This window comes from Leptinotarsa decemlineata, unplaced genomic scaffold, assembly GCF_025532065.1.
Source record: "Leptinotarsa decemlineata unplaced genomic scaffold, Ldec_3_MD MMD2_P_RNA_scaffold_4, whole genome shotgun sequence".
Classification (NCBI taxonomy): Eukaryota; Metazoa; Arthropoda; class Insecta; order Coleoptera; family Chrysomelidae; genus Leptinotarsa; species Leptinotarsa decemlineata.
Genome location: NW_027412531.1, coordinates 4,409,520 through 4,697,877, shown reverse-complemented (window position 1 = coordinate 4,697,877; position 288,358 = coordinate 4,409,520). Strand labels below are relative to the sequence as shown.

Sequence of the window (288,358 nt, the reverse complement as noted above, 5' to 3'; positions counted from 1 at the left end):
AATCTTACTGATGTAGTTTTTAATGTCTAAATTGACCGGACTATTTATCCTAACACCAGTTTAATCTTCCAGTTGAAAATGATCACTTGGTGATCGAAACACGTATCGAGGTGTTGGAATAATTGTTTCGTGTTGGTTCCAAACAGCGCATCACAAAATATTATTATTATTCTAAAATGCTCATAATATGTAGAAATAATCACTAAAGTATTTTACAATGACGATAAAGTAACGAGTGTAACAGCGATATTTTTGGATACAAATTATGCTGAGAATGATCAGGAATCGTTAAATTTATTGTGTTTACTTTGAAACTGATGCCGGCACACATTCACAGGGTAATAAATGTTGAATGTAAAACAATCTCGCAACATGTTAATTTAAAATTAATATTGTCTTTGATGTGGTTTTTTACCCACATCAGACGTGACATCGAAAAAATATTTCCGTATTTCAGTATTTCATGCAGCAAATGATCGCGAAAGTTATAAGAATATTATAATAATTATTTTGGAAAAGAAAGTTTTTGGCTTTCTACTATTCCATCTTGATACAAAAAATTGTGGTAATCTTATAAAGAAAGAAAGAAATCAATCAATTTTCAAAGAAGTAACTCTATACATAGATGTGTAGATCATGCAAGGAAGTAACTTTCAGATACAATACTGAAAGGAAAAGGCCTCCTGAAACAGCTACTCTCATATAAACATTGAATTACACGAAAGAAAAATTCTTTCGAAATAAATACTTTTATATGAACACTGAATTATATAAAAACACTTTTCTCTATTCAGTTTGTATTCCAAACATTCGTTATGGAATTAAATCAGATATTGTTCACAGGATTTCTACACAATATACTAAATGAATGGTAAAAATTTCACTATCATGGAACACTGTCATCATCACTGGTATACATCGATGTTTCGCCGTAAGACACTTGCCCAAAGGCTCTTCAGTATCAATCTGGGTAATATTATAAAAAAAACTACACACTTTATTCCTAATTTTTTTCTTATAATGTTATCCAGATTGATACTGAAGAGACCTAAGGCAATTATCTCACGGTTCAACATCGATGTCTACCATGTAAGTGAAATTTTCACCTTTCATACTCTTCGAGTACCAAACATTTATTTTCTTTGGATATTCACCTGAATATCCACAAAATGAATTAACTTATGTGGCTGAAATACATGAGCATAACACTAGAAACAGAAGCAATATAAAAGTTTAAAAATATAAAAAAATAGTACACATAATTCTTTATTTTATAAAGGAGTAGATTGTTTTAATGACCTTCCACAAGAAATTAAAGATAGTGGTTCGATAAGTATATTCAAAAGACGATTGAAATATTTCTTAATGAAAATATAGTATATTCCAATGCATGACTTCCTTATGTAACTTTTTATTTACATATATATGTATTTTTTCAATCAGAGTGTTTGTATTTTTTCATATCAATTTCATTTTATTTATGTTGTGACAATGTATTTACTATTGTAAATGAATTGGATTCCCAACAAAATAAAGATTTTAATTTTATATATATATATATATATATATAAAATCTAGATTTCATATCATCTCTAGAAACATGTGGATTCTTTTTCCGATGGCATTTCAGGTTAGCTTCACAAATTTCTGCTACCGCAGTTGTCGGAAGATTCGTCAAACCACCAACACTCACATATAAACTTGGCAAGTTGACTTGGGTGTCACACCAATAGGCGGTTCCATTTATGTTTCGCTTGCTTTTACGCAACAATTTTTAGCAAGTACTTTCTTGGTTTTTCTCATGTTGTCTTCAATCGAGGACCACCTGCCCGGTACTGACGATGCCCAATAGGCTGAAACAGTTGTCTACCGGTGGCTCTAATTGAAATCAATATGGGAGTGACCAAAAAGTACTTATCTATTTATATATATATATATATATATATATATATATATATATATATATATATATATATATATATATAATGTATTTCATTCTAAACCTGTCATTTTTTTTGCTAATGCTTTCGGTATTGTAGAAGTAGCTACATATTGACTGACTGAGACTCTTATATTAACGTACAGGCGAAGCTACTGAACCTAAAATCTTGAAATATACAGGTACGTTTTTTTTATAACGTAAATTAGCATCAAGAAAGGAAATCAGGAATTTTCACCCTCAAGGGGGAAAAATAGGCATTTGAAGATTATAGTAAAGTAAACAAGTCATCAATCACACATATCCTTTGTTTCTGATTCTGCATGTTTTGCTAGTCTAGCAGATTTGTCCCTCTTTCTCGCCAATTTGTTGCCCCTCTCCTTTGTCGTCTGGCGCCCTATGGCCCACCTCCTCTGTTTGGACTTCCCTGTTTTGGATATTTGCCTGTCTAGGATCGGTCTATGTGTCAGTCTGTGTATCGGCTTACAGATACATTTCTTCTACCGCTTCCATCCTGTTTTCCTCCAGCCATGTCTGGACAATTTTACGCTGGTAGAGTTCCGACGTTTTCTTCATTTTATGAAATATGTCTTTCATCTTCCTCTAATTTTTTGAGAAATCTGGAATTATCTTCTCCAGTTCCTGCATCTGGAATTTATTGCATCGGATTGCTTTCATGAGGGTAAAGGCCTCTGTGCTCTCCTTCTTTTTATATGCCCCTTCGACTTTGTCGAATGACGTGTCTGCCGCTCTCCTCTTCCTCAGTGCTTCCGAAACGGAGTTGCTTCTGCCAACCTTTTGTTGTTTGATTAGGTTTAACTGTGCCGCATTCTTATTTGTTCTACCAGTATTGCCGAGCTGTTAGTCTCCCGTCTCTTCTAATTGTAATTGTTTGGGATTCATTTCGTTCCCACGAGTCGGGACGTCTTTAAGTCCGACGGAGCAGTGCGCTCTTGCCTCGCTAAAACTGTCTACACCAGGAGATCGCCATCTTCCCGGTGGCTCCGTTCGAGACCATTCAACGCCACTCTTCAGCACGGTTCGCATGACACCTTGGGTTGCGGATTTTCTGAAAGAGTTTACTCCCTTGATGTGATATCTCTCTCAGTCTGGCTTTTCCTCTTCGACCCGTCCGGCAAGGGAGACCCTACTAGTAGCGAAGCTACAGCCGGCATGGCTCTAAAGGTCATGAAAGCACCCAAGCCCCATCACCACGGCAAGGTGGACATACCGCCGATGGGGAACCCAACCTAACCTAATGTAACCTAACCTAACCTAACCTAATCTAACCTAACCTAACCTAACTTCAATATAATGCTATACGACGTTAAAGTAGCTAGATCTTGAGATTTTTTTGATAAACAATTTTTTTAAGTTACTTCTAATACCTCCAACAACATGTGTACAAAATTGCATGATGATAGGTTGAGCGGTTTCCGCGTGAAACCGTAACAAACAAAGTTACATTCGCATTTATAATATTAGTAGGGATATTTCCTTTATTTACAGTATTTTAATAGTTATATATGTCACAAAAAGGATTTGAAGCTTTATACCTTCTATTTATTATATGCGAGCGCTTTCAACAGCTGGTCGTGCTATCAACATCAAGGCTCTACTCAAACTGAACGTTTCATCCTCTCCAAGAAACACGGCAAGGTGGATATACCGCCGATGGGGAACCTAACCTAACCTAATCTAATCTAACCTAACCTAACCTAACATAACTTCATTATAATGCTATATGACGTTAAAGTAGCTAGATCTTGAGATTTTTTTGATAAACAATTTTTTTAAGTCACTTCTAATACCTCCAACAACATGTGTACAAAATTGCATGATGATAGGTTGAGCGGTTTCCGCGTGAAACCGTAACAAACAAACTTACATTCGCATTCATAATATTAGTAGGGATATTTTCTTTATTCACAGTATTTTAATAGTTACATATGTCACAAAAAGAATTTGAAGCTTTATACCTTCTATTTATTATATGGGAGCGCTTTCGACAGCTGGTCGTGCTATCAACATCAAGGCTCTACTCAAACTCAACGTTTCATCCTCTCCAAGAAACAGTAATCCTAGAGAAAAGCCAACACAAAGGATATTACCTGATGTAACCCAAATACAGGCAAATTTACCTACCTACCTACCTACCTACCTACCTGCAGTACCTGCACTAAGGCGTTTTGACCAAATAAAAGAACAAACAAGAGGATGAAACGTTCAGTTTGAGTAGAGCCAAGAAGATGATGCACAACTAGCTGTCGAAAGGGCTCGCATATAATAATTAGAAGTTATAAAGCTTCAAATCCCATTTGTGACATATATTAATATCAAAATATACATTGAAATATATATTAAAATCCTTAGAATCAATTTCGATGGAGACGTGCTTGGATTACAATAGACTGATTTCTGATGAATTCATAATATTAGGAAAAACATATTTTTCCGTGATTCATTCCGTACCGACGAATTTAAAATTGTAATTACGGAAGTCGGAAGTTCGTGTTTTTCCTCGGGCTGTTCGGACTGGAATACTGAATTCTGATTACCAGTGTTGCCAAAGATAGCATATTTTTAGTACTGTCCAAAAATTTCAATTCAATTATAACTGGAGTAATCCTTTACTTTTAACGACTTTTAATTGAAATAATCTTCTTCTTATTTCCACTAAATTATAAGTTTTTGTACAGGTTAGCGACTTTATCGATGTTGTCTATAGAAATCTTCTTATAAATAAGGGATACAGTGTCGGTCAAATGACGAAAAAATTGCCAATAGACTATAAAAAACCTAGAATGTGTCAACAAGTCCCGATACATTCAAGAGGGTGAACCAGCATTATCATATGATAATTACCTTCCACGCCGTGGGGTAAGTGATCATTGCCTTCTGCAAACACCTTCTGCATTTGTCCGGTGAAAACTGTTGCCTTGGTGCAGCAAGATTCGAAAGTCATTTCACCAAGAACTCCACTAATAAAAACAAACATCTTGGCAGAGTCGTCTTGATGCAGTCTATAAAGTTTCGTATTTCCTCGTATTCGTTTTTCCTCCTTTTTTCGAACGATATTCGTCTCACCACGAGGTGAAAACTCCACGACAAATATCCTCTGGCTCTGGTATTCGAGAAGAACTACATTAGGCCTATTAGCTTGTGAGCTTCTTCTGAGGTTGAGAAACGAATAGTTCCTTTATAACATATGTGTAGTTGGTTGGGCTACCTATCGGGCGCATCCCCAGGTGGCGGATAAGGGAACGGCCAGAGGACTGAAGGTCCTGTCCGGGAAGCCAATGTGGACTTATGAACGGGATCGCCGGACTCCTGGTCAGTGGCAGAAATGAGTAGAGTGAGGGTAACTGAAATCCCCCAAAAGCCCTTGCAAAACGTGCCACTGTGGACCAGCCTACTCAAGCTAAGGTGTAAGGAATTGTGCCGACAGCTAAATGGCCGCTGGGTGATATCCGGTCACGAACGATCCCCTTGAGCAACTGGGCGAAACCTCATTTTAATCAGCCTACCCCTGGTAATACGGGGCTCTGCCAGAGGTGACAACTCGTCCCTTGCTACTCGTGGTAACACACATGAATGAAACAACATAAAAACAGAAACAACAAAAACCAATCCCGAGGCTGGACAGAAGTGCTCACCTCAATCTAAGGCGGTGGCTGGGGATGAAGAGAAATGTCCACCTCAATCTACCGCTTGGAATGAGGCTGGACATAGCAGATCACTTCCAACAGCAAGGGCACTTCCTGCGGCGGGTGCCAAGAGCTCCGGCTTGAATAAAGGCAAGAAACCGGCTGCCCCTGCAGGAAAGCGCCCCCTCTTGTGAACCTTCACGGAGGGAACCCCAAAAAGGTTGAAAAAACCGCGCAACGACAGTAATATCGCTGCACCTTCCAAAACCTTCGCGGAGGCCACCGTGAGACCCTCAAGGTTGCCAAAGAGGGTGTGTGTTCGGTGAGTTGTAGCCAACACCTGTCAATATAAAGAAAATGTCTCCTAGTGACCTGTTTACCAAAATTTTTACATTGGCCAAACAGCGAGAACTTTTTCCCAAAAAATTAAAGAATATACTAATAGTTTTTTGAACGGAAATACCAATTCCACATTTGCAAACCATCTAAAATTGGAGAGAACTCAGCAGAGAAAATGAAAAACTCTGTGGGTACCACCACCACTGTGGGCACCATGTCAGATGAGCATGCTGTTAAACTGGGCTTCCTCAGGGTTCAATTTTAGGACCATTATTATTGATTATATTCATTAATGAATTGCCTGAATATGTGAGAGACTACCACATAACGATGTTTGCAGATGGCACCACTGTTACAGTCACTGGACATACCATGGACGACGTGGTAATCAAAATTAGTAACATTATCGATGAATTCACTTCTTGGTGTGAACGCAACCGACTAGTCTTGAACAACTCAAAATCAGTGACAATGAAATTTTATAACAAAAAAAAAATATTCAAGATGCAGTGTTCTCTATTGATGAAATCGATATGTCACAAGAAGTAAAATTTTCAGAGACAATTGTGGATGAAGCCTTGAATTGGAACTCTCATATTGATGGTGTCTGCAAAAAACTCAATAAAGCATTTTTTGCAATAAAGCAGATGAAAAACTGTGTAGATCAGAAAAGTCTGATTAGCATCTATTATGCAATGGCTTTTTCACATATTTCCTTGAACATCATGTCTTGGGGGTGCGGTTATGATTTCAACAGGGTGCTTATAGGACAGAAACGTATTCTAAGACTAATTTTTGACATGGAATACATGGAAAGATATAAACCAGTGTTCATAAGAATAGAATTGCTGTCTGTCCCAGCACTGTTTATTTTTAAATGTGTAGTTTTTATTAAAAAAAATCTTACAACTCTCACAACTAATGGATTATCTCACAATTTTTATACACGTCATGCTGATCAATTGAGAATACTCCTCCACAGGACAGCTAAATTCCAAAAATCACCCTTATATAATGGGATCATCTTGTATAATAATCTGCCAACTTCGTTTGAAACTCTGAAATCCGAAAATGTGTTCTATAACCGTGTTAAATCCTTGCTAATTGAAAAGTGTTACCATAGTCGCCAGGAATACCTAAACGATAATTTAATGTAGTTATTTTCTGAATAAGTCTAATGTGGATGTCATAAATGTTATTTATTAGTGTTATAGTATGATTTTTGTTTTTAATTAACCTGCTATATCTACATTTGTACATATTGTACCCATTAACGAAAATAAATAACTAATATTTTATTATTATGAGATATATCTTACTGACAATTGCTTTGGTAAGTATGTTTATATTTCCATTCTTTTGTTTTTGCTATACATATCGTTTTTATAGGTTCACAAACTTTTTTTTATACTTCATTTCAACTATGTACTAATGGTAAATGGTTTGATTCAATTTACGTACTATATGTATATATTATACAACAGTGGTAATAATTTTTTTTCTTTTATTTTATTTTTTTTTTTTACCGTAGTGTGCGCTGGTCAGGTCCTATCCCTCGAAGCCTCGATACATTCGGGAGGGCGCGCCAGCATTATCAACCAATGACTACTCCCCACAGCGTGGGGTAAGTGATCATTGGGTCCGAGAATCATGTGCCCCGAGCAAGCGCCGTGAGCCAAGAATGACAGCCTTCTGCATCTGTGCAGCTATGATTTCTGCCTTAGTGCGGCAAGCCGGTATGATTTTAAGATTCGAGAGAAGAGAGGACATGATTCCACCAAGGACTCCAATAATCAGAACAGCCATCTTTGCAGAGTGATCTGGATAGAGTCTGCGAAGTTCGAAGAGAAAATCTCGATATTTTATCCGTTTTTCCTCCCCTTTTCTGACGATATTCGTCTCTCCAGGAGCTGAAAACTCCACGACAAATATTGTTTTGCTCAGGTGGTCGAGAAGGACTACATCAGGCTTATTGGCTTGTATGAGCCTGAGGGTGGGGAACGAATAGTTCCAATAAATTCGGCACTTCTCATTCCCCAGAACGGATTCAATATCTCCCGGAGCGTGGGGCAACATCGGTGTCTCGTCAATACCCTTAGAGTGCCGTAGATGGCAATATAGCACTCTAAGGGCCGCGTTATGTCGATGGATATAGACCGAGACCGCATATGCTGGACATGCTGATAGCAAGTGCATTAGGGTTTCGGGCGCCTCGCGGCAGGCCTTGCACTTTATGTCAGGAACCTTATTATTATTATTATTTCCCATGTATGCATTATAAAATGTCATTAATGAAGTTATATTATTATTATATTATTATCTTTTAGCAGAAGGACATGAGTCCTTACATTTAGAAGGAAACTGGTCATTTCATACCTTACATTACAAATTCAGGTACACATTAACATTAATTTGTTTTCAATTTTATTGATAGTCGATTATATGATAAGTGTCTTTGATATATTTTATATACCTAAGACATAACAATAACTAATAACTCGACTTTTTGTGTATTGGTGAATGGAGCCATAATTTATTCACTTCTTGCAATGAATATGCAAGTGTTTTAGGCAAAATTAGGGACTAATTTACTCATTCAATTCAATATATTTCAAGAAGCCAATACGAATGATCTAGATCGCCAGTGGACCACAAAATTTACAGTACTCAAAAAACAGACATAGATAGAAAATTCGTAATATAACTAACGAAATGATCTACAATGTTCAAGATGTTGTCGTCGGTTCAATTACAGCCAAGACACGTGTGTGGCACAATTTTATCATTTAATTTAAGCGAGAAGCAAATTTATTGGTCAAATGAACATTTCTTTGTTGCCTGACGATAGGAAAATGTATTTTGTATTTAATAAATTACATAAATACTTCTTGATGGGTCAATTGATTCGATTCAAAAATTAAATATCTTTCTTGGTCACTCGGTATAAACATGAACATTCATGTAAAATCTTTATATCTCGAAAGATGAATTTGAATAACCCTCCAAATGAGCTATCACACGACTCATATTCTCATAAAAAACATCGTTCACATCGTCACGCCCATGTGATAACGTCACTAGTATGACATTCATGCCAACAATTCATAATTTGAAAACAAAAATCGACCTGTTTCGCGTTTTGTCTTCAAAGTCGCCAATTCTCGAAAAAACTAATGTATTCCATAATTTCGGCCTTCACTGTATATATGGATTTAAAGTTGTCAACGTTTATATCATTTACTAGTTATGAAGAATCAATTAGTGTTCATTAAAAGATTTCTAGCGGTATCTATTAGATTTTGACGTTTACATTCTAGAGGTCCGCTTCAATGTCATTACAAAGTTGAAAATATGAAAATAAATTCTTCAATGGACCCAATCGATACATTTGTATTTATGTGGTCTCCCGATCTAAATTAGTGGATCTACTTCAACCAATTATTTCTATTCAAGATTATTTCAAGATCCAATACAGTACAGACTGCCAAGTCTTTTCCAACACAGTATTTGTGATCTATTCGTATTAAGCCGAAATATATCTTTGGTGAATTCATTAGTGTGGAAATTGTTTTATAATCGTGAATTATCTCATCAGTTTTCATCAAGTAACAGGTCATTGTATTAATGAAATCATGTCGAGTCAATCTAAAATAAAATGGCATCTGAAATGTTGGGCGATATACTTATTTATCTAAGTTTAAATCAGAAACTCCTGAATTTCTTCAAACGAATTTGGCAACCTTGGTTTATGCTTTCATTCCTTCACAACTTCTGAATAAGAAGCAGTACTCTCTGATGATAAAATAGCTTTCTTTGTTAAAGGCGTAGTCTGTAATATCAGGATAATACCATGAATATAATGCAAAACATAATATTATTGTTTCTCAAAACCCTGAAATCCGTTTTCCCTTCGAGAGATTTCATCAATTTACCATCTGATGAAAAACAGTTGTAAGTAAAAATCACCAAAATCTGAAAACGCTTTTAACAATTGAGTTTTATAACGATAAAAACTACGAATGTAGGCTTTCATGGCTGACGTCAATGTTTTGGTTGGTTTACTGGTTTTGCTGTGGTCTTCTTTGGTTATAATCTCTAAACGTGTCAACTGCAACTATTGATACCTCAAGAAGAGTACTTCGACCACGCCACTGAAGACGACTGCTGCAGTTGCAGTTGAAACGTGTGGGGATTGAAATCAAAGAAGATCACGACAAAACCCGGAAACCAACCAAAACAATAATAATTACATTTTTGTCGACATTCAAAATTTGAAATGTATTCCTCCAATTGAAACAACTGAAAACAAACTGAATTTTGAAGTAGGGAATACAATAAATCATAATCTAAGTATTCCACGTTGAAGATATTTCTAAGTTTGACACAAATTACAACAGGCGACCCGTGCCTCTCCACAATTTCCAGAAGATTTGTTAAAATAAAAATTAGACGTATTGGTGAAAAGGACCGACACTAAATGGAAAACATCTGTTTATCGAACCCACTCACATGGGACAGTATTTGAACCAGGAATCCAACCACCATCGATCGACTACGAGAGGAATCATGAAGACTACTAGACCGTGCTTTCGAGCTCTGCAACTGGGCATCATCAAAAACGACCTTCAACTTTTGGTACTTTTCATGAAAAAACCCAATTTCCACACCTTTTCCAAGTAAAAAAGGTACACTTTCTCAACAACGCTGGAGGTGATCGTTTTCGAGATATTTACAATTTTCTATATCGATGCATATTACTTAGCTCCTGGCGTTAAGTGAAGTTGCTGAGAACATTACAAAAACTAAGTATGTGGTGGATCTCGTCAAAATAAACAACTTTTTTGTTAAAAATGTTCAACGAAGAATTATTCGTTTTTGAAATAACGATTGTTGAAATTTTTCAAAACATGGTAGGTTTTTGTCATAAGTTTTTTGCAATTTTAGTTATTTTCATCAAACTTTATACGCAATATACCCCCAACAGTTATACAACATAACAACATACAACAAACAATACAACATAACTTCGTCAGTTACCTATGCTTGAAGAAGCTATTGTATAGCGAAACACGTGTCGCGGTTTTTGTAAAACCCTTATAGTGGAAATCATAGAATAAACTCTATTGATTAGTTTTTTTTTTTAATACTGGCTTTTACAGTTTATTACCCAGTTAGGATTATCCCCTGTCCAATAGCGACAATTCTGTGATGACACTACTCCATTGGTAGTGAAAGTGGCTTCGTCGGTATATAAAATATTTCTATTGTTTAAATATTCCCCTTGGGCCCATAAACAATATTCCAGGCGTCTTGCTTCGTCGCCTTCTTGAAGTGTGTGTAAAAATTTTGGCTTGAAAGGTTTAATATTCTTCGCTTCGAGACATCTCCGAATAGTTTCTCGTGGAATATTCAAATCTAAAGTGGCATTCCTTATATTGGCATTAGGTTTATTTCCGAAATAATCTAAAATGATTTGATCATTCCTGTCATTACTGTTTCGTCTTTGTACAGGATTACTTTTTAACATCAATTTTGATACTGCACCAGTTTCATTGAATATTTTATTTATTTTATTTACCGTACTGCAGCTAATACGAAGACGATCTGGATGTCTCTCATTAAATACTCTACAAACCTTTCTAGCACTTCTAACGTCATCTCCCGAAAGGCGTACAATTTCAATTTTCTCTCTTACCCTCAATCTTGCAGCCATATCACAAAATAATTCGAAGAACTGTAAGGTGAATATTGTTGACAATAGTACACTTAAATCTTTCACAAGTGTTAAACTGTAATATTATTTCCATGGCAACTAAGATTTAAATTGAAATATTAGGTCTTAGTTTTAGTTAATTTGCGTGAAAACTTGAATGTAATTCCGTTATTTTCATTAAAAATATTTACGCTATTTGTTTTTTTTTTCATCTGGCGGCACTTTATTGTTGAAATCATAAAAAAAATATTCTCATGGCTATATATGTTGATATAGGGTGTTTTTGTGACTGTTAGCTGTGTGAGTTTTCCAATTTTTGAGTTGTCATAACTTTGTTAATAGTGAATATTTTTTCATGAAATTTTGGCCACACCTATTTAGAGGCACTCTGAATCCAGTGGCGTAGTGATTTTTTCAATAAAAAATCGCTAATAAAAAATCCCGATTTTCGACTAAGAAAAAATATCGTAGTATGCCCTGAAACTTTATTAAACATTTCAAATTTTGTCCCAAGGTAGACCTTTTAGTACTTGAAATTAAAAAAAAATATTAAAATCGGTTTACAACTTCAAATTTTAGGGGGGTGTTTCCATTAAAAATGGGTCACACTGTATATCATATAAAAGAAAATAAAAAATTCAATTAAACTGCAATAAGTGTTGATCCATTATGTAATTCTGATCATGAAAGACAATATTAAATATTCTCAAATTATTAATTTCTGATAGGAATTGAGATAAAGATTGATTTTCTGAAATGGTTAGATTATTTTTGACAACGAACCTTTCTCTGTGTGGAAAATGTTCGAATGAAATTTCAGAAAAGAAACATATCAACACTTTCACCATCAAAGTTCAAAACAGAATAATTATGCCAACATATCATTTCAATCAAAGAAAAGTATCTCTGAGTTAACAAATACTAGCTTCTCGTGAAAATAAATAGTTATATAATTTTATAGCGAATATTCGTGTTCAATGAAAATACATTAAATTGGGTATTTATTTTTCAACGCGCCTATATAATAATCAAACCACCAGTAATAAAACAAATTATGGTAACGACTATTTTGTCTTTGTTGGATTATTTTTCTAAATCTTGCAAACACATGTTGAATCCACACGTTTATTTGGAAGTTCTGATCGAATCCTTGACAACTGATAAATTTATAATATCAAATTCTCTTGTGACCAGGGTTGAAGCAAGGACTCTCTGCGTCCTTGACAAGTTACGAAAATCATCACCCTACACAGGGGTGTGAATAATTTTTGAGAATGTATGTAAAATGTGAGTTAGTGAAGTAATGGTGTTATCGTTGTATTATGAAGTGTTACAAGCGTGTTAGGAATCACACGTTAAAAGGTAAGACCTCGTTAGTCCTTAGCTCGCACAAGTTTTGACTTCTGAGGGTTGTCGTTCGTAGGGGTGCGACAGCTGGTTAACGGAAAAAACATATGGTGAATGATAAATATGAAATGGTAAATGAAATTACTACGAAACATTTTAATAAAGATTGGTTCAAATATCAACGGTATTCAGAGAAATTCTGCCAGTTTGATCAGTATATTTGGGACATGTTCCTGATTTCTCTAATTTGGATGTTTTGTCTATATTATTTTTAACTAACTTTCCTAACGTATTACTTGTTCTATATGCAATTTTAATATATCGTTTCCTCAAAAATGCAGCCACTTTTTCCGTTGGTTGTCCAAAATACGTTAAAGCTCTATAATTTTGATTTTCATTATCTAACTTATCAATAGAAAAAACGTTTCGAATTGCTTTTGCGTACTTTCTTGGGAAGTATTTTGTTTATCAATTCGGCTTTAAACCCATTGTTTACCTCAATTTGCTTGGTGGTATTAAGTTAGTTATTGAAATTATCTATTGAAAGAGCAACAAAAAAGTTTTCGGCATAATTTTGGATGAAATTCCTGCTTGACACATGCACTTAATCAGAAATTTAGTTAATTATACTCAAATCCCTTTACTCGAAATGAATATTGTTCAATATGCCTCGTCCAGCTGGTGATAACTTCTCTCCAAAATTCAATTGTAACAAAACTTTCTGTATTCAATCTATTTTGTACTCGTTGCAAGTTTTTTCCCTTCTAATCGCATTTAAAACCCTTTTATTCGATTTTATTCAATTCGTTTTAGTCATGTTGAAAATCCCCACAATCCAATTTTGAATCGCATCAAACCACAATTACAAATATCGTCATATCATCCGCCATCTTGTTTTTTGCATACACAAAAAAATCATAATTTCCGACCCTGAAAATCCACACATACTAATTTCGATTCGAATCAGACTATAATTACAAATTTCGTCCACCATCTTGAAGCCACCATTTTTTTGACATTGACATACAATTTCATTCTTTCGGACTTCCACTGTATAGTATGATATAAATTGATTCGAAATCTCTGAAAGGATCTGTAAAAAATAAAAAGGTTAGCTGAAAAAATAACAATTATATGAAGCAAAAAACTGAAATACAATGAAATAAAATACAAGTATCAACTAAAAAAACAAAAAAAATTAAATATCAACACGAGATGAAAATAAAAAAAAATATTAACAAGAAATGAAAAAATTAAAATTACAAAGATTCGAAACCAAGTTAATTCACGACTTTTCGATTGTTAGTATCCACAATCGTCTTCGGGTGATAACTGGACCTATTCCTCAGAGATCTGATTATTTATAGGTCATTCGAGTTCTCTCGCTTCATCGGTGTCCATATGTAGCGTATATCTAGGCTAGCTTGGCTGAATGCGTTGTTGGACAACATATATGCGGCTTCTTTGAATTTTTTCCTAAACCAATGTTCCTCCTTGTGGATAATTTCAGCTTAAGCCCACTTGATTTGCTGGTTTCTCCTCGCTGTGTGTGTTTCTTGTGTTCGCCAATGCGAACTTTCAATGGCCTCCTAGTTTCACCGATGTAAGATTCTCTGCACTCGCAGGGTATCCGGTAAATGCAATTCTAGGAATCGCAGTCCGCGTTTGGTGGCCTGGTTTTCGTGAGACTGCTACGTATAGTGTTCCCAGATCTGGAACAGGATCTGATATTATACTTGGACCCAATCCTTCTTATCCTTTCCCATAATTCTCTGATGTAGGGAAGTACAAGTACTGGTTGTGGCGGCTTCTCTTCCTTATAGAGTTCTTGTTGTCTTCTAGTTAAAGCGTGTTCCACCTTCAAACAAACATTGACAAACAAATCATTATTTCCGACCCTGGTCCAATTTGAATCAAATTGTACCATAATCGCAAATCTTGTCCGTCATTGTGGAGCCGCCATTTTGTTTCTTCTCTTAGAAATATTCCATAATGCATCGTCACCAAATTTATGTCAAATTAGCTTGCAAATTATGTGTCATAATTTGGAATACGGAAGAAGGCGCCAAAATAGAAAGTTGGATGACGAAAATTGGCATAGCCGAATTCCTTATGAAGTTACTTTTCGATTCTGTACGCCGATGATACGGCTCTCCTCTCATCTTCCAAGGGTCAAGAGCTTGGCGTCGTCTACATGCAACGTACCTTGATTGGAAGATTCGAGTGAACCCGGAAAAGACTCAGGCGATAATCATGGGAAAAATGAAATCTTCTCCGGCCAGAAAAGTGAGAATCTCTGGAAGGGAGATTGAATGGCAAGCGCGGGTAAAGTACCTCGGCCTTCTAATAGACCGTAGGCTCACTTGGAACCCGCACATAATGACCGTTAAATCTAAGATCGAGGGTCGGATAACACGTCTGTACCCTCTGATCAACAGAAGATCAAAAATGAGTCCTCAAAACAAGATTACCATCTATAATACGATGTTCAAGCCTGTCATCATGTATGCTTCAGGCGTCTGGGGACCAGCGACGAAATATAATATCTCCATTTTGGAGGTATTGCAAAACAAGTTAATGAGGATGATTGTGAATGCTCCTTGGTTCGTGTGGAATGAAGCCATCCGCAGAGATTTGCAGCTGCCTTCCATTCGGCAGTCCATTCAGTCCAGAATTCAGAGAGTTTTTGATGGTGCAGAAGCTCATGAAAAGCCATTAGTCAGGGAAGCTATGGATTATACTGTAGACGACCCCTCCCGATATAGAAGGCCCCGACACTCTGTCGAATGAGGCCCCTATGTCCTCCGTTAAAAGATGAACAATTTCTTCACCCCACCCACCCCAGCCAGGTAGGAGTACAACGTGAAGGGCGGTACTGATGTCTGAGGACATTCATGCCACCATACTATCAACACTCATCATCAGTTATGATCCGTTTGTCCTTCTGGCAAACATTAGTCCAAAGCGTAAGGGAGCCAGGCTTCAACCGGTTTAAAACCAAGATGACGCGCAGGTTTACTTTTTGATGATGTGTCACACTTACTACTCTCTCTATTCAAATTGTTTGGGTAAAAGTGACCGAAGGGTGGGGCGAGAGGTATGACAGTTGAGGTTATGATAGAAAGATGTCCCCCTTAGATTACAAATCGACGTGTTTTTGCATTTTTTCCAGACAATATATGTTTGAAGATATTCGATTTGTTTCGTTTCCGGTGCTCCAGCCTATATATTCAAGAAACACTTTATTGTGAGATTTTCACTACACAGTTTTATGAAATCGCAAAACCTATACGATAGCTTCTTCAAGGTGTTCCTATACAGATGTATGTTTAAAAACACCGCCTGAAGAACGTATGAGATTTTCACAAACAGTTTCACAAAAACGCAACACTTGTTTCGTTGTACGATAGCAAAATACGTTCCTCAGACTAGTTTATACACATCTATGTGTATAGACACACCTGAAGAAACGAAACACTTCAACCTTAATGAAAAATGTAACTGAAATCGCCTTCACTTTATTGTGGACCTTTTCATCTGCATAATTTAGAATTTTATAACTTGGGTGCAAACAAAACAGATGGGTTTGAATGGAGTATATTTCAATGGAAAAATTGTATCCAAATGATTCAGTTTCAAACCTTTATTTTCTATGTGTAAAATTTCGGAAACTTCGTTAAAGATGTGATTTTCTTCTAAAAGATGATTTGAATATGTTGAACTTGTTTTCTTATTTACATAGGTCATATGATGTTCCTGGATTCGATTCCTTAATGTTCTGCCAGTTTAATCAGTTTGACCTTAGGATACGTTCCACACTTCAATTTAAAAATTCAAACATTCTCATGAATGACCAACTGGATATGAATAGATCACCATTATTAAACTTGCTTTCTTAGAAAAACCGAAAACGAATCATTATTGATGAAGAAGTGAGGTAATATGCTTCAGGTGATCATAATTGAAGAAGTACTTCAGGTACAGGTTTAGGTAATTTGTTGTTGTCTCAATTATGGTTACCTGTAGTATATTAATTACTGACTTTACAAACGATTACTGACCCCATTGCGCAATTCTCTTTACCATCTGGTGAATGAATATATGGAAACAAAGCAAGAAATTTTTATTGATCAGAACACTTTTCCTGATAGCATGTTGATCTCGAGTAGATGTGGTTTTCTTTTGATGAATTCAGCTATAGAATTTAGATCAGACATCAATTTATGAAATCATTATTATTGATAAAAAAAATCGAAGTTTTGTTCTTCCTAAACAATACTGTCTCCTAACTCACAATTACAAATAGTAGCTATCGATTCAACCTTATTGGTTATTTACTTCAACCATAAAATCCAGTATATGATTCAAATTCGTTTTGAAATATCAATCACAAACAAAATGAGTTTTCCAAAAATGTTCTCAATCGATATTGAATACGAATATTTTAATTTCTCTATTCTTCCAGATCGGGTTGAAAAAATCGATATCGTACTATCTTCTCTCCATAATTTCCCGAAGAAAATACAACACCTATAGGAAATGGAAAAATATGAGTTTTTTTTCATCAAAATGTCTCAAAATACATCGATATGTGAACATTGAGTTCAACAATATTTCAAATGGAAGTGATCCCGTTTAAATGTTTCGATAAAATTTGACGACTTATAAGGAAACAAAAAACTGAAAATTATTAAATTCGACCATTTACTGACAAACAACTTATTTTGTTGAGAAAAATACATTAAATTCATGCAGTAACTTATCAATATATACTAGAAATTCGCCGTTTCTACGGCAGATTTTAGATTGCGGAAGGTAAAGAAATTCCAAAAAAGTCAGTTGAAGCTATAAGAATCACAATGCATTTGTAATTTGAAAGTTTCTCAACCACAATCCAATATACACAATTGAAATGATACTACGAAATTAAGTCGTTTTCGTTTGAGGAAATCCAAAGGAAAGCATCTCAAATCCAAAGGAAAGCATCTCGGTTATATAAATATTCGCAATAATCTGACAAAATTCAAAGCTCTCTTTGTTTATGTGAGTTATTGATAATTACCTTTTGAAATTCTGTGAATGAATATATTTTCAACCCAGTATAACAACGATACCTTAAAAATATCTGCGCGTCGCTCCTACGGTGAGAAGTACAAAAGTATTCAAGTGAAAACTGAAAACATTCGTTCAACAGAACTGCAGTAGTCCAGACAAAGTTCACACTGCCAAGTTGAAGATTGGTTTGGTAGAAATCATTATTATATAAGTAGATAACAGATTCTAACATTACATGTTTAAAATATGTTTTTTCGTTGACCTGCTGACACACCCCTACGAACGATAACCCTCAGAAGTCGAAACTTGTGGAATCTGAGGAGTAACGAGGTCTTACCTTTAAATCTGTGACACCTAACACGGGTTAGATGATAGCAAGTGAAAATCGATCGTTCAGCCTGCGGCTTGAACCATCTATCAACACAGCGGTCAATTTGAGTGAGTGAATAAAACACTCACGTCGAACCGACCGGTTACCGATCGACCTTCAATACAAATATTACAGTAAATAAAAACAGCTCTGCTTTTTTCGTTCATTTTTTTATGTTGTGTTGATTTCTTGTATAATTTACAAAACCTGCAGCACCACATTATCTGAAGACCTTGATCTGCCAATGTCCTCTCTCTCTCTCATGAAATAAAATGTAGGATGTCTCCAGAGGCTCCAATAGATTCAATACATCGCCGGAATACTTCGTGACATGACTATCGTCAAACTTAAACCAGTCCGTTTCGTCTTTGGCCAATGCGCAATAATGACCAGATTTAACGCCAGAACCACAATGAACAATGAGTGCATGAAGATTATAATAGTGGTCTGCTAGGTTGAAGTTGTGGAATTGGCCGCGATGGTAGTGCGCCCGACACACGATCGGAAGACCGTGGGTTCGATTCCCGCCTCGACCAGATATTTTTCTCGAGAGAATTTATCTGTTTGAAGCTGGAATGATTCTGCAACCGTGTTAGGAATCACACGTTAAAAGGTAAGACCTCGTTAGTCCTTAGCTCGCACAAGTTTCTCAACTTCTGAGAGTTGTCGTTAGTATGGGGGCGACAGCTGATTAACGGTGAAACAGATTTTAAACACAGAGAGAAAGAAGTTTTCATCTATTTCGAACCACCTTGAGAGTTTGGTGTTTCCTTCAGAGGTTGTCATGTTTTGCTACCTCTTGAACATTTACTACAAAGTAAACAAGTAAGGATTTTTTCAGCAAAAGACCTACAAACACAAGATGAGATAGACTGTTCGTAATCATTCAATCCAGAGTGGTCAGGAGTATTGATTCTGCTATTTTTGCTCCCGAAGAGATTTCAACAAGAACCTAAAGACTTCGAAACAATTCTCTTGTTGTCCTAACGAGTATCTAGTGGACTTCAAAGACTCCAGGAAATAGGTTGGAGGGAAAGATAATACATTCTTACGAAACTGCAAGTGCATGAACAATTGTTTGAGTTTGGTGAATGAGTAGGAAACATTCTCGTTCTCATTCATCCTTAAAATCTCATTCTTGAAATCCTTCGTCATGAACAACACTTGTGAAGTGCTATTCATGTAGCAAGTGTTTCCTAAATTATCTAATCCAATTTTCTTCGCATAATTTTCAGGACAACTGTCTACTGATTCGTAAGGAAGAACATGTTTCACAGAATCTGTATCAGAACCATTTTTTAAGCTGCAATAGATCCTTCCAAGTGATGAAGGGTTTCATAGAGGAGTCAACTGGGTTCTTGCTTCATGAAGCTCTTCCACTGAAGGGTGGAAGAAGAGCTTTCGATGAAAATGTCGGTTCAATCAGACAATATAGAAACAGCCTAAAGTATACCAATAATGCAGGAATTTTAAAGATGATTGAATCGGAAATGACTTAGGTATTGACAAGGGTAATAATAGAATTGGAAAGTATGAAACTTACAATTACTCAATGACTAATTCTGATAGTAATCATATATATATATATATATATATATATATATATATCTCAGAAGATATATTTTCTGAAAAGTCTATACTTATTTGTTGAAACTGAGAAACATTATAAAAAATCATTTTCTGATTGAATCATAATGTATACAGGGTGTCCCTGGACTTCCTCTTTTCCTCTTGGGAATGTATAGATGGGGTCAAAATATCACCAGTACTTCATATAACTTTTTTTCCTAAAAGTCTTCGTAACCAAGTTACGGGCCCTCGAAGTTACAAAATGAAAAATGTTTTTCTTTGATAACTTTTCAAGTGAATATTCAAAATCATCCAAATTTTGGTAATTGACTAAACAAATGAATTCCGTCGATGAGCTTTCATGCAGGAGTCAGTTGTTTTGCTACAAAGTCAGGAACGGACTACCCCCGATGGTCCACACCCCAAAACTTTGAAATGACAGATATTTTTAAATATTTTTCAACAAAATAAGGTTACTTGGACAATTTTATGAATAAAAGTACTCGTGTGGAAAGTCGATCGGAGCAACGAGTCTTGATAAAAATGTAGTTCTACTCGACGACATCAAACCCGCTCGTCCACCATTATTTGAAATGAATAATTATCGAAGCAGAAATAATAATGATAACGTTAATTCAACAACATTTATAACAGGAATAATACAAAGTATTCTAAAATGAAGTCGTAAACAAAAAGTACAGTACCTATATGGAAGTTTAAGTCACAATTGTGATAGCAGATATTTTTTCAAAAGAAATATCAAGTTCTGTAGATTCGTGGTGTTTTTAAACTAACAAGCTACTCTACTATGAAATATCGAATTCATTCCATATTTTGTATGTACATAATACGTGTGGAATAATCACGTTTCGTGTTGATCAGTTATCTGAATCTCATGAAACTCAACATTCGAATGTTTCAAATTCTTCTTCACAGCTAAACTGTTGAGGAGTTTCACTGATAATTCTAATTTTATGGGAGAAATTCTTTAACACGAATCTAAATTTAGCTGAAAAAACGCACATCGGAAAAAATATTTACTATACTAATAAAAAGCAAACGAATGAACTACAAAAACGGCTGCACATGATCAGGTGAAAAATATCCAGGGAATAATTATGTTCCATTTCTTTCACAGATGTTGACAAAAAAACCTTTTAGAAAGTTTTGATAAAAAATGAGAAACTGGAATGCGATTTTGTTTTGTTGAGTGGCGCGTTGTCATATGACTATCATTGTATTGTCAATATTCTATAGGATATTTTGAATTTTTTTGATATGGCCGAACAGTTTACATTCAATGAATAGGCAGATATGCATGTATTTTATGGACGAGCATTTTGTAATGCTGCAGAAGCTCGTCGTCTGTATTCCGAGCATTTTCCCAATCGAACGGTACCGTCAAGAGAAACATTCGAGCGTGTCGATCGCAGCTTGAGGGAGACAGGTATGTAATAATTGATAATTAATTTGAGCACGTTGTTTTATTTCGATATTATTGTAGGTACAGTTTTGCCAAAACGAGGTGGTGAGGGCGCTCCTAGGACTGTACGTACCGTTGTATTGGAGGAAAATATTTTGGAAGCCGTCGCTGATGATCCTTCAATGAGCATCAGAAATCTATCAGAACAGTTCCATACATCCAAGTCCACTATTCATAGAATAATTAGGGAACAACTGCTCCACCCATTTCACATCCAGAAGGTACATGCCATGACACCTCAAGATTTTCCAGCACGACTGGAATATGCCAATTGGTTCATGGATAGGCAAAGAGAGGATATGACTTTTATTAATCGAGTTTTATTCACTGATGAAGCAGGTTTCAGTAGAGATGGAGTTATCAACTCTCATAATCTCCATATATGGGCCGAAGAAAATCCCCATGGGATATTGCAAACCAAACACCAACGGAAATTCAACGTGAATGTTTGGGTTGGTATCATAGGAAACCATCTTATAGGACCATTCGTTCTACAGGACCGATTGAATGGAGAACGTTATTTGGAGTTCATTCAGAACGATTTGAATGGACTTTTGGAACATGTTCCATTGCAAACCCGAAGAGATATGTGGTTTATGCATGATGGCGCTCCTCCTCATTTTAGTTTGATTGTGCGTGACCATCTGAACCATATTTTCCACAATAGATGGATTGGTAGACGTGGGCCATATTCATGGCCATCGCGGTCTCCGGATTTAAATCCATTGGATTTCTTTCTGTGGGGCATCTAAAAAGCCTTGTTTACGCTACACCTATTCACACAAGAGATGCATTGTTGAATAGAATAACATTACATTGTGAAGCCATACGAAACGACCCTGGAATGCTATTTCAAGTACAGAGAGGGTGTCTTCGCAGACTAAGAAAATGTATAGAGAGAGAAGGTGGTCATATCGAGCAGTTTCTGTAGCGGATTTTTCATTTCTGTTTGCTCTTGAGGCTCTTGAGTTTCGTTAGTTAAACGTGTTTGCATTATAAAAATTCGTTATGAACATTTTACCTATCATTTCCATTTTCCTTAAAAACTAATATTTTCGAATAATGGTAGACATCTCAGGATAAATGTTGTTGAATTAACGTTATCATTATTATTTCTGCTTTGATAATTATTCATTTCAAATAATGGTGGACGAGCGGGTTTGATGTCGTCGAGTAGAACTACATTTTTATCAAGACTCGTTGCTCCGATCGACTTTCCACACGAGTACTTTTATTCATAAAATTGTCCAAGTAACCTTATTTTGTTGAAAAATATTGAAAAATATCTGTCATTTCAAAGTTTTGGGGTGTGGACCATCGGGGGTAGTCCGTTCCTGACTTTGTAGCAAAACAACTGACTCCTGCATGAAAGCTCATCGACGGAATTCATTTGTTTAGTCAATTACCAAAATTTGGATGATTTTGAATTTTCACTTGAAAAGAAAAACATTTTTCATTTTGTAACTTCGAGGGCCCGTAACTTGGTTACGAAGACTTTTAGGAAAAAAAGTTATATGAAGTACTGGTGATATTTTGACCCCATCTATACATTCCCGAGAGGAAAAGAGGAAGTCCAGGAACACCCTGTATATGCAAAATTAAATATCTAAAAATTGTTGATAATTTTTTTTAATGATATTTAGCTATGTCTGTTCTCACATTAAACAATGGCAGTTATTAACATATGATATGAATTTTTCACGTAATTTGTTTATTCAATTGTTCTGAACGAATAGAGAAATTCAATATTTTTGAAACATTTTTTTTGCTATTTTGTTGTCTAGAGATAATTATGATTGAAAAAAAATCCTAATTTTAATTTTTTATTGTATAAAATCGATTTTTTCATATTGCGATTGCTTAAATAATTAGTTAGGAAATAATTTTGCTTACAAAAATCATAATTTACACTTTTGAATAGTTTGGCAACTTTTGATAAACTATTTTTAGCGGCAGCGCACGCATGCCGTTACAGCTGCGCAGAACCCTATTTTCAACGTCAAATTAAAATTATAAATAATGGAGATAGAGTTTCGGGAGTTGGGACTTTTTCATCGGAAATTCCCTCCTAAATTGCTTAAATATTAACATTTTTTGAGTTATTAACGAAAAACTAAATACCATTTTTTTATCTTATTTTAGTAATAACAATTGCAATTTTCAACCTGCATCAAAATCCTTCAAAAACATTTTTCTAGAGATGATTCCGAATTGAATGAGCTATCGCTCATATTTTCAGGACCTTTATCTCTATTTTCCATGTTTTTGAACTTGTTGATTAGACTAATAGAGATTATTTAAAATATATAAAATTAGTTGCCTTACAAAGAACCATGTATGTACTCGATGAAAAAGTGTATGTATTTTACTGTTGATGAAAATATTATGAGCGATTAGAAACAATTTTCAAACAACCAATTGCAAATGAAATGAAAAAACGTTTTTAGATTTTTTCGCAACTGTCAATAATAATTATTATTCAACTACACTACTTCCCTTGTAGATAGAAAACAACTCAAACTGACTATAGTCCGTTCATAATTTGTCGATAGCACAAAATGAGGGCTCAAGTCATAAAACGGTCGTAAAACTCGTAAAATCATAGGCGGAGGTTCCTGAGGTGTTTATTCATTAAATATAAAGCTTCAGTTTATATTCGAAACTTGCCTTGAAAGGGTGAAGTTGTTACGAACGAAAATAATTTTTGGTTTAGTACATTTCTTAATCGCATTTAATTTACGGCTCGTTGGTGTTTCGACGTCTACGGCAGTAATTAACGTCTCTAATATTTATTTTGCGAATTTTGTGCAGTGCGTGAGTAACTTTTTTTCATATTCCTACAAACATATACGTACCTTTCGTTCCTACTTGTTTTGTTTGATTGCTTGCGATGGCTTCGTCATCATCATCAACATCATCAAGTTTTACAACGGTACTGTTGCGTACAGTCAGTAAGTCTGTCTATTCACCAAGAGAGAAGACTATTGTTTTGAACGTTCACGATGCTCTGGTTTCTCAGAATCCCACAAACACTGTTCAGAACATAATCAAGAGTTGTGCCAACATGACGGGCGTAGGGAAGTCAACAATATATAGGTTCCTATCAGAAAGAAAAAAAAAGGTATAGCTAACCCAAATACAAACGAATACTTAAAGAGGGGGAGAAAATCTATTGAAATTGATGAATTTGCCAAAAATGGTATTCGAAGGAAAATTCACGAATTTTTTTAAAAAAAGAAATACCCAACTTAAACAAAATTTTACAAGAAGTTAGAGACGACCCGGATTTGCCTCATGTCGGACGAACCAAATTGTGGCAAGTTTTGAAAGAATTAAATTTCCGGTGGGAGAAATCAGACCGAAAATCACTTTTGATTGACCGGGAAGAGATAATATGTTGGAGAAGAAAGTATCTAAGATCTATACGAAAATTTCGGGCTGAAGGAAGGCCAATTTACTATCAGGACGAAACGTGGGTAAACGCAGGTCATACTCTCACAAAAATTTGAACAGATAAAAATATATCAAGCTCCAGGCAAGCCTTTATGGAAGGTTGGTCTACTGTATTTCCCCACCCTCTGGTAAAGGCAGTAGATTAATAGTTTCTCACATTGGCAGTGAAAAAGGATTTGCTAAGCATGGTTTGTTGGAATTTGAATCCAAAAGCACAAAAGACTATCACGAGGAGATGACAGCTGATGTTTTCGAAGAGTATTTTAAGCAGATGATTGAACATATACCACCAAACTCAATTATAGTATTAGATAATGCACCTTATCATTCACGACTAGTTGAAAGACTTCCAACGACTGCGTGGAAGAAACAGGATATCATTGACTGGCTGCGGAATAAGTCCCTGCCTTACGAAGATGGAATGGTTAAAGCAGAACTTTTAAAAATTGCCCGGCAACACAAATCTAAGTTCAAGAAATACGTAGTTGACAAAATGGCGGAAAGACGAAACATCACAGTCCTTAGACTTCCACCCTACCACTGCGAATTAAATCCAATTGAACTCATGTGGGCACAAATGAAAAGCTATGTGGCTAGAAAAAATACGTCATATAAAATACAAGCTGTACGTGAATTGTTATATGAGTCTTTACAACATATTACAGAACAAAATTGGCGAGATGCAGTAAGACATGCAATAGAAGTAGAACAAAAAATGTGGAATCTTGACAATATAATTGATGCGACTGTAGAGACACAACCGCTAATTATTAACCTGCAAGACGACTCGGATTCCGAAGATGATCCTGTTTATTTTGAATTTGAATAGTTTTGTAAGTAATCGTAGTTTATATCATTTAAAAATAGGTATTAATTAAATAAATATATCTTTTACAAATTGCAAGTAACTTATTATTTTTGAATAAAATAAAGAAATTTTTTAAAAATAAAAATACAGTTTACAGTACCTACAGTTTAAGAATATTAATATATTTATTTATTTAAAGTAACTAATGTTTTAATCATATACTCTACGACACTGGTCACTCATTTCCACTCAAAATACCTACATAATCGGATTAAAAGGTTTATAGCTGTATTGTATTTCTTCAGATACAAGGTGGGTTAGTCGAAAACATCTTAAACTGCCAGTTTTAGTTTGGTTTTTCTTATTATATCATATTAGCTGTCCTCTCTGTATTTCAGTTCTCTAATGAGGGTCAAACTTGCAGTGAGCTATCAACAAATTATGAACGGACTATACTTCACTGAAAGATTATTCAACAACGTTTGAATAATAAAGTAATAAAATAACCCAAATCGAGAACCCAGCATTTCAACAATAAAGATCCGTATAGACACGAGCGCCAGGTCGATCTTCAAGTGAACACTACTACAAATCAAATGCGATGTTTCCAAAGCACTGATTAGAGAACTTTTAAAGCGTCAATTCGTAATATGCGTCTGTATAAGTCATAGCCGATAACAAAATCGAAACATTCTAATATATCCCAGCTGCATTACAATTTGAAACATGTTTTTCTGGGTCATCATCAAGAAAATAGTTCATTTCAGTATATATATATATATATATATATATATATATATATTCTGTATGATATATATATATATATATATATATATATATATATATATATATATATATCATACAGAAATTCTCATGGCCCCTACCAAAACAAAATTATTTATATGCTACTGGGTTCAGGTTTTTCTTATTGCATCGGGATCCATTTCGACTACCATATCACGAAATGAAATTTTTTGAACACCCTATGCAACTCAATCTTTTATCTATCGGTACATCAAAGGTATTGGATGAACAAATCACCGCTATAAATGCCTCGCGCACACAAACAAACACTTTGAAGAAAAGTGTACGAAATTGTTTCAATTCAAAGGCAAAGGTTGGATGCAGAATAAACAACTCCGGGACGGAACATGGAAAGTTTATAAAATCAGCGTCTTATCATCTGGTACCGATCAAGCAGATCTAGAAGGCTGGGAGTAAACAAAACAGCGTTTGTGATGTGATCCCATCAAACATTCTCAGAGTGATATAAGTATGTCATTAAGTTCATAATAATTTGAAATTAGGCGGATGGCATCAAAGAGATTTAAACGAAATTTTACTGGAAATGTGATCATCGTTCTGTTCCTGGCAAATTTCAAACGTCAACTCCGATTTTCTACGAGTTGGGCTCACATTATTTTTCATTGACTCATGAAACTTGAGATTGAGAAATTATCTATTACGTCATTCAGCTTTTTTCACAGTCTGCTATGAATGCAAGGATGATTTGAATGAATAACTAAGACTAATACAGTTTATTGTATGATTTTCAATATGAAATATTTATATACAGTGCATTTCTGGAAAGGGGGGTCTTGTGATAGATTAATTTGAAGCTCCTGACGAATACTTCAAAACCCTAAAATATGAAGTCAATATCTTCACCTACTACAAAATTGGGCAACACTTTATAGGTATTCAGCACATACAATAGTTCGTCTGTTTTTTCAACAAACTTTCCTTTTTGAAAACCTAACTTTTCTTATCTTTCTCGTTTTAAAACAATTCAAAATTCCAGATGATACCACAAGTTTGGTTAGGTATTATCAATAATAATAACGATAATAATAATATATAATAAATTATTTGTTCTCACATGTATGTTCTTACTAGTATGAACCATATGATTCAAATTGTAACATTATATGAAGCACTAATTAGATAACAAATGATAACAAATGAACTGAAAAACCACAAAATCGAAGACTGTCTGTGGTGTGCGTCTAGCCTATGGTAAATAGTATCGATTAATAGGGCATGAAGCCAATGACAATATATTCCCACCTTGAAATTTGAATTTTATAGTAAATAAGCGTGTTTAATATGCTACTGAAATAGTGGTCACTTCATACAATCCTAAAAATTACAGAACAAACAAGTAATTTAACATACAATTTTGCCAACATTAGTAAACAAAAAAGATATATATATATATATATATATATATATATATATATATATATATATAATAAATTCTACAAAAAGGATTTGAAGCTTTATATCTTCTATTAATTATCTGCGAGCGCTTTCGACAGTTGGTAGTACTGTCATCTTCTGGCACTCCTCAAGCTGAACTGGTCATCCTGTTGTCTGTCTCTTTATACGGTCAGAGCGTCTTAACTCAGGATCAATACAGAACAAGGATCAAGCCACACAAACAGACAAAACAACTCAACGATGGACAGCATTTACGTACGTAGGACACCAAACCAAAAAACTAACAAACATTTTCAAATCACTGAACATCAACATCACATACAAGCCGAACACGAAGATAACACAAAAAATAAACAACTATGAAAAAGAAGAAGACAAAGACCAAAACGGGATATACAGTATACAATGCTCGGACTGCAACAAATTCTATATCGGCTAAACCAAGAAAAAACTGATCCAAAGGTACAATGAGCACAAAAAGGCATACATAAATCCAATAGTTTATAAATCAAACCTTACAACACACGCCATACAAAACAAACATTATTTCCCTCCACCAGAGAACATAAAACTAATAAAATAAATCAACAAGGGAAACAGCATGGACATTTGGGAAAACTTGAACATCCATAAATTCAACAGTCATAAATCACTTATCGAGGAACAAGTACAAATCAAAACACAACAAGATCTCACATTCAATATATTAAACAAAACTATACACATTTCTAGAGAAGATCTAACACGAAGAAGAGTACCTGATGCAGAACAAATACAGGCAAATTTACCTTAAGTACCTGAAATACCTGAGTTAAGACGCTCTGACCGTATAAAGAGACAGACAACAGGATGACCAGTTCAGTTTGAGGAGTGCCAGAAGATGACAGTAATACCAACTGTCGAAAGCGCTCGCAGATAATTAATAGAAGATATAAAGCTTCAAATCCTTTTTGTAGAATTTGATATTGAAATACTCAAAATAAAGGAAAATTAGTTGCATCAATCAAAAAAAATAAATAAATATATATATATATATATATATATATATATATATATATATAATATATATATATATATATAGATCAAAAGGGGTGAGCACTGATGATGACGAAAGTCGAAAGCGTTTTAAAAATTATACACTTTAATACAAAAACCTCTTCGATTCATTAACAGATTAAACAGTCTTGAAATATCGCTTAGAAAATGGAAAAATATAGAGCTCACTACTTCGATGTTTACAGTACCATGGTACAGTACATACCACATATCGCACTGATCGCACTGATGATGGCGTGACAGCCGAAAGCGCTTTGCAATTTACATATAAAAATTTTTTATACGAAATACGATTCCTTTCCTGATTTATCAGTCACGTGTATGCAGTTTTGACAAATCTCACAATACTATTTGTCTTTATATAGATTTATTATTATATAAATGGAACACTGAATTCTATTGAAAATAGAGATAAAATGTACAAAGCTTGGAAGGGGAATCCTGAAAATAATCACTTAAGATTGCAATTCTTATCATACAGAAATAAACTGAATTCTTTACTTAAAAAAGCCAAAAGTGATTATTATGAAAATAAAATTTTGGAAAACTCAAATAGCAACAAAAAGGTCTGGAATATTGTGAAAGAAATAACAAACTCGAAAAAACAAACAGGAATCATAAAAGAACTTGATATTAATGATACTACAACTACAGATGATAATTCAGAAATGACCAATGCGTTTGCAGAATACTTTATTTCTGTTGGAGCTGATTTAGCTAGCAAGATAAAAAAAATATGTGTCAAATAGAAATATTAGAGAGCAATCTTTATTTCTGACACCTACTGATGAAAAAGAAATCAGAGAACTAATTGCGGAGTTGAAATGTAATAAATCTCCTGGCTTTGACCAAATAACAGCGGAGATTCTGAAAGAAATAAAAAATGATGTCTCTGGACCTATTTCATACATAATCAATATGATCTAGAATCCTTGACATCCGCCAGCATTATTTCTTTGTTGTATCTTGCTTTGAATTCAAACAAAAATCTAATCTCAAAAGACTAGAACATTGCTACGAAACAAGAAAAAAGTCCAATTATTTCAGAACACCGCTAGCTTCAAAATCTATAGGACAGCGATGCTTTTCGAACTCGGTGCCAAAATTTTTCAATTTTATTCCTGTCGAAATAAAAGAAACTCATTCTTATATAGAATTCAAGAAGAAACTGAAAAATTTTTTGATTGATTCAAACAGACTCGCTATTCATGAACTTGTGGAGGTTTGTATTACTATATAGGAAGTGTTATCATACGTTTATTATTGCCCTTATTTGTTATATATATGTATGTGTATATATTTATGTGTATAAGTATATATACATATATATATATATATATATATATATATATATATATATATATATATATATATATATATATATATATATATATAATGTATATATATATATATATATATATATATATATATATATATATTATATATATATATATATATATATATATATATATATATATATATAAATATATATATATATATATATATATATATATATATAGATTATTATCGAGTGTGTATGATATAGATCAAAAGGGGGAAATTCGTGGACAGAACACTCACGAAATATGGAAGCAAACCGCGGACACGTGTTTCTGGCTATTGGCCTCATCAGCGCGGTGCAGCCAATTGCAAAGATGTACAACAACTGGTTACCAAAAATGAAAAAACATCACATATGCACGGTGTCACCAACAGGAGCCAACCGCACATTTGTGGTTTCAATTAGAGGACCCAGCATTCCCAGGCATCATCTAACATCACCACGTATGCAGCTATAGCTACCTGCGTGACTTCCGGGTCCAGAATATAAATACATAGATATAGATTATTATCGAGTGTGTATGATATAGATCAAAAGGGGGAAATTCGTGGACAGAACACTCAAGAAATATGGAAGCAAACCGCGGACACGTGTTTCTGGCTATTCTCCACATCAGAGCGGTGCAGCCAATTGCAAAGATGTACAAGAACTGGTTACCAAAAATGAAAAAACATCACATATGCACGGTGTCACCAACAGGAGCCAACCGCACATTTGAGTGTTCTGTCCACGAATTTCCCCCTTTTGATCTATATCATACACACTCGATAATAATCTATATCTATGTATTTATATCATGGACCCGGAAGTCACGCAGGTAGCTATAGCTGCCTACGTGGTGATGTTAGATGATGCCTGGGAATGCTGGGTCCTCTAATTGAAACCACAATTGGCACGGTGCAATTGGCTGCACCGCGCTGATGAGGCCAATAGCCAGAAACACGTGTCCGCGGTTTGCTTCCATATTTCTTGAGTGTTCTGTCCACGAATTTCCCCCTTTTGATCTATATCATACACACTCGATAATAATCTATATATATATATATATATATATATATATATATATAATATATATATATATATATATATATATATATATATATATATATATATATGTATATATACTTATACACATATATATATACACATACATATATATATAACAAATAAGGGCAATAATAAACGTATGATAACATTTCCTATACAGTAATACAAACCTCCACAAGTTCATGAATAGCGAGTCTGTTTGAATCAATCAAAAAATTTTTCAGTTTCTTCTTGAATTCTCTATAAGAATGAGTTTCTTTTATTTCGACAGGAATAAAATTGAAAAATTTTGGCACCGAGTACGAAAAGCATCGCTGTCCTATAGATTTTGAAGCTAGCGGTGTTCTGAAATAATTGGACTTTTTTCTTGTTTCGTAGCAAATGTTCTAGTCTTTTGAGATTGGATTTTTGTTTGAATTCAAAGCAAGATACAACAAAGAAATAATGCTGGCGGATGTCAAGGATTCTAGATCATATTGATTATGTATGAAATAGGTCCAGAGACATCATTTTTTATTTCTTTCAGAATCTCCGCTGTTATTTGGTCAAAGCCAGGAGATTTATTACATTTCAACTCCGCAATTAGTTCTCTGATTTCTTTTTCATCAGTAGGTGTCAGAAATAAAGATTGCTCTCTAATATTTCTATTTGACACATATTTCGTTTTTTTTTTATCTTGCTAGCTAAATCAGCTCCAACAGAAATAAAGTATTCTGCAAACGCATTGGTCATTTCTGAATTATCATCTGTAGTTGTAGTATCATTAATATCAAGTTCTTTTATGATTCCTGTTTGTTTTTTCGAGTTTGTTATTTCTTTCACAATATTCCAGACCTTTCTGTTGCTATTTGAGTTTTCCAAAATTTTATTTTTATAATAATCACTTTTGGCTTTTTTAAGTAAAGAATTCAGTTTATTTCTGTATGATAAGAATTGCAATCTTAAGTGATTATTTTCAGGATTCCCCTTCCAAGCTTTGTACATTTTATCTCTATTTTTAATAGAATTCAGTATTCCATTTATATAACAATAAATCTATATAAAGACAAATAGTATTGTGAGATTTGTCAAAACTGCATACACGTGACTGATAAATCAGGAAAGGAATCGTATTTCGTATAAAAAATTTTTATATGTAAATTGCAAAGCGCTTTCGGCTGTCACGCCATCATCAGTGCGATCAGTGCGATATGTGGTGTGTACTGTACCATGGTACTGTAAACATCGAAGTAGTGAGCTCTGTATTTTTCCATTTTCTAAGCGATATTTCAAGACTGTTCAATCTGTTAATGAATCCAAGAGGTTTTTTGTATTAAAGTGTATAATTTTTAAAATTCTTGCAAAGCGCTTTCGACTTTCGTCATCATCAGTGCTCACCTGAAAGTAAGTGATATAATTGAAAAGGAAGTTTAGTGAAAATTGAAGTTGTAAAATTTCTTTCATAATCTTTAAGGTTAAGAAATTTGGAAAAATTGTTCAAGATTACTTACCTGTCAGGCAACAGGAAGTATCAAATTAAGTACATGGCACATTTGTGATATTTGACTCATATAAAACAAAATAGGCTTATAGCCAAGAAAATACATTTTTGGATTAAGGCCATGTGATTCAGTCAAAGTATTATATGAAGAAGGACAACTTGAGACAGAATGTATCAAATGTCATGTTAAAATAATGGTACCAACTTAAGGAGTGATTCATTATGGATTTGATTGATTATGTAGAGGAAAAATATTGAATGAATTGTAATAGTAAAATGTGATTAATTATCAATTCATAATCTTTTTATGAGGGGAAAATAACACTCTGTTTAAGTTTACTTGAGTATTCAGACAATGATCATTATTGGAAAGTTCTTCAGAAATCTCCAACTCTTCAAACAAGTCTTTCCATCAGTCCTGAGAGTTTCATCGTTCGTATATATATATATATATATATATATATATATATATATATATATATATATATATATATATATATATATATATATATGCTGAACTGGTTTTCCAGGTATTTGATCCGTGTGTGTGATATTATCTCTAATTTCACCACATTGTTAAATGAAATTAAGTGAAATTAGAGCATATTCCTATCCGTGAAAACTTCAGATTTCATATATATATATATATATATATATATATATATATATATATATATATATATATATATATATATATATATATATATACAGGCTGATTCACGGTGGATGGCACATTAGACGTTTCTGGTGAACCAGACAACGGATCACTTTGAAAATTTAATGGAGGGCATATTCGGACATTCTCTAGCCAACTAAAATATTTTCGACAATGCGGTGTTGCCGCTTCTATTAGAAAGCAGTAGCAACTTTGATTTTTCAAATGGAACACTCTGTATATAATATTAGTTTTGGAATCTCCAACAATTGCCCGACAACTTTTCTCGATATTTTCCTATACCTATCTGTTACCGTTTTCGAAATAAAAATTAATTTCAATTTTTTTCTTCGAAAATCATGACTTCTAAAAATGCCGATATCTTTTAGTTAAGAAGTACTATGATATCGAAATTTGGTTTGGAGTTAGGTGATACTTGGACACTTCCCACACGTCAGCCTAATCTCCGTTACTTCAATACAGGGTGGTAAAAAAATACAGTTTTTTCGTTTGCTTGAAATGGTTGCTGAAATTTGATTATTTTAAATGGAACACCCTGCATATTATTGAAAATTCGGAAAGCTGCTGAAATTTGCTTTCTTTCTATGTATCATACCTATACCTAACTAGTCAAGTTTCGGACTTATGAACATTTATTTGTGAAAATGTCCCTTCAGAATGGTATTTCCATTCGGTATTTGGTGAGCAGGCCATGATTACTATTTGACAGTAGCGTTGTGACATTCTCCTAATAATATCGACATTTTCGTCACTTCAGAAGTTGCAAATACCTTCAAAACGATGGAACAAAACTATTCAAACGAAGTTCTTATGAATTTGTTTATTATTTTTGGACAGTGTGACAAAATTATCAGCAGAACATGTAGAAAGTTCAATGAAATGTATCCGAATCTACCGCCAATGAACCTCAAGAAATTTATACGTCATTCTTCAGCATTCGTTCTAATAGTTCTTCAGCAATTTGGTAGGTCATCAAATGACTTCGTTTTAGTTTATACATTATTGTAAACCAACTGGCTTCGGGCATAGAATTGTGGATTCTTATAAGCTTATCAGCATCAATTTTTGGCCATGAGAGTTGAATTATCAAATATCTGGTCAATTATTGAAGCTAATTAAAAGATATATTCTGACATCAAAAACTTACCCCTCATTTCCTCTAAACGCATGATAAATTATATATCAACAATTTTCATCGGCGATCATATAGGTTATGTCTAATATTCAACATGTATTTAACATTAGACAACGGATATTTATCATAAAAAAGGTAATATGTGATGAATATAAGTAATTTATATTATAAGAGTCACAAACGTGTCGTTTATTAGCAAAAATGTTGTCAACTAACTTATAACAATCACAATAGTTGCGTACCGACAGCAGAGCCACAGTGGAGTAGAAAGGCAAACAAATATTAACAGGGCCTTATTCTTAGTATTCTGTGTAAAAACACATCAAAATAACGGGGTGCTTAGTTGTTTTTCGAAAAAATATTTCATATAGAAATGAGTTGGATGGGTTTTCAGTTTTAGCAGCTGAACCATACAAGGTGATTCACGGAAATGTATCCATTTGGGAGTATCTAGGTTTCCGATAATTTTGTGATTTGAACGTATGCGTTCGCGTTCAAATTCGATTGTATGGGTTCGCTACCCGCTTTCTATAATTAATTCGTGACAATGTTCATATCCATAGGTATTCGTTAGTGTAAATGCCTTTGATGTTGAGATGTTGACTGATTGACGTATGATTAATTTTTGTGACGACTGGTTCGAATACTCTATTTGTAACAAATATTTTCTTATAATTTTTTGTTTAGTAAAAGAAGGGATAATGGTTGGTTTGGGCTAGTTTGGTTTTGTTCAAGTTATTTCAGAAAATCCATCAATTAAAAAAAAATACGGTCGAAAATCTTAATAGTGGATATAGAACAGTTTGGTGTTGGGAGAAAACTCCAGTAATATGAGGTAACACTCTTGCAAAATACTTCTATATTTTTAATACATCGTAGCTTAGAGCCAAAAAAATATTGGAAATTCATCACTACAAATTATAATTCATTGACATATTTTGTCAATAACTAATAATCAGTTTTTATTGTTATTGTATTCAATTCTAATTCATCCTCAATTTTAGACACTATGATATGCATATATTAGTGTATTAATTAATACTTTCAATTTGATAATATCTCCATTGTGTGAATACTATAGTGGATTTTTCTGTTTGTATCCGGAATATATAAATGAAAATAAATGATAACTCAATGGCGGCCATTTTGAGCATTTATTGGGGGTATATAATAAATTTAGATTCAGTTCGAAGTGCTTCAAATAGACCAAGAAATGACTTGGTGTTCCATAAAAAGCTTTCTGAAAGCTTTTTGAGTCGCCCTGTATATTGGAAATACTGAAAAATATTTCTAACTATCCTACCTGACGTAGTGCTTCAATTTTTTTTCTTGCGAAAAACAGGAAAAGGTTATTATAACGGTTAAAACCCGTCGTTTAGCCTTTATAATCGATGAAACATTTTAGCCGAGACATCAAAGACAGATAATATTTATCCGAACTATGTATGAGAAATCTTTTATTCGTACAAGCACTTTTGTAGAAACTTATAGCTTCAAAAGTAGTCCGACTCTGCCGCAATACCATCACTCCCAGAACTAAGTGTTTCTTAACAGTTTTATAGGGGTAACATAGTAGCTAAAATACGTTGAAATGCTTGCTACTGCTACCAATCTATTTTATAGAACGACGCCATTTTAAATGATAGCGATCCGGGATACTGAAATTAGATGAGTTGAAAATATGAATTACCGCACATATAGTGATATTTACAGCTGAAAAGTACATAAATATTATAACATTATATTATTTAGAATAAAGTGAGTTGAGTTTGCGACCAGAAAATTAATACGTTGACAGAGTGAATTTTTGTATAATTAATAATTTTACCGACAACATTTCTAAATGAGTGGCGCGCTTAAATTTTGCTAATAATAGGCTATATATTTGTCAATAAAATTTCATTTGCAGTAAAAATATCAATCTTCGAAACACAAACAATGTCTTTATAAGTTTTATGAGTGCAGAAGTGAAATTTTAAAATGGCTTCAACCTTTCTATTTGTTAGTATTTTCCTTGTGTCCAATACAAAATTACTTCTTGCGTCTTCAAGAAAACATTTTCAACACTTTTTTATTTTATTGTTATCGTTTTCGGCTGAATTATATTTTATAACGCCTACTTGGAACTACTAAAAAACTCTTATATAATTGTCTCCTAATTATTTTATGTGTCGCAAAAGTGCAATAAGGGAAGCTTTATAAAATTACTTTTTAAGAGTGTTAGACAAATTTTATAGTAACTGCCAAAATGTTTATAAAACTGTTTTGTAGTGTTTGTAAAAGGCCTTACAAAATATTGATAATGACTATATATATATATATATATATATATATATATATATATATATATATATATATATATATATATATATATATATATATATATATATATATATATATATACAAATAGAGATTTTATCGAGTGTGCATGATATAAATCAAAAATGAAAAATTCGTAGATACAACACTCCAAACAGGGGGGCAAACCGCGGACACGTGTTTCTGGCTATTGGCCTCATCAGCGCGGTGCAGCCAAGTGTGAAGATGGGCAACACTTGTTTGCCGAAAGCAGGAAACAACACAAACGCACGGAGTCAACAACAGGAGCCAACCGCACATTTGTGGTTCCAGTCAGAAGACCTAGAATTCCCAGGCTACATCTAACACGGCCACGTAGGCAGCTATAGCTACCTGCGTGACTTCCGGGTCCAGGATATGGATACAAATAGAGATTTTATCGAGTGTGCATGATATAAATCAAAAATGAAAAATTCGTGGATACAACACTCCAAACAGGGGGGCAAACCGCGGACACGTGTTTCTGGCTATTGGCCTCATCAGCGCGGTGCAGCCAAGTGTGAAGATGGGCAACACTTGTTTGCCGAAAGCAGGAAACAACACAAACGCACGGAGTCAACAACAGGAGCCAACCGCACATTTGTGGTTCCAGTCAGAAGACCTAGAATTCCCAGGCTACATCTAACACGACCACGTAGGCAGCTATAGCTACCTGCGTGACTTCCGGGTCCAGGATATGGATACAAATAGAGATTTTATCGAGTGTGCATGATATAAATCAAAAATGAAAAATTCGTGGATACAACACTCCAAACAGGGGGGCAAACCGCGGACACGTGTTTCTGGCTATTGGCCTCATCAGCGCGGTGCAGCCAAGTGTGAAGATGGGCAACACTTGTTTGCCGAAAGCAGGAAACAACACAAACGCACGGAGTCAACAACAGGAGCCAACCGCACATTTGTGGTTCCAGTCAGAAGACCTAGAATTCCCAGGCTACATCTAACACGACCACGTAGGCAGCTATAGCTACCTGCGTGACTTCCGGGTCCAGGATATGGATACAAATAGAGATTTTATCGAGTGTGCATGATATAAATCAAAAATGAAAAGTTCGTGGATACAACACTCCAAACAGGGGGGCAAACCGCGGACACGTGTTTCTGGCTATTGGCCTCATCAGCGCGGTGCAGCCAAGTGTGAAGATGGGCAACACTTGTTTGCCGAAAGCAGGAAACAACACAAACGCACGGAGTCAACAACAGGAGCCAACCGCACATTTGTGGTTCCACTTGGCTGCACCGCGCTGATGAGGCCAATAGCCAGAAACACGTGTCCGCGGTTTGCCCTCCTGTTTGGAGTGTTGTATCCACGAATTTTTCATTTTTGATTTATATCATGCACACTCGATAAAATCTCTATTTGTATCCATATCCTGGACCCGGAAGTCACGCAGGTAGCTATAGCTGCCTACGTGGTCGTGTTAGATGTAGCCTGGGAATTCTAGGTCTTCTGACTGGAACCACAAATGTGCGGTTGGCTCCTGTTGTTGACTCCGTGCGTTTGTGTTGTTTCCTGCTTTCGGCAAACAAGTGTTGCCCATCTTCACACTTGGCTGCACCGCGCTGATGAGGCCAATAGCCAGAAACACGTGACCGCGGTTTGCCCCCCTGTTTGGAGTGTTGTATCCACGAATTTTTCATTTTTGATTTATATATATATATATATATATATATATATATATATATATATATAAATATATATATATATATATATATATATATATATATATATATATATATATGTATATATATATATATATATATATATATTATATATATATATATATATATATATATATATATATATATATATATATATATACATATATATATCTTAACCAATGATTTCCTTACCCTTCTCAATGGAATTTGCATTGCCTAAGTAGTCATCAGTAACAGAAAATAAAATCATAAATATAATATCTGGATTGAAAAATGAGACTTCTCCAGTTTCTGACAAAATTACGGTTTCCTTCATTAAAAAATATCACATTTATCTCATGAAACCATTATGATTTATTTTGAACTCAATTTTTCTGTCTGGAAAAATTTCGTCTACTTTTAAAGAATCCATGACAATCCCAATTCAACTGCTTTCAGGATCAGAAAAAATGTAATTTCAGATCTGACGAAGGCGTTTGATACCGTCGAACATAGCATACTCTTTCACAGATTGGAGGATCTAGGAGTAAGAGGCGTTACATTAAATTTATTCAAAGACTTTTTATCAAAGAGAATACAAAGAGTAAAAATAAATAATTCTTGCCTGTTGCTAAGGGTGTACCACAAGGAACTATCAGGGGCCCCATACTATTTTTACTGTATGTCAATAATTTTTTTCAACATTGAAAATTTCAAAGGAAATTCAACGTTTTACGATGATGGTACTACGGCTGTAGCATTTGTAGGTGAAAAATGGAACGAAGTTTATGGAAAAGTAGGAATTGGCATAAAACAAATTCACTCTTGGCTAAGTTCTAACCTACTAAGCCTCAATCTAGACCAAGCAAAATTCATAAGTGTCTCCTCAACAAAAAAGATTAACCAAAACAAACAATACTTTCTATTCACAAATCAACTTACTCAGAAAATTCTGCCCTGAAATAAATAAAATATAAATTAACTGAGTACTTGAGTATTATGATTGATCAATCAATACGCTGGAACAATCGTGTAAAATATACGGTGAAAAGACTTCAAAAGTTTCTTTATAAATTTTATCAACTGCGAAAGATTCTAAGAAGAGACGTTATGTTGCTGGTTTATAACGCCTTGGCCGTGGCTGGGTCACTCATACGCTATTGTATCATTGTTTGGGGGGTATTATATAAGACTTCCTTACCCAACTTGGATATAATTCAAAAAACTTCATTTAGAAAAACTCGAAGATATTGAACCGAGTCCTTATATGAAGAAACTGGCCTATTAAACTGGCCGATTGTATACTAAAGTATACAATCGGCTACCTACTCATATGAAAAATATCAATAGCCACAAAAACTTAAGGAATAAATAAAACTATTAATTAAAAACCATTATAATCAATTGAAAAATATCTTTGAGAACGGCTGAATCAGATACCTCCGTCTGTGTATACTCTACCTTGATCCTCTAGAAGTCTACATTAATATTTATATCTATACAGGGTGTTTAATAAACATACGGCAAAAAATCAAGGGACTATTCCTTGGACTATTTCAAGGATGTTTTGGCCTTGGAGGACGTATCCAAAATTAAAGTATAGCGTATTACACTGGACCTACCAAGTGATGATAAATCTAACGATTGCGTTGGTACCTATCAACATCTTTCCGATTATTACAAACATTCAATTTGCTGAGTTTAATGCAATCACAAACGATCCTGGTTTTTTGAGTTCCGGAGTCGATGAGGAGAAAATTGGATTCTTTCATCCGAGCGGGGATAGTCATTTTCAATAGTTCTTGTAGATTAAGAAATATTACATGTAATTTTTGGTAATAAATTGTTATTATCGAAAATCATTTTCGCTACGTATCTTCGAAGCAAACTGCCCTGTCAAAAATCATCAAAGGAGAAATATCCTTAGAATAGTTCAAGGAATAGTCCTTTAAATTTTTGTCGCATGTTTGATAAACATCCTGTATATTCATATCAATTCCTACATATGTCTTCTACTCATACAGTTTTCTTGAACTAAGTGACCTTTTTAGTTAGATAGCATTAGTGCATTAGTACCTATATCATTTATGTTCAGAAAAATTTAGCAGCCTGAAGGACACAATACAAGCTTAGCTCAGACTTCAGACAGCTAGGAATAGAATATTCCACATCTAAATTCTTTACTTATTATGTATTTGTATTAACTTTGTAATAATGATATCGACCTGCATAAAAATCTATTCATCTATAAAATGTAACGCTGCTCAAAATGTCTCGCTAAATTCACGAGCATTTCGATTCTTTGCTTGCTTCCTGTACTGGACTTAGGCCATTTGATGATCCGAAAGAACTACTTCCATTTCATATTAATTTGGTTCTCTATCTCTGGTCGAGCCCACGCCATAGAAACCTTCGAGCTGGACAATCTTCGTGGCGAACTTCCACTTGTAAAAACATTTCTTTAATATCACTGATGAAATCGTATCTCTCGAACTTGAAATTAAGCAATCATTTAAGCTGATATCATTTGGTTTTGAAGAACCAGTATGTCTTCCCAAACTCATTTCATTTCTCCACGAGAGTCCAGTTTCCCATCTGTCCCCAATTCTTCTCATAGTCTTTTCTAAAATGGTATGTGTCCTTTCGTCCTCTTTCGACATGGATTCCTCAATTATATCTATTCTAGAATTATCACTATATCATTGTTCATTTGCAAGTTCGCGAAGTTTGTCTAAATCACTTCTATGAGTCTAGAACAGATATGTATAACCCAACCCAGTAATGTCTTACTTACTGCTGGACCATTCCACGGACCAGTAATAATATTTCTGTTGACAAATACGGGCCAATTACCTAGACCAATTGAGATTCTTGGTTTGGCATTAATCATTAGCAATTTTTTTTGATCTATTTAAGGATATTTTTTGAGAAGCACACCTGTTTTCACAGTTTGTACAGGTAGTGATAAGCCTTTCAATGTTCTTAGATGTGTTACTTGAAATTCCGCACTGCTTTCTTCTGACCTCCTTTTGAAACTGACAACTCTGGAATCTCTTCTTGTTCTTTGACTTAATTGTTGGTTCATTGAATGCTAAGTGATTGTTGAGATCCTTCAAGATTTAATTCGTTTGCCAATTATTCTTCAATCAAAGTGACTGGCAAAGCATCATCTGAAAATGCATTGGTTTTGACATTTATCGTATTATAACTGACAGTAACAGGGATAATTTTGGGTGAAACATGCTTGTTTGTAGAAATAGGTATGACAATTGTACCTCAACATCGATGACATTTTCAATGGAAATCGTGGTAGCTTCCAAATTTGTAATATCATTTTCATCTAATGGGTGTGAAAGATGAAGATATTTCTTGCAGTTATTAATCGACAGACATTTTTATTGATCATAAAATCACCAATTTACATCAGGTTGACAGGTCATAACACTTAAAAATGCAATTGAAAAATAATATTGCCTGTGAAAGTTAATAATTGCTTTGTTCTGAATACTTCTCGCAGGACTCACGATAGTTTGGTCTGAACATAGCACGGATTATTCTTTTTTGTGTCAGAAAAACTTTGTTACTGGAAGTTACTAGCTCATAGACTAAGATGTTGTAACTTATGGTCGAGTAGACGAGGGCATAGTACACTGCGATTAGCCCTTCTTCGTTCAGGCAGCTTTTCAGGTTATTTATGGCGAAGTATTGTTTATTTAGTTTAGAGCAAATGCTGTTAATGTATTCGTCCCAGCTAAGAGTTTCATAGTCACCTCATAGTCACCTCACAAACCACAAGAGGATACTAAATCATCTGTCGGTAACAAATAAGACAGATGGGTATCCGCGGCTAAGCTAAACAGTGGAAACGGGAGTGGGTTAACCAAATTAGCAAATTTCAAATAGATCTTAATGGGCGCTAGGTGAATTTAATCCACCAGATACCATAAGTAACTTACAATATCAATAACTTACCAATTAATATTGGAAATGAAACATAAAGCTCCCCAATATGATTTATTCAATTAACCTAACTTACATGGATTAACCGACAACGCTTCTAAGACAACAATGCCATATTCACACTACTACGCGATGTTCAAATGTCAATACAAGAGGTTATTGAGCGCGATGTATAAAACCACAAATTCAATCAGCCATAAATTATGGTAGTAATGACGCACAAAAGAAAACTACAATTTGTCAAGTAAAACTACCACGAAAATTGAGTAGGTGGGGGCGAAATCGTAAATACTAGTATTGGAAGTTAAGACAATCTCGTTTGCGTCGCGTGAGCTCGGCGTAGGCGCATCGGTGTCAACAAGCAATTGTAAAAGGAAGAAAATACCTCAATTTGCGTTTTACAAGTTTTACCAACTAGCGGTGGATTCAGCCAGAAAGACAATCGCTTTATCAAACAGGTAACAATAATCAAAAGGGAAAACAATTATTTAAATAACTCAGTATTACAAGAATATTCAAATAAACCAATTATATCTTGCGTGCTCCTTTTGGGCCACCCGGTATGTGGTGTTAGGCTACCCCGTAGTTCGACGGAGGTGGATCACCCTGTAGTACGGTGGAGATGGATCACGCTGTAGCACCGCAAAGATAGATCACCCTCTAGCACCACCAAGATAGATCACCCTGTAGGGCACAACAAGCTGGACCAGTGATGGATCATCAAATAGGACCCCAAAAAACCCCTGGCCAAGGAGTTTTCTATACGTTTTTTCGTGTGCGGTGCTCTGCACGGAAGTCCTACTGGGACTTGATGAGTGACTGAGGGCCTTTTGTTTCTTATGAATCTGATTTCGGAAATCCTTCCACCTGGCACAATGAGTTCGGTAACCATCATAAATCCTCAAAAGAGTTTAAGTTTCAGACTGCAAATATCCACACCAAAATGACCAATCAGTCTTCCACTATACAATCCTGACTTGTAGAAATAATTCCCGTGAAGGATGGCACAAATACAACCATATAGTCGGTCGGTAGCCAAGCGGTTCGGCGTGGGTGATTTGTTCACTCACTCGAATTGACTGCCGTGTTGGTCGGTGGTTCAAGCCCTAGTCTGAACGATCGATCTTCACTTGCTATCGTCCAACCCGTGTTAGGAATCACACGTTAAAAGGTAAGACCTCGTTAATCCTTAGCTCGCACAAGTTTCGACTTCTGAGGGTTGTCGTTCGTATGGGTGCGACAGCTGGTTAACGGAAAAACAGATTTTGAACAGAATCAGTCAGATGGTACACTTGAACTCTCAACCAAGCTCAACGAAGGTCAACCCCGAAATCCGAGAGACTGCCACATCTGACAGTTATCCAGTTGTTGCCACAGTGTGTCCAATTCACGCTACAAGCACCAAGGGGGCGCTGTGCACAACATCATACATCTATCAACTCCTCCACTCTAGACATCAACAAGTCCATGACCCATCAAAACTCCTTCTCAAAGCAATGCAACCCTAAAACAACCCTTGACAATTTGAGTAACCGATCAATCCCTCACCCGTGAACAACTGTAGAACTAGTTCGGGGTAGGTCGTCGGAACGACACTACGAAAGTTCGACAGATGTCAACCAACAGCTGTCTCTCAACCTTGTCATTGAATGTTTACAAAAATATTGACTCCAACCTATTTTCAACTATTTATTGATCCTTATTCATGCCAAGGATTAGAAACATATAAGGTAAGTCTCACATCTTTCCCATTCAGTAAGAACATTTGCACATTCATATTATGCAGAATATTTACCGAAAATATCAAACAGTATTCAGAAACCCAGAGCTAACTAATATTTTTTTTCCAGGCGATATGGCTCTAATATGTAAGTAAACCTTCTGAAAGTGATGAATAACAATCTATGCAAAAAATATTCTTGGAAAGTTACAGAGAATAAGGCAGATAACGGCTGAAAAATGATAGGTGAAGAAAACTGAGAAACATACAATAACAACTATTTCAACCTAGCGAAGAATTTCGGATTTCCAACGTAGAATGCGAAGTGAATGGTAAGTACTGATCAAAGCAGTCAGTCAGGGAACATACATATATTCTTGTACATTTTAGGTATGGCTTTCTATGGAACGGAAGATTCCCATTACTATGATGTGAAATGAATAAAATCAACTTGTAACTGAATTACATTGTTAACATCCTCTGAATAAAGATCTTAAAAGGTAAGGTAGTGTTTTGAAAGGTCACATAGGAGCAGTTTTGATCTAGTGCTAAATTGAAACCCAACAACTATACAGGGTGTCCCTGGACTTCCTCTTTTCCTCTCGGGAATGTATAGATGGGGTCAAAATATCCCCAGTACTTCATATAACTTTTTTTCCTAAAATCCTTCGTTACCAAGTAACGGGCCCTCGAAGTTACAAAATGAAAAATGTTTTTCTTTGATAACTTTTCAAGTGAATATTCAAAATCATCCAAATTTTGGTAATTGACTAAACAAATGAATTCCTTCGATGAGCTTTCATGTAGGAGTCAGTTGTTTTGCTACAAAGTCAGGAACGGACTACCCCCGATGGTCCACACCCCAAAACTTTGAAATGACAGATATTTTTCAATATTTTTCAACAAATCAAGGTTACTTGGACAATTTTATGAATGAAAGTACTCGTGTGGAAAGTCGATCGGAGCAACGAGTCTTGATAAAAATGTAGTTTCACTCGACGACATCAAACCCGCTCGTCCACCATTATTTGAAATGAATAATTATCAAAGCAGAAATAATAATGATAACGTTAATTCAACAACATTTATCCTGAGATGTCTACCATTATTCGAAAATATTAGTTTTTAAGGAAAATGGAAATGATAGATAAAATGTTCATAACGAATTTTTATAATGCAAACACGTTTAACTAACGAAACTCAAGAGCCTCAAGAGCAAACAGAAAAGAAAAATCCGCTACAGAAACTGCTCGATATGACCACCTTCTTTCTCTATACATTTTCTTAGTCTGCGAAAACACTCTCTCTGTACTTGAAATATCATTCCAGGGTGTGAATAGGTGTAGCGTAAACAAGGCTTTTTAGATGCCCCCACAGAAAGAAATCCAATGGATTTAAATCCGGAGACCGCGATGGCCATGAATATGGCCCACCTCTACCAATCCATCTATTGTGGAAAATATGGTTCAGATGGTCACGCACAATCAAACTAAAATGAGGAGGAGCGCCATCATGCATAAACCATATATCTCTTCGGGTTTGCAATGGAACATGTTCCAAAAGTCCATTCAAATCGTTCTGAATGAACTCCAAATAACGTTCTCCATTCAATCGGTCCTGTAGAACGAATGGTCCTATAAGATGGTTTCCTATGATACCAGCCCAAACATTCACGTTGAATTTCCGTTGGTGTTTAGTTTGCAATATCCCATGGGGATTTTCTTCGGCCCATATATGGAGATTATGAGAGTTGATAACTCCATCTCTACTGAAACCTGCTTCATCAGTGAATAAAACTCGATTAATAAAAGTCATATCCTCTCTTTGCCTATCCTATAGAATATTGACAATACAATGATAGTCATATGACAACGCACCACTCAACAAAACAAAATCGCATTCCAGTTTCTCATTTTTTATCAAAACTTTCTAAAAGGTTTTTTTGTCAACATCTGTGAAAGAAATGGAACATAATTATTTCCTGGATATTTTTCACCTGATCATGTGCAGCCGTTTTTGTAGTTCATTCGTTTGCTTTTTATTAGTATAGTAAATATTTTTTCCGATGTGCGTTTTTTCAGCTAAATTTAGATTCGTGTTAAAGAATTTCTCCCATAAAATTATAATTATCAGTGAAACTCCTCAACAGTTTAGCTGTGAAGAAGAATTTGAAACATTCGAATGTTGAGTTTCATGAGATTCAGATAACTGATCAACACGAAACGTGATTATTCCACACGTATTATGTACATACAAAATATGGAATGAATTCGATATTTCATTGTAGAGTAGCTTGTTAGTTTAAAAACACCACGAATCTACAGAACTTGATATTTCTTTTGAAAAAATATCTGCTATCACAATTGTGACTTAAACTTCCATATAGGTACTGTACTTTTTGTTTACGACTTCATTTTAGCATACTTTGTATTATTCCTGTTATAAATGTTGTTGAATTAACGTTATCATTATTATTTCTGCTTTGATAATTATTCATTTCAAATAATGGTGGACGAGCGGGTTTGATGTCGTAGAGTAGAACTACATTTTTATCAAGACTCGTTGCTCCGATCGAATTTCCACACGAGTACTTTTATTCATAAAATTGTCCAAGTAACCTTATTTTGTTGAAAAATATTGAAAAATATCTGTCATTTCAAAGTTTTGGGGTGTGGACCATTGGGGGTAGTCTGTTCCTGACTTTGTAGCAAAACAACTGACTCCTGCATGAAAGCTCATCGACGGAATTCATTTGTTTAGTCAATTACCAAAATTTGGATGATTTTGAATATTCACTTGAGAAGTTATCAAAGAAAAACATTTTTCATTTCGTAATTTCGAGGGCCCGTAACTTGGTTACGAAGACTTTTAAGAAAAAAAGTTATATGAAGTACTGGTGATATTTTGACCCCATCTATACATTCCCGAGAGGAAAAGAGGAAGTCCAGGGACACCCTGTATTGTCTAAATGTGATATTTTGGGCGATTATGGGATCTACACAGGGTCTGTGGAATCTTAGTAGTATTGTCTTTGAGTAGTTCATCATTGGGCGATTTTTGTGACACCTTTCATCGAATTCGTGGAGGACTTTTTATGTTTTAAATATAACTTCATCTTCGTTTATGCTAGATACGATTATAGATATGTCGTCTGCATATATGAAAACTTCGCCGTATCTTATGTAGTCAGGTAGATCACTGATGAATAATAGAAAAATCAGGGGACCGAGCACACTTCCTTGAGGTATTCCCGAGTTAACCAGGTATTCGTCTGAAATTTCATTATTCACCCTCACAATGAGTCTTCGCCCTTGTAGGAATGACTGAATCCAATCAAGTATATTACCTCGTAATCCTATTGCTGATAATTTTGATAATATAAAATCAAAATTGAGGCTATCGAAGGCACGCGAGAGGTCAAAAAACTGTCCGAGAATAAACTCATTTTTATCCATCTTGTTAGTAATCAGTTGTACAAAAGAAGCTGTTGCCGTTTCGGTTGAGTAGTTTTCCCTAAATCCATGTTGGCTTCGATTCAGTATATTGTATTTTATAAGAAAACTATTGATTCTTTTGCAAATATCCTTCTCTAATACTTTTGAGCATATATTGAGTAAGACGATGGGTCTGTAGTTGAGCATTGAGAACCGGTCGTCTTTCTTTTGTATAGGTGAGACTACAGACAGTTTCAGTCTAGAAGAAAAATGACCTATATCGAATGAGATATTTAGTGTCTCAGCCAACAAGGGAGCAATATTAGCGGAGCACTTTTTCAGAAGGAATGCCGGCACCTCATCTATGCCTGTTGATGTTTTATTTTTCATTGCAGCTATAATCTTTTCTATTTCGGTTGAGGAGAATCGTTGAAATACAAATGAGTTGCTTACTTGGCGATTGGAAGTCGTACACATTGCAGATAGGTTGTTTCCAAAATGAGATTGTAACTGATCTTCAACAATACCAACAAAAAATCTGCCAAAAATGTTTGCAACTTCAATGCCGTCAGTTATTAATTGATCCTGATGTTTCAATATTGCAATTATTTTCTTCTTTATAGGCACACATATTATGAAAAGGCACAAGACAGGAAAAACTGATTTTTTTGAAGTCACAAATTTCCATCTTTCTTGAACTCAAAAAATTTTGAATATTCAACACAAGCCCAAACGATAGAAATTTTTTTACACTTCTTGTCCGATCAGGCAGAAAAATTGGCCCAATTAACTGGAGCAAACGAAGATGGTGCCGAATTCTATTTGGATTATTCAGCTTGGCCATAGCCAGATATTACAAAAATGACGGGGATAACGTGTAATTAGTTCAAGATGAGCCTCCACAAAACGTTGTCACAGAACCGCCTAGCCTGCCTGTTAAAACATCAAAACCTAAATCAAAGCCCACAAGCTTTGTCACAATCAATACAATTACTAGTTCTAGTGACTAAGAAGAAAGTCAGGTCCACTATGCAGGGGGTTCAGAACATAGTGGATAACAAGTACCGGGGCATCCAAAGAAAAAAGACATTGTACGAGTTCAAATTTGCTCAGGAGCATGGTGAAGAAATACTAGACCCGGGCAGAGGTGTTTCAGGTTCAAGAGCTTTCAGTAGAACAGGCTATAAACTGGGCCAGAATGATGATTCTGAATTGATTTCTTGAGCTGCATCACGAACTCCGCCTAGTGAAGTGTCTTTGAGGTTGGGGCGAAATGATTTTAGTCTTGATGAGGGAGAGTTAAGGTTCTCTTTTCTACACAGATCCTGCAATAAATATTTTCTCTTAGCAACTAATACAAATCAACATCAACATAAATAACCCTTCCAAAATATAAATCACGAAATTATAAAACAGGAATTCATTGACGCTCCCTGGCGACTTTATTGACTCCAGTGGCGCATTTGCTTTTTCAGCTGCAGGAAAATCCAGGAGAACCTGCAGCACCACATCATCTGAAGATCTTGATCTGCCAATGTTCTCTCTGACAAAACAAAATGTAGGGTGTCTCCGGAGGCTCCAGTAACGAGCATCTAGTGGACTTCAAAGACTCCAGGAAATTGGTTGGAGGGAAACATGATATATTCTTACGAAACTGCAGCTGCATGAACAGGTGTTTGAGTTTGGTGAATAAGTAGGAAACATTCTCGTTCTCGTTTATCATTAAAACCTCGTTCTTGAAATTGTTCATCATGAACAATACTTGTAAAATGCTAATCATTCCAATATAAATTAGTCCAGGAACTGAAACAGTAACACTTTATCCTATATATAATATGAATTTTCACAAAATAAACAGAGGTCATCAATCAAACAAGATAGATATTGAGAAAATATCGAGATTACCACAGTATGTCAGTGTCACTATTTTTTGGGGTTGAAGGCCATCGATTTTTGGAATTTTTTTCTGACGTTTCACTAGCGCGAGTGGCTAGCTTCTTCAGAGGTTTATGCATTTTGAGTTTATCTCCAATGACTGGATACTAAGGCCTGAAGCATAGGTAGTTTGGTGATCTGATACCTGTACATGGATTAGGTAAATTGCGTAATCCATGTATATGTTAACTCAGGTAGTCTGGTAATTCAAAGTGAAGAAATCTCACCAATTTATTTTAAAGTCTTCATAGCCTAAACTTTATAATCATATTATGATCTGATTTCCATATAATGCTCCCAAAAATTCAACTTATTGTAAACGAATGCATAGTGAACATATTTTATTAGATAGCCTACAGGAGTTTGTGACATAATCGATATGGTGATTGGGTTTCATTTGTGAATGAAGTTTATACCCAGATCTTTCATTCCGTCTACTCTGTTAACCACTCTGTTATCGAGTGGGTACTGGAAAATTACAGTAGTGTTAATTTTGACGAATGAAGAACAAGCTCATTTGTTCATAGAAGGCTTCAACTTGTTACGGTTGCAGTGTCCAAAGAATACTTTTAGGTTTTGCTGAATGTTCAGATATTCTCTTGTTGTGATTGCTTTTCTGAAAATTTGCAGGTCATCAGCATTTGAGAGAATGTTTGAGTATTTACAGCAACTTTCCAAGTCATTTATGAAAACTAAAAACAACAACGGACCCAGATGTTGTTATATTTTTTATTTTCTTTATTTAAATATATAATACCTTTATAAAGGAAATATTCACTTCAAGAGCTAATGATTCAACAAAGTACTTTTGTAATTAACGAAAAACATGACAGTTCCTATTCCTAATACTTATATCTAGTTGTCATCAAAAGTATGGTAATATAATATAAAACAGGTGTGACTCCTGCAGAACACCCAAAATGACCACAGAAGGTACCCGTTTACGATCACAATTTAACTATGGTTAAAAAGATAAAATGGTAGCCATCTCAAGAGGTCAGACTATTAACCGATCTCAAAGAGCTTTAACATAAGCAAGCTATGATCAACTTCAAAAGTTTTACTGAAGTTGGTATACAACGAATCTACCTGATCCTGGTTATCCAAGGCAGTGAAGATGTTTCTAGAGGATATTACTAGGTTCGTGTCAATACTTAGTTTTGAGAAAAAATCGTGTTGGGATTCATTAATGTTCCCCCCTCCTTTCATTTTTTGAACGGGTCTATCAAAAAAATTGAAATTTGGGATAATGAAATTAATGCCTGGATACTTCATTTTGAAATGTAATTGACAGATGAAACTTTCAAGATGGCGACTGGGCACCATCTAGGAAAAAAATTAAATGGAATGGGGGGGGTCTTGTGACATATCTTTTTGAAGCTCCTGACAAATGCTTCATAACCCTAGAATATAATGTCGATATCTTCAACTACTTCAAAATGACGGAACTTTCAATAATTGCCTGATTACATTGACATTTAACTACATAATATAAGGTCAGTTCAGAAGATGCTCGAAATGGTTGCCTTGAATTCATTGACATATGAACAGCCTTTCCGATATTTCACGCCGAACATTTTCGAACACAGTAACGTCGATATCTCTACAAATATTTATTATTCTCTGCCGTATATCCAATATTGAAGCAGGTTCAGTTTCGTACACCTTTTGCTTCAAATGGCCCCATAAAAAAAGTCCAAAGGTATCAAATCTGGCAAGCGGGCTGGCCATTCTGTACGGCCTCGACGGCCAATCCAACGACCGGGATAAGTAGTATCCAAATAGTTTCTCACTTGTCTGAAATGATGTGGTGATGCTCCATTTTGTTGGAAGACAATATCCATATCGAATTCATTAGGATTCGCTTCGACGATTTCAGTGACGAGAGGATCAACAGTAGTTTCCAGCATATCCAAATACAGTTTCCCTGTTAAATTTTGATCAATAAATAGAGGTCCTATAATATGGTTTCTCGATATTCCTGCCCAAACGTTAACTTTTTCTGACACTTTTTCAACACAACCATAGCTTTAGTTTCCATCACCGACGACCTCTTCAAAGCGGTCGCTGAAAGTTCAATACTTCTGGACTACAGTAAAGCCTTCGACACTCTTGACTATGACATCCTGTGCTATAAACTCAGCTTCTTCGGTTCTTCTGTGAATGCGCTGTCTCTGGTTAGAAATTACTTATCGAACCGAACTCAAAGAGTCATGGTGGACAGTATCAGCTCAGAGACTCTGCCCGTAATTGAAGGTGTTCCTCGAGAATCAATTCTTGGTCCTTCACTATTAAGCCTGTATATTTGTGACTTCCATCAGTCGGTAGGAAAATGCAAAATTCATCATTACGCAGATGATACTCAACTGTACTTCTCCTCTCAGTTCCTTGACATCGGTTCCGCTCAAAACCTCATTAATCGTGATCTACAGACCATCTTTGTTATTTCATCAGCTCATAAATTGAAGTTTGGAAGTCGGCAGTAATCATCTTTGGACCGAGATATTGCTAAACATAGTCTTCATATGCACATAAATGGTGACGTTCTCCCTTTTGAAACTGAAGCAAAGAACCTAGGCCTGTGGCTCGATTCTGAACTGCCCTTTACAAACCACGTTAGTCATTTGATTCAAACGTCTTTCAACGTATTGAGGCAACTGTTTCCAATTCGGGACTTGCTCACCAAACAACTCAAACTTAAATTATGTGAGGCGCTAATCATTTCGAAAGTTTCATATTGCGATAGTATTTACGGACCTGCATTACTTCAATCTGATTCCCTCCCTCTCCAACGAATCCAAAACAGTTGCCTTCGTTTTTCTTTTGGCATTCGAAAATACGACCACATATCATGAAGGAATCAGGTTTACTGCAATTAGAGAAACTCAGAAAACTGCACCTACTCATAAATACCCAGAACGTCTTGAAGACCGGTATGTCACATTAGTTAATGAAAAAATTGAATTCTTTCTCTAATATTAACAGCTTTTCCATTAGAAACAGGTCGGTGCTAGTCATTCTTGAACACAGGTCTTCTGTTTTTACTCGCAGCTTCTCATACAACGCAGATAAATTCTACAATCTCCTGCCCAGTAAATTCAGATCCTACACGATGAAAAACTTTAAAAAAGGACTCAAAGAGCATTTATTTGATTAGTACATTTTCCTCATGCTGACCGTCGCTGATGCGTTTACACAAAACATTTGGTGACTGAATAATAATCTTTTTTTTTGTAATTGTTTTTATGTACTGTAATTTTAATTTATTCATTTCAAATTGCATTCTTTTCTCGAAGGTTGAGTTTGAAAACAGCTTTGCTGACAATACGCTCATTTACCTCAATATTTTTTTTTATTTTTTTTGGTATATTCTGTATGTTCCTACTTCAAGTGAATAAAGACGTTTTTTTTTCCACCGTAGTGTGCGCTGGTCAGGCCCTATCCCCCGAAGCCCCGATACATTCGAGAGGGCACGCCAACATAATCAACCAATGACCACTCCCCACACCGTGGGATAAGTGATCATTGGGTCCAAGAATCATGTGCCCTGAGCAAACGCAGTGAGCCAAGAATGACAGCCTTCTGCATCTGTGCGGCTAAGATTTCTGCCTTAGTGCGGCAAGCCGGTATGATTTTGAGATTCGAGAGTAGAGAGGACATCATTCCACCAAGGACTCCAATAATCAGAACAACCATCTTGATAGAGTCTGCGGAGTTCGAAGAGAAAATCTCGATATTTTATCCGTTTTTTCTCCTCTATTCTGACGATATTCGTCTCGTCAGGAGCTGAAAACTCCACGACAAATATCGTTTTGCTCTGGTGATCGAGAAGGACTACATCAAGCTTATTAGCTTGTATGAGCCTGAGGGTGGGAAACGAATGGTTCCAATGAATTCGGCACTTCTTGTTTCCCACAACGGATTCAATATGCTCCAGAGCGTAGGGCAACACCGGTGTCTCGTCAATACCGTAAGAGTGCCGTTGATGGTAATATAGCACTCTTAGGGCCGCGTTATGCCGATGGATATAGGCCGAGACCGCATATGCTGGACATGCTGATAGCAAGTGCATTAGAGTCTCGGGCGCCTCGCGGCAGGCCCTGCACCTTGTGTCAGGAACCTCTATACCCATCACGCGACTGCGGTAGACTAACGTGTTGAAGACACCATCCTGGCAAGCCATGATGAAACCGTCAGTTTCCGACTTCAGCCCACTCGAACTGAGAAAAGCAAACGTCAGGCGCTTTGATAAGCCAAGGTCTTCAATGCTATTGAAGAAGACCCCATGCAGTGGCTTATCCTTGTGTCTCTGCAGAAATCATGTCATCTCTGCGGTTTTTATCTGAGCTTTTTGCTGAACGGGTTCCAACTCGGTGACAGAGTTGTGGTCACCTCGTTTAGAGTCAAAAACTATACCGAGTTCATCAGCTGCTTGGGCAGCTGTCCTAAGGAGAAATGCTCCAATTCCTGCTCTCTCATGGTCACATACCATGCAGAGAAAAGGATCCGAACTCCTAACGACTTTACAGGCTGTATCCAGTACCATTCTGTCATGTAGACACTCCAAACTCAAAAGTCCACGGCTTCCCTGTTGTCGGGGGAAGTACAACCGTGGAACGGACGATTTGGGATGCAAACTCCTATAGAGATGCATCATTTTTCGGGTTTTTACGTCGAGTTGATACAGCTCCTCTCGAGTCCACTTCACTACTCCAAACGAGTAGAGTAAGATTGGAACGGCAAGCATATTTGTTGCAGCAACTTTGTTCTTTCCCGACAGTTCCGATGACCAGATCTGTCGAAGTTTGTTCTGATACTTGCCGCGGAGAGAGTTTTTCACTGCTGTTACCTCTTGTGAGTGGCGTTGTTCCACCCCGAGGTAAGTATACGTCTCTCCGGCATCCAGATGGTGTAGGATGCTCCCATCTACGAGGTGCACATCCTCTCCGTAGTCCCCGCATCGTCCTCTTTTGAGATGGACCATTGCACATTTGTCTATCCCGAATTTCACACCGATAGCATGCGTGTACTCTTCCACCACCCTCAAGGACTGATGGAGATCCTTCTCTCCAGAGGCATAAACTTTAAGATCATCCATATAAAACAGATGGGTGACCTTGTGCCTCCGGTTTCCGGGGGTGCCACAGTTATACCCTCGAGTATTTCTGAGCGCAACGGATAATGGCAATAGTGAGATGCAAAAGAGAAGGGGACTGAGGGAGTCACCCTGAAATACACCCCTTCTGAAAGTGACCCACTCTGTTTGGACTCTTGCTTGACCAGATGTTATGGTGAAGCGAGTTCGCCAAAGTGGTATCAACGTTTTATTATTATTATTATTACTATATTGGGTATGTGATTCCCGGAAAACGTGAGGGTTGGTATCACTCCAATAACGGCAATTTTCTCTGTGAACATTGCCGTTGAAAAAAATGTACATTCGTCACTAAAACAAAAATTGTGGAGATAGGTAGGATGCCTTGCAATGATTTCCGTCATGATTTCGCAGAATTCTGTTCTTCGATCAGGGTCATCTTTTGTTAATTGGTGTACCATTTTAATTCTGTATGGATGATACCTATTCCTCTTCAAAAGTACCCACACAGTGAAGGAGACACCTCACAAACATTCGGGACGAAATAAGTAGACTGTTCAGGATTTACTACCATCTCACCAATTATTTGCACTTGTTGTTCTACCGGAATGGACGGATGACCTGGGGGCTTTTTGTTATGTACACTACCGGTAGTTGTGAATTTGGATACAAGTTTCCTCAAATATTTGCTACAGATAGGACGATTCGGAAAACGTTCATTGAAAATCTTTTCAGTCTCGTGAAAGTTACGCATCGCACCGTAAATAAAAATCGCTTCGATTTTTTCTTCCAATGAACAAGAATTGGTCATTTTGGAGATTTTTGACGTGTTACCTTTCTACTAGTAAAACCGAAACCTAAATGAGAATATTCTAACTGAACAATGATATTCATTGTCGTACTGATATTTTGTGTCGTTTTTATAAACAAAAAATCCTTAATTTTATCGGGTTGTTGAAATTGCCATATGGCAGAAAAAAAGAAACTTTTTCACTTCAGGAACTTTCTGAATGTTCCGCCATATTGTAGTAGGTGAAGGTATTGACTTCATATTCTAGTGTTGTGAAGTATTCGTCAAGAGCCTCAAAATGATGTGTCACAAAACCCCTCTTTCTATTTGATTTTTTCCAGATGGCGCCCAGTCGCCATCTTGAAAGTTTCATCTGTCAATTTCACTTCAAAATAAACTATTCATGCATTAATTTAATTATCTCAAATTTAAATTTTTTGAGTTGACACGTTCAAAAAATAAAAAGGGGGTGGGCATCAAAGAAATGCACTGTATAATTGATAACCTAAGAGAATGAAATAAAATATCATACATATATTAAAATTTCTAGTAATTTGCTGAAGCCGCATTAAAATCTTAATTTTGGCTAAAGTTGTTATTTCGAGTTGTTAGAGTCGAAATTTAAAAATTAATGTCAAAATTTCGAATTTCAAATTCGTAATTTCCAAGAAACAAGTGGTAGAAATATATGGCCTTTCTGCGCTTCCATAAAAACTTGCCACTTCATGGCACAATCATTTTTCCGAATTTCGGAAAAATAGCTGATTGATAAAGAAATAAAGAGGGGTAACACCATAAGTGTGAAAACAGCGCTCTTCAAAACGCTTGAAGTAATTTCTGTCCCGACTTCATTGTGCGACATATCGTTCCGAATACAACAGTGACCAAAATTTGTCGACCGACACGACGTTTCCTACAACTTAGCTGCTTATCCACTTTCTCGTTTCTGTTATAAACATGTAGCAGTTTCAACTTATTTCAGTATGTGTTCAATAACTAACTATCAATAACAGTTTATCAAAATTCCAAAAGTTGTTTTTTATTTCATGACAACTTCTCCAAAAACCCGCGAGGACCTACAAAAAGTCCAAAGGGGTCAAGTCGGGTGACCTTGCAGGCTTGCTCCTGACGGAACCATGTGTTGCAGTCCATTATTCAAATGTCAACTATAGGGTATCAGTATATCCAGAAAAATATTATGACAGACAGGGTGTTTCATTAAAAAATCGAACATTTTCGAAAGAACCGGAAGTTGAAAAAATCTCACATTACGTCAAAAATTACTCCTTTTGGAGCATGGTCCTTTATTTCAAATTTCCCTGAATACCTAAAGGAAAAAATTGAAAATGAGGTAAGTATACAAGTTTGTATCACCTGGTATATTCATCCTTAATTGAAGTAAAGAACGACCAAGCAGAAATTTCAAGCTTAAGATATACTGTTCTTGAGATTGCTATACTATAACAATTTTCAATTGAAGATGATTCATTAGCAACGTCGCACTTGAAGTGACCAACGGATAATCCTCTCACCAACTTTGCAGAGACACATAGGTAATTACGTAAAAATTGTTCTACCTGGTGTCAATGGTAACACTGATTACATTTTCTTATTATGCCTAATACAGTACTTCAAAAAAACAGAAAAATCTACAAAATAATTATTATGTTTCTTTTATATAGAAAGAGAACTACAAAGCAAAGAAATAATTACCTATGTAACTCGTCCGAAGAGGAATCCTCAATCACACTCAAATCTATTATTATTTGGTCGCAAACAGTGTCTACCATCCCGTCCAATCTCCGCATTTTCCCTTCTTCCTTGATCACATGAGCTACAGCAATAGCCCAATCTTCTTTCCATATCCGTTCCATTGCGAGTTCTAATAAACGTTGGACATCAGAAATTTTATATGTCACGTTTTCACGAGCTACGTAACCCTTAATTTGAGCCCAGATTAATTCTATCGGGTTTAACTCGCAATGGTTAGGAGGAAGTCTCAAAATCTGTCACGATACTGTTCAATGACACTCATAAGCTCGGCCTTAACCATGCCCTCGGAAAATGGAATTCCTTTTTATCCTAACCAACTCTGCATGTCTGCTTTTCTGGTGGTCATAGTTGGCAGCTGTTCTAATCGGCTGTGATAATAAGCGTTATCCATTACTATTACCGAATTTGGCTCGACTCGTGAAAAAAGGAATTCAAACCATCCTTCAAAGCGTTGGGCGTTCATGTCTTCATGATAATCTCCCGTTTTTTTTTTGATAAAAAAATGAGTGCACTATCGTCTAAAAAGCCACTCTCGCTACCTATATGGGCGACAATTAGTCGTTGCCCTTTACCCGTTGGTCCGCATAACCCTGTTGATAAACCGTTCACGAATGCTTGACGATAACTAGTTACAGTAGTATCTTGCCAGATCTTAGATACTGTGTCATGTGGATACTTAGATACTGTGGTCATGACCAGCATTCACCCACGTTTCGTTCAGATGATAAATCTTTTTGTGAGCAGAACGCATTTCTCTGAAAGAGCGAAGATATCTCCTTCGCCATGAGACTATATATCTTCTCTTTCTATTACGACAGATTTACTTTTTTTCTATTTACAGATTATCGTTTGGCATATATCAATTTTAAATCTTCTTTTATTATTTTCCTCAACTTATCTTTGCTCATTTTTGGGATGAGATCATTATCCATTACCTTTGTCCTAATGGATTCGAGGGTTGGCGCTTTATTCTCAAAAAAGAAAGAATGAATGGTATAGCGTACAACATTTTTCTGGTCCAATTCAATTTTTTTCTACCATGACAATGTACTTTTGGAGCTTGCACAATCCCAGTCACCTTTTTTTCACGTACAATACGTTCAGTTGTCGACACGGATACACTGGGCTACAGCTTCCACTGTACGGAGTGTATTTTTTAAATTTTTGTACACTCTACAGACAATCTGTTTTTCTTCTAACGACATGAACTTCCGCTTTCTTCGTACATTTCCTGGACCTGTTAAGGCATTCATCTCGATACTATGAAAATAATAAAATTCAATCATATTATTTAGCTATTTGTCAGTTATTTACTTACCTCAAAAACTATTTCAAAGTTGATGTATTTTGAAAAAACACTTTATTGTGAGATTTTCACTAGAACAGAATAACAAATCCGCAACACGTGTTTCGCTGCACAGTAGTTTTTTCAAGCGTGTTCACTAACAAACTGAATTCTACATACATTATGATTTATATATACTTTTTGAAATATTACTATCCACCTATAAACTAATAATATTCTAGGAACTAATTAATGACAGTTGTACCTGAGTTTAACGAACATTTATACCTGAGTTTAATGACTAGGTCAACTAATTATTCCACAATAAAGTGTGAATGTGATGAAAATCTATGATAATGTATTTTGAAAAACAAGTATCGGTCAACTCTATCTTATATTTCAAAGTTAATAAATATAACAGTCTATTTATTAAGTATAATAAAATATATTCAATAAATACAAACCAAATTCACCTTCACAAGAAACAGAACACACTACGCCTATGCAGATAAGGACGCTTGATAATGAAGAAACCGAATGACTAGTTATGGCATTTTAAGGACGCAAACATAACCTGTGAAGTGTTGATCAGTTTACCGATGTTTCAAAGTATTTAACGAACTGGTTCACCTATTCGCTCGTACATCCTATCGATATTCAGATGCTATCTTGTTATAGGGGGCAAATTTTATAGAATCATCTTACTTTTCAATTATTTACAATGGCGATGCATAGACAATAAAAATGACCCCGGTAAGAATTTAGTTCTAACATTTGACATTGTTGCCGTTAGCTCTCAGTCCAATTTGTATATGAGTTACCTCCAATTGAAAATTGTTGTACTATAAGATAGCCCACGAAAAACAAATGCCATTAGTTTTCAGAATATGTTGCTCATTTGTGCGATTTCTCAGTCAATATCCCTGAAGCAGCACCGCTTGAAAGGGTAAAGCTATTAAAATTTCAACTCTCCATTAAACGGGTCATATTCTTTAACGACACTCTAGAAGTACTCATCATAGCTAATTGATTCATTTCGGCGAAATTTGTTATGAAAATAAGCTAAAATTAGAGTCGAAGTGCCAGTTCCACGGTAAATAATTTTCAGTAAAATGGGTGCGAGAAAATGTGACCGAATTCAACGTAAACACTACCTGATCGTGATTACCGTCTGGTTATTCATTTTCTCACTTCTCTTAAAATACCCTGCGTGCGAATCAACAAAGTCCCGATTTTCTGCCCAACGTTTTCCAATGGCGTAAACAAATGTTGTGAATCAAAGAGTTCAAGCTCCGTTGCATTCATTGGAATACAACAAATGAAAATAAATTAAAAATAAATATTAGTAAAACAGAAAACTAGGAGAAAATCGAAATGAAATTTCGAATCATGACTTATGCTTCGAAATTGGCAATTGCGTTCTAGAAAGAATATCTTTTACTGCTACCAACATATTCATGGACACAGTAAAAAATATATAAAAGAAAGTACAACGAATATGAAAATTAAAAATTATCAATTTGAACAAGAGAAGTGGATGACATACGGTATTTCGAAATCAGTTGACCATACGCATGAACTATATGTCATAAAAATTAAATTCTCACGAGATAAAAATATAAAATATCGTAAAAAATACAGAAACAAATTAACTGCTATAATGAAAGAGACAAAACAAATTATTATCAGAACGAAATTTCAAAAAATAAAGATAGCTCGTCAAATCTATGGAAGTGTGTAAATTAAATTACAGCGCAAACACAAAAAAAGAAGCTATAAATAAAATAACTGATGAAAATGGTGGCGTACTCAGGGATAACAACAGATGGCAAATGGATTGAATGATTTCGTCTCAAGTATAATCCAAAAAATTGCAGAAACAATATAACAATATAATAATATACATCCACAGGTTCCAAATCAATCAATGAACTCATTCTTCCAAGGAGAGACAAATGATGATGAAATATATGGATAAATTGATAAATTGCAGAAAAAAAAGCACCAGGTCTTGACAACGTGACTGCTGAGATTATAAAACTAATTGCTAAATACATCATTATCAAAAATAACAATATACAGAACCATTATACAGCGCCATTTTGATTATTGTTCCCCTGGGAACATGATCATGCAAATCTCAAAAATAAGACCTCAGTTGGTCTAGATGAAATACCTGTAAAATTAATAAAGTATTGCAAATATATTTCAGCACCTCATCTCACCCAAATTATAAACCTTTCTCTACTCACAGGCCAATTCCCAGATCTATTAAAAATTTCGAAGACAATACCAGTCTTCAAAAAAGGGGACGAGCGCCTAATTGAAAATTACAGGGCAATTACCCTGGTTAGTTTCATCACAAAGTCATCGAAAAAGCTGCATATGATCGTATAACCTCTTTTTTAGATAAATACGAAATCTTGCATAAGTGTCAACATGGTTTTAGAAAAGGCCGATCCACCGAAACGGCAACGACAGAATTCACACAGTACTTATACGAAAAACTAGAACAGAATTATTTCGTGTTAGGAATTCTCTTTGACCTATCACGTGCATTCAATACACTGAATCCGCGGATATTGTCTAATAAACTCAACTCGCTGGGCATACGAGGCTCGCTGACTGGGTCATTTCATATATTACCAATCGCCAGCTCGTAGTACAGACAGAAAATGTAATATCAGAAAAATTTAGCATAGAACTGGGTACACCGCAAGGAAGTACCCTAGGCCCGCTACTATTCATGTTGTATGTCAATGATCTGCCTTTACACATAAGTACGGGAGAGACATTCATGTATGCAGATGATACCTCAATAGTGGTGCATGGCAAAACGCCAGAAGAAGCAAATAACAGGGCCCTTACAGTCATACATGAATTTCATGAATGGTGCTAAAGAAATCAACTTTTAATCAATATTAGTAAGACAACATGCATTGAATTCACTGGAATGGATAAAAACCAATCAGACTACAATATATTAATAAACAATATCACGATGAGCATGTGTGAAGATGCAAAATTTTTGGGCACATTCATCGACTACAAAATGCACTGGAACCGGCACATTGACTTTATCTGCAAAAAAATCAGTAGCCAGTACTTTGCGATTAAGCAACTGAAGAGATCCTTGAACATGAAATCTCTACTAAATGTATACTATGCATTAGTTCACTCAACTCTGAACTACAACATTATGTCATGGGGAAATAGCACAGAGATGAAAATACCTTTTGTAATACAAAAAAAGATAATTCGTGTAATATTTGAACAACATCCCTACTTTAACTAGTATACAGGGTGTTCCTTAAACACATGCTAATATTTAAGGAGGTAATTCTTACACCCATTTTAAGGAAAAAAAGTCCTATGGACGTATGTCCTAAACGCCTTAACTTTAGAAGATTTAAGAGAGCGAATAGTTGCCTCGTGTGAAACTATACGAAATACGCCGGGAATATTTGAACGGGTGCGGGGGCGGAAGCATGCATACTAAGTGCAGGTGGCCACTTCCAACAATTTTTATAATCAGTTTTGGTATTATTACTAATTAACAAATTTGTGCTATTCGTTTAGACTTACTGTCACAAAATAAAATAAAACTCGTTTTTGTGAAAAATTTATTTTTTTGCAGATTATGTTTTCAAATAGTATTAGGGAATTGGTAATACGTTATGAAGCAATTTTCAGATTCTCATTCATTTTAGAATTGATCTAATTTCTAAATTTGCTTTCTGTCGATTTTTATTTTTTTGAGTGAAAATCATGCGTTGGACAAAGAAATACCAGGAGATCAAATTTTCTCAAAAATAAATGAGGATTTTAAAAATGACTTTATTTTGGAAAGAAAGCATTGGCGTAGTACTTTTTCCCCAAAAATATTCAATGCGAAACCCGTAGGGATGCCACTGTTTGAAAAAATACAAATTTGTGTACATCAGAAAATGCGCCTTGAGGCATGGAACATATGTACCAAATATGCCAAAGATGTCTACAAAATTATCTCAGTTATTATTGAAAAACTGATTATTTTTGAAAACTTTGCCACCCTGTATCTCAAAAGTTAAGGCGTTTAGGACATACGTCCATAGGAAGTTTTTTTCTTGAAATGGGTCTAAGAATTACCTCCTTAAATATTAGCATGTGTTTAAGGAACACCCTGTATATCTCATGAAAATCTTAATGTATGTCAAAACAAACATCAATTACTTTGAGAAATTCGGAGATATTTCAAAGTATGCCACTAGAAATTCTAAAAATTTGCCACTGGGCAGGGTTAATCACGCATTCTTTAAAAAAACTGGAATCTACAGAGGATATTCTTATTTCAACTTGCTTCCTCACAATATCAAATGTTCGTCCGTAATAATCTTCAAAAAAAAACTGAGAAAGATTATGAACAAAGGTTGCTTCTACAATATACAAGAATTTGAAAATTATTTAAAAACTATAAATAGTAGTACATAACCAATAAATAAAACTTGTTAGCATAATAAGTGGGTATAATTGTTTACCTGCACTCTAGTTATGTGTAAGGTCAGTTGATATATTGTAATGTTATCCGGACCTGTATCTTAATTGAGTTTTTCAGTTATACATAACTCACATCTGTGTATACTAACACACAAATAGTATATCGGTGTACACAGTGTATTAGTATATACATGGATTTTATCTCCAGTATACTGACTTTGTATCTGTTGTATGCTATTTAATTGTACACAATTCATATTTTATGTAATTTCCATAAGATTACCTTGATTTATATCCTAGTTGACGTTCACAATCCATGTCTATGGAAGATGTGTTCAGTATATATACCTTATACATTTTACATTTCATTTTATGTATTTCTGACTTACCTAATCCATGTAATAGTGGCAAAGAAGGAGAAAATAAATATCTATCTATCTATCTATCTATTTTCGCTTCGAAAACGGATTGAAATAGTGAGTTTGTACTTCCAGAATGAAAATACAGCTAGAGCTGCTATATATGCTATGTATGTTCAATATAATCATCCAGGAAGAAATGTACGACACAAATACGTTTCGGAATTATTGAACAAATTTATGGACCTGCTAACAATGAAAAGCATAACCGTTCAAGAGTCGTCAACGAATAAGCTATTTGTACTGCAGTTTTAGGGCACGTTGGACTAATGGAAAATTCGCAATTTCTCACTAAGTTATCTCGAGAATCAGAAATCAGTCATACAAATGTTTTGAGGATCCTTCATAAGTACAAATTTCATCCATATAAGATCAGACATGACTTCCATAGACGTATCAAGTTTTGTGAAAGTCTCACTGAACAGATCAACTTGCATCAGAATTTCTTGTATAAAATTAATTTTTCGGATGAATGTACGTTTGATTTGAATGGAGAGGTGAATCGGCAAAATTGTCGATATTGAAGTGATACGAATCCTCAAGTTCATACCCAACGACGTTAAAAATCATAGGACCTTTTTTTATCGATAAAAATTTGACTACTGATAAGTATTTGGATATGTTGGAGAATCGCTTAATACCGTGCATCAATAGGGCAATTGAGAAGGATATAAACAGCAAGATGGTGCACCTCCTCATTATGCAGCTCCAGTGCGACAATTTTTAGATGATCTTTTTCCTGGTCGCTCAATTGGCAGAAGAGGTCCTACAAAATGGCCACCTAGGTCTCTGGATCTCACTCCTGTAGATTTCTTTCTATGGGGTCATTTGAAGTCTGAAGTGTATGAGATAGAATCAACAACATTAGTAAATTTGAGAGAGAATATCATGAGGCATTGCAGAGAAATAACTTCCGAAATTCTCAACCATGTGAGGGCGGCAATGAAAGCTCGTTTATACCATTGTATGGAAATTGGTGAAAACTTTTTTAAACATTCATTGTAGAAATTTTTTTTTTCTCATTGTCCAGTCATCAGAGTTTGATTCAAGAATTAATGATAAATCTCTTTTTCTGATTTATTGCTTCCATATTTGTCTCTAGAACGAATATTTCAAAAATGTGGCCTCCTGTTCAGTTGTTGACATGTTTTTTTTTATTTTTCCTGCAAATCGTTGTTTCAAAAGTTATCCATGGTGGCTCGTTTTCAACTCAAATAATTTGTAGCTCCCGAACGATAAGCTTCAGACTATATGTTTTATACTTTTTTGTGATGGGGTGATCCATTTAAAAATTTGGTGACATGCTCTGGGAGTGCGATAGGGGAAGTATCATCAAATGTGAATATTTCAAAATGCATCCCCCTGTATACTATTGTTGATGTATTTTTTATTTTTCCTGAAAATCATTGTGCCATCATGGCTCGTTTTAAATGGAATGCACTGTATAGAAAAATACGTGTGGGGGTTTCGTATAGATTTTCATTGACTATCAGCCAATTCTACCACCTTACTTAAATTTTTATAAACTTTCAAATTATTATTATTATTATTATTATTTTATTAGTTATTTATTGAGTAGGCAAGCCTAATATACAAAAAAAAATTACAAATTCATAAACATCTCACGACATTAACTATGTAAATATAATAACATTTTGAAGTACCTTTCAAGGAAAACCAAATATACATATATATCTATAGATTGTTAGGTTAATTCACATTAAAAAATAAAAAATTACAAATATCATAATAACACAACACAACAAAGTTTTTGTTTCGGGGTTGAAATTAGATGATTTTAATGTATTTCCACGTGTTAAAACCGAAAGTGACCATAAAAATTATATATTAGCTCTTGTTTTCAAGATATAGTATCATTATATTATATATATGTATATTGAGTTTTCAACAAATGAAATATTTCATCACCAACAGTTGGTACACATGTTTGTTTACATAACACCCCTCTCATCAGCTGTTCTTGAGTAGTAAACATAACCTATGTGAGTTTGTCAATTGTACGCACGTGGTTGCTATTGAAATTATCGTGTGAAGTTGATTTTTAAATTAATTTAAGTGCTGATCTGAAATGCCTCGAAAGTGTGTGAATTATGTCGATAGCTTTTGCTATATATGTGATGAAATAACATTTAAGGCTCAGAAACGTAAAATGACACCTATCGTTAAGACAGCCTATGAACATTATTCTGGTGTGAAAGTTGGGGACCAAGATAAATCATGGGCTCCTCATATATGTTGTAATTCTTGTTCCGTCATATTGCGAGAGTGGCTGAAAAATAAAAACCGGGCAATGGCTTTTGCAGTACCTATGGTTTGGCGTGAGCCTACCAATCATACAGACGACTGTTATTTCTGCTTAACTCCTCCCATTAAGCAAGGTTTATCTATGAAGAAAAGAGGAACGGTTAAATACCCTAATTTCCCATCTGCTCTTCGGCCTGTACCCCACTCAGACAATTTGCCAGTCCCTTCTCCACCCCAAAACTATGAAATTTTAGAGGAAGGTGATGAAGACTGTTTAGAAGGAGCAACCCATACTTCTACATCCTATGACCCTGATTTTGAGGTAAGCGATAGGTCTAGTGATCCGCACAGAATTAGTCAAGGAGAGTTGAGTGACCTTATAAGAGATCTTCGCTTGTCTAAGGAAAAGGCTGAGCTGTTAGGGTCAAGACTACAACAGTGGAATCTTCTAAAACATGATGTGAAAATATCTCAGTACAGACAGCGTCAAAAAGATTTGCTTCCTTTTTTTGAGAAAAAAGAAAACCTCGTAGTTTGTTCTGATGTTAATGGTTTGATGGACTGCTTGAATTTGGATCACACTCCATCTGAATGGAGACTGTTTATAGACTCTTCAAAACTAAGATTAAAAGCTGTACTTCTGCATAATGGAAATCAGCTACCCTCTATTCCTATAGGTCATGCAGTTCACATGAAGGAAACGTATATAAATATGAAAACACTTCTCCAATCAATCAAATATGAACAACACAAGTGGCACATCTGTGGTGATCTGAAAGTCATTGCTATACTCCTAGGAATGCAATTAGGGTTCACCAAGTACTGTTGTTTTTTGTGTCTGTGGGACAGTCGGGATAGAAAATCTCACTATAAAAAAATGAACTGGCCTACACGAGACCTAAACCCTAATGAGAAAAATGTAGTTTACGAGCCTCTTGTAGATCCTAAGGATGTTCTCCTTCCCCCATTACATATTAAGTTGGGACTAATGAAAAACTTTGTGAAGGCCATGGACCAGGAAGGACAAGCTTTTAAGTACTTGAGAGCAAAGTTTCCCAGGTTGAGTGATGCTAAAGTCAAGGAAGGCATCTTTATTGGGCCTCAAATCCGTGAAATCGTAAATGATCCTGCTTTTGACATGATTTTAACAGGAAATGAAAAAAGAGCCTGGGAAGCCTTTAAGGGGGTTGTACATGGGTTTTTAGGTAACAAAAGAGATGATAACTTCACAGCATTGGTTAAAGAGCTTCTTCAAGCTTACCACCAACTTGGATGCAACATGTCCTTAAAAATTCATTTTCTTCACTCTCATCTTAATTTCTTCCCACAAAACTGTGGAGCTGTGAGTGACGAACATGGAGAAAGATTCCATCAAGACATTGCCTTAATGGAACAGAGATATCAGGGCCGTTGGAATGAAGCAATGCTTGCAGACTACTGCTGGTCTGTGTGTAGGGATGCTCCAGAAGTGTTTTATAAAAAACAAGCTAAACGACAGCGATCTTACAATGAATCGGATGGACTTAATTGAAATTTGGTGGTACAAACTTCTTTTATGTGTCAAAACACTAAGAATAATGTTTTTTTTTTTATTAATTTTGTACTTAAAATATTCTAAAAGAAACATAACAATATTGTTTTATGTACTTTCACTTTTCACGTATAGTATAACTACTCTTTAAGATTAAGTACTGTGTATCTCAAAAACCAGAGCTAATAAAAATTTTTCATTGTTATTTTCGTTTTTATCACCCCAAAATTAGTAGAAATTGACTAATTTAGTGTAGGAAACATTCAAAAAATATTTTTTTGTTGTGTTGTGTAAGCTGTCACTAATATTCTTCTTCAATGTTTAAGCCTTTATGAAATATACTATTCATTCCAAATTTAGTGTTTAGTTTTATTAATGTAAAAATTGTTATTTCTTCTCGTATCGTAATCATGAACTTCATTATTTCTCAATAAGAATTTTTGAAAGTAATTGGGTAGCAATACTTTATGCAGCTTAAATATAAAGATCATAGTCATATATAATATACGTTCTTCAACTGAAAACCAGTTTAGACACTGTAACATCGATTTAATTGCTGAGTAATGGCTACATCCCAATATTATTCGCATGCCCCGATTTTGAAGCTTTTGCAATTGCGCTATTTTATTTTTACCAAGTAGAAAAAGTAATGTTGTACAATAATCAAAATGAGGTTGTATTAGGCTTTTAAAAAAAGTCAACCTAGCTTACATAGACACTTTTTTACATATACGAGAGAGAAAAAAAAGTTTTTTAGATATTTTTTTACAAATAAAATCAGCATGACTATTTAGTTTTGAATTTTTATCAATTAAAAAACCCAAATATTTTATTTCAGTCACAATTTCAATGCTACAAGAGATTAATTGCATATTTATATTATGATACTCTTGATCTGTAAATTTTCTAAAAGTAATTGATTTTTCAGGCAATCGAAAGTGTTCAGTGGATAAATTAATGGATATAATGCCATGCTCGGAGATGTTAGGTTCATTCACAACTGCTCTAATATTATCATAATTTGTAACAACATAATCAATTAAAGCTTTTGAATCACCATAACATCTTGTATAATCCTGAACAACTTGATCTAACCCATATATATTAAATAGTGTTTTTATTTTTTGCTCATAATATTCACCAATCAATAAACATCTTTTACCATCAGAAAAATGTTCTTCTATCACATCCTCCAGAGCATCAATAAAAACAGGCTTACTGGAACTTGGAGACCTATAAAGACCTCCAATGTTCCATATATTATTACCTATTTTGATTTTTATGAACAGACACCAATAAACCATGTCAGTTATATGAGTTTTACTTGACTTAAATTCAACATCTTCCCTTACAAAAATTGAAACTCCATCCGTATAACGACTTGTGCTATTACATCTAAACATATGATACCTTTCAATATAAAGTTCAGCATCATCTATCTCTTCAGTGATACATGTTTCACTAAGAACAATAACATAAGGCTTATAACAAATAATCAAAATCAGCCTTGTGAGCTAAAAAACTACTTACATTTGAATATATAATATGTTGATCAAAACATAACGATTCTGAATATTAGGCTCTACTTGTTTTTCAAATTAACAATTTTAGGGACAGAGTTCACATATTTTATAGTTTTAGAAGTATCACCATTTTCTACCATCTCTTTAAGTTTATCTTTAACATGCTTGTAATAATCCCTTTGAATCTTTGTTTGATCAAAAAACACCTTAACATTACCTGGCAATTTATTCTTATTGAAAAAAACTTGCTTTGCATCCTTTTCTGTGATAAATATCACTTTCACTAATCTTATTTTATTTGGATCAAATTTTCCTAGTCTAAATACCTTAACGTTACGATCAAGCAGTTGAATATCTGAAAGTAAACGTTGTACTTTATCGATTTCATCTAAAATCCTCTGTGTCTTATCGGTTTTTGTAGACTCACTTACATTTGTTATTATAATATTTTTGCTACGCTTCTTACGTTCTTCCCATTCAGAAATGACCTCCTCAATTTAGTTAATAACCCCCCGTCTCAAATTTATATTTATTGGAAGTAATTTGAATAAAACCATTTTGTTGAGAGTTTCACGAGGTGTATTTATTTTTGTATTATTCCAAATAAATAATATTATACATACAACGTGCTCATGACACATTTACCAATAATAATTGTACATCCATATTTATTACAGAAGAATATGTACATCGCACATGCTTATAATTATTCTATATATAAGTAGTAGAATAACCTGTTACAGTATTCACGTCATTCAAGAAAAATAGACACTCGGATTAGTGACGGAAATTCCAAACTATTCGAATCAAACGTGTGAAGATCAACAATGGAATAATCCGAATGCCTATTGGAAATAACTCAATAAATAAATAATTATAGGAACATGGGCAGTAAAACTTCATACATCGTTAGAATTTGCATTAAAAACTACATACACACTATCGAACCTATTATCACATAAAAATAAAAAAGTTGTCCAACCATGTCGTTGGCAGGCAGATGCAACTAAATGCAGTATGTATTTTTAGTTATCGTTCAAAGGGAACACCAATAAAGACCCGAGGATGACAACTCATTTTTATGACTGAGGTGGTTTTCAAGAATATTCATATCTGCTAGCTTTAAGAACTGAATTCTCTACTAATCTCAATCTACAGTATCCAGCTCTATTAGTGTAAGGCAGATGAAACACATAAAGATTCAAATATTGGTTGCGTTTGATTTAAATGAATCCCAATGAAAATTAGTGCTGTAACATGATCAAAGGGCTATGGGGCGATTCTTAATTTCAAAAAACGGAACGCTTAAATCATAAATGGAACCCTATAGCGATATGTAGTTGAATAGAACTAGCCAATACATGATGAAATTTCATATTAGAACTCATCAATACAGTTTATTGTATGCATTTCAATTTACAGTGGAAATCATACAATGAACTGTATTAATGAGTTTTTTAATGGATATGTAGCTCATTTCAAAAGCTTTGAAGAAAGAAACGTTTCTGTACAAATTATAGGTCCGTACAATAACCTATTTTCGAATAGAAATGATATCAATTAGTCCAACACAAAATAATTATTTTTTATTGTCACATTTTGTAATTTTATTTCTTTACCAAATTGTTTTTTCATCCCGATTTGGTTTTCTAGCAGTACCGTTGATTCAGTTTTTTATTGGCATTGACATTGAAAAGGCATTAGTTGATATTGTGATGTGATTCCTTTTGATGTGGTTCGCCTGAATGAAAACAAAGTAGATCAAGCTAATCGAAATCACCATGAGACAACAAGATTTGCTAATGATATTTTTCCACATAGACCAGTTTCTCCTGGTTACGTGAGAAGTGTTGTGCAAAAATGCACTACAACGTTTAGCTTAAAAGATGCTTCAAGATCTTGTCACCCGGCCGTTGAAACCGAAGAGCATCAACTTCAAGTTTTGGAGCCCAAGCTATTAGTGTGCACAATAGCTGCTGATTCAGGTACAGACAAATCAACAGTGCTGAAATTTCAAAACAGCATACAGTTCATCCCTTTGAATCCATGTTATATAAGAACTAAATGAAGATGACCCAGATTGAAGACGGCAGTTTTGTGAAACCATTCAATTGCTACACAACCACATAACTGACTTCCCTATATGTTTCAGAGATGAAGCAAGCTTTTTCGTAAACGGTTTTGTTAGCAGACACAACTAACAACACTGAAGTGTAAACAATCCTCGATGTGTAAACGTATGTTTCGAAATGGTATTGGGTACTTTTTTATCAACGAAAATCTCACCAGATACTTAAACTTGCAATTTTTATAAGTACCATGAAACTTGAATTGTAGCTGCTATTGAAATTCGACTACCATCGAATTTTTTAGTAGAATACAGTACTTTCACACTTGTATGTTCCTGTAAGAGGATACCTAGATGAGGGATTTCATGGACGTTGGATTAAATGACCACCAAGGTCCCCCGACCACGCTCCTCTTGATTTTTCCTTGTGAGATTATGTAAAGGAGCGATTATCTTCAACAAAACCATCTTACTTGCAAGAACGACGACAACGAATCACAAATGTGTGCGCTACTATACCACCATAAATTCTAACAAACGAGTAAGGTAGACTCTTCCATTGTTGAGACGTTGGTGGTGTCCATTTTGAACATCTTATAAAATGAAATAATACTCTGTTTCATGACTGGCAGTTATTATTAAACGGGTGACCGTAGAGACATCTAGTTTATGTATACATGTTGGTTTCTATAAGGCCTTTAAAATGAGTTACATATCGATATAGGGTTCCACTGAATATTTTGGGGTGCAGCCCCTTGTGCCGCTTCTACAGGGGAGAATAAGTGAATGGATAATGCGTACATATGTAATTGCCAAAATTTTGTATTAATGTTTTCAGTAACTTCGGATATATTAGCCCCTACTATGACTTTTGGGACACCCGGTATGTCATTTATCACCTATTAGCAATAATGGAGAACATATCTTTGTAGATTTCGATTGATTCTTTCCTGTTCACATTCAAAAATGATAGAGAAAACTGATACTCATATCTTTGACAGTTCTTGAACTTGATTTTGTCAAAACATTCATAACCAGATAAGTAATTATGTTCAAAAAGTCTATTGGAAATATACGATTTCAAAACACTTTAGATGCCTAGAGTTTTCAGGAGTTTCAAAATAAAGGAATGTAATTTTCACGAACGAAATGATTTGGTGTGGATTGCATTATTATCTTCAAAACAATTATCTTTCCAAAAAATAATTAACAATTCTTATTTTTGTGAAAGTTTCTGGGAAACTATTTGGGAATGATGTATACATATTCCAAATGTAAAAAAATATAAAATATTTTTTTTCGGCTTTTCGCATAAAAATATTATGTATATTTTGCTTCTTTCATTTTTTAATAAGATTCTGGAATACATTTATTCAAACATTCTTTCGATTAACGCATCAAACGTTAATATGGATCTGTTAATTCCGCTCTGCAGAAATTATTACAAACGCAGTTTTACAAACGGGCAAGTAGGAACTCTGCTGGGGATTATTTTGAGATTGTGATCAAAATTAGAATTGAGTCACGTTACCAAAACCTAATCAATTATCACCTGTGTTTAAACTCTAAGCCAGATGTTCATAGAGTAAATAATGTAGAAGATAAACCTTTCCAGTTTTATTGCTAATGCTAATGCAAATCTGGTGCATGAACTTCAGGAATGTAATATAAATCATGAATTGGGCTGGGAATTCTGATGGTACTGATATTTCACCGATAGTTAAACTTCTTTCATAGAGTGTGGTCCAAAAGGAGAATTATTGGAAAAATACTGATAATATATACGTCACCACTTTTAAATTCAGTGGACGGTTGTGTTATATTTCTGTTGTGTACCAGCCAAATGGAATAAACTCGATAAAAAAATAAATGGGTACGTGACCAAAAAACATTCTGACACGTCGATAGGTATTTTAGTTGGGTATTTTCTAATGAAAAACCTTTCATACATTTTATACATTGACATTAATGTAGGTTTTGTTCTAAAGAATTCAGAAATTAATGATATACAGGATGTAGTACTAAAAATATTGATAAATATGTTCGGAAGTTCATTCCTCCAAAATTGTATACAAATAAAAAAACTATAAGTTGTACAATCAAATTGAATTATTTAATTGTTTTCCAAAAATATTCCATTCAAGCCAATCCATTCAGTTATATCAACTGGTAATGGCACATTTGATTGAAATACAAAGAATTCAAATCTCGGGGAAACAGGAATATAGCGATAATGAAACAGGAAAGCCAATTTCTCAATCTACAGTGAGGAGAAATCATCAGAAGTTACGTCAGGCGGCATATAAATCAGATAGGACTTCTTTACGAGATGAAAGGAAAATAATATGTTGATTGACATCTATGAACATCTGCGCAAACCCACAAAAATTTCATCAGTAAAAGTTAAGTATTGCGTTTTCTGAAGAACTGTCAAAATGGAACACACGAGAGAAATGTAATACATAAGTCAATAAATGAACGTATTGATGGAAAAGGAAAATCATCATTTTCCGATGTTTTGATTAGTCTACCTTCAGAGGAAAGAAATTTGATAAGACAGTGTCTTTGTATCGACGCGATGAACTCAAAAACTACCGAACGGATTTTCATACGGTTTTTACCAAAAAACGGAGTGATTTAAAAGAAAGGTTTGTTTCTATGTTTCGTGTAAATTGGTTGAAGTAACCATAACAATTCACTTCAATACCCTTTTTTGTGAAATGATCATGAAATAATCATGAATTCAAAAATAAACCGAACATGCAATATACAGGGGTTCCCTAAAGTTATGGGTCATATAAAAGGGGGTGATATTCTCAATCAATTTTTTGTGGTTTGTTCCGAAAAATCTTAGATTCGAATCTGTATGATGCTTCATGCGAGAATGTTGAAATTCAGATATTTTGTTCGCGTTATAAATATTTGCCAGTTAGTTTTTGAACTATTTCACTCTTCGTATTCTTTTGAAAGGAATTGATAATCGTAGTAACATTAGTTTTTGAAAGAAAATAGTGGAAACCTAATTCAATTGTACCTTCGAAACGTAGAAAATGAACCCACACTTTATTTAAATTGAAAAAGTTGGGTCGGTAATTCACAGTTATGTCAATTTCTGTAATGAAGAGCAAGCAAATATCTGATCAATATCAAATGCAAAAACCCCATGAAATATATCATATTCCCAGCTATGCATTTAGCATAGCGGTGTTCAGATCTCATATAAACCATAGATCTTTTCATCTTTCCCAAAATTATTTTGTCTGATATAGGACTGATTGGAGTGACATTTCTCGGGAGAGAAATTATAGTAAGATTTTTTGCAATGAATGAAATCTACCTAGTTCTGTGAAACAAAACCTTTGATCCATTCTGGGACTTATCATCAGTCATACCACAAAATACTAATGAACAGAGACGATTTTATTGTTTAAATTCCTACACAAAAGAATAGACGAAAGGAAATGCATAAAATCTCTATCAATTTCCACGAATTTTACGTACATTTAAAGAGATTTTCTCCCACAGAAAATTTTGAGGTTAATTAAATGTTATACCATCAACTTTCCTCTGATAGGTTTGGACATGAGTAATTATGCAAAAAACAATATACATGACGTCTTGTTATCTTGATAAGTGGAATTTGGAAGCTCTGATGTGAAATAAATCTATTGAATCATAGTCATCTCTCGATGATGCGAATTTGGTTAGCTGAATGCTCATAAAAAATCAACAACGAGGTCTTAACGGCGGTCCGTTAACTGAATTGAAGTCGGCTGAATTTTCAGCTAGACTAACCAAATTTTAAAGAAAATGCAATAACTCGAAGATCATGAAGAAACGAATGGGAAAATATATGTTCTACTGGCACGCGTATGTTCTTGAGTAACCCTGTATCTTGCGAATACAACTTTTCACTGTAAGGACTTTCAAAGAGCTAGCTTATACGTACGATTGAGATCAGATATAAGTGCACTATATTTGAGAAACTAGTTGAGTTTACAAACTCAGATTGATAGTTCCTTTGCAATAAAACGATATAGAAAGTGAACACCAAACAATCACTTCAAGTCTCATAGTTTTAGACGATACATTCACTGGTTTTTCACTTTTCATCTTCTGTCTTGTAGAAAAGAACACCTAACACTTTTGTTGATATCAAGAAATGTATCCATTAATAATGATATCATACCCTCATCTCAACGATTGCACATGTACGTGAACACCTCCAAAACAAGTTTTTCACTGAAATATTTTTTTAAATATCAGTCTTAATATTTACAGGATCTAAAATCATATACCCTCAGTACTTCTGACCCACACAATCCGACTGATAATACGTAGTGGCGGGCGATCTGTAATTAGGAGGACTCGGAGGCACTCCTGTGTGTCGGAATCCTGACAGTTGACAACTGGGAGCTGCACCGTTATCGAATACAAGATCCCTGTAGCCTGTAGCCGATTCTGGTGAGGTTTCTGGGCTGTACCAAGGGCTGTAACGTGGTCCAGCCTCGTCGGCTATGCTGTACTGGTGTTGAGGAGCCGCGCTGGGGCAATAAGAATACATGCCTGCAATAAAGAAAAGATATCAATGAATATCATCGAGCTGAGCATTTTGAATCGAGTCCAATGTTTTTAAAATCCCTACTTCCCTACTAATATTATAAATGCGAATGTAAGTTTGTTTGTTACGGTTTCACACAAAAACTACTCAACCGATCATCATTAAATTTTTCACACATATTCTTGAAGTTATCAGAAGTAATACTTTCTTTTAATTAAATAAAGAATTATTTTTTATGTAAGATAAGAAAATTGTTTGTCAAAAAAATCTTAAAATCTAGCTACTATAACGTCCTATAGTTCTCATATTGATTCATTTCTATTGTACGATTCATTTCTATTGTACTAATACTTCTTTGATGGCATAAATGCGAGCAAAGCTGCGGGTAAAAACTAGTAGTGAATAAAGCTTTATGAAACATTCAGCAAATCGTCTTTCGAATCAACATTTAGAACTTCAAGGTAATATTCCTGATGGACATTATCTACCCCCATGTATAGATAAACTGATTACTGATAATATATTATGATTAATTAAAAAAACTCCAGACTCTTCTAGGGTTTCTTATTAGTCAGTGGGCTATGCTTGAAGACTGACAGTAAACAACACTGAAGAAATGAACTGTAAACGTTCAAGCCCGTCTCGATATACCTACACAGTAGGTTGAATGGACTGACGCCTATCAGAAAACAACTACTCCCCTGGATTATATCCAACACCCTTCATGGTATTAGCCAGGGGAGTAGTTGTTTTCTGATAGGCGTCAGTCCATTCAGCCTACTGTGTAGGTATATTCGAGACTGTCTTGAACCTTCAAAGTTTATTTCTTTAGATTTGTTTACTGCCAGTCTTGAAGCATAGCCCACTGACTAATAAGAAAGATTTTCTTCCTTACTCAGAGGAATCGGGCAAATGACGGATATGCAGTTGGTTAGTACCTCGTCCACTAGATGGAGTGACATTTTGTTGTTCGCTCCAACTTAGGAAGGAGAATGAAATACTCTGAAAGAATTCCGATTTTCAATTATAGAGTATCATTGACTTTGGGTCGATGATGGCCACTATCTTGCACTGATGAGTGGCTAATGAGCCCGAAACCGGTCTGCAAGTGTGCCCGTTCCAAAATTGGAGGTCAACTCTTTCAGTTGTATTGCCAATTGCATATGCAGGAAATTTTTTGTGGAGATTTCTGCACTGACGCCTGTCGGATATGATTCAACACCCTTCGTAGTATTAGCCAGGGGTGTAGTTGTTTTCTTATAGGCGTCAGTCCATTAAACCTACTGTGTAGGTATATCCGAGACTGGCTTGAACGTTTAAAATTCATTTCTTTAGATCTCTTCTAGGGTGTTGAGTAAAATTTTATTAGTTTCCTTTTCACAAATTAGTCCACGAGAAATAAGTAACTATCTTAGAAAATGCAGGCCTGTACCTATTATATGTTCCATGAAAATATCGGAAATTGTGGAATATTTCAAATATCGAATTTCAATCATGATTTGCTGAAATCATTCGAAAACTAAGATAGATTATTTTGATATTATGACTTCTAACCACAGCTGTTTGGAAGCATATTTTATTAGATTTGGAAATAAGTATATAAGCCCGTTGCATCAAAATGAATAATTGAAAGAATATCACCTTAATTTGGTGCTTAAAGTGTATATAATTGTTCAGAAGTAAAAATTTACATTAAAAGGAAAGCAAACCTCTTTTATATAGGTACCTACTGAGGATAGTCTAGTTACATTCCAATTATTTTAATTGAGTGTTCTTTATTTTATCTAGATGAGAAAGTGCTTTCTTTCTTATTCACCCTAGAGAATAGTTGGACTCAACATTCTGTAGGTATAATCACCTTTACTCAAAACTTCATTATTAAAATCGGAAAGTTCTCTTTACTTAATCATTAATTGCTTTTTCATCTGAATATAATGTTGCACAGAGCATTCTCACTACCCTTGTCTGCTAACAATCTAGCAAGGGAAATTGATATAATTACAGTAGGAGATTACAGAGAGGTCATAATGATGGTTTCAACGCAGACACAATCCAGAAATTAGTCAGAAAACAAAGCCGTAAATTCACTTACAGATTAATATACAAAATTGGGAATATACAGAAATATACATAGACATAAACAAAAATCAATTTTTCACAGCCAGTGTGTTTATAATTTATAATTACTGACCTACAATTGTGAAGGCATACCTTTTTTGAAAAATTCAATATATTTAATAGCTATGGTAGATACGTCGAACTAGTTTTTCCTATTCTATTCTTGATATGAAATAGATACTATTTTTTGTCGAATTAACCATTTTTTATAGCAATTTCCATACTTGAGCCTCAATTTGAACTGTACCTTTCACGCTACTTTTTTTGCTTGAGCAGGAAGAATTTGAACGCATTACTGCAGCCAGATATATTTAGCATTTTTTCAATATCAAAATGATGAATTCATAGATAAATTTTATGAATGAATTGATTTTTTATGAATTCCCGACGCCAGTGATGATTTGGCTGCTAGATAAAAACAGCTACAACTAACTTCACACCGACCGTTCGGTGTATGATATATAATAATTATTATTATTTTATTATTATTATTACATATAAATAAAGGCTGAGGACAAACTGCTATGTGAGCCTAAAAACGAAGTATATCAACAAGTTAATACAATGCATGCAAAAAGAAAAGAAAAATAATTAATATATGCATAGAGCCGATTAAGCAAATATCTATTTTGTATTTGAAACTGTTCACTGAGTCGGAATTCATAACATCGTAATAATCATAATAATAATAATAATGTCTTTTATTTATCAAGGCAAAAAAGAAAGTACACAAAGGAAAATATAATGGGTTTGGTAAAATCCCGGAGCGGAATTCAGGAGACAAGCGTGTGCAACACGCCGAATCCTGCTCTTCCATTCAACTCCTTTACAATATATAAAACTTAAAAGTATTCATCGAACATATGATGTACAAAAATTGTAGTACCTATTGATACATTCTGTCAATAACTAATAATCATTTTTCATTGTTACTGTATTCAATTCTAATTCATCCTTAATTTTAGACACTATGATATGCATATATATGTGTATTATAAGTTATATTTTCCATTGTTTATAATTCCATTGTGTAGATACTGTAGTGGATTTTTGTGTTTGTATCCTGAATATATAAATAAAAATAAATAATTACTCAATGGCGGCCATTTTAAACATTTATTGGGGGGTATATAATAGTTTTAGATTCAGTTCGAGGTGTTTCAAATAGACGAAGAAATGACTTGGTGTTCCATGAAAAACTTTTTGGAAGCTTTGAGTCGCCCTGTATATTGGAAATACTAAAAAAAGACTTTAAACTATCCCACCTAAACTAGTGCTTCAATTTTTTTTTGCGAAAAACAGAAAAAGGTTATTATAATGGTTAAAACCCGTCGTTTACCCTTTATAATCGATGAAAGAAACTTTTTAGCCAAAACATTCCGACAGATAATATTTATCCAAACTATATGTGAGAAATCACTTTCAAGCATTCAAGCACTTTTGTAGAAACCTACAGCTTTAAAAGTAGTCCGACTCTGCCGCAATACCATCACTCCCAGAACTAAGTGTTTCTTAACAGTTTTATAGGGGTAACATAGTAGCTAAAATACGTTGAAATGCTTGCTACTGCTACCAATCTATTTTATAGAACGACGCCATTTTAAATGATAGCGATCCGGGATACTGAAATTAGATGAGTTGAAAATATGAAATACCTCATTTATAGGGATATTTACAGCTGAAAAGTACATAAATATCATAACATTATATTATTTAGAATAAAGTGAGTTGAATTTGCGACTAGAAAATCAATACGCCGACAGAGTTAATTTTTATATAATTAACAATTTTACCGAAAACATTCATGAATGAGTGGCGCGCTTAAATTTTGCTAATAATAGGCTATATATTTGTCAATAAAATTTCATTTGCAGTAAAAATATCAATCTTCGAAACATAAACAATGTCTTTAACAGTTTTATGAGTGCAGAAGTGAAATTTTAAAATGGCTTCAACCTTTCTATTTGTTATTTTTCAGTTGGTGACATATCTATTATATTTTCCTAGTGTCCAATACAAAATTACTTCTTGCGTCTTCAAGAAAACATTTTCAACGCTTTTTTATTTTATTGTTATCGTTTTTGTCTGTATTATATTTCATAAAGCCTACTTGGAACTACTAAAAAACTCTTATAAAACTGTCTTCTGATTATTTTATAAGTATCGCTTAAATATGTTGCAAAAGTGCAGTAAGGAAAGTCTTTACAAAACTACTTTTTAAGAGTGTTAGACAAATTTTATAGTTACTGCCAAAATGTTTATAAAACTGTTTTGTAGTGTTTGTTAAAGGCCTTACAAAATATTGATAATAACTATAATGATTTATAAAACGGTGCCAATTTCCTATTTATAGCAGTTTTATAAACACATTGAAAACATTTCTGGGAGTGATGCAGTTTTATAATTTGTTTCTCCGAAACGTTTCCGCAACTATTATAAAATACGAAATTGCTAGTTGGGTATGTAGTAAGAGAGGGGAAAAAAAGGAATAAGAGAGGGGTAATTCATAATTCTTACTGAATAACTTGAATTTTGGCATTTTATGCGAGACTTTAGTTGCACATCTTTCATATAGCCAGTTACGAGCCTGAAGCTTGAAAAGTGGCAGTTTCAATTTTTTTAGATGTGTGGAAAGACTATTGTAATGAGTGTAGATAGAAAAACTGAATGATCTCTCAAACAGTGCTGTGCTATGGTGTGGCCATTTATTGTATTTTTGTGTCGGATATTCACTTCATGTTTATTTTTACGAAATCGAACTTTATTATAAAGATACTGCGGTGATTTGTTGATGATTATATTGTGAAATACAGTTAGAGATTGCAATAAGAAACGATTCTTCATTGACAGCCATTGCGACTGAGAAAGCTTATGAGAAATATGCTGGAACTAACAACGGATGCCAAAAATGTAAACAGGAATTTTGGACTTTTTGTATCCTGCATAAATCTAGACTATCCAAACAGGGAAAATATACAGGTGAACAGTAGGTAAACTGTGAAAGGATGAGAGTCTGGCATAAATTGGTTTTTCTCTGAGTATTCAGGTATGCGCGGTGAGGGTAAATTAATCTCAAGTTCGCGTAAGCTCTCTGGATATATAATGAAACTTGCTTTTTGAACCTGAAATTATTATTCAACATCAAGTCAAGATTTGTTGCCTCCGGTACTATATTTAGAGTTATACCATTCAGAGGAATATTTACTTGAGGTAAATACCTTTGGCATAATAACTTGGGACCAAACATGAGAACCTGCGTTTTATTAGGATTGAGTTGCAGTTCGTGTTTCACAGAAGAATCAGAAATGTTTTGAAGTTCAGTATTGATGTCAGCAACAGCTTCATTCAGCAATTCTGGTTTGAACGATACATAAAGTTGGGTATCATTCGCGTAAGTATGATACTTACAGAGATCGATCTTAGTCAGTATATTTGAGGTATATAAACTAAAAAGCAGAGGCCCAGAGGTAAGGCCATATCTCATATAAAGGTTGAACTTCATTTCGAAGCTGATTTGATGAGGATAATTTAGTTCTAACACGAGCCAATTTAACTTGGTTACGGAGATACAGATCTTTGTTAGTTTTGAGTTGGTATTCTTCCAGATGTTTCACACGTTTTCGCCAAGTTGCTGGGCTATCCAACAAATTCATCTTCTGGATTTGGTCCCCTGATACTTGTATTCGCAATATCATCTGCTTTACCATCTACTCTGGACCAATATGACTTGGTGTCCAGAGAAAAATTATTTCAAGAGATATGATAATAAAAAACGGAAGACTTTCTTAATTTTATCTCCCATAATGAAATATGGTTATGCCAGAGGAAGTGTAGGAAGTTTTCCATTTTTTTTAATAAATTGCGTAGCGAACTTCCTCAATCTGGAAATATGAGGATTTTGATTCATTTCACTATATCAAACAATAAAATAGCTTTTGTCAGATATTCGCTCTTGATGCCAAATACCAGTGATGAGATTCCCGTATTACAATTTGGCAGTACCCTCTCTTGTTTGCGATCCATTGGTATATATTAGTTAGTGTATTAGTTAGTTAGTACATTAGTAAGTAATCAAAATTGATAATTTTGTCAATGCCATTTTTGATGTTTCTTCGATACAAGCAATTCAGTTTATTTTACTGATGCAGGCTGAATATCGAATCATTGATTATTGTTCTCCTCACTTACTAATGAAGTTGACAGTGATATTTTCACTATAAAAGGTTTACAAGGCCGCGATATATGTTTCGTGGTTTTGTAAACCTACTTCAAGTAGGACTATTGTCAAGTGTTAAGTCGTACTTCCCTTAAGAACATAGAAAATCAGCGTTTATTGAAGGGCGTGAATGAGATATATGTACACAGTGTTTGTCAGATAAAATACAACAATTCGAAGATGATCAAAGCAGCTTTTAGCAGTGGAAAATCAAATATTACGCCATCAAAGGCGACGAGATCAGTCTCTGAGCAGTTCAATTTCAGAGAACACTGTTGTCTATGTGGAGACGAAATAACTGAAAAGCAAGAAGAAGCCAGAAATACGGAACAATGTCATTACTGCAGAAAAGTTGTCACTCAGTGCAAAAATCTTGAAAGCAACTGAGAAACGTGGTGATGAATGGGCTCTCAAAATAAAAGAGCGTATATCTGAGAACACAGATTCGGTAGCCCTTAATGCAAGACATCATCAGTTTTGCCAAACAAAGTTCTACCAGGCACCACCAACAGGAAAGTCCAGGGAAAATCGTCAGCATCCCACAGTTGATAAGGCCATGGAAAGATTTAATAATTTTTGGAAGAGAACGCTGAGAAGTGTTAGTTCTCATGGACCAGATAGAAGGATAACGACCTCAACTACGAGCAGTGAAAACCCGCTAGTTTGCAAAGTATGGAGAGGACATTTTGATCGTTGAGAAACCCTTCAAACACACGACTGTTTGTTTTGAAAACGCAGGTCACATAACTCTCACCAGTACATGGTATGAAAGTAGAAGCTCAGATTCTCAAGCAGAAAGACTATGCGTGGTGAAAGCTGCTGCTGAAATCATACGAGAGGATATACGGTCACAAGTGATTTATTTTTAATATTACTCAATTTCCTACAAATAAACTCATTAATTTTTGTTGTACTTATCTTCTTTACTTCATTATTCGTAGCTTAATAAATAATAGACAAAATCAAAGATGTAATTGTTTTATTTCAAAACTGACTTTTATTTTCAAAACATGTGTTCCATGACATAAATAAGAATGTATCAATTCTCCTACTTTAACCTCCTTCCTCTTTGAGTTGTATATTTCAATGTCTTAAACGTCATCGTTCACACTTCTCATTTTTTTTTTTTTAATATCTCATCATAAAAAGCTTCGATGGTATAATCAGGGTGAAATTAAATTAATCAGATAGACAGAAGTTCGAAAAAAAATGATAAACTTTGAAACGCTCAATCTCGGAAACTATCGGGTCTACATAGACAGTTCTAGTATTATATTGTAGCAAATTTTGTCTACTTTAAAAACTTATACAGCAAGTTTTATCAAAAACTATTGCTTCAGGTTTTTAATCGCCAAAATTTGAAAAAACCCGATTTTTCCGCGGCGCTCGAGGCGCTCGAGGTCACAAATCTTGTTGGTAGTGCTGTTACATCTAAGTGCTAATATTACTTGATAACTATTGAAAATGACAAAAATTTCACTGGAAACAATAATTCAGAAAAAATGGAAAAATAGTCGAATGGAATATTAATAACAACAAAAATATACGAATACTCAGTAGTGGGAGCCCAAAAAATGTGCAGATATATTTTTACATTGGCGCATTCGGCATTTTTATTGGCGGAAGAAGGAAATATCGCCATTTTTATATTGGAGGGTCGGTTGTTGACAGTAACGCCATATAGAAACGTTCAGTTAATTGGAGGGGTGAGAATTGTGAGGCAAACCTTCTATGTAATTCACAATACAATAAGCTCAATGTGAGCTCTTTTATAAATTATGTCCCTACGCCGAAGCTGTCCAAAAATTTTTATAGTTTTTGTATGTGTTCAAAAAAAGTTAAGGAGGTTGCGTTAATGGCCATGGTACGATTACACACGGCTGGTGTAAACCTAGAAGTAGGAATGGGTCGATTGAGGTTGGGCCTATAGCGGGAAGCGCTTACTGCGCAACCTCTGCTGCAGGCAACAAGTGATGCAATTGAACCCAGGTTTGTGTTTAATAAACCCTACAAAATGAGCAGAACACAGAGTCAGATGTTACAAATGCAATACGGATTTATACAGATGGCTCAAAAACCAAAGAAGGCTCAGGATGTGGAGTGGAGATCACTAAGCCTAAGGATTAAGTGGGGAATGGGAAGAAATACCAGCGTGGTCCAAACAGAACTGGCTGGTATCTCAATCGCCACAAAAGAAATAACCAAGAAAAGAATTTCTGGCAAAAACATAACAATCTGCACTGATAGCAGACACCGTGTTACTTCAGGGCTAGCACTAAAGTGCCACCAAGATTTAGCCAAAGCTTCGGTAGATAATAACATTATACTGAGGTGGGTTAAAGGGCACGACAGGAGTAAAGGTAATCGCATTGCCGACTCTTTAGCCAAGGAAGCGGCTGGACTAAGAATTTTAGGACCAAGTGGCACCCACGGCCTGATGACTTCGACAATTGCGGAACTAGTCAAATGTTACACCCATGCTCAATCTTTAAAGAGATGTGATGAAATCAAAGGATGTAATCTTGCCAGGATCATCTTGGACGACCCTGGGAAGCTGGCGCCGAAGAAATATCTGGCGATGACCAGGAAAAATCTACGCCTTACAGTAGGATTTCTGACTGGCCACTGTCAGCTAAGGAAACACCTACATAATATGGGGCTAGTGGACACACCTCTATGCAGGATTTGTGAACAGGAAGACGAGACTGTCAGGCATATGTCCTGTGCGAGTGCCCGGAGTTATCGTCAATAAGAGAGTGTGTGTTTGGCGAGTCTTGGCCTACACCTGCCGATATAAAGGAGATGTCTCCCAGCGACCTATCCACCTTCCTGGAAAGGACAGGATGGACGACGACCTAGGAGGACAACTCCTCGGGAGGATGTACAATGGGTCACATGTGGCCTAAGTGCGTGGGCTTACACTCACCCTCCCTACTCTACAGATACAGATACAGATGTGTTCAAAAATAATCATGTTAAATCACTGAAATATGTCTGACTCATATTCTCTTTGGAATTTGTCGTTTGTCGTCTGTTAATTTAATATGAATGTATATCACCAGAACATTTTCAGTAAAGTTTATGCTGAAAGAGTTTTAGATTGAAAACAAATATTTTTTGGCACTATTTTAGTTACAATTGACCAATTTCTTGGAATATAGTCATGTAACACTTTACCTATAGGTACAGTGCATTTCTTTAATGTCCCCTCCCCTTTTATTTTTTGAACGGGTCAACTCAAAAAATTGAAATTGGGGATAATGAAATTAATGCATGATTACTTTATTTTGAAGTGAAATTGATAGAAGAAACTTTCAAGATGGCGACTGTGCGCCATCTCGGAAAAAAAAAATAAATGGAAAGAGGGGTCTTGTTACACATTATTTCGAAGCTCCTGACGAATACTTCACAACTCTACTACAAAATGGCACAACATTTAATAATTTCCTGAAGACAAACACAATAATATCGATATTTCTAGAAATATTCTTTTTTGGCTGCCATTTGGCAATTCCAACAACCCGATACGGTTTGTTGAGTTATTTTTTGTTCATAAAAACGTCAAAACATGTCAATGCGATGATGAACATCATTTTTCAGTTAGAATATACTCATTTAGTTTTTGATTTTACTAGTAGAAAGGTACCACGTCAACAATCACTAAAAAGGTCAATTCTCGTCCATCATTGAAAGAAAAAATTCAAGCGATTTTTATTTTCGGTGCGACGCATAAATTTCACGAGACCGAAAGAATTTTCAATGAACATTTTCCGAATCGTCCAAATCTGAAGAAAATATTTGAAGGAACTTGTATCCAAATTCACAACCACCGGTAGTGTACATAACAAAAAGCCTCCAGATCATCCGTCCATTCCGGAAGAACAGCAAGTGCAAATAATTGGTGAGATTGTAGTAAATTCTGAACAGTCTACTTATTCCGTCGCGCATGTTTGTAAGGTGTCTCCTTCTACTGTGTCGAGACTTTTGAAGAGGAATAGGTATCATACATACAAAATTAAAATGGTTCACCAATTAACAGAAGGTGACCCTGACCGAAAAACAGAATTCTGCGAAATCATGACGGAAACCATTGCAAGGCATCCTACCTATGTCCACAATATTTGTTTTAGTGATGAATGTACATTTTTTCAAACGGAAATGGCCACAGACAAAATTGCCGTTATTGAAGTGCCACCAACCCTATCGTTTTCCGGGAAACACATACCCAATATCCAGAAAAAATTAACTTTTGGACAGGAATATTGGTAAACCATATTGCAGGACCTCTATTTATTGATCAAAATTCAACAGGAGAACTGTATTTGAATATGCTGGAAACTACTGTTGACCTTCTCATCACTGAAATCTTCGAAGCGAATCCCAATGAATTCGATATGGATATTGTATTCCAACAAGATGAAGCACCACCATATTACTCCAGAGAAGTAAGAAACTATTTGGATACTACTTCTTCCAGTCGTTGGATTGGCCGTCAAGGTCCTACAGAATGGCCAGCCAACTCACCACATTTGAGGTATTAACGTTACTGTAACGTTTTTGTGAAACTGTCTTGTGAAAATCACACAATGAAGTGTTTTTAGAATACGTCAACGTTACTATGTTCGAAAATGTTCGGCGTGAAATATCGGATATGCTGTTCATATGTCAAGAAATTCAAGGCAACCATTTCGTACATCTTCTGAACTGACCTCAAGCTTATTACCTCATATTATGTAGTAAAATGTCAATGTATTCAGGCAATTATTGAAAGTTCCGCCATTCTGTAGTAATTGAAGATGTTGAGATTATATTCTAGGAAAACAGTCAAAAACGTTAACTTCTGAAGAAATTTAACAATTTTTAAAAGATGCACCTGATGAAAAGTATTTACTGATAAAGGTATGAATTGAAAATTTTTAAATTGTTATCGAAAAATGACTGTTTGATTTTGATTTCAGGCTGCTTTGGCTATTGGCCTTACAGGGTCATTCTGTTGTGATGAACATGGAAGATCTTAATTCGACCCTTTTAATAAAATTACCCGATACTAAATCCCAGGTTCCTAGAAATGTCAGTCACATGAGAATTCTACCAAATTTACAAAAAATAAGTGAAGCTTCGACCATGCACAAATGAAACACGTTTTTTTTTAATTACAAAAATAGCAAATGTACGAAACAGCCTGTGGGGATAAATAAATTTGGCACCGTGGCGAAAGAAATAGCGAAATTTTTGCAATTACCGCACCCTGAATTATATACTGGCCACTGTTTCCGAAGGTCATCTGCGATTATTTTAGTTAATGCAGGGGCAGATCTTTTAACTTTAAAACACCATGGGGGTTGGAAATCCAGTAATATCGCTGAATCTTGCATCGACAACTCCATAGCTAACAAAATGAAAATTTCAAAAAGTATAGTAGAATCCATTCAGCCTCCAGCGCCATTAGAAATTGAACACAGCAATGCTGTGGAAGCTCAGTACGTGTCCACATCAACTTCAACTTCGACCGCAGCTAATATTTCAATTACCGAAATCACGTTGAAACAAAATGACCTACCAGGAATTACTTTATAAAATTGTTCAAATATAACAGTTAATTACTATTTTGAATAAAATATAAAAATGAGTCAATGACATACAAGTACTATTATATATGTATTTTAATTTTCAATACTTGAAAACAACGCAACCGTAGAAAAATTACAGTGTATAATGCTTGAGAAAATGATATATTTCTTACTCGCTTGATTTGCGGCAACAAATTTCTGCGCTCGTGAGAAATATGTCGTTTTTCTCACTTGTTGTACAATATACTATTTTCTCAAAGCAGTAGATTCATTCATTTATAGAGTTGTCTGATATAATCAGCATCAAGGCAAAATTTGATCATAGTTATTACATATAGGTAATGGCTACCTTAGTATTTTAGATGGTCATATCAAGCAACCCTTCGAATTTCAAAGCAGTTGAAAATATTACGATAAATGCCAGTTCAATACAGAGTAGATGGGTACTGAAAAACTTACCACCAGAAGAGTGCAATCTCGCCGAATTCGAATAACTGATGGCTTGATCCCTGCTCGTCATCAAACTGTCAACACTAAAAGCAGCGGCGGTATCCATCGCTTGCAGAGACGCAGTCACGTCACTCATCATATGTTCTTGATGTACGATAACGGATTTTGGATCCCCATATTTGGAGCTCATACAATGACTCATTTCCGTGTTCGGCTCCCGTTTCGGTTTGCATTCTAATTTACTTTTGACGTCTTCCAAGGGCTTCTCATCTCGTTTGGCCATGGAAGTCGGGGAGTCGGACTGATGCTGCTGTCTTTTGATCTGTTCTTCTTTCTCTCTAAGAGCGTCCTTTTTTTTAAAGCGCCTCCTTCGCCTCAAATATGAACCGTTGTCGAACATGTTGTACGAGTCAGGATCCAATGTCCAGTAGCTTCCTTTTCCGGGCTTCTTGTCGTCGCGAGGAACTTTCACAAAACACTCGTTAAGGCTGAGGTTGTGTCTGATCGAGTTTTGCCACCCTTGTTTGTTTTCCCGGTAGTAAGGAAACCTCTCCATGATGAACTGGTAAATGCCGTTGAGGGTGATTTTTTTATCTTGCGCGTTCTGAATTGCCATGGCAATCAGAGCTATATACGAGTAAGGAGGCTTGACCATATCTTTGGTGGTGCTGAGTGGGTGCTGTTGGTGATGCCAAGCGGCTGCTGCATACCCATATCGGGAATACTGTTCGTACGCGTAAGGGTTCGTTGCTGTAACCGCAGCAGCCGCTGCTGCTGAGGAATACCCGGCTCCATACCGGTTGTAAGGCGTTTGAGGATCCGTGAAAATAGTGTGCATGTTGTAAGTGCCCGGCACCATTCGTTATACAAACAAAACGGAGAAAGATAACAAACAAAAATCAAAAGTTCGAACTGGTAATCGAAAAGCGTCGGAGTTTTCTAAAACGAAAACACCACTGTTATTTTAGCAGTATGGTACGTTTCGTGTTTTCATTCCAATCAATCTTCCGAAAACAAGTTTGCGCTCACTTAATATTATGATACACAACATAGGGCAGTTTACACAGAGATTAAGTAAAAACAGAGTATGTTGCTTCTTGCCGGGACACAATGTTACTAGTGAAAACAGACCGGCTAGGGCAGGGAGCCGCTTCAATTAGGGACGGACTGCGCGCTCTGGGAACCGTCGACACTCCTCCGCCACTGCAGCCAATGGAGGACCGCACGGAAGCTGACCCCGCCCCAAATCAATCAGGCACCATTACGGCAAAGCTTTGTCAGAGCTGCTGACAGGAAATGCGCACGCCTATCACCTAATTTTTTCGCGTGAAAACGCGAAAGGCAAAAAGATTGCCTTGCGACTCAAAATATAATATAAACAAACCCCTTCGAAATTATCAAGGATGGCCTTTAGTTTATTTTTGCGAACACAAATACCGACAAAAGTTTGTGTACCTTGGCAAGCTCCGAGGAGAACGGACGCGCGCCAGAGAAAACAATCGACGGTAGGTATTCAGATTAATACTAGCAAACTTTAATAGTAGTTCGCGGTTCAGGTAGAAATTACCTCAGTTTACAGTTATCCGGATGATCGGAATAAGTTATTGTTAGTTAGGTTAGTTTCACTGAAACCTTCCTGCGTGAGAGTTTAGTGTAACTAAAATAATGTGAAAACTAGGAAATAAGGAACGGAATCTGTCAAACTATGTCCCAATCAGAAAAGGTGAGTTTTAAGTGTCTCAAAAATAACTGGCATTTTTTCAAGATAGGTACAATATTACTAAGCATAAATAAGAACCGTTAACTAGTTCAGTGATCCAATGATTTTTCTAAAGAAGGGTAGGTTGGGTAACAAGATTAATTTTTTCTTGCAGAAAAACAATGATTTCCTTGCCGACGTTTCGAATTGATTCAAATTCTTCTTCAAGGTGCGAAAAGTAATTTCTTCGTGTTGATAATATTACTATTTTAAAAACCCTCAGACATATTTGATACATATGAAAAAAAACATTGCAACAGACAAACTTTCGAAACAACCAGCGGCGGCTCGTCAGAGGAGGCAAGGGAGGCTTATCCTCCCTCTAAAATTTGAGGCTATTCATCGCAATAAATAAAAAGATATTGACAAATGATCATGATTATTTTTTTCTAAAAATGCTTGGGTATCATTGCTTCACCATTAGTTTTTAATATAAATACATAATATGCCCAAAAAAACACTATCACTCACTACGTAGTACGTACCACAGTGTATCCTGCATCAACAAAACTCAAACGCACCGCCCATGAACGAATAACGAATAAACCATCAACCCGAAATAATAAATGCCATACTTTGCAAGGGAGCCAAGCCTCCGACCGCTTTAAAAAAAAACAGGCTCCACGAGACCGATCCAACCAGCGACATACGTCCCGATTTGTAATTTCAGTTGCAGAAATTATAGCGTCAGAGGACGGGATTCCGTGACGGACCGGGACTGAAAAATATTTCGGTAAATCGTTTTAGTGTTTCTTGATAATATTTGTTATTTGTATAAAAAACAGGCAGTATTGTATTATAGCAGTGCTCTTTGGTAATATTTTTAATGTGTTTTTAAAGTGTTTTCATTCAATTTCAATGTGATTTCAGGTTTTCACTTCTCGGTAAGTTTTTTTTCCATTTATTATGGATAAGTTGGATGAAATTGGAACTCTCGATCTTCTCGAGACTATATCTGACGATATAGTCGATTGGTTGCTGACAAATAATTTCAAGTCTTTATCTTATGATAATAAATTTTACATTAATAAAACTCTGGGAAGGCCTCAACCAAATTTGATTTCAATTAAAGCGTCAGATAATCGACAAAATCGAGGATTTAATATTAGTTGGTACGATAAATGCGATTGGTTAACCGGCTCCATTGAACGAGGAAAACTTTTTTGTTGGCCCTGTGTTTTATTTTCTGTACAAACCGAATACCAAACGTGGTCTAAAATAGGATACTCCGATTTAAAAAATTTACCTCGTTTTACAGAAAGACATTTTAAATCTAAGGAGCATATATTTTCTTTTTGTAAATTAAAATTTTTTAGCAAACAAAATATAGCAACATCTTTTGATACAACTCAAAAAGAGGCCATAATTTTTTTTTATAATCAGGTTAGGAAAAATCGGTCGAATTAAAAAAGACTTATCGATATTACGATTTATTTGGGTTCCCAATAATTAGCTTTTCGCGGACACGATGACACCGAAGATTCGATTATTCGCGGCAATTACAAGGAACTTTTAATGTTATAGGGCAAATATGATTCACAATTTGGCACTTTTTCAAACGGTAGCGTTTTTCCAGGCACTTGGCATGGAGTGCGGCATATATTATTAAGGAAAATATAAGCAAGGAGATTGAAAGTGTTTCTTTTTTTGCATGGGAAATTGATGAGACTACCGATATTATCTGTACATCACAACTTTCAATCGTTTTTTGGTAATGTGGTAGAACGTTTTATGGGTTTTCATGATGTTTCATCTGGGCGCACAGTTGACGCTTTGTTTAAATTTTTAATTCGTACGTGTAACACGTATAATTTCAGGCAAAAGTTAATTGCGCAAATCAATGATGGGGCTGCGGTCATGGCCGGCCATTTTAATGGTTTACAAACTGAAATAAAGTCCACAGCTCCTCATGCACTTTTTACGCATTGTTATGCCCATGCCCTTAATTTATATTAGGCAAAGTGTGCAAGAACATAAAAGATTGCCGCGTATTTTTTTTAAGTTTGTCTGGATTTTCGGCATTTTTTTCAAAATCCACCAAAAGAAGCCATGTTTTAAATGAAATATGTGGTAGCCGAATGCCAACTTTTGCTGCTACGCGTTAAACAAAGACAAATTAATTGATGTCTTTGATTTTATCCTAAACAGTGACAATTTTAAAACCAACGACCAAAGTCTTAGGGAGGCGAGAGGTTTCAAATATATTTTAAATGATCACAAGTTTTGTTTCTTGTTAGAAATATTTAAATTAGTATTTGAAAATACCGTTGTTGTTTTTTCTATTCTTCAAAATAAATCAACAGATATTAATTATTCAAAACAAAGGTTAAACAATTTAACAGAAATTTTGATGAATTGAAGAAATAACGATCCATTTTTTAATAATATTTTCGAATCAATTGATTTAACTGTCGAACCGCCGGCGCCGAAAAACCAATTTATACTTACCCGATTTGAGACAAAATTATAAACAAATTTATAATGCAATATTGGACACTTTTTAAATACAAATTGAAGTTAAGATTTACTTGAATCAAACTACTTTGATTGTTTGTTGTTTGAAAAATGTTCGTCCTATACCAAATATTTTCCCCATAAACTTTATAACAACTCAATAGCTCAGTATTCATTTTTCGATGTTTCAACTGAAAAATGAATTAATCGTAATGTATATAGTGACCCACATATGTTTCAAAATTGCCAATATCCTTCAGATTTATTGAATTTTATGTTTAAAAATGAAAAATTAAAAATGATTTATATTAAATAACTCAACCCTTTTTCTTTGTTTCTGTTTTTTAATGGTCAGTTATATACGTATAATTTTCGGCAATACACAATTTGTGTTTACATTCATGCAAATATTATGTATTTTGCTTTAAATAGGTGTGCGGTACCCCAAAAAATGTTCGCGCCTCCGGCGATTTTTATGACTTAACCTCCCCTGTTCGCCAATGCACGAGCCGTCACTGGACAACACCAACACAAAACGACTGATTTCGAATCATTGTAGAATCATATCAGACAATGGAAATACGAAATAATAAAATTCACAAAGAGCAACAGTTTTATATATAAAAAACTCTGTAATATTTTGTATGTATAGGTATGTGCCTATATTGTGAACACAACTACGTAAATTGATCATATAACGAACGATAGATACTCTTAAAAATGTTTTATCTTTCTTGATTATTGTCAACTCTTCTAACTATTGGATAATTCCTGTGGAGATGGCCCTAGTAAATTTAAAATTCTACTGTGAAGGAATTTTAATGAATAAAACATTAATTAATACAAAAAATCAATCTATACTTATAATTCTTATTGAATATTAACGATAAATCACTTTGACAAATGCAATAACGTAATTTCAAACTTATAAAATATTAGGACTGGCCATCTCTCTCAGGATGTCCGGGAGTGATAGCCATAGCAGTCGGCTATGGTCGGAGATGGCCAATACTTTTTTTGCCTTTCCCTTTGCCGTTGAGATCTTTTAGCAACTTTTGTTTTTATTATTTTTGGTTTTTTGACTTTTGACCCTGTTTTCTTAACCATTTACCATTTTACGTTTTTCAATATGCTCTTCAGATGTCAAAATAGGCTCACTTGTTTCGCTCGTTTTGCGAACTTCGTGTAGTTTCACAGGCAGTGGAGACACTTCGTTAAGTACTCTTGTTGGTGTTGGTTGATCCACCGTCTGGATGGATGTACTTGGGCCTGGATCTGAAATTGATTGGGCCTGCTCTGCATGTCCGATATTTCTTTCAACGGGTTGCTCAATGTTCTCACTAAAGGCGCACTCCGGAATAGCTCCTAGATTTAGAGAGAAAACTCCTGCTGTCCTAAATCCTGTTATTGCATTTTTACTCGTCGCTGATTTTCCCGAGGCTTGGTATAATAAGAAGCCAAATTGTTGTCTTAAATGACGTCCAGGGTGCTGTTTTATCTATAACCTGCAGCATTCATAGAAGTAAGTTTTGAGAGACTTGAAAACAGCAAAATCCAGCGGCTGAAGGTGATGGGGTATGTGTGACGGCATTGAGAGTAAAATGATGTAATTATCATTAGCAAACTCCAACCTTTCAACTGAATTTCAGTGTGTGGAATGACCGTCCAGCAAAAAGAGCACTTTGCCATCTGGTTTTCGAAGCAATTAATGTGATTTCATCCATTCCATAAATATGTCAGAGGTTATATACGCGAAATTTTGTGACATACAGGGTGTTTCAGAATTCGACGGACAAACTTATACCACGTCATTCCTCTTGCAAAATGATGAAAAATGAGGTAGGACATGTGTGTCCGGAAATGAGCCGTTTCAGAAATACAGGGCGTTGAAGTTGCAAAATAAAAAGACCCTTTTCGTCGTAGCTCCCGGACTAAAAGGAATAAATTGATGAAACTCAGCAAATCGATTACGAGCTAGAATGTGCTTCCTCCAGTGGTATGTTTGCTTCAGTATCAGTAGCCAGTGGCGTTCCAGCGGGGTAATAGCTTATATTTCCCCCCTTATTTTTTACGCCACTGACTTTATATCCACAACCGTCTTTTTTTTGAATTCACTATGAAAAAACCAGTAGTTTTCGAGAAAAATTGAGTTGAAACTGATAGGTGCATTCTCATATGGGAATATTAATAATCGAGTAAAATAATCGAAATTCCAAAACCGAAATTATTTGAACTCTTTCATCATTCTACCATTCATTGTGTGCTTGAAAAATTATTCACTTCGGCAACATATTGCGGATTTTCTACCATTTTACCAACTATTTTTGCAGATATGTTGTGAGCCCGCAGACCTACTGAATGGCTTTACCTCGAGATTTATTTTTTAATAAAATGTTCCATCCAAACGATTTTCAAAGACAATTACGAATAGTTGGCAAAACTGAACTCAGAATGTTTTATCGAATTATCTTCTCTCACTGGGTAAAAATCCAAGTTTTATCGATTAACCAAAATACCATTACTTGTTTCAACCTTAGCCATCTACAATGTTTCCTGGGCATATCTATTATAGTTTTGTTAGATAACTGTACCGATATTCTCGAGTTCTTCAGCCACTGGTTGAATAGTTTCAGAATACATTCACGTGACTTATAACAATCTTTGATCCACATAAGCAATGAGGATTACTTTATTCATTGACAACAATAAATTTGTTAGGGGGCTGTGGAAATGAAATGAGATTCGTATGACACTTCCAAGTTAACGTAGCTGTCAGAAAGTGTTGGATTGTGTATTTCGTATAATAAAAATGAATTTTACATTCGAAGAGTTAGCGGACATGCACCTTATTTATGGAAAATCGGGACGAAATGGAAGGTTGGCACAAAGAATGTATCGTGAAAATTTTCCTGGAAGAAATGGAATTCCTAATTGGAAAACGTTCGAAAACGTGGACAGAAGACTCAGGGAAACAGGAAGTTTTTTAATTACCAGAAGGAATGCAGGTATACAGAGAACTGTAAGAAATTATATCACAGAAGAGGAGATATTGAACTATGCTGCTGAACATCCGTCTGAAAGTAGTAGATCTATAGCTAGAGTGCTGCATGTGTCTTCATCATCTGTTTGGAGGACTTTGCATGAACAGCAGTTATACCCATATCGACTGAGAAAAGTTCAGGCACTGAAACCAGAGGACTATCCAGATCGAATTGAATTTTCTCGATGGTTTTTTAAGTATGTGGAGAAATAATCCGGAATTTATCAAGCAAGTGTTTTACACTGATGAGGCAAAATTCACAAGGGAAGGTATTTTCAATTCTCGCAATAGCCATATTTGGGCCGAGGAAAAGCCTTTTGCTATTTATCCTCATGGCCATCAAACAAAATTTTCATTGAATGTTTGGGCAGGAATAGTAGAAAACCGTTTAGTTGGTCCTTATCTTTTACCAGATACTTTGAATGGGGACAATTATAGCACTTTCTTGGGAGAAGTATTGCCTGAATTGTTAGAAGATGTTCCTCTGAATATCCGGAATGGAATGTGGTTTCAGCACGACGGTGCTTCTGTTCATTTTTCGTTAGCTGCTAGAGAGTACCTAAATCGGAAATTCGGTGACAATTGGATTGGTCGAGGTGGACCCCACAAATGGCCTGCCAGATCACCAGATTTGAATCCTGTTGACTATTTTCTTTGGGGTCATATGAAGTCACTGGTTTATGAAACAGAACCAAAAAGCCAAGAAGAATTAGTCGCCCGCATTCAAGCTGCATCGATAACGATTGCCGAAAATTTAGAATCATTTGAAAAAGTGCGATTTTCTATGTTGCGCCGTTGCAGATCGTGTATAAGTGTTGACGGAAAAAATTTCGAACAATTACCCTATTGATTATTCATCAGATGTTCTCATTATTATTCAAAAGCACATTTGAATTTTCAATGTAAATTTCAAAAAGAAATTCGTGTTTATGACTCACTGTTCTAGAATTTCAACAGTATTGTTTCTTATCACATTATCTAAAATATGTGTAGAGAAGGTATATTTTGAACATGATATTTCTACTTAAAGATTAATTATGAGTACCGACATCCAACTAAGAGTTATGTAATTAGCTGTAAATAGACAACTTCCATTTCTTCATTTATTTAAAAAACTTCATTTACTGACTAGAGTTAGCGAAGATCTTATCAGATGGTTATTCAAATAAATTGACTTCTTCCAAATACATTTCTTTTTTTCAGGCGTATAATTAGAGTCTACAGGTAAAATTTTGTTTTTCGGCTTCATCTGTGAAAATTTGAAAACACTGTATACTTTGAGAATGTTTTTCATTTTCTTATTAATGAATATTCTTCAAGATATTTACGATTCTACAAAGAGAAGTGTGATTTCACGAATGGAAAAGACAGGATAATTGTGAACAAAAAATAATTTTCCCAAAATCCAGAATAATGGTGTTATTTTAGGATTATTGGAGCCTAACTCAGTCGAGATTCCGAATGATCGCAAATTTTATTTGGGGTCACTTTTTTTCAGATCACAAAGTCACTCGAAGATCTGAGAACAATGAAAACATTTCAACAATGAAATCTATTGACAAGCACGAAAATAAGCCTCAAGAGTTATGATTTGTCATTACAATATGCTAAACATAACAAAAATTGGTACGATGATAGAAAACCCACAATAATTACCATCACTTGCAAGCGCTAAATTAATGGTAAAATCATAAAAGAGTTCAAATAATTTTGGTTTTGGAATTTCGATTATTTTAATCGATTATTCCCATATAAGAATGCACGTATCAGTTCAACTCAATTTTTCTCGAAAACTACTGGTTTTTTCATAGTGAATGTTTATTTGGTTTTTACGTAAAATTGATCAAGGAATTCAAAAAAAAGACGGTTGTGGATATAAAGTCAGTGGCGTAAAAAATAAGGGGGGAAATATAAGCTATTACCCCGCTGGAACGCCATTGGCTACTGATACTGAAGCAAACATACCACTGGAGGAAGCACATTCTAGTTCGTAATCGATTTGCTGAGTTTCATTAATTTATTCCTTTTAGTCCGGGAGCTACGACGAAAAGGGTCTTTTTATTTTGCAACTTCAACGCCCTGTATTTCTGAAACGGTTCATTTCCGGACACACATGTCCTACCTCATTTTTCATCATTTTGCAAGAGGAATGACGTGGTATAAGTTTGTCCGTCGAATTCCGAAACACCCTGTATAAACTACTGAACCTAGAGGCAGTCCATCTTCAAATTCAGGTTTGTTGTCCTTTCATAATGCACGCCGGAGGCATAAAATTACCCTCAGCATTACAACAACCAATTACCGTTATCGTTTCTACTTTTTCTGTAGAGGATGACGTAGCTAGAGCCTTGGAACATTTTTCAGCCAAAACATGACCTGGTCGATTTCCACAATGAAATATCGGAATTTCTTTTCAGAAACATTTTCACCCAATCATAGCCCGCCTTTTCAGAATGTTTTACAGAATCTATGTTCAATTTCTAATTGCTCAGCAAACTTGAATGCAATTCTTAAATCATTTACAGTCAATGGAAAGCCTCTTGACTGCATATCTTTTATATGCTTGCTCAGTCTATTTTCATTATCTGTACCGAAGGTAGATGACGGTCCCATAGTTCCTTTGTAACGTAGTCAAGGCTACTTTGAATGCCCAGGCTAGTCAGTAGAGAACGGTGTGAGTTCTTTGGACAACTTTGCTAGTTTCTGATGTTTAATGTGTCAAGCAAGTAAAAATATGAATATTAAGTATTTGTATGGCTGGGCGCCAGCATTTTCTTTATTTTATGTTGGAAAAAAATACAAAATACCATTATGAAGATAGAAATGAAAACTTCCTTCTGTGATCAGGTGAGCAAGAAAATCATATATTCATAAAAATTAATACATATATTTACAAAAAAATACAAAGATTGACCCTGTTAGTATGATGGTTTCACCTGTTTACTCCATCACGTCTCCTAGCAGAGATGTTGTTAAAGGTTGTTATTCCCTAAATGAGTTCAGTTGATCAGTGTGGGACTGAACACTTCCTTGAGAGGCAGTGTTGCTCACATAAGAATGGTTATGAAACAGGATTCTAGGGATATAAATGTTTTGCACTTCACTGAATATAATTATGATAACAGGTGATGTAAATGTAACATGGTTTCACATAAATATTCATTCATAGATACATTGAATAATATTCACAACAGTTACTCTTAATTATACTACTCTTGTATCGATGCATCAATGGTTTATAAAAAAATTAACCTTGAATTCAGGAGTATGTATAAGGAATAAAATAATCTTATATACAAAAATGTAACCTTGAAATCACCATTGAATATGTCTTAGGAAACAAAACAAATTTGGTATCAAAAAAATGACCACTAAAAATTTCACTAAATCATTTAAATTAGGAAATGGAGATATAACCTTAATTCACTTAACGTCTGTAACCAATCTTCAAAGATATAGATAATGAGGAAAGATTGGTTATATCTCGATAGCTGTCAAACAAATTCTATGAATCGGAGATTTGTTCAACCAAGAGACAGGTCCCTTGCTCGAATCTGAATTCAGCGGCAGAGTGGAGCTTCCCGAACGATGAATAGAAGCAAACATTTGGATTATGACTTACAGTAACGCCATGACGCCAGTAACCCCTCTCAAATTTCAGGGATTTTTCACACCTGGAACGAGGGACACATTTTCTCAGCAGAAAATCTCAGGACTTTAATTCTTGCATCCGACGAAACCTCAATTCATAAACGAATGGAAAATAGATAGCTTGGGCTTAAATTCACAGTGATCACCATGAAATATTCAGATTTTTCAGAATCAGCATTATTATTTTCACATCCAAAAAAAACAAACCAGATATCGAGCATCGAGCTCTACCTTCTCAACTCTACGAGAGACTCGTTTCTCTTTTTTAAAATTTCCTCCCTCATCTTCTCTCATTACCTATCTTCACGTTACTAGTGAACCAAAGATGGATTATGCTAGGAAGAACACTTGCAAATACCGATTACATGGAATTCATAGATGTCACATTTTATCTTGTCATGAATACAATGAAATGACAGTAACGAATATATCGTTACACCTTCAGTGTTGTTATTTAGTTTCAACCTTCTTTCAAATGTTTCTTTGTGGTAGATAAAAGAGGCCATATAAATCGTCATCATCTCTCAATTTTGTACTTCTTCCATAGCATTTTTTAATCTGCTTCCCTCCATTCACCTCGACCAGCAGCCACCTTCCGTACGTATTGGTTTGGCATCTATAGAAAATATTGAAAATAAATCAAAATTAGGAAATAAAATTTCATGGCTATCTCTCTCGTAAAATCTTTGACTGTCTCTCCTAGTTGTCTGGGTGAGATGGCCATATTAGGTAATTAAAGCCATTTCTCAAGTTAGTGGGTAATTTTGAGGTTATAACACTAGAGAAGTTTATTACTTAACTGGGAAAGCACGAAAACTGACATAACTTTCAAAATCTTTTTGTGATTACCTAATATGTTAACCCCAGTAGTTAATTCGCATGCATAATGAAAAACAAAGCCAAATTACTCACCGTTTCATTATTCTTTCGACAAAAAACCCACTGACAGTTGTTACCCTTGCTGATGCGAACCGAACTAAACGATGACTAGCGCCATCTATTAATTATTACTTGAACTTTTCTCTATTGGCCAACTCTTTCGTACGGCCATCTCCCTCGAAATTACTGAAATAGTCAATAGTCATAAGTTTTATTTATATCACATAAATAAGTGATATAAAATGAAATGTATTTCTTGAAAGAATTAATATCATTAATATTATTAATGAATCAAATAGTTGCGATATATTTGGTAGAAAAGATTAGAAACAATATTCAAACAACCAATTGTAATGTTATAATAAGAAGTTTTTGGAATTTTTTGCACCTGCTAATTATAATTATTATTAATCGATTGAAATAAAAACCTTGTAGGTATGCCCAATTGACTATACGTCAATAAGAGATCCATTAACAACTTTGCAACTTAAATCGAAAATATGATTTGACTGTACTATAACTTAGGTCTGTATAGACGTGCGCCAGGTCGATATTCAATCATAGAAATCAAATGCAATGTTTTTCGAACGCTTAATATTGGAGGAGTTTTGAAGCGTGAATTCTTAATCTTCGCTGTATGAGTCATAGCAACTGAGAAAATCAGCGAACAATAATAACAAAACTTTTTCCAAAACTCCTGTAAGCTGAAAATATCCTATTTTTGAAGAAAGTTTGGAATTTAATGCTGGATCAAAAGTGTAAGGTGACACAGGGTTAAAGGTTAAATCTTGTGATATTTATGTAAGACAGACAGACCATAGGCCTACGAAGTCCTTCATTGAATTCCACCCTTCACAAAATGTGATCAACTTTGTAGTTTTCAATGAATTGAGTGAATAAATGATGTGTGCAATATTGTACAGCAGATCAGTTTCATTTCCACAATTGGAAGGGTTATATTTTTAGGAGTGACTAATTTTTTGGGAAAGAAAGTTTTTGGCTTTCCACTGCTCCATCTTGATACGAAAAAATGTGGGAATCTTCTGGAGAAAGGAAGAGAGGAATCAATTTTAGAAGTAACCCTTCACATAGATGTGTGTGTGAAGTAACTTTCATACACAAACTGGAACAAAAAGCCCTCTCGAAACAGTTACTTTCATATAACCCTTTCAATTTAAACAAGATTCCTTTTGGCTGGGATTTAATCAAATACGTGAATGAATGTCATTACGATATCATCGATTACATGAATTGTATATTTTTTCTCATAACGTTATCCAGATTGGTATAGTTCAAGTAAACGATATAGTGCCTCCTACCTTCTAGCAGTTTGTTCCCCTTTGATAAAATAGTTACGGAACTAACTAATTGTGTTATTCAATAATCATTTCTGATTATATAAGAATATCAACTATATTATATATATATATATATATATATATATATATATATATATATATATATTTATATGAAAATATTTCGTTTATATAAATGAGTGGGAAAGTAGGGATTCAAATAACAGAGTGATGATTGAAAATACTTCTGAATACTACTTACTCGCACCTGAATAGGTGTGAACTACAATAAACCCTTACGGGTTGCGGTGGAGGGTCGAACAGACCCACTCACTTGTGACCTAACCTAACCTAACTACTAACTCACATATGTACCTATACAATCGATCGCTTCAAAAACACTTCACTAACTTTCTTCGAAAGCTTCCATATTCCATATTCTCCTTTTCACTATCACTGTCATCATTTAAATCAATAATGAATTTATTTCCACCATTGATATGGAAGTGTCCAATATCTATATAGTCTTTTTCAACTAAAAATACTTGTTTACTCCTTTTCTGCCAGTCTTCTGCGGTAGTCTTCTTTAACTAGCTTCATCACCTTCCTATCTAATTTTGAAAAATTATTTTTACTCCTGATGCTTTTTTCAATTTTCCTCAAATCAACTCGATGGGATTGAAAACACAAAAATAGAGGGGAAGTCTCAATATGGTGTGTTCATACTTTTCAGCAATACTCTCAAGGCCAAACACTTTTTTGAATGTTTATGTCTGTAAAACTTGGTTTAATTGATTTTTGGTATAGTTTTCCTCAAAATAGAAATTTTTATCCATTGAAAAACTTTGTTTTCATCTTTCCTCGAATTTTTATTCGGTACTATGATGAGCTGTCGCGAATGATAGGAAGCGTTGTCAAGAACTATTATACTATTTGCATCCAAATTTGGGATCAATGTGTTTTCAAACCATTTCTCAAAAATATTAGCTTCCATGTTCTTATAATAATCAACATTGCAGTCCCCAAGTTTTTTTTCCACATAATTTCAAAGAATTCGAAACCCATCGTTTACTTCCTCCGCAATGCACAATGATTAGCCGCGATCCTTTTTTTGCAGGCATATTAGGCGTACACATTCTCGAACCATCAGTCCACTCTTTCGTAACTGTGTCGTGAGTGTCATACCAAGTTTCGTACAAATAGAAAATTTGCCGTTGTTCTTGTCTATATTCAGTTATTTGTTCTAAGTATTTGTTACGCAATTCCACTATTATTCTGCTTTCCATAACTGCTTGACATTTGTTTATTATTTTAAATCTAAATCCTAGTTCCTCTATCCAATTCTGACAAGTTTTGTCACAGCAGCTCACGTTATGGCCGGAAGTATTCAATTTCTTCCTTATGATTTCAATTGTAGGAATCTCATTGCTTTGGTACCAGTCGTATATTATTTTTTCAATGATTTTATCAGATGAACATCTAAAAGTTTTGGTAATCCCGCATCAAATCGCGTCTTGCGTTCATAAAGTTTGTTTTTGACTATTTTACGTAAAATTGAGAAAGGAATTTCAGTCAAATCTGATGTTGCTTATAATAGTTTTTTCCCTCGAAACCAAGTTTGATATGTAGGTTCTTATATACATTGAAACATACTCTCTGTCTTCCAATATTCAAATGCATCCGAATCTTATTCACTGGTATCTCTTTTTCGCATTGTTCACCAGCGCTATTGGAATCACTACACAGGAAAAAGTCTGCGTTGTTATCACACTCGTTATTACTATTAGTAGGTACTTGTCCAAGGACGCCACATTTTAAACAAATAAAAATTTTAAGTAATTATAACTTCACTAATATCGAATTTCAACACTCAAATCGCGATCAGTTCCTGACAACACGACCCTTCTAACCATCCTCACATTCTATTGGTCACCGTAACATGACTTCAAATTTAATTTTATGACTCTTCAGCCAATCATAAAACTTGGTTAGTAAAAATCATCCAATACGAACCGCCATTTCTTCAGTCCACGTGGACTAATTCGTAGCGGCATTAATTCTTTTTATTGTTTTTTTTGGCCTTTGAGTACGCCGATAGCTTTAAGATTACTATATCGGTTACTTCGACTATACTCATTAGGTCAAGATATAATTTTACATTCATGTTTCTTCAATTTCACATATTTATCTTCATACACATATTTTACAGTTTGAAATTTAAAATTTAATTTTTTTACAACTTTAGGTATTAACAATCCATATTTATACGTTTTAAAATTTATATGTATGCGTCTCTTGATATTACTATTTTACATTTATACATTTTAAATTTTATATCTTTACAAATTTTGATGTTTACATTTCACATTTTATATCTCCAATTTTACAACCTACATTGATAGATCAGTTAACTTGCTCATGCACAAGGTTATACCTTTTATGAACAACAAACCGATCTATTTGCTGAATTAGATTGAATAATTGTTATTGTAATTTTATATACTTTGGATGACAAAATAAAAACCTTTGGTGTAGTAATGAATATTAGGTACTGAAGTTCAGTACCAACATCAGACCGTTATTTTTAACACCTAGAGACGTGTTTCAATCATCAAGTGATCATCTTCAAGAGGAAGATAAAACTGAACCGAATCACTCGGTTGAAATTAGTGTTAACTGCCACAATAAAATTTCTTGCAAATTTCTACTCAAAATCATTAATGTGTATCGAAAAGTGAAAATGTACCTTGTCAGACACAGAAAGAAATCAGTTTTATAGTTTGAAATTAGTTTTCTTCATCTTCAGAAGACGCCAACTTGGTTGGTGTTACACGCGTCAAGAAGAGTATTGCAGATTTGGTGTTTTGGATCTCAAGGAATATTCTTTGGTTGACGTTTACTGTGAATGGGTCAATGTTTCTTTTGATTTAGCTTTAATCATTTTCATATTGTGGAAGATTGAATAAACAAAAACAAAACAGCAGCAAGGAATATCAAGAAATATTTTAACTTTTCAACTTATATCGGGTATTCATTCAAAAAACAAAGAAAATAAATTTAACCTAATTACTATACCTAGCACTTGTTACCGACAAATAAATGACGAGAACGAAATTGATGTCATTGACATCGTTCGTGACTCTTTTTAGGTGTGAAAATAATTTGTGTATTTAAACAATTTGTGGTGATCATTCCAACTAACCGTTTAAATATGATTAAAACTCTATGCCGGGTGTTTCTAATTCGATCCTGACCATTGGGATCTCGGAAACTATGAGAGATACGAAGATGGTTGAATCGGGGCAAAGTTGCGCATTTACCTGACTAACAATATGTCGTTGCGGAAATTCTGAAATTCCGAGTACATCCATTGATGGAAAATGGTTTTTATTTTTTTCTGGCTTCATTTTTCGAAGGATTCGAAAATAAATTGCACTTTCACATTGCCACTTTTTTCTTGCTACATAATGTTGTTTTCAATTTGCTATCCGATGTTTCGGGTCACCATTATCAACTTTAATTTTTCTTATGGACGCTACATTGGATTCTTTCTGTTTTGAATAGAACCAGATTTTACCATTCCAAATATGTATTATGAGTTATCATACTTTTTCAAAATATTGGATATACTGAAAAAAAAGTATTCTTATCATAATAGGCTTTGATTTTGATGTTTCTAACTTTGACTTTCAATTTGTTGCCCTCAATGACATTTTGTTATTGTACAAGGTATGATACAAATCTATTACAAATACGATAGAAACATCGCAAATGTATTTAGGCTTGTATATCGAAAGACGACAACCACATCGAACTATGTTCAAGTTATTGAACGGAGACATAATCTACAATCAGAATTTGATAAATGAGGTGTGTATTATGTAAATTAGACAGTGTGTTCTTTGAATCTAAAGCAAAATGAACTTTAAACGTTCAAGAAAACGTTCAGAAAACAACTACTCCCCTGGCTAATACCACGAAGGGCGTTGGATTATATCCGACAGGCGTCAGTGCAGGAATCTTCACAGAAAATTTCCTGCATATACAATTGGCAATACAACTGAAAGAGTCGACCCTCAATTTTGGAACGGGCACACTTGCAGACCAGTTTCGGGCTCATTAGCCATTAACCATTAGCCATTAGCTCATTTCGAGTATTTCATTCCTCTTCCGAAGTTGGAGCGAGCATCACAAAATGTCACTCCATCTACTGGACGAGGTATTAACCAACTGCATATCCGTAGTTTGCCAGATTCCTCTGAATAAGGAAGAAAAACTTTCTTATTAGTCAGTGGACTATGCTTGAAGACTGCCAGTAAACAAATCTAAAGCAAAATGAACTTTAAACGTTCAAGCCAGTCTCGATATACCTACACAGTAGGTTTAATGGACTGACGCCTATCAGAAAACAACTACTCCCCTGGGTAATACCACGAAGAGCGTTATTCTTTTCAATGAAAATAGAACTTTGAACAAATAACAATAATCAACTAAAATGTAAGGACCAAAGTAAATCACAGCAAATGCCCAAAATGCTGGCCTTGTTCATGATAACACAACTGTGCCCTTCTTCGAATAATATTCACTGCACGAATAATTTCCCTCCTCCTCAATCTTCCGAACTCTTTAACAATGCTGTGTTGAAGGTCCTCAATATTTTGATAATCCTTCTGACCATGAACTCTATTTTTCAGTTTACCCCATAGGAATGTGTCCATAACACTTAAGTCTGGAGACCTTGCTGGCAACCTCACCGACCCATTATTCCCTATCCGTTTATCACCAAACCTTTCAGGCAGGTAATTAGATACGCGTCTGTTAGTGTGCGGTGGAGCACATAAATTGTCTTCGAAATTCGAAATTAAAAACTGGTGATAGGTTTCTCCATTCAGAATTTCGTCAAATAAATGAGGAACCAAAATTCTATCTTTGTCAATTTCTACCCAAACGTTAATACTAAATCGCATTCGAGGTCGAATTTCTCGGAACTACCAAGGTTTGTTTATGCTTCAAATGTGTTCGTTATTTCGGTTGAATATCCCACAATTCGTAAAAGTGATTTCATATGTCCAAATTGAATTTTCTAATTAATTAAAAAACTAATTAAAAAATTCTAATCGCCTTTCGGGATCACCTGGATGCAATTTCAGAAATTTGACATGTAGATTTCCCCGGGTTCATGTTTATCTGCAAATTATTAATTTTTATTGAAAAGGACACCGTGTCTAACTTACTTCATAAATACCTCATTTATCGAATTTTGATTGTTTATTCTGTCTCCGAATATTTTCATTGGCTTTTCAAACGAGCCAAACTTGGTGAGATTTTGACCCAATAACTTGAACATAGTTCGATGTGGTTGTCGTCTTTCGGGATACAAGTTTAAATACATTTCCAATGTCTTAACACTGTTTCTATTGTTTTTGTAATAAATTTGTATCATATCTCTTTTTTCCTTCATTCGTGAAAGCCATTTTTCGCCAAAAATTCAATGACTCGTACAATAACAAACAGTCATTGAGTGTAACAAATTGAATGTCAAATTTAGAAACATCAAAGTCAAAGCTTATCATGATAAGAATTATTTTTTTAAATATCTCCAATTTTTCAAAAAAAATAATAACTTTTGATACATCATTGAAAAGGTAAAGTCTGGTTCTATTCAAAACAGAAAGAATCCAATGTAGCGCCTAGAAGAAAAAATAAAGTGGATGGTGGTGACCGAAAGACGAAATGTCAGATACCAAATCTGAAAACACCATTGAAATGTAGGGAAAAAGTGACAATGTGGAAGTACAATTTATTTTAGAATCGTTCGAAAAATAAAGCCAGAAAAAATTAAAACCATTTTCCAAAATTTCTGTTTTTTCCGGATGTCTCCGGTAAATGCGGAACTTTGCTTCAATTCAGCCATCTTCGTATCTCTCATAGTTTCCGAGATCTCAATGGTGAGGATTGAATTTGAAGCACCCTGTATAAAAATTTACGCAGAAGTAATACATTTTCAACAAAATTCAGGAACCCTCCATGGTCAACTCAAAAGAATGTTATTTCTTTGCCATATCTACACATCTTTCTATAGAGTCAATTTTGAAATCGATTTCTGTTTTGCTTTCTTTGGAAGATTCTCACAATTTTTCTTTGTTGACGATGGAGAAGTAGGAAGCCGAAAACTTCTGATTGTGAAAAGAGAGTAATTTGCAATTATCAGTTTCAGGCCTACTAATTCAAAAGAGAAATCGTTTGTCAGGTATTTTCAATCAAATATTGGAATTCCCGACTTAGCCACGTGTTTTCCAATTTAAGGAGCTTATCCACTGAAGGTCTAAACCAAACATTCTCACGCACTTCACTTGTTCCATCTGTCCGCTTAAACAGAAGGGTTACGCACCTTAGGACCCTGCCGAGGGATTTTTGCTTTCACACTAGAATTATGTCCGAAGGCAACTATAATCTGCATGTTATCCGTACGATGAGTATAGAAGTCCATGTTTCTTACATTTTACATGTTTCTGTTCAACTAGACAAAAAAAACAAAAATGTTTTCAAAGTACTATGAATTGCTCCTACCTACCTACTACCAAATAATTTCTAATGGATATTACTGAAATCATTATTTTATCGTAAAATGCTTCTTGAATTTGCATAAAATTTTATGGAAAAATAAATATAGTTTTAAAAAACCAAAAAACACGCTTTTGTAGAACATAGAACTAAAAAGTTAAAAATAATCTTTTTAAAATAAGTTTTAAACAATAACAAACGAAAAATATTAGTATTATTGTGGAAAAAGCGACGGGAGCTTGATATACAAAAAATATGGCACTAAGCACCCACGCTTTTTTCACAATAGTTAAGTTAGTTATTTTTCACTTTTTAGTTCGATTTATCGTCAAAAATAAGATTTTTTTTTTCAAGTTCTACTCACTATAGTCCGTTCATAATTTGTCGATAGCACAAAATGAGGGCCCAAGTCATAAAACGGTCGTAAAACTCGTAAAATCATAGGCGGAGGTTCCTGAGGTGTTTATTCATTAAATATAAAGCTTCAGTTTATATTCGAAACTTGCCTTGAAAGGGTGAAGTTGTTACGAACGAAAATAATTTTTGGTTTAGTACATTTTTTAATCGCATTTAATTTACGGCTCGTTGGTGTTTCGGCGTCTACGGCAGTAATTAACGTCTCTAATATTTATTTTGCGAATTTTGTGCAGTGCGTGAGTAACTTTTTTTCATATTCCTACAAACATATACGTACCTTTCGTTCCTGCTTGTTTTGTTTGATTGCTTGCGATGGCTTCGTCATCATCATCAACATCATCAAGTTTTACACCGGTACTGTTGCGTACAGTCAGTAAGTCTGTCTATTCACCAAGAGAGAAGACTATTGTTTTGAACGTTCACGATGCTCTGGTTTCTCAGAATCCCACAAACACTGTTCAGAACATAATCAAGAGTTGTGCCAACATGACGGGCGTAGGGGAGTCAGCAATATATAGGTTCCTATCAGAAAGAAAAAAAAAGGTATAGCTAACCCAAATACAAACGAATACTTAAAGAGGGGGAGAAAACCTATTGAAATTGATGAATTTGCCAAAAATGGTATTCGAAGGAAAATTCACGAATTTTTTTACAAAAAAGAAATACCCAACTTAAACAAAATTTTACAAGAAGTTAGAGACGACCCGGATTTGCCTCATGTCGGACGAACCAAATTGTGGCAAGTTTTAAAAGAATTAAATTTCCGGTGGGAGAAATCAGACCGAAAATCACTTTTGATTGACCGGGAAGAGATAATATGTTGGAGAAGAAAGTATCTAAAATCTATACGAAAATTTCGGGCTGAAGGAAGGCCAATTTACTATCAGGACGAAACGTGGGTAAACGCAGGTCATACTCTCACAAAAATTTGGACAGATAAAAATATATCAAGCTCCAGGCAAGCCTTTATGGAAGGTTGGTCTACTGGTATTTCCCCACCCTCTGGCAAAGGCAGTAGATTAAAAGTTTCTCACATTGGCAGTGAAAAAGGATTTGCTAAGCATGGTTTGTTGGAATTTGAATCCAAAAGCACAAAAGACTATCACGAGGAGATGACAGCTGATGTTTTCGAAGAGTATTTTGAGCAGATGATTGAACATATACCACCAAACTCAATTATAGTATTAGATAATGCACCTTATCATTCACGACTAGTTGAAAGACTTCCAACGACTGCGTGGAAGAAACAGGATATCATTGACTGGCTGCGGAATAAGTCCCTGCCTTACCTACGAAGATGGAATGGTTAAAGCAGAACTTTTAAAAATTGCCCGGCAACACAAATCTAAGTTCAAGAAATACGTAGTTGACAAAATGGCGGAAAGACGAAACATCACAGTCCTTAGACTTCCACCCTAACACTGCGAATTAAATCCAATTGAACTCATTTGGGCACAAATGAAAAGCTATGTGGCTAGAAAAAATACGTCATATAAAATACAAGCTGTACGTGAATTGTTATATGAGTCTTTACAACATATTACAGAACAAAATTGGCGAGATGCAGTAAGACATGCAATAGAAGAAGAACAAAAAATGTGGGATCTTGACAATATAATTGATGCGACTGTAGAGACACAACCGCTAATTATTAACCTGCAAGACGACTCGGATTCCGAAGATGATCCTGTTTATTTTGAATTTGAATAGTTTTGTAAGTAATCGTAGTTTATATCATTTAAAAATAGGTACTAATTAAATGAATGTATCTTTTACAAATTGCAAGTAACTTATTATTTTTGAATAAAATAAAGAATTTTTTTAAAAATAAAAATACAGTTTACAGTACCTACAGTTTAAGAATATTAATATATTTATTTATTTAAAGTAACTAATGTTTTAATCATATACTCTACGACACTGGTCACTCATTTCCACTCAAAATACCTACATAATCGGAATAAAAGTTTTATAGCTGTATTGTATTTCTTCTGATACAAGGTGGGTTAGTCGAAAACATCATAAACTGCCAGTTTTAGTTTAGTTTTTGTTATTATATCATATTAGCTGTCCTCTCTGTATTTCAGTTCTCTAATGAGGGTCAAACTTGCAGTGAGCTATCAACAAATTATGAACGGACTATAGTATTATAAATCTTTAACAGACGGCGCACGAATGTAAAATTCCTCTCAAACAACATAATAAAGTATGAGGTCTTCAACTCTATAGTTAAATTCATATAGTTTATATAGTCTAGTTCACATGTACTCGATTTAGCTCTTTTTGATGACATTTTTCAGCCCTGTCCAAAAATTACGACCAAGGTGTCATTCGATTCGTATTTTTGCCTAGAAAGTTTAAGGAAAGGTCCGAAAACGCGCCGATAAAAATTACAAAAGTTATAAACAATTAAGTGAAAAAAAATTGGGCTTTAGTTTTTTCTTAATATCTCGGAAAATTTCCAAAATTTTGGAAATTTGAAAAAGATTTGAAAAGATCAATGAATTTGCATAAAAAAAGTCCCGACTCCCGAAACTGTATCTCGATTATTTATAATTTTTACAGAGCCGTGGAAATAGAGCCAAAAGCGGGTAGTCTGGCTTCTGCGCGCCTTCCGTCGCTCTGACATAAAAACAAAAAAGATTATTTAAACATATTAAATGTAAATATTAAGTAATGAAAAAATTCATGTAATGTTGGGATACATCAATAAACAATAATCCGCAGTCAAAAAATTATTATCCTAATTTCAACGTTAATTATAAATTTGTTAATTAATAACATTTTCTGAATTGAAAGTTAATATAAAAATCCCTATAATTATTAAACTAAAACCCTGGCATTTTTTCCTTTGGTGGAGTTATCCTTAATAGGCAAAAAAATAGATTTCCGTTGCAAAAATGAAAAAATTGTTATTTTCAATTTTTTTATTAACAATTGAAAATTATTATGTTAAAAAAAAATACATTACAATTTTTTTTTCATTGTTTCAATGTCTCATGGCTAAAAACTAATTAATAATTTTTTTTTTATTTTTTACAGCTATTGTTAATGAATTTATTTAAACAAATACATTGTTTATAAGTAATTCTAAAATTTTTTTCTGCATTATGTTAATTGAAAAAATTCATGATTTCTAAAAGAAAAATGGTTTCTTGAAAAAATTCTTTGTTTCTAAAAAATGAATTTGTTAATTAACAATCGTTTTTTGCAACTAAATATTGAAATTAAGGAACCGTTTTTTTTTAATCATAAATTCTATTGTCCTATAAGGTTTTGAATGAACTTTTTTTATTGTTATAAACAAATTATTTCTTTTTTTCTTTCAATACTTTGTTCTATAATGGAAGTAACTAAGTATGTGTTTTTTTAATTTATTCTCTTTTTTATAAAACTTTCGATATTGTGATACCTTGATACTTGTCTTTTTCATTCGCTCCTTCGCTTTTATAATTATAATAACTTTTAAACTCATTAAAATTAAATTAACAAAATGACTGATTGCTTCATTTAATTTTCTTGAACTCCATACAAATATGACAATGAGTGAATGTTTATGATCCTACAACTACTAAAAGTGCAAGTAATAAAATCCTTATTATTTATTGTTACATGACACGAAGTTTATGTTGAAAAGACTTGAAAATTTTTCTTTTTTTAATAAATAACGATCAATAATTGAATAACTAATAGGACTATAACTTCAGTAAAAGGCTTGAATTGTTAATAAATTCATAATGAACAAAAAAGACTTGAAGCATATTTATCATAACTGCAATAGTTTGAAAGTTATTATAATTATAAAAGCGAAGGAGCGAATGAAAAAGACAAGTATCAAGGTATCACAATATTAAAAGTTTTATATACAATAGAATAAATAGAAAAAAACATAGTTACTTTTATTATAGAACAAAGTATTGAAACACATACAGTGTGTGTGACCCATTTTTAATGGAAACACCCCCCTAAAATTTGAAGTTGTAAATCGATTTTAATAATTTTTTTTAAAATGTCAAGTACTAAAAGGCCTACCTTTGGACAGAATTTGAAATGTTTATTAAAGTTTCAGGGCATACTACGACATTTTTTCTTTGTCGAAAATCGGGATTTTTTATTAGCGATTTTTTTATTGAAAAAATCACTACGCCACTGGATTCAGAGTGCCTCTAAACAGGTGTGACCAAAATTTCATGAAAAAATATTCATTATTAACAAAGTTATGATAACTCAAAAATTCAAAAACTCACACAGCTAACAGTCACAATATATCATTTTTTATGATTTCAGTGCCGCCAGATGAAAAAAAAAAACAAATAGCGTAAATATTTTCAATGAAAATAACGGAATTACATTCACACAATTCAACTAACAATGAAGCAAAAAATTTTAATAAACATAACTAATAACTAATTATTGAAATGTTTCGATTCAGTGCAACAATTAATTCTAACTCATATTCTAGTAGCCTCTACTAATCCACCACGTATTTCGATACATGTGTCATAGCGCTTACGAATGTTTCTGATTACGTTCCTTAGTTCTTGAGGGCTAATATCTGCACATACCTGCGATTTTTCTAAACCTTTTGTGTGAGAAGTCCCCAGAGAAAAAAGTCCAAAACTGTGAGGTCTGGAGATCTGGGTGGCTACTCTATAAACGGACTACCACGGCAGCTCGTGAATAGCATTCCAAAACTCTGTGTTCAAAAATTCTAAAAACCTCTGCACATTGATGTTTTCTTCAAAAAAGAAAGTACCGACCAATCATTCGTTCGTTCAATATCCCACACCAGACGTTAATTTTTTGGGAATACTGGGTTTTACAGTGTATTACCCAGTTAGGATTATCCGCTGCCCAATAGCGACAATTCTGTGATGACACTACTCCATTTGTAGTGAAAGTGGCTTCGTCGGTATATAAAATATTTTTTAGGAAATTTCTATTGTTTAAATATTCCTCTTGGGCCCATAAACAATATTCCAGGCGTCTTGCTTCGTCACCTTCTTGAAGTGTGTGTAAAAATTTTGGTTTGAGAGGTTTAATATTCTTCGCCTTGAGACATCTCCGAATAGTTTCTCGTGGAATATTCAAATCTAAAGTGGCATTCCTTATACTGGCATTAGGATTATTTCCGAAATAATCTAAAATGATTTGATCATTCCTGTTTCGTCTTTGTACAGGATTACTTTTTAACATAATTTTTGATACTGCACCAGTTTCATTGAATATTTTATTTATTTCATTTACCGTACCGCAGCTAATACGAGGGCGATCTAGATGTCTCTCATTAAATACTCTACAAACCTCTCTAGCACTTCTAACGTCATCTCCCAAAAGGCGTACAATTTCAATTTCCTCTCTTACGCTCAATCTTGCAGCCATGACACAAAATAATTCGAAGAACTGTAAGGTGAATATTGTTGACAATATTACACTTAAATATTTCACAAGTGTCAAACTATAATATCATTTCCATGGCAACTAAGATTTAAATTGAAATATTAGGTCTTAGTTTTAGTTAATTTGCGTGAAAACTTGAATGTAATACCCTTACTTTCATTAAAAATATTTACGCTATTTAATTTTTTTTTTCATCTGGCGGCACTTTATTGTTGAAATCATAAAAAAATATTCTCATGGCTGTATCTGTTGATATAGGGTGTTTTTGTGACTGTTAGCTGTGTGAGTTTTCGAATTTTTGAGTTGTCATTACTTTGTTAATAATGAATATTTTTTCATGAAATTTTGGTCACACCTGTTCAGAGACACTCTGAATCTAGTGGCGTAGTGATTTTTTCAATAAACAAATCGCTAATAAAAAATCCCGATTTTCGACTAAGAAAAAATATCGTAGTATGCCCTGAAACTTTAATAAACATTTCAAATTTTTTCCCAAGGTAGACCTTTTAGTACTTGACATTTCAAAAAAAAAGTATCAAAATCGGTTTACAACTTCAAATTTTAAGAGGGTGTTTCCATTGAAAATGGGTCACACTGTATATAGAGAAATTGTTTAAATTATTTCCAGAAGAAAACTGACTTTTTAATTCAATATTTTTAAATTTTTGTTTGAGTAGCTTTAGCTGGAAGTACTAGGAAAAATACTGTGTTCGTGAAATTTTAAATCAGGGCGAGTATAAATCCTAACTCCAATCGCAGATCCAATTGCGTCAGTTTATTATCATATGTTACAGTATGCGAATAAACCATGCGAGTTTTTGTCGGCAGCCGCCTTAGGAAGGCTTGGATTAACTTTTCCCTTCTTATGTTCCTCATCCCGAAGGCATCAATATTCCTCTGGATGTTGTTATTACAGTTTGCGGAAGCCACACATCTCTCGCATATTTATACCCTTCGCTCTTATATCAATCACCGGGTGCGTTGGAAACGTTAGTTGGTTCTCATAAGAATGCTGCTGGTTAGTACCGGGGGTTGTTTTACTGAAAGTTTTGTGGAAGAACAGTGAAACATTTTATTTCGAATGAAATTAGAAAAGGTTATATTTTTAGGAGAGAATAATTTTGTAAAGGAAAGGTGTTGGCTTTCTACTTTTCATTCTACTTCCAAATGAAGGAGAAAAGCAATTGATTTCAAAGTGAATATTTTACAAAGATGTGTAGATCGTACATATAAATCACTTTCAAACACAAACAGAAAAAATCCTCTCGAAACAACTAATTTCATCAGTCAGAAAATTCTTACTGTACCTAGCATGTTATTCCTTTTAAAAACTGTTTGCCCCATTCACAAAAATACTCCAATTTGGCAGCAAATAATGACAGACGTTACCACAGGAGAGGAAGTCGGAATATAAACTTACCAATCCCAAAATCAACAATTACAAAATTATCTTTGATATACGAGAGCAAAAAAAATACAACCACCTTCCAATGTGCTACAGGGCAATAGCAATTTTTTTTTAATCAGAAAATTAGTTAAAGGAGTACTTCTGCAAAAAGCCTACTATGACTCAAAGGAATATCACGATGATGTTTTTTAACTCTTAGTAGGTATTCAAGATGCTTACTTACATATCTGTAAAGCTTTATTCATTTATTATCTGTAATGATTTATACACCGTAACTCACGGTCGATGGTAGGTTGGACGTTTCTGGAAAACGCAAAGCATGATTTTTCTGAAAATTTCACCTCTCACATTTCCTTACCTGTTCTATCGATCTAAAATATTTTCAGCATTGCGGCGTTGCCACTTCCATCAAAAAGTCCTAGCAACTTTATTTTTAATTGCTCTGGTATTTTATTACTTTTTTGTTAATAATGTCCTATACCTATCTCTATCTGTTTTCGAAATAGAAAATAAATCATGCTAAATGTGGTCCAAAACATAGCCTTAATTGAAATTAAGTACATCAGCACTCTCAATTCAATAAAAGTTGATATTTTGATGCTAGTTTGGACAAACTCGAAATATTCAAATAACACCAAGAAATCGACTCCATATCATACAGGGCGTGCTAAAATTACTATTATTTCCATTGTGCATAAAAGTAGTCAAAAGTTCAATTTTTAAAATAGAACCCCCTGTATATTACTCGGTGAATTGAAAGATGGTGAAAAATGTTTCAAGACGATATATTATGTCCCTATACCTAAATCGTCAAGTTTTCTCAAAAAAGTCGCTTCTTCTAGAAACATTATTTTTTTTTAGAATTTGGATTTAGGTAGCAGTGGAATTATCAAGCTTATAGCAGTTCGGTTACTATTATAAGTAATTAACAAAGAGTTATCGACGGTGTTTCGAATCATCTTCCAAAATGAATGCAACTATCGATTATTCAAACGAAGTTCTTATGAAATTATTTATTATACACATGAACAAAGTGATCAAATCATTGTCAGAACGTGTAAAAAATTCAACCAAATGTATCCTGAATCAACACCAATGAACGAGAGGAAGTTTGTGAGGTTACAAAATAACTTCCTTAACTATGGCTCAAAGTATCCAGGGAACAACTGTACCAAAAATCAGTCATTTCTAGGTGAAAAGTAAGATTTTGTGGGCTAAAACATGTGAAAGTACAGACAATAACAGAATAGGATGATACAAAATAACAAAATTGTAAACAAAACATCACATTTTCACAATAAATGCTGAAAATGTTGTCCATTACATTCTAAACACTTAAAAATGTTTTTTTGTACGCGACTTGTGGATGCTTTTTCAATTTCCTGGGGATCCAGATCTTCAATACTCCGCATTATTCGCTGTCGCAATTCTTCTTTGGTAGGCACTGGAGTACTGTATACCCTTTCTTTTGAAACACCCCATAAAAAAACTCAAGTGGCGTGAGATCGGGTGATCTCGGTGGCCAATCCCACGGCCCTGGGTGGAATGAGCTGGCGCTCCGTCCAGTTGAAACCACGAATTCCTATATTCCTCTAAAGGCAAATTTTCAAGAAAATCGGTTACAGTCGTCCCTAATATTTGGAGATATCTCTCTGCATTCAGTGTGTCTTCATGAATAAAAAAGAAAATTTTATTTTTCTTCAGAATACAGAAAACATTCAGGTCAAATTTTTCTTGAAAACCCATTTCTTTTGTAACATGAGGATTATGATCAGCCCAAAAATTTTTATTCCTTTTATTGAAAATACCATCTCTCGTAAATTTTTATTCGTCGCTCCAAATTATTTTTGACAAAAATTCTCCATATTCCTGTGCATGAAACAGAAGGGATTCACAAAAATGCATTCTACGTTCGAAGTCTTCTGCTTTTAGAGCTTGAACTTTGGTAAATTTATACGGAAGCATTCCGTGATTTTTCAAAATTCGTTGTACTGAAGCATGTGATACACCTGAATCTTTTTCTGCACTGCGAATGGAAGCTTCTGGATATGCATAAAAATATGCCAAAACCTTAACAGTATTGTTCTCATTTGAAGTAACAGGTTTTGGTAATGTTGAAGGCGCATTTAACATGGAGCCATAGTTAAGGAAATTATTTTGTAATCCTACAAACTTCCTCTCGTTCATTGGTGTTGATTCAGGATACATTTGGTTGAATTTTCTACAAGTTCTGGCAATGATTTGATCACACTGTCCGTTTATAATGAATAATTGCATAAGAACTTCGTTTGAATAATGAATATTTGCATTCATTTTTGGCGATTTTTTGAAACACCGTCAATTACCATTTATCAATTACTTATAAAAGTCACCATACTGTCATAAGCTTGATATTTCCACGGCTACCTAGAAATCAAATTCTTAAAAAATTAGTTTTTGTACAAGTGTTATTGAAAATCTCTTTGATAGGAACACTTCAATCAGAACACCTACCAAAAAATCATTTAGAAAAGTTCACATATACAGTTCGTACTATTGGTAATATTAAATCCCTGTGAAGTTACTGACTATGACGAAGTAGTATTCAGTCCAACTGTAGAAAATCCTTCATGACTAACCAATAATCCACCTTAAAATAACGTGAGTTGGCGTATGTAGTTGTAACATATGCCTTGTAATTCAAAGATCGTGTGTTCAAATCCCATGGACCCTATAATTTTTTTATTATCATCAGTAACATTATATAAAAAAATGTGTATGATACATTTGTTAAAAGTGGTTTTATTTTGCTCGTGGGTTTGCTCCACTTGCTGACACTTGTTTTACAATAATCCCCACTCATGAAATAAAATGCCACTTTCGACAATTGTAGGTAAAACGTGAATAACTATTTTTCCACAAATACGGCTTTATTAAGAAAACTTGAAGATATAGGTATAAGGACATGTATATCAACTTAAAGCATTTTTCACCATCTTTCAATGTATCGAGTAATATACAGGGGGTTTCATTTGAAAAAATGAACTTTCGTCTACTTTTATGCACAATGGAAATAATAGTAATTTTAGCACGCCCTGTATGATATGGAGTCGATTTCTTGGTGTTATTTGAATATTTCGAGTTTGTCGAAACTATCATCAAAATATCAACCTTTCATGAATTGAGAGTACTGATGTACTTAATTTCAATTAAGGCTATGTTTTGGACCATATTTAGCACAATTTATTTTTTATCTCGAAAACAGATAGAGATAGGTATAGGACATTATCGACAAAAAAGTATTAAAATACTAGAGCGATTCCAAAAATGTATTAATATATGGGGTGTTCCATTAAAAAAAAAGTTGATAGGACTTTTTGATGGAAGTGGCAACGCAGCAATGCTGAAAATATTTTAGATCGATAGAACAAGTAAGGAAATGTGAGAGGTGGAATTTTCAGAAAAATCATGCTTTGCGTTTTCCAGAAACGTCAAACCTACCATCGACCGTGAGTCACGCTGTATACATTTTGGTTAATTTAAAAAAAATCATAGAAATGTCTTGGCATCGTATGAGAAATTCTGGTCGACTAGTATTTGATGCAGTGATACTGCGGCCTGATATATTTTTAGTATTTTAATTATAAGAGGGAAGTTATTTATTTGGAACAAATATGTTTTTTTTCTACAAATGAGACACATTTTTTTCTTTTTGGATATAATTAATTACGTATATTATTCCACCCTCAATGGAAACATATTCGTTTGAATGTTTTTATATCCTTGTGACTACTTGCTCCAGATACTGTGACAACCATCCCCGGCCCGGGGTTAAAAGTCACACTTTTCTTTTTCCATAAGAATTTTTATATTTCCTCTATAAATGATGTTGGAGAGAAAAAGAATAATTTTTTTTAAATGTGGATAAAAATACTATCTATTGATAAAAAATGGCATTGATAATTTATTCCTGCTTCACATAATTTTCATGAGATCATGCATTGCCTCATTTCAGTACGGAACTAAAATCTCTTAGAAACAAGCCGAGATAAATATGTGGATATTCATCAGTCTTCTATCAAGGTTAATTCGCAAGTGATTGATCCACCTTCCCTTTTTTCAGTGCCGTCAATGGCCTTGGGACATTCTTACTCCCCAAATATGAGTTGCACTCCTCGTGGTTCTGGTTCCCTTTCAGTGGAAGAGCTTCATAAGGCAAGAGCCGAATCGATCCCTCTACGAAACCCTTCATCACTTGAAAGGATCGATTGCAGCTTGAGAAATGGTAGTTATGCAAATTCTGTGAAACATGTTCTTCCTTACGAATCAGTAGAATTGTCCTGAAAATCTTAAGAAGAAAATTGGATTAGATAATTTAGGAAACACTTGCTACATGAATAGCATTTCACAAGTGTTGTTTATGACGAAGAATTTCAATAACGAGGTTTTAATGATGAACGAGAACGAGAATGTTTTCCTTCACCATACTCAAACACCTGTTTATGCAGCTGCAGTTTCGTAAGAATGTATTATCTTTCCCTACAGCCGATTTCCTGGAGTCTTTGAAATTCACTAGATACTCTTTAGGACAACAAGAGAATTGTTCGGAATTCTTGGGGTTCTTGTTGAATACTCTTCGTGAGCAAAACAAAAGCAGAATCAATTCCCCTGACCGCTCTGGACTGAATAACTCTGTACAGTCTATCTCGTCTTGTGTTTGTAAATCTTTTGCTGGAAAAATCTTCACTTGTATACTTTGTAGTAAATGTTGTAAAGGTAGCAAAAACGTATGTGAATTTCTGGAACTTCAACTAACGTTTTCTGATTTGACTAATAACCATTCCGTGCAAAACTTATTGTTGAATCATCTGAAAATGGAACTTTTAACAGGTGATGATCGACTGTATTGCCAAACATGAGCCAAACTAACTGACAGTTATAAGAAAACAAGTGTAGCTGAGGCACCAGTCAATCTAATAATAACACTGATGAATCTCAAACATGACTCAACCTCTGACGGAAGCACCAAACTCTTACGAAGGTTAGAAATGAATGAACACTTCAATCTAGCAGAGCTCTATTATAATCTTCGTGCAGTCATTGTGTTCACTGTGTTTCTGCCGTTGAATCTGGTCATTATTGCGCCTTGGTCAAAGAAACGGACTAGTTTAAGTTTGACGATAGTCGTGTCACGAAGTGTTCTGGCGATATTTTGAACTTATTGGAGCCTCTGGAGACACCCTACATTTTGTTTTATGAAAGAGAGGACATTGGCAGATCTAGATCTTCAGATGATGTGTTGCTGCAGGTTTCTCCAGGTTTTCCTGCAGTTAAAAAAGCAAATGCGCCACTGGAATCAATGAAGTCGCCAGGGAGCGCCCATTAATTTTTGTTGCCGTTTTAAAATTTCATGATTTGTATTTTCGAAGTGTTAATTATAATTTGATACAATTCATAAAAATGTACACTAAAAATGCAAAAGTCAAAAAATGTGACTTCCGACTCCGGTCTCCCCTATCTGTAGAATTATCATCACAACTACGTAACGAGTGATTTTCGTTTCATATACCAAAAACTGTTTCCACGAGAACTTTTCAATTCAAGACTTCCATTGATCACAGCATAAGTTACGTTCAGGATCCTAAACATATATATGCGTCTTCTTCCACTGTTTTTGTTTTTATATACAGAGTGGTCCAACGAAAAGTATGCACCTTACTTTTCTCCTTTTTTTGTAACTTAACGCAAAAATGCTCGGACAGGTCAATTTTGCTTTTGAGGGGGACACATTTCAGATATATTTTTCTACCTGTGCCTTCAACACCCTAGCGAGGGTGAGTAACAACCCTAAAATTTTAAATGGAAAGTGGGGTCGAGTGATATATCATTTGAAAGGGCACAAAATTATCTTTCCAATGATACCTAATTTGTTGTATTCCACTCAAATATGTAGGTATTATGAAAAAAAACCACTACAACCCAGTACTTTGAAATGTGTAATTGACTTAGTAGAATCTTACTTCAGCAAGTGCTGAAAATGTGACCCATTTGCTTCCATACAATAATATATATTTTGTTCAAATCTATTCCTAACATTATGTAGCATATCAGGTGTTATACTTCTGCACTCTGCTGTAATTCGTTGGCGAAGATCTTCTATGGACTCGGGCTGCGTAGCAAAACATTTATTTTTCAAATGTCCGCAAAGGAAAAAGTCTAAAGGCGATAAATCAGGTGACCTGGCAGGTCATTCGCTGGGGCCTCTCCTTACAATCCACCGTCCAGGAAACCGGTCATCTAAAAACTCTCTTACCGGAGCAACATAGTGAGGAGGTGCTCCATCTTGCTGGAAATGAAGCCGATCATCATTATGATTTTGGTCATTTTCAATTATTTCTGTTATTAGAGGATCAATTGTATCTTCAAGCATGTTTAGGTAGACCTCACCAGTTAAATTCCCAGGAATAAAGTGTCCCTACGATATGACTACCTGATATGCCACAGAGACATTGATTTTTTGAGGGTACTGGGTATGGACCTCTCGGAATGAGTGTGGGTTACTGTCATCCCAGTAACGGCAATTATGCATATTCACAGCTTCATTAAAAAAAATGTACTCTCATCGGAAAAGCACGTGTTGAATGATAGGTGCGGATCATCAATTAGTAGCTGGCTCACTTGTTCACAAAATTGCAGCCTTCTATCAGGACCATCTTCATTGAGTTCCTGTACGAATTTAATTTTGTACGGATGAAATTTATAGGCTTTTAATATCCTATTATGGACGAACGTGAGACACCTGAGGCTGCAGCAAGCTGACGGGTACTTTGAGTATGATCCACTTCAACATGTCCCAAAACAGCGACTTTCACTGCTTCATTTCTGATCGGTTTCCGTGGCTGGGGTTTCACATTACAGACAGATCCGGTATCGACAAACTTTTGGACTAACTTGGTAACGTACGAATCATTCAGATTTTTCCCGGGATGACTGTTATTAAAGAGGCGAGCAGTAAGTCTAGCACAACTATTATGTTGATAATAAAGTTTAACAATTTCAACTCGTTCAGAAATGGAATAAACCATTTTTACAGTAAAGTTGAAATAATTTCAAAAGCAACCGAACTGAATCAATGAACGTTTGCCTAAATTCTTTTCGTACACTTGTATGCTGTTGTTATTTGAACCAAAAAACGCACGAGAGAAATTGAGGAATGTAGTAGTGATAAAAATGCTGTTTTTCCACATTTTCATTAACACCAAAAATGTCGAGTAAATGTTCTTGCTTTTTTTATAACTATTCAAGTAAATACAACAAATTAGGTATCATTGGAAAGAGAATTTTGTGCCCTTTCAAATGATATATTACTCGACCCCAATTTCCATTTAAAATTTTGGGGATGTTACTCACCCTCGCTAGGGGGTTGAAGACACAGGTAGAAAAATACATCTGAAATGTGTCCCCCTCAAAAGCAAAATTGACCTGTCCGAGCATTTTTGCGTTAAGATACAAAAAAAAGAGAAAAGCAAGGTGCATACTTTTCGTTGGACCACTCGATATACTTTTCTACTACTACCACAACTGGTTGAAAGTATTTACAAATGAGGCAGAAGAATGTAGTTCGTCCATTTCACACTTGATAGACCGAAAAGCAAACAGCACAGATGGTCCTTCACAGGGATATATAAACCACTTAGCAATCGGAGATCGGGGGATGAGTTATCTTAGGCTAGTTCGTCTTGATTCAGTAGCTCTAGGGTCTACCTAATGTGCGGGAAACAAACTGAGAACTGAGCCGCCGGTTAAATAACGAAGGAGAAATTGTATTTTAGAGTAGTGTTTTTCAATATGAAATGTTTTGAAAAAGTTGTTCCGTATTTCACTAGAAACCATTTCAACTGAAATTTATTTTTCAGGAGACCTCCAACACTATTAACCAGAAATGGCGATTGACAAAAATGTTTCTGAATTCCATAATGTTATCAATGATGAATGTGATTGGCGGGACGGTAGCTGGTTGAGTTGGCATGGCTCATTCAATCGAACGCTATATGAAACGGTGGTTCAATCCCTAAGTGGCCAGACGATCGTTTTTCGCTGATTATTGTGATTAGTTTAAAGTACTACTATAAGAATGTTTTGTGGAAGCAATAAACCAAATAATACATTTCAGATCCCTAAGTTGTTAAAAGTCCCTATTATTGTTTTTTTATTTTTTCAAATTCTGTATTATAGGCATATTCCATAATGTTAGGTAGAACAACTCAGTAATTTAGAATTATTAATTTGAACTTCGCCTTTGACGTCAGCCTTAGGATCATTAATGTTCCAAATGTAAAAAAATCTATGTGTATCCTAGATTGACAGAATAAGACACTTTATTACACACACACACACACACATATATATATATATATATATATATATATATATATATATATATATATATATATATATATGTGTATATATATATATATATATGTGTGTGTGTGTGTGTGTGTCTAGGGATATTTTTAACCCTTGAGTGCACGGGTTGGGTCTGACATACACAGCCTATTACGTTTGAGCGCTCCCCTCTTGAACGCGGCTCATATGATTGCCGTCTTCTACAGTACCTTCCTATCTTCAATAGACCTTTATATCCTGAGAAGTTTGTTTCGCTTGCACTTTTAGTTCCCGCTAATTCAGACCATCGGTGTATATCAACCCAACCCGTGCCTTCGTGGTAAGATTTTTTTCAAACTCATTTTGATGAAATGTATTGAATTGCTTATTTCACAGCTTTCATGATGAATGATCCCTACGAAAGTGAGATACGAGAGTTGCAATTTATGTTTGATGAAGTGTTGACTGACGAAGAAGTCAAATCTGATGATGATTCTGAGACGGATGATATGGAGATGTTGGAGGATAGAACAAACATTATAAGTACTCATGAAACAGATTCAGAACAGGAGCTGAGTATGGATGATGAAGAGGAAGAAATTATTGTTGATATGGATCAACGTCGTGGTATACATTGTCACCTGTCTTATTATGGAAAAACTGGTTTTCAATGGAATAAGTGCTGCTTTCCAAAGAATGTTCGAACTAGGCAACATAATCTGATAAAAAAGCTGCCAGGTGTTATTGGCGTTGCAAAAAACTCAAAAACTGCAATGGAAACTTGGAAGCTATTTTTTTCGGATAACTTAGTACAGAAAATAGTTGAATATACCAATCAGTTCATTGAAAAAGTAGCTCATTCATATAAAGATAAATACGACGGACGTTACACAGATATAACGGAAATCAAAGCACTAATCGGCCTGTTATATTAAACTGGTGTCCATAAAGGAGATCGAACCACTATTTACGAATTATGGGCAACAGATGGTACTGGTCTGGAGATATTCCCAGAAGTTATGGCTAAAAGAAGATTCCGCTATAAGATGGTTACACTTTGATGATGTCGATACACGTGAAGAGAGGAAAAAACCGACAATCTTGCACCTATTAGGGAATTGTTTGAGGAAGTAAATGGAAAATTCAGAAATCATTACTCGCCAGGAGAATACGTCACGATTGATGAAATGCTATTAGCCTTCCGTGACCGATGTGCCTTCCGAATGTACATACCTAATAAACCTGCAAGATATGGAATAAAAATATATTCGCTTGTAGATGCTAGGATGTATTATACGTTCAACATAGAAGTGTATACAGGAACCCAACCAGCTGGACCATACCAAGTGAGCAATAAATCTCTTGATGTTGTTGTCAGAATTACAGAGCCCATCCATGATAGCAAAAGAAACATTACGATGGATAATTGGTTTACCTCTATCCCCTTAGCACAATCACTATTAACTGATCATAAATTGACTCTTCTGGGAACTTTACGCAAGAATAAAGTGCAAATTCCACCAGAATTTCTAACAGTGCGAAGACCTGCTAAAACTAGTATGTTTGCTTTCACTAAAGACATGACTTTAGTATCTTATAAACCGAAAAAAAATAAATCAGTTGTATTACTGTCTACTATGCATCATGACGATAAAATCGACGAAAGTACTGGAGAATAAATAAGCCAGAAATGGTCACCCTGTATAATGCGACAAAAGCAGGGGTAGATTGTGTGGATCAAATGTTGGCATCATACGATGTATCAAGAAATACCAGGAGATGGCCAATGACAATATTTTATTCCTTACTCAACGTCAGTGCAATAAATTCGTTCATGATATATAGGACCAACAATAAGGATATGGTTAAGGATATGGAAAATACCTGAAACAACTAGGAATGAGTTTAGTTACGGAACAGCTAAAGAGAAGAGCTATTGACAAACATATATCAAGAGATGTAAGGCTGAAAGCTGCGAATTTTAGTGGACAGAGTTTGTTTGAGCAAGCAGATCCACTACAAGGAACATATCGAAGATGTATCTTTTGCCGAAATCGCAAAACAAGATTTTTCTGTCACATCTGTAAAAAAATGATTTGTATGGAACATTCCAAGCATACATGCCCAGACTGCGCTCAAAATTAACGTTCCGAATCCATGTACCACATAATTTTTCTTCACTTTGTATATTTTCATGAATTTTCTTTTATGTTACATTTTGTATGTAAAACATGAAGTATATCGGAATACTTGTTTTTGGTTAATAGTGAGAGTAACAATAAACATAATTTTGCATGAACAGTATCAATTCATTTCATTTGAAAAAATAATGATAATAACAAATGTGTGTATCTCAGACCCAACCCGTCCTTTCTTGGTATATTTTTTCATCCGTTTACTCAAGGGTTAAAAATGGCAATAATTTTTTTTAGATCGCTTTAGGGAAAAAAATTGACGGGTGATTATTAAACGAATGTAACTTACAACAAAATTTATTAAATGGTCAAAAATACTGAGTGCGCATATAAGCAAAACTAAAAAAAAAATATGGCTCTTCTTTGGCACCCCGAAAAAAAATCATAATACAAAAAAAATTGGAATCAGTACAAAGTATGGCCTCCACGCTGGTTTATTACGGCCCTACATCTATCGTGCATCGACAAAATGAGATTGTCAATGTCTTGTTGAAGTACATTTGCCCATTCAGCGATTAAAACCTCTCTCAATTGAAACGTTGTGTGAATGTTCCCCATATGCGGAGTAATTCTTCGTTGAAGCATGTCCCACACATGCGCGATGGGATTCAGGTCCGGTGATTGTGCTGTCCATGGCAATACATCAACTCCTTCGTTGGTGAGCCAGTCAGTCACTAGACGCGCGACATGTGGACGAGCATTATCGTGCATTAGGTGGAAGTTTTCATCAACAGCACCAGCAAACGGACGGACGATAGGTAGAAGAATGGTGTCGAGGTACTGTCGAGCTGTGAGGGAGCGATTTGGAAAAACGAGATCGGTTCTGCCGCCGATCATGATTCCGCCCCATAGCATTACTGTACCACCTCTGTATGTGTGAACTTCCTGGACGTGTCTCAAACGTTCATTATTTCCAGGTCGTCTCCACAGTCTTACTCAACGAGAATCTGGATGAAATCCAAATCTGGATTCGTCTGTAAACAAAACTGTGGCCCAATCATTTGCACCCCAGTTTTGATGTTCTTGACACCACTCTAATCTTCTACCGCGATTGCCTCTCGACAAAGGTGGACATCTAAGTGGCCTTCTGTTGTGGAGATCTGCTTCATGCAGTCGATTTCTGACAGTATCACGACCAATGGTTACCTGGTGCGTCTGCTGCAGCGCCCACGCTTTTTCCACAATAATACTAGTGTTTTCTGTTCGTTATTGTTTTTAGCTTTTTTTTTTAATTATTTTCAACTTTTAAGTTCGATATTCTTTAAAAGCGTGTTTTTTTAGTCGTTTTAAACTATATTAATTTCATCTAAACTTTGGAATCATTCAGCCGTATATTGTTTAGAAAAATGACCATTGATATTTTCCGATTCCGGGGAGGGAGCCTGAAAATCAGCTACCAAGCCCAAGGCAGCAGGCGCGCAAAGGAGGGTTACAAATAAGGCAGCAAGCGCGCGTGTTAATAAAAGAAACCTTTTTTTTTTAATGAAGAAATACATGTACAACGCCATCTGCCCGCGAATAGATCAAGCAATAATGTCGATAAATTTTGTCAAATGCAGTTGCCGAGCATGCAAACAGAAATAAATGGAGAGTTACATACAAACAAACTGACAAACAAAGATAGATACATACCAGGTGAAGCTAATAAAAGCGTGTTAATTAATGATAAAAAAAGGAATGCGCGCTATGTAGCACTGGAAAATGAAGCATTCGTATTCAAATAAAATATATGAAGCTTTTGTTGAGTTTCATTTGAAATATAACCAGAATCGTTATAATTGCACTCCCAATAATCGATGATTTTATATTGATGTCGATGTCTACATATCACTGATGAAAAAGTTGTAACGTTAATTCCCACAATTTTCATTCGGTGGTGAGGCATATTAAAAAATCAAGTTTACCTATATTAAAATACAAACAAAATGTCTGTACGCAAACAGAGAAACTCTACAGATATTCAACTGTCCTTTGTGCCTCTCGTTCCCGGAATTTTCACATAATACTTGGTATAAAGGAACTTCCGTGAGCAACAACTCTCTTGACAGGCCGTCGAATGCTACCAATCAGTCCAATGGGCTGAGTTAACTTGACCGAACACCTTCGGAATTTTGAAATGTTTACTTTGGACTGAAGAGGTTAATTGTGCGTCCACCTCCACTATTCACTACGAATTCGATGGGATGAATCGGAGAACAGGGATGAATGAAGCGAATGGCGAATTTAATTATGGCAAGGAAATCGCCTGAAATAATATTTGGACAGACGCTGTGAGGTAGCGTTAAAGGATTCCTTGTAATAATAATGGAAGGAAGCGGTTTTCTGATGGGTAGTATTGTGGAGAGAGTAACTTAGCTCTTATTATTTCAGTAATTTTGAGATGAGTCATAAATCTCAATTATATAACTCAACTAGATCCTTAAATTTATTATATTTCTCAATTCGGGAACAAACAAGTTGGAATTAATAGCTCAGGAACACCAAAGCTCTATCAATGTAATTGTGGAGTTGCATAATAAAGCCTATTTCAGATAAGAAAGTACATGAAGAAGAAAGGTTGATTTTGGATGAGGTTTACACTTCTGATAAAAAAAAATAAGTCAAAGTCAAAATATGCTTTATTGTCTGAGGATTCATATCTTATTGACAAAGCTTGGTTGAAATAATTAAATAAAAAAACAAACAAACAAAATTACACATATTGGTTATCGCTGCTTAGTCAGATAAAACTATACACTATAAAATAATATACAATTTCAAATAGATACTGAATATATGTATATGTAACAAAATAGGACGGAAAATAACAGAAACAGTTTGTATTTACTTATCGCAATTCAACACTTCAGGAGAATAGCCAGTAATAATGTATTTTACATTAACTGTAAGTCAGGCACAAGTCAATCAATCAATCAATCCTGCTTTATTGTCCGAGAAATCCTTATTGACAAAACTAGTGAAACTTTATGAAGTCAACAATGTTGAAGTTTTAAAAAAAATATTAGAATATACGGTGAACAATCATTATAGGGTTAAAAATGTACATAAACGAATACACATAAATGAAACAATATACAGGTAATTAATAAATAAATCATTACAGATATGTAAGCATCTGAAATACTAACTAACTAACATCATCGTTAATATTCCTTTAAGTCATAGTAGGATTTATGCAGAAGTACTTCTTTAACTGATTTTCTGAATTTTTTAAAATTTGCTATTGTCCTATAGCACATTGGAAGGTGGTAGTATATTTTCTTGCTCTCATATATCAAAGAAAATTTTGTAATTGCTGATTTTGGGATTGGCAAGGGTAAATTTCGACTTCCTCTCGTGTGGTAACGTCTGTTATTATTTGCTTACTGAGTTGGAGTATTTTTTGTGAATTAGTCAAACGGTTTCTAAAAGGAATAAACAAGGTACAGTAAGAATTTGCTGACTGATGAAAAGTGGTTTGCAGTGGTCTTGTGATTTTGCTCTACATATTTGTTGTGGAATTGGCCGCGGTGGTTTTGCGCCCGGCTCACGATCGGAAGACCGTGGGTTCGATTCTCGCCTCGACCTGATATTTTTCTCGAGAGAACTTATCTGGTTGAAACTAAGATGATTCTGCAATCGTGTTAGGAATCACACGTTAAAAGGTAAGACCTCGTTAGTCCTTAGCTCGCAGAAGTTTCTCAACTTCTGAGAGTTGTCTTTCGTATGGGGGCGACAGCTGATTAACGGAAAAACATATATTTTTTTAAACATATATGTATCTGACAGCCTTTTTGTACTGAATTTAGTGGTTGTTGACTACAAAAGCCCCAGAAGGCAATTCCATATCTCAAGTGCGACTCTATCAAGGAAAAATACACAGTTCTGGCTGAGGATTGATTGAGTTCGTTAGAAACAACTCGAACTGCATGGCAGCCACATGCTTTTTTTTTGCATAAATTTGTTATATGCAAATTTTAATTCATCATCTATAAATACCCCTAAAGAGTTTGTGTGAGTTTTATTACCTATAGCGTGATTTTCTATAAGTAAGTCATCAAAATTGAGTTTGAAGTGAACTGTTTGTTTTATTTCTGTTGAAACACAAGGAGTTTGAATCGCAACACTGTTTAAGCCTACAGAGATCCGGAGTTATGATGTCTCTGAGATTATCTTCATTTGTCCCACGCCAAAGGATCGTGGTTAGGTTGAGTTAGGTCTAAAGTGAGTGTGTCTATTCGACCCTCCACCGCAACCCGCAAAGGTTTATGGTGGCTCACACCTATTCACATTCGGCCAAATACACCCAGCTTCTTAACAAAGCCGATTAGTTTGTATGATGAGTGGTCTTTCAGGTCACATGGTAAGAGTACAGATCTGCCGAACTCTAAGAATCTGATTCGGTCCCCAGCGGGGCAGGCACAAAGTATATGCTCTGCTGTTTCATCATTTTCCAGACAGAGGCGACACACACTGTATTCCGACAGTCCAAGTCTCTGCATATTATAATTTGAATGACAGTAACCTGTAAGAAGGCCTGTTAGACATCGTAGTTCATTCCTACTGTAGTCCAACAACCGTTTGGAATCAAGCTTCGAAGAATGAATAAACGCCTTGGAGTGAGCTAATCCCGAAAGGTTCTGCCAGAAGTCCATAAATCTTCTTGCCATCCAGGTGTTCAAAGTTTGTTTGGCAAAGCCTAGAGTGATGCCAATGACAGGTTCTGGTCCAATGAAGAATATTTTCATTGACTTGTGTGTGAGGTTGGATTTATCCAACTGTGAACCAACAACTGTCTGCTCTTAATATTCCTTCTCCTGGAGGATCCAGTCCTTTCTGCTCGGGAAGAGGTTTTTATAAGGCAGTTCATAGTTGACAGTTGGAGGCATAAAGTCAGAGGTTATTTCCCGAATGCTGTGACTTCCAGTGTTTGTTTGGCAAAGCCCAAAGCAATACCAATGACAGGTTCTGGTCCAATGAAGCCGCTTGCAGCACCCTCCTTTGCAAGAGAATCAGCAGCTTCATTGCCCTCCAGGCCAGTATGGCCAGGAATCCAGACCAGAGAGAATTTGTTAAGTCTTCCTATCGAGGAGAGTCGTTTCTGGCAGTTTGTTACCAATTTAGACGTTGCTCGGTAGGAGCCAGGAGCTTCCAACGCCGCTTGACTGTCCGAGAATATTTTTATTGACTTGTAAGTGAGGTTGAATTCACCCAATCTCTCCGCACCCAATTCAATAGCGTAAATTTCGGCTTGAAATACAGTTGCATAAATTCCTAGGCAGGTAGATAACTCTGTCCTAGGTCTGCGACTGAAAACGCCTGCACCAGAACCGCCTGCCTGCACCATCTGTGAACCAACAACAATCTGCTCTTGATATTTCCTTCTCCCGGAGGATCCAGTCCTCTCTACTCGTGAATAGTACTTTATAAGGCAGTTCGTAGTTGACAGTTGGATACATAAAGTCAGAGGTCATTTCCAGAATGCTGTGACTTCCAATGTCAACCAACAGTCTGTTGCACTCTGCAATGAATTAATTTGGGCGATTGGCAATGTGTACAAGTCTGTAAGCAGTCCATCTAGCCTCTCTTTCCAGAAAAATGTGGAGAGGAGGTAGATCTAGAAGGATCTCCATGGCCGCTGACGGTGAGGTACTGATGGCACCACTGATAGCCAGACAAGCCTGTCTCTGAAAGCCAGAGAGCTTCGCTTGGGCCGTTTTCTGTAAAGCCTTCGGCCACCAAGTAATTGCACCATAAGTGATCATTGGTGTGACAATCATCACATAAATTCAATGAATTTGTTTGGGACCTAAACCCCAAGTTTACCACAAATCCTTCGACATGTCCATAGAGACGGTCTGACTTTGTGTAAAACTTTTTCCAAGTGAGCGTTCCAGGTGAGTCTTTTATCAAGGACAATGCCAAGATATTTCAACTCCGTTCCAAATGGAATGACCACACCATTGAGGGAAAGTGGCGTTAGATCGTCCAATTTCCTGTTTTTTGGTGAAGGGGATGAACACAGTTTTGCTGGAGTTGACAGACATCTGCTTCCTCAGGCACCAACTGTGAACAACGTCCAACGCGCTTTGGAGGATATTACAAGCTACCCTTCCCAACGTGGACCTTGCCAGGATGACAAGATCATCTGCATAAGCTTGCAGATCAACTTTTCTTCTAACGATGACATCAAACAGACTACCCACTAGGAGCGACCACAGCCCTGCTGTTAATGTATGTATGTTTGTATGTAACTCTCCTTGCTTGATCTACTCGCGGGCAGATGGCGTTGTATATAACCTCCTTGATATATAGACATTATTGATTGATCTATTCGCGGGCACATGGCGCTGTTCGTGACCTCCTTGATATAAATCAAACTCCCTTTACATGTATTTTTTCATTTGAAGAGAGTATTTTTTCTATTAACACGCGCGCCTGCTGCGTTATTTGTAACCCTCCTTTGCGCGCCTGCTGCCTTGGGCTTGGTAGCTGATTTTCAGGCTCCCTCTACGGAATCGGAAAATATCAATGGTTATTTTTCTAAACAATATACGGCTGATTCATCTCAAAGTTTAGGTGAAATAAGTATAGTTTGAAAAGACTAAAAAACACGCTTTTATAGCATACGAAACCGAATAAATAAATAAATATAATTTAAAAATTAAAAAACACGCTTTTAAAGAACATCGAACTGACAAGTTAAAAATATTTTTTCAATAAGCTTTAGAAAAATAACGAACGAAAAATACTAGTGTTATTGTAGAAAAAGCGTGGGCGCTTTATGCCATATTTTTTGTATATCGAACGCTCCTCGCTTTTTTCACAATGATACTAGTATTTTTGGTTCGTTATTGTTTCAAGTTTATTTGAAGAAAATATTTTTAACTTTTTAGTTCCATGTTCTTTAAAAGCGTGTTTTTTAGTTTTTCAAACTAAATTTGTTAGATAAGAAAGTACTTGAAGAAGAAAGATTGTTTCTGGATGAGGTTTACATTCCTGATGAAAGAAAAAAATTGTTGCTTACAGGTTTCTTCAACAATCAATAGTGGACGATGAACATTCACAAATTAGTATATGCTTGTGAATGGGCTTGTTTCATGATTTTTGGTTAATAGTTAACTTGATAGAAATTTCAAATTGAAAAACAGTGCACTTTGTTTCATATCTCTAAGTACCGTAGTTTTCCCGTGATTAATCATTAAAAATCGAATTTGGTAGGGTGCTGACGTCACGACCCTATTCCCGCTTCTTATACGATTGACCAATAGGAACAATAGAAATAATCAACATTGCCAAATCGTAAAATTTACGGAGCCTATAGTTATCAATTTATTTATGCAAGTGTATATGAACCCGTTAACGTTTCAATTAATGAAAAATTCTACACATAAAATGAAATGTATACAAAAAATCATGTTTGGAACTATTCATATAAAACATCATCAAATTAATGAAACTTTCATTTTGTATGACAGTGATCTCCAAGAACTGAAATTAACTATTTCAAATATTAAAAATAAGAAAACATCCGGTATTGATGAAATATCAATCCGTATTATAGAAAGTCTACCTGATGAAACATTATCAATTCTGGTTCACCTGATTAATAAATCTTTCCATATTGGTCTATTTCCTCACCAACTTAAAACCTCTGTAATAATTCCATTATTTAAAGGAGGGGACCCCGAAGTTTCAGCCAACTACCGTCCAATTGCCATCATTCCCACTATTGCGAAAATAATAGAAAAATTAGTGAAACATAGACTCCTTAACTTTTTAGAAAAGCACAAAGTTATAAGTACTGCACAATTTGGATTCCAAAATAAAAGAAATACAACTGATGCAATTTTTCACACACTTTTTGAAATTTACACTGGAATCAATGGTGGCGAAGGGGTTGCGGCAGTGTTTTGTGATCTGTCTAAAGCATTTGATTGCGTTGATCATAAAATTCTGCTGCAAAAACTTCACTACTATGGTTTCAGGGGTCTTTCCTTCCAGTGGATTCAATCATACATATCAAAAAGAAAACAAATGGTCAAAACTACAGAATGCTCGGGTATGGAAAAAGTCAATTGCGGGGTTCCTCAGGGCTCCGTCCTCGGACCAATTCTATTCCTACTTTACATAAATGATTTAACATACATCAAAATCTCGGGCAAATTCACTCTATTTGCCGATGACATCTCTATTATTTGGCATAATAAAGACACTGATGTTTTAAAAATACAAGTTGAGAACGATTTAACAAAAGTCTTCATCTGGTGTGAATCGAATCGTCTCTCATTCAATATACAGAAAACCAATTTGATGACTTTCAAATGTAATTTTGATGACTTAAATATTAACTCGAAGAATATTGGAAATATAGGTACTGTGAAAACACTGGGAATACTAATTGATGATAGACTAAAATTTGATAATCACTTGACTGTTCTTAAAAAAAAATTATCTTCTGGTTGCTATGCAGTTAGACTAATCTCTAAAGAATTAAGTTTTCCAACTGCTAAAATTGTATATTATTCATTATTTGAATCACACTTAAGATATGGCATTCCATTTTGGGGCAGTTGCTGTAATTTTCTGTTCAATAGTATATTCATTTTACAAAAACGTGCCATTAGATACATGTGTAAAGCTAAATTTCACGACCACTGTAAACCTCTATTTAAATCTCATAAAATTCTAACTGTAGTAGCATTGTATATTTTAGAAACGGTACTCATTGTAAAAAAACATTTGAATAAATTTGGTTCAAATTCTTCACATTACGTAACTCGGCAAAGTAATGACATCAAACTCCCACTGCCTACCACGTCTCTTGTATATGACTCTTTTATCTACAAAGGTGGCAAAATATATAATCACTTACCACTTGCAATAAAAACCATTGGATCCTTCTATAAATTCAAAAGAGCAGTAAAAAATCTATTATTAGACAGAGCCTATTACAGTCTGAATGAATACTTTAGTGAAATACTAGAATAATCCTTTTTTAATTTCCATATGTCGCATAGTGTTGCTCATCTTTTATTATGTATAGTTGTGTAGATTTATATAGTATTAAGTGTGACATGTTACCTTTTATTAACAAGTTTAATTGTTGTTGACATATTTTCTCTGGTATCAGTGCTATGTATATTTTATATTTTTTTTTTTTAATTTTTCAACTTTGTAACCATGATGTTATTCATGAACAATAAAGTACTTTCTCTCTCTCTATATTCTATATCTGAAATCAGTACACAAATTCGAAAAATCACAAAATATTTACCTAAACTATGATTTTATGCATTATTTAATAATGTACAGTTATGAAAATCAAAAAATATAGCAAACTGAATTGAAGAATCATTTCAAATATTCAATTTATTCTACAAGCCTCAATCTGTATAACTGGAATTTATTATGAAAAAAAAAAACGATTCCTACGTACATACCTCTTTCTGATATTGCTACTAAATTCAAGCGTTATAGGCTTGCTTGGGTAATCTGTTGAATCTTCCAAAACTTGAGAGAAAGGTTGAATGAAGTCAAGTATAGACAGAATTGATTGTATTCGAACTGATCCAACGAAAGCCTCTGAGGTAATACCCTTATTCATATGATACAATTCAATGAAGTAAAATGAAAAGCATTTTATTTTTTTGCAAAAATATTAATTCATTTTCTTTCATACTTTCAGCAACAGTATTATCTGCAGATAATACTTTCTGTGGATAATACTTGAAGTTGAAATAAAAAACTGTGTCATCAAATTCCATATTGTCGTTCTCCTGTCATTTATAGTCACTTTTTAAATGATTTCTATAAAGTCTTGGAAGAGTGGAAGGATTGTTGTTATTTCTCGTCAATACTTTCACCCATTTTTTTCTCATCATTTTATCATTTGGGAACCTAAACTCATTATATGAAACAACTCACCTATAAACCAATGCGCTTTCTGTTTTCTTGTGCCTTTCCGCATAATTAAAATCAGCACAAGAATGCATCATATTAATATTCAAATATTTTTCTGAAACACTTTTAAAACACACACAAACTGAACTCGATGAAAAAACGAATTGTTTCTACGCGAGGTATCAGCTAAGAAAAAGTTGAAACTAAATGTTGCAAAAACAAACAGAATGGATCCGATATGACATACATTTTCAATACCGAATAAACCAATTAACATACTCTGTAATTATTTATTCATTTTTTTAAAGAATTAATCCAACAAACAAATAAATATACAATAATTAGATCGCTCGAATCCACGAATTAAGCATAAAAATGGACAATAATATTTGCCTTGATAACTGATATAGTATATATATATCTAAATATGATTCTAAATAGAATTTAACGAGATGTATTTTCAAATGATTTTCGAATGCTCATGAACCCTTATAGAATAAATCAATTATGCACTCATGCCACCCACCAAAAATAAGAAATTCAACGTTACTGGTATATAATCCATATTGTCATCCAGTCAGCCAGCGCTCTCTATATTGTATGCGACAATGTGCTCTTTCTACTGTCAATGGTTTCCACACATAACTTCGTATTTTTGTTAAAATAATTTCAAAACGAATGTTGAGCCTAGTTTTGTTAAAGCTGACTTCGACTACTTACCAAGAGTCGATTTTGAAATGATCGACGAATTTTACTTGGAAAATTTGCAATACTTTGGTACCAAAGAATGAAAAATTGAAACGGTAGGTGGTATATTTAGTCGGTCCCTTTTATTTATATGACATTCATTTCAGACTTTGTTTTTTATCGAAGGATGGAAAGTTTCGATTTAATTTTTATTTTAGCTCGGCCAACTAAAAAAAACCATAGATCTCTTTAAGTTTCGTTTTTTGGAATACTGAAAAACTTTTTGTCTGGTATGAATGATCTGTTTTTACAACTAGGTATAAAACATATTTGAACATTTTGGTGGTAGTAATGGTAAAATTCAATCCAAAAATAACCTGAAAAAATATTTTTCGGAATGTAAACTAATGACACGGAATATGCAGCAAAATAGGCCTAGACCTACCTTTTACAAAAAATAATTCTTCAATTAGATAATTGTAACAGTTGTATTCACACAGAGTTGATAACAATAACAACAAAAATGGCATCTGTCGAATTGGATCATCATATCTATGATTGTATATTAAAAACCAATACACTTGGCAACTCCGCTCTAGACACGATCAATTTTATTGGTCAACAGACACGCGGCCAATTTAAATTCTTGCTTTTCGAATTGTTTTTTTTTCTGTAAATATAAAGAGATTTTGGGACCGATGAGGGTTGATAAGTATAATATACCCCTATAATATACCCCTAATATCAATGGTTATTTTTCTAAACAATATACGGCTGATTGATCCCAAAGTTTAGATAAAATAAATATAATTTAAAAAGACTGAAAAACACGCTTTTATAGCATACGAAACTAAAAAATTGAAACTAAATATAGTTTAGAAAACTAAAAAACACGCTTTTAAAGAACATCGAACTGAAAAGTTAAAAATATTTTTTTTAAATAAGCTTAAAACAATAACGAACGGAAAATACTAGAATTATTTATGAAAAAAGCAAGGGCGCTTTGTGCCATATTTTTTGTATATCAAGCGACCGTGGCTTTTTTCACAATAATACTAGTATTTTTCGTTCGTTATTGTTTTACGCTTATTTTAAAAAAATATTTTTAACTGTATAGTTCGATGTTTTTTAAAAGCGTGTTTTTTTAGTTTCTCAAACTATGCTTATTCATTAAAATTTTTGTTTTTATTATATTTTCTGAAACCAGAAACAATAAGAAGCAAGGACAAAAATATTTATATTGTTTAAAGAATATGTACGATATTTAAATAAAAAATTCAGTTACACATTTTTTCTAAATGAATTTATGTTCATTCAATAATGAAACTACTAGATATATATCAAATATTTACGTAGCTACTAACTTGAGACCTACGTTAGAGACTTTCTGATGGATTTATTAACGATGAAACTAAAAAACCAAAAAAAAAAATTGGAAATATATACGTGATACTCCAATTAATTACTCATTCGAGCAATACGTGCTTGTCAATACAACTAAAAAAATTGTAGGTAACAAAAAAAAGTTCTTTACTTTCAAAAACTGGATTAGAGTCAAAAAGAAAGTATACGCAACAGATACGAAGATGTGAAAAAGGTAACCATCGTAGGGAACAGTACAATGGTTGAAAAAATTGCATTTGTCGAGTTATACAAAGAAAACTAAAAATGGTATTTTCACGCAGAGAATTGTTATTTCAGAAAACATTAAAAAAATACAGTTTTATTATATATGAAATGTAGTAGTAGTGGTATCATCTACTTTCTTTTTCGAAAAATTTATGGAGGAGAATTCATTTCATTTATTACGATTTGACATCGAATTTTCAATCAAGGTTTTTCGGGCGTCACAATACCGACGAACGAAGTTTCTATCGTATAGCGACATAAGACATAAGTGTCGCAGTTTTGTAAAATTCACATTAAAGAGTGTTTTTTGAATACGTTATAATGGATTTTTATCAAGTATCGGTCAGTTCTATCATATTTTAGACGATTTATAGAAAGAAATTTGGTTTTGGAAATGTGGTTTTGTCACGTACGATTCATTCTCCTTAACGATTTTATTTTCCCTCAAGAATTCGTTATAAAATAAGTTGATGCTACTTTTTTTAATGAATGTCTATAAAATTATCAACTGTGATATACCACCGAATAATGATTTTATCGCTTTATCAATATTTCTAGTAAAAGAGATAGATCCGCATTCGAAACAAGTGGATGGTGGCCATTTTGACACGAAAAGTTCGATCATAAATTTATTGCTATATCGTTTAAGTACATTTCAAGAGTTTATTCGGCAAAATATCCTAATATTACAACAAATAATTTCTTCTTCATTCGTGAATGTGCCGAATGTGATAACTACATTCGCTTTTCAAAATGAGATGAAAACTATTATTAATAATAATTTTAATAATACCAACGTTTCATAACATAAGCTTCGAAAAACTAGGACCTAAAGTGTTTTCAGATATACAGGGTGTTTCAAATTCGATCCTCACCATTGGGATCTCGGAAACTATGAGAGATACGAAGTTGGTTAAATTGAAGGAAAGTTGCGCATTTACCTGATCAACAATATGCCGTTGAGAAAGTTCTGAAATCCCGAGTATATCCGGAAAAAACTGAAATTTCGGAAAATGGTTTTTATTCGAAAATAAATTGCCCTTTCACATTGCCACTTTTTCCCTGTTACATAATGGTGTTTCCTGATTTGCTTTCCAACGTTTCGTCTTCCGGCCACCATCACCAAATTTGTTTTTCATTATAGGCGCTGCATTGGAGGAAAAAATACGGAGACAGAATGGACCAGGAAACTAAAGAGAATTTCATAAATGAGGTATGTATGAGGTAAGTTAGACATTGTGTCCTTTTCAACAAAAATTAATAATTTGCAGATAAACATGAACCCGGGAAAATCTATACGTGGGATATTCAACCGAAATAACGAACTCATTTGGAGCATAAACAACCCCAGGCAGTTCCGAGAAATTCGAACTCAAGTGCGATTTAGTATTAACGTGTGAGCAGGAATTTACAAAGATACAATTTTTGGTCCTCATTAATTTGACAGAATTCTGAATGTAGAAACCTATCACCAGTTTTTTATTTTGATTTTCGAAGAGTATTTGGATGATCTACCTTTGGTTAACTATAACAATATCTAGTTTCAACATGATGGTGCCCCATCGCACAATAGCAAACGAGTATCTGATTACCTGACTGAAAGGTTTGGTAATAAATGGATAAAGAATCATAAGCCGGTGAGGTAGCCAGCAAGGTCTCCAGACTTAAGTGTTATGAATACATTCTTATGAGGTACACTGAAAATAGAGTTCATGGTCAGAGCGAATATCAAAATATTGAGGACCTTCATTCAACACAGCATTGTTAGAGAGTTCGGAAGATTGAGGAGGAGGGAAATTAATCGTGAAGTGAATAATATTCGAAGAAGGGCAGAGTTGTGTTATCATAAACAAGGTCAGCATCCTGAGCATTTGCTGTGATTTACATTTCAGTTGATTATTGTTACTTGTTCAAAGTTCTATTTTCATTGAAAATGATATTCTCCGAAATAACAATTCCATTCGAAAATAACGAAAAACAGCATATTTGGTTTTCCCCGTATAACTCGAGAAGGACAAGAGTCTCCGTACATTTTTTTCGACCGTTGTAGATATTGTTCCCGATGACAGTTAACTTTTTTCCGATTTGATCGTCTTCGTATCTGTTACGGTTTAGAATATAGCAATATTACCATATGATAAAAGAAACAACCAATTTATTATGAATATTGAATTATACAAAAAACTTTTTTTTCTATTCAGTGTTTACTCCAAACATTCGTTATGGAATTGAATCTGATATTATTCACAGAATTCCTGCCCAATATAGTATATGAAAGAAGTGAAATTTCACTTACAGAAAACACTATCTATCATCCTCAATGGCAGACATCCGATGTTTTAAAATAAGTCAATTGCCTTATTGCCTCTTCTATGTTCATATAAAAGTAGTTGTTTCAAAATAATTTTTGTTCTTGTAATTCAATGTTTAAATGAAAGTCGTTATTTCGAGAGGGCTTTTTTTCAGTTTGTGTTTGAAAGTTACTTCTTTCCATAAAATACACATCTTTGTACAGTTTATTCTGAAACTAATTTCTTTCTTCTTTTTTTAGAAGATTCCCACATTTTTTTGTATAAATAAGTAGAAAGCCAAAACCATCCTTTCCCAAGATATTAATAATAATAATAATAATCATAACAAAAAAAATAAACCATAGAAAGATATGATGAAACATAGTATGATAAATGGGCGAGGTTCAGCTATTATAGCTGCTTTTAAACCTAACCTTTCAAACTATAAAAAAGTGCAAGGTATCGTAAATAAATAATAAATTATTATAAAATAACTATAAAATAACACAATAGCGATATGGTAAAACAAAATCTGGTAAATCGAAACCTATTTGATAGCCTGAGGAAAGTGTTATAATGTTAAATTATTGACTCGTTGACATTAGAGCTTTGAGTCTTTTTTGAAGTTCTTGAGAGGTAACTGTTTGAAATCTACAGATATGGTGTTATACAATTTAGCTGCCATGTATGAGAAACTACGTGTATAAATAGCCGAATTATGATTGGATGTGAACAAGAGGTGTCGATTGCGACTGTTTTTATTGAAAGATAGTGAAATGAGTTTATCACGCAGATAGGGTGGAGTTTCGGTTTGCAATATTTTATGAGTGAAAGTTTGAAGGTTCAGTTCTCTTAGGGCATTAAGTTTCAGCCAACCTGAATTCTCAAAGGATGAGCTTATGTGATCGTATTTACGAATTCCATACGAAAATCGAATACAACTATTTTGTCTTTTCTGAAGACGCCGAGCATCAGTTTCTAGTAAAGCTGGTCCGTAAATGCTATCACAGTAGGCCAGTCTTGAGTGTATCAGAGACTCACAGAGGCTGAGTTTCAAGTTTTTAGACATTACAAGTCTGTTAGGATATAACTGCCTCAAAATATTGAAAGAAGTCTTACATACGTAATTGACATGTTTTGTGAATCTAAGTTCGGTGTCAAACCATAAACCTAAATTTTTACTTGCCTCTACAAAGGGGATAGCGTGATTATCGATGTGAATAGATAGAGATTCACGCACCGCACTTCTTCTATTTTTTGGTCCGAAAAGCATAACTTGCGATTTATTTGGATTGAGTTTTAAATTGTGTGCACAGGATATATCAAATAGCGATTTAAGATTTCTATCAATGAGTTTTTCGACCTCTTTAGTTTCATAGAAACTGAAAGAGGTATATAGTTTGGTATCATCGGCGTAGTGGTGAATTTTGCATGTCTGTATGTATTTATGTAAATCTCTTATGTAGAGGGCAAAAATGAGTGGTCCCAACACTGAACCTTGTGGTACTCCAAATCTTCTGAGCAATGAAATAGATTGTTCACCATCCAGTATAACATTTTGAGTCCGTTCTGATAAATATGTGTCTAAAAGAGATTCAGAGATACTGTGCTCCGAGAAAAACAGAAAAACTGAAGTTTTTTACACAAGATAAACGAATATTCTGTGTCAAAAGCCTTGCTGTAATCAAGCAAAATGAGACAAGTGAATTTTTTTTCCATCGCATGACTTGAAAATATCATCAGTGATAAATTGATCTCCCATGAAAATATTCAATTCTGATATTCTGAATATTTCAAAAACCCAAAAAGAAGAAACTTTACTACGATTCAACCTCGTTTCTGTCTTTTACCGTTAACGAGTTTCCCACGCATAGACTCGAACTTAAACAACCCTGTATATCAATAAAGAAATAGCAGGCAAAAAATGTTTCTTACAGGACTTTTTAAAAATCATGCAGAGGATTTATTAAATTTTCAACATGGTTTTCCACGCGCTAACAACGTACTTTTTCGAATCAGAATATCGTGCCTATCACAATATCAAATTACTCAGTTGTTCGATAGAAACGAAATGTAAAATGTGGACCTGTCGACGGGAGGTCTGGAGAAGTTCCTTCAGTCCAGTTACGAGTTGACAGTGACTTTTAACATCTGGAGATACATGAGAACTTTACCAGCGGGATATCCGGACATTGCAGGCTTAAATAAACAAAGCTTTCCTTAATCGTTCCAAATGAAATTTGACCATCAGTCCGTTATCTGGTATTTGATTGGCGTGTCAATTGTGAGTAGCAGTTTTGTTTATATTCAGCTGATCGATACCGATTTTATTTGCCTTGGGAAGAGATATAAACTAAATTTGGATTTTAGTTGAATGTCATTAGGATGGAAGAGATGAGTGCTTCAAAATTAATTTATCAACGAATCATATGAGACAGTGTTATCCCTCATGGACCATCGACTGCTAGGTCATTAGCTGCTACTTCTCAGCTGGGACCGTCAATTCTTAGTAATTTTTTTTGGTAGAGATTACTTTGTTTTATAAAATTCAACGTATTTTCGATTTGTGTCACATCATTCAATAAACATTCTTGTGGTGTATTACGCATATTCAGTGTTTTTCGTAAATTTTATATTCGATGAAGATGTGTTGGACCGTTTCTACTCAATTGCTAGATAGATTTATTTCATCATGTTATGTATAAATTATACAGGGTGTAACTGAATAAGTGTAAAACATTTAAGGAGGTGATTCCTCACCAAAAAAAAAAAAGGATCTTTCATATAAAGAAATTTAATTGGAGCATTCCTTGTTAAGATACATCCCCTTGAAGGGGGTACATAAAATTTGTAGGTATAACAATGTTTTTCACAAGCACTAAAAAAGTTACAATAACGTGTGATTCCGTGTTAGGAAAAACAAACAAACAGATTTTGTTAAACAGATTGAAATTAACCTGACGTTTTATACTACCAAAAAGATACTTGGCCAGAAATTTATTTGGTTTACCCCATGGTTGTAAGGGGTGGAAAACGCAACCCCTAAAATGTATTTCCAATGTAACTTTTTGTCTTATTATTTTTTTAAACAGATTGAAATCAACCTGACGTTTTGTACTACCAAAAAGACACTTGGCCAGAAATTTATTTGGTTTACCCCATGGTTGTAAGGGGTGGAAAACGCAACCCCTAAAATGTTTTTCCAATGTAACTTTTTGTCTTATTATTTGGTTACCATTTAAAAATTTATTTCCGATAGCCTGTTTCATTCTAAACAAAAAATGTCTCCTAAGTTTTTTGGCCAAAATAAACCAGTTCGCAGCAAAAAATTATTTTAGGAACAACTACAGAGATACATCGTCATAGATGCGAAAATACGAAACTAATCTATCTAGTAGTTCGCTATTAGCGACGCTGTCAGTTTGTGAATTTTCGAAATTGAATTAATAATAAGTGTGTGTTGTTGTTCTGTTCTTAATTTCTTACTTCAATAATTCACTTTTTATTAAAATGGCATACACAAATGAGGAAATGGCTGATATGCATTACGTTTACGGTCTGTCGCAGGGGAATGGGTTAGAAGCTTCTAGAAGATATGCTGAAATGTATCCTCAACGGCAGCATTCTTCACATAGAATATTCGCTCGACTTCATCAACGATTACGAGAATATGGATCATTCGACAAAAGAACGCAGGATTGTGGTCGCCATCGAGAAGTACGAACAGCTTGAGGAAGCAGTACTTAATTTGATTGAAGAACAACCTACTACCAATACTAGAAAGATTGCTTTTCAGCTAAATGTTGATCATATGACGGTATTTCGAATTTTGAAGGAACAACTCTTATACTATTACCATCTGCAACGAGTACAGACACTGTTACCGCGAGACTTTCTGAACCGTCTTGAATTTTGCAATTGGATTTTGGAAGAAATTGTGACTTTCTGAAGACGATAGAATTCACAGACGAATGTAGTTTTTCTCGGGGCAAGATTAATAATTTTCATAATTACAATTACGATTATGATAGGCTGATGAAAACCGTCACGCTATTCTCGAAACTTACCGTCAAGAACAGTTTTCTCTCAACGTGTGGCTCAGTGTTATTGGGAATGATTTAATTGGGCCTCATTCTACCTCCTCGATAGAATGGTGAGGCATACGTTCAATTTTTAGGAGAAGTGCATCCAGTGCTGCTGGAGGAAGTTCCTTTAGGCGTCAGAAGGGATATGTTTTTTATGCATGATGAGGCTCCCGTCCATTTTAGTCAAGTAGCACGTCAGCATTTAACTGAAACATATGCAAATCAGTGGATAAGTCGAGGAGGACCACAGAACTGGCCCGCTCGGTCCCCGGATCCCAATCCTCTCGATTTCTCTATTTGTAGACATTTACAGCATTTGGTTTATCGTACTCCTGTTCGCGATGTCGAGGACTTAAGAAACCGCATCATCGATGCGTGCAGGGTAATCAGAGAGACTCCAGCAATATTTGAGTGAATACGTGGCTCAATGCGCCGACGTCTAGACGCATGCGTGATGTCTGAAGGATATTGAACATTTACTATGATTCCTACATGTTGTGTGTTTTGTTATTAATAAATTAGTTTTGTTGAATATCCTTTAATCGTTTAATGCAGGTACTAACTACAAAATAACAATAAATCCAGTTCGCATTTATGACGATGTATCTCTGTAGTTGTTCGTAAAATAATTTTTTGCTGCGAACTGGTTCATTTTGGGCAAAAAACTCAAGAGACAACACGATATGACCTCTTCTCCCCGTTAAGGTTTGAAATGTTAGATCGAAGGTTTTCACGGACAGGAATATGTTGAAATGATTCTTCGGGTTTGTTCCGTGTGGTGTATTGTCATCCTCGGTGGAAATTAATTTCGCAACGTTCTTTTGAGAAGAAGAACTCAGGTACCAAAACATACATATATATATATATATATATATATATATATATATATATATATATATATATATATATATAAATGGGATCCAGACTCAATGCAGAAATTCATATCATATATGATAGAGTATATTTATGTCTGATGTTTCCATAGTTTTTTTATTTGTACACACTATAATGTTTGTAATTTTTGGTAATAGGGCAATTGTGAGTTGTCATTGGAAATAAAACCCCTTTTCTACTACGCCTATCTATATTTTCAGTATTCAATAAAAACGAATCAATAATAAATAACGTTTGCAGAGTAGGTATATATTTTTTGTGGATTTCTTTTTCTTCAAGAATATTTTCTTGAATTTATTTTCTGGGTTTGAATGTATTCTACACTTTCCTTAGATATATTCATATCCAGCCCTAACTTGTATTTTGATCAGCCGTTGTAATAGTTGAAACATTTTTCAACTAGTGAACTAGTTTAACTCCCACGATTTCCAACAATTCTCCTCAATACATAAAATATTTTTATTTCTTCCGCAAAAACATGTTCAGTAGAGTTCACCAAAAAAACTAATCAAATGATTGACAACTGAACCCAATCAAAATCACATGTCCGAAATTCCAATTCGATACAAAAGATATAATATAATTTACTCTATCTATACCCTTCATTCATATCTGCTACTTGTCCGCGACGAACCCGCCAGTTTCAGTTACAATCCTATTTATTTTGTTTCTGAAACAATATTTTCGCAGTTGTTTGGATAACACTCTGTTATAATGTTTGAAATTGTTTAAAAAATAAATATAAATGTAAGTCGATCTATTTACACAATATATTATTGTATTTAGATATGAGGGGAGTGAATGTATGCGCCGTATCCAGATTTTGACGCACCAGCACTTAAGTTTGAGACCAGTTTGTTTCCATTTCCTATTACAAATATACATCCTGTCAGACACCTAGAATAATTCAACAAACGCTTCCATTCAACTCTGGATGAATATCCAACAGGGATATCCTTATGAAAACAATGAATGTAACGATTACTTTTTATTAATGTTAGTGTTTTCGAAATTTGACTATTTTTTATTGTTTATTTTTACAATGCGGAACAGGTTATTCATCAATGAATTATTTTATTTCAAAAGTAATTATTTTCTTTCATCTGCCATATATTACAATCATTTTGAAGCTGATCACAAGAGATTCACTGTCAGTTGGACATAAACACACATACTCATTAATTTATGTTGAGTTATGAATATGAGAACATCATTCAGTTTAGCTGATTTACAATTTTATTTTATCTAGTTGTATATAGTTGCTATTGTATTAAAAAAAAAGAAAAACAATTTTTGTTAATAAAAGTCAAAAGAAACATTTCATTCTCTTTAACTGAGGAAAGTTATTAATTCCAAAAATTTACAATCCACTTGCCAAACGTTTTGGCTACATTTAGCTTCGGAGCTTCAATGAAAATAGATAATTAAAGAATTATAATTTGTTGAAAATTTACATGTACATTGTGAATAATCAAGAACGTACATCATGAATATATAATTGTAAATGTACAACTATTTACATTGTAAATATACAGTAATTTCCCCCCTTTCATTTTTTGAACGGGTCAACTCAAAGAAATGAAATTTGGGATAATGAAATTAATGCATCTGGAAAAACAAATTAATGGATAGGGGGGTTTTGTGACACATCTTTTTGAAGCTCCTGACAAATGCTTCACAACCCTAGAATATAATATCAATATCTTCAACTACAACAAAATGGCGGAACTTTTAATAATTGCCTGAATACATTGACATTTAACTACATAATATGAGGTAATAAGCTTGAGGTCAGTTCAAAAGATGCTCGAAATGGTTGCCTTGAACTTCTTGACATATGAACAGCCTATCCGATATTTCACGTCGAATATTTTCGAACACAGTAACGTCAATATCTCTACAAACATTCATTATTCTCTGCCGTATATCCAATATTGAAGCAGTTTCACTTTTGTACATATTTTCTTTAAATAACCAAAGGTGTCAAATCTGGCGGGCGGGCTGGCCATTCTGTAGGACCCCGACGGCCAATCGAACGACCCGGAAAAGTAGTATTCAAATAGTTTCCTACTTGTCTGGAGTGATGTGTCGGTGCTCCATCTTCTTGGAATACAAGCCAGTAACGCAAAACGAAGTATTTGAAATGATATCAAAACTCAAAAACAGCTGTTCACCAGGTCACGATGGCATATCCTCATTATACATAAAAAATATACATAAATATCTGATAAAGCCACTAGTAGGTACACATCATCAACTTAACTTATAGACAAGGAAAACTACCACAACAGTGGAAAGACTCATCGGTGACTCCTATTCATAAAGCCGGCAAACGCGATTGTGTAGAAAATTATAGACCCATCTCTGTTATAAATAATTTTGCGAAAATTTTTGAATTTACACTTAAAAATAGATTAATGAATTTCTTTTGTGAAAATCATGTAATATTACAAAGTCAATTTGGTTTCATAGCAAACTCTAATACTGAAAGCGCTGTATTAAATATGATTGAAAATATCGTAATGGCATTGGATAGCTCTCAAAAATGTTTGACGATTTTTCTGGACCTTGCCAAAGCTTTCGATACCGTAGCACATGACAAGCTTCTGAATAAATTATACACATATGGTATACGGGGACCAACTCTACTTTTACTAAAAGACTACTTAACTAATAGAGTACAAAAAATAAAAATCGATAACCAATTCAGTAGTTCTACGGAAGTCAAAATAGGAGTTCCCCAAGGAACAGTACTAGGACCAATTCTGTTTCTAATTTATATAAACACTTTAAGTACGATACAAAACTTCAAAGGGCATCTCATATCATATGCAGATGACACGGCTATTGTTATTACAGGGGACTCGTGGGAAAATGTATACAAGAATTCACAGAAGGTATTAAGCGATGTAAGGCTATGGTTAAATTATAACCTTCTAAGTCTGAATGTTAGTAAAACAAAATTTCTAACTTTCTCTTTACTACAAAATGACCAACCGGAAAAAAATACTTTGAGTATACATCAAACAGGGTGTGAAACACAAAATTGCTCTTGTCCATTGATAGAAAGGTTGATAAATATAAAATATCTAGGTATTATGATAGATCAGCATCTGAGATGGGACGCGCACTCTGATTACGTAGTGAAAAGACTCAGATTGCTAATTAAAAGCTTCTATCAATTACGAGATATTTTGGATAAAAGAAATATCTTTATATTATATAAATCTCTAGCGGAATCTGTCCTGAGATATTGTATAAATACTTGGGGTGGAATGTATAATAAAACAATAAAACGACTTCAAACAACACAGAACACTTTGATGAAAATTATATTGAAGAAACCTAGGTTATTCTCAACACATCAGCTATATAAAAATTCCAAGATCTCGAATGTCAGGGGTCTATATTCCTATCAATGCCTTCAGTGGATATTCAAAAACAAACAGAACTACGAAAAAAATCTTGCTGAAAAATATACAAGATCTGTTGAGGATCTATCTATCAGAATACCCAAACTCAGAAAAAGTCATACACAAAGATTTATATTCTATTTCGGACCTAAACTATACAATATGTTACCTCTAAAAGTAAAGCAAATAACAAAAATGGCGAACTACAAACAAAACATTAAATGTTTCATTCTCGAAAACTAATACTAACTAATACACACTCCTCTTTGTTTGAAGGTGATTGACAATGTTTCGTGATGAATTTCACTAGTTCGGACTTCCATTGTCTACTATATAAAATGATTTGAAATCCCTGAAACAACTAAAAAAGAATAATTAAAAAAGAATAGTTGAAAATAACAATTATATTAAGCAATAATAAACCTGAAATGAAATGATAGTGAAATAACCTACAAGTAAAAAATATAATAATTGAATAAATAAAAATTAAAGAAATGAAAAAAGAAAATAATAAAAAATAAAAAGTGTAGAGATTCCAAGTCACGTTAGTTCACGACGTTTCGATTGTTGGTATCTACAATCGTCTTCGGGTGATGACTGGACTGATTCCTCCGAGAGATGACTATTTTATAGGTCGTTGAAATACTTCCACTTTCTCTACTTTCCATTTTCCGCTTCACTGATTCCGTGAGAGATGACCGTTTTGGCGGGAGTTGGTCATTTTTCGTTTGATGATGGGTTTCCATATGTTTCGTATATCTACGCTGGCCTGGCTGAATACGTTGTTGGACAACATGTATGCGGCTTCCTTAAATTTTCTCCTGAACCAATGTTCCTCTCTGTGCAAGATCTCAGCTTGGGACCACTCGATGTTGTTTTGATGGGTCCAAACATGGTCTGCTATTCCTGATTTGCTGGTTTCTCCTCGCTGTGTGTGCTTCTTGTGCTCGGCAATGCGAACATTCAATGGCCTCTTAATTTCACCAATATAAGATTTTCCGCACTCACAGGGTATCCGGTAAATGCAATTCTTGGAATCGCAGTCCGCGTTTGGGGGCCTGGTTTTTCGTGAGGCTGCTACGGATAGTGTTACTGGATCTGAAACAGGTTCTAATGTTGTACTTGGAACCAATTCTTCTTATCCTCTCCGATAATCCTCTGATGTAGGGAAGTGCAAGCACTGGTTGTGACGGCTTCTCTTCCTTGCGAGGCTCCTGCTGTCTTTTAGCCAAAGTCTTTTCTACCATCGCTTTGGAGTATCCATTCCGCTGAAGATCATTTTTGATGATGTCTAGTTCCTTCTCGAGACCTTCCTTTGTATTACAGAGCCCAAAAGCACGGTCTAATAGAGTCTTGATGATTCCTCTCTTAGTCGATTGATGGTGGTTGGATTCGTGGTTCAGATACTGTCCCGTATGAGTGGGTTTTCGGTATACAGATGTTTCCCACTTAGTGTCGGTCCTCTTCACCAAAACGTCTAAGAATGGCAATTCATTATGGATTTCCTTCTCCATTGTGAAAGTGATGGAAGGTCTCACGCTGTTTATGTGTTTCAGAAAGGCGTCTAGTTCAGTATTCCCATGGTTCCATATTATGAAGGTGTCGTCAACATATCTCAACCAGACTCGAGGTTTCTTGTGGGCTCCTTCAATGGCCAGAGTTTCAAACCACTCCATATATATGTTGGCTATGACTGGTGAAAGTGGCGATCCCATTGGCAGTCCCTCATCTTGTGTAAAGAATTCGTCTTTCAATTGGAAATAACAGTTTCGTACACAGCATCCTAGTAATTCCATAATTACTCCTATAGGTAGATTCGTTCTCTCTTTCAGGTTCCCGTCTTCGGATAGTTTTCTCTGTATGATTTGGAGTGCTTCTTCGACCGGAACGTTGGTGTAAAGGCTTTCCACGTCGAAACTAATTAGTTGATCTTCCTGTGTGACTTCAATTGACCCTAGTAGTTCGACAAAATGCCTTGAATTCTTCACAAAAGACGATGTTTTTCCTTGTAATGTTTGTATTAAGGGAAGTAAAAATCTAGACAAGTTTTGAGTAGCCGAATCTCTGGAGCTGATGATCGGTCTAAGCGGAACGTCCTTCTTGTGGATTTTGGGTAGACCATACAAGTGAGGGGGCTTACTGTGGTGCGGTGTTAGCCATGAGACCTTTCATCACTTTCACAATGGAGAAGGAAATCCACAATGAATTGCCATTCTTAGACGTTTTGGTGAAGAGGACCGACACTAAGTGGGAAACATCTGTATACCGAAAACCCACTCATACGGGACAGTATCTGAACCACGAATCCAACCACCATCAATCACCCAAGCTGAGATCTTGCACAGAGAGGAACATTGGTTCAGGAGAAAATTTAAGGAAGCCGCATACATGTTGTTCAACAACGTATTCAGCCAGGCCAGCGTAGATATACGAAACATATGGAAATCCATCATCAAACGAAAAATGACCAACTCCCGCCAAAACGGTCATCTCTCACGGAATCAGTGAAGCGGAAAATGGAAAGTAGAGAAAGTGAAAGTATTTCAACGACCTATAAAATAGTCATCTCTCGGAGGATTCAGTCCAGTCATCACCCGAAGACGATTGTAGATACCAACAATCGAAACGTCGTGAACTAACGTGACTTGGAATCTCTACACTTTTTTATTTTTTATTATTTTCTTTTTTCATTCCTTTAATTTTTATTTATTCAATTATTATATTTTTTACTTGTAGGTTATTTCACTATCATTTCATTTCAGGTTTATTGTTGCTTAATATAATTGTTATTTTCAACTATTCTTTTTTAATTATCCTTTTTTACTTGTTTCAGGGATTTCAAATCATTTTATATAGTAGACTATGGAAGTCCGAACTCTATTCTCTATTATTACGACTCTATTACTCTATTAATCTATCACTCTATTACTCTATAACTTATTCTTTCTTATTTTCTCTTTCCCATTATCCTAACCAACCTAACTAATATAAAATAATTCTTATAATAAATTTCAAATTCATCTACTCAATATTATCAATATTATCATTATTATTGTTCGAAACTCGCAGTGTATAAAAAAGTAAATTAAGATACCCAAATGGAAGAATGGAACATTACGATACAAGCATTCATTGCTTAGGTATAGAACATACCAAAGGAAACATAGAAATGTTTCCTATGGGTTTACGATGTATTTTTATTATAGTAGATATTGTACCAAAAAAAATATGAAAATGAAATGAAAAAATGAAAATATAGAAAAAATAATTGAAATTAATTAATTGAAGCACATTGTTTGAATTGCAGTAGAAGTGCAGGGTGAACATCTCGATATCACCAGGTGAACGACATATTGAAACGGGCTATGGACAACGGATGTTTCTGCAACTCTGGAACCATTAGGTACCAGTCGAGATGATGGTAAAAACCAGATGGTATGTCTTTCATACCATGAAAATTCGGTAAACCTGTGTTTTGGGACTTCATTTGCGTTGACACGCTAGCGGCTTCCCATCTAGATGAAAGTTCGAAGTCGGCTGAAACTGCAGCATAGTCTGGCGAAAAATTGAAACAAAAAAAAACACCAAAATCTTGGTAATAACTATCTATTCCATCCAGTAGCGGCTGAAACTTTTGGCGTTTATATCCCGGAGTCTCTGTTATTCGTTCATGAACTCGGACGGAGATTTGGCCAAGCATCGAAAGATTACCATTCTATTATTCAACGTGGTAATTCTGCTTTGGTTCTTGGAACTGTTCCTCCTTTAAATAATGTTGATGAGAACATGCATTGCTCGTAGTTCAGCACGGAACTAAAATATCTTCAAAACAAGTCGAGACATATGTATATTCATCAGTCTTCTATCAAGATTAACTCGCAAATGATCGATACACCTTCTTTTTCAGTGCGGTCAATGGATATAGGTCATTCTTGCCCCCCAAATATGAGCTGCAGTCCTCGTGGTTCTGGTTCCTTTTCAGTGAAAGAGCTTCATGAAGCAAGAGCCGAATCGATCCCTTTACGATACCCTTCATCGATTGCAGCTTAAACAATGGTTCTGATGCAGATTCTGTGAAACATGTTCTTTCTTACGAATCTGTAGACAGTTGTCTTGAAAATCTTGCGGAGAAAATTGAATCAGATAATTTAGGAAACACTTGCTACAGGAATAGCATTTTACAAGTGTTGTTCATCACGAAGAATTGCAAGAACGAGGTTTTAACAATGAACGAGAACGAGAATGTTTTCTATTTATTCACCAAACTGAAACACTTGTTCATGCAGTTGCAGTTTCGTAAAAATGTATCATCTTTCCCACCAACCGATTTCCTACAGTCTTTGAAGTCCACTAGATACTCATTAGGATAACAAGAGGATTGTTTCGAATTCTTGGGGATCTTGTTGAATACTCTTCGTGAGCAGAAAAATAGCAGAATCAATATTCCTGACCGCTCTGGATTCAATGATTCCTTACAGTCTATCTCGTCTTGTGTTTGTAGATCTTTTGCTGAAAAAATCCTCACTAGTTTACTTTCTAGTACGTGTTCAAGAGGTAACAAAAACGTATGTGAATTTCTCGAACTTGCACCAGCGTTTCCTAATATGACTGATAACCAGTCCGTGCAGGGCTTTTGTTGAATCATCTGAAAATAGAACTTCTAACGGATGATGATCAACTGTATTGCCAAATATGCGCCAAAGTAACTGACTATTATAAGACAACGAATATATCTGAGGCACCAGTCAATCTAAAAATAATACTGATGATCTTCAAACAACCTCTCAACCTCTGACGGACGCATCAAACTCTTACGATGGTTCGAAATAGATAAGCACTTCAGTCTTGCAGACCACTATTATAATCAGTTTTTTATCGACCTTTTTTGGGTAATAGTAATATAATAGTAATAATTACTATTATAATCTTCATGCAATCATTGTTCACTGTGGTTCTGGCGTTGAATCTGGTCATTATTACGCATTGGTTGAAGGTGAAACAGATTGGTTTAAATATGATGACAGTCGTGTCACTAAATATTCTGGCAATATCTTCTGGAATTTATTGGAGCCTCTGGAGATACCCTATATTTTATTCTATAAAGGAGAGGACATTGCCAGATCAAGATCTTCAGATGATGTAGTGCTGCAGGTTTTTCCGGGTTTTCCTGCAGCTGAAAAAGCAAATGCGCCAATGGAATCAATCAAGTCGCCCCGGAGCGGCAAATAATTATTGTTGTTGTTTCATAATTTGTGTTACATTCTCTTTGTATATGTTTCTGCACATGATCTACATATCTTTGTATAAAGTTATTTTTGAAATTGATTGCTTCCTTCCTTTCTTTCTTTGGAAAATTCCCACATTTTTTCATCAATATGGGGAATAGAAAGCCAAAAACTTTCTCTCCCAAAAATTAATATCTCTTAAAACATAGTCTAGGAAAATCATTTCAGCAATAAGCATTAACAATCGGCAACGACGTCTGCGGTCGTAACTTCATTCGAAATTTAGGCGAGGACGAGAGGGTGAAGTAAAATAGAATTAAGAGGTTTTATCTGCGAGTCGAACGAGAGAGAACAACTAGCAGCTCGCTCGGATGGCTAATTCCGGGGGTTCTAAATAAACACCGCTCATAGAAAGGTTGGAGTGTTCGCGGCCCACAGGCCCCTCTTGTACAAACACACGCCGCTAATGCCACTGTCTATTTGCAATGCAATTTGCCCCACAGAAATTACAATTAACAACCGAAAGCCGAACACGCTCCAATGCGCTCCACGGATCTCACGGCTGTTTCTCTCGGGGTAATTAGACGTGACAATGGCGGTTTAGAGGGAATGGCACTGTCGCATACTCGATTATGGATGCGTGAAAATGTAGGAGCCGTCGGATTTTTACGGAGCTATTAAGGTGTTTTATGACGTGGAACGTTTCCAGAAGAAATGAGATATTTCTATATGTGAAATATGTCTGTGGTGTGCTGTGTCGCATTAGTTGAATTTGATAACGACGCGACAACTGGGTTAGTTAGTAGCTCAACTATATCCATCCAACAAACAAAGTAATCCAAACAAAGATTGATGCGTGATTAAAGCATGATCATCACGAATATTTGGATTTATTGGGTAAAATAAACAAGCCTCCTTAAAAGCGTGGCCTGTTATAGTGTCGGCGTGGTCAGTTACATTTTAACGCTTCTGGTGTGTATAGTTCAAGTAAACGATATAGTAAACCTACCTTCCAACAGTTCCCCTTTAATAATACAGTTATATAATTAGGGAGATAACTAATTTTGTTATTCAATAATCATTTCTCATTATATAAGAATATATATATATATATATATATATATATATATATATATATATATATATATATATATATAATGCCAGTATAAAATCAGGATTTTTTATTAGCGATTTTTTATTGAAAAAATCACTACGCCACTGGATTCAGAGTGCCTCTAAATAGGTGTTACCAAAATTTCATGAAAAAATATTCATTATTAACAAAGTTATGACAACTGAAAAATTCGAAAACTCACACAGTCACTTTCAGGCACAAACTGAAAGAAAGTCCTCCAGTTTGTGTCTGAAAGTTACTTCTTTGCATGATCTACACATCCATGTATAGAGTTACTTATTTAAAAATTGATTACTTCCTTCCTTTCCTTGGAAGATTCCCTCATCCTTGTTTTTTGTATCAAGATGGAGTAGTAGAAAGCCAAAAACTTTCTTTCCCAAAAATTAATCACTCTTAAAAATATAACCCCTTCAATTCATTTGAATGTACTATTGTCAACAATATTCACCTTACAGTTCTTCGAATTACTTTGTGTCATGGCTGCAAGATTGAGCGTAACAGAGAAAATTAAAATTGTACGCCTTTCGGGAGATGACGTTAGAAGTGCTATAGGGGTTTGTAGAGTATTTAATGAGATACATCCAGATCGTCCTCGTATTAGTTGCGGTACGGTAAATAAAATAAATATAATATTCAATGAAACTGGTGCAGTATCAAAAACGATGTTAAAAAGTAATCCTGTACAAAGACGAAACAGGAATGACAGGAATGATCAAATCATTTCAGATTATTTCGGAAATAATCCTAATGCCAGTATAAGTAATGCCACTTTAGATTTGAATATTCCACGAGAAACTATTCGGAGATGTCTCAAGGCGAAGAATATTAAACCTTTCAGCCAAAATTTTTACACACTTTCAAGAAGGCGATGAAGCAAGACGCCTGGAATATTGTTTATGGGCCCAAGGGGAATATTTAAACAATAGAAATTTCCTAAAAAATATTTTATATACCGACGAAGCCACGTTCACTACAAATGGAGTAGTGTCATCACAGAATTGTCGCTATTGGGATAATCCTAACTGGGTGATAAACTGTAAAAGCCAGTATTCCCAAAAAATCAACGTCGGTTCTGGGATATGGAACGAAGGAATTATTGGTCCTTTCTTTTTTGAGGAAAACATTAATGCGCAGAGGTTTCTAGAATTTTTAAACACAGAGTTTTGGGATGCTATTCACGAGCTGCCAATCAATGAACGATCAAATTCAATTGTCCAGTTAGATGAGTGTTCAGTTCATTATGCCGGAGCTGTGAGTCAATGGCTTAACGAACATTTTCCAAACCGATGAATAGGCCGTGGTAGTCCGTTTATAGAGTGGCCACCCAGATTTCCAAACCTCACAGTTTTGGACTTTTTTCTCTGGGGACTTCTCACACAAAAGGTTTACAAAAACCGCTCAAGAGATAGAAATGAACTTTGTGCAAGAATTCGACAGGTATGTGCCCTCAAGAACTAAGGAACGTAAGCAGAAACATTCGTAAGCGCTACGACACATGTGGTGGATTAGTAGAGGCTACTAGAATATGAGTTAGAATTAATTGTTGCACTGAATCGAAACATTTCAATAATTAATTATCAGTTACGTTTATTAAAATTTTTTGCTTCATTGTTAGTTGAATTGTGTTAATGTAATTCCATTATTTTCATTAAAAATGTTTACGCTATTTGTTTTTTTTTTCATCTGGCGGCACTCTATTGTTGAAATCATAAAAAAATGATATATTGTGACTGATAAGGCACTCTGAATCCAGTGGCGTAGTGATTTTTTCAATAAAAAAATCGCTAATAAAAAATCCCGATTTTCAACTAAGAAAAAATATCGTAGTATGCCCAAATTTTAGGGGGGTGTTCTATATATATATATATATATATATATATATATATATATATATATATATATATATATATATATATATATATATATATATATATATATATATATATATAATACACCACACGGAATAAACCCGAAGAATCATTTCATCATATATATATATATATATATATATATATATATATATATATATATATATATATATATATATATATATATATATATGTATAGAAAGAGATATTTTATCGAGTGGGTATGATATAAAAATCAAAAACGAAACAATTAGTGGACACAACACTCCAAAAGTGGAGCAAAGCGCGGACACGTGTTTCTGGCTATTGGCCTCATCAGCGCGGTGCAGCCAAATGTAAAGATGGGCAACACTTGTTTGCCGAAAGCAGGAAGCAACACATATGCACGGAGTCAACAACAAGAGCCAACCGCACATTTGTGGTTCCAGTTAGAAGACCTAAAATTTCCAGGCTACATCTAACATGACCATGTAGGCAGCTATAGCTACCTGCGTGACATCCGGGTCCAGGATATAAATACAAAGAGAGATTTTATCGAGTGGGTATGATATAAAAATCAAAAATGAAACAATTAATGGACACAACACTCCAAAAGTAGGGCAAACCGCGGACACGTGTTTCTGGCTATTGGCCTCATCAGCGCGGTGCAGTCAAGTGTAAAGATGGGTAACACTTGTTTGCCGAAAGCAGGAAACAACACATATGCTCGCGGTTTGCCCCACTTTTGGAGTGTTGTGTCCACTAATTGTTTCATTTTTGATATATATTGTTTCAATTTTCCCCAAATCAACTCGATGGGATTGAAAACACAAAAATAGGGAGGAAGTCTCAGTATGGTGTGTCCATACTTTTCAGCTATTGGAATCACTACACAGGAGAAAGTCTGCGTCGTTATCAGACTCGTTATTACTATCAGTACTTGTCCAAGAACGCCACATTTTAAACAGATAACAAAAATTAATCATTACTGCACCAATATCGAATTTCAACATTCAAATCCGTGTTAGGAATCACACGTTAAAAGGTAAGACCTCGTTAATCCTTAGCTCGCACAAGTTTAGACTTCTGAGGGTTGTCGTTCTGAGGGGTGCGACGGCTGGTTAACGAAAAAAACAGATTTTACAGATTTTACACAGAAATCGCGATCACTTCCTGAACTAAACATTAACAACACGACGGCTCGCATTCTATTCGTCACCGTAACATGACTTCAAATTTAATTTTATGACTCTTCAGCCAATCATAAAACTGGGTTAGTAAAAATTATAATACGTACCGCCAATTCGTAGCGGCATAATTCCTTTGTATTGTTTTTTTTTTTGGCCTTTGACTTCGCCGACATCTTTAAGATTACTATATCAGTTACTTCGACTATACATATACGGTATTTTAAGTTCAAAATTCTCAAAATGTCAAGTAATGATACATCTGAAGAAACTGCTGATTTGCTTCCCTACATTCCACCCAAAAAAAGTCCTATAGCCAGCCGCATTCTAACGGGTGATTTTCAAGAGGTATAGGATTTGATTTCCAAAACAACACAAAAAATTCAAAAAAATTGATGAAATCTTTATTGGAATCGATAGAACGATCATATAATTTAATGTTTGAAGAAGATTTCATGTAAATGTTGTCCGTGGCTCCGCTTTAAATGGCCCATGCACACTCTCTCAAACATATTGACCGGTATTTCAGGTATAAATGCTTCAATATCGGCTTCCAAAGCGTCAGTCGTTGCTGGTGTATCCCTGTAGACATAAGCCTTAACAAGACCCCACAAGAAATAATCCAAAGGCGTCAAATCACACGATCTAGGCGGCCAATTGACGGGCTCCCAACGTGAGATAAACTGTTAACTGAAGGCGGCTCTTAATTGGGCCACTGTTTCGCGTGCCGTGTGGCATGTGGCACCGTCTTGTTGAAACCACATGTCATGCATGTCCAATTCTTCTATTTTGGGCAACAAAAAGTCGTCAATCATCACACCGTAGCGCTCGCCAGTCACTGTAACGTTCCGGCCAGTTTCGTCTTTGAAGAAGTACGGCCCGATGATGCCACCGACCCCTAATCCACACCAAACAGTGACTTTTTCGGGATGCATTGGTAGCTCTTGCAATGCTCGTGGCTGGTCTTCACTCCTGATGCGGCGATTTTGTTTGTTAACGTATGCATTCAAAAAGAAATGTGCCTCGTCGCTGAACACAATTTTTCGATAAAAATGTGGATCTTCCTCCAACTTTGCCAGCGCCCATTCACCAAATGTTAGACGTTGTGGGAGGTCGTGTAGCTTCAATTATTGCACCAGCTTATAAGGTTTCACACCCAAATCCTTTCACAAAATTTTCCACGTAGTTAAGTAACAGAGGCCCAATTGCTGTGAACGGCGGCGAATCGACATTTCACGGTCATCACGAACACTGGCGGATACAGCCGCAATATTTTCTTCGGTCCTCACTCTACGTATGCGTGTTGGTGGTTTAATGTCCAATAATGTAAACTGGGTTCGAAATTCAGTCACAAGCTTCCGAATAGCTCCCTCAGTAGGCCGACGAAACTGCCCGTAAATTGGAAGAAGTGCACGATGCACTTTCTTCACCGAGCATGAATTTTGATAATGAAACCGAACAAGTTTGACAATGACACAAGACTCGATTAACGCGTGATCTGTCAAAAACAGTTTTACCAAAAAGATACAAGCAAAAAAAATCACTCATTATAAAAGAATCGGTCGTTCCTTAGTGCGTCTCCGTACAAGCAGCCTTGTCTGGGAGATCATATGCACTATGCATGATAATGTTTTGGAGCATCTGTTGCTCAGATGGGCAGAGTATATAGAAATATTTTCATGTGAAAATCATCAAACAAATGACGCAAAAGTCAGTGGATGGCGTTAAGGTCCTATTGAAAGTCTGTCCGACAAAATATAGCATTTCTAGATTGTATTATATTCATTCAACTTCATAATACAAAATAAATTGAAAAAGATAAAGACAACTTATACGGACAAAATAAAAACATTTTCTTAAAAAATGTAACTCCTTAATTTTTATTATATGGTCCATCTAGTAGTGCCCTATCGTTCATATCCACTTTAAGAAGGGCAAGTTCAGTAATAGTAACGACTGAAAATATCAGAAGAACTGATACTGATTCGCCAAAAAAACAATGAAGTTGGAAATTTTAAGACTTAAAACGGAACACAAGCTTTTAGTTAGTCTCATTCTGGATAAGATCTCTATACGAAAACACATAGACTGGGACGGAAATAGATTTATTGAACATATCGATGATATTTTATATGCGAAAAAAGTACTGGTGTTCCTCATTAATGAGCTTGTTTCATTATTTTTGGTAGGCTGGCGACATCACGCCCCTATTCCCGATTCTTGTTCGATTGACCAATAAGAACAATAGAAATAATCAACATTGCCAAATCGTAAAATTTACGGAGCGTATAATTATCAATTCAATTATGGAAGTGTATATGAACCCGTTAACGTTTCAATTAATGAAAAATTCTCCACATGGAATGAAATGTAGACGAAAAATCATGTTTGGAAATAAGTTCTATATCTGAAATCAGTACACAGTCGATAGATCACAAAATATTTACCTAAACTATGATTTTATGCATTATTTTATAATATACAGTTATGAAAATCAAAAAATATAACAAACTGGATTGAAGAATCATTTCAAATATTCAATTTATTCTACAATCCTCAATCTCTACAACTGAAATTTATTATAAAAAAACGATTCCTACATACGTACTTCTTTCCATAATAGCTACTAAATTCAAGCGTTATAGGCTAGCTTGGGTAATCTGTTGAATCTTCCAAAACTTCAGAGGAAGATTGAATGAGGTCAAGAATAGACAGAATTGATTGTACTCGAACTGATCCAACAAAAGCGTCTGAGGTAATAATACCATTAATCATATGATAAAATTCAATCAATTCTGTTTCATACTTTCATTAACAGGATTAACTCCACATAATAATTTCTGTGGAGAATACTTGAAGTTGAAATGAAAAACTGTGTCATCATATTCAATATTTTCGTTCCCGTTTCATTTATAGTCACTTTTTAAATGATTTCTATAAAGTTTTGGAAGAGTAGATGGATTGTAGTTCTTTCTTTTCAATACTTTTACCCATTTTTTTTCTCATCATTTTATCCTTTGGGAACCTAAACTCATTCTATGAAATAACTCACTTATAATCCAATGCGCTTTCTGTTTTCTTGTGCCTTTCCACACAATTAAAATCAGCACAAAAATGCACCATATTAATATTCAAATATATCTCTAAAACACTTTTGAAACACACACAAACTAAACTCGATGAAAATACGAATTGTTCCTACGCCAGCTGTCAGATCAGAAAAAGTTGCCGAATATACCAATGAACTGTGATATGACTACTCCATTTTCCTGACAAAATGAACGATCTATTAAAATTTTCTGTAATCATTCATTCATTTTTTTTGAGAATAAAGCGAGCAAACAAATAAATATACAATAATAAGATCGCTCGAATCCACGAATTAAGCATAAAAATGGACAATAATATTTGCTTTGATAACTGATATAGTATAAGTTATATCTAAATATGATTCTTAATAGAATTTAACGAGCTGTATTTTCAAATAGTTTTCGAATGCTCATGAACCCCAATAAAATAAATCAATTATCCGTTCATGCTACCCACCAAAAATAAGAAATTCAACGTTACTGGAATATTAGCCATATTATCATCCAGTCAGCCAGCGCCCTCTGGAGTGTATGCGACAATGTGCGCTTTTTAATGTCAATGATTTCTACAAACTTCGTATTTTTGAATTTCACTAGTTCGGACTTCCATTGTCTACTATATAAAATGATTTGAAATCCCTGAAACAACTAAAAAAGAAGAATTGAAAATGAATAGCTGAAAATAACAATTATATTAACCACAATAAACCTGAAATGAAATAATAGTGAAATAAAATACAAGTAAAAATAGAACAGTTAAATAAATAAAAATAAAGAAATGAAAAAAGAAAATTAAAATTAAAAGTGGCGAGATTACAAGTCACGTTAGTTTACGACGTTTCGATTGTTAGTATCTACAATCGTCTTCGGGTGATGACTGGACTGATTCCTCCGAGAGATGACTATTTATAGGTCGTTCGAGTACTTTCACTTATCCCCGCTTTCTATTTTCCGCTTCACTGGTTCCGTGGGAGATGACCGTTTTGGTTTGAAAATCTGGCCATTGAAGAAGCCTACAAGAAACCTCGAGTCTGTTTGAGATATGTTGACAACACCTTCATAATATGGAACCATGGGAATACTGAACTAGACACCTTCCTGAAACACATCAACAGCGTGAGATTTTCCATCAATTTCACAATGGAGAAGGAAATCCACAACGAATTGCCATTCTCAGACGTTTTGGTGAAGAGGACCGACACTAAGTGGGAAACATCTGTATACCAGAAACCCACTCATACGGGACAGTATCTGAACCACGAATCCAACCACCATCAATCGACCAAATGAGGAATCATCAAGACTCTATTAGACCGTGCTTTTGGGCTCTGTAATAAGAAGGAAGGTCTCGAGAAGGAACTAGACATCATCAAAAATGATCTTCAACGGAATGGCTACTCCAAAGCGATGGTAGAAAAGACTTTGGCTAGAAGACAGCAGGAGCCTCGCAAGGAAGAGAAGCCGTCACAACCAATGCTTGCACTTACCTACATCAGAGGATTATCGGAGAGGATAAGAAGAATTGGTTCCATGTGCAACATCAGAACCTGCTTCAGATCCGGTAACACTATCCGTAGCAGCCTCACGAAAACCAGGCCACCAAACGCGGACTGCAATTCCAAGAATTGCATTTACCGGATACCCTGTGAGTGCGGAAAATCCTATAATGGTGAAACTAAGAGGCCATTGAATGCTCGCATTGCCGAGCACAAGAAACACACACAGAGAGGGGAAACCAGCAAATCAGGAATAGCAGACCATGTTTGGACCCATCAACACAACATCGAGTGGTCCCAAGCTGAGATCTTGCACAGAGAGGAACATTGGTTTAGGAGAAAATTCAAGGAAGCCGCATACATGTTGTCCAACAACGTATTCAGCCAAGCCAGCGTAGAAATACGCAACATATGGAAACCCATCATCAAGCGAAAAAATGGCCAACTCCCGCCAAAACGGTCATCTCCCACGGAACCAGTGAAGCGGAAAATAGAAAGCGGGGATAAGGGATAGTCATCTCTCGGAGGAATCAGTCCAGTCATCGCCCGAAGACGATTGTAGATACTAACAATCGAAACGTCGTGAACTAACGTGACTTGGAATCTCGCCACTTTTTATTTTTATTTTCTTTTTTTATTTGTTTATTTTTATTTATTCAATTGTTCTATTTTTACTTGTATTTTATTTCACTATTATTTCATTTCAGGTTTATTGTGGTTAATATAATTGTTATTTTCAGCTATTCATTTTCAATTCTTCTTTTTTACTTGTTTCAGGGATTTCAAATCATTTTATATAATATCAGACAATGTAAGTCCGAACTGATGAAATTCACCATGAAACATTGTCAACCACCTTCGAACGAATATTAGGTAGAGAAATGTACATACACAGTTTCTGGTAAATGCCTGTCAAAAAATAAGTATTTCCCTGGCTAATACCACGCCGGACATGAATTATATCCGACAAATATTTATGCACAATACCTCCCAAAGGTTAGTCTTGCAGATGTTTGTTGTTCATCCTGCAGCAGGACCACGCTGGAATCAATCGAGTATATCACCTACAGACCGGTATCGAAGTATTACCTTTTATCAGTGGAGGAAAAATTCGATCCAATGCTTTTTTTGTTTTCCTCAATATTTATTATAATACTAGGTTTGGTTAGTTTAGGTACAAAGTGAGTGGGTCTATTTGACCCTCCACCGCAACCCGCAAGAGTTCATTGTGGCTCACATCCATTCACACTCGACCAAATAAATCCAGCTTCTTAACGAAGCCGATTAGTGTGTATGGTGAGTAGACTTTCAGCTCACATGGTAAGAGTACGGCTCTGCCGAACTCTAGAAACCTGATTCGGTCCCCAGCGGGGCAGGCACAAAGTATACGCTCTGCTGTTTCATCGTTAATGAGGTAGTCGGATAGTCAAGGTGCAAGATTCCCACCTTAATACCCGCGACAACCTTTCCATATGAGGGTTTTTACACGACAGCTACAGTATTTCCAATACCAATTGGAACAGCACAGAGAAGGAATTCCCGCCTCGACATAGGCGTCGACATATTATTTTTCAGTGGTAGTTTTTCATTTACTTATTCTTACAATCATAGCAATTGATCACCCCATGGAAAAGTTATCTCAACTGAATTTTTCACCATGGGTAATTATGAGAAACTTCGAAATTTAAGGTAGTTGATTTCCGAGTCGAAAACTCTAAAATACAATGAAAACACAATTAATCATACCGAATTCTCGTCAAATATATATTTACCAAATAATAGAGGCCAACAAAATTGCTAGAAAAATCAAAATTCTTCTTCGCTATATTCGGATGAGGTGGAATCATCATCGGGTTGAATAACGATCGGATTTATGGAACTTTGCACATAATATGTGTTCTCTTCTTTTATAACGCGGGACACACAATTCTTCCACACATCACTATTACCTACTTTATTCACCACTCGCCTTATATTGTCAAGCACTACAGCATTCAAAGTCGGTGACTGATTATGTTTTCGCAAGCTTTCTTCCGTTGTGGCCCAAACCATTTCAATTGGATTGAATACACAATAGTATGGAGGCAAACGTAAGAGAATATGACCTGGTGTTTCACACATCGAATCAATAATATACTCTTTTTTGAAATTACGTTGTTTTATGGTCGCCAGTAATACCTTCTTCGTTGGAATCTTTTCGGGTATTTCCATGTCATGATTTGGCATGAAATCAACAATGTCTGCTTGACCGAGAATGATACGAATCGTTATGCATAACAATAACCGAGTTTGGGGAAATATTTGGGAGAAGCTGCTCACTGAACCAGGTTTCGAATAACTCTGCAGTCATATCTTCGTGGTAATCTGCATACGAATCTTTTATATTTTGTCCGACAGAAGCAAAACGTTAGGTACGAAACCACTTTCATTTCCGGCATGCAAAATTATAACACGTTTTCCCCTTGAAGAAGATGTGTGTCGATTCCATTATGACCATCCGATTGTTCAATTCTTTATTTTTGGAACCAGAAGACAATAAGACACCTCGTAGAGTTTCTAAAGATTTGTAATTGAAATTGGGATAGTCGAGTAATTTATATCAAATCATTTCCAAAGTTGATACTACATTTTTTTGGTAAAACTTTTTCTAGAGATCAATTACCCTAACACCAAACTGATATTTTTGCACTCGACGCGCGTTTCGCTAACAAGGTTAGCATTTTCAGGAGAAGCAAATTGATACTGAATCTGAAGACAAGGGTTAGCTGTTTATATACCTAAAGTTTTTTGGTCCGATGTGGACTTTGTTTGTTGAATGATGATTATCCTAACTGATTTTTCGGTAATTAACTAGTTGAACCACTACCTGCAAATTAATTTGTCCGCTTTTTAATCTATTGTTAACAAATTAATTTGTAGGTAGTTATTCCACTAACTAATTACAGAAAAATCAATTAGGATAGTCATCATTTACCAAAGTCCACATCGGACCAAAAAACTTTAGGTAACCCTTGTCAGCTAACCCTTGTCTTTAGATTCAGTATCAATTTACTTCTCCTGATCTTCAGGAGAAGCAAATTGACCTTGTTAGCGAAACGCACGTCGAGTGCAAAAATAACAGTTTGGTGTTAGGGTAATTGATCTCTAGAAAAAGTTTTCAAAAATCGGTTTGCAAAACCACTCACTACCTCACCTAACCCACGAACACACGGCACTGATAAAGAAATATTGTGAAACGACAAAAAATTAGTATTCAGCCAGTCCAGCTAGCCGAGCCTTTACTCCTCAACTACATTTGATAGCACGTTCCAATTGGAAATGGATAGACTATACACCTAACGATGCCTTACCTTAGACTCAACCGTGCAGGGCTTTTTCGCCTCTGGTTTTGGTGAATCATCACTTGAGCGCAAACGTTTGCTAACTTCCTCATAGGGGGTTTGTTTCTCCACCTTAGACAGATTCTGCGTACGTCGCTCAAAAATTTGGTGCAAGGCGGTTTTATAAGGTATCCCGCTCTTGAGGAGACAACTGAGTTGTTTCCTGACTGCACCACCAAACTTTTTTTTTAGGTTCAGTTATTGGATCAGGAAGGAGTTGGAGAGTTGAGAAGCTCTCGCTCCCGATCTAAATTTACAGGAAGGTCAGTTGGAGTCGTAAACTCGACAGCAATCTTCTCTGTTGACTCGCTCCTGATCTAAATTTACAGGGAGGCCAGTTGGAGTCGTAAACTCGACAGCAATCTTCTCTGTTGACTCGCTCCTGATCTAAATTTACAGGTAGGCCAGTTGGAGTCGTAAACTCGACATCCATCTCCTCTGTAGACTAAGCGTCAAAAATGATTTTTAAGTTTACTCTGTCCATAAAAGTCCCACGAGTAGCTAGAGCGACGAGAGGGCGCCCGGTATCTCGAAGGTTCCGTGGAGACAGTTGATAGGTTCAGTGTCATTCATCCTCTCGGCACGGATACACACACCTTAGGATTAAGCCATCGTTGGGATGCCATTCAGTTAGGGAATAACAGAACCACTAGTGATTCTATTATTTCCGTATCTAGCGGGGCTACGTGGAACGCCCAACCCCCACATCCCAAGCCGATGCACTCGGCAAAAACAGCATGAAAGATGAACAAGGACAGCTAACCCGCTAGCTTGAATATTGTTTGGGATATGGCATCTCCCTGCTTTGTTCTTGGTCCGTATTGAACCTCTGTGTTATTCTCTAATTTCAATCTTGTTATTATTTCCCCAGTGTCATTTTTGTCGATTTTCTCAGTTTTTTTGGTATTTAGACATTCTTCAACGCACACATCATTATGTTTCTGTCTGCAGCATCAAAAGCAATTTTGAAGTCATTAAATACTACGAGTACTCCACTGCTATATTTCCATAAATTTTGTAGCATTTGGTCCAGTGTGTGTATACAGCATTTATCGTCGATCCTCCTGACCTGAATCCATTTTGATAGTTACCTAAAGTCTATCCAAATCCAAGATAGAGTCAAAGAAAACAAAACCGAAGCGTGATGTTCACGTGATCGCTCAGTGTCAGATGGAAAGGGCAGCGTTCATTGGTGAATTCGCCTTCATGGTACGAGTTCGGTACCAGCACAGGGTTGTAATCAGTCGTTTGCGTGTTTGTGTGGCGTGCGTTAAAGTATATTGTTTAAAATTGTTTTCCAAGATGTCCAGTACAGGCACTGCTGATGACACTGTGAGCTATCCTGTGAGTCCAGCCAGGAAACGATCCAAAAGAAGACATTTGAGTGTTGAGATGAAAGAAGTGATTTTAAATGTGTTCAAGAAAGAGATGGAAGAAATTGAGACATCGGCTATCGACGAAGTCGTATCGAAAGTTTCCGATAAAATTGGAGTGTGTTGCGCTTTGATTTATAATGTTTTACGGGAATATAAACAAAATCATACATTTTCCAAACCAAATACATATCAGAATCGTCAAACCATTATAAAATCAATAGATGATGCTGATAAACATGCAATCAGGAGGAAAGTGCACGAGTACTTTTTCAGACAGACAAAGTACTCACAGAAATAAATGAAGATGTTTTATTGTCAAGTTTTAAGCGGTCAACATTCCATAAAGTATTGAAACATTTGAATTTTGTATGGAAAAAACGAGGGCGCAATAGTTTATTATTGGATAGAGATATTGGATAGAGAGGAAATTGTGTTATGGAGGAGAGAGTATTTGACCAAAATTAAATATTATAGGGAACAACAGAGAACAATTTATTACATGGATGAAACCTGGGTTAATGCTGGTCATACTACCCCTAAAGTATGGGTCGATGAAACTATGACCTCATCTAGGAGGGCCTTTCTAGATGGACTATCCACCGGATCAACAAATCCATCAGGTAAACTTATATTTATATTAAGACCTGCCTCAATCTCAATATATAAAAAGTAACCCTCGTATTTGTTTTACTTACTTACATACCTCTTCATAATTTCAGGTAAAGGAAACCGGCTTATTATTTGTCATATCGGCAATGAGAATGGGTTTGTTGCTGAAGGGCTGTGGTGTTTCGAGTCGAAGAAAACTGGAGATTATCACGAAGAAATGAACGGTGAATCTTTCGAAGAGTGGTTTTCCAAAGTTCTACCCCATCTGGAGGATAATGCTGTGATTGTAATGGACAATGCACCTTATCATTCGCGACGGTTAGAGAAGATTCCGACAACGTCTTCAAAGAAGGTTGAAATCCAAAATTGGCTGCGATAAAAGAATATTAGCTTTGAAGACTCAATGCTAAGAGTACAGCTACTAAAAATTGTCAAGGAGCGCTAGCTTGAATACCAAAAATATATAGCCGATGAGATGGCAGCAGGCCAAAACAAAATTGTCCTTCGCCTGCCTCCATACCGCTGCGAGCTCAATCCCATCGAGTTAATATGGGCGTATGTGAAGAATTTTGTATACATGTTGTCCAAAAACGTATTCAGCCAGGCCAGCGTAGAAATACGAAACATATGGAAACCCATCATCAAACGAAAGATGGTCAACTCTCGCCAAAACGGTCATCTCTCACGGAATCAGTGAAGCGGAAAATGGAAAGCAGAGAAAGTGAAAGTATTTCAACGACCTATAAATAGTCATCTCTCGGAGGAATCAGTCCAGTCATCACCCGAAGACGATTGTAGATACCAACAATCGAAACGTCGTGAACTAACGTGACTTGGAATCTCTACACTTTTTTATTATTTTCTTTTTTCATTCCTTTAATTTTTATTTATTCAATTATTATATTTTTACTTGTAGGTTATTTCACTATCATTTCATTTCAGGTTTATTGTTGCTTAATATAATTGTTATTTTCAGCTATCCTTTTTTAATTATTCTTTTTTACTTGTTTCAGGGATTTCAAATCATTTTATATAGTAGACAATGGAAGTCTGAACTAGTGAAATTCAAGAATTTTGTAGCTCAGCATAACACCACGTTCAAATTTGCAGATATCAAAGTACTTTTTGTTGAGGCTTTGAAAATAGTCACAGCGGAGAAATGGGAGAAGTGTGTTCGGCATGTGATATCGGAAGTCGAGACAAAGATGTGGAAGCTTGATAACATAATAGAGGCACAAATCGAGCCACTGATAATTCAGATCGGTGAGGATGAGGATGATTAATATTCCTTTTGATTTTACACATAATAAAAAATTATCAATAAAGAAATAATTACGTCTCTTTTCATATAATGCTTGAGTGCGCTGTGAAAAATCCAATGAAAATCTTATTATATTACACATATTATCTGCATTTTTCCCGTTAAACTGCAAAACTTGTGCATTTCACTCGTTATTGTAAAAACGTTTTCCTAAGTATGATATAGCACTTGCGATCAAAAAGATGTTGGTTCTGAATACGACCCTGGCCAGTTCTTGGGATTTTCAATATCACGTGCGTAGGGCATGTCAATGTTTACATCCACTCTATCTTGGATTTGAATTTGCTTTAGTCTTCGTTTCTACAAAGTCTTTAATATTCTCCAGTATTATGTTTGCCAATATGTACAATTTAGAAGAGTGATTTGTCTAGAATTCTCAGCTATTTCCTTCATCTAAGAAATATATGAATAAATTAACGAAAATAAATAAACTCATCTGGTCCTCAACTGAAATTCAGGATAGAAGTTGCACCAAAAATCATTTGAATCAACTCGCCACGATTAATTCGAACAAACAAAAGACAAGGGTGGCGAAGAACAAAGTGACATAGTGGTGGCGCGTATTGCAATATGGTATGCAGGATTTATTTAATCCCTCAACTGGCACTCGAACGATACGTCGAAAGCTGCTGGAAATTGAGCGAGCAAATTGCGGGAATTTATACGGGTGTTTCATATTCGATATTGAATAACAATAGGATAAGCCCTTCACTGTACGCTTTGATAAGAAATATCCATTTCGGAAACCGATTTGCTCGACTGGCTCCGTGTTTATATCTGAATTTTAAGCCGCAGGGAAATTTGCTGGAATCAGGAGTGTTATTTGGCTGAATATTTAAATCATCGCTTGCTGAAACAAGGATTGAGTGAAATCTTATTTTTAAGGTTGTAACAACAAATTTTTCAAGATTGTAATAATTTCATCATCAAATTACTACTTAATACAGTGTGTCTCACTTCTCTTGGAAACACCCCCGTATCTTCCGTAATAATCGAGGTAGAATTATGAAACTCTCAGTAGTGATGGAAATACTCAAAATGTACACACCACCTGAATGGGGTTGGCCAAAGTGATATACACTGTCCGCCACTCGCGATGGAACACCCCATTTTTACGGTAAAACATACTAGGGGGCAAAATAGGCTCAGAATTCCTTCAGATTCGTGATCAGAAAGAACTACCAATTAACTACAAATACACTTTTTCCTAAGAACATTTCTCATAGAGCATATTAAAAAACTTAAAACTAAAATTTGTTCCGGATGTTATGCAGTGAGGGTAACTTCAATAAATTTGGGAATCAAAACTATCAGAACAGTGTATTACGCCTTCGTTGAATCCTCGTTTTGGGGAGTATGCAATTCATCAGCACTTCTGTCTGTATTAGTACTGCAGAAACGGGCTATCAGGTATATGTGTAAGATTAAACCTCGTGATTCATGCAGACACAAATTCAATAATAATAATAATAACAATAATAATGATAATTCATAAAAAATACATCTATACATAAAAGTTGAAGGGTTAGCCAAAGGTTATCTTTCACCCCTCCCAAAAATTATACAGTGAGTGTAAGAAAATAATTATAAAAATGCTCATTTACTATCATAACAATGATAGAGAAGAGAAAAAATAATAGATCATATAGTTGCTAATAACTCTTAATATTCTTAACATTATTTTGGTCAATTTAACAATTTCATTGCACTACCATTCATTGAATTTTAAATCTTTTGAATTAGCACTGAGCAGTAAGCATCTGTAATTTTATTTCTTTCTTAAATTGATGAATATTATGATTGAAAAGGGGTGAAATTTCATTCAGATAAGAAGGGGCTATATGAGAAAAACATTCTTGAAATTTGGAAGTACGGTGCCAAGGTATGTTGAATTCTCAAATTGACCATATGTATGTCAGAATACCTGCTTAATAAACTTTATAAATAACTAGGTGTTTTAGTTTGAAGCAACTTAAACGAAAAATTTTTATCAAATATTGGACTATATAACTTCTGCTTGTTATATTGCTGCAAAAAATTGTAATACACAGAACAACAATAGTCGATATGGGAGTAAATAAGAGTTTTAACTAACCGGAGTTTCATTTCTTCTGATAACTAATACTTGAATTTTATAGCGATTTGAATTTGAAGAATACTTTGAAGATGTTTGTCACATGTTCATGTGCTATCTATGATTACGCCAAGATTTTTAGCACTGTCTACCCTGTCAATGGCTGCGTTATCGAGAGTGAGCCTTTCTACTATTTGCCTTTGAGACCCTATGCATAAGGCCAAAGTTTTACTTGGATTGATTTTCAGTCCATGGTTCTCCGAGTATAGGAATGTTTTGTGCAAATCTGTGTTTATATTGGCCACATAACTTTCTGCATCGGTGTTATGAGAAGACAAATATAACTTATTACATAAGGGGGGAGGGAGAATATCTGGTGATATTCATCATTAACAAAATTATATCGTTCTTCTAATCAGGGGTTTGTTCTTACCTGAAAGTTATAATAAGAAAAATATTTAACGTGCTCTAGTGACTCCCCTTATCAACTATAATCCTGAAAACTAAAACACAAACTTTGCCTAGCTTGGGGGTAGGTTCTCTGTATAGCGGGTTCTGATATCATAAATAATTCCAAGTGAATCAAACGAACCTGACTCATGAATTCGCCTTATTTATTATTGATTTTAGATCAATGAACATGAACATTTGAGATAGTACTCAAGGGAGATCTCACTTGCGTCTCACATTAGAATAATCAACGACATAAGCATATACAATTTCTTCTAACTCTTTCGTAGCACAACCCCATACAAATTATAATGATATTCTATTATTATATAATTAAAAAAATAAATAAATAAATAAGGAATTCAAAATAATTGTCTTATTGGCTAGACTTATCTGTTTCTGTCCAATATGAAGGTAGTGGATCTAATGTTTCTATTCAGGGTGGTGAGTCGGGATAAAAAGTCAGATCTCCTGGACTGGAACCGATCTATTCAGGGATGATCGTCTGGAGCGCAGGATAACACCTACCCATCAGGACTCGTTCCGGGTAACAAAGATGACTTGAGTCAAGGGTAGTAGGCCCCAAACAATCTAGGGGTGGAAGAACAAGCCCTAGGAGAAAACATCAATGAAAAAAATAATAAGGATTTTCGACCATCCAGAAGTAAAAAAAAAAATAAGAAAATTCAACTTACGTGGAAGAAGGGTGGCTTGAAACGTAGCTGTCCTACGCAAGGACAGAAGACAAAGTGCCGGTAAACACAAAAAAATATCCGACTAAGTCGATAGCTAGAGGAGTAAAAAAAACCAACTCAACGGAATGATTCCAACAGAAACTGTAAATCCATTCACCAATTACTTCCTCAGCACAAATTTTACGTCTTGAGAATTTATCCTCAAATTAGAGAAGAGCAAAACAAGTTAAACTCGAGACGACATCGGCACAAGTGATATTTCCACCTAAATCAAGTAGGATGTGTTTTTTTTTCATTTTTTTGTTTTCTTTCCTTTTAGTTCAGTATATTTATAAAGAAATAGTCCCTTAGAATAGATAAACCATATGGCAGGTGTGTGTTTAATAAGTGGTATTGATTTTTCTGAAGTCTCTCTTTACATAAAGCAATGATGGAACCAAAACAATTGTATTTGAATTATGAAACTTTGGAACACGTAACATCCCCCATCAACCCCCAGGAGAAATGCTCCGTAATTCTCCTTTAACATAATGGGATCACCTAAACTATTCGTCATCAGATTCAGAGTCAGGAGGTTTTGCTTTTAAATCTTTCACATGCCATAATCCTTTCGGGCGATCATCTTTGTCGGCTAACTCATATGTAGTTGGGCTCAATTTATTTTTAACCTTAAAGGGTCCTACGAATTTTGGGGCCAGCTTTGCAGTGAAGTTATTTGTGGCATCCGACAGAACAAAATTTCTTCTGTACACCCAGTCACCAATTGTATAACTAACTGGACGATGCCTCAGATTGTAACGATTCTTTGAACTCTTATGGGCCTTAGCGATTCGTTTTTGTACATCCTGATAGACCTGAACAATCTGTTGTGAACGTAACAGTAAGTCCTGTGGGGTACTGGTTGCAAAATCTGGAGACGTATGGAGGTCGCCAGAACCAACGTACTCTCTAGAAAAATTTATAAAATATGGAGTTAGTCCAGTGATTTCATGAGTCGAAGAGCGAATGGCACAACCAACTTTGGGAAGAAGGGCATCCCAGTTCTTGTGATTATCCATTATATAACAACGCAACATGGTTTTGAGTACTCCGTTCACTCTCTCGACGGGATTTGATTGAGGGTGATAATTAGGAGTGTAGAATAATTTCACTCTGTAGGATTCACACAATTTTGAGAATGAGGTACTACGGAACTGGACTCCATTGTCACACTGTAAATACCTAGGACATCCAAAGACAAGAAAAATTTGCTCCTCGACTATCTTTGTCACTGCGGAAGCAGTGGCTGAACGAATCGGAAAGAAAAGTGGGAACTTGCTGAATACATCCATTATAACTAATACAAATTTATAACCTGACGAGGAACGTGGCAAAGGTCCAAAAAGATCGACACTTATTGTTTCCCATGGTTTCGTAACTTCTTGGGGCTTACCTAAAAAGCCTGCCGAAGAACGAAGAACAGGTTTATTTGATAAGCAAACCTTACATTTACCAACATACCGCGCAACATCAGACCGCATCTTAGGCCAATAATACCGTCTTTTAATGCGCTCATAGGTTTTGAAAATACCTCCATGTCCTGAGGACATCTGGTCATGATTTTCTTTCAATATGGCCAGTCTCCGACTTTTTGGTACCACTATCTTCCAAAATTCGCTATCGTCTCGCAGGTTTGGATATGAACATTTCACATACTTGAAAAGTAAATTGTTCTGACATCGCCAAGCAGGATAATGCAAGGGATGTGCTGAGACTTTTTCTCGTAGAGAATCATACCAACTATCTTCTCTATTCTTTGATCCACCTTGATTGATAAAGAGAGGATCGATACTGGTAATTTCAGGGACTGAACGACTTAGCACGTCGGGTACGACATGATCTCGTCCTTTCCTGTGGACAACCTCGAAATTGAATTGTTGTAATCGAAGAGTTCAACGAGCCAAGCGGCCTGTGGGTTCTCTAAGATTATGTAACCACACCAAACTATGGTGGTCAGTAATGACCTTAAAATTATACCCTTCGAGATATGGTCGTAACTTTTCACATGCGTAAATGACGGCAAGTAATTCTCGCTCTGTGGTGGAGTAGTTTTTTTCGCTTCTAGAAAGAGACCGAGATATGTAACAAATTACATGTTCTCCATCATCATGCTCCTGCGAAAGAACCGCACCGATTCCATAAGCGGAAGCATCAGTTTGAACAATAAATGGTTTGGTGAAGTCAGGACAAGTGAGAACTGGGGCGGAAGCCAATGAATTTTTGATAAACTGAAAGGATCGTTCACAATCCTCAGACCAATGCCATTTTTTATGTTTGCATAATAATGCTGTAAGTGGAGCAATCGTTGTAGAAAATTGTGGTAAAAACCGACGATACCATGATGCCATCCCAATGATTCTCCTTACTTCGGTAGTATTTGTAGGAGGTTTGATATTCAATATCGCACTAACTTTGTCAGGGTCCACATGCAGCCCATACTTATCCACAACATACCCGAGGTACTTCAACTCGTTCCGGCAAAATTGACATTTTTTTGAGAGAGCGTCAATCCTGCAGATAATAGTTTTTGGAATATTATCTCTAACACTTCAAGGTGTTTCTCAAACGTTTCGGTAACGACGATAATGTCGTCCAAGTAGACAAATGAATATGGTTCCATTTCTGCACCAAATAAACGATCTACAAGACGTTCCCAAGTGGCAGGGGCGTTTGTCAACCCAAACGGCATTTTCTTAAATTGATACAAACCACGTCCGGGTACTGTGAAGGCAGTTTTATCCCTCGAATCCAAAGCTACTGGAACTTGCCAATATGCCGAGCGAATATCGAGTGAACTCAAGTATTTTGCATTGCGTAACTTATCCAGGATCGTAGCAATGTAAGGAATGGGATAAGCATCTTTTTTCGTGACACGATTCAATGCCCGATAATCTACACAAAATCTCCATTTATCATTACCTTTGGGCACCAAAAGAACTGGTGAAGACCACGCTGAATCGGAGTGCTCAATAATATCATCTCTGAGCATGATTTCAATTTCCTCATCGATACGTTTCTGTACCGCTGGTGAATAACGATAAGGTCTAAGCCTAATTGGTTCCCCTTCCGTAATAATTTTGTGTTCTATCAGATTGGTACAACCAATTTTATTACCCATTAACCCAAAATACTTCTCAGTTAACTCCTTCAGAATTTTTCGTTGGTAAGTTGTCAGTACATCCAGAGCCACTAAAGAATTGACACAAGCAACATCTGGAGGGGAACTCTGAAAGGACCAACAATTTTTCCGTAAGTCGTGGATTATACCCATTTGTAGCCAAAAATCTATACCTAGAATCAAGGTATGAGAAAGATTTGGAATTATCAACAAATTTGTTACAACAACTTCGTCTTGTAATTGAATAGGAACACTGACTGAGCCTAAAACTGAACAGGATTGACTGTTTGCAACGGTACAATTCTCAACGCGAGAAGGTAATAATTTTACTCCTAAATTCTTCAAAATATTTCAACCTTTCATATTCATAAAACTAAAATTTGCTCCTGAATCCAGAAGACCCATGAAGCGTATACCAAAAATGGTTAAATTTAAATAGGGACGGTTATCGCCTTCACACTGTGCAAAAATATACGCAAGAACAGGTTTAAGACATACTATACTATCATTATATGATTTTGGGTCGAATTTCTCCGAACTCATCCTTAGACCCGCGGATGGTTCGTAGTCGCGTTTCCCGAACGGACACAATCATTACATGTACGAGAGGTAACATTTGCTTTCCCACATCTAAAGCAATGCTTCTTGAAGGCTTTAGTACAGTCTCGTTTACAATGGCCTATCTCTCTGCAATTCCAACATACCTCTCGACTAGCGTCTGTAGCAGAACTAGACGAAGCATGCCCTTGAATGGCGCTAACTTGTGGTCTGCGGGGCCTCTGGTACATAAGCTCAGATTCCGCAACTATACTGGGATTAGTGGGAGGTGGGCGCATGCGCATTGTGCGCAATTGCACATCTTCAATGGCTTGAGCAGCTCTTTCTAATTCATCTATTGTTCCTATAGGGTATAGGGCCAATTGATTCTGAATAACTGGTAAGAGGTTACGTCTAATAATTCTCAGCTGAATTTCTTCACTCGGAGGTTGAGAAAGCTTTCTGAACAAATTTTTCATTTGAGCACTAAAAATTACAGTTTTCTCTTCAGCCCCTTGAGTTCGATTTCGAATATCGCCCCAAACATCTTCTTCATACTCAGAGGACAAATAAGTTGAGCGGAGCTTTGCTTTAAAACTGCTCCAAGAATCAAGGCTATCTCGAATTGCACGATACCACGATAATGCTGTTCCTGAAAACAGGATGACAGCGCTATGAAGAAGCTCTTTTTCTGTTATTCCGCAAGCATAACTGAGCTCTTCAATCCTTTCAATAAAATTTGTTACGCTACCCTGTCCATTGAATCGAACATTCCATTTCGAAATCGTAATGAAACTTCGTGAAAAATCCAACGTGACCGGATATGGTGTTATATTGAACTGACTTTCAACGGGTGGCATGGCAAGATCTTGCAACCCCATTCGCCGAACTCTAGGCTCAATTCCTAAAGTAGAATGCAAGTTGTGTTCCGTCTCCCTGAATGGAGTGGCTTGGCCTGCCTTATAAATAGGGCCAACCTGTATCTCACCTTGTGGGACATCCACTATATTCACCTTAGACTGAACACCTGTTACCAACTGTTCGACCGGACATGGTGATCCAGTGGGATCAGATTTTTTTTCACCTGCTCCCAATGAATCAATAAGAGGAGCATCTAATAAGTGTGACAACATTTCTCTGTTGGAAGTCGGTTCTATTACTGGGAGTGTAGGATTAGGTTGGTCTAGAATTGAACCTTGGTTTTCCGGGTTCAGGACTTCTGATAAACTGTTCTGTCTTATTGACTCTTCTAATTGATCAAGGAGTTCAGCGGCCCTTGTTATCATTTGACATTTCAATTCAGTAAAATCTGTCGAAATTACCCGGTTCAAACGCCCTATTACATGGAAAATCCGAGTTCGTACTTTCGCATATTCATTCGCTGTATTATTAAAGTCAAAATTTTTCACGATACTATTCAAATCCTCAATTTTAGATTCACAAATTTGAATTTCATTATTTGGGTCTAATCCTTCTACTGAATTGGTCAAAAAATTACCTGATTTCTCTAACTTCAAAAATATTCTCAATCGTTTTCGTTTATCATCGACAGAACCATCACTTACCGCACCTCTTACTAATAGTTCATAAGAAAGTTCATCAGATAATAATCTGTTGATTTCCATATTTCACTGAAAAGTAATATTACTCAGATGAAAAAATAACTATATCTCTCGATTTCCCGAAAAAAAAAAAACAACTACCCAAATAACTTCCTGAAACCCCTATTCAATCAAAGGACAAAACGTCAACGAATAAGGTCAGTGAATGCCTTTTGAAACACTTATCACTTCAAGACAAAAATAAAAACATGAAAACGGTAACGATACTTACGAAGTACCCTGTATTATGAAAAAAAAAATACCTATGGGTGATGTAATGAAGTAATAACTGGCTAGAAAATCGTTATTACTATGCCTAAAAATACTTATTATTATCAAGAGTAATGCAGCTCAATACTCTTCCGAGAACCCCTGTATAAAGGAAAGAAAAAAAACTAAGGTCAGTGATTGCGGATTCGATAACTCTTAAGTATTCAAAGTCAAAACCACGGGCAGTTTTGAGACACCTTGTACCATAGAGAATACTTAAATGTGATCTAACGAAAGCACCTGATTTCTGGTCTAAAAATCCCTGTATGTCTGAAAATTCCTCAATAACGACAACAAAAATACCTGATTACTCTTTCGATCATCCCTGTAGGTGAAAAAAAAATGATACAAATAAGTTTATGGTAACGTGTAACCACCCTGTATATATGCAACTAAGCAATTCTGGAAACATAAATCAGTACTTGACAGCTTCTTTAAATCCAAAAAAAAAACAATTTACAAAAAATATATGCGATATCGTTCGACGAACACAAGGCGAAATCACTTTCGAATAAATACACATGAGAAAAAAAATAAGAACCAGCTAGAATTAATTATTGGGCGCCATCTTATTACATAAGGGGGGAGGGAGAATATCTGGTGATATTCACCATTAACAAAATTATATCGTTCTTCTAATCAGGGGTTTGTTCTTACCTGAAAGTTATAATAAGAAAAATATTTAACGTGCTCTAGTGACTCCCCTTATCAACTATAATCCTGAAAACTAAAACACAAACTTTGCCTAGCTTGGGGGTAGGTTCTCTGTATAGCGGGTTCTGATATCATAAATAATTCCAAGTGAATCAAACGAACCTGACTCATGAATTCGCCTTATTTATTATTGATTTTAGATCAATGAACATGAACATTTGAGATAGTACTCAAGGGAGATCTCACTTGCGTCTCACATTAGAATAATCAACGACATAAGCATATACAATTTCTTCTAACTCTTTCGTAGCACAACCCCATACAAATTATAATGATATTCTATTATTATATAATTAAAAAAATAAATAAATAAATAAGGAATTCAAAATAATTGTCTTATTGGCTAGACTTATCTGTTTCTGTCCAATATGAAGGTAGTGGATCTAATGTTTCTATTCAGGGTGGTGAGTCGGGATAAAAAGTCAGATCTCCTGGACTGGAACCGATCTATTCAGGGATGATCGTCTGGAGCGCAGGATAACACCTACCCATCAGGACTCGTTCCGGGTAACAAAGATGACTTGAGTCAAGGGTAGTAGGCCCCAAACAATCTAGGGGTGGAAGAACAAGCCCTAGGAGAAAACATCAATGAAAAAAATAATAAGGATTTTCGACCATCCAGAAGTAAAAAAAAAAATAAGAAAATTCAACTTACGTGGAAGAAGGGTGGCTTGAAACGTAGCTGTCCTACGCAAGGACAGAAGACAAAGTGCCGGTAAACACAAAAAAATATCCGACTAAGTCGATAGCTAGAGGAGTAAAAAAAACCAACTCAACGGAATGATTCCAACAGAAACTGTAAATCCATTCACCAATTACTTCCTCAGCACAAATTTCACGTCTTGAGAATTTATCCTCAAATTAGAGAAGAGCAAAACAAGTTAAACTCGAGACGACATCGGCACAAGTGATATTTCCGCCTAAATCAAGTAGGATGTGTTTTTTTTTTTTTCATTTTTTTGTTTTCTTTCCTTTTAGTTCAGTATATTTATAAAGAAATAGTCCCTTAGAATAGATAACCCATATGGCAGGTATGTGTTCAATAAGTGGTATTGATTTTTCTGAAGTCTCTCTTTACATAAAGCAATGATGGAACCAAAACAATTGTATTTGAATTATGAAACTTTGGAACACGTAACAAACTGTATATCATCCTGCATATAGATGTACTTGACAATGTGATAAGAAAGTGGAGTAATCAAAAATAAACACTAAAAACATCAAGGGTCCTAAAATACTTCCCTGCGGTACACTTGAGACTGTTTCTTTTGGGGATGACCATGGGTAATCATCCAGTTTAACCCTCTGTGATCGGTCTGTAAGATAGCTGGTCATCCATTCAAGAGAAATGTCATCAAATTCTCTGAGCAAAATGTTTTACCAGTGATTGCTTTGTTCATTTTGGAAACAGTTTGCCTCTATTTGAGGCTTCATGCCATTCTTATAGCAGCCGTTTCACAAGGTTGAAACTGCCAATTCTTTTAACGAATTTGGTCAGGAATTCTATTTATTACAATGGGGTCAAGATGTTTGATCACTTGCCCTCAGATATGAGACAGGCAAATTTGACCAATGAATTGTTCAGAATAAGAGTAAAAACATTTTGGCTGATAGACCCTATTACAATTTGCAATAATGATAAATTTATATGTGACAAAATGTGCATATTTGAATTCAGGTTATATAAGATTTTTGTTTATATTCTTGTTTGGATATAAATGTGTGTTTGTCTAGTGCAATGGGTGTGTTTATTAATGTTATATTATATATAAGTATATACATGTTTATGAGTCTATTATATGAGTGTTGATAATATATTTAAACAAATCTGTACACAACCATGTTAAGACAAAATTTTGATGTTGAACCATAGCGTACGTTCTAACTTTACTTTTTTGTGGGTGTTTTCATATTCACATTTTATATTTCTATACTTACATTTGTATTTTTCACAAGCTTTGTCCACAAGATTTATTCTTGATGACAATAAAGTATGTTATTATAAATTATCATCATAGAAACACCCACGTATCTTCCGTAAAACTATAAAACTCGGCCAAATTATAAAAAGACTCTTGAATTAAAAATCTTTTCAGCTCTCTACTGAATTCATCAACGGTGCGTGCTTCCTTTATGTATTTTGGCAGCTTATTAAAAATTATTTTCCCCATCACAGATGGCGAGTCTGATGATCAATTGACTGATCCCAGAATTACATTTTTGTCCAGATATCGACTATCTCAAATACAAAATAAGAGATGCATATAATAACATTACAGCCATCATGCTAGACATGCTACTTATTATGAATGAAAGGGTATAAAAATATCAAGTGTGATATACCTACCACTGAATTGGGATTTTATAACTTTGTCATTATTTGAAATAAAAGGGTAAATTCCGTATGGCCTTGTTGCAACGTTTGATCAAAGGTTTAGTTTCACTTCGTTATAGTGCATTTCTAATAAAATAAAACTTTTTTTCCACACTTTTAATTTTTTCTAAAATAACAATTCAATTCATAAAAACAAAAACAACATTTCTAGTTTTCCCTGTATAAAACTTGAGAAGAAAAGTCCCTGTAAATTTGTTTCCAATATCTTCCTATTCCTCCTCCTATTTGTTACCACATAATGAAAAACGGCTTGTATAATGCTGGAAATGCATTTTCCACAGAAGCATATAAAAAAAAACTCGAAAATTAAGTTTCAAATCTCAAATTATTATTCTACTTGTTGAGCAAAGGCCTTAACTTCGCCATCGCGCCAACGTCCACAAGTTTCCTCATTGACCAGACCGAAGCAGAAAAATTTAGATGGAATATCAGAGAACAGCTGGATCGAGAACCAGTTCCAACATCTAACATCAGCAATGAAGAATGTAGAGCTCAGAACGGCTTACGTAGAGACACCACCATCAAGAGCCTACCTGCAGATAAAGGAAAAGCTACTGTGGTAATGGATACTGTTCTCTATGATCAGAAGATCGAAAAGGCTTTCCAGAAGGGACATAAAGATCGTACAGGACCCTACTGCATCAATTGAAAGAAGTTGTACCAGATTTTAAAAAAACACCTAGTCTATTTTTCGGACAAGTAGAGATCATCGCTAACACCGCACCACAGTAAGCCCCCTCACTTGTATGGACTACCTAAAATCCATAAGAAGGACGTTTCGCTCAGACCGATCATCAGCTCCAGAGATCCGGCTACACAAAACTTGTCTAGATTTTTACTCCCCATGATACAACCATTACAAAGAAAAACATCGTCTTTTGTGAAGAATTGAAGGCATTTTGTCGAACTACTAGAGGCAATTGAAGTCACACATGAAGATCAACTAATCAGTTTCGACGTGGAAAGCCTTTATACCAACGTTCCGGTCGAAGAAGCACTCCAAATCATACGGAGGTAGCTATCCGGAGACGAGGACCTGAAAGATAGAACGAATTCACCACCTATAGAAGTAATTATGGAATTACTAGGATGCTGTGAACGAAACTGTTATTTCCAACTGAAAGAAGATTTCTTTACACAAGATGAGGGACTGCCAATGGGATCGCCACTTTCACCAGCTATAGCCAACATATATATGAAGTGGTTTGAAACTCTGGCCATTGAAGAAGCCCACAAGAAACCTCGTGTCTGGTTGATAACACCTTCATAATATGGAACCATGGGAATACTGAACTAGACGCCTTCCTGAAACACATCAACAGCGTAAGACATTCCATCACTTTCACAATGGAGAAGGAAGCCCACAACGAATTGCCATTCTTAGACGTATTGGTGAAGAGGACCGACATGAAATAGGAAACATCTGTGTATCGAAAACCCACTCACACAGGACATTATCTGAACCAGGAATCCAACCACCATCAATCAACTAAGAGAGGAATCATCAAGACTCTAGTAGACCGTGCTTTTGGGCTCTTCAATACCAAGGAAGGTCTCTAGAAGGAACTAGACATCATCAAAAATGATCTTCAACGAAATGGCTACTCCAAAGCGATGGTGGAACAGACTTTGGCTAAAAGACAACAGGAACCCCGAAAGAAAGAGAAGCCGTCACAACCAGTGCTTGCACTTCCTTACATAAGAGAATTATCGGAAAAGAAGCAAAGAATTGGATTCAGGTACAATATCAGAACCTGCTTCAGATCCGGAAACACTATCCGTAGCAGCCCCACGAAAACCAGGCCACCAAACGAGAACTGCGATTCCAAGAATTGCATTTACCGCAAACTATGAGGCCATTGAATGTTCACATTGCCGAGCACAAGAAACACACATAGCGAGGGGACACCAGCAAATCAGCAATAGCAGAGTCATCGAATGGTCCCAAGCTGAGATCATACACAAAGAGGAACATTGGTTTAGGAGGAAATTCAAAAAAGCCGCATACATGTTATCCAACAATGTATTCAGCCAAGCTACCGTAGAGATACGCAACATATGGAAACCCATAATCAAGCGAAAAATGGCCAACTCCCGCCAAATGCTCATCTCCCACTAAAACCAGTGAAGCGGAAAAAGGAAAGCAGAGATAAGTGAAAGTATTCAAATGACCTATAAATAGTCAGCTCACGGAGGAATCGGTCCAGTCATCACCCGAAGATGATTGTGGATACTAACAATCGAAACGTCGTGAATTAACTTGGCTTGGAATCTCTTACCTTTTTAATTTTATTTTATTTATTTTTTGTTCAATTTGTTCCATTTTTATATGTATTTTCTTTCACTATTATTTCATTTCAGGTTTTTTGCTTAATATAGGTAATTGTTTTTTCAGCTATTCATTGTTATTCTTCTTCTTTAATTTTTAATTCTCCTATTTTAGTTATTTCAGGGATTTCAAATCATTTTATATAATATCAGACAATGAAGTCCGAACTAATGAAATTCATTCAGCTTAAAATTTGATAATCTGTACTATCGAGCCTACGTGATAACGTTGTCGAATCGTATTTTCTCATCGGCTGGACATGATACGAATAAAATTAATCAACTAAATAATGATTTCTTGTTGGTTATCGCGGCCTTTTATATACCTGCACTACCGAGAGAATCATTCAGTATCATATCAGGCACATGTGAATGATTAACGCACACTCGCCTCCCTAAAGCTAATCGAGATTCAAGTAAATTAAGCCGAACCAAATGTAGAACATTAATTTTCCGGCTTTTTGTCACCGAAAAGTTATGTGAAGTTAGCCGGGATGATCATCAATCATGTTGAGCGTAACAGACGATGGTATTTAGAGACACGTGTACTCGTTTAGTAGCAACAAATCAAACTACACCACTATAACGACGACAGCCTCTAATCTCTGTTTACGTCTCTTATCTGCCGCAAATGATATAGTTAATTTCTGCTCAATCTCAGACTTGTAATAAACAATTAGGAAACATACATCTTGGAAAAGTGATAAAAATTAATCAACGAAAATTATGGAAGGAAAACTATTACATTGTACCTACGTTAATATGCGGAATGCAAGAGCCAGCATAAAGGATAAAATACTAGCCTAAATTAAATAATTCAATGTATTCAACAGAATAAAATTTCTTAGTGGGCGAATTATTCAGACAATTCAAATATAAACTCAGTGCGCCAACATCTGCAATCAAATAGTCCTCATTTTCTTGCACTCACAAAAACCAAAGTCAGTGCTTCAACAAACCCCGTCAATTTTCTATTTTTTGGCTATGATTTTCACTTACGATTCAGACATAACTTTGGAATATCTCTTTTTATTAGAAGCGATCTCTTCTGTCCAGTGCTGGACGACATGATTTGAGGGGCGGCAACATTTTTGAAATACCAAATTTTTTTAAGATAATAATAATAATAATGGTATTTATTGGGTGAAATAAAATATAACATCCAAGAAGCGAAGTACAAAAACTGCAGTGTAGAACACTACAGGTTTGTTCTCAAAATACGACAACTGACAACAAAAAAAATATATCAAATACAAAAAAACAAAAACAAAATAGAAAAAGTAATACATTACTCATCTGATATCAATCAGCATTTGAATAACAACAAAAAAATATACACATGGATAAATTATTGAGTATTTGAGTTTGTTTATCTAGTAGTTCAATTTTCAATTTTTGACTAAAAATACCTATTTTAAAATGTTTAGAAGATTTAAAAAAAAAGCTCGGAGACGTCGATTTCTAATTGAAGGGGGACACCTTTCAGGCTACCTAATCAGATTTTTTGTAGTAGGCACCCCCTCGGAGGGGTCGAGTAGGTCGAGTGGCACATTGTTTTAAAGGTCTTTCGAATACCTTTACATCTCTGTTAAAAGAAAATTTTTGTAACGATTAGTTTTCGAGATAATCTGAAGATTTAAAGATATTTTCATTGAGTTCAACTCTTTTTAAAATAAATCAAATTGTTTTTAAGGTACAATTTACGTTCAGAACTTTTATAAAAGAAATAAATTTTGGTTTTTTATGACAACCTGCTAATACGTGTCCATTTGATTTCGTAAAAAAGTAAGAATTATTTGTTTATTACGAGGAGATTTTTTCGGTAAATGGGGTTGGTAACCCCCCTTACATTTTAGGTAAATTGAGTGACACCTCCTTATGAAGGTTGCTTTTTGACGTGGATATTTTATGCTTCTGATAAAAAAGTGAATCATACTAAAAACTTACCTACACAACGAATACAATCTGCTGATTTCCTTGGATGCTGATGACACAGAAAAGTTTAAAAAACTGTTTTAGGGTTAATAAATTCCAATAATTGTTTTTAAAGCACACACAAAAAAGTAACACCTAATAAGGGTAACTCACATAGGAAATTTAGAGTAAATATTCAAAATGTGCGCCATTTTGCTCCATGCAAAAATAAAGATTTTGTTCGAATTTTGCTCATACATTATTCAACATCTCAGGAGTTATAGCACGGCATTCATCAATAATTCGACGACGTAATTCATCCAAATTGGCTGGCTGTGTAGCATAAACTTTAGACTTTGAATATCCACACAAAAAGTAGTCCAGTGGTGTTAAATCTGGTTATCGTACTGGCCATTCAATTGGACCTCTTCTGCCAATCCATTGTCCTTCAAAATGATTATTCAAAAAATTTTGAACCTGCTGGGCATAATGAGGTGGTGCACCGTCTTGTTGAAAATAGATAAATTCCTGTTCAATTATTTCAACTATACGAGGTTGTATTGCCTCTTCAAGAAGTTGTAAATAAGAATCACCAGTTAAATTTCCATCAATGAAAAATGGACCTATAATATGATTGCCTAATATTCCGGTCCAGACATTCAACTTTTGGGGATGTTGGGTATGTATTTCTGCGTATTGTCTTGGGTTTTCATCAGACCAATAACGGTAATTGTGACGGTTCGCGCAACCATTTAAATAAAATGAGCTTTCGTCCGAAAAACAGATGTTATAAAGCAGCTCGGAATTTTGCATTAATCTCTCACTCATGCCCTCACGAAACTCCTGTCTTCTGTCAAAATCATCCTCATTGAGTTCATGAACAAGTTTAATTTTGTAAGGATGGAATTTGTGGTTTTTAAGGATTCTCCATGCGCTCATATGGCTCATTCCGGCCATTGCTGAAAAACCTCTGGTACTCAACCTGGGATTGGCGATGACTTGACCAATCACTCCAATCGCATTATCGTCATTCACTACCCTTCTCTGAAAATTTCTTTTCTTATTTAAAACCGAACTTGTCCCCCTGAATTTTGTGACCAAATATAGAACGTGATTTCTGGTGTTTACCAGGGTTTTGCTCGTTGAATAAAATTGGTGTTCTATTAGCATTTTGGTCGTTGCCAAAAAATAAAGCAATAACTGAAACCCTTTCAGCAGTAATAATAAATAACAATACACGACTCGTTTAAACAAAACATTCAAACGATGTACTAATGAAAACTGGAAGAAGAGGAGTGGGTATTGACTTTAAAAAAGATATTTTATTTAACAAAAAACTGATAAGAAGAACTTTTTTATCTAGGCATACAAGTTACCGAGTGGTCTGTCTAATGTATTATTAACATGGCAATTTTAACTTCAAATTATCTCGAAAACTAATCGTTACAAAAATTTTTTTTCAACAGAGTTGTAAAGGTATTCGAAAGACCTTTAAAACAAGGTGCCACTCGACCTACTTTCCCTATCTGAATAAGGGTCGTCGGACGCATCCCTCCGAAGGGGTGGGTACTACAAAAAATCTGATTAGTCTGAAAGATGTCCCCCTTTAATTAGAAATCGACGTGTCCGAGCTTTTTTTAAAAATCTTACTTTTTATGTTCAAAAACAGCTCTGTTAAGTTTTCGTTGTTACACACTGTATAGATAAGTCGGAATTTCATTGCAGATAACCTTTTTGATAGAAACACGATGACTGTAAGGACCTTCGGTTTGACATATTGAGCCAACAAGTTTCTGACAGCTTTGATGAGACTCTGTTCCTTCTACGTACCCCATAAATGAGGCGAAGGCAGAAGTTTTAAATCTTTTGGAGTCTTTTCTTGTTCCTAATTGCGAGGCTTGGTCCATAGAGTTCATCTCCATAGTTCAAAGATGAAAGAAAGAGACTGTCACATAGAATAATTTTTGTATTTTTAGGGAGGAATTTTCGATTTCCATAAATCAGCTTAAGTGAGGGGTGAGCTTTCTGGATTAGTTTATTCACATGGGAATCAAATCGGAGATCACTGTCTGTATTCAACTCAAGATTTTTTGGAGTACCCCAAGAACTACACTTGGATCAGTGCCGCAACTTCGAATCGGATTTATGGCAGGAAATGATGACTCTGTTGGGAATAAAGAAGATAAGAACAACTGCTCTGCACCCACAATCCGATGGAATGGTTGAGAGGCATAAACGCAATATCAATAACTACCTCTCGATGTTTTTCTCTGAAAACCAAAGAGACTGGGATAAATTGGTTACTCTTTTTCTGTTGGTATACAGGAGCTCCCAACGTAATGCGACAGGTTACACACCATCCATGTTGTTAACTGGTAGGGAACTGAAGCTTCCGATAGATGTATTGTATGGCGATCTTTTCGATGAATCTCAATAGGTACCTCTTTCACAGTATGTTAATGACCTGAAGGAGATACTGGAAACTGTACACGAATTGGCCAGGACCAAATAACAGCTTTCCAGCGACAGGATGAAGATAAGATACGACAAGAAGTCGCTGCCAGTGAGCTTCAAGGAGGGCAATACAGTGTGGCTCTACCAACCCCAACGTCGGAAAGGTTTGTGTCCCAAGTTGCAGAGGCCATGGCAGGAACCTCACTTGGTAAACAAAAAGTTAAAGGATCTTTTGTACAAAATCCAATTGTCACCCAGAAGCAAGCCTAAAGTTGTCCACGTAGAGAGGCTGAGTCCTTACATGGGTCGTGATGTCACCTCTTAGAATGTTGTTCAGGGCGAACATCCTCAAGGAAGGGGATTGTGTTGTGAATCATGCCCGAAAGAAAATAACGCCGGCCGCCACTGGTAACCATAGACCAAACGTGACGCAGCTAAGAGCGTGTGGATGCACAATTTTCCCTGCCGCTCTAGAAGCAGCGAGAGTAATGCTACCGATTTCGACGGAACTCCGGCGAAATTTCTACGGTATTCGATTACTCTATTCAGACGCTAGCTGCAAGCGTATCGAGACAGTCAAGTGGACGTTACATGGACGTTACATATACCCATGATTCGTCGCCAGTTATGGATCGCCGTTGACGTCATTCATCAATTCCCGAGCGATGCTCATGCAACGGTTTTTTTGGTCACATTTCAGCAATTTCGGAACAAACTTCGCTGCCACACGCTTCATGTCCAAAAATTACAAAAAATTGCATGACATGAAGGCAAGGATATCTGTTGAGAAAATGTTCAAGAACACATTCATGTGAAGTACAAATTTTGCCACGGCGGCTAGTACCATACATGAAACAAATGTATATAGTTATTTCAAGTTTGGAAGTTTATATATGCCTCCAAATTGATTTTTACAAAGTATCATTCATCTAGAGACAGAATTTCCTTATCATTTTTATAATTTATGTGCCACTGATTGCATAGGCAACCAGCTGAAAACAATGTTTTCGAAAATCAACATTTTTTACCTTTATGATAATGTTCTTTTGGATCATTTATTTTCTCTTTTCACAAGGGAAAGAATTTATTATACTTTGAAATTTGCCAATAGAATTTTAAAAACAAATATCAAAAGAAAATGAAAAACTCATCATTCTGAAAAACCTTCAGAATAGATTAGCAAAGTTTTTGGCCTAAATTGTATAATCCTACTTTACAAAATATACGTTACTTTCACCACCTTGTCTTATTTTTTATCAATTCCTAAATAGTTCACAATCATATGCAGTGCCGTTTTCAGGTTTTCCGGGGCCCTGGGCCAGTCACCGTTGGGGGCCCCTCCCCCCTCCCCATAAAAAAATGTTTTTAACAAAACAAATATTTTTTACAACATTTTATTTATTACACAGGTTTTTTCGGGCCTTTCTAATGGCGAACTCCTCGATTACATCTTTGAAATCTAAATCTATGAGGACATCGTCCTCTATACTCATAAGCGACAGCCATTTGAGTTTCTCCTGGCTCATGCTATTCCTCAGTTCGTTTTTGATCAATTTGAGTTTGGAGAATGATTGTTCACCACTGGCGTTGGTGATCATTAAGCACAAGAAAATTCTTAACGCGATCTCTACATTAGGAAACTTGGCAGCAAGACTGTTACTCTTTAAAAGTTTGTACATGTCATAGATAGGTATGAGATCACTGAACATTTTTTCCTGCATCAAATAATGCTTAAAGTGTTCACATTCCATCAGCAGTTATTTTTCGTCGACGTCGTTTTTTGCTAAAAGTCTGACAGTGATCTTGCAGCTCTTCAACCTGGAGCGAAAAACGCTCAACCTGGAAAAGAATCCGAACAAATTGAGTAGTTGATCGTAAGCCTTCGAACGATGTTGCAGTTGAGTGATCAAAGATGATTGGAAGGTAGACCTCAATCCTGAATTCCTCGCGGCCCTGGAACTGGGTATCTTCTGCAGCTCCATCGGAGAAAGTCAGTCGGGAGCTGACGGGTTGTCTTATGCCTGTATTCGAAGTCCGAGAAGATCTTTTTTGCCGCAGCTTCGTAGGTCTCGAACATGTCGCGTTGATTCTCCACAAACGCAAGCAGGGATTCCACCAACTTGAGGGCTACGTCGAGAGGAAGACTTTCACTTCAACGTCTCGTTGCACCTAACCAAAATGTTCTGCTGACCACATCTCGGTCAGCAGAACAGAGTCCAACGTTTTCAGTTTCGCCAAAATGCCTCGAGCTTCGTTTCGCGTGTCCGGAGTTTCTCGTTCGTCATCCATGGTCCTCAGTGCGTCGATTATTGCTGGGTAACACTCGTGCAATGCAGATACAGCATCCGCGCGCGCAGACCACCTGGTGTCCGAAAGTCGTTTCACCACTGTACATTCCCCGAGAGACTTCTTCAACACGTTCCAGCGATGTGTGGAACTAGCGAAGAAACTGTACAACTTTTGCAGCAACTGGAAGTAGCTTGTCGCCTCGATGACACACCCAGCGGCCTGTCCAACGACGAGGTTCAGACTGTGCGCCAGACATGGGACGAACAGGGCGCAGGTGCAGTGTTCCTTGAGCTTTACTTGTAATCCACTATACTGCCCTGCCATGTTTGGAGCGTTATCGTACATCTGCCCACGACAGTCCTGTAAATCTATACCGTTTTCTTCAAGAAAAGATACAACGGTATCGGACAGGTACTCTGCTCCATGCCGTTCAATCGGAATGAAATCCAAGAATCGTTCTATTGGGGAGCAATCCTTCATGTACCGCACTACGAAAGTGAGCTGATCGACGTGGCTGATGTCAGGGGTAGAGTCGACGCTTATCGAGTAGTACTTCGCTTTCTTCAATTCCGAAATGATTTGGCTCAGTACTTGATGTCTCATTATAGCTATGAACTCATCGCAAATGGGTGCTGACAAGTAGGAAACATGTCCTGTACCTTTATTCGCATGATTGTGCAAATGGTCGGCAAGAAATGGATCAAACTTGCTCAGCAGTTCCAGCACACCCAAATAATTTCCGTTATGTTGCGATCCGATGACTTCGTTGTCCCCGCGGAACGACAGACCTCTGGATGCTAAGAATTTTACGACCTCCACGATCCTTCTCAACACCTCTCTCCAGTAAGTCATTTCGTTGTTCAGTTGAGTAGCCAAACCTTCATCAACAAGACCAACGCTCTTTTTCCGTGCCACGTAAGTCAAGATGGCTTGCCTGTGTCCTGGACTGTTCTCGTGTTCCAAAATGCACGCCCCGAAATGTTTCCAATCGTTGAAGCCTCTGGAAGAACTGAATGCGGTACACGCGGGTGAGAAGAGTCGACACGGAAAGCAGAACAAAACTTTCTGTGATGGAGAGTACACAAGCCAGGATCTGTCAACTGTTTCGCCGTTTTGTAGTTACCGAGAAAACACCGATGGGTTCAGGCATCGAAGTTTCACTTTTCCATCGTGTTCCGTATAACTTCTGGCAGAATCGGAGAAATCGCCATTTCTGTTCTGGAAAAATTCCGGGCCCTTACTGATCCATATAGCGCGATCTTCCTTGGTGAACTGCAACCAGTTCGCTGGGTCTTTAGAAACGTGTTTTGGTGTCTGATGAGTTTCCAGCAGTCCTTCAGTTGGAGGTTGTTGCGACTCTTCACAGCTGGGGGCCAAATTTCCGGAACAGCAGTATCTGCCGAAGTCGATGGAGTGTCATCTTTTTCAGCAACGGGTGGTGGTGACTGAACTGTTGTTGATGACAAATATTGGGTCAGCTTGGGCAACTTTGCGATCGGAAGCTTTTCTTCCGCAGCTTTTCGTCTCTTTGCCGCGCCGCTCAGATAGGTCCGACCTGACATCTTTCTGCGCTGATTCAACCTGTTAAATTAAATGACAATTATTTTATCGAAATTAAATCAATTTTTAACTTGAACTCAAATTATATTTCATTACTTGCGTAATGAAAATCACGTAATTGTATTCATCAATTCGCTGAAAGTCAGTTCGTCTTATGGTCTTATCCTGTAAACTCGAAATGAATAGATTAATGTCTGCATTATTATCTACGTTTTAATCAGAATTGAATTCACGACCTCTGTAGAAAAGTTATGCTTACTTAACAACAGGCTTTTGTCGATTGAACTATCAGCCAGTAACATCGAACTCAGAGTATTACCGACAGAGGGAAATCATTACCGACCGTCGATACATTCATTCTTATTTCGAAATATAAGTGGCGGCAGATTTAAATTAACGTACAAGAAATGTTTTGAACGCAAACTTTTAGGTGGCCTCTTTTGGCGATATCGACTCTAACTTGTACAATAGTAAGTAAACATTTTTTAATTGTTAAATCAAGTTATCATGGATGGTCAATGATTATATTCAACATTTTTTTTAATACATAGAACATTATTTTGAGATTATTTCACAAAAGTCCATTTTTCAGATATTTGTCAAAATAATGACTCAAAATTTGACAGAAATTCGTTGAAAAATATAAATTAGTATTTTTTCAAGAAATTTCAGTCGATATACTGGATATACCAAAAGGGGGCCGACTCGATTCCAACCCGATTCCAAATCGTTTTTTCGTTCCGCGATAGAATCGGGTCGGATATTTTAATCTGGAGATCCTCTCAAAACGTTATGTAATAGCCCCCCAAATACATTCATTTTCAAAGAGGTGCAGTTAATATTACCATCCCCTAGGGGGGTCGTGACTTTTCGTCATTTAAATCCTGTTAAAAACATCCGTTTGTGTTACTTTTAACATGTAGCTTGGTTTAATACTTACGCCAATTCATAAAAATTTTTTTCGATTACCTAATCACTGTAATTATTAAAAAAAGTATACAGATTAATTGTTGGTTTTAAATTGGTTTATTTTTTCAGGGGCCCCCAAGAAAATTTCGGAAGAAATTATAATTTTTAATTTAATTTAATTTCAATAATTTATAATTTCAAAAATTTCAGTGATGTTTTTCTGAGAAACATTTTGTCATTCACACGAACTTTTGGGGGCCCCTCAGGATCTCGGGGCCCAGGGCCCGGGCCCAGGTGGCCCATGACCTAATACGGCGCTGATCATATGAGACATTTATTGTGAGCTCCTCGTAGCAATCATGAAGTCAGATCATGGTTACATATTTTTTGATCGAACCTCGTGCAGAGGTGCACAATAGCTCTCAGCCAACACCCTCCTGCCCCGCTAAATGCCAGCAAAAAATAAAATCTCGACCCGATACATCAAAGACGCCGCGCCGACCGGGGGTGAATTTACTTGTATTTACTTTTATACGATGGCCCAGGATAGCCAAGGCCAAAAAAATCCGCCAAGTTCGATCAAATTTCAAGGTTTTCCTCAGTTTTCTTCGATAACCGTAGCGTAGTGCATCATGAGTTTTTGACACATGGTCGTATGGTTAAAGCTTTCAAAGACTAGTTCCAATAGAGAAAAAAAATCAGACATCAATTTTTTGCAACACTTGGCTCAAGTCGTAAATTACTCTGTATAAAATCACAAATCGAACTAGCACAATGAACTGTACTATAATCCAATGTATAAATTCAGAAAACATCATATTCATCCGCAATACATCTCCGTCACGAAAATAGTTCATCGGCCAGAAAGAAAAATAAGGGACTCGGCAATATTGAGCTTGATTTCGGCATTCATTGGGCTGTGTTGATTATGTGTGCGGTAAATCCTTAAAACAACAGTTGTGATGCGTCAACGCAAATGCCTTTTCGTCTAAAATTAAATCGTCGTATGTCACTTGGGTGATAGATGAATGACAAGGTGGAGGAAGACGGGTTAAATTTAACCTTCAATTTGCAGAAAAGTATAGGGTATACTTTATGAGAGACGATTCTCTGAACGTAGGTTTCAACTACCAATATCGAAAAGTGACAAAAGATTTTGAATATTTTTCTTAAATTAATTATCTGTATAAACGAGTTTCACTCTTTAAGAAGTATACTAGTGAAGATACTGCTTTATCTACAGCATTAACTATAAATGTTGGTGCTATTTCAGCAGAAAATGAGTTATCTGCTTTTAAGAAATCATAATTTTTCTTGAATACCCTATCACCAACATGATATCAAGTATCTCTTTTCCTCAAATTGAATTTTTTAGCCTACTTTTGCATATCGAGTTTATGACATTTGTCAAACTAAAATATTATACGTGTTCAACCTTCTCCGTCAGTTTATATGCTCATTTTTACTGCCCTGAAGAAGCTTCCCATTAGAAGCGAAAGCTTGGCAAAGTAGAAAAGATGTTTGATTTTTGACAGAGAGACCCCGTTAATGTAACTAAATAAGTGTAAAACATTCAAGGAGGTGATTCCTCATCGAAAAAAAGATAGGATCTTCCATATGAAGAAATTTCATTGGAGCATCCCTTGTTAAGATACATCCCCTTAAAGGGGGTACATAAAATTTGTAGAACAATTTTTTTCACAAGCATTAAAAAAGTTACAATATTGAAATTAACCTGACGCTTTGTACAACCAAAAAGACACTTAGCCAGAAATTTATTTGGTTTACCCCATGGTTGTAAAGGGAGGAAAACGCAACCCCAAAAATTTATTTCCAATGTAACTGTTTGTCTTATTATTTGTTCACCATTTTAAAAATGTATTTCCGATAGCCTGTTTCATTCTAAACAAAAAATGTCTCTTGGGTTTTTTGCCCAAAATAAACCAGTTCGCAGCAAAAAATTATTTTAGGAACAACTACAGAGATACATCGTCATAAATGCGAAAATACGAAACTAATCTATCTAGTAGGTCGCTATTAGCGATAGTGACAATTAAATTGGTATGACGCTGTCAGTTTGTGAATTTTCGAAATTTAATTAATACTAATTGTGTATTGTTGTTCTGTTCTTAATTTGTAACTTAGTAATTCACTTGTTATTAAAATGGCATACACAAATGAGGAAATGGCTGCTATGCATTACGTTTACGGTCTGTCGCAGGGGAATGGGTTAGAAGCTTCTAGAAGATATGCTGAAATGTATCCTCAACGGCAGCATCCTCCACATAGAATATTTGCTCGACTTCATCAACAATTACGAGATTATGGTTCATTCGACAAAAAAACGCAGGATTGTGGTAGCCATCGAGAAGTACGAACACCACAGCTTGAGGAATAACAACCTACTACCAGTACAAGAAAGATTGCTTTCCAGCTAAATGTTGATCATATGACGGTATTTCGACTTTTAAAGGAACAACTCTTATACCCTTACCATCTGCAACGAGTACAGTCACTGTTACCGCGAGACTTTCCGAACCGTCTTGAATTTTGCAATTGGATGCTGGAAATGATTAGAATAAATTGTGACTTTCTGAAGACGATAGAATTCACAGATCAATGTAGTTTTTCTCGGGACAAGATTATTAATTTTCATAATTACCACATATGGGCTGATGAAAACCCTCACACTATTGTCGAAACTAACCATCAACAACAGTTTTCTCTTAACGTGTGACTTGGAGTTATTGGAGATGATTTAATTGGGCCTCATTTTCTACCTCCTCGATTAAATGGTGAGGCATACGTTCAATTTTTAAGAGAAGTAAATCCAGTACTGCTGAAGGAAGTTTCTTTGGGCGTCTGAAGCGATATGTTTTTTATGCATGATGGGGCTCCCGCCCATTTTAATCAAGTAGCACGTCAGCATTTAACTGAAACATATGCAAATCAGTGGATAGGTCGACGAGGACCACAGAACTGGCCCGCTCGATCCCCTAATCTCAATCCTCTCGATTTCTCTATTTGGAGCCATTTACAGCATTTGGTTTAGCGTACTCCTGTTCGCGATGTAGAGGACTTAAGAAACCGCATCATCGATGCGTGCGGTTAATCAGAGACTCCAGGAATATTTGAGCGAATACGTGGCTCAATGCGCCGACATCTAGACGCATGCGTAATATCTGAAGGTAGACATATTGAACATTTACTATGATTTCTACATTTGAATTGAAGATGGAGTAGTAGAAAGCCAAAAATTTTTTTTTCCCAAAGATTTCTACATGTTGTGTGTTTTGTTATTATTAAATTAGTTTTGTTAATTACCCTTTAATCTGCTGCAGGTACTAACTACAAAATAACAATAAATCCAGTTCGCATTTAAGACGATGTATCTCTGTAGTTGTTCGTGAAATAATTTTTTGCTGCGAACTGGTTTATTTTGGGCAAAAAAACCAAGAGAAATTTTTTGTTCAGAATGAAACAGGCTATCGAAAATAAATTTTTAAATGGTAAACAAATAATTAAACAAAAAGTTACATTGGAAATAAATTTTGATTATTGCGTTTTTTACCCCTTTCAACCATGGAGTAAACCAAATTGTAAACAATATTGTAACTTTTTTAGTTCTTGTGAAAAAAATTTTATACAAATTTTATATACCTCCTTTAAGGGGCTGTATCTTAACAAGGGATGATCCAATGAAGTTGCTTTATATAAAAGATCCTTTCCTTTTTTTTGATGAGGAATCACCTCCTTGAATGTTTTAGACTTATTCAGTTACCCCTGTATATATATATATATATATATATATATATATATATATATATATATATATATATATATATATATATATATATATATATATATATATATATATATATATATTTATGTATATATTGATTTATGCAACTAATTTTCCTTTATTTTGAGTATTTCAATATTAAATTCTACACAAAGGATTTGAAGCTTTATATATTCTATTAATTATCTGCGAGCGCTTTCGACAGTTGGTAGTACTGTCATCATCTGGTACTCCTCAAACTCCTCAGTTTGAGGAGTGCCAGATGATGACAGTACTACCAACTGTCGAAAGCGCTCGCAGATAATTAATAGAATATATAAAGCTTCAAATCCTTTTTGTAGAATTTAATATTGAAATATATATATATATATATATATATATATATATATATATATATATATATATATATATATACAGTGTGACCCATTTAAAATGGAAGCACCCCTGTAGAGAGTGCATTTTTCAATCAATCTCAATTTTTTTTTATTGAAATATTAAGCATGAAAAACTGTATCTTGACACTAACTTTCACAATTTTAGTTTCATTTCCAAGGCACTCTATGGTTTTTTTTGTTTGTCAAAAACGGCAAAAGTTTATTAGGCAATTTTTGTTTTCAAATTTGACTACACCACTGGATTCGTAGTCGTTATAAATCAAAACTGTCAAATTTTCATTAAAAAATATTTGTTAACAACGAAGTTACAACAACTTCAATTTTGGAAACAAAGTATTTGTTTGTAATTTTTATTCAGATTATAGACATATTTGAGATCTGACAACACTGTCATCACCAAGTAGAACACCAGTGAATTTGTACAGTGAAAATCCGAAGTCAACAGCTCAATGCGTTCTACAGTTATAACTCCTGAAAATATGGTAATGTGAGAGATTTGTGGTGCAAGCGTTTTGTAATAAAAATCTGACTACGCCACTGGATTTGTGGATAATATTCCCTTAAAATCATTCATTTGAGTGTAGGTTACGAGAAGTGTATTCTAGAATAACAGAAAATTAAAAATTCATTTTCAAGTTATGCAGTATTTAGTACATTCTTCCGCATAGCCGCTAAAATCAAATTGATTTAAAGCATGGAAATCATTTATTCAATAATAAAACAGAGAGCAGGACAAAAATTGTTCCCTATAAATTCTTCATAACTCAGCTAAAACAATCTTTTAGAGGAGATATCAATAATTTGAGGAAGCTGAACTCATTATGCAAAGGTTTTATAATAAATCAACAGTAGGCTGTGATTTTGACAGTTAATCATAAATAAAATAATAGTTGTTAGTTACGTGCATTTAATAATGGCTTTGCAATTATCATTAGAAGAAAGAATTGAAATTGTGAGAATTTCTGGGGACAATTATCATAGTGAAAGAGAAGCAGCTAGGATATTTAATCACAGACATCCAAATCGACTTCCCATTGACAGAAGCACCGTCAGTAAAATTAACAAAACATTTAAAGAAACCGGTGCAGTCAGCAAACATATTTTAAAAAATAATCACCGAAGAAGAAATTTAAACGAAGGTGCTGTTTTAGATTATTTTAGAAACCACCCAAACAGAAGTTTACGAGTCGCCAGTTTGGATTTAAACTTACCGAGAGAGACTATTCGACGATGTCTTAAACAAAACAAAATGAGAGCGTTTAAACCTAAATTTCTTCACTCTTTAAAGGCAGGTGATGAAGTGAAACGTATGGAATTTTGTTTGTGGGCACAAGGCGAGTACCTGAATACAAGAAATTTTTTAAACTGCATAATGTTTAGTGATGAAGCTTCTTTCAGCACCAATGGGGTAGTTTCATCGCAAAATGCTCGGTATTGGGCTACGGAAAATCCGCACTGGATCATAAATTGTAAAAGTCAATATTCCGAAAAAGTTAACGTTTGGTGTGGTATAGTACAAAATAGAATAATAGGTCCATATTTTTTTGATGGAAACATAAACGGGCAAAATTTTTTGGAATTTCTAAATAACCAATTATCGGACGAAATAGATGAAATGCCTCTTGCGGAAGAAGTAAATTTATATTTTCAGCTCGACGGCTGTTCCGTGCACAATTCGAGGATTGTTAAAGAGTGGCTAAATAACCAGTTTCCAAATCATTGGATAGGACGAGGTAGTGACTTAATTGAATGGCCACCTAGATCGCCTGATCTAACAATATTAGACTTTTTTCTGTGGGGTATTCTGACACAAAAAGTATACAGAACAAGACCAACGAATCGAGCTGAACTCATGCAAAGGATACGACAAGCTTGTGCCGAAATTACAGTTCAACAAATAAGAAATAGTGTAAACAATATTCGGAAGAGATACGATAAATGTATTGAACTTAATGGAGGTTTGGTAGAAGCCACAAAAATTTGAATGTTTAGTTTTAAATCAATGTTTATTTTAGTATCAGTTTTTTCTTAATGGCAATTAATTGTTGAATAAATACTTTGAAACTTGTTTGTATACATTTTGTTTTCATCAGCTATAGAAGAAGGTAGAGTAAGTTCAGAATCTCATAAAATGTGATTTTCCAGGTGCGCTGTTACAAAAGTACTATTATTTATTATTGGGAAACTTCCAAAAAGCTTACAAGTATGACCATTAATACTTCAAGATTCTATCAAGATTTGGTAAAAGCGCAATTGGGAGATCCCATGACATGAGATTCTGAACTTGGTCTACTACTGCGTAACTTGAAAATGAACTTTTAATTTTCTGTTATTCAATTATTCAATTTTTATTTTAATTTTCACTTCTCGTAACCTACACTCAAATGAATGATTTTAAGGGAATATTATCCACAAATTCAGTGGCGTAGTCAGATTTTTATTACAAAACGCTTGCACCACAAATCTCTCACATTACCATATTTTCAGGAGTTATAACTGTAGAACGCATTGAGCTGTTGACTTCGGATTTTCACTGTACAAATTCACTGGTGTTCTACTTGGTGATGACAGTGTTGTCAGATCTCAAATATGTCTATAATCTGAATAAAAATTACAAACAAATACTTTGTTTCCAAAATTGAAGTTGTTCGTTGTTAACAAATATTTTTTAATGAAAATTTGACAGTTTTGATTTATAACGACTACGAATCCAGTGGTGTAGTCAAATTTGAAAACAAAAATTTCCTAATAAACTTTTGCCGTTTTTGACAAACAAAAAAAACCATAGAGTGCCTTGGAAATGAAACTAAAATTGTGAAAGTTAGTGTCAAGATACAGTTTTTCATGCTTAATATTTCAATAAAAAAAAATTGGGATTGATTGAAAAATGCACATTCTACAGGGGTGGTTCCATTTTAAATGGGTCACACTATATATATATATATATATATATATATATATATATATATATATAGAAAAATTACTAAAAAAAAATATATGTTTGATCAAGAATTTCATCTCAGCTTTCGATGTACTCAAAAATTACATTATATAATTGTATAATCCAACCCCATTTTGATTATTGTGCTAGTCTTTTATACTCATTCGACCAAAATAAGGTATCGGCTTTACAAAAGTTACAGAATCGTGGAATGAGGATTATTTTACAAGTGAATAGGTATTCCAGTACCTATATCAAACATGTTTAGTACATTGTATTGGCTGTCTGTTTCCCAGAGACTGTACGAGTTAGCAATGATATTCATTTTCAAACTAACTAATAACTTGCTTCCAACTTATTTTGAAGAATTCTGTATATAAAAATCTCAAATACATAACCACTTAAAAAGAGCGAGTAGCTCCCAAAAATTTCACCTTCCTCGGACTAATTTGACTAGTACGATGAAGTTTTTAGTTTATAAAGGTTTGAATGAGTATAACAAACTACCACTTTCGTTGAAAGATTCAATAAATATTTTCCAATTCAAAAAAAAACTCATGAACTATATAAAATATCATCCTTGATTTCCTTTTTTCTGTTTGGTAATATATTTATTATGTATATCCTCATGTTGAAACCATTCTGGAATCATTGAAAAAATGTTTTTATTATTTGTTTCCTTCTATCATATCATCATTTTTGTTATTTATGTCATTTATTTATATATTTTTAAAATAATGTACGTATATTAGGATGTCCTAGAGACATCAATAAGTATTATGATTAATATTAATAAAAAAAATAATGAAGTAAGAATCACTAAATCCAAGCAGCAGCTATATGTTTCTTTGTATAAAATCCCATTATCGATATTCTTCACCTTGCAATTGATAAAACCCTGATTCTCCAACTTTTCCAAATGTTCCTTCAGCATAACTTATAAATAATAGTCTTTCATCCTAAAAAGGACAACTTCATTGTCAGCGATATTGAATTCTACTCATTGTTACAGAGCAAAGGTATCGACGAGGAACTCCGTCAATATGGCGGCCGCAACCAATGGCAAAAGGGCTCCAACAATAGATGGGGACGTTCCATTCGAACCACTTCACGCTCGCCGTCAATATTATTCCAATGCCCCTCGCCTACTTTGATGATGGACACCATTGTCCAGATATCACCGCTAGAAATAACAAGGGAACGTTGCTTTCAAACCAGAGGCGTAGCCGCAGACACACAGAGAAAATTGATAGTCGAAAGTATTGAACTGAGTTTTCAGGTAGTCTGAAAATCATATTGAATACAAATTTCTGTAGATTATAAGTTTTTAAAATATGTAGTAGTTTTTATTCAACTCTTGCTCAGTTAAATGCCGTCCACCACATCTGGGAGGACAACTCCCAAGGAGTTGTCCTCCTAGGTCATCGTCCATCCTGTCCTTTCCAGGAAGGTGGACAGGTCACTGGGAGACATCTCCTTTATATCGGGACTACGTAGAGGATGTGCAGTTCGTAGATGGAAACATCCTACACCATCTGAATGCCGGAGAGACGTATACTTACCTCGGGGTGGAACAACGCCACTCACAAGAGGTAACAGCAGTGAAAAGCTCTCTCCGCGGCAAGTATCAGCACAAACTTCGACAGATCTGGTCATCGGAACTGTCGGGGAAGAACAAAGTTGCTGCAACAAATATGCTTGCCGTTCCAATCTTACTCTACTCGTTTGGAGTAGTGAAGTGGACTCGAAAGGAGCTGTATCAACTCGACGTAAAGACCCGAAAAATGATGTATCTCTATATAGGAGTTTGCATCCCAAAACGTCCGTTCCACAATTGTACTTCCCCCGACAATAAAGAGGCCGTGGACTTTTGAGTTTGGAGTATTTACATGATAGAATGGTACTGGATACAGCCTGTAAAGTCGTCAGGAGTTCGGATCCCCTTCTCTCCATGGTCCGTAACTATGAGAGAGCAGAAATTGGAGCATTTCTCTTTAGGGCAGCTGCCCGAGCAGCTGATGAACTCGGTATAGTTTTCGACACTGAACGAGGTGACCACAACTCTGTCACCGAGTTGGAACCCTTTCAGCTTTTTGCTCAGATAAAAGCCGCAGATATCACCTTACTTCTGCGGAAACACAAGGATAAGCCAATGCATGGGGTCTTCTTCAATAACATTGGAAACCTTGGCTAATCAAAGCGCCTGACGTTCGCTTTTCTCAGGTCGAGTGGGCTGAAGTCGGAAACTGAGGGGTTCATCATGGCTTGCCAGGATGGTGTCTTGAACACGTCAGTCTACTGCAGTTGCGTGATGGGTATAGAGGTTCCTGACACAAGGTACAGGGCCTGCCGCTAGCCGCTCGAGACCCTAATGCACTTGCTATCAGCATGTCCAGCATATGCGGTCTTGGCCTATATCCATCGACATAACGCGGCCCTAAGAGTGCTATATTACCATCTACGGCACTCTTACGGTATTGACGAGACACCGGTGTTGCCCTACGCTCCGGGGGATATTGAATCCGTTGTGGGGAACGAGAAGTGCCGAATTTATTGGAACTATTCGTTTCCCACCCTCAGGCTCATACAAGCTAATAAGCCTGATGTAGTCCTTCTCGACCACCAGAGCAAAACGATATTTGTCGTGGAGTTTTCAGCTCCTGGCGAGACGAATATCGCCAGAAAAGAAGAGGAAAAACGGATAAAATATCGAGATTTTCTCTTCGAACTCCGTAGACTCTATCCAGATCACACTGTCAAGATGGTTGTTCTGACTATTGAAGTCCTTGGTGGAATGATGTCCTCTCTACTCTCGAATCTCAAAATCATACCGGATTGCCGCACTAAGGCAGAAATCTTAGCCGTACAGATGCAGAAGGCTATCATTCTTGACTCAATGCGCTTGCTCAGGCCACATGAGTATCGGACCCAATGATCACTTATCCCACGGCGTGGGGAGTGGTCATTGGTTGACAATGCTGGCGCGCCCTCCCGAATGTATCGGGGCTTCGGGGGATAGGGCCTGACCAGCGCTCACTACGGTGAAAAAAGAGTGATAATAATATCTTTATTTCTTAAATTAAAAAGTACAGTTGTTGCAAAGATGTTTCAAAGTACAATAATTGGAGAAGAGTCGTCAAAAGCATATATTTATTTATAAATACAAAGTGTAAAGTCGGACAAAACTAACAAGTAAATAAGTAAATATAAAATTAATTTAATAATTTATCCCCGTTGAAGTTGATAAGTCATCTATATTATGAATATGAATGAGCATTTACTGAGTCTATAATTTATAGTTGTTCGAAAAATTCCTGAAAAGTGTAACAGCTCATTTGAAGCAGCAGTTTCTGCAACCTATATTTAAACACATGAGAACTGGGAGAATCCTTGATATCTTCAGGAAGAATATTGTAGAAATTACATCCATTAAAATCTACACTTTTCATACAATGCTGTTCTATGAGCATTTATCACCAAGAGATCCTTTGATCGAGTATTGTGGTTATGTTGATTTATAATAATAATAATAATACGTCTTTATTCACCATAAAAATACAAATGGAATAGACAAAAATAAAATAAAACAGAATACAGGAACAATAACAAAAACAAAGAAAAAAACTTCCAGTATATGGTGAATAGGCGGAGTATCAGCCAAGGCTGTTTTTCGACTCAACCTGGGAGAAACTATAGATAAATAATATGAACACAAGTCGAGTTAACAATATCAAAAAATTTCAGTTATTGCTTTACTTCAAAAAATTCATTTTAGAAATACCAAGGTCGTTGCGGACAAGAGGCTAATGAGATAAATAAGTCTTCAGTCTTTTTTTAAAGTTCACGATGGTGCATGATCGAAATTCGCAGGGTAGTTGATTATAATACTTGGTTGCATTATATGAGAAGCAGCGGGTGGAGATGGAAGATTTGTGTTTGGGGATGACTAGAACTGAACTGTTCCTTGTAGTAAAGCTGTTATTCGTAGAGAATGTTTTAAGCTTCTTCAATAAGTAATCAGGTTGTCGAGTTATCAAAACTTTATGTGTGTTGGTAAGAAGGTGTAGAGTTCTAAGTTTCTCAACATTTAACCATCCTAATTCTTGCATTGCTGGGGATATATGGCCGTATTTCCGAATACCAAACGAGAAACGTAGACAGCTATTCTGAATACGCTGTAGTCGGAGAACATCCGATTGTTTCAAAGCAGGTCCATAAATACTGTCGCAATAGGAAATTTTTGACATAATCAGAGACTCGCACAGTCTAAGTTTTAAGTTTGTGTTGAGCAAATCACGATTAGGAAAAAGCTGTCTGAGAACGTTATAAGAAGATTGGTTCAGATAGCTGACATGTTTAGTAAAGCGAAGATCCAGATCATACCACAATCCTAAATTTTTTATCTCGTCCACGGAGGGAAGTATATCGTTTTCGATGCGAACTTGAAAGGTAGAGTTGGTGAGCTCTCTGTTCTTCTTAGCTCCGAACATCATTATTGCGGATTTGTCTGAATTGAGCTTGAGCTTATGGGCAGTAGAAATTTCAAAGATGGCTTGGAGATCGTTATTAATATGCGACAGAGCAGATGTAGACTCGCCAGGCGAAAAAGAGAAATATAACTGCGTGTCGTCTGCATAGTGATGTTTATTGCATTTTTTCACGGACAGATAAAAGTCACAAATATACAAGCTAAAAAGCAAGGGGCCAAGGAGAGATCCTTGTGGCAGTCCCTTTAATACCGGCAGAGCATCTGAAATAACTTCATCCACAACAACTCTTTGAGTACGATTATTCAGATAGTTTTCTAAGAAAAACCGAAGTGGACAAGTTTGTCACACAATATCTCGTGATCTAGAGTGTCAAATGCCTTGCTGTAATCTAGAAGTATTAATAAACAGGTTAAATTTTGTTCATCTGCAGCTTGAAAAATATCGTCAGTAATTGACAGAAGAGCCGTGCTGGTACTATGCTGAGGTCTGAATCCTGATTTTACAGATGTTATAATATGATTTTCATTGAGGAACTCATTAATCTGATTTTTCAGAATCGATTCCACAACTTTAGAGAGATACGGTAGAATTGTAATTGGTCTTAGGTCAGAAAGGACAGTAGGTGAGTTACACTTAGCCAGAGGGATAACCAATCCATCCTTCCAACATTTTGGAAATTGGCAACTGGTAATGATGAAGTTTATGAGAAAGGTGAAGTGATTTATCAAAAAAGAGTCAATGATATTGATCATTTTGAGGGATATCCCGTCAGAACCCAAAGCGTTGCTTTAGATGCGTCTCAGGGAACTTCGCACAATCTCACAGGTGACTGAGGTGAAGTGAAAGGAGTTTTCAGTTTCTTCCGAATTAACATATCGATCTAATAAGGACAAATGGTGAGTAGATCTGATAGGTTGAGGTATGGAATTGAAGTGCTGGTTAATGAGATTGACGTCTTTTAATTCATCAGGGATATCTGATTTTTTGTTTTTCCTCAGAATATCAAGCGTTCTTAAGGTATTCCAAGTTGCTTTGGAATTTTTATTTCTTAAAACAAAGTCCAGATATGCGTTTTTCTTACGTCGTATCGTACTACATGTATAATTTCTGAGGTCCTTATAGCTATTCCAATCGGCGATAGATAAAGATTTCTTGTATTTCTTGGTTGAAAGATACATTTATGTCTAAATACATATGCACAAGATTCTAATATATATATATATATATATATATATATATATATATATATATATATATATATATATAGGGTGTCCCTGGACTTCAGGGTGTCCCTGGACTTCCTCTTTTCCTCTCGGGAATGTATAGATGGGGTCAAAATATCACCAGTACTTCATATAACTTTTTTTCCTAAAATCCTTCGTTACCAAGTAACGGGCCCCCGAAGTTACAAAATGAAAAATGTTTTTCTTTGATAACTTTTCAAGTGAATATTCAAAATCATCCAAATTTTGGTAATTGACTAAACAAATGAATTCCTTCGATGAGCTTTCATGCAGGAGTCAGTTGTTTTGCTACAAAGTCAGGAACGGACTACCCCCGATGGTCCACAGCCCAAAACTTCGAAATGACAGATATTTTTCAATATTTTTCAACAAATTAAGGTTACTTGGACAATTTTATGAATAAAAGTACTAGTGTGGAAAGTCGATCGGAGCAACGAGTCTTGATAAAAATGTAGTTTCACTCGACGACATCAAACCCGCTCGTCCACCATTATTTGAAATGAATAATTATCAAAGCAGAAATAATAATGATAACGTTAATTCAACAACATTTATCCTGAGATGTCTACCATTATTCGAAAATATTAGTTTTTAAGGAAAATGGAAATGATAGGTAAAATGTTCATAACGAATTTTTATAATGCAAACACGTTTAACTAACGAAACTCAAGAGCCTCAAGAGCAAACAGAAATGAAAAATCCGCTACAGAAACTGCTCGATATGACCACCTTCTCTCTCTATACATTTTCTTAGTCTGCGAAGACACCCTCTCTGTACTTGAAATAGCATTCCAGGGTCGTTTCGTATGGCTTCACAATGTAATGTTATTCTATTCAACAATGCATCTCTTGTGTGAATAGGTGTAGCGTAAACAAGGCTTTTTAGATGCCCCCACAGAAAGAAATCCAATGGATTTAAATCCGGAGACCGCGATGGCCATGAATATGGCCCACCTCTACCAATCCATCTATTGTGGAAAATATGGTTCAGATGGTCACGCACAATCAAACTAAAATGAGGAGGAGCGCCATCATGCCTAAACCACATATCTCTTCGGGTTTGCAATGGAACACGTTCCAAAAGTCCATTCAAATCGTTCTGAATGAACTCCAAATAACGTTCTCCATTCAATCGGTCCTGTAGAACGAATGGTCCTATAAGATGGTTTCCTATGATACCAGCCCAAACATTCACGTTGAATTTCCGTTGGTGTTTGGTTTGCAATATCCCATGGGAATTTTCTTCGGCCCATATATGGAGATTATGAGAGTTGATAACTCCATCTCTACTGAAACCTGCTTCATCAGTGAATAAAACTCGATTAATAAAAGTCATATCCTCTCTTTGCCTATCCATGAACCAATTGGCATATTCCAGTCGTGCTGGAAAATCTTGAGGTGTCATGGCATGTACCTTCTGGATGTGAAATGGGTGGAGCAGTTGTTCCCTAATTATTCTATGAATAGTGGACTTGGATGTATGGAACTGTTCTGATAGATTTCTGATGCTCATTGAAGGATCATCAGCGACGGCTTCCAAAATATTTTCCTCCAATACAACAGTACGTACAGTCCTAGGAGCGCCCTCACCACCTCGTTTTGGCAAAACTGTACCTACAATAATATCGAAATAAAACAACGTGCTCAAATTAATTATCAATTATTACATACCTGTCTCCCTCAAGCTGCGATCGACACGCTCGAATGTTTCTCTTGACGGTACCGTTCGATTGGGAAAATGCTCGGAATACAGACGACGAGCTTCTGCAGCATAACAAAATGCTCGTCCATAAAATACATGCATATCTGCATATTCATTGAATGTAAACTGTCCGGCCATATCAAAAAAATTCAAAATATCCTATAGAATATTGACAATACAATGATAGTCATATGACAACGCACCACTCAACAAAACAAAATCGCATTCCAGTTTCTCATTTTTTATCAAAACTTTCTAAAAGGTTTTTTTGTCAACATCTGTGAAAGAAATGGAACATAATTATTCCTTGGATATTTTTCACCTGATCATGTGCAGCCGTTTTTGTAGTTCATTCGTTTGCTTTTTATTAGTATAGTAAATATTTTTTCCGATGTGCGTTTTTTCAGCTAAATTTAGATTCGTGTTAAAGAATTTCTCCCATAAAATTATAATTATCAGTGAAACTCCTCAACAGTTTAGCTGTGAAGAAGAATTTGAAACATTCGAAAGTTGAGTTTCATGAGATTCAGATAACTGATCAACACGAAACGTGATTATTCCACACGTATTATGTACATACAAAATATGGAATGAATTCGATATTTCATAGTAGAGTAGCTTGTTAGTTTAAAAACACCACGAATCTACAGAACTTGATATTTCTTTTGAAAAAATATCTGCTATCACAATTGTGACTTCCATATAGGTACTGTACTTTTTGTTTACGACTTCATTTTAGCATACTTTGTATTATTCCTGTTATAAATGTTGTTGAATTAACGTTATCATTATTATTTCTGCTTTGATAATTATTCATTTCAAATAATGGTGGACGAGCGGGTTTGATGTCGTCGAGTAGAACTACATTTTTATCAAGACTCGTTGCTCCGATCGACTTTCCATACGAGTACTTTTATTCATAAAATTGTCCAAGTAACCTCATTTTGTTGAAAAATATTGAAAAATATCTGTCATTTCAAAGTTTTGGGGTGTGGACCATCGGGGGTAGTCCGTTCCTGACTTTGTAGCAAAACAACTGACTCCTGCATGAAAGCTCATCGACGGAATTCATTTGTTTAGTCAATTACCAAAATTTGGATGATTTTGAATATTCACTTGAAAAGTTATCAAAGAAAAACATTTTTCATTTTGTAACTTCGAGGGCCCGTAACTTGGTTACGAAGACTTTTAGGAAAAAAAGTTATATGAAGTACTGGTGATATTTTGACCCCATCTATACTTTCCCGAGAGGAAAAGAGGAAGTCCAGGGACACCCTGTATATATGTATATATATATATATATATATATATATATATATATATATATATATATATATATATATATATATATATATATATATATATATATATATATATATATATATATATGTGTGCTGACGACTGTCAGAATATTCAGTTCTTTGAATTCATTCCTGCATAACTCTCTGTAACCTAGTTGAGCAATTATTCGCACAACTGCACCAGTTCAGAATCCCATAACGAATGTGGGAATGAAAATTGGCATGATACAAAGCAACATTTTTTCAATTTAGTACAAAGTGGATCAATATGGGGATGCCATGACAATTTTACGGTCCAGCACAATTCCCAGTATATTTACTGTTTCCACTGGGCTTATCATTTCATCATTTAAATATGTCTCCACGTTGTTTAGACTGCGATTAGAGAATTAGATGATATCGGTTTTGCCTTTGTTGAGTTTTAAGTTATTCTTTTCCTACCAAAGATGTATTTTACTGGTATATATCTTCTGTGGTTCTCCTCAAGCTGTCCATGTTTTCTTGTATTATTAGTATCTTGGTGTCGTCTGCATAACTAGTAACATATATTGTGGTGTTATTGGTAATAAACGTTATAAGATCGTTAGCAAACACCAAGAAGAATAATGGACCCAAATTAGATCCTTGAGTGTATTTCATCAGTTCGGACTTCCATTGTCTAATATAATATAAATTGATATGAAATTCCTGAAAAAATATTAAAAACATTAACCGAAAATAACAATTTTATTCGAACAAAAAAACTGATATTACATAGAAATAACATAAAACCGAACAACAACCAAAAAATAAAAATTTAAATATTAATAAAAGCTGAAAATTAAAAATTATTATTGACAAAAAATGAAAATAAAAATTAAAAGATTTCAAACCAAGTTATATCACGACGTTTCTAATGAAGAAAAGCAGATTAACTAATCACTTTTAATTTTGCGCGTGAAATGGTTATGAAATCATATTGTGTGATACGTTGCTGTATTCACAATGAAAAATGAAGTCTTATACGGGGTATACTTTAGTTTCGGCCCATATAAAAATACAAAGTTGTTGATCTTCTCTAAAAGACGAATAATAATATGCCATTTAGAAAGTTTAAATATAGACACATAAATGCGCTTCTTTTCTCTAATTCCATCGACTCCATATCACTTACTGTTTCCGACACCCCCATGCTGTTCAGTCTTATCTTGGACACACTGTATATAGTTTATTCCATTCACCAATGTGTGGAAAATACATGCTTTTAACAAATGTCATCTTTCTTTGTATGCTACACCCCTGTTTGAATAAGTCGCCAATGGGAAACGATAGAAAAAGAACAATAGAAGACTAAAACTGTCGCTCATATAGGGTTTAAAAGTACCCTTCTTTGCACTTTTCCTAGCTACCGAGTGTTTTTATAACTGATGAACTGTGCGACTACTGGATTTCATTTGATATTCATGAGTGGTTATATTTGCTTTGGAAGAGTTGAAGTTCTAGACACTAATAATAATTGTCAGAACGGTTAATATGTTTGCTTTCTGTTTATGTCCGTGTCGAAGAAAAATATAATTTGAATGAATGTACCTATTATTTCCTCTCCATAACTTGTTTTTATAGTGGCATTCCAGATAGTCAACTCAAATAAAAATTTTACTTAAACAAATCAGCCTCCAGATGCTGTTCACTAAACGTCGAACAGATGAAATGTTTTTGAAAACCAAGTAACACAACATTAAATTCCAACAGCAATTATTAAAACTTTTTTGTTCAAAAGAAAAAACAAATATGGAATTCGCCAATGGCTAAATTTGGGTCTAGGTAAGCCAAGAGCAAGGTGAACACTACAATGATTAGAGAATTATATATACAGTACATTTCTTCAATGTTTCCTCCTTTTATTTTTTGAACGGGTCAGCCCAAAAAATTGAAATTCGGGATAATGAAATTAAGGTATGAATACTTCATTTTGAAGTAAAATTGACAGATGAAACTTTCAAGATGGCGACTGTACGCCATTTGGGAAAAAAATTAAATGAAAGGGGGGATTTTGTGACACATCATTTTGAAGCTCCTGACAAATACTCCACAACCCTAGAATATGAAGTCGATATCTTCACCTACTACAAAATGGCGGAACATTTAATAATTTCCTGAAGACAAATGCATTAATGTCGATATTTCTAGAAATATTCCTTTTCATCTGTCATATAACCAACCAACCAACAACCTGATAAGGTTTGTAAAGTTATTTTTTGTTTATAAAAACGACAAAAAATGTCAGTACGATAATAAACATCATTGTTCAGTTAGAATATTCTTATTTAGTTTTCGGTTTTACTAGTAGAAAGGTACCACATCAACAATATCTAAAATGGTCAATTCTCGTCCATTAGAAGAAAAACTTGAAGCGATTTTTATTCAAGGTGCGACGCGTAACTTTCACGAGACTGAAAGAATTTTCAATGAACGTTTTCCGAATCGCCCTTTATGTAAAAAATATTTGAGGGAACTTGTATCCAAATTCACAACTACCGGTAGTGTACATAACAAAAAGCCCCCAGGTCATCCGTCCATTTTGGAAGAACAGCAAATGCAAATAATTGGTGAGATGGTAATAAATCCTGAAAAGTCTACTTGTTCCGTCGCAAATGTTTGTGAGGTGTCTCCTTCTACTGTGTGAACACTTATGAAGAGGAATAGTAATCATCCATGCAAAATTAAAATGGTACACCAATTAACTGAAGATGATCCTAATCGAAGAACAGAAATCATGACGGAAACCATTGCAAGGCATCCTGCCTATCTCCATAATGTTTGTTTTAGTGACGAATGTACATTTTTTTAAACGGCAATGTTCATAGACAAAATTGCCTCTATTGGAGTGACACCAACCCTCACGTTTTCCGGGAAACACATACCCAATATCCAGAAAAAATTATCGTTTGGGCAGGAATATTAGGAAACCATTTTGTAGGACCTCTATTTATTGATCAAAATTAAACAGGGGAACTGTATTTGAATATGCTGGAAACTACCGTTGACCCTCTCATCACTGAAATCGTAGAAGCGAATCCTAAAGAGTTTGATATGGATATTGTATTCCAACAAGATAGAGCACAACCACATTACTCCAGACAAGTAAGAAACTATTTGGACACTACACTTCCCGGTCTTTGGATTGGCCGTCGAGGTCCTACAGAATGGCCAGCCCGATTTGACACCTTTGGATTCTTTATGGAGCTATTTGAAAAAAGGTGTACGAAACTGAACCTGCTTCAATATTGGATATACGGCAGAGAATAATAAATATTTGTAGTGTGTGTAGTGTTACTGTGTTCGAAAATGTTCGGCGTGAAATATCGGATAGGCTGTTCATATGTCAAGAAGTTCAAGGCAACCATTTCGAGCATCTTCTGAACTGACCTCGAGCTTATTACCGCATATTATGTAGTTAAATGTAGATGTATTCAGGCAATTATTTAAAGTTCCGCCATTTAGTAGTAGTTTAAGATATTGACATTTTATTCTAGGGTTGTGAAGCATTTGTTAGGAGCTTCAAAATGATGTGTCACAAAACCCTCCCTTTTCTTTAATTTTTTTTCTCAGATGGCGCCCAGTCGCCATCTTTAAAGTTTCATCCGTCAATTTCACTTCAAAACAAAGTATTCATGCATTAATTTCATTATCCCAAATTTAAATTTTTTGAGTTGACCCATTCAAAAAATAAAAAGGGGGGACATTAAAGAAAAGCACTGTACATTTATGATATCCAGAAATCTCAATATCATAATAGAAACTCATTCGTATAAGACATTTTCAATTGGAATGGGAACATTATTCTGAATTCAAATGAAATCCAAAAGAATACGCCACGTACCTATCAAGTAGGTATAAGTCGGCAATCGTTGACATATATGCAAACATTGTACTTTCAAAGAAATGTTGTTATTGGATATTCTCGTTATTCACGTAACAAAATTTACTAAATTTGAGAAATGACATTTATTTTTATATGAATGAATTCAGTTGATAATTTCTCAGGAAATACTCTTCAAGAATACCACTCGACTTGAAAATCTTCTCATATAAAAGTCATTTTTTATCAAACTCAAACTTTGTTATTTTTAGCATACCAAGCGAGCAACCGGCAATAGATAAAACCACTCGTCTCACGGATTTGGGGTTTTATCATGCTGTTTGTTCTCATAGTATTGTTAATAACAAGGTTTTCGTTAAAAAAAGAAAAGTAATCGTTGAAATTTGGAAGTCTCGTGGTATTAGTGTTGATCAAAAATGTTAACATTCATATCTTTCTCTCGTTAAGATGAAGTAATTTAAAAATACCTTCAATTATTTTGATTCCCAATAATCAAAACTTCTTTATATGTATCAATAATACCAAAATTATCGAGTGAATGTTCTCATAGAACATTAGAAAAATAATGTTGTTCCTTTTCACATTAGTATATCACTCAACCATACATTCCATTTAAAATTTTAGAGTTATGACACCCCTTCGCTAGGGTGTTGAAGACCCAGGTAAAAACATATATCTAAAATAATATGTCCCCCTCAAAAGTAAACTCCATGTGCCCAAAAATTTTGTATTTAAATCACAAACAAAAGAGAAAAACTAGGTGCATACATACCTCTAGACTATATTTCCCTTCGTTTCATATAAAAGATATATTTTTAACCAAATGTTGTTCATAATTTGTGCTGCAATTCAAATTTTTGAACAAAATCTTGTGATACTTCCGCATTATTGAAATTATTTTTCAGTTTTTTCAAGGATAAAATAGTCCGGTCAATTTAGACATTCAAAGTTACCTAAAGTCCCATCAAGCTGAAAATCAGTACGATTGTTTAGAATATGTTCAAAAATAAAACTTGAAAGTTCTCCATCTTTTCCCTGTATGGAAAAAAATTATTCAAGGTCAAAGGTCAAAGGTAAGTTTTGTCATAAAAATACTTGTCTACAAAAAATGTATCAATACTTTTTTTTCCTATGAGCCACCATTTTTGAGATATAACGATTCAAAAAGTTGTAAAAGTTGTAATCGTCATAATATGCACACGTTTTCACACCACCTATGAGGTAGTGTACTTAGCACGTTTTTTTAACGTGGTTTCGCCAGTAGGCCTATTTCATGGGTCAGTTGTGATCCTGTTGAATTTGAAACTTTCGCAAAATAATGGATATTAGCAGAGATTGAAAAGATTAAAGCAATTTGAGTTAAAAAAAGTACATAGTGAAATTTAATTGTCCCAGTCTTAGCTTTCAAATTCTTCTTCATGTTCTTCTTCTTGATCTCCTTGTTCTTGTTCGTCTTGTTCTTCTTCTTGTTCTTCTTGTTCTTAAATATCATCTTCAAGAGGAAGATGATCACTTGGTGATCGAAACACGTTGTCGAGGTGTAAAAATAACGATTTGGGGAAAAACTCCAGTAATATTCATTACTACACCAAAGGTTCCAAACAGTATATCATAAGTACTTCTTGTTCTTCTTCATCTTCATCCTGAATACATGTAAACTGCGTTAATAGCAATGTATCGCATGTCGCCTCGTTGGAATCAAACGGATCCTCTACTGTTGGTGATTCAATAGTTGAGCACGACCGGCCTTGACAATGTGTACATGCCAGACAACAAAACAGTCTGGCTTTTTTTGCAATCATATTTAGCACTACACCCCTTGTTGCAGTTGCAAAAAATTGTGTCCAGCAGTTTTTCCGGGGCAGGTGGAAGTAAAGTTTGGACTTGTTCTAATGAATTGTTGTCCAACTTCCAACCCCAGTCTGTAGGGTCTAGCTGATAATCAAGCCACACTTGAACTAGGTAATATATCTACCCGAAAAAAATGTTGATGAGCAGCAACTGAGGTTGGAGGAACATAAGGTAATTGTACTTGTTTTTCACTTTTGGTATTTTAACGAAACATGCATATCTATACTTATCTAAGCAGGTAGTTTTTTTTAGAAGCTCCATACATAGAAAGAAGAAAGCGAATGCCGTTAGTGATAATTTCTTGTCGAGTTGAATTACTATTTTTCAAAACACTGAACTAAATTTTGTTTTTTAAACATTTTGAAAAGTGTTATTTCACCCCCCCCCCCCCGTAAAATGCAGATGTTATATCACAACCAGTTATTGTGTGTAAAAATAATACATGATTTTGACACTTTAGATTTTGACATTTTATATTATAAGTTACAATGACCGATAGAAAAATATTTTAACATATATTACATACAACTACAGATATGTTTATGTATACGTGGCGTACTCATGCATATTATGACGATTATAACTTTTACAATTTTTTGAATCGTTATATCTCAAAAACGGTGGCTCGTGAGAAAAAAAGTATTGAAATATTTTTTATAGATAACTTTATGGTCTACAATTTTTGTCTAGGATATTTTTATGATGAAACTTACCGTTTCGTTGAAAATCGCGAAAAACTCATTTTTTTGACCTTTGACCTTGAATAATTTTTTTTCCATACAGGGAAAAGACGGGGAACTTTCAAATTTCATTTTTAATCATATTTAAAACAATCTCACTCTGATTTTCAGCTTGGTGGGAATTTAGCTAGCTTTACTCTTATTTTTTGGTCTAATTTGAGCGGACTAAAACACAAACACTAAAGGAAATTCTTTAAGGCGCTCTAAGAACGGTGTCTGTGCGAAAGTAGCGATTCACATTGGATTTGAATCGCTGAAGAGTAAATCCACTTGAAGTAACGTTCTCAGGAAGTTTATTCCACATAAACACTTATGTTCGGTACCTACTGAAAACTCATTCCCGTTGCACCTTTTTATTGTAAATGGAAAAAACTGTGCTGAATGCAGATATTCAAATTGTGTACCTGCTGCCCTCTAGGACACGATAGTTGAATCTATGTCACAGCACCATCCACGCAATGTATATCCTCCTTCGATACCAACGACGCGACGCAGCACAACGCCGACGGATATAGTCCGCAAGTTGGCGTTGAAAACATGCAAGCGTTTTTTGAAGGCTTATTATAATTTCAGATTAGATTACATTTTTGATGTGCACGGGGTAGTAAACGTAATACTTTACTATTCATCTGTTTATTCTTCCGTAAATAAATAAATATCACATCGTGGGGTGGGCACAGTGAAATAGAACTCTTATTATATATCATGGCGGAATACAACTATCAAAAAGAAGTCCTACTTGTATTTACAGAAGAGAACTCACGCATTGTACTTTGTGGTTATCAGGCATTTAATAACAGAATATTTCTGGAGTTTTTTCCAACACCAAATCGTTATTTTTAACGTGTTTCGATCACCAAGTGATCATCTTCAAAGACGAAGATTAAACTGGAAACTAACGTGAAGCTAACACTATTTATGCTACATAGATATCCCATACAGGTAAACCATCCAGGTGTACCACCCATACAGGTATACCAACCTAAATTAATTTTAGAACTTTACCTTATCTATTATTTTACAATATAATGTTTAACTGTTATAGCTGTATATAAAACACTTATGTCACATGAATTAATGATTTTATTCCGTAAATCCTCTTCACTTTAAATAGGAGTTTTGTATACTAACGCTTCAAGATGTCCCCAGAGAAAATAATCTAAGGGATTCATTTCGGGCAAGCGAGGTGGCCATGGGTGTGGGCCTGCTCTCCCAATCCAGCGATTATGGTAATTTTCATCCAAAAATTGCCGTGCCACTACACTAAAGTGTGGTGGAGCACCATCGTGCATGAACCACATACGAAATCCTTCCATGACTGGAATTTCTTCTAAAAGTCCAGGTAAAACAAATTCTAAAAACCTTCGGTTTTCTTCTTCATTAAGTCTAAGTGGAAGGAAGTGAGGCCCAATGAGATGGTCACCGACAATTCCAACCCATATATTAAAAGAAAACTGTTCTTGAAAATTATTTTCTATCGAGGCGTGTGGATTGTTTTCGGCCCAAATGTGATTGTTGTGAAAGTTATAATTGAATTGCGAGAAGAACCAGCTTCATCTGTAAACAATTTTCGACTTAGGAAACCAACTTTTTCTGTTCACTATTGAAAATTTGTGATTGTTGTAATTTGTAATTTGGCTGGTATGATTCGGATTCCCCATTGCTTCTGAATCTTCCCACATAACTCTTTGAAGGCATCTTATCAACTCCATATGTTTTCGCAGTTGTGCGTAGCTTACTACCATTGACAACCTCCCTAATTGCTAGTTTCATCCGTTCAGGTGACACGGAAACTCTTTCAGACTTTCTTTTCTACTTGAAAGGCATTTTCTGTAAAAAACGTATCTTTAGGAATTATTCATACAAGAATGAAAACTCGCAAGGGAACGTGGGAGCGTTGATACATGTATACACCCTCCCAAATTAAAATGTATCAAATCTCACTTGGTTACAAATTTGAAGAAATTGACAGACACCAAAAACATAACCTAACGTTCCAATAGAGATTGCAATCCAAACCACGTGACCCAATATGGCGGCGTAGGACAAACAATCTGATTATTGTCTTAAGAGCATCATTGCTTTTGGTGTCGTTCGCTATTGTGGAGTGTTTTTTCACATTTTTGGAGCTTTTGTGGTGTTTAAATTCAATCAAAATAGAAAGTGAATACTTGAGATCACTATTGCTGAACAGCAGAGACGATGCTAAACGGTATGTTCGAAAAAATACACCATCATCTGTTTACATTTTTATCATTGTGTTACAGATATTTAATGAAGTTGAGATTGGTCAATGGTTTAGACCCTTTCTCATTGAATGTTTCTAATCTGGATTATTGAATTGATGGTGTTCCTCCAGATACATATGTGGATATTGCTTCGTATTTAGTTTTTACCCACAGATTTTATTCGCATGTTCAGATGAAGGCATATAAGGGTTTGGAATCCTATAAATATTTCTAATCTAGCTTCGTTGTGAAGGTGGGAACAAAGATTAATTCATCTAAGAAGCGATACACTTGAAACTGTGTGTACCTATCCACGATCAGCTATACCTGTGACTTGTTATGTTTATTGTGTTCTTTTTTGATCAAGAGAATGGTTCAATTTTTCATTTGAACGGCCCAGAGTGATTCTTACAGTAGATACTAATCTTAATCACTTATTTTCAGGTCAAGCACTCACATAAAGCAAATGTGAAACCTTTAGATGTTTGGTGCATCATAGCTAAAGATGGAAGCGTATGTACAGCTCACTGAACTTTCATGACCGGGAGCAGGGAAGTTTGTAGTCACGTTGGTGCCATATTATTTGCTGCTGATTATGCAAATACCAAGAAAGCGGCAATGTTATGCACAGATATAGGAGCTGTGTGGACAATGGCATCCATGACACAGATGGTCCCAATTGTACCAGTACATGAAACGGACTGCGAGTTTATAATTACTATGGATTTTCATCAAGTAACGGCAATCAATTGAAAATATTTTGAATTGTTGAACTTGTTTTGTATGAAAAACTCTATTTTGAGTTTTCCTGTGATATTTTTATTGTCTATGTTTTTATTTAGTAAACGTGCTGTGTACCATTAATATCGATTTTTAATTAACAAATTTATAAAGAATATATAATAAGAGGTTCAATAGTACAACACTCAAAATACAATTTATGTAATAGTCTTTCAGTCAGTTCAAATTTCAGAGTCAGTTCTTCCATCGTTAAATCAGTCCGTGTTAAAATGTCCGTTTCTTTTCCATCTCTAGGTTCATCATTATCAAAGTCAATATCCATATAAGTCGGGTTCATTCTGTCAACAAAATACAATTCAAAATCATGTTAATACATAAGTATTTCACCCGAACCAACACCACTTACTTGAGATAATTTTCTTTTATCCAACCTTGCTTTTCTTTCAACATCTTTACAAGTCTTTCGAACATTTTGTGCTGAATGTCCCGTGTTCTGCGAAGGAACCCATCATCTAAAGAAGCAGATTAGTCTGAAAATAATATGTATATTATCAAGTAGTTTTCACTAAACGCAAAATAGCTTTCAGTGGAGAACTGAAGTATCCAGAGACTTACCTGTTATAAAATGTCTGCTGCAAATTTTCTGATACTTGATCTTCGAATCCGTAAGATCATCTCGCTTGATTGCAGCTAAACATAGGGCTCTTCGCTCTCTGGATAACTCATTTTTATTGGTCAAAAACTTGTGTTTTCAAACTGTAAGAACAGAGTGAAACCCGACTTTATCACTGTTGTTAAGAGATCCACAGCCAACCACAATGCACGTAATGGGTATTTCCCTTCATTTAAAGCACTAATCATTAATTAAAATTCAAAAACACAACCGAACTACCCACAGGCGTGGAACTAGCAAGGGTCGGCCGGAGAGACCCACACCCAAAATCGGTACGACCAATCAGCCTTACATCCTTCCTGCTGAAAGGACTTGAGAAGATACTGGACGGACATATCAGGAGGGTAGCATTATATGCATCCCCCCTGAATATCCACCACTATGCTTATCAAACCGGCAAATCGACAGATTCAGCATTAAACAACCTTGTTGAGAAAGTTTCCAAATCCCTTGACAACAAGGAGATTGCGGTTGCTGTATTTCTTGATATTAAGGAGCATTTGACAATGTCCTACCTAAATCTATAGGATTGTCTCTGGCTAGGAAGGGTATAGAATCGACCATAAATGGCTGGATCTATGCCATGCTAGTAAACAGAACAGCAACTACGACTCTTCAAGGCGAGGCTATCAGGTTCAGGGTCACCAGGGGCTGCCCTCAAGATAGGGTACTATCTCCCCTTCTGTGGTCGCTCCTGGTGGATAGTCTGCTTGATGCCCTCGACAGAAGAAAAGTTGATCTGCAAGCTTATGCAGATGAATTTGTCATCTCGGCAAGGTCCACGTCGAAAAGGGTAGCTTGTAATATCCCCCAAAGCGCGTTGGACGTTGTTCACAGTTGGTGCCTGAGGTAGCAGATGTCTGTCAACCCCAGCAAAACTGTGTTAATTCCCTTCACCAAGAGAAGGAAATTGGACGATCTAACGCCACTTTCCCTCAATGGTGTGGTCATTCCATTTGGAACGGAGGTGAAATATCTTGGCATTGTCCTTGATAAAAGACTCACCTGGAGTGCTCACTTGGAAAAAGTTTTACACAAAGCCAGACTGTCTCTATAGACATGTCGAAGGATTTGTGGTAAAACTTGGGGTTTAGGTCTCAAACAAATCCATTGGATTTATGTGATGATTGTCAGACCAATGATCACTTATGGTGCAATTGCTTGGTGGCCGAAGGCTTTACAGAAAACGGCCCAAGCGAAGCTCTCTGGCTTACAGAGACAGGCTTGTCTGGATATCAGTGGTGCCATCAGTACCACACACCGTCAGCAGCCATGGAGATCCTTCTAGATCTACCTCCTCTCCACATTTTTCTGAAAAGAGAGGCTATATGGACTGCATACAGATCTGTGAACATTGCCAATTGCATAAATCAATTCAATGCAGAGTGCAACAGACTGTTGGTTGACATTGGAAGTCACAGCATACTGGAAATGACCTCTGTCTTTATGCCTCCAACTGTAAACTACGAACTACCTTATAAAGTACTATTTCCGAGTAGAGAGGACTGGATCCTCCGGGAGAAGAAAAGATTAAGAGCAGATAGTTGTTGGTTCACAGATGGATCAAAAACTCCTTCCGGTTCTGGTGCAGGTGTTTTCAGTCGCAGACCCAGGACAGAGTTATCTACCTGCCTAGGATCTTATGCGACTGTATTTCAAGTGGAAATTTACGCTATTGAATTGTGTGTGGAGAGATTGGATGAATCCAACCTCATTCACAAGTCAATAAAAATATTCTCGGACAGTAAACCGGCGTTGAAAGCTCTTGACTCCTACCGAGCAATGTCTAAATTGGTAGCAAGCTGCCAAAAAAGACTCTCCTCGATAGGAAGACTAAACAGATTGTCTCTGGTCTGGATTCCTGGCCATACTGGCCTGGAAGGCAATGAAGCTGCTGACTCTCTTGCAAAGGAGGGTGCTGCAAGCGGCTTCATTGTACCAGAACCTGTCATTGGCATCGCTGTGGGCTTTGGATTGGCTCACTCCAAGGCGTTTATTCACCCTTTGAAGCTTGATTCCAAACAGTTGTTGGACTACAGTAGGGATGAACTACGATGTCTAACAGGCCTTCTTACAGGTCACTGTCATTTGAATCATCACATGCAGAGACTTGGACTGTTGGAAGACAGTGTGTGTCGCCTCTGCCTGGAAATGATGAAACTGCAGAGAATATACTATGTGCCTGCCGCGCTGGGGACCGAATCAGGTTCTTTGAGTTCGGCAGATCCGTACCTACTCTCACCATCTGACCTGAAAGACCACCCACCATACAAACTAATCGGCTTCGTTAAGAAGCTGGGTTTATTTGGTCGAGTGTGAATAGGTGTGAGCCACAATAAACCCTTATGGGTTGCGGTGGAGGGTCGAATAGACCCACTCACTTTAGACCTACCTACCTACGCACTGGAAATCAGAAAAAGAAAAAATAACTACTATGGTCGCATATGATAAAATACAATGTTTGCCCTACGCCGCCATATTGCATTCGTTTTGACAGGTAGTTGCATTGGTCTATACTTTGAATACGTGAATATGCAGAAAAATCACTGCACTTCTCGTCACCCAATTCAATTTTCAAGACATAGCATTACAGTTTCTTAAAAATGTTTAGCCATAGCTTACATAATTTACAATGAATCTCTTGGAAACAGTAATTCAATCATAACTCACAGACAAACCACTATGTACGCAATATTTTTAGTTTTAGATTTACTCGATAGCTGGGATGCCGTTTTTGCACTATCTTGCGCTTGGCTGATGTCATATATTTTACGACAGGAATATCAACTATGTATCAACCCTCCTTCAGTATCAACCCTCCCCACGTTCCCATATATTTGTAAATTTGGATATGGATATTCATATTCATAATAAACTACTGAACGCTCTAGAAGATTTAGGTATTCGTGGAACGTGTTTAACTCTCATGAAAAGTGATTTGAGTGAGAGAAAGAAGTGTGTCAAAGTAGGTAATACTTCAAGTAAATATGAGGTGATGCAGTTTGGGGTACCTCAAGGCACAATACTTGGTCCAATTCTTTTCACAGTATATCTCAATAACCTGTTCAGTCTCCACACTGAAGGGACAATTATATACTATGCAGACGACACAGTTTTTTACGAAGCTGTAAGTTGGAACTCCCTCATCACCAAAGCACAAAATGACTTTTAAACAATCATTGACTGGCTCAATTTCAGACTATTGACTATAAATTATTCTAAAACAAAATTCCTACCCTTTTCAGCCACTTAAAATTTTATGTGAAACTCTTGAAAAATCACAATTTTCATAATTTGTTTTTGTTCACATTGTATACTTTTAGGTATAGGTAGTTAAAAAAAATTAATCTTAACATAATAAAAGTGTGAGTTGAGTTGTCTAAAATGAATACATTTGATTTTGTATCAATTGACTTTCTGTATCTTTTCGCTACTTATGAATGAATAAAGATTATTATTATTATGTATTCATTTTTTTTACCGTAGTTTGCGCTGGTCAGGCTCTATCCCCCGAAGCCCTGATACATTCGGGAGGGCGCGCCAGCATTATCAACCAACCACCACTCCAGACTCCGTGGGATAAGTGGTCATTGGGCCCGAGAATCATGTGCCTTGAGCAAGCGCAGTAAGTCAAGAATGACAGCCTTCTGCATCTCTCGGGTTAAGAGTTCTGCCTTAGTGCGGCAGGCAGGTATGATTTTAAGATTCAAGAGTAGAGAGGGCATCATTCCACCAAGGACTCCCATAATCAGAAGTACCATTTTGACAGAGTGGTCTCGATAGAGCGTGCGGAGTTCGTAGAGAAAATCTCGATATTTTATCAGTTTTTTCTCCTCTTTTCGGATGCTATTCGTCTCGCCAGGAACTGAAAACTCCACGACAAATATCGTCCTACTCTGGTGGTCGAAAAGGACTACATCAGGCTTATTAGCTTGCATGAGCCTGGGGGTGGAGAACGAATAGTTCCAATAAATTCGGCATTTCTCGTTCCCCACAACAGATTCAATATCTTCCGGAGCGTAGGGCAACACCGGTGTCTCGTCAATACCTTAAGAGTGCCGTAGATGGTAATATAGCACCATTATGGCCGCGTTTTGTCGATGGATATAGGCCGAGACCGCATATGCTGGACATGCTGATAGCAAGTGCATTAGGGTCTCAGGCACCTCGCGGCAGGCCCTGCACCTTGTGCCAGGAACCTCTTTAACCATCGCGCGACTGCAGTAGACTGAAGTGTTGAATACACCATCCTGGCAAGCCATGATGAACCCCTCAGTTTCCGACTTCAGCCCACTCGACCTAAGGAAAGCGAGGCACTTTGATAAGCCAAGGTCTCCAATGTTATTGAAGAAGACCCCATGCATTGGCTGAGATGGACCATTGCACATTTATCTATCCCGAATTTCATACCGATAGCACAGATAATGGCGCAACGGATAATGGCAACAGTGAGATGCAGAAGAGAAGAGGGCTGAGGAAATCGCCCTGAAATACACGAAACCAAAGGATGTAATCTTGCCAGGATCACCTTGGGTGACGCTGGGAAGAAATATTTGGCAATGACCAGGAAAAATCTAGGCCTAACAATCAGATTTCTGACTGGTCACTGTCAACTAAGGAAACACCTCCATAATAAGGGGCTGGTGGACACACCTCTATGCAGGATGTGTGAACAGGAAAATGAGACTGTCAGGCATGTCCTGTGCGAGTGCCCGGAGTTATATCGTCAATAAGAGAGTGTGTGTTTGGCGAGTCTTGGCCTACACCTGCCGATATAAAGGAGATGTCTTCCAGTGACAATGGGTCACATGTGGCCTAAGTACTGTGGGCTTACACTCAACCTCCCTACTCTACAGATACAGACACTCCTTCTGAGAGTGACCCACCCTGTTTGGACTCTGGCTTGACCAGATGTTATGGTGAAGCGCCAAAGTGGTATCAGTTATTAAATGTATCTCGCTACTTTGTCGGGTAACGCAAGGCATCTGTGCAAATACAAGATGAGCTGATGCGATGTTGTATCAAATGCCTTACGGTAATCGATCCATGCCATAGAGAGGTTACGCTTATATTGTATCGAGTCCTGCACATCTATCGATGAGCAAGTTCTTTTTACATCCAGTAACTCCTCTCTTCGATCCTCTCTGCTCATATATCCGTTCGAACACTCGGTCAACTGCGGTGAGTATTCGTGTGTATAGGTACTTGTGAACAACTTATAACACGAATTCGAACATGTTATCGGTCTGTAATTCTTAGGAATCGACAAATCTCCGCTTTTGGAGATGAGAACGGCCCGCCCCTCGACAAACCAATCCGAAATCGTCTGCTCTCCGCCCAGCCATGAGTTAAAAACTCTGGACAGATGGCGGTGGGTGCTTTTTAGTTTCAGAAGGATTCCACCTGATCCGCGGTCGGCGGATTATCCACAACACGTGGAGGCTCTTGAAATAAGCGAGAAGGTTTCTCGCGCAACCTGCTAAGTTTTCCGCGATATTTCTCGCTCGCCTCACTAGTGACTTCTTAGCAGCCACTAGCATTCGTATCATATGAAGGCTAGACAGTGCTATTTGGTGGTCAGCAGTACCTACGCCTTGACTTAAGGTGTACTTTGGCGGCTATTCGCCGCACTGCGGGCGTGAGAGGTATGTTGACAGCCCTGTAATCCATTACACATTGGATACGAGACGCGTGTTGTCTTGCCGACATGATCTTAGCCTCCATCTTGTGTACAAGCCGTTCAATCTTCCGAATCGGAAAGACGAATTCCCGACATCATAATTTCACCAAATTGTATGTGCGGAACATAAAAACGTAAAATTAATAATTTTTACCTTGCTGTAGGTTAGCAAACTCGTAGTTCATTCTAGTGTACAAAAATTCAATATGAATGAAAAACTGAGTGTCTGAAAATATTCATTTTTGAAATTGTGCCATGTTGTAATTCCAACATCAGTGAAACCGGTATTTACAATTTTCAAACACAATAATTAATAGGTTAGCAAAAGGTAGCCTTGGAAGAAATGGACAAGTCAGAGAAGTAGCAAAGAAAAAAATAACAGGAAAATATTCAGACATACCTCTCTCATTTACCATTTCATAAAAAATATTTAATTTTTCAATAATTGGAATATCATATTTCATCAGAAACGTTATTTCTCCTATAAGAGAATGCCAATCAAGACGATATTGTATATAGTATAAAAGTATAGTTTAATAATGGTGGGTATTCATTGAATTTGAAACGTACTGATAAGTCTGATATATCTCGTCACATTTCTACTTGTTCCGTATTTATCGATTTGACAAGTTTCAAATGAGCTGCTTCAATTCAGCTCTAAACGGAATGTTCATAAAAACTAATTTCTCGTTTTTTGTGAATGAAAAAATGAAAATTCAATGAGGCTCGTTTATCAAGAAATTAATACTCGAATATAATATGAAAATACTTTGATTATAATGTCTAGTCAAAGGTTCACTATTTTACTGTAGACAATGGTCATAAATAAATGTAAATTCTCAAACATGCTCATGAAAAACCCAATCGCATTAGTGATATCTGGTCATCTGTCCTAGTTCTGAAAAGAAAATGAGTAATCGCAGTTGAATATTTTGGAATTCAAAATCAAATTTTTTTCAACCCAAAATGGCCAGAGAATTCAGCAAATAATCTGGCAGCACATTGCTGCACTGAGTTCGCACTAATATTAATTAAGGAAACTCTAGTGGCGCTCATACCCTATAAACTCTGACACAATACTGACATCTGACATTAACCATTAACCTCAATTTTCTGTCAATAAATAAAACCAAGAAGTAGTACCGAGTGTCTATTTAAGATCTAAATTGAAAGAATAAAAAATGAAGAAATGTATAGACACTTATTAAATTTATACCGCCCACTGAAATCAGTTTCAATTAATAGTTCTTTCAAGACATTGTCTGCTTTACAATTGAAAGGAATAACCAATCGAAAAGTAGGTATCTAAATAAATGTCAAATGATGATTTATAATTTTTTTTCTATATTTCATCTTGAAGTAAATTCACCCCTAACGAGTAGACTAAAGTGCACTTCAGGTACAAGGATAGATAAAGAATTTTTAATTTTTGTTGTATCAGTAAATATTTGGTTGTTTCATTGTTAACACTTCATTAATAATTTCACACTTTGAAATATAACTATTTTTGTTTAATAGTAGGGTATAGTTGACTCTTTAACATCAAATAATATTCACCATAGTGATGGTTTTTTTTTTCATTTTCAGCCACCATTTCACTGGTCGCATTCATTTTTTAACCTCTATATTCTTTTTCATATATTAGTTGTCTTTTGTAGCAGTAATTTTGATACTGCTTCAGCTACCTCCTCTAACTTGGAGGGCAGTTCCGTTTCTTGATCCATGTTCTCCACTTTTTTCTCATATATCATTTCTTGCATTTTATGGGGTCGGCAAAGTATTCATAAATCATTTTTCTCAAGTTCTTCTACAGAACTTGTGCATTGAAAAAAGGAAAATATACTTGAAAATAAAATGCCTTATAGATTTATGGTCATGCAGATAAATCATTTCTATATGGTCTTGTACTTAATTTTTTTGAATTGAATATTTATTTCAACTCAATAATACATTTTCATTACAATCTGCAGATTATAACAAAATTGTGTAGGTATGTCAGATAAAATTCAATTCACAGATAAAATTCAACATGAAGTAAGCGGTTTGAAAAATTGATATGCACAGTATAAAAAATTGATGTGTTTTATCAGCCTTGTTGGAGATTTTTACTTTCCACAATCGGAAAAATTAAAGATTGTTATAGAGATATTTATACAGGTGTGAATTGTGGAAGGTGAAAATCCACAAAAAGGCCAATAAAATAATTGATTTTCTCCACAAAAATGACTTGTTCAATAAAATTAATATAAATTGAAAATATTAGTTTCTACTCATAAAAGTATTCACAACACTTTGATATAATAATTTTTATAATAACTATTAATTATATGGTATTTCTTCATTAGTTGGCAAAATCGATAAACCGAGAATACTCTGCAGTTTGTGCCCTTCTTCGCCGCTCAGGATTGAACAATGTTTCACAACTCGGAGCGTGTATCAGTACTAGACGATTCCACTGCAGCCCACGAAATGACCAACAAGAACCTTTCAAGCAAGGAAATTCAGGTGGACCAAATAAACCTGATAATGGAGACGAAGATAAAGATAAAATATCATCATTAGTAGCAAAAGCTTTTTTGTGGATGCTAACAGCCTACATGGTCATTGCAATTATATCTCTTATGTTTCCCAATAGCAGTCAACCAGAGGTAAGCAAATTGAGGATCATTTGAAAAGAGAACTACAGAGTAGTTATCGGCATCTTTCACTGTAAACTCATTGACTGTCTCTGGTATATTGTTTGCATACAATATAAACAGTGAACAACCCAAGACTGATAATTGTGATACACCTCTGATTATACTATTTTCTTTAAATGTTATAAGTTTTTCGTTTTGGATTCTACTGGCTTCTGTTATCCAGATATAAATTCATTAATTTAAAAAGCAAACCTAGTAAGCCATAAATGGACAACTTGACACACAGTATCTCATGTGCAACACTATCGAAGACTTTTGTACCACAGCTCAAACACAGATTTTCAGAATGAACTATATCCTGTTGGATCTGGGATGTGTCAATCATAAAAAAATTGTTACTTTACAAAAATCTTTATGTTGTAATACTTTTGTAATTTGACTGCATATACATAAATTACAAAAGTAAATAAAAAATATACACAGTAGTTTCATACTAAAAAAATCATTGAAATCATAAAACAAAATTATTCCCAAGAAATTTTTAATGGCACTTTGGAATCTGGTAGTAGTTTAGTTTCATTTTATACTAGCTTTTGCCCGTGGCTTCGCTCACGTTAAGAAGTATTATTATTAATTAGGTATAGTTTTTGTGGCTTTACTTTTGTGGCTTCACTTTTGTTTAGCAAGTGTAAAAAATTAGGGCCTACAAAACTTCTTTGTACACAATATTCTTACTAATCTGTCATTAGGCGCTAAAACTATCAAGCTATTGGGTGAACTTACTCGTGAACAACCAACACAAAACTGTCCATGAGAGAAGCAATGTTCTATCAAGTCAATATCCGCAAATTTGAGAGTTTGCCCCTGAGACTTTTAGGTGGAACTAATCGTTTAAATTCGAACGGCATATCATTAGGAACGGGATTCGTGGTTTAAATACAGTTTCCCCTTTCGCACACCCAGTTAATATAGTGGCTTTCACTATATTGCGATGTAACGTTTTCATTTGCAGTCTCGTACTGTTACAAAGTTTTGGTGGTTTTAAATTTCGCACCAACATAATTGGAGTGCCATGTCTGGATAAACTTTGGACAGCAATTCTTGAACCGTAGTTACAACTGTGCACAATTCTTCCCGGAAAGTTATCATTCCATCAAACGATGGAAAATCACCATTACCGATTTTAAGAAGGAGATCTGAAAATCTACCAGCAGACTCATCCCCGCCCAAATGAGTTCTCATATTTTTAGAGAGCTCAAGAATATTAACCTGGGGCCACAAATTAGATTTCCTAATGTACGACTTTACTTCATCAGCTCTGGTTCCGTTTGGTACCACTGGTAGTGTCTGCCAAAAGTCTCCGGCCAGCAAAACTGTTACACCACCCATTAATTTTGTATTACCCCTTATATCCCTTAGTGATCTGTTTAAGGCTTCAATACCACCTTTATGAGCCATCGTTATTTCAACCCGCACGATTATTTTTGTACTACTACTAATGCCATCTATTGTCAACATTTAGAACTAAAAATTATTTTGTTCGTCTTAATTTATTCATTCCATTAGGTACTGATAGGTTCAAACTAATACATTTAGATCCTCCATCATCCCTTATTTTATCCCCTTAGAGGAGGAATTTATCAAAATCCTTTCTTAGGGGATGCCTACGTCATAGTAGCTTTATGCATGCAAAGTCTCAGCCCGATCGGTTTAAAATTGATAAAGTTTCATACAAACTTTCATCCCCTATTTTATCCCCTTGGGGGTACAATTGATCAAAATCCTTTCTTAGCGGATGCCTACATCATAACATCTACCTGGATGCCAAATTTCAGCCCGATCCGTCCAGTAGTTTGGGCTGTGCGTTGATAGATCACTATGTCAGTCATCTTTGAGTTATATATATTTAGAGATTGTACAAAATAATTGAGTGAGCTTCTTCTCAAGGACTTCTTAGGGACTCATATAATATTGTACTCAGGAATTTTAACTTATTTCAACATCCATATTTCATTTAAAACTATCTATTCACTAATATTGTTGTAATGTGTTGTAAAAGTTGAATAATAGTGATTTGGAAGAATTCTGAACTAAATGATTACGCTGACACAAAAATGTGAATAAATTAAATATTGGAATATAAGGAGACATGTTTTATGTTTTTCGTTGCAGGTAGTGCGTTATGTATCATGGAATGAGTTTCTTTATCAGATGCTGGCTAAAGGAGAAGTAGAACAAATAATCGTACGACCTGATATTGAAATAGTCACCATCATACTTTATGAAGGTGCCATAATCAAAGGTAAAAAAGTAAGTATGTACCTTAATTTTGCATTTGTATTGAATTTGGAAACTTATTGATAATTATTTTCAAGTCGAAACTGTTTTTAATAAATGATTTAAATTCACTGAAACATAAATGCAAGAAATAAAGGAAACCTTAAAGATCATATTATTTCAATTTGAAAAATTCAACATCATTGATCATTATGAAATGAAAATGCAAATGATTATATACAGTTTGTATCTGGCGTTTCTTTTTATTGATGACAAATAATTTTTATGCTGATGAACATTTCACTCATGAAAAATATGAAAATGAATAAACTATCACTATAAACTGATGCAGAGAATGACAATTCATCAAGTTCCAGTTCTGACTCTGAAGAAAATGATTCTATAGAAGATGAAGAGCAATCAAAGAAATTATATATGAACAAAGTAAAATATAAATGGACCCAAGTTGAAGAGGATGAAGACCTATTAGAATGTCCTTCATTTATGGTTTGCCTCACCATACATTGTAATGGTCATCGACACAGATGGGAAAATATAAAAAAATATCCATTTCAAAGGAAGATGAAAATGACCTCAGAATGCGAAAGAAATAAATAATAATGATAATAAGCTAAAAATTGAAAAAAGAGATTTTAAAAAAAATCACACCAAGTTACTTCACAACACTTCGATTATTAGTATCCACAATCGTATTTGGGTGGTGATTGGACTATTCCTCGGAGAGATAACTATTTATAGGTCATTCAAGCGCTTTCATCTATCCCATTTTCTTCTCTTTGCTTCACTGGTTTAGCGGGAGTTGACCATTTTCCTGTTGAACTCTTTGTTGCAATGGTTCAACTATTTTTATATAGTTGAATAAGTTTTATTTATCAAAATTGATAACTACTTCATCAAAATAATATCAACATTCAAACATGTCTGCAGGGCACACTCAAAATTAAATTAAACAGTTCAATACATAGCTAACTAAAAATCAAACCATTTCTAACATTTCCCGCTTGATTATAGGTTTCAATATGTTGCGTATCCCTACGTTAGCTGTCGTTGGACAACATATATACGGCTTCTTTGAACTTCCTCTCAAACCAATGTTACTCCCTGTGGATGATCTTAGCTTGGGACCACTTGATTCTATGTTGAGTCCAAACGTTCTCTGCTATTCCCAATTGGCCGGTTTCTTCTCGCTGAGTCTTTCTCTTGTGGTCGGCAACGCAGACTTTCAATGGCCTCTCAGTTTTACTGATATAGGATCCGCCGCACTCACAGGATATCCGGTAAATGCAATTCTTGGAATCGGAGTCCACTTTTGGTGGCCTAATTTTAGTGAGGCTGCTACGGATAGTGTTTCCTGATCTGAAGCAGGTTCTGATGTTATACTTGGACCCAATTTATTTCATCCTTTCCGACAATCCTCTGATGTAGGGAAGTACAAGTACTGGTTGTGACGGCTTTTTTTCCTTGTGAGGCTCTCCCTGTCTTTTAGCCAGAATCTGTTCCACCATTCCGTTAACGATCATTTATGATGATGCCTAGTTTCTTTTCGAGACCTACTTTCGTATTACACAGCCCGAAAGTACGACTACTAGAGTCTTGATGATTCCTCTTTCAGTCATAAAGAATTCGTCCTTCAGTTGGAAATAGTAGTTCCGTACACAGCACCCTAGTAATTTAATGATTACTTGTATCGGTAAGTTTGTTCTATCTTCCAGGTCCCCGTCTTCGGATAGTTTCCTCTGTATGATTTGAAGTGCAGTCAAGCTTTTTTTCTATAGAATAAATCTACATTTTGAACGATTGGCTCTCGATTTCAAAGAATCATTATTGATCAAATGAATCAACACCTGTTGACAGTAGCAGACTAATATTCAAGATTCCATTTATTTTCGCAAATTCTCACTTGTCCTCAACAACTGTTATCAAACATCTTTTGATACTTTTCTTTATTTGAATTATCTATTATATCTTATTTTATTTTATCCATGACTCAATCCATCAATCAAAATATGCTTCATTGTCTAAGATACGCTCTTATTGACAAAGCTTATATAGAAAAAAATGTATAAATACATAGTTGTACATATATAATACAGATCACAATATATACATATCTTGTAACTGAAGTAATGCTTCAGATCTTAGAAAACACTTATTAATTATTTTATAAACATACCAAATTGTTATAAAAGAATTCAAACCAATAATATTACCAAAACTGACTCAAAAATTAAAAGTGTTTAGGAAATATAAACATCTATATATACAAATATATACACATATAGTATTAAATTCTATTAAAGTATAATAGAATTTATAGTAAAATATCAGCATGCTGTCACTCTCATTTACCACATAAGTCATGAAGTCTTCAGTTCTCCATTATGTACACGAAACCCCCCCCCTGTAATGAGGTTTTCACCTGTTTGAAAAATAAATAAATAATGTAAAAAATAGCAATTCAAGCCCAGTAACACAAATTGTGAAGACCTTTTTTAGACATACGTCAAGCTACAGGAGACCTCCAAAATATTTGGATAACTACGATTGTTCTTGAAAAGTTGAGTGAAATGAGATGAAAATCATATAAAATGATCCCATCTCAGACCACTATTCATGAGTTTTAGAGAGTAAAAATTTCATGAGAAAGTGACAAAAATGTGGTGTAGTTTCGCAATTTTGTATTTTTTATTGATTGAGCAGTACTATATAATGGGGAATGTTCCTCAATTTGGGTTATTACAGCAAATGCAAGTTTGAACAAAATAAAGTTGAGTTTAATTCATGAATTTTTCGAATTCACTTCGAAAAGTATTCAAATTGATGTTTCAAATGTTGGGTTTTAATTTTTAAAGGGATTTGTTTCAAATTCACATATTGGCAACAACGCCTATATCAAGTTGAAATAATTCATATGTACTTAGATATTCTACTTTAAAAAAGGAAAGTTATCTTTATAAAACAACAATTAAGGCAAAATATAAATTATAGTTCCCTCCACAAGCCACATAAACAACAGTTGTTTTGTTATTTATTTATATAGAGGAAGATAGGTTAGGTGCACAAAATGTCATATGTCACAGAATGTCTCTGAACTCGGAACATAAGTAAACAGAACAGCACGCCTCTGAAATATGTCATCTTTGTTTGTCTCATACAGGTAACAGATTCATTGTCCTTTATTAGCTATAACTGATGTTGCCAAATGGTGAAATAGAAACGTATCCCTTTAAATGTTGAATGCATTATTTCATTCCTCTTTTTTAAGTATTTCAATAATTTTTCAAAGAAAAAGGTTGGAATGATGAGTTTAAAATGCGTTGTTTTAGAGCTCTTTTCAATATGGCCATTTAATATGTCCACGTCTACTAATCCATCGGTTCGTAAACATTTGGTTGAGATACCTTTGAACATCTGTAGCATAATATGGAGGCGCACCATCCTGTTGAAACCATAAACTTTCATCAAAACTTCCAGGATTAATTCTACTAGGGAATAAATTAATTAAAGTAGGTACAAGATATCCCCTTAAAAACTGAAGGTATGTTGGCCCCTCTAAAGTACCGTCAAAAAAGTATTGTCCGATGACCCTGTTTCTTACAATGCCAGCCCATACATTTACCTCTTGCGGGTATTGTGTATGATACTCACGCATCCAGTGGGGGTTTTGTCCCAGTACCTACAATTCAGACGGTTGACCCCTCCATTTAATGTAAAAGTGGCTTCATTAGAAAAAATTATATTTTTTACGAGGAGACGGTCTCGGTGACAGTTATCCATCATGGCTTCACAAAATTCTATTCTTCTATATGGATCATCCTCGTTTAATTCCTGTCGAAGTTCGATTTTAAAGGCATATTTTTCCAATTTTAATACTTTGTGTACAGTTGTTTTACTGACATTGAAATCATGACTAACCTTACAAACAGAAGTGTGCACATCTTCTTCAAAAGCAAGTAGAATATCTAGTTTTGTATCATCATTTACAGAAGGACGAACTGCATGCATTTTCAACTGTACCAGTTTCTCGAAATTTATTTTCAATCTTACTGCTGACTGCGTTATGCGTCTTTCTGGATATTTTTCATTAAATAATTTACTCACTTCTATCTGAGTTCGCGATCTGTCTTCAATCATCATAAGTATTTCAATTCTTTGCTTTACACTTAAATTCATTACTACTTCAAATTTTTGGGAAAGAAAGTGTTTGGCTTTCTACTACTCCATCTTGACAAAAAAAAAAAGGATGAGGGAGTCTTCCAAAGAAAGGAAGGAAGTAACTCTATACATGGGTGTGTAGATCATGCAAAGAAGTAACTTTCAGACACAAACTGAAAGAAAGTCCTCCTGAAACAGCTACTTTCATATAAACATTGAATTATACGAAAGAAAAAATTCTTTCGAAACAAATACTTCTATATGAACACTGAATTATACAGAAGATACTTTTCTCTACTCAGTTTGTATTTCAAACATTCGTTGTGGAATAAAAATCAGATATCATTCGCATGAGTTCTACTTTAAATGAATGGTATCAAATTGCACTTACATAGAACACTGTCATACTCACTGGTATATATCGATGTTTTGCCTTATGACACTTGCCCCAAGGCTCTTCAGTACCAAATTGGATAACATTATAGAAAATACACAAACTTCATTCATGAATTACGATTTTGAATGTCACGGAATAAGCTTGATCTGCTTATGTCATCGATCACATCCTAATGACATTCATTCACCTATTTGATTCAATACCAGCCAAGAGGAATCTTGTTTGAATTGAAGGGGTTATATTTTTTAGGAGTGATTAATTTTTGGGAAAGAAAGTGTTTGGCTTTCTACTACTCCATCTTGATAAAAAAAATCGTAATTCATGAATGAAGTGTGTGTATTTTCTATAATGTTATCCAATTTGGTACTGAAGAGAACGCATGTGAATGATATCTGATTTTTATTCCACAACGAATATTTGAAATACAAACTGAGTAGAGAAAAGTATCTTCTGTATAATTCAGTGTTCATATAGAAGTATTTGTTTTGAAAGAATTTTTTCTTTCGTATAATTCAATGTTTATATGAAAGCATCTGTTTCAGGACGACTTTCTTTCAGTTTGTGTCTGAAAGTTACTTCTTTGCATGATCTACACATCCATGTATAGAGTTACTTCCTTCCTTTCTTTGGAAGACTCCCTCATCCTTTTTTTTTGTATCTAGATGGAGTAGTAGAAAGCCAAACACTTTCTTTCCCAAAAATTAATCACTCCTAAAAAATATAACCCCTTCAATTCAAATACTTCAAATTAATTCGAAGCAGTACTACAGAAAATTCACGAATTAATACAACAACTACTGTCCTATTTAACAGTTACTGAACGTCAATCGAAATAATGACATTTCACAATAACAAAAAAAACTAGCCGCCTAGTTTTTTGAAATTAATAAGAAATACTTGTTAGCACGGTTACTGTCAACTACAGCAAGGACTACAGTTCGAACACTTAATATAAAGTCATGTAATTACTACTGGATTACTTTTCCATTGTTGAATTAATCATTAGAAAAAAATATAAAATAATTAATTTCTTCTTTTATTAGATATCAATAAAATTTATTTTTAAAGTGCACATCTTTCAAATTCTGTCCGTTAGACCCCAAGTATCATACCTTTTCGGAATCAGCTCGTTACGGATTATCTAAACCTGATACCAAATACAGGTTGTTGCATTTAAAAAAAATTACCGATGACGTCACATTAATATGGATCACGCTGTATACTGAAATTTTGTTGTAAAATGTAGAATATTAAAATTAAAAATCGACATGTTTCAGGTTTTTGTAAAACGACCTGTGGTTTTGGAAATATCGAATTTATTCCATACTTTGCGGACACTGTATGTCTAGTATTTGTAATTAATATTGTTATTTTTTCTATTCATTGAATGATTGTATAATTCCGAGCATACATATTTTATTGTCATGAAGTTAAACTATGACTTTGTCCATCCAATTTTAGAAATGTGTTTATATATTAGGATGCCTAGTTAAAAAAATAATAGTATATTATGCAAGGATCATGTAATGATGGTTATTAAGACACGAGCATTAACCGGGATACGAAACGAGCCGAAGGCGAGTTTTGTATGGTATATGCGAGTGTATTAATAACCATTACATGAGAGTTGCTTACGCTATTTTTTCTAAACCCGATAAATAATGAAAAACTATAAATATTATATTTGTATTGAACACATTTACAGTAATTAACTCATATTTTTTTTAAAAAACACAAACTTAATGGTATTATCATGGATATATGAAAACTATAGAGATTCTAATTATATTTATATTGAAAATAACAACTGTAATTAATCTGATCTTTTAAAAATATTGGAGTCGATGGTATACCTTCTATATCGCTGTTTTCAGACATTTTGATAATATAGGTAGGTAATATGAAAACTGATTTTGACAAATAAAGCAATTAGTTACTTAGGTTAGAATCTAGGACAAACAAAGAAACAGGATTCTTGATTGAAAAATTATGGGTTTCTATTGGTTGATAATCTGTATCGTTATGAAAAATCTGTATCATAATGGATATCATTATGAAACGGATTATGGTCATATAAGTGTATTGTTAGAGTACGGGTGTAGAAAAAGATTATTATGTTTATTAAAACCAATTTCTGGTTCAATCTATCCATAACACTATGGTTGTGCAAATATCTTAAGGAAATCACTGAAATCTATTCAATAGCTGGTAAAATTTTTTAACTTTTTCCCCTTTCAATAAAATATTTTATAATAGCCGATGTATTATTACAGGTAGACAACAGAACTTATCATATGAATGTGGTAGATGTAAATAAATTTGAAGATAAATTGAGGGAGGCTGAGAGGCGCTTGGGAATACAGGATGGTGTACCGATCATCTTCGAACGTAGCACAGACACTGCTGGGAAGTTGATTATTTCCCTGTTGGTTGTTGCCTTACTCATTTCTCTGTTAGCAAGAAGTAAGAGTATTCGACCACCCATCAGTATGGATACATTCGTAAGTATCATGAATGTTAAAATTGTATTGATGATTCATATAACTTTTCGTTAAATTTTCAGAATGAAAATCTAAGACAGTAATAATACATGCAATAAAAAGATTTAATATCATTTTATGAAAAGTATTCAACCTTAAATTCATTTATTGATAGAGAAAGAATGCTACAGTTCGCAATGAAAAAATTACAAAAATTTGTTTGCTGATTGTCATTTATATTGTTAGTTTCGTTCAGTTCAAACTAAGATCTCTGTATTGATATTAAAGAAATATGTGATAATGGACATATCCTTATTAAATTGATGGATGTAGCCATTACTATGTGGTAGGAGAGCATCATGAAAAATTAGAAATAAAACTATCTGTGTTTTTATACCATTTGTATTTGTAACTAACGTTATCGCAGTTTCGTCCTAAAAGAACATTTTCAAACGAATACATTCGTTTGAAAATGTCCTTACAGGATGAAATTGTAGTAACGTAAGTAACTGCAGTAATATCAAAAGTGGTTTTTTTTTCTCATTTTTCATCATATCCTTAACGTTTGATTTCATCTACAGTCATATAAATAACTTATACAGTCCACAATATAATCAAACATTAAAAACAACACCACATATTATATTCTTTGACATTATCAATAACACCTAGCTTTATAAATATAATTTCTAATTCAGTTTCTTTCCAAATTCATACCTTTCTGACAGAAAACATTTTGTAAGAACGTCATCTAAGTCGGACGTTGTAGAAATAAAATGTGGAGTACCTCAAGGCTCTGTGTTAGGTCCTATACTGTTTCTGTTATACATTAATGATTTGACCGACATATCAATTACAGGAAGCTTTACCTTATTTGCTGTGGCATAACAAGGACAAAAACAGATTGCATAACAAAATGTGCCAAGACATGAAAAAAGTGAAGTATTGGTTTGACTCTAATCTTCTATCATAGAATACCAGCAAAACAAATATACTAGCATACTTGTAATATACTTGATATCCCCCTAGACCAGTGGTCGCCAACCTGTCGATCGCGAGCTACCGGTAGGACGCGGAGGCAATTCTGGTAGCACTCACAACGATTTAAATTTAAAAAATACAAACTGCAAAAATCAGAGAAGCTTCCAAAAATTCCACAAAAAAATCTAATTGTCATAATATTAAACATAAACAGCGGCAACGTTGCGGTGAGCGATCTGCCGCTGACGCCATCAAGCTAGAATCGGCTAGAACCGACCAGCCGGACCAGCGCGTTAGTGTTCGAGAACGATCTGGATTGCTTTGAACGAGATAAATACGCACGGCGCGGCGACATTGCGCTTAGTTTAAAACTGAACGCGTAACCAACGTCCAGAAGTTGGGTTGGTAGACAATAACAAAAATAATATTATGGCAAGCAGTTGTAAGAAGGTAAAGACATACCACTTTCATTCGGAATGGGAAGAACAATACAATACTTTACAGAAGTTAAAGATAAAAATGTGTGTTTGTTATGTAATACTTCGGTCTCCGTTGATAAAAAAGGAAATATTGAGAGACATCATAAAACTGTACATTCTAATTTTGAAAAATCATTCCCACTACATTCTGCCGCCAGAAAGGAGAAACTGAAACAGGTAAAAAAGCAGTTAATTGGACAACAATCAATATTTTTAAGAACAGTCGACAAAAATAAGGCTGCAACTGAAGCATCGTAACGTGTGTCTCAGATAATTGCACAAAAAGAGAAACCTTATGAAGACGGGGAAATGATAAAACATGCGTTTTTAGAAGCTGCTGATTCGTTATTTGCCAACTTTAGAAATAAAGACGAGATAGTTTCAGCTATAAAATCTATGCAACTTTCTGCTAATACAGTGATGAGACGTGTAGAAGTAATGAGCAATGATATATTTTTACCGTTAAGAACTGACTTAGATAACTGTGTTACAGATGTCGTTGACACTGCCCAGATGGCCGTGTTACGATTAAAGAAGATCTTTTGAAGTTCATTCCACTGAAAGGACACACTACTGGACATGAGTTGTTTTCTCATTTAAAAAATATTATTTCTTCCGAGAAAATTCCAATATCGAAAATGGTAGGCTTGACAACCGATGGCGCTCCAACTATGGTGGGTTGTGATAAGGGTCTGGTGGCGTTATGTCGTAAAGATGAAACTTTTTCGCAATTTTTCTGTTACCACTGCATTATCCATCAGCAAGCATTATGTGGAAATTTCCTGAAACTAAACAACGTTATGAAACTGGTGGTAAAAATTGTAAACAAGATTAGAGCTCAAGCGTTACAAAGAAGATTATTGAGAACCTTGGCCGATGAAGTTGACTGTCAATACGGGGACCTACTCCTTCACTCTGAAGTCCGATGGTTAAGTAGAGGACGGGTGCTGAAACGTTTTAATGATGTCCTATCTGGCATAGTTCAATTTTTCAAACAATGCGATGAACCGACTCCGGAACTAGAAAATTCAATCTGGCTTAGAGATTTTGGTTTTCTCGTGGACATTACAGAGAAATTAAACGAACTTAATTTGCAGCTTCAGGGGAGAAACAAAGAACTAGTGGAAATGATTTCTGATATAAAAGCATTTATCAAAAAGCTGGAGTTTTGGGAACAAAACCTAATTAACAGCGATGCCAAGCATTTTCCAATTCTTTCATAAAAAATATCTCAAAATCCATTAGAACCCTATGACAACAAATATCATGTAGAAATAATTTTTACCCTGAAGAATAACTTCAAAAATCGTTTTAAGGATTTCAATGAAATGGCTTTAGTAGCGCAGTTTGTTGTTTCACCCTTTATGGAAATTGATATCCAACAGTTTGCAACTGTGTTATGCAGAACTTTGGCGAAGACATCGCTGCAACAGAAATGAAGTTATTGAGTTTCAAAATGATTTAGCCTTAAAATCGTTAGTCTCAAGTACTGAATGTATCTGGCCTATTGTAAGTAAAGACAAATATTCAGTTCTATGCCGTGTTGCCTTGAAAGTGAAAGCATTATTCAGTTCAACCTATTTGTGTGAATCTTCTTTTTCCAATATGAAGTTTATCAAGAACAAATATCGCAATCGACTTACAGATGAACATTTGGATAATTGTATTCGAATGGCTGCATCAAATTATACTGCAAACATTAAAAAAATTATTGATGCGTCTGAGTGTCAGCCTTGTCATTGAACGTGCTTTTTTATTTTTCAATGTTTATGTTCATGATAGTGCGTTACTTTTTTGTTGTTATCAACTATTTTTAAATCATACGTGACATGCCGTTGTGGCTGGATAAAAGTTTGTGTTTATTTTTCAAACACCTTCGTTTGATAGGTAGGAATGTAGCTATGAACAAGTACATACTAGTAACATTAGTTATTTTGTTATTAGTTTATTATTAGTACCTATGTATTATGTATTACCAGTTAAATAGTAAAATAAATACATATAATGATAAATAAACTGTGGATTATTTTATTTACGTTGCGTTACGTGGCTTCCGTGTGGGTAGCTCGCTGTTTATTCCAAAATTAACAAAGTAGCTCAACACATTGAAGAGGTTGGCGACCACTGTCCTAGACAATAACACAATAAAAAAATAACTCCACTTTGAAATTTTTCGGAATTTATTCAGATGAAAATTTAAAATTCTTTCATCATATTGCACACATCAACCAAAAATTGGCATCAGGATGTTTCGCACTGAGAAACATCTCAAAAAAACTGGGGTTTGCTGCAGCAAAAATAGTGTACTATGCCTTAATAGACTCTCATCTAAGGTATAGTATACCCTTTTGGGGTGTTTGCAGTAAACAACTTATGCAGTCGGTTTTTTGACTTGAAGAAAAGGGCTATCAGGTACTCATGTAAAGCGAAATGGCGAGATTCATGTAAACCCCTTTTTCGAGCACATGGAATCCTTACGGTTGTTTCAATATTTATATTGGAAACCGTATCAATTATACATGAAAATAGGGAGAACTATAAATCTACAGCTACAGTCGCATACCACACAAGGCGGTCAAATGAACTGAGTCTACCAATTCCAAAAACATGTTTGGTTCAAAACTCGTTGATATATAATGGAATCAGGATATACAATAAACTTCCCAATGAAATCAAAGAGACTCCTTTCATCATATTCAGAAAGAAATGTACAAAACTATCAAGTGATAAAGCCTATTATGACCTACAAGAATATTTTGACATTTCCCTGTGATTTAGAATGTGTGTAAATTGCGATTGTACTGTGTGTGAAAAATATATTTCTTATTCGTTGTCCTAGTTCTCGTCATGCAACTTTTGCATATGTATGTATATATAGTTTATATTTTATTTTAATCATTTACATTTTATACACTTATACTTCCCATCTTATACTTCATGTTTATATTGATATTCATTTATGACATTATGTTTGTAACAAGAATTTTATTCTTAAACAATAAACATATTATCAATCAATCATTGTGTTCCTTTAGTTTTTTTGTTGATATTATTTGAGTTAATTATCATATATAGAGTACCTCGAATAACTACAAAGAATGTTTTTATAAAACAATATTAATTTTTATAAATGCAACGCATATTATTTGTGGAGTAAAAAAAAAATTTTCAATTATTTCAACAGCAAGAATAAGAGAGGATTAAAGTTTGTCTATTTGTCTGTCTATTAGAACAATTCATTTGTGAAAAAGTCTTCACAAGTAATAAAATAAATATGAAAAATATTGAAATAAAAGCTTTAGAAATAATGAAATGAAACTGTTTTAGCAAGTCTGGGGGTGATACCGTCATTAACTACCATTTTAAAACTGTCTATAATTTTCCAGACGCAACTTGGGAGAGCAAAATTCACATTAGTTGATCCACTCACTGGTCCTGGAAAGGGAGTTCATTTCTCAGATGTTGCGGGTTTGAGAGAAGCAAAACAAGAAGTAATGGAGTTTGTAGATTACCTCAAAAGACCTGAGCACTACAAGAGTCTTGGTGCGAAAGTTCCTAAAGGTGCTCTTCTGTTAGGACCTCCTGGTTGCGGAAAAACCCTTCTAGCCAAGGCTGTGGCAACCGAGGCTAATGTACCTTTCCTTTCAATGAATGGGTCAGAATTCATTGAAATGATTGGAGGTTTGGGAGCAGCAAGAGTCAGGTGAGGTTTTCTGCATTTTTATCTGATGATCTTCGCAGGTCAGGTTAAAAACTGATTTATTTTTTATAACAAAAAAGGAAATGTCCAGAATGTATACTGATATCAATGTTCTCTACAGCTCCCATTGTATTACAAGCAAGAAGAAAAGGTAGTGTGTTTTTTATTGGGTTCTTCGATAATGGGTACAATAACTTCAAAGACCCCTATCTGCTACTTTTGAGTCTGTAAATTTTAGGGTTATCGTGTCGAGAAGATACCGGTTCTTTACATAGATATGCATTTCCTTTACCTGGAGAGATCAAGTCAAATTATCCAAATGCAATGGAAACCAAGGGAAAATTCAATTGTAATATGCTTTGACTTATGGAGTATATGATCACCTTTCACAGGCTATTTTTCACTTCCTGGGAGCCGTCTGACTTGTGCATTTCTTTCAAGTATCTGGAAAACACTGCAGCCTCAAGGGCTTCTACGTTTTCCACCCATTTTTTTTCATGACATCCATTCCAACAATCTTATTCCCATGACTAGTCTGTACAGGTTTCTTGCTGGACGTATGTTATATTCTTCTTGGCACAGTTTAGGTTAAAAGGATTTGGAAAAGCTGAATACACTTATTTGAATTAATGAATCAAAGAGGTTTTGTATTAAAGTGTATAATATTTTAAAATTCTTGCAAAGCGTTTTCGACTTTCGTCATCATCAGTGCTCACCTGAAAGTAAGTGATCTGGTTGAAAAGGGAATTTAGTGATAATTGAAGTTGTAAAATTTTTTAAGGTTAAGAAATTTGGAAAAATTGTTTGAGATTACTTACTTGTCAGGCAACAGGAAGTATCAAAATAAGTGAATTGTACATTTGTAATATTTGAATTATATAAAACAAAATAGGCTTATAGCCAAGAAAATACATTTTTGGATTGAGGCCATGTGGTTCGGTCAAAGTATCATATGATAGTATCATATATCATATGATCATATCATATGATATATATATATATATATATATATATATATATATATATATATATATATATATATATATATATATATATATTCTTTTTAAATATTATACACTTCAATACAAAACCTCTTTGATTCATTAACAGTTTAGGTTGTCCATATATTTTTTGTCTCTTGTGATCCAAAGCCTCACATTTACATAAAATATGACGAGCTCTCTCTGCCCCTTTGTTGCATTGCCTGCAGCTAAGATATCTGCTGTACAGCCCTACTTTGTTCAGGTGTCCCATTAATGAACAGTGTCCAATGAGTAGCCCTGTAATTCTTCTTAGCCGATCCCTGCTTTGTTGAATCAGTTCTTTGGTTCTCTTTTTGGATACTGGTTAGCTTTTTCGTTACCCAAGATACCAAAGTGTCCTGGAACCCAGTATATAGTTGATATATTTCTGTTCGCCAGTTTCCTGAGTTCCTCACAGCATTTCCAGACCAGTTTCGATATCAGTTTTGGGTTTGTCAAGGCCCTTAATGCAGTCTGGCTGTCTGTGAAAATATTGATTTCAATCATTTTGTTGAGCCCTCAAATTATTGTTCCTTGCACATTGCAAGATTGCATAGGTACATTTCAGTCTTGAAGACTGTTTTGTACTGGCCAAGCGTTAACTGAAATGAAGATTTATTTACACTAGTTCGGACTTCTATTGTCTAATATATAAAATGATTTGAAATCCCTGAAACAACTGAAAAAGAAGAATTGAAAAGAAATAGCTGTAAATAACAATTATATTAAGCAAAAAAACCTGAAATGAAATAATAGTGAAATAAAATACAAGTAAAAATAAAACAATTTAACAAAAATCCAAAATGAAAATATTTTTTCCGCTTCACTGGTTCAGTGGGAGAGGACCGTTTGGCGGGAGTTGGTCATTTTTCGCTTGATGATTCCATATGTTGCGTATTTCTACGCTGGCTTGGCTGAATACGTTGTTAGACAACATGTATGCGACTTTCTTGAATTTTCTCCTAAACCAATGTTCCTCTCTGTGTAAGATCTCAGCTTGGGACCACTCGATGTTGTGTTGATGGGTCCAAACATGGTCTGCTATTCCTGATTTGCTGGTTTCCCCTCGCTGTGTGTGTTTCTTGTGCTCGGCAATGCGAACATTCAATTGCCTCTTAGTTTCACCAATATAGGATTTTCCGCACTTACAGGGTATCCGGTAAATGCAATTCTTGGAATCGCAGTCCGCGTTTGGTGGCCTGGTTTTCGTGAGGCTGCTATGGATGGTGTTACCGGATCTGTTACTACTCCATATATATGTTGGTTTTAAACTCTGGCCATTGAAGAAGCCCACAAGAAACCTCGAGTTTGGTTGAGATATGTTGACGACACCTTCATAATATGGAACCATGGGAATCCTGAACTAGACGCCTTTTTGAAACACGTCAATAGCGTGAGACCTTCCATCACTTTCACAATGGAGAAGGAAATCCACAATGAATTGCCATTCTTAGATGTTTTGGTGAAGAGGACCGACACTAAGTGGGAAACATCTGTATACTGAAAACCCACTCACACGGGACAGTATCTGAACTACGAATCTAACCACCATCAATCAACTAAAAGAGGAATCATCAAGACTCTATTGGACCGTGCTTTCGTGCTCTGTAGCACAAAAGAAGGTCTCGAGAAGGAACTAGACATCATCAAATTCAAATTTCAAATTCAAATTTTTTATTTGGTTCATAACAAAGCTACAGCTTTAGAACATGTCACAAAATACCATCAAATTAACATATGCCAAAAATAAAATATAAAATCTTCAGAAGATACAGTGCAATAAAAATAATTATACAGTACATACATACAATCGTGAAAGGCATCTTTGCTCTATGGTCCAGGGAGTGAATGGAAAAAGTCATTAATACCATACAGGAGATTTTCCGTAAGTAATGTCTTTAAATGTTTTTTGAATTTACTATAGTTCAGAGAACGTACTGTAAGAGGTAGGGCATTGTACATTTTAATATCAATAACCGGGTTTGAGGTAAAATCAAATTATCTTTATTTCTAGTATTGTGACTGTGTATATCGGACACAACAGAGTAACTATTAATGTTTTGTTTGACATATAGTAACTTTACAAAAATTATCAGAGAGTAAAGTGTCATTATTCTCAACGTTTTAAAGATTGGTTTGCAGGAGTCTTCAAAATTAGCTCCTATGATACATCTTACGGCCCTCTTCTGAATGACGAATATAGCATTTAAATGAAACTGAGCTACCGAGCTCCAGACAGACAAGCCATATCTAATAATGGATTCGAACAGTGCAGAATAAGTAGTTATTGCAGCGGATTGGTTGATAATCAAAAATAATCAAATAATCAAAAATGATCTTCAATGGAAAGGCTACTCCAAAGCGATGGTAGAAAAGATTTTGGCTAAAAGACAGCAGGAGCCTAGCAAGAAAGAGGAGGCGTCACAACCAGTGCTTGCACTTCCTTACATCAGAGGATTATCGGAGAGGATAAGCAGAATTGGTTCCAAGTACAACATCAGAACCTGTTACCAACGGTAACACTATCCGTAGCAGCCTCACGAAAACCAGGCCACCAAACGCGGACTGCGATTCCAAGAATTGCATTTACCAGATACTCTGTAAGTGCGGGAAATCCTATATCGTTGAAACTAAGAGGCCATTGAATGTTCGCATTGCCGAGCACAAGAAACACACACAGCGAGGGGAAACCAGCAAATCAGGAATAGCAGACCATGTTTGGATCCATCATCACAACATCGAGTGGTCCCAAGCTGAGATCTTACACAGAGAGGAACATTGGTTTAGGAGAAAATTCAAGAAGCCGCATACATGTTGTCCAACAACGTATTCAGTCAAGCCAGAGTAGAAATAGACAACATATGGACACCCATCATCAAGCGAAAAATGACCAACTCCCGCCAAACGGTCGTCTCCCTCTGAACCAGTGAAGCGAAAAAAAATGGAAAGCGGGGATAAGTGAAAGCACTCGAACGACCCATAAATAGTCATCTCTCGGAGGAATCAGTCCAGTCATCACCCGAAGACAATTGTGGATACTAACAATCGAAACGTCGTGAAGTAACTTGGCTTGGAGTCTCTTAACTTTTTTACTTTTTTATTTTTTGTTCACTAGTTCTATTTTTGCTTGTATTCTATTTCACTATTATTTCATTTCAGATTTTTTTGCTTAATATAATTATTTTTCAATTATTCATTTTTAATTCTTCCTTTTTAGTTCTTTCAGGGATTTCAAATTATTTTATATAATATCAGAGAATGGAAGTCCGAACTAATGAAATTCAGACAATAGAAGCATTGTTTTCATGGGTTTAACCACCATGGTATACAGCCAATACATCATGTGTGGTTTCAACCCCGAAGTCTTTCCATAGGTGCGTTTGGCCAGCATATGATATGATTAATATTCCGGAGAGGTGCATTGTGACATGCTCAGGGTTGCCCATTTCCTCTCATGCAGACCTACGACTTTTTAGGTACGTGTGGCAGATACCTAACGGAAAAACAAACAACCCACCCAGCTAATGCCGCACAGAGAGTTGAAGTAAAACCATCAGGCACCTGTGAAACGTCTTCGACTTGGATCATAAATAATGTTAGAAAGAAGACAGTTTTATTTGAGATTAGGATGTTGCCAAGAAGTTTGCGGTGAACATTTTGAACATCTACTTCGTTAACATCCATAGTTCTTTTTCGTATTCTACATTTCATTATGTTTTGCATTAACCACATAATTTTAATTAATTTATTTCTCTCTTAATTGTTGCAATAAATTCGAAAGTGATAACTATTTTGAATAGAGAATGAAGAGGCTTTTCAAACGATATATGACAAGCCTATAGTTCCCATTTAAAAAATTGGGGATTGCACCTGTCATTCGACGGGGGTTGAAGGTAGGGGTAGCATTTTTCCGTTGAAGTATGTCAAATTATAATTTAAATTTGACGTGTTTCGGGATTTTGTTAAAATATGTACTGTAACGGAAATAATGAATTTATTTCATTTGGCTTTTATACACTGTATAACATCTATAAGAGATATCTTGTGAATTATTGAAAATAAGTTCATAATGATTTGAAAATATAATATTTACCATTAACCTGATTCTCATATTTGACAGACTATAGTTTGAAATAAATCCAAAATGTGTATTTCCGAGAACTATTGATGCTTAAGCTAAAAAATACTAGAGAATTATTCATTCCAGAGATTTATTTAAAGAAGCAAGAAAAAGGGCTCCCTGTATTATATATATTGACGAAATTGACGCCGTAGGAAGAAAGCGAAGTGGACAAATGAGCCCTGAAGGGGCAAGTGGCGAAAGTGAGCAAACTTTGAACCAGTTATTAGTCGAGATGGATGGAATGGCAAGCAAAGAGAGTGTTATCATGCTAGCATCCACCAATAGAGCAGATATTTTAGATAAGGTGGGTGAATATTATACTCATTACCAAATAGAGATTAAGAAAGTTGTTAGGAAATGGTTCCAAAAACACTTGTTAGAAATAAAGTAGTTTCAATGGAAATTGAAGTATATTCTCGAGGATTAAGCTCATTTTATTTAGTGTGAAAAAATAACTCCTCCAAAAGTTAGTTGGTTAAATACCTTGGCAACTGAACAAATATTAAAAAAATAAGCAATTGATAAGAAACATTATTGAAATGTATCTCTATATTCATATTTTCTTTTGATACATTTAATGGTTTGCTTATAAAGTTCACTTTCAGTAGTTCGCAACATCTTTTCAAACACTTTCGAATATAGTATAAATAATCGGACCTTACCTACATTCTGCTATTGAAACCAAAGATCTAGGTGTGATCCTAGACTATAAATCACACATTTCCGCTGTAATTCAAAAATCTATGAAGATGCTTGGCTTTATAAAGAGAACCACCCGTGATTTCACCAACATCACTGCTATTGAATCTCTTTATTCTTTCCTAGTTAGATCTCATCTCGATTATTGTTCAACAATACATTATGTTACACAAAAAGTGAAACTAGAGGCCGTACAGCACAATTTCCTGCAATATATTGGCTTCAAGATGCGTGTATACTATGACTACTGCATTGGAATGCATTTTGAGCACACCTTCTCTTGAGGCTCGCAGAAAACATAGAGATTTGATACTTCTATTAAAAATTATCAACAGACTGAGTATCAGCCCCGAGCTTCTCTCCAAAATATCTTTACATGTCCCCAGACCTTCATCTAGACAGGTGCAAACGTTTTATATTACTTCTCACATATTCAATTATTCATACAATAGCTTCATTCTTTTGATTGAGAGAACTCTTTGATTGGCTAACAATTTAAATAACATTCAAACCTTTAATATATCAGTTTCCTGCTTTAAAAACCATATTCTTCACCTAGCCCTCTAATACTCTCTGCTTGTGTTGTATTGTGTCTAGTGTTACTTGCCTGTAACAATTATATTAGTTCATATTGTTATACATTTTAATTTTTTTTTAATAATCTACTTGGTATTTTACTTTGAAATTGTATTATTCTTATAATTTACTTTTAACCCACTGTATTGCATCAAGTACTACTGTACTACTTATATCTGAAATGGTCTTTCCCCTGTATATACATAAACAAATTTCTTCAATACTACTGAAAGTGAATCTTTGTACATGTTTGAAAGTCCCCAAAAAAATCCAGCAATATGAATTTTGGGGAATAAGGAGGCTGCCTAGAATTGGTATATCGTTTATCCAAACTATCCTAATTCATTTTTCAAAAAGTTTGCGGTGCTACTATTAAATTTTATTAAATTTTACATATTATACAATTCTGGATGTTAATGAAAATTATGTTATTCTATGTTGGGTTTTTACACCTGTATTCATAACTTGATTGTATGGACCTTCTAGGGTTTTCGACAACAACCTGATGGATTTCTATTTGGTTTTCTTCTGAATGTACACTTTTTAAATGCATTTTATTATAATTGTTTGCTATTCAAAATTGTACTGACCTTTGAATAGTGAATTTGTTCTTCTGGATGTCATTTGTTAAAAATACCTACAGCTTCACATTAGTTTATAACCCCTACCATAAATGAAATCTAATTCTGCCTTTTTCGGTAACATTACACTGAATGAAAATATTTTCATTTACAGACATTCAAAAAACATGAACTGTTCATAGAACTAATTTTATTCTTTTATTCAGAGTTTTTCCCCTATTAAATTCTGTTGAATACGTTGATGGTTACTTAAAAAAAATAATTTCACAGTAAATTTTACCAATATCTCATAAAAAACTTTATTCAAAAGTAATTTTGTTGTTGCTATTTTGAATGTGATTAAATGAGAATACTGAAAATAAATCGTATGGGAACAATAAAAGTTTTCAGAAAGTAATAAATATTTAAACGGGAGATATGGAAAAAATTCTCAATACTGAATAATTTTTCTGAATAGCATTTTGTTATATTTTTCATAGAAAAAGTCCTTTATTTCTGTCTGCAGCCATTCTTAGGACACCTTGTTTGCTTAACAAACTTGCACTATCTTTCAGCAATATAAGATTTCAAAATATAATTTGTTGCATAGCTAATAGACCATACTGTTTGTTTTTCTGAATTGAGAATAAATTGATTTGGAATTTTGTAAATGTATGTTTTTTTTTGTTTTATTTAATATATAAAAATATTAATCAGGGTAGACTAATTTATGATTTAAATTTGTAAAATAATTTTTTTTCAGCTATAATTTAGGTATTTGCCATTGTTTGTTAATTGTGAATTATTGAACTTTTTTGCTGGTGATACTCCAATGGCATATAGCGATGTGAACCTTGAAATGGATATATATAAAATGAGTAATACTCTAGCAAGTGACAACAATTATTTGAAAATAAATAAACAGAAGCTGAATGTATTGAAAACAAAAGCGATGATAATCACCACCAAATTTAAATTCATTCAAAATATACTCAAAAATTATTAACCTCAGCATTGATGATGATAGAATTGAAGTAGTGAATTCAACTAAATATCTGGGATTCCTGATGGATAACACTATATCGATTGATGAACATTTTGAGTATATTCATAAAAAAATTCAAAAAAATTATTCTTTTTCTCTATAAGTGCCAATAATCTTTCAACCGAGTCAAGTATCACAGTTTATAAGTCAATTATTTAGCCACACTTTGACTACTGTTCCTCTATCCTATATCTATTCAATCAGAATAAATCGTCTCAACTCCAAAAACTTCAGAATCGTGGTAGAGATACCACGTAGAGATACCCCTATTACTATTATGCTTAATGTTTTAAATTGGCAATCCATTTCCAAAAGACTATTATATTTCATAATGATTTTCGTATATAAAATATTGAACAATTTAGGACCATCTTATTTTGAACAGTACATTGTCTTTCACTCGAAATAATAATAATTTATATATAAACAGAACAAAAACCACCATGAATTCTTTGTTTTTCAAGGGTTTTGATCGATTCAACAAATTACCAAATGTAATTAAAAGTAGCCCTGAATCATTCCAATTTGTAACAAATATGTAGGTTAGGTTAGGTTAGGTCTGAAGTGAGTGGGTCTATTCGACCCTCCACCGCAACCCATAAGGGTTTATTGTGGCTCATACCTATTCACACTCGGCCGAACAAACCCAGCTTGTTAACGAAGCCGATTCGTTTGTAACGTAAGTGGTCTTTCGGGTCAGATGGTAAGAGTACGGCTCTGCCGAACTCTAAGAACCTAATTCGATCCCCAGCGGGGCAGGCACAAAGGATATGCTCTACTGTTTCATCATTTTCCAAACAGAGGCGATACACACTGTCTTCCAATAGTCCAAGTCTCTATGATGATTCAAATGACAGTGACCTGTAAGAAGGCCTGTTAGACATCGTAGTTCATCCCAACTGACGTCCAGCATCTGTTTGGTATCAAGTTTCGAAGGGTGAATAAACGCCTTGGAGTGAGCCAATCCTGGAAGATTCTGCCAGAAGTCCATAAATCTTCTTGCCATCCAGGTGTTCAAAGTTTGTTTGGCAAAGCCTAGAGTGATGCCAATGACAGGTTCTGGTCCAATGAAGAATATTTTCATTGACTTGTGTGTGAGGTTGGATTTATCCAACTGTGAACCAACAACTATCTGCTCTTAATATTCCTTCTCCTGGAGGATCCAGTCCTTCCTGCTCGGGAATAGTACTTTATAAGGCAGTTCATAGTTGACAGTTGGAGGCATAAAGTCAGAAGTTATTTCCCGAATGCTGTGACTTCCAGTGCCAATCAACAGTCTGTTGCACTCTGCATTAAATTGATTTGTGCAATTGACAATGTGCAAAAGTCTGTATGCAATCCATCTAGTCTCTCTCTCCAGAAAAATGTGGAGGGGAGGTGGATTTAGAAGGATCTCCATGGCCGCTGACGGTGTGGTACTGATGGGACCACTGATAGCCAGACAAGCGTCTCTGATTCAGAGAGCTTCGCTTGGGCCGTTTTCTGTAAAGCATTCGGCCACCAAGCAATTGCACCATAAGGGATCATTGGTCTAACAATCATCACATGGAGATAGTCTGGCTTTGTGTAAGACTTTTTCCAAGTTAGCGTTCCAGGTGAGTTTTTCATCAAGGATAATGCCAAGATATTTCACCTCCGTTCCAAATGGAATGACCTCACCATTGAGGGAAAGTGGCGTTAGATCGTCCAATTTTCCGACGTGCACCTTTGCCAGGATGACAAGGTCATCTGCATAAGCTTTTCTTCTGTCGAGGGCATCAAGCAAAGGTGTCCCTGAACCTAATGGCCTCGCCTTGAAGAATCGTAGTTGTGGTTCTGTTTAATAGCATGGCATAGATCCAGCCAGTTATGGTCGATTCTATACCCTTTCTAGCCAGAGACAATCCTGTAGATTTAGGTAGTGCATAGTCAAATGCTCCTCAAGAAATACAGCAATTGCAATCTCCTTAACAAATATGGAATTAATATGGAATCAACATATTGATACCTCATGTAATAAACTGAAGAAAAGCTGCTATTGTATTAGATTCATGTCAAATCATTGCAGCTCTAGTATACTCTCTAGTATACCTCTCAGTGATCACTCTTTTTCAGAAATTCGGTCTGTAACTGGTTTACCGAAACTTAGTTTACGCAGAGAACATATAGATATTATATTCCTTCATAAATTGCTTAATTTTAGAATTAATTGCTCAACTCTTCTAGCCCAAGTAAATCTTCATGTTTCCTCTAGAAAAACACGAAATAATCTAACCTTTGCAATAGATTGCCATAGGTGTAACTATGGAATGCATTCTCCTTTATCAAGAATAGTCATAAACGGGAATAATACAAAATTCGATCTCTTTCATATTTCCGAGGACATTCTTAGAAATAAGTTAAGATATACTTATTCTTAAATTGCTTGTATCTGTCATTTACTTTTATTCTCGCTTCATTTCGATTCTCTACTATAACTGTTTAACATTGTACCGTGCTAACTTCCATTCACACCTTCTATATGGCATTCTCAACTGGGGTATGAGTGCTTCTGTTAAAAGGATGTTTCTCCTCCAGAAATTTACAGTTAGAATAATAGCTAAGCTAGGGTATCGTGAGTCATGTAGGGATGCTTTTAAACACCTACAATCAACTAACCTGAGATCTTGAGCTTTAACACATTTGGTTAAATTGTTTACTTTCAATACTTGAGAAATTGTGTGTTAATTGTATTTTATAGTCTATAACTAGTTACATTAATATTTTTATATTTATATGTTACTTTTATTACTTATGGATGTTTATCACTGTTTGTGTTATTGTGTTGTCTATATTATTTGGACTGACTTTTATAAAAAGGTTATATGTAGTTATTTACATGTATATGTTTTTGCATTTACTTTTATAATTGACATTTTCTTTGTTTATTGTGCATTGATTTCTGTTAACTGTACTTTTCAACCAAAGAAATGAATATTATTATTATAGTATCCACAATCGTCTTCCATTAGACAATGGAAGTCCGAACTAATGAAATGTATAATTTTCCTGTTTCAAAAGATTATTATTTTTATATTTTTGTGTAGGCTTTGTTACGTCCTGGACGATTTGATAGACATATCCTGATAGATTACCCCGACTTAGTTGAACGAAAACAAATATTCGAACAGCATCTGAAAGGCATTGTTTTGGAGCATGCACCAGATACTTATTCGAAACGATTAGCTTATCTAACACCTGGATTCAGTGGAGCAGATATTGCAAATGTTTGTAATGAGGCTGCCCTGCATGCGGCACGGTTGAAAAAAGGAAAAGTTTTTCAAGACGATTTGGAGTATGCCGTGGAGAGGCTTGTGGGTAAGTATTTGATACAATCCTAATTGCACATGGAACAGGCTTCTTGAAATATTCAATGCATGAACTCTAATAACTTGAATTAAACAACTGCTTCCATAAGAGTCAAGTAACAAAGGCAGTCAATTTATTGTAATTTTAATTTTGTTTTTTTGGTAATTTTAACTGTCAAATGATATGTATTTAAAGTTTTGATAAAAGCTGCTTTTGTACTTGTTTCTTATACACTTGGTATGTGTTTGTGCTTTCATGCTTTCTTTAAGAAGGTCAAAGGTGTGGCCAACGTGTTGAAGAAACTTTGGAGATCATAACCTGGTAACATAGGAAATGCTGCTGTATGAGGTAAGCGGTCACTGCTCAATGGGTGTATTGCTCAACTAGGTGGACAGTGGTCAGAACTCTTCTATTTTCTTATAGTACGTATCAGCTTTTCCAATTTGTTCTGCATGGTAAAAATATCTCAATTCTGTCCTGCATGTGATTTATGACAAGTGCCTCTCTTTTTTTTTGTTACTGATTAATTCAACTTAATGTATCAGTTGGGTAATATTTAATTTCATCATTTATTACCTCACCTGCTGTATTGAAAGGTAAAAGCCTAGTTTCTTTAATTCAACAAAAATATATTTTGGTCACCTTCTGCAGTGGAGTGCGTACAATGCACACAATTTTTCATACAGTGCATTTTGTTTAATGGCCCACCTTTTATTTTCTGAACGGGTCAACTCAAAAAATTGAAATTTGGGATAATGAAATTAATGCATGAATACTTTATTTTGAAGTGAAATTGACAAATGAAACTTTCAAGATGGCGACTGGGCGCCATCTGGGAAAAAAATTAAATGGAAAGGGGGGTTTTGTGACACATCTTTTTGAAGCTCCTAACAAATGCTTTACAACCCTAGAATATAATGTCAATATCTTCAACTACTAGGAAATGGCGAAACTTTTAATAATTGCAGTTCAGGTCAGTTCAGAACATGCTCGAAATGGTTGCCTTGAACTTCTTGACATATGAACAGCCTATCCGATATTTCAAGCCCAACATTTTCGATCACAGTAACGTCAATATCTCTACAAATATTTATTATTCTCTGCCGTATATCCAATATTGAAGCAGGTTCAGTTTAGTATACCTTTTGCTTCAAATAGCCCTATAAAAAACGTCCAAAGGTGTAAAAATCTGGCTAGCGGGCAGGCCATTCTGTAGGACCTCCACGGCCAATCCAACGACCGAGAAAAGTAGTATCCAAATAGTTTCTTACTTGTCTGGAGTAATGTGGTAGTGTTCCATCTTGTTGGAATGCAATATCCATATCGAATTCATTAGGATTCGCTTCGACAATATCAGTGATGAGAGGGTCAACAGTAGTTTCCAGCATATTCAAATACAGTTCCCCTATTAAATTTTGATCAATAAATAGAGGTACTACAATATGGTTTCCCAATATTCCTGTCCAAACGTTAAATTTTTCTGGATATTGGGTATGTGTTTCTCTGAAAACGTGAGGGTTGGTGTCACTCCAATATCGGCAAGTTTGTCTGTGAACATTTCCGTTTAAAAACAATACATTCGTCACTAAAACAAATATTGTGGGGATAGGTAAGATGCCTTGCAATGGTTTCCGTCATGATTTCGCAGAATTCTGTTCTTCGATCAGGGTCTTCAGTTAATTGGTGTACCATTTTAATTTTGTATGTATGATGCCTATTTCTATTCAAAAGTCTCCACACAGTAGGAGGAGACACCTCACAAACATCGCAACGGAATAATGGGACTGTTCAGAATTTACTACCACCTCACCAATTATTTGCACTTGCTGTTCTTCCAGAATTGACGGATGACCTGGGGGCTTTTTGTTATGTACAACCGGTAGTTGTGAATTTGGATACAAGTGCTCTAAAATATTTTCTACAGATAGGACGATTCGGAAAACGTTCATTGAAAATCCTTTCCGTCTCGTGAAAGTTTCGCGTCGCACCGTGAATAAAAATCGCTTAAATTTTTTCTTCCAATTGACGGGAATTGACCATTTCAGAGATTGTTCATGAGTATTCATGCATTAATTTCATTATCCCCAATTTCAATTTTTTGAGTTGACCTGTTCAAAAAATAAAAGGGGGGGGCATTGAAGAAATGCACTGTATATCAGTGCAAAGTGAAACTAAGTTACAAATCAGTGAATCATGTGAGAAGTGGCATTTATGTTTCTGTTTTATCCGATTCGATCTTATAGGTATATTTAACTAGTGATGCAAAAAGACCTTCATAAACGAATCTGTTTTTACAATAATAAAAATAGTGGCTGGAAAAATAATAGATCAGTAGATGGTATGGGATTTTTAAAAGATTACTAGCTGACCCGGCACACGTTGTTTTGCCACAAAAATTATTTCTATCGGAACAATAACCCTTACAAATAATATTAATCCCTCAATGCTATAGTGTGTATAACATTTTTCGTTAGTCCACAATCAGCTAACACAAAAAAATGAAACGTTTTCCCACTCCAGAGCATGCCACGTATAATTGTCCTTGTGAAAAATATGGTGTTCTCAAATCCAAGACACAAACGGTTATTGCAAATGCCAATCTAATTAGAAATTGCACATGAATTGGCACATCTGTATGTACAATAGGGATTCGCGGTATTAATATATTTTCACCTTGGGAATTGCCATTTAAAATGCTGGCTTTGACAACATTTTTAGTTATTTCTTTTATAACTAATCACCTGCAGTGGCACAGCTATAGTGGATTCAAATCAAATCGATCTTGTTTACTGACCGGTTTTCAAATTAGCTTACCAACATTGTTAGAGATAAACAAAATTCAGGCACTCAAGTGAGTTAAGTACGTCTGTAACTTATTTATCTATCTATCTATCTAGTAGTAGTAGTATCATCTGCAAAAATGTGATTTTTAACAAGATGTTCAGTTTTGTTCTGTCATTAATATACAATACAAAAAGTAATGGTCTGAAAAATGAACCTTGTGGCACTCCATATTCAGTTTTTCCTATATTGGATTCAGAGTCATGGCAGTTTTTTAATGCACCTTTTAAGCATTATTTCTAACCCTACTATTATTTCTGGTTTTCATTAGTTTTTTAGCTAATTTGAACTATGAAGGAAATATAAATTATTCCCAATTCACTAGGAATCGAAAATACACATGGTGTTCCTTAATAACATACCAATATTCGATATTACTAGAGTTTTATCCCAACAACAAACCGTTATTTTTAACACCTTGACACGCGTTTCGATCACCAAGTGATCATCTTCAGGGGAAGATTGAACTGACTACAATTTTCCTCTGAAAAGAATAAACGTGAGCCTAATCTTCCTCCTGGCTCCAATCAATTTTAGAAAACTGTTTTTTTTTAACTGTTTGTGAACAAATTATCTTAGAGATCCTGATTTTTTTGACTTATGAATCTTTTTTCTAGGTGGCACCGAAAAACGTAATCATGCTATGTCTCCCCAGGAAAAACGGGTGGTTGCTTACCATGAATCTGGTCATGCCTTAGTTGGTTGGATGTTGGAACACACAGATGCTTTGTTAAAAGTTACCATCGTTCCGAGAACAAGCCTTGCCTTGGGTTTTGCCCAGTATATACCTAGGGATCAAAAATTATACACCAAGGAAGAGGTATTTAAATTCATTTATATCCAGATTTTTAAAAAATGAAAAGGTTTTTTTATGTCTCAAAGCACCATAAACTGTGAGGCTATTTGTTAAATAAATCTCTAAGAAATTAGTCCTGTCAATTTAGACCTGAAAACAGTAATGAAATAACTAAAATTGCGACAGAGCTACATTTTGATGAAGACCTTCATTTTACCATAAAAAATAAAAATTTGAAAGTCCCAATCTGTCCCATGAGCGCTTCGGTGTCAAAGATCAAAATTTCAGATTTTTTGAGTTTTTCTCTAAAACCGTGAGTTTTATCAAAAAAATAACTCAGACCAAAGTTGTAGATCTCAAAATTCTCTACAGAAATGGTCCCCATGATTTTTTCTGTAAGTATCACCGTTCATGAGATATCGCAATTGTAAAAGTCACGTTCTGTGTAATATGCACACGTTTCCACACCACCTGTGAGGTAGTGTACTCGGCGCGTTTTAACGTGGTTTTCCCAGTAGACCTAATCCACGAATAGTTATTACATAATTTTTAGTCACAATACTTATTCAACTGCATCAAGATTATTCGGGTTGATAATGTTTATGGAGTGTAATTGTCAGCAGTCATTATGCTATGGCAAATATTTGTACAGACTAACTTTGAATGATCTAAATTATGACGTTTTTTTTTAAGAATGATTTGTTCTAAAAAATATGACAACGATTCGGGAATATCATTATTTATATCCTCAAACATTCTACCTGGGGGGGGGGGAGGTACATCGTATTGTCAAACACATAAGATTGAATATCTTCTCGAACGATCGCTGCCGCAGCTTTCGAAATTTTCATCTTTTTCATCCAAGTTTTTATTATTAGACCAGGCTTGACTTAAAATGTCTTGTTAATTGTCAACAAAACAAATAAATGTTAATTTCCCGAGTTTCTCTGTAATAATAATTCTACTACCATATTTTAACTTCAATCGTAGTTTTAGAATTCGGTTATCTAAAGCTACATTTTTACAAACATTCTTTAATTCATCTAACGTAAACTGGCAGTCATTAAATTTCCTCCATCGCAGAGTTTACAGCCTCACTTTGTGGACGTCCAATTTTACCGCCAGTATTAGGTCTTAGAAAAGACTTGTAACAACTATCATGGTATTTAACATCAGCAGCTACTAAATCATATTCAAAATCAATACGATCAACGACAGCTTTTGATAAGTCATAAGAACGATTTTTAGCTAATTTCAAAATAGATTCTTTAAATTTTAGTGTAGAAACTTTGTAAGTTTTTTTTTCGAAGACTCTTTGGTTTCTTTTTTTCAGCCTGTTCATCTGCTTCATCGCCACAAAATAAGCAGTTTTCTTTAAAACTAGAGCTGAGTTCACTTACTCGTGTTCTAGTACGAGGTGGACTTACTTTTGAAGTACTGGCCTGTTCATCTTCACGTTGTCTTTTTGCTGCGGCAATTGAAGTTTTCCCGGTGTATGATTTTCGTCAATCCACGTGGATAACGGACTTTAGACCTCTTAAATATTCAGTTAACTCATCACTTCTCGCATCACTTGCATCGATTAAAGTTTGCATTCCACGATTAACCACAACAGTTTCACCTTCAGTCAAAAGCTTAGAGCAAATAAAGCAAAATTGTGAAATTTTTTTTTCAAATAGTAATCACTAAAAACTCTTATAGTAGACGCTTGTAATAAATACATATATTCATTCGAACAGAACGTTTAACACTAAAAGAAGCAGGCACATGAACGACGCCACATGGACAATAGAATAGGTAGCCAGATGTTATATTCAAGGCCATACGGGTAGAGGGGATTTTCGAAGGGACTGACGGTCCTTTAAATGTATATTTTCTGAATATAATATATAGTATATACATAAAAGAGACACAAACAGACATTTTTACTTGCTTAAGTACTTGAATGTGTATATATGTGGCTAATGTGTGCATATTACAAAAACGTGACTTTTACAATTGCGATATCTCAGGAACGGTGATACTTACAGAAAAAATCATAAGAACCATTTTTGTAGAGAATATTGAGATCTACAACTTTGGTCTGAAGTATTTTTTTGATAAAACTTACGATTTTCGATAAAAACTCAAAAAACCTGAAATTTTGACCTTTGAGCCCGAATAACTTTTGTAGCGCTCATGTGACAGATTGGGACTTTCAACTTTTTATTTTTTATGGTAAATAAAGGTCTTCACCAAAATTTAGCTCTGTCGCAATTTTCGTTAGTTCATGATTGTATAATGACCGGACTAAATCCATTAACCTTCCAGTAGTCATGCAAGGTCTGTCAAATCTAGGTGGCACTGTATTTATGACTTTATGGAGCACTTGCAGGAGTAGTGGGCTTTTGTGATTATTATCTTATTATTATTATCCCACTTATTTTTTTTTATTTAAAGTATAACAACAGTATACAGTTCAACATAGTTAAGACACTATAAATATAAAATAAATTGTTATTCTCCGTAATCAGCAAAAATGCTGGTCTCGGGATGCACAAACATTCAACATGACAAGTGAAACACATAAACTAGTAAACTACTAAAAAGCTCATAGTATCATCGTATCAGACATGTGGCTCGAGGCTCAGATGTTCTTTCAAACTATTGATGAATGAACTATAGCCCGGAAACTCACGTATATGGACAGGTAATTCATGGAAGACTTTTACAGCCTGTGTAAAAGAATTGTATATTCGTTTGTTCGTTCTTACCATGCTCAGGTGTAAGACATTTCTACCCCTTGTATTATACTCATAAAACTGGTTGTTCAGTAGTAGATCGTTGTTGCTTTTGAGTCTTTTGTTTTTTATTTTATATATGTTCTTGCATTGCTCAAGTTTAAGTACATATTTTGTACTGGGTTTGAAATAGTTGCTTGAATCAAATACTGGAATTTATCTTCCGGTGCAATATCTTCATCATCATTGACCATTCAAAACTGACTCCAAAAGGAAAGCCAATCTTTAATTTCGCCACCGAACTTTCTGAATTTAATTTTTGGTAATTGAAGTCTTTTCTTCGTACTACTAGAACATTGAGAAAGTGAGTCAGCAAGCAAACAAATCCTGGTTTGAAAGACTTCTTGCCATATGTTTGACTTTATAAAACTTGGTAGTATATTCATCAGCAGTAGATCTGTTAAAAAAAAATTGTTTTTCCGTTAATCAGCTGTCGCCCCCATACGAACGACAACTCTCAGAAGTTGAGAAACTTGTGTGAGCTAAAGACTAACGAGGTCTTACCTATTAACGTGTGATTTCTAACACGGTTGCAGAATCATCCCAGCTTCAACCAGATGAATTCTCTCGAGAAAAATATCTGGTCGAGGCGGGAATCGAACCCACGGCTTTCCGTAGTGCGGGCGCACTACCACCGCAGCCAATTCCACAATTTCAGTGCATATTTATCGTCTGATATAAATTCAACAACATGTTTATGTTAATCCGACAAAATTTCGATTTTCTGTTCCAGGAGATTAATCTTGCTAAGTATGCTAATCTTCTCAGTTTCCTTTTTGCCAAACAAATCGAAAACATCATTGAAAACTTGATCAAATAAATTTCGTTGTATATCTAGTACTTTTTTTACATTCTCAATAGTCGAAGTCCTGTCACGGTCGCCAAATGTTAAATATATTTTAAATTCACCTACCCGGTGACTGAATATGTCGAATGTAGGACGAAACAATATATCAGGTTAAATTGAAACGTGCTAAAAAAACTTGCAATGATTATAGAATCTCTTCTGCTGACAATAAGGTGAAAGAATCCTGGAAAATCATCAAGGAAGCTCAGAATGGTTATACTGGCAATTCCATACCTTGTCTACAAAGTGCTGAAGGTGGTGACATTATTTCTGATAATTTTGCTATAGGCAAACTTTTCAGTGACTATTCCTGAATTGTCAGTAGTAGTATATCCAAACCTGACACTAAAAATATCAATTATATGTCATCTGCTCATCAAATTATTTATTTATATCCAGCAACTAAAATGGAAATTGAACAAGTTATCACAAAGTTTGTAACAAAAAATCGTCCGGTGTTGATGAAATTCCTTATAATGTTATTAAAAAGGTTGCCAATGTGATTTCTGAGCCTTTGACTCATATTGTTAACTCCACTTTCATTGAAGGGAGGTTTCCTGATATACTGAAAATGTCAAAGGTTTTGCCAATATACAAAAATAAGGGCTCTCGATCTGACTGCGCATCTTACAGGCCTATATCGCTGCAATTTTCTAAAATTATTGAATACTGTTTTTATCAAAGATTATATGATTACTTTGAATCATTCAGATTATTTTCTTCTAGTCAGAATGCTTATCTGTCTGTCTGTCTCTGTAAGGGGTACCTTAAGGCTCTGTTTTGGGACCCCTTCTATTTTTGGTTTTTATAAATGATCTTCCGAAATTTTGTTCAAAAGCTTCCATTACTGTTATTTTTGCGGCCGATACTAACATCTTAGTATCTGCGGGAACTGTGTCCAAAGTAATTGTCAAAGCTAATGAGGTAAATGGTCAAATTTCTGAGTGGTGTACTATAAATGGCCTGCTGCTAAATCTCAAACGCTCAACTTTGTTAACTAAAATTACAACAATTGATAAAAGATATTTGGTTAGATTAAATAATGAAACTTTACATCAAATTAATTGTACTAAATTCTTAGGTATTGATAATAAACTCACCTGGAAGTTCCATGTTGATATTGTCAAACTGAAGCTCAGTAAACATATATATTTACTTCGTCAGTTAAAACAAACAGTCTCTCTTGATGTTCTCAAGCTTTTGTACCACAGTTTAATTCAGTCAGTAATTTCCTATGATCTTGAACAGTGGGGTTATCAGCTAAAGCTGATGAAAGTTTTTGTTATTCAGAATTTTGGCTGGTGCATCTTCAAGTGAACACTGCAGGCCATTATTCATTCGTTATAGTTTATTAACAATGCCTAGTTTGTATTGAAGGGGTTATATTTTTAGGAGTGATTAATTTTTGGGAAAGAAAGTTTTTGGCTTTCTACTACTCCATCTTGATACAAAAAAAACAAGGATGAGGGAATCTTCCAAGGAAAGGAAGGAAGTAATCAATTTCAAAATAAGTAACTTTATACATGGATGTATAGTTTGTATATTGTAACGAATTAAAGAATTTACTGTCTTACGCAAATTTATTTCTAACAATATTTCAGTATCGCAAACTAATTTATTTACAAAAATTAGCACTTAATTTATTTTCACTGTTTGAATTCTTTATTTTCCGCTCGATTCGCATTCTGAATTCATACTGCCATCTCTGAACGAGGAGCCGGCCTTTTATATTGGTAACGATCGTTATAGATTTCTCTAGTGATGTCTGTTCACGCCTAGCATTTTCCCCGCGAGTCAGACCGCATTCTTTCGTGATGATGTCATATTGTCATTCGCTACCAAACACTGCATATATACATATATATAAAGAACAATATTTCACCATCTTGATACAAAAAAAAAAAGGATGAGGGAATCTTCCAAATAAAGGAAGGAAGTAATCAATTTGAAAATGAAAATAAGTAACTCTATACATGGATGTGTAGATCATGCAAAGCATGATATCATCATTATATAGCATATATATATGATATCATCATAAGCAGATCAAGCTTATTCCATGACATTAAAAATCGTAATTCATGAATGAATTATGTGTATTTTCTATAATGTCATCCAATTTGGTACTGAAGAGCCTTGGGGCAAGTGTCTTAAGAGGCAAAACATCGATGTATACCAGTGAGGATGACAGTGTATTCAGTGTTCATATAGAAGTATTTGTTTCAAAAGAATTTTTCTTTCGTGTAATTCAATGTTTATATGAAAGTAGCTGTTTCAGGAGGACTTTCTTTCAGTTTGTGTCTGAAAGTTACTTCTTCGCATGATCTACACATCCATGTATAGAGTTACTTATTTTCAAATTGATTACTTCCTTCCTTTCTTTGGAAGATTCCCTAATCCTTTTTTTGTATCAAGATGGAGTAGTAGAAAGCCAAAAAGTTTATTTCCCAAAAATTATTCACTCCTAAAAATATAACCCCCTCAATTCAAACAATATTTCAATTATTCTTAGAAATGAGCAAATCCATGAACATTTCACCAGAAATAAATCTCAACTACATTAACCTTATGCTAGATTGACAGTATCAAAGAATCACCCCATAAGCTTGGTGAAGACATTAAATCCTCAAATATCATCAATATCTTTAAAAGGCGACTCAAGATTTTTATATTGCAAAAAGCATATTACTCTGTAAATGAGTTTCTCCTTGAATCCTAATTTGAGTAGCTTATTAACTTTTTTTCGTGTGTTTTATGTTTTATATTGACTTTTTTATATTTTTTATGTTTGTTTGACCTGTTGAATCAGCCACTATTTTATGATGATGTTTTGTTTTTTCTTATCTAATGTGATTTTGAAGGAAAACTGATTCAATAAATGTTTGATTGATTGATTGATAGGGATTGGAAATACAGTAAAAGTACTAATTTTATTCAAAGACTTTTTCACAACTTAACTTCTTTTTTCAAATGACATAAAATTAACATGATCAATCAAAATCTCATAAACTCAGAGTGTACAAAAAATACAAGAACTATATAATGAAACACAACCGTCAATGTAATAAATTAAATCACCAATCACTACCCAACAAACAGTATAGAGTAAGAAATTTACAGTTATTCGACCGAATGTGCATGACTCTCGGAGGAAGGGTAGCAGAATCTCTAACTTTCAACAAGGTTACAACCGGAGCCCAGAATGACTTGGAAAAAGTAACCAAAATGGCATATGCTCAAGTAAGGGAATTTGGGATGAATGACACAGTTGGTCTGCTGAGTTTTACCGAGCAAGAAGAAAAAGAATTGGGAAGGAGACCCTATAGCAAAAAACTGGCTAATGTTATTGATGCTGAAGTCCGAACTCTGGTTGCTAAGGCGTATAAGCACACTGAAGAAGTCCTGTTGAAAAATAAAACCCATTTGGAAAAGGTAATAATGTGTTTTTTGTTCTGACGTATACATTCAGGTGTGTATTATAATAAATTGATGGATGTAACCGTTACTCCGTGGTAGGAAATCATAATGAAGAAAAGAGAAATGAAACTTTCTATGTTTTTATCACTTTTATTTGTAACAAACGTTACTGCAGTTTCGTCCTAAACGGACATTTTCAAACTTATACAATAAACTAACAATGGTTCATTACATTAGCCATTATATACCACTCCTGTAGGAACTGAGGTACTTGGCTTGATTGAGTACCTGAATTTACAGTTCACAATGCGGATGTGCCAATTTAAAAACCGGCGAGTAAACTAAATCGATTTGTTCATTTAACAGGTTGCACCCGCAATGTTTATGCTTGTGAATTTCCAAAGATTCTAAATAATTGAGTTTGTAATCCTTTCTTGCATAGTACAAAATATCCGTATCGTTTAGATTCGGAAACTTGTGGTTGCATGCCTAGGAATGGTTTGAAAACGTCGAATCATTTTTTCCTAGTCTGAAGGATCTTTCATGTTCAGCATACCGTTTTTGGAAATTTAGGCCACATTGTTCTACATAAACACTATTACACTTCGGACGTGTAAGCAAGTTCTAGTCACTAGTATTATTAATCTTTAACAGACGGCCCACGAAGACGGCGTAAAATTCCTCTCAAACAACATAATAAAGTTTGAGCATTGGTTTGAGGTCTTTAATTCTATAGTAATAATGGGATGCAGTAAGTCTCCAACAGAGGGCGGACAGTTGAAAATTTGTTTTGAAGTAATGAGAAAATTTGTAGTAATAATTTCAAAAAACAATTCAGTCTTGATGTTCTGATTTGAAATTTCATTCAAAATATTAATGGACTAAAAATATTTTTTATGTGAATAATTTTGTTTTTCAAATCAATCTCTTGATTTGATATGTATGTCAAGCACCTTAATTCTAATTTTTCGATTTTTTTAAATATTTAAGTAACTGAATTTTTTAGGTGTACAATTTACGATAAAGTTTTCATTGTTGAAATCTATATTATGGTATCTTCCGTTTTGTTCAAAACTTTTTTCTGTACTGAATCACGGGTAATTGAAAATATTTAAATATTTCATCTGTAGTACAAAATTTCGCTAACACTTATCATTCTTAAAATATGTTTTTTATTTTGATTTTCTCTTGAACAACCTATCAAGGAGGTTATGTCTAGCGCTATCTGCCCGCGAATAGATCAAGCGAAGTTGATTCTTTTTTTTTTTTATTTATCGGTCAAGTACACTACAGAATTATTATAAAATCCCAAATGGTACGTCAAGAAAGTTTCAATTGTTGAAACCAGTCAAGCATTAGAGTTCAGTTATGAACCCAACAAGTAAAATCCATAATATAACTATTATAATTGCTTAAAAATAAATAAACCTATTTATTTTTTATCAGTCCTATACACCACAAACTATTAATAAAATACCAAATGGAACATAAAAAAAATATTAAAAAGACAAAAATAAGCTTAAAGACATTCAACACTAATGAATAATTTAATTATAAAACTAAAACGTAACTATGTCAAGTACATTACAGAATTGTAACAAAGTCCCAAATATTACATCAATGTGCAAACAAACCCTAGAGTCAAGTTATTACTTCATATTAAATAAAGGTATGCATTTTCATTTGTCAAATAGTGCATTAAGTTCAAATTCAAAAAAAAAAGACATGTACGAATACTAGAATAAGTTATGATTATTAAAAGAAATAATAAACGACTATTCAGAAGTTTAATAAACAATATCTTGATGAAGTCGTCTAATTGCCATTTTTTTGAATTTTAAATATGACAAATGTTATTTTCTATCCATTCACTCATTATTATTATTTATTTCAATATGTAGCATATATATTATCACTTTCTGACTACTTTTTCACCCCAAAATGCTGAAATCACCAAATGTTCTAATATTACCTTCAATTTGTATAACTTATATTTTTTTAAATAATAACACTTTGACAATAATATTTTATCTTCGACAATATCTTTTAAGTTGTGTATCTTATATTTCATAGAATAGTAACACTTTATTAATGAGATTTCATCTTCAACAATAAAGTACATTTTGATTTGATTTTATTGCAATAATTGATAGTTACGTACAGCGCCATCTGTTCGCAAATAGATCAAGCAATAATTAATAGTTACGTACAACGCCATCTGCCCGCGAATAGATCAAGCAATAATGCCGATAATTCTGTCAATACAGATCTTGATCTTGAGAGTTATACACAAACATGCATACATACATACAGGTGAAGCTAATATAAAGCGTGTAAAAAATTGGGGTTCCCATTTGAAAAAGTTGAGATTTTTATTTTTTCTCATTCACTTATTGAACCCTAATTTTTGCGCACCCTGTGGATTATTCAGTTGACGTAAAAATGTTTATTTACATAAAAATGACGTATGTTCGTGAGGCTGCATCTGTCACTTTTTCTAAAAAAGCTTTAATAACTCGAAAAAGGTTCATTTTGGGTATAGGGTATGATACATGAGTTAGTATCTAAATCATAGGAAGAATTCTAAAATGAGGAGAAATACAGGGTGTGCCATTAAAAATAACAAATATGACGTCACTTCCGGTGAAACCCGAAACGTCACTTCAACGAACATATTTCAGTTGAATTCTCCATTAGTTTTTTATCCATCCTATCAATTTTCAGAATCGCCCTACTTTCAGTTTTCTATATACAGCGTGACTCACGGTCGATGGTAGGTTAGACGTTTCTGGAAAACGCAAATCATGATTTTTCTGAAAATTTCACCTCTCACATTTCCTTACCTGTTCTATCGATCTAAAATATTTTCAGCATTGCGGCGTTGCCACTTCCATCAAAAAGTCCTAGCAACTTTATTTTTTTGAATAAAACACCCTGTATATTAATACATTTTTGGAATCGCTCTAGTATTTTAATACTTTTTTGTTAATAATGTCCTATACCTATCTCTATCTGTTTTCGAGATAAAAAATAAATTGTGCTAAATATGGTCCAAAACATAGCCTTAATTGAAATTAAGTACATCAGTACTCTCAATTCATGAAAAGTTGATATTTTGATGATAGTTTGGACAAACTCGAAATATTCAAATAACACCAAGAAATCGACTCCATATCATACAGGGCGTGCTAAAATTACTATTATTTCCATTGTGCATAAAAGTAGTCAAAAGTTAATTTTTTCAAATGAAACCCCCTGTATATTACTCGGTAAATTGAAAGATGGTGAAAAATGCTTCAAGATGATATATCATGTCCCTATACCTAAATCGTCAAGTTTTCTCAATAAAGTCGCTTCTTCTATAAACAATATTTTTTTTTAGAATTTGGATTTAGGTAGCAGTGGAGTTATCAAGCTTATAGCAGTTCGTTTACTTTTATAAGTAATTTACAAAGAGTTATCGACGGTGTTCCAAATCATCTTCCAAAATGAATGCAAATATCGATTATTCAAACGAAGTTCTTATGAAATTATTTATTATACACCTGAACAAAGTGATCAAATCATTGTCAGAACGTGTAAAACATTCAACCAAATGTATTCTGAATTAACACCAATAAACGAGAGGAAGTTTGTAAGGTTACAAAATAATTTCCTTAACTATAGCTCAAAGTTTCCAGGGAACAACTGTACCAAAAATCAGTCATATCTAGGTGAAAAGTAAGATTTTGTGGGCTAAAACATGTGAAAGTACAGACAATAACAGAATAGGATGATTCAAAATAACAAAAATGTAAACAAAATATCACATTTTCACAATAAATGCTGAAAATGTTGTCCATTACATTCTAAACACTTTTAAATGTTTTTTGTACGCCACTTGTGGTTGCTTTTTCAATTTCCTGGGGATCCAGATCTTCACTATTCGCCGTCGCAATTCTTATTTGGTAGGCACTGGAGGACTGTATACCCTTTCTTTTAAAACACTCCATAAAAAAAGTCGAGTGGCGTGAGATCGGGTGATCTCGGTGGCCAATCCCACGGCCCTAAACGCCTAAACCAACGATCGTCGAAGAGTTCGTCAAGTTTCCTGGAAATTTCCTGGGTGGAATGAGCTGGCGCTCCGTCCAGTTGAAACCAACCACGAATTCCTATAGTCCTCTAAAGGCAATTCGTTCTTTACTTCAATCTTACAAATATATAATAGAAAAACATACCTTTTTTCGTCAATTGGAAATCGAAAAAAATGAATGCCGACATCACCCTACAAATTACAGCAACCCACAGCAGCTCGACACTTGCTCATTTTGAAACTAGACACAAATTTTTCACAAATGAAATGATGGTATGAAGTTTTTACTGCGCTGGATCCCCCGCGCAACTGGCGGAGTCGTGTTCAGTGTATATACACTGCTCGACACATGAAGCTTTTATATACTGCTCCACATAAACTCGGATACGATTTTTATTAAGTCAATTCCAAAAAAAGGTGATAGAATAGAAGTGACATTTGAAGAGAAAATGGGAAAAACAATGAATGTCTAACAACCTTAAATCTTATTCAATAAAGCATTTTTTATTTTAAATTCGGGTTTTTATCAAATCAGTTACATATGTATTTTTAGCAAGTATGAAATATCCACATATAATAAATAAAATAAATTAATATTTGTTATTGCTCTAACTTACTGTCACTGCTTCTACGTAAGTAAAAAATTTGTGTGGCAGGTTTGAATTTGAACTGTGAGAGTCTCCCCCACTATAAAAGGTGTCGAGTCAGTGAAGTCATTCAAACCTACGGTAGTAAATTAAAATAAGTATGACGATGATGAAAATACTATTTCATTGTTATTACAGGAACATTCAGATAATTGAATGGATACATTTAAAAATGAAAATAATAATTTGGGAATAATTTATAGCATCTACCAGTGATTGACAATCAGTAGCTAACTACAAGGTTTTCTTGTTTTGGTGCTTCTCAAATCTCTATTTATGAATTTCAGGCTAAAAAATATCTCACTCTTACGAATAATGATATGAGATAGTCTAACGGAAAATGCTCACATGGTTTGTGAAATGTAATTTCAGAAAGCAACGCTCTAATAGAATTTCCAACATTTTTATCTGTGGCTTTTTCAGTGAACTGATTACAAAAAATGTTTTCCAGTGCATTCAGAAAAACAACAAAACTATATTCAGGCATTTGTAAATTACCGAATGTTTCATTTTGTGCATTCTGATATGCTCTAAAATGGGCATATATTGTAACGTCTGTCAATTCTTTCTGCCCCTGTGCATATTCTCTACATACATGGCAATAATGCTTTTTGAAACACTTTTTTAAGAAGTAGCCACCAATATACATAATAGCATTCTTTTCTGTAATATTCAACTGTTTATAATCAGTGGTATAGACTTTTAGAGGCATAAACTTTTCTGGTTTTGGTGACAATAAAGAGCTGTCCTGAACAAGTTCTGGAGTAATTGTTCCTAGAATACCATCAAATTCTTCCAAACAATTAGAACCTTCGGAACTATCAAAGTAATTCAATAAAAACATTTTTCCAAATGTTCTTTGAAACTGAATGGGTGTGGGATTCCTACAATTTCCATTTTGTTGACGTACCTTTCCAAAAAAGTTTTCCAAACAGTCTTGATTCAGGCGTCTTGTGAGAATTTTATGGACACCTTTAGCCTTCAATACATCCCAAAGACCCAAGAACGCAGATATTGTCAGCGTCCAACCATCAATAAAGTTCATTTTATTAGTAACATTTTTCCCTTTTGTGTCTTTTACAGTTAAATTTTTGAAAAACACAAGCATCATTTTCAAAAACAGTTTTTGGGATTCAGTACCCATGAATGGTCTATTCGAGAGTTTGCATCCAGAAAATTTTGAGGAGTTCTGTATGTCAAATAAGTTGTCCATTTTTTCAATAAATTCAATTGTAGCGACAGCCGTAGCGGGCAATTGGCCGAATGACATATATGTATTCAATGCAGCAGCCACTGTCGCACTAAAAACTTGTGAGGCCAGTTTTACTTTCATTTTTTGAAAATTATTGGGATATATGTGGTGATCTGTTAATTTTGGTGCTAATCGAAATTTTTTAAGTTTATCAATTGCATAAAAAGACTCTAAGTAAGTTTTGCTAGTCGCTTGATCATCAATAATAAATGAATGTTTGAAGAACATATTTCTTGTTGACTTCAACAAATGTGGAACATCAATCATATAAAAAATTTTCGATTCCTCATGTATAAAATATGGTTTTTCACAAGTAATGCCAAGAGATTTGGTGAATTTATGGAAATTACCACCATGATCTGATACAACAGATACAAAATTTAAACCTATACATTTTAGTTTCGAGATACCCTTGAAGAGAATATATTTCAATTCTTCGTCAGGACAGCATGAATTCACAAAAAAGTATGCCAGAGGCTGCTTCCACTTTGAATTGATTCCCCTAGCCATAAGAACTAGAACATAATTTGCAGGTTTATTAGATTTTTTAGTGATCGTTTGATGAAATCCAACAATTTCATCCTTACTTAAATTATAATATAAATGAGTTTTTAGAGACATTTCGTCAATGCATAAAATACAATCTTTCGCCTGTTCAGACAACAGTGATGTTTTTATTTTGAGCACAGAACACAAAAAGTCACTAAACCCAAAGCTAATATCCCATTTATGAGTAATTCTAGATAATGTACTTTTTGAGGGTTATCGAAATATTTTGGACAAGAATTTATAAACTTTTGGACTCAAAAAGTATATCGTTAATGCAAATTGTTTAAATTCGGTTGTGTATCTTGAGCCGTTTGGTGTGGCATGTGGCACACTGTTGCCAAGTGCCAAATTGAACAATCCTGTGATATATCAATACAGCGAAAATTTTTGTTAAAATACCTATATGGATGATTATACATGATATATCTGAAGTATCAATTGATGTTATGAGAGTTATCGTTGGTCAGATATTATGGATGCGTGAAATTATCCACTGAAAATTTTGTAAAAGAAAGTAAATTGTAGAAATCACATATTTGGCGATGCGCCGGCAACTCTGCATAATATCTGTCAATTCACTGTCGATCTACTACGCCGCTTGAAATGTTGATCCCAGGAGCAGGTCACGCCCCAAAATGCAAAAAATGAAATCTTGACCAACATTTTCATGGAAGTGACCCTACTGGTTCTTATAGCAATTATACTGTGGCGGGGATTCTTGACCCAAATATGACGGAGAGTGAACTTACTTGTGTTCACTTCTATACGGTGATATTGCCCAATTAATCAACTAAAGTTCAGACTTTGAACATCATGAAGGGATATAAAGAGCATAATTTGTTCCTATGGAAATAAATAATATTGAAAATTAAATATGCCTTCAGAGAAAATATTCATTAAAATCTAAGGCAATCCTTCTACTTTGAATTTCCCCTCACGTGTATATTAATGTAGATTTTTTTTCAGTTGGCAGAAACTTTGATAAAAAAGGAGACTTTGAATTACGACGATGTGGAGAACCTTTTGGGTCCTCCTCCATTTGGCAAAAAAAAATTGGTAGATCCAGCAGAATTTGAGGAAAACCTTCGAAAAGATGCCGGCGACAATAATAATAAACAGACTGAGGCTAATACAACAGCCGCGAAGCCTTGATTAACTTAGATAGTTGTAAATTAACTCAGTAGTGACCCAGTTCATTAATAAATTTAAAAAAAAATCTCATTTCATTCGTTGTGTATCCTTCAAACTGTTGACAGCAAAAACATCATCAGATTAATTCTTATTAGTCAGTGGGCTATGCTTGAAGACTGGCAGTAAACAAATCTAAAGAAATGAACTTTAAACATTCAACCTAACATGTAGCTATATTCGAGACTGGCTTGAACGTTTAAAGTTCATTTCTTTAGATTTCATCAGATTCAGTTGAATCCAGCAACGCATTTGTGGTATAGCCTAGCACCACTGAAGCGGAAAAACATTTATTATTACATCAAGGATATTTGAAACATCTTTGAAATCTAGAAGTTGGTGAAAGACCAATAACAGATACATCTGGAGATGTAAATCATTATTTAGCTCTGAAATATTTCTTGTGAGTAAAACTAACCCAATTGAAACTTGTACCCTTGTACCCTCAATTCGAATTTTCGAACCTATTACTATTACTAAGCATTTCAAATTGAAAAAATCTGTTTAAAATCTGTTTTACCGTTAACCAGCTGTCGCACCCCTACGAACGACAACCCTCAGATGTCAAAACTTGTGCGAGCTAAGGATTAACGAGGTCTTACCTTTTAACGTGTGATTCCTAACACGGGTTGGACGATAGCAAGTGAAAACTGATCGTTCAGACTGGGTCTTGAACCACCGACCAACACGGCAGTCAATTCGAGTGAGTGAAAGAAGCACCCACGTCAAACCGCCTGGCTACCGACCGAAAGCGGAATTTTTCAGGCAAAATTAGTATTTGAGAAAAAAAAACTTGTGGGAAACTACCAAAGGAAGGAAGAAAGCAATTATAAATTCAAAATAAACTATGCAAAGTTGTGTAAATAGTGCATATTCGAGGATGTAATAGTTGATGTTAACGGCGGGTTGGATAACAGCTGAAACCACTGACTTTCAACTACCTCAACTCGAATTTTCGAACTTATTACTATTACTAAGCAGTTCAAATTGAAAGCGGTATTTTTTAGGCAAGAATTATTTTTGAAAAAAAAACTTGTGAGAAACTTCCAAAGGAAGGAAGAAAGCAATTATAAATTCAGAATAAACTCTTTGTAAAGATGTGTAAATCATGCATATAAGATACTTTTTGATACAAACTGTAAGAAAAAGCTATCTCGAAACAATTACTTTCATATACTGACCACTCAATTACACAAAAGAGAAAGCACTTTTTATGCAACTACTTTGATATGAACATTGAATTATACAATTTTTTATATAAAGATGGAGAGGTAAAATCCAAAAAGCAATTTTTAAAATTTCTAAAGGATCTAAGCCCCCTCGAGTCTTTCCAAAAAAAACAACTGCCTTAAAGCTATCAACCAGAATTTTCGACAGTGGGTACCTTTGAAACAGGACGGTTGTGTCATTAATGAATGAATTATTTTGACCAGGAAACTGGAAACCAGTCATTGTGACCATACATTTCACAATTGAGTGATTTCATAACATTCAAACCGAATATTAAAGTGAGTCGTTTTCTTTGTCAAGAGTTACTTTGAATGGTTAAGGCTTTTGTGGGGGCAGTGAGTTCCCACACGGAAGAACCCACTAGGCGGTTCGACGTGGGTGCTTTGTTCACTCACTCGAATTGACTGCCATGTTGGTCAGTAGTTCAAGCCCTAGTCTGAATGATCGATTTTCACTTGCTATCGTCCGACCCGTGTTAGGAGTCACACGTTAAAAGGTAAGACCTCGTCAATCCTTAGCACGCACAAGTTTCTACTTCTGAGGGTTGTCGTTCGTAGTGGTGTGACAGCTGGTTAACGAAAAACATATTTTTTTTAAACAGAATTCAAACTTAGCTATGCATAATAAAACTTTTTTGAAGTATACTTCACAAAAACACCTATGAAACCAGATGGTAGAGAAGTTCCTTCAGGGTGTCTCGTTTTCAACTCAAATAATTTTCAGCTTCCAAACTATGAGCTTCAGACAATAAAGTATTCTACTTTGTTGAAATCTATTCATCATGGAACATCTGATTATGCAAAACAATTGGTCCAATTAAAAAAATGGTGACATTCTCTGGGGGTGCGATAGGGAAAGTTTGATCAAATGTGAATATATCAAAATGTGTCTCCCTGTATACTATTCTATTCTATTGTATACTCTCTATACTATTGTGTTTTTTTATTTTTCCTGAAAATTATTGATCCGAAATTGATTCAGGGTGGCTCATTTTCAACTCAGATGAAAAAACACGTCAACTATAGTATACAGGGGGACAGATTTTGACATATTCACGTTAGAGGGTACTTCCCCTTTCGCGCCCCCAGAGCATATCACCAATTTTTTTTAAATGGATCACCCTATATTATTTCGCATTATCAATGCTCCATGATGAGTAGATTTCAACAAAGTATAAAACAGTCGGTAGCGAGGCGATTCGACGTGGGTTCTTTGTTCACTCACTCGAATTGCTGCCGTGTTGGTCGGTAGTTCAAGCCCTAGTCTGAACGATCTATTTTCACTTGCCCGTCCAACCCGTGTTGGGAATCACACGTTAAAAGGTAAGACCTCGCAAAGGTAAGTTTCTACTTCTGAGGGTTGTCGTTCGTAGGGGTGTGACAGCTGGTTAACGGAAAAACAGATTTTTTTTTAAACAGATACGGTCTGACGCTTATGGTTCGGGAGCTACAAATTATTCTCTATTTCGATAGTGACTTGTAATTTTTGATCATATTTATTGACAACATCAAGAATTTCGTGAGATTTGTCTTACGGTATTGCACAATTGACATCATCAACCTATTTTTTTAAAAAAGGAATTTCAAAACTTACTTTAGGAAGTGTATTTTTAAAAGATTGTTTATTACGTATTGAGCTATAATAGGAGAAATAGTAGCTCCCATTGGTGTGCCAAGAATTTATTTATAGTATTCACCTTCATATTTTTTTTTGGTTTATTGAACATTTTTTTATTTATATAATTCTTTTGATAATACTTTTCTCCACTAGATTCATAGGTATATTGTTGAAAAGTGAAATCACATTAGGGCAGAATCGAATATAACCTGGTGGTAATGATTTTACATTTATAAAATTGGAAAAATCAAAAGAATCCTTAATATAGAAACCATTCAAAATTATAAGCATCAGTATGAATTTAGATAATCATTTTGCTATTTGAAACATCAGTGGAAGAAATAATGGGTCTCAGTTTCATATCAGGTTTATGTATTATGTTCATAATATTTAGTTCATATAGAATTATAAATCATGTACATTTTGCTTCATTTTCTGATATCATTTTAGATTTTTTCAAATCTGAGTAGAGAAAAGTATCTTCTGTATAATTCAGTGTTCATATAGAAGTATTTGTTTCGAAAGAATTATTTTCTTTCGTGTAATTCAATGTTTATATGAAAGTAGCTGTTTCAGGAGGACTTTCTTTCAGTTTGTGTCTGAAAGTTACTTCTTTGCATGATCTACACATTCATGTATAGAGTTTCGAATTGATTACTTCCTTCCTTTCTTTGGAAGATTCTCTCATCCCTTTTTTTTGTATCAGATGGAGTAGTAGAAAGCCAAAAACTTTCTTTCCCAAAAAAATTAATCACTCCTAAAAAATATAACCCCCTTCAATTCAAATAAGATTCCTCTTGGCTGGGATTAAATCAAATAGGTGAATGAATGTCATTACGATGTCATCGATGACATAAGCAGATCAAGCTTATTCCGTGACATTCAAAATCGCAATTCATGAATGAAGTGTGTGTATTTTCTATAATGTTATCCAATTTGGTACTGAAGAGCCTTAGGGCAAGTGTCTTAAGGCGAAACATCGGTGAGGGTGACAGTGTTCTATGTGAGTACAATTTATTACCATTCATTCAAAGTAGAACTCATGCGAATGATATCTGATTCTTATTCCACAACAAATGTTTGAAATCCAAACTGAGTAGAGAAAAGTATCTTCTGTATAATTCAGTGTTCATATAGAAGTATTTGTTTCGAAAGAATTATTTTCTTTCGTGTAATTCAATGTTTATATGAAAGTAGATGTTTCAGGAGGACTTTCTTTCAGTTTGTGTCTGAAAGTTACTTCTTTGCATGATCTACACATTCATGTATAGAGTTTCAAATTGATTACTTCCTTCCTTTCTTTGGAAGATTCTCTCATCCCTTTTTTTGTATCAGATGGAGTAGTAGAAAGCCAAAAACTTTCTTTCCCAAAAAAATTAATCACTCCTAAAAATATAACCCCTTCAATTCTTTTGTTATATTGTTGAAACAGGATGTCTACTAAGTTTAGACTCATTTTCATTAATAATCTCGAGATATATCAATATATTTTTTTTAATTAAAATTATAACAACAGCGTACAGTTCAACATAGTTAAGACATTATGAATATAAAATATGTTGTTATTCTCCCTAATCAGCAAAAATGCTGGTCTCGGGATTCACAAACATTCAACATGACAAGTGAAACATAAAAACTAGTAAACCACTACTAAGCTCATTGTATCAAAGTATCAGACATGTGCCTCGAGGCTCAGATGTTCTTTAAAACTATTGATGAATGAACTATAGCCCGGCAACTCACGTATATAGACAGGTAATTCATTGAAGACTTTTACAGCCCGTGTAAAAGGATTGTATAATCGTTTGTTCGTTCTTACCATGCTCAGGTGTAAGTCATTTCTACCCCTTGTATTATACTCAAAACTGGTTGTTGACTAGTAGATCGTTGTTGCTTTTGATTCTTTTGTTTTTTATTTTATATATGTTCTTGCATTGCTCAAGTTTCAGTAGATATTTAATTGAGTGTGGTTCAGTCTGTGAGAATAAATCATTTGTGTGGGTTCGAAATGGAATTTGAAATGAAATTTTTGTTGATTTATTTTGTAGCGTTTGAATTTTTTTGAAATCAGTAATGCCACAATTACTCCATATGATTAACAGATATCTAAGATTCGCCAATATATATATGCATTGTATACCAAGTATCTATTACTAAAACTCAAGTAACTGGAACACCTATATAGAGCTACTAACATTGGTACAATTTTATCATTAATATGTTCTATGTGTTCTGACCAGTTTAACTTATCATCTATTATGAGTCCCAAATACTTGGTTTTTGCAACATTCATTAAGGTCAAGTTATTTATTCTTAATTCAATATTTCCACAAATTCTATTTTTTTTGTTTAAATAGCATGTAAACGGTTTTTGCAGAGTTCACCTTAAGTTTATTATGTGCAAGCCAATTTGAGTATTTAGAGAGATCTTCATTAACTGTGTTCTCCAGTAAATGCAAATCATATCCACTGTACAAAAGGACCGTATCATCGGCGAACGTGAAATACCTTCCCTTAAGCCCGGCCTGCCTCAGTGACAGTAACATAAGTGTATAGAAAAGGTGCCCCAAAACGGAACCCTGTGGTACGCCACAATTATTTTTTATATGCTCACTCATGCTGTCACCAACAGCGACAAACTGGGATCTTTCCTTTAAAAATGTCTCAATGAGAGAATAAGTTTTGCCCCTTATACCCATGCAACATAGTTTGTTCAGAAGAACAGTATGGTCAACAACGTCAAGTGCCTTTCTTAAATCAATGAACACTGCAATAACCATTCTTTTTTATCCATTTCCGATGTAATATTAAGAATGAAATCTATGGTAAGAGTGCTGCTACCCTTGATAAAACCATACTGATACTCATTAAATCCCACATAACGATCAACAAAGTCTATTATTCTTGTCTTTATTATAGTTTCAATAATTTTAGAGAATGAGCACACAATTGTTATAGGTCTAAATATAAATCCGATTTTTGCATAATTACTGTCACATTGCCTTTATCAGATCTTGTAAGTATATAGTAAGTATATATATGTTGACGATTTGAAAAAAATGTTTTTGTTTTTTCGGAGAGGAAGACATAAACAAATTACATGATGAAGTTAGTGTATAGCAAAACACGTGCTGCGTTTTCGTAAACTTGTTTGGTGAAAATCTCACAATAAATTGTTTCTTGAATTACACTAATATGAAAATTTCACATAAAGAAAAAAAATATTTTCAATCGCCTTTTTCTTGAAATGGTCGAAATCAGTGTCTTCTGATAGTATGATAAAAAACCTGACATTGATCATTTCAGCAACATATATAATAACTAAGTGGAACCCCGTGGGTTGAGCTACTTATCGGGCGCTTTTCCAGGTGGATGTGTTCCCCGCAGGGGTAATAAGGTTCATTTGGGGGGGGGGGCGTGTCCTACGACTCCGCCCCCGTCGCAACGGCCGGCTGGCCTCCCAGACCTGAGCCCTTGGGATGTTAGGGTTCAGCACTTGCCTGGGTGCAACGGAAGGTTGGTAAGCTTGGGGTAGCTCTTGTTCTGGGAATCGGGATGCGTTGGGGTACTGACTCCGCCATGGAACCATCCCCAAGTCTTCAGGGTGATCCCCTAGCTTCCGCTAGGTCGTCAGTATCCGGCTCGAACCGGGGACGAGGCGCTCCTGTGCGTGACGTCCCCTTCTCCTCCCAGGGATCACTAAGTGCTCCCCCCTGGGGGCATCGCAACGGCTGACGTGGGACGACCTGTGCTTCGTCGCTCAATTTCTTGTTGCCAGCATCTCCAAAGCCTTCTTTGCTTTGGAAACGCTGTCCTTCACCGCGCCTCTCGAAACTTTCCTTGTTCCGAAAGTTCTGTCCGGTGGTTCTTGTTCAGAAACATTCCCTGCTTCGAAATTCCTGTCCTCTTTGGCATGATTCTCTTGTCGGGTTTGACAATGGCTTCGACATTTCGCTGGTTATTGTTGTCACAGGATGACTGTACACCCTGTGAAATGTTACCCTCGGTGACTCTACTACATAAGTAGGTGTCACCGCCTGAATGTTTTCACTGAAAACATTACGTTCGGGGAAAAGTCTCAAATCTAGAGGCATACCACCATCCGGTTGTCGCCGCCGGTTAAAAGTTTCAAATTGTTCCGGTTGTTCAGTATTTGATGAAAAATGCTGTTGGCTCGTTGTCGGAGCCGATCTCAGCATAGAAAATCGCGTTTTCATATTTAACATCTCGCGAAGCCCTAATTGGGGTTCGCTCTGTGGATGTTTTCTTGTTGAGGCCGTTCTTGGCGTTGTCAATTCTGCTCGCATGTCGAGCAATTGACGAAGATTGGCCTGGTGCGTGCTCCTGGTCCTGGACAACACCTCTCCTCGGAGACGCTGTCCATTTTCTCGGAGTAACGTCTCCTGACGTTCTCTTGCAAATGTTTCCTGGTCCATTAGCAGCGTATTCGGTGTATTTAAATTCCTAAAGCGGTTTAATACAACTTCACTATTTTGCGGAGTTTTTTTCGCGATTTGAGGACTCTGTCCTTTGTGTCATGTCGAGTTCTCTAACTACTCGACTTGCGGAAAAACCACCAAAGCCCAGGGTTTGTCGCTCTGCGACCACGGGAGAGGTACTTGTGTCCCCGTGCGCAAAATGACTTCGGTGAGTAGAATCTAGCCTCAGACTGGCTGATTCCACTGGAGTTCTCGGAATAGTGTTTCCTCTGAAAACAGATTCCTGGGGAGTTCCGCGTCTGCTCGTAGAAGTCGCACTCAGGCGGCTAAGCGTGTCTGATAGGGAACTTGACTGACCGAAACTTGTGGTCTCGTGGTGTGGCACTGGTGTATTTTCTGCAAGCTGCGCTCGCGCTTGTCTTGCCCTAGTCTGCATTTCGGTTTCTAATTTTTCCTAAGATGACTCTGACGAGGAAATAGTCAGAGAGAAGGATTCACGGAAATCTAATATTTTTAAGTTCACCCTTGGATCGCGAAACTACTTTCCTATCCAAGGCCTACAGGGTGAACTGAGCTAGTGATTTAGGAACAAGGAGCCTAACGGTTAAACAGCACCCTGGGATGAGGGCCGCTCGCAGGATAAGGTAGAAAGGTATCGTAATCCTGGAAGGTCCCAACGGTTGAGTCGTTCGACCGAAGGACGTAACTAATGATGTCTTGACCACTCAAATTTAAGCTCGATATACCTCTGCTTAGTTATCACCGTTTGGTATCCACAGGGTGCCTGAGCAACTTTAGTAGGGACCTGCTCTTCCTTTGCAGGATTTGGGCTGCTTTCCTCTGGCGGAGTGCCAAAAGGAACCTGGACAAACGTAAAGTATGATTAAGCACTTTAAAATATATCCCACCACTGGACTGCTCCGATTTGATCTCTATTGGTTCTAGAGATTCCTTATTCCAATGAAAATTTCTCCAATTTCACTGGTTGATGATAATCGCAGATCCCTGAAGACTTCTGTGCTATGGTTTGTCTCTGTTAAGTTCTGAAAAGAACTAGAGACACGAATTCATTTAATAAATCCCAACCGCAGCTTCAAACTCTCTAAAAATCTTTGGATATTCAAGACGACTACTACTCGCTCGATGAACTATCGTGGAAAGTCATCTTCGTGTCAGTCGGGATTGGAATCCAGCTCCCCTACCCTTTCAGCTGATAACTATCGTGGCTCGGAAATTCGTATATTTATGCGAAATAAACGAACTCTATTCCGCTCCACTTTCCACCAATCGGCGATTGCAAAAGTCGTGCGATTCTGCCTACCTAGATTCAATATTTGCACAACGAAAAAACTCATTTCGTATGTATTTGCCAGCGTTTACGACCTGTTTTTCTGCAGGCGCTAAACTTTGAAGAAGGAATACCGTTCTGCTATTTTCCATTGACGTCTATATGCCGCTGTTCCTATCTCATTCTTTCTATGTATCGTTTCGCTTCCTCAATTTGCGTTCTTCGATAAATGAAATCAAAGTCTTCGGCCTTGCTCGGAAATCTTCGGAAAATCGCTAAAATTCTAAATTTTCGTTTTCATCGATTTCATATAGAATTTGGCATCCTAAGACAAAAAGTCTCATGCCGCGTCTCGATATTCCCATTCCTTCTTGCAGAAAAATGCGTTTGAAAAATATGATATTTTTCAAAACTCAAGTAATAATAAAGATTGAACCACGAGCACTGGAAACGTGATCGAGGTGTCAAACAATAGCTACTAACAATCTCTATCGATGCTTCTTTGAAGAAAGGACGCTTTCCCTATCTAGATAGCTGAAAAAGCCTTTTTCCATAAAATGGAATTTTTCCCTATTTAAAAATTTGGCGAAGGCTACTAATTTTGCAAAAGATTTTTCTATCACATAGGAAACGATATTTCACATTATAATTTCCAAAACTAAGCTGAAATATCTTGGGAAAACCAATGTTTTTCCATGTTTTCTCAATGTTCATTCTGAGTAGGCGGTCCTTGTACTGGAGCTCATGAAATTCAAAACTAGTTTTGAATTTCATGGGCCGTTCTCCCATCCCAGCGGATGGGAGAACGGCCCGGGGACTGGAGGCCCTGTCTGGGAAGCCAAAGTGGCCTTACGGACGGGGTTGCCGGACTCCTGGTCAGTGGCAGAAATAAATAGGGTGAGAGGAACTAAAACTCCCCAAAAGCCTTTGCAAAACATGCCACCGTGGACCAGCCAACCCAAGCTAAGGTGTAAGGAATCGTGCCGACAGCTGAATGGCCGCAGAGTGATATGCGGTCACGAATGATCCCCTTGGGGAACTGGCCGAAACCTCATTGTAATCAGCCTACCTCTGGTAATGCGGGGCTCTGCCAGAGGTGACCAACTCTTCCCTTGCTACTCGTGGCAACACACATGAATAAAACAACAGAAACAACAAAAACCAAAACCAATCCCGAGGCTGGACAGAAATGCTCACCTCAATCTATGGCGGTGGCTGAGGATGAACAGAAATGTCCACCTCAATCTATCACTTGGAATGAGGCTGGACATGGCAGATCATCTCATGATATAATACAATGGCCAAGGCGTAAGCGCATTTGCGGCGCCGAGGCCAAAAAGAGAAAGAGAGCGATAGAGGCAGGAGTGGCAGCAACTATAACTGCACCCTCCTCCTCCCCCACTCCACCTCCAACAGCAAGGGCACTTCCTGCGGCGGGCGCCAAGAGCTCCGCCTTGAATAAAGTCGAAGAACCGGCTGCCCCTGCAGGAAAGCGCCCTTACTTGTGCACCTCCAAGGAGGGAACCCCAAGAAGGTTGAAGAAGCCGCGCAACTACAGTAATGTCGCTGCACCTTCCAAAACCTTCGCGAAGACCACCGTGAGGCACCTCAAGGGGGCCTCACGGTGGCCAAAGAGAGTGTGTGTTCGGCGAGTCTTGGCCTACACCTGCCAATATGAAGGAGATGTTTCCTAGTGACCTGTCCATTTTCCTGCAAAGGACAGGATGGACGATGACCTAGAACAGTGTTTCTCATTCTTTTTGATTTCGCGACCCCTTTTACAAGTTGAAAAATTCTGGCGACCCCTTTACAAGTTGAAAAATTCTGGCGACCCCCTTATGCCACAGAAAGACAAAGAGATAATTTAATTTATTCAAAAGACCACATTAATGGTTTTTTTTCTATTTTGGTACATTTATCTATTATTCAGATCTACACTCTGCAAGAAGCCACGAGAGTTTTTAAAGGAAATTCGAGGTAAGTTGGTAAGGCTACGTGCAACTTAAGGTACTACTATCGGTTTCAGAATTAGCGTGCAGAATTTAATGAAACTTGGCATATTTGTATAGTATTTCCAATACCAATTGGAACAGCAAAAAATAATATGCCGACGCCTATGTCGGCATATTATTTTTCAGTGGTAGTTTTTCAGTTACTTATTCTTACAATCATAGTAATTGATCACCCCATGAAAAAGTTATCTCAACTGAATTTTTCCACCATGGGTAATTACGAAAAACTTCGAAATTTAAAGTAGTTCATTTCCGAGTCGAAAACTCTAAAATACAATGAAAACACAAATAATCATACCGAATTCTCGTCAAACATATATTTACAAAATAATAGAGGCCAACAAAATTGCTAGAAAAATCAAAATTATCCTTCGCTATTTCGGATGAGGTTTAATCATCATCGGGTTGAATAACGATCGGATATATGGAACTTTAACATAATATTTGTTCTCTTCTTTTATAACGTGGGCCACACAGTTCTTCCACACATCACTATTACCTACTTCACTCACCACTCACCTTTTATTGTCAAGCACTACAGCATTCAAAGTCGGTGACATTACATTTCCGGAAGCTTTCTTTCATTGTGGCCCAAACCATTTCAATTGGATTGAACACACAATAGAATGGAGGCAGAAGTAAGAGAATATGACCACGTGTTTCACACATCGAATGAATAATATACTCTTTTTTGAAATTACGTTATTTTATGGTCGCTAGTAATACCTTTTTCGTTGGTATCTTTTCGGGTATTTCCATATCATTATTTCGCATGAAATCAACAATATCTGCTTTTTTTGTGTTATTGTTTGGTATTGTAGTCAATAACCAAGAATGATACAAAGCGTTTTCCATAACAATAACCGAGTTTGGAGAAGCTGCTCACTGAACCAGGTTTCGAATAAAGCCGCAGTCATATCTTCGTGGTAATCAGCAATTTTTGGCCGACAGCAGCAAAGCGTTAGGTACGAAACCACTTTCATTCCCGGCATGCAAAATTATAACATGTTTATCCTTTGAAGAGGGTGTGTTCAAAGCACATCACTTGGTTTCGTCTACCCAGCCATATTTGACAACATCATGGGTGTCAAACCAAGTTTCGTCGAGGTGGATTATATGTCTGCTGGATTCTCGGTAGCTTTTCATTCGCCTCAAATATTCTTGTCGGAGTTGAACAATGCTTGTCGATTCCATTATGACCATCCGTTTGTTCAATTTTTTATATTTGAAACCACAAGACAATAAGACACCTCGTAGAGTTTCTAAAGATTTGTAATTGTAATCGGGATAGTCGAGTAATGTATACCAAATCATTTCCAAGGTTGGTACTTCTTTTTTTTGGTATATACCATAAGTTGTTCGCCGAATCACATCTTTTGTAGCACCATCAACATTTGCGAATTTTTTATTCCTTTGTTTTCGTTTCATTGCATGGTCAATGACATCCCCTATTTTAATGACTCGAAGAACTGTCGAACCAGATAGTTTCGTTAACTCGCATATTCTATTCACAATAGCATTCTGTGAAGTGTGACAGTTTTCCTTCTTCATGCATTCATGAATATTTGAAATTACTCGCTGAACTTGAACATGTAAGTCCTTATTTTCAAATTCCGGATCTCTGTCCACTGACACAGATTCCTCACACGTAATGTTATCATTTGTTACAAAAGGTCTCCTGAAAGCCATATCTATTGTTGACAAATTAATTTGTATATTTAGGTATATAAAGAGCTAACTCTTGTCTTTAGATTCAGTATCAATTTGCATCTCCTGAAGATGCTAACCTTGTTAGCGAAACGCGCGTCGAGTGCAAAAATATCAGTTTGGTGTTAGGGTAATTGATCTCTAGAAAAAGTATTCAAAAATCGGTTTGCAAAACCACTCACTACCTCACCTAACCCCACGAACACACGGCACTGATAAAGAAAATTGTGAAACGACAAAAAATTAGTATTCAGCCAGTCCAGCTAGCCGATCCTTTACTCCTCAACTACATTTGATAGCACGTTTACTAATTATCTGGGCGACTTGGGGCCACAGGCAAGAAATGTTTATGACTGTACTCTTATTTTTATTGCCGTTCCGATTGGGAATGGATAGACTATACATAATTATATCATAATTAACCAGTTAAGTTTTCAAAAGCCTACAGAGAACTGGAAAATAGATATAAATATTTGAAAAAAATCACCTTCTATATTGATCCTTATTGGAAATCACAGTTTTTATTTAATTTCACAAAACTGAGTGTTCAGATTTCTATGAAAATGAGAGTAATTATTAAATAGTTAAGAAAAACGTGCTATGTAACAGTGTTTGTACGATATGTTTTTTGAAAGCACTTGCGACTACGATATTGATTGGAAAAAAATTCATCGCTATTTGTAGCGATGGCGCTAAAGCTATGACTGACAAAAAATAGCGGACTCATTGCGAAATTAAAATCGATAATGCCAAACGTATCCTGGACACACTGTTTTCTTCATCGAAAGGTTCTAGCTGCTAAGATAGTGCCTTCTAATTTAAATAACGTGCTCAAGGAGGTAATAAAAATTGTTAATTCTATCAAAGGCAAAACCTTGCAAACCCGACTATTCAGAATCGTTTGTGAAGATATGGGCTCGCTTCATCAAAATCTCACACAGAGGTCAGGTGGCTATCGAAAGGAAAGGTATTGACAAGATTTCTATAAATGAGTGCTGAATTGTTAACGTTCTTAAAAGATGCAAAATCTGAATATGCTAATTGTTTTTCTGACCCTATTTGGCTTTTGAAATTTGTATTTTTGGCAGATCTTTTTAGCCACCTCAATAATTTGAACAAGAATCTCCAAGGTAAAGAAGAAAATAGATAGATAGATAGATATTTTATTCATGTCATTACACAAAAGTGTATATACATACGTCACATATAGTAGATTCAAAAAGTAAAAATGTATAAATGTAAAATATCACAGCGAACAATTAAAATTGACACAATTTGTCAAATAATAGAACATATATAGACAGAAAGTTTTTGGCTTTCTACTACTCCATCTTGATACAAAAAAAAGAAGGATGAGGGAGTCTTCCATAGAAAGGAAGGAAGTACCTCTATACATGGATGTGTAGATCATGCAAAGAAGTAACTTTCAGGCACAAACTGAAAGAAAGTCCTCCTGAAACAGCTACTTTCATATAAACATTGAATTATACGAAAGAAAAAATTCTTTCGAAACAAATACTTCTATATGAACACTGAATTATACAGAAGATACTTTTCTCTACTCAGTTTGTATTTCAAACATTCGTTGTGGAATAAAAATCAGATATCATTCACATGAGTTCTACTTTAAATGAATGGTAACAAATTGCACTTACATAGAACACTGCCATCCTCACTGTTATACACCGATATTTCACCTTAAGACACTTGCCCTAAGGCTCTTCAGTACCAAATTGGATAACATTATAGAAAATACACACACTTCATTCATGAATTACGATTTTTTAATGTCACGGAATAAGCTTGATCTGCTTATGTCATTGATGACATCGTAATGATATTCATTCACCTATTTGATTCAATCTCAGCCAAGAGGAATCTTATTTGAATCGAAGGGGTTATATTTTTTAGGAGTTATTAATTATATTAATTATTAATTAATATAATCAATTATTAATAATTAATTATTAATCAAGATGGAGTAGTAGAAAGCCAAAAACTTTCTTTCCCAAAAATTAATCAATCCTAAAAAATATAACCCCTTCAATTCATATATAGACACAATATGTAAAAATGTCTTATAAATAAATATCTTCCTTACGAATAAAACATGCACCTAACAGACAATAATCATTAATAAAAAATAATTACATATAAAAATGGTAAACCTGAGGTATATATAAAATTCAACATGATGAGTACTGAAATTCAGATAATATATCATAATACGCGTTTTGAAGGAGGTGATGCTTGAGTACTAGTTTAAATTTAGCTAATGGGGCATCTTTCAGTGGTTGTGGAAGGGAATTGAATAATTCAATTCCTATCAACTGTTTATGGGTGGATGTCAACCTGTTGTGAGGAATTGCTAAATGGGATCTGGTCCTTGTGGAATAGTTATGGTTATCTCCATTCATCCGGTACTTATATCTGTGTGTTTTCACATGAATCAAGTTATAATATATTATAGCTGAGGGAAGAGCCAAGATCTTGAATTTGATATACCATGGTTTACAAGTCTCAGTGTTTGGTATGCCCGCTAATACTCGTATAGCTCTTTTCTGGACGGTAAATACTGATGTAATGTGACAGGAATATCCCAAGTTAACGATACCATAAACCATAACACTATGAAACATTCCATAGTAAGCGGAGAGAGCAGCTTCCAAGTTCACAACTGATTCAAGTCTCCTGATTGCAAATATCGATTTGGACAATCTGCTAGTTAACTGCTGGATGTGATTTTTCCAGCTCAGACTCGGATCAATGTTATGTCCTAAAAATAAAAAGTGTTCTTCAGATGTGTTTTTCTTTCCAAAAATTAGTGTTTTGGTTTTATTCTCGTTGAGAATCAGTTTATTTGCGGTGAACCATTCTGTGGATTGATGTATTATATTTTCTTTCCACTCCTGGATTACTGAGGATATATCACTAATTCTTGCAGTGAATGTTGCATCATCCGCAAACAAAGTTGTCACGGCATTCATACTTCCGTGTAAGTCGTTTATAGATATTAAAAACAAAAGTGGTCCCAACACACTACCTTGGGGAACTTCGTTGTTTACCGGAAGGCTTTCACTGATTTTGGTTATTACAGTACTCTGATTGTGATCTGTTTTGAAGATATGAGATCATCAATTGTATAGCTATATATTAATAGCTAAAGATAAAGTCAAAAAATTTCACGCAAAACTGTGTTTGTGGTCAACCTCTCTACAAAACAATATATTTGTATCTTTTCCGGGTATTCAAAAGATTGTGAAAGATAACGCATCATACCACAGACCAAAGTCTTGTAGTAAGGGCTCATATTCCTTGCATGATACAGAGCTTGCATAATTTACAAGAGAAAATTTTGACATACTTTCTCCAGACATGCACTCTGAAGCTGACAATGGTCATAGGTGGATAAGTCAATAGATCTGGCTGATGTCACCACAAATATGAAAGAATGTCTTCTAGATTGAGCTGCTGATGGCATCCTTAAAATGGAATTTTATTTGCAAAGTGTATTTTGAATGAAAAGAAAACACGAATACCCAGAGCTGGCAAGGGAGGCTCGAAAATTATTAGTGCCATTCACCACCTCATATTATACAATAGAATAGACACATTACACTTTATATGTTTGTAGCAAGTCATGACAAATTTGTTACATATGCTTACGCACAGCAAAAGTAATTTCAGATCGGATGAGTATAAAATATAATTTAAGATAAAAAGTAGAGCAACATAAAGATTAACATTAAAAACATGAAAGAACAACATGATATAGCATATTTACGGTAGTCATATGAGTATGTTGCTTGTATGTTGAGACTTAGGAGCGATTTTTAAAATGCCCCTGGTAATCAGAGACAGACTAAAAGCAGCCCTCCAATAGTAGTTGTTTAATGGATTGTTTGAATTTATTCATACTAAGATATTTCAGCTTGACTGGTAAACAGTTATATAAGTTGTAATCCAAAAATTTTTTTTGTGATTTAGCTAGGCTATATCGATTTGTACAGATCTTTTCAGCGTTTCTCGTACGGTACTGATGAATATTAGAACGTTTAGGTAAGGTACTCGCATTTCTGTGGATTTCTAGCAAAACATGAAAAATGAATAACGTTGGTACAGGCATGATACCTAGTTTTTTGAAAATTGGCTGACATGGTTTCCGAAAACCTACATCTGCCAATATTCGAATGGCTCGTTTTTGTAACCTAAAGATATTGAGAGAACCAGGTGAGTTTTCCCAAAGAACAATCAATGTGAGAATGAAAAAGCGAATAATAAGTAATTTTTAATATATCGAAGCTGGAAATATTTTAAAGTTGTCGTAGAACATAAATAGTGCTGGATAACTTGCTCCTAAGCTGATTTGTATGTTGATGCCAAGATAAGGTATTGTCAAGTGTTATGCCAAGCAATTTCACGCTATCATTTGAGGGGCCTACAGTGGAGAATTGAAGACGTTGTCTTATTGGTATTTAATATTTCAAATTATTTGTTAGAAACCAAGTATTAGCTTTATTTTCAATGTCTTCCGATATTTCTGTTAGTTTGTTGATACTATTTCCACTGTAGATTAAGGTGGTATCATCAGCATAGAGAATTGTTTTATTTGGCGCCATAAAATTGCAGAAATCATTTACGAGATGATAAAAAGTAAGGGCCCCAGGATAGATACTTGTACTACAGTACATGTACTACAGGTTTGACGCTAGAAATGGTATTATTGCAAGAAACAGCTTGATATCTATTTGTGATGTACGATTTGATAAGTGTTAATGAAACTCCTCTCACCCCATAATATTGTAATTTTTCAAGTAACAGCGTGTGTAACACGCAGTCAAAAGCCTTAGATAAATCAAAAAGTGTAATGGCAGTATACAGTCCATCTTCAAGGCCATCAATGACATATCCAATTATATCTAAAACAGCTTGCGAGGTGGATCTTTCTTTGCGGAAACCATATTGGGAGTTTGAGAAAAAAATTATTTATTTCAAAATAGGAATATAGGCGTCTTTTTAAAATTATTTCAACAATTTTACTAAAAATTGAGTTAATGGAAATAGAACGGAAATTATCCAATGAAGAAATATCTCCTTTTTCAAATATTGTGATCACTTTGGAGAACTTAAAAGAATCCGGAAATATGCCTGTTTCAAAAATCAGATTTACTAACATGGTTAACGGGTATAGTATGATGTTGAGTGTTTCCTTGATAATAGAACTATTTAAATCCTGGGCATCTAGGAAGTTTGAATCTTTTAGAGATTTTACCGTTTATCTGTGATTTCAAGCTCGGTAACGGGCTTGTGAAAAAAGGTGTTGCAGGGGAAAATTTTTAAAGTTTTGTAAATCAGATAT

General features: G+C 35.2%; 4 protein-coding genes across 8 annotated transcripts; 2 read left to right on the top strand and 2 right to left on the bottom strand.

The window, feature by feature from the left end:
• Positions 1–69,432: 69,432 nt before the first annotated feature.
• On the bottom strand, positions 69,433–89,035 carry croc (forkhead box protein crocodile). Its single transcript, XM_023171977.2, has 2 exons — positions 87,877–89,035; positions 69,433–75,518 (listed from the first exon to the last, which is right to left on the bottom strand). The coding sequence occupies exons 1-2, from the start codon at positions 88,724–88,726 to the stop codon at positions 75,253–75,255; spliced, it is 1,116 nt and encodes a 371-aa protein (XP_023027745.1). The 5' UTR covers positions 88,727–89,035; the 3' UTR covers positions 69,433–75,252.
• Positions 89,036–89,385: 350 nt separating this feature from the next.
• Positions 89,386–200,659, top strand: LOC141487602 (uncharacterized). Of its 5 annotated transcripts, XM_074186756.1 has the most exons (5): positions 89,386–89,590; positions 90,497–90,510; positions 138,636–138,704; positions 138,763–138,887; positions 200,337–200,659. In XM_074186756.1, exons 3-5 carry the CDS (start codon positions 138,669–138,671, stop codon positions 200,476–200,478), a joined length of 303 nt encoding a protein of 100 aa, XP_074042857.1. In that variant the 5' UTR covers positions 89,386–89,590; positions 90,497–90,510; positions 138,636–138,668; the 3' UTR covers positions 200,479–200,659. The 5 variants fall into 5 exon arrangements, with proteins under 5 accessions (XP_074042857.1, XP_074042855.1, XP_074042856.1 ...); XM_074186754.1 differs by lacking the exon at positions 90,497–90,510; XM_074186755.1 differs by lacking the exon at positions 138,763–138,887.
• LOC141487574 (uncharacterized) lies at positions 171,511–179,208 on the bottom strand. Its single transcript, XM_074186709.1, has 3 exons — positions 178,993–179,208; positions 172,059–178,909; positions 171,511–171,975 (listed from the first exon to the last, which is right to left on the bottom strand). The coding sequence occupies exon 2, from the start codon at positions 177,375–177,377 to the stop codon at positions 175,761–175,763; it is 1,617 nt and encodes a 538-aa protein (XP_074042810.1). The 5' UTR covers positions 177,378–178,909; positions 178,993–179,208; the 3' UTR covers positions 171,511–171,975; positions 172,059–175,760.
• A 24,271-nt stretch (positions 200,660–224,930) lies between the features above and the next one.
• On the top strand, positions 224,931–270,744 carry LOC111514569 (mitochondrial inner membrane m-AAA protease component paraplegin). The gene is made up of 10 exons (XM_074186708.1): positions 224,931–225,133; positions 226,182–226,484; positions 228,648–228,785; positions 235,599–235,826; positions 240,652–240,968; positions 246,195–246,414; positions 252,056–252,326; positions 255,776–255,978; positions 262,702–263,013; positions 270,485–270,744. Exons 1-10 carry the CDS (start codon positions 225,026–225,028, stop codon positions 270,668–270,670), a joined length of 2,286 nt encoding a protein of 761 aa, XP_074042809.1. The 5' UTR covers positions 224,931–225,025; the 3' UTR covers positions 270,671–270,744.
• Positions 270,745–288,358: the final 17,614 nt, after the last annotated feature.

What these genes read in the sequence shown, in the direction of transcription:
- croc (XM_023171977.2), bottom strand. Translation starts at nt 88,726, where the DNA reads ATGGTGCCGGGCACTTACAACATGCACACTATTTTCACGGATCCTCAA. An exon ending in GAGATTGCACTCTTCTGGTG is followed by an intron (nt 75,519 to 87,876) that starts GTAAGTTTTTCA and finishes TCTTTATTGCAG; the next exon opens with GCATGTATTCTTATTGCCCC.
- LOC141487574 (XM_074186709.1), bottom strand. Translation starts at nt 177,377, where the DNA reads ATGGAAATCAACAGATTATTATCTGATGAACTTTCTTATGAACTATTA.
- LOC141487602 (XM_074186753.1), top strand. An exon ending in AAGAGAATTTCATAAATGAG is followed by an intron (nt 138,705 to 200,336) that starts GTATGTATGAGG and finishes TCATTGTTACAG; the next exon opens with AGCAAAGGTATCGACGAGGA.
- LOC111514569 (XM_074186708.1), top strand. Translation starts at nt 225,026, where the DNA reads ATGTATAGACACTTATTAAATTTATACCGCCCACTGAAATCAGTTTCA. An exon ending in CCAATAGCAGTCAACCAGAG is followed by an intron (nt 226,485 to 228,647) that starts GTAAGCAAATTG and finishes TTTTCGTTGCAG; the next exon opens with GTAGTGCGTTATGTATCATG. An exon ending in TTGGGAGCAGCAAGAGTCAG is followed by an intron (nt 240,969 to 246,194) that starts GTGAGGTTTTCT and finishes TATTCATTCCAG; the next exon opens with AGATTTATTTAAAGAAGCAA.